At 42.4% G+C, this 284,952-nt stretch overlaps 14 protein-coding genes, 3 long non-coding RNA genes and 1 pseudogene across 33 annotated transcripts; 10 read left to right on the top strand and 8 right to left on the bottom strand.

Annotated features, from left to right (window-relative positions):
- Positions 1–5,416: 5,416 nt before the first annotated feature.
- Positions 5,417–8,596, bottom strand: LOC146686621 (hepatic lectin-like). Of its 2 annotated transcripts, none has more exons than XM_085441844.1 (6): positions 8,372–8,596; positions 7,846–7,935; positions 7,312–7,578; positions 7,067–7,233; positions 6,359–6,495; positions 5,417–6,282 (listed from the first exon to the last, which is right to left on the bottom strand). In XM_085441844.1, the coding sequence occupies exons 1-6, from the start codon at positions 8,421–8,423 to the stop codon at positions 6,126–6,128; spliced, it is 870 nt and encodes a 289-aa protein (XP_085297970.1). In that variant the 5' UTR covers positions 8,424–8,596; the 3' UTR covers positions 5,417–6,125. The 2 variants fall into 2 exon arrangements, with proteins under 2 accessions (XP_085297970.1, XP_085297969.1); XM_085441843.1 differs by having other exon boundaries at positions 8,357–8,594.
- An 11,218-nt stretch (positions 8,597–19,814) lies between these two features.
- LOC146686622 (uncharacterized) lies at positions 19,815–22,804 on the bottom strand. The gene is made up of 6 exons (XM_085441929.1): positions 22,537–22,804; positions 21,643–21,750; positions 21,133–21,393; positions 20,885–21,045; positions 20,681–20,811; positions 19,815–20,529 (listed from the first exon to the last, which is right to left on the bottom strand). Exons 1-6 carry the CDS (start codon positions 22,655–22,657, stop codon positions 20,379–20,381), a joined length of 933 nt encoding a protein of 310 aa, XP_085298055.1. The 5' UTR covers positions 22,658–22,804; the 3' UTR covers positions 19,815–20,378.
- Positions 22,805–28,341: 5,537 nt separating this feature from the next.
- LOC146686623 (uncharacterized) lies at positions 28,342–28,775 on the bottom strand. The gene is made up of 2 exons (XR_014916652.1): positions 28,708–28,775; positions 28,342–28,631 (listed from the first exon to the last, which is right to left on the bottom strand). It is a non-coding gene; the product is annotated as an uncharacterized LOC146686623 (long non-coding RNA).
- A 2,686-nt stretch (positions 28,776–31,461) lies between these two features.
- Positions 31,462–34,269, bottom strand: LOC146686624 (uncharacterized). Its single transcript, XM_085441490.1, has 6 exons — positions 34,183–34,269; positions 33,633–33,722; positions 33,169–33,435; positions 32,922–33,088; positions 31,828–31,964; positions 31,462–31,751 (listed from the first exon to the last, which is right to left on the bottom strand). The coding sequence occupies exons 1-6, from the start codon at positions 34,262–34,264 to the stop codon at positions 31,607–31,609; spliced, it is 888 nt and encodes a 295-aa protein (XP_085297616.1). The 5' UTR covers positions 34,265–34,269; the 3' UTR covers positions 31,462–31,606.
- Positions 34,270–40,275: 6,006 nt separating this feature from the next.
- nek9 (NIMA related kinase 9) lies at positions 40,276–48,688 on the top strand. The gene is made up of 23 exons (XM_085441172.1): positions 40,276–41,081; positions 41,422–41,599; positions 41,696–41,751; positions 41,842–41,912; positions 42,003–42,108; positions 42,556–42,687; positions 42,777–42,887; positions 43,008–43,072; positions 43,151–43,201; positions 43,300–43,492; positions 43,574–43,718; positions 44,509–44,709; positions 44,879–44,925; positions 45,024–45,185; positions 45,302–45,410; positions 45,498–45,659; positions 45,782–45,949; positions 46,035–46,094; positions 46,215–46,405; positions 46,499–46,657; positions 46,753–46,857; positions 46,950–47,003; positions 47,103–48,688. The coding sequence occupies exons 1-23, from the start codon at positions 40,896–40,898 to the stop codon at positions 47,280–47,282; spliced, it is 2,892 nt and encodes a 963-aa protein (XP_085297298.1). The 5' UTR covers positions 40,276–40,895; the 3' UTR covers positions 47,283–48,688.
- Positions 48,689–48,697: 9 nt separating this feature from the next.
- On the bottom strand, positions 48,698–52,892 carry LOC146686626 (uncharacterized; annotated as a pseudogene). The gene is made up of 3 exons (XR_014916687.1): positions 52,817–52,892; positions 50,239–51,489; positions 48,698–49,027 (listed from the first exon to the last, which is right to left on the bottom strand). The product of XR_014916687.1 is annotated as an uncharacterized LOC146686626 (transcript).
- A 74-nt stretch (positions 52,893–52,966) lies between these two features.
- On the top strand, positions 52,967–53,844 carry acyp1 (acylphosphatase 1, erythrocyte (common) type). The gene is made up of 3 exons (XM_085441182.1): positions 52,967–53,082; positions 53,239–53,326; positions 53,456–53,844. Exons 2-3 carry the CDS (start codon positions 53,246–53,248, stop codon positions 53,669–53,671), a joined length of 297 nt encoding a protein of 98 aa, XP_085297308.1. The 5' UTR covers positions 52,967–53,082; positions 53,239–53,245; the 3' UTR covers positions 53,672–53,844.
- Positions 53,845–54,671: 827 nt separating this feature from the next.
- mlh3 (mutL homolog 3 (E. coli)) lies at positions 54,672–60,495 on the top strand. 2 transcript variants are annotated; one of them, XM_085441170.1, is made up of 12 exons: positions 54,672–57,661; positions 57,748–57,849; positions 57,954–58,033; positions 58,166–58,270; positions 58,366–58,450; positions 58,540–58,608; positions 58,725–58,833; positions 59,493–59,652; positions 59,742–59,765; positions 59,883–59,961; positions 60,065–60,216; positions 60,320–60,495. In XM_085441170.1, the coding sequence occupies exons 1-12, from the start codon at positions 55,168–55,170 to the stop codon at positions 60,389–60,391; spliced, it is 3,531 nt and encodes a 1,176-aa protein (XP_085297296.1). In that variant the 5' UTR covers positions 54,672–55,167; the 3' UTR covers positions 60,392–60,495. The 2 variants fall into 2 exon arrangements, with proteins under 2 accessions (XP_085297296.1, XP_085297297.1); XM_085441171.1 differs by lacking the exon at positions 57,748–57,849.
- On the top strand, positions 60,329–65,419 carry fosaa (Fos proto-oncogene, AP-1 transcription factor subunit a). 2 transcript variants are annotated; one of them, XM_085441178.1, is made up of 5 exons: positions 60,329–60,393; positions 62,549–62,649; positions 63,316–63,543; positions 63,872–63,979; positions 64,100–65,419. In XM_085441178.1, exons 1-5 carry the CDS (start codon positions 60,378–60,380, stop codon positions 64,766–64,768), a joined length of 1,122 nt encoding a protein of 373 aa, XP_085297304.1. In that variant the 5' UTR covers positions 60,329–60,377; the 3' UTR covers positions 64,769–65,419. The 2 variants fall into 2 exon arrangements, with proteins under 2 accessions (XP_085297304.1, XP_085297303.1); XM_085441177.1 differs by lacking the exon at positions 60,329–60,393 and having other exon boundaries at positions 62,512–62,649.
- A 63-nt stretch (positions 65,420–65,482) lies between these two features.
- Positions 65,483–70,237, top strand: LOC146686630 (jun dimerization protein 2-like). The gene is made up of 4 exons (XM_085441179.1): positions 65,483–65,922; positions 67,748–67,965; positions 68,815–68,919; positions 69,032–70,237. Exons 1-4 carry the CDS (start codon positions 65,835–65,837, stop codon positions 69,215–69,217), a joined length of 597 nt encoding a protein of 198 aa, XP_085297305.1. The 5' UTR covers positions 65,483–65,834; the 3' UTR covers positions 69,218–70,237.
- Positions 70,238–70,737: 500 nt separating this feature from the next.
- flvcr2a (FLVCR choline and putative heme transporter 2a) lies at positions 70,738–107,973 on the top strand. Of its 3 annotated transcripts, none has more exons than XM_085441175.1 (10): positions 70,738–71,863; positions 97,511–97,652; positions 99,457–99,597; positions 100,365–100,432; positions 100,704–100,807; positions 102,044–102,154; positions 103,218–103,323; positions 103,427–103,538; positions 104,459–104,523; positions 105,772–107,973. In XM_085441175.1, exons 1-10 carry the CDS (start codon positions 71,300–71,302, stop codon positions 105,835–105,837), a joined length of 1,479 nt encoding a protein of 492 aa, XP_085297301.1. In that variant the 5' UTR covers positions 70,738–71,299; the 3' UTR covers positions 105,838–107,973. The 3 variants fall into 3 exon arrangements, with proteins under 3 accessions (XP_085297301.1, XP_085297299.1, XP_085297302.1); XM_085441173.1 differs by having other exon boundaries at positions 105,343–105,839; XM_085441176.1 differs by lacking the exon at positions 70,738–71,863 and adding an exon at positions 94,439–95,068 and having other exon boundaries at positions 105,343–105,839.
- On the bottom strand, positions 107,692–111,090 carry erg28 (ergosterol biosynthesis 28 homolog). Of its 2 annotated transcripts, none has more exons than XM_085441181.1 (5): positions 110,992–111,090; positions 110,582–110,719; positions 109,022–109,112; positions 108,814–108,932; positions 107,692–108,697 (listed from the first exon to the last, which is right to left on the bottom strand). In XM_085441181.1, exons 2-5 carry the CDS (start codon positions 110,712–110,714, stop codon positions 108,609–108,611), a joined length of 432 nt encoding a protein of 143 aa, XP_085297307.1. In that variant the 5' UTR covers positions 110,715–110,719; positions 110,992–111,090; the 3' UTR covers positions 107,692–108,608. The 2 variants fall into 2 exon arrangements, with proteins under 2 accessions (XP_085297307.1, XP_085297306.1); XM_085441180.1 differs by having other exon boundaries at positions 110,582–110,736.
- A 780-nt stretch (positions 111,091–111,870) lies between these two features.
- On the top strand, positions 111,871–187,118 carry ttll5 (tubulin tyrosine ligase-like family, member 5). 7 transcript variants are annotated; one of them, XM_085441593.1, is made up of 32 exons: positions 111,871–111,966; positions 112,560–112,699; positions 115,885–115,991; positions 116,075–116,157; positions 116,940–117,046; positions 117,260–117,390; positions 117,524–117,606; positions 128,747–128,816; positions 128,907–128,991; positions 134,390–134,491; positions 134,605–134,696; positions 134,819–134,926; positions 141,756–141,837; positions 142,179–142,240; positions 146,412–146,467; positions 147,020–147,061; positions 147,913–148,020; positions 148,146–148,237; positions 148,777–148,839; positions 149,357–149,505; positions 149,797–150,043; positions 150,964–151,081; positions 151,499–151,645; positions 151,781–151,872; positions 151,960–152,108; positions 152,386–152,949; positions 153,036–153,223; positions 155,108–155,235; positions 164,420–164,609; positions 168,096–168,298; positions 172,892–172,974; positions 186,985–187,118. In XM_085441593.1, exons 2-32 carry the CDS (start codon positions 112,641–112,643, stop codon positions 187,044–187,046), a joined length of 3,852 nt encoding a protein of 1,283 aa, XP_085297719.1. In that variant the 5' UTR covers positions 111,871–111,966; positions 112,560–112,640; the 3' UTR covers positions 187,047–187,118. The 7 variants fall into 7 exon arrangements, with proteins under 7 accessions (XP_085297719.1, XP_085297723.1, XP_085297721.1 ...); XM_085441597.1 differs by lacking the exon at positions 186,985–187,118 and adding an exon at positions 178,252–180,168; XM_085441595.1 differs by lacking the exon at positions 186,985–187,118 and adding an exon at positions 177,730–178,208.
- Positions 180,296–192,418, bottom strand: tgfb3 (transforming growth factor, beta 3). The gene is made up of 7 exons (XM_085441601.1): positions 191,598–192,418; positions 187,076–187,239; positions 185,726–185,855; positions 185,464–185,571; positions 182,135–182,291; positions 181,409–181,562; positions 180,296–181,319 (listed from the first exon to the last, which is right to left on the bottom strand). The coding sequence occupies exons 1-7, from the start codon at positions 191,941–191,943 to the stop codon at positions 181,161–181,163; spliced, it is 1,218 nt and encodes a 405-aa protein (XP_085297727.1). The 5' UTR covers positions 191,944–192,418; the 3' UTR covers positions 180,296–181,160.
- Positions 192,419–193,467: 1,049 nt separating this feature from the next.
- ift43 (intraflagellar transport 43 homolog (Chlamydomonas)) lies at positions 193,468–207,435 on the top strand. 4 transcript variants are annotated; one of them, XM_085441603.1, is made up of 10 exons: positions 193,470–193,599; positions 196,273–196,374; positions 199,001–199,071; positions 200,140–200,187; positions 201,307–201,342; positions 202,136–202,182; positions 205,789–205,861; positions 206,640–206,715; positions 206,844–206,906; positions 207,143–207,435. In XM_085441603.1, exons 1-10 carry the CDS (start codon positions 193,555–193,557, stop codon positions 207,239–207,241), a joined length of 660 nt encoding a protein of 219 aa, XP_085297729.1. In that variant the 5' UTR covers positions 193,470–193,554; the 3' UTR covers positions 207,242–207,435. The 4 variants fall into 4 exon arrangements, with proteins under 4 accessions (XP_085297728.1, XP_085297729.1, XP_085297732.1 ...); XM_085441605.1 differs by lacking the exon at positions 193,470–193,599 and adding an exon at positions 195,789–195,831; XM_085441602.1 differs by lacking the exon at positions 207,143–207,435 and having other exon boundaries at positions 193,468–193,599; positions 206,844–207,136.
- A 6,390-nt stretch (positions 207,436–213,825) lies between these two features.
- On the top strand, positions 213,826–226,661 carry LOC146686636 (uncharacterized). Its single transcript, XR_014916641.1, has 3 exons — positions 213,826–213,914; positions 216,733–216,945; positions 226,445–226,661. It is a non-coding gene; the product is annotated as an uncharacterized LOC146686636 (long non-coding RNA).
- A 2,421-nt stretch (positions 226,662–229,082) lies between these two features.
- LOC146686637 (G patch domain-containing protein 2-like) lies at positions 229,083–254,707 on the top strand. Its single transcript, XM_085441821.1, has 10 exons — positions 229,083–229,155; positions 231,132–231,779; positions 237,038–237,099; positions 237,675–237,833; positions 238,150–238,229; positions 238,325–238,389; positions 238,481–238,520; positions 238,618–238,709; positions 243,856–243,941; positions 251,276–254,707. Exons 2-10 carry the CDS (start codon positions 231,136–231,138, stop codon positions 251,419–251,421), a joined length of 1,374 nt encoding a protein of 457 aa, XP_085297947.1. The 5' UTR covers positions 229,083–229,155; positions 231,132–231,135; the 3' UTR covers positions 251,422–254,707.
- Positions 254,708–260,604: 5,897 nt separating this feature from the next.
- LOC146686638 (uncharacterized) lies at positions 260,605–284,873 on the bottom strand. Its single transcript, XR_014916679.1, has 3 exons — positions 284,779–284,873; positions 260,791–261,039; positions 260,605–260,683 (listed from the first exon to the last, which is right to left on the bottom strand). It is a non-coding gene; the product is annotated as an uncharacterized LOC146686638 (long non-coding RNA).
- Between the last annotated feature and the right edge of the window lie 79 nt (positions 284,874–284,952).

Here is a 284,952-nt window from a genome sequence, read left to right on the forward strand (position 1 = left end):
TTTCAGATATTCATGTTAAAAATAATTGCCTCATCCGGTTATCAGTCATTCCATTCACGTTCAGACTTTGCCTCTGTCCACTCAAGTAAAACAGGGTGGAAAGAGGCAATGTTCAAAACTATTTCTTATATAAAACTGAAATCTGCAACAATCATTATATATATTCAGACTTTGGACCATAATAATTTTATGCAAATCAGAGATGGTCAACAAGAGAATGTTCAAAAACGTTGCTGATTGGAGATAGAATGACCCTAATAACTTTTATTTTATTTGTTTGATTAGGATATTGGGGACTGTGCAGCGTTGTATCGCAAAGCAAACTTCTACAAGACCTGGAACGTTGTTCTGTGTGTTACCCAAATTAAATGCGAAATAGCAACAAAACCACTGAGCTAAAATATCTGCAATAATGCATCACAATCTTACATGAACACAAGTTGCTATCAGAAGAAATTCTCTGTAAGCATTTAAGAATTTTTTTTAGCATATTAGTAAATCTTCCAGCTAACATGAAAAAGCATTATTCAGCACATTTATATAAACTGCTGTTTAAAACAAGTTTTGCCCATGTGTGCACGCTGTATTTATCTACAGCAATGCTACAGTAAATTGTTAATTTACATTGCATACAGACTTACAGTGTTTTACATTATTAACACAATATTATACCAGTATGTCTGTTTACACCTCATCTGCTGATGAACACATTAAGAAACACTTGTGCCTGGTAACAATTAAAACTGCAGCTTTAATAACCTGTTTCTTTTAGCAGCCTGTGTACAAAAGGAAAGATGATAAATAGAGAGTCAAAGTCATTATTTATACTTTAGTCAGTATTTTTAACTGTAGAAAATATTTTGGAAGGCTAATAACATATTTCTGGAATATTTGAATTATATAAGACTTCAACTTAACTGGGTTACTGGATAATTTAGAAACGAGATCAAGCATGTTGGTGAGCATCTGAAGGGATAATAAGTGAATTTTGTGGCTGCTTCCTGTTATTCATTTTAGGCCTGACAGAGTAGCTGCTGTCCATCACGTGTACAGCGCATGATATTATCAGTTTACTTCTTTAAAAGAGTTAGAATATGTTCCTCTAAAAATCATAACTTTTGAAAAACAGTTTCTAAGACAAATGTAAATGTCAGAAACAATCTAAATAAAGAGAGAGCACATCTGCAGAGGGAACTACCTTGGACATATTTAATTAAATATGTCCGTATTTTGTGGTTTAAAACCTATTCTGCCAACCGATTTGAGATCTACTCAATCTGAAGCAGTCTGATAACTCAGGTAAACATGATACTAAGATGCAAACTCAACAATTACAGACAAAAAGTTTTCTACGCAAAAATAAACACAGTAAAACAATTAAGAGTAATAAAAAAGTGATCATTTCACAAGAGGTAGTCTGATACAAGATGCTGACCTTAAATTCATAAGCCTGGAGGCTGCAGTGATCATGCAATCAGTAAGCTGACTGTGTGAATGAATGCTGCAAGAATTGTAATATTCCATCACTGATGGTCTTTAGCTGCTCAATATCCACCTTTCATTGTTCATGGTTTTTGTTCACATGCTCTAGTAACTTCTTGTCCTCCTCTTCAGCTTCGATCACATCACATCTGTGTGTTTGTGTCTTTAATGTAAAATATCCAACATCAAACTAAACTTTGGAACAAACAGCAGTTCTGATCAAAACTCACCACATTAGCATGTTTCCATGAAAGGCTCAAAATAAATTTCCAACATGTAAAATCCCCTTGTCCCCTTATATAGTTGCTCAGCGTTCATTTTCTTGGTAGTCGGACATTGTGAAATTCTACAGAAAAGGGAAACTGAAGTTGTATTTTTGTCACGTAGACTGTCATGGACACAGTTATCCCAAGAACTCCAACGACTACCAGCAGAATACCATTCATCAAATAAATGGAAAGCGTTGATTTACACTTTTTACACGCTAAAATATGATAATTATCATAAATCTTACTTTAAAACTATCATCAGGCTTATAAGTAACAAATTTAAAGAACTTAAATTTTCTAGTAAGAAACTATAAAATAACATTAACTCATTACTGAAGAGTACAGGAGCTATGAGTTTGAACTATTAAATTATTAACATCTATTTTGGTGAAGAGAATATTTCATACATCCCTCACCTTTGTCACAATTATGCTGCCCTAACACACTCAGAAATTATTTTTTGAATGTGAAATATACGATTCACTAAATATTCTCAGACACTGTTTTAGTCATTGCATTCACTTTCAAACATTGTCTCTGGCCACCCATTGTTGCCTCGGGGTTAAAATTGGTGGATAGAGGCAGTGTTCAAAAAATGAATCCTAAAAATATTTCATATATGAAACTAAAGTTTCACAGGAGTCAATATATGACTTCAAATGCTCACTCCAAATAATGCTACAACTTGTTTTTTTGGGACACCACCTTGAAGTTGCCCTATGACATTGTCCCAACCCAGATCAGTCAGCCATGGCGTGCTATGTGAAGTCCTCAACTGACCACTGTAGCAGGGTCTATGCTCACAGGTACTGCTGATCAGGCACCAATCAATGTGCCTGATCAGCAGGTCTTCTGCGCTCTTCTGGACAGAGATCTCGGATGTCATTCCTGGGATCTGCTGGAGCCACTCGCCTAGCTTGGGAGTCACTACACCGTGTGCTCCAATTACCACTGAGACCACTGTTACCTTCACTCTCCACATTTTCTCAAGCTCTTCTCTTATATGAATTCTTTTTACGTATTGTCTGTTACATTCTACCTCTGGTTATAGCTTTCGACAATTACATTAATCAACAGTTACAGCCAATTACTGCAGAACTGTAGTTTTATCAGTTAAACAGGTAAAAACGATGTATGGATGTTTTATTAAATGCATAATTAGCAAAAAAAAAAAAATTTTTAATTCCAGCGAGCCACAATTTTGCAACTCATAAAAACAAAGTACTAAACAACATGTCATAATGTAACTGGGATTATAGGGGTGATAATTGTGGATTAATAGTTAATTTATAAATTAGATGTTAATTAATTGCATGTATAAGTGGATTTTGTTGTTATCATATAAAGCTGCACTGTCTGTTTCCTGCTTTATAGCTAAGGTAGAGTAATTTATTGTAAGATGTGCTGTCAATTTACTTCTTCAAAAAAAAGAGGATATGTGTTTCTTCGAAAAAATTGCATCATAGTATCTGTTAGTAGTTTCTTAGACAAGTTTTCAGAAGTCAGATCTAGAAAAACAAAATAAAACAAAAAAAAACATAAGAGCACATTTGCAGAAGGAATGAAAATTTGAATTTGTGTAATAGCTTGTATTTTTATTATTCTACTAAAACAGTGCGATTTGAAAAATATAGTGAAATCTACAGTCTACAGTATACAGTATGTCTACAGTAATCTACAATCTATACAGTATGTGGTCAAAGGAGCTTGCAAAGAAAAGCGTCTGGACTTCTTTAAAAGTTATTTTAAAACACACTGTGGGGGCTGTGTTTGAAGCAGATTTAGTCTGGCCCAGATATTTTTGGGGCACACAGATGTACCTAGTAAAATTGCATGTCAATATGAGAGTGAGGAGAGGGAGAGTGTTTTACTCTTTGATTTTTTTCAGTGTTACATTTAGATTGTTACTTTACTTTCTAGTATTTTTGAGCTCTCACAACTTCACAAGTACAGATGTTAGTCACATAGATTTTAAAGCCTTAAAAACACATTTAATCAATTAACAATTTAAAAGTGCAACCAAATCAAATTTTGATCAATTCACATTGTTCCAAATATATTATATTTTCAGTATCAAACCTTCACCAGTTTTAAGTCTCTGGCATAGATTAAGAGAAACAAGCACCAGTACTGGGTGTCATGTCTGTTTTGCACCAATTAACAGGAGAAAACTTCAATAAGTGCGTTTTGGTTAAATTAAAATTCACCAAATAAACGTACAATATTGGTTTTCAGATGATCTGAAACAAGAAGTTCCGTGTTTGAGCATTAAAAAAAAAAAGTCTTCTGCGAACAATAAAAACCTGAGCACAAGTGTTAAAATCAGGGGCGATTTTAGCCCATTTTTGGGGGTGCTTCAGCACAAATGAATCAAAGCACCCCCAAAGATTTCTTACTTTTTTGACAATATTTGCTGTTTGTGTGACACACTACTAAAAATATAAAAAGCATACAGTACTTGGTTGGACGTAACACTTTAGCAATAAAATTATAGATTAAAAAAAAAGGAGCCACATTCAGGTAAACGTGTAAAATCAAGAATAATGTCGAATCAGTGTTTCAATATTTATATATTTTATTACATGTTCATGTGGTTTGGTTATTTGCCTTTTGGTTGAAAGTACACTGAGAGAGGACTTTTTGTTAGCGATCTTAATAGTATTTTTTTTATATTAATTTAATTTTTCATCTAATTGAATACAATCTATTTGTGTATGAAGAGGGAGAGAGGAAAGAGGGAACGTGAGGAGAAAGTACAAGGTCAGGAAGAACCAGGTAAGAAAACAGACAGGGAGCAGTGACAGGCACAACAGAAACTGAAAAAAACCTGATTTTACTCATATAACATTATAATTGATCGGGGAGATTAAAATTAATGATATATTTTTATGTGGTTCAGCCACAACTCTGCTAAAACCTCAGCCAGTAATAGGTCGGCCAACCTTTGGACCGTCCAGTTGTCTGTATCACTATCAGAAAGAGCCAAACAGCCCTGGTGGAGTGAGGAGCTGTAAAGAGAAGCAGATGCTCTGTTTCTAAAAATGTTTTAAGCTTGTTTCAAAGATTCTGTACTGCAGCTTTAAATGTTTTCCAAAAGCACACAGACACTTATCAGTGTTTCTCAAACTTTTTACAGTGTGGACCACCTGATAAAAATGTCAAGCTCTCCTAAGGACCACTATGAAAGCATGAAACTCATAAATCTTACAACACGAAATTAGTATCTGCAGTAAAGATTTTTTTCATGCATTGTATACATTCTACCACAGGCAGAGTTGCCTCCATTTTTATATTCTCTTTTTTTTTTTTATATTTTGTAATAATTTATTCTGTTTTGGGAGTGTTTTTTATGTATCTGTATTATATTATACAAACACATTAAAAGTGAATCTCTGTCCAAAAAATGCACTCAGTTTACTTCTTACTCACTATGAGCATCATTCATTATTCTCCCAGTAATTAAGGTTAGGATGTTTTTTCCTTTTTTATTCCAATCCATTCTTCTTTTGCAGCATTTAAATAACCTTTATCAGATTTGATGGTTTTGTTACAGACTTTTCAAAAAAGTGTTTTGCTTTTATTTCACAAATGTGGGATTAAATTGTTAAAATGTACAAAACAGTGATGTCATGTTTTATGATGAGGACCCAGGCAGAGAGACTTGATGAATTTAAGAATCTTATGATTTAATAAAGAAATTTGCAGACTTGCACAGAGATGGTAAAATTATGATGACTGATAACGGAGACGAAGACAACAGACGACGAGGACAGGGAGGATGCAGGGACCGAAAGAGACAGGGAAGAAGTCTCATTGTGACGAGTAAAGTGTATCTTGGCTGGCTGGGCAGCTCTCTGGGTGCTCAACACCCCCAAAGCTCTGATCCTAGAATTGCCCCTGGTTAAAATACAGTTAAAAGATACAGGTCAAAATTCATTTTAAAAATCCAAACACAAGTCTTCAATGTATTTATTAATGTTCAAACCTGCACTGTAATATACTCTGCAAGACTAGAGGACATAGCAACAACTGCTATAGTACAATCAGGATCATCTGAAATAATTGCTTGAGCAGTAGAGTTTATCTTAACCTCTTAAGACCTGAACTCTTTAATGGCATGCATTTTTGATTTCTCTTTGCTATTTTGGCTGATTGGGACCTGATGAATGTAAAAACAAAGAATTACGTGATTTTTTTATTTATTTTTTCCTGAGAAAAATGAGATCCACATATCAGGACATCCCCTTTAAATTTCGATAAAACAGTGGCAGTATAATGTCCTCGTAAGTGGATATCAGGCCCTTGTAGAGCAAAATGTAGTATTTTGGTTTAGACAACCCAAAATGTGATGTCCACATATGTGGACACCAGGTCCTAGGAGGTTGATGGCGTTTCACATATCCAGTGTAAGTTATGCCAGTTGCATCTTCCATCAAAACGAGTCTTCCAGGGATTAAAGATGGAGGAAACTGCAACCCCGCAATCCTCTCCGTGGGTTCCCTGGTCATTGGGTTCGCCATCCATCCAGTACCTGAGAAAAATTCTAATTCATTTAAAAATATGTTTAATGAATTATCAAACAAGAAAAATATTGTTTCAGCTCTCACCGTTGCTCGACCTCTGTGACATTATTAATCCAAACCCATCTGTTCTCAGTCTCTATGTCAGTGATACCGATCCAGAATCCGCTTTGCCACCACTGATCACTGGTTTTCATATTTTGGATGTTGCTACTGATAAATTTCTGTGTAACCAAAAAGAAAAAAAAATCAGTATATTTGAATATTTATTTAGCTTCAATTTTGTCTAAGCTCAGTCTTTCCTTTTATGATGCTGGATTTTATAAGTAATGAATTATAATGCATTTGTTGGCACTCTGCCTTCTGTAGAGCAGCAAAACCCATTTTGTTCTACATCTGTGTTCTTCTCCTGATGTATCGTAGGGTGAATCTACCTCAGTTTGTGCCTAAATTTCTAAACCTTCCCAGTCAGCATTACTTTGTGTTCATTGCTAATACAGTACTGCTAACATGATTAGCCTGTTTGATTGCTGTTAGTAACAGAATGAACTATTGGTTTTCCTATCATGCTTGCTGGCTGTTTGTAGTGTGATGATCTTGTAACAACGATGATGCAAATAAATAATAAAAACATCATATACTTAAAATAAGGTGTGACTGTTTGGAATAATAAAGTTCTTAAGTCTTCATTTTAGCAAAGTTCAAATCCATGTTAATGACTTTCTGTCAAGCTGTTAACTTGTGTTGTTTAGTTACTTTTTGTCAATTTTCCTCTCTTGCTTATTTTCAACCCACCTGCTCTTCCTGGTTATCGATCACAACCAGGTCAGAGCCACGACTAACACAGTCCTCTCTGCTCTCATGCCAGTTCTTTTTGACAGTAGAGGACTCGGTGTAGGAAAAGAAATAGCAGGACGAGTTGAAAAGAGCCCAACCAGGGAGGCATCCGCCACAAGATCCCTCTGAGAGAAACAAAGAGTTATCGTCTTTTCCAGTTAACACATTTCAGGAAAACATAAATAAGGATAAAATTTTCTCACCTAAAGCTGATACATTGGACTTCAGGTTTGCCTTCTCCACTTGCAGTGCTTGCATCTGTTTCTGATAACCATCATTGACGGTCTTCAGCTGCTCAATTTTCACCTTTACTTCTTTGTGGTTGTTGATCGCGCTCTCTAACGCCTTCTTGGCCTCCTCTTCAGCTTCGATCACATCGCTGTGGTTGCTTCGGAGATAGTCGAGCTCATTGAAGAGCTGTGTTACAGCTGGGTTGGAAATGTGCAAGGAGCCCTCTTTGACTTTGGCACCTGAAAATGTTTGTGTCAAAATATCAATAGTTGAATCACATTTCAAAGTACTGGAAAATAATCTTGACACAGTTTTGTTTAGAAGGAACTAAAATAGTTTTTTAATCAACAAACTAGAACATTTTCTATTTAAAAGATGTGTTACTGCTTGTGTTAACATGATTACTCTAAAATCTTATAGTGAAAGTGTGTCATCAGCAGTTTATCAGTAAGTTTCCAAATTAAAAAAAGTGGGAAACGAAACTTAATGTGAATTTTCACACTCACAGTTAACTCCAATAACAACAGCCGTTATCAACAGCACAGCGTTCAGCAATCCAAGGAACGGTATAATCGGTGGGTACTTTGTTGATCCACCTTTAGTAAATAAACATAAAAATATTGTAATGTTTCAATGTTTGGCAGAAAACACAATTGACTTACATTTTCCTTCTTAGCTTCTTCTGCTTTGTAGGCATGCTTGAACAAGTGAACTGTATTTCCTCACAGCTGCAATGAGTTTGCGGTCAAGCCACAAACCAGCTACATTAGAAAACACATCTTATTTACTGTAGCTATATTTAGGTTTATCTGACCTCATACAAATACAACTTCATATGCAAGCATCCTACAAAAGCACACAGGTTTAGCAAATATTTAAGAATGATTTCAACTAATGTTCTTCCACTAAAATAGGCAACACTGACTTCAGGAAACTACCTGGAAAAAAAAGATGAAATGGAAAGAAAAGAGGAGAAAAAGTGATGGCTAAACGAGTCATTGTGGAAGAAACTCATACCTTGCCTAAATATACCATTGGACGGTGTGTCATTGTTCTCGTTTGGCCTTCTCTGTGGATTATCCATGACTGCAGTGTTGGTTGTAATGCCTACTGATCTGTCTGACTTCTCTTTTATAGCCTCAAAAAACTGACTTTGAATACGTAATGCTTGCTGTGGGTGTATCAGTTCTGCCTTGAATTCTGGGCCATTGACATCTGTTCGTGTTTCTGTGAAAACCAGTAATTTGATTTAGGATGGAGGTCGGCAGTGTTAAGATTCAAGAATTGAGAAAGGGTACAAGAGGTGATCGAAAAATAACCACACTGGTCCGGCCGGGTGAAGTCAAACGAAGATTTTAATTCACACGTGGGAAGATCACTGAAAACAGCAATTGATCTTCGACTTACTAAAGCACAAACAATTATTTTATAACATCAGGGTTTATTTACTGACGCCCCTTCATGCGTCACAGATACATTTTATACATACGTCAAATCAACACCACAATGACCTTTTACACAGAACATCATCGTCTATTTTCATGGCTGGCACTTCCTGTGTACCTTTCAGTTCTTATCCTATTCCTCTTTCTTGCCGAGACACCAAGAAACGGTTCCTCTTTTACCAAGACAATTTTGCAGTTACAGCCAAACATCCTCTAAATAAATCTAATTTAAAGTGTGTGTGTCACGACCTCACTCAGCCTCGATGTCACCTCTCGCACTTCTGACCTTTTACCAGACCAGAGGCTCACTGAGACTATGTGTATGTCTTCTACTAAATAAATGTTTTAATCAAGAACCCCTACTAAAAGCTTAATACAAGAATATGAACATATAAAAGATAATAAAATAAACTGATATAAGTGTTTTGTAAGCATGTATTGCAATTCCTTCTATGTTCTAGTTTTCCCTCAGCATGTATCACCTGAACAGTCACGTCAGTGAGGCTTACGACCTTTAAAGAACCTGAACATCAACTCAAATAAGCACAGATATGCAATATGTATAAAATGGTTATAACTGCACCTGAAATACAAAGTTAACATCATCATAAACATCTTAAGGCCATCTTAAAGCTATCTGTTACATTGTTAAAGCAATGATCATACTGCAGATTATATTATGCTGGTCAAATACTTTTTGTTCATCCCCACAATCCCCCTTTCGACCTCTGGCACACCAGAGGTCGATACATAGGTTGTTGTTCACTCCTCAGTCCACTCGGCTACCTCCAGATCCATCATCGGCATCATGGACATAGGGGCCACCGCCCCAGGGTCCACTGCCTTTACAATCACTTTCTCTACCAACCTTCGGGCACAAGGAATGAGACAACAACCACAAGTCACCAAAATACCCTTATGCGCAACGCGCTCACCTCCGTATACTTACCTCTCCAATAGTTCCTCGGATTAGTGTTTTTTCATTTATTTTAAACCCATTAACGGCGCTGCGCGTCCCTTATATACTTTACAGCAACACACCCTCAAGGGTCCCTCAACTTGTCCCGTACTAATAAATCTAAAACCAAGAAATCACCTTTATGTCATTATGTCAAAGCTTTCTCCATTTTGCGCAGCCTGCCACATGTTTAACAAAAAAATCGCTGCCCGAGAAGGCTCCCACATATCAAGGTGGTCGTTTTCACAAACTTCCAGCAGACCCTCAAATAAACAAAAACAACGACCCAGGCAGGCTTCCAGTTCAGCCTCCTCAATTTCTATGCACACTGAAAACTCATGGGGAGATTCTTCTGTCTCCCCGTGTCCTACACAATTCACCTCCAAATGATCCCCTACAATTGAAATTTCAGTGTGGAATGACGCAGAGATTAACATTTCCTTATTTATTCACTATATGTAACCTGAATTTTCTCTCTCTTATCAAATAACAAAGGTTATCTTTAAAATTTGTTATTGAACTACTAATTAAGTTGCTTCTTATGGTATCAGTGGTAAACTACCCCTAAAAAGTCCACTTTATTGCGTGTTCATTGAGTTACTTCTATTAAGGCTATTTAACAAGTTCAATTTACACATACTCATTAATTTGTCACGCTTATTAGTGGCTCATGGTTGCTTAAAGCCTATGTCTGACTTGACCACAGAGTTAGAGCATCATTCAATCCTCTCAGGATGACCACTCCACTTACTCTGCATCCAGTCAGCTCATGAATTAACAACACTTGCAGACTGTAACCCTTTTATTTTTTGTTTATGCCTTCAAATCCACCTTAAATCTTCTTACCTAAACGTTGGTTTTAAACACAAACAATTCTTATATTCTATTTTGAAACGCTGTCACCATTCATATATTTACAATGTTATTATTTACTAAGCCAGCATTTTAATTGCAGACATTTATCCACATTTGCAAACAATAGTTATAGAGCTGAATGACACACAAAACCGAAAGCATAGTCCTCTCATGCGCTCTGCATCAGCTGCCTCATTTGCATGCACACACACTCTTCATCTAAGAATAGCAGCAGGCAGTCAGTGCATTGCTGACTCGACCCACAGAGATCTTTTTTTATTACAGAGACGTCTTATATTTACAACTGCACAGATTTTAAACCTTTTAACACCTATCGAATTTCGACAAATTTAACATAACAGTTTAACCGATAAACTCCCTGAGTTTTTTGCGATCAATTAACCAGTATCAAGACTTTAACTGTTTCTGGCCTCATTTCTAAAATCCCTAACTCAATTTAAAAGTGTCCAACACCCAAGGTCCAACCTTTGCTGCCCAAAAAAGCGCAGATACCGTTCCAAACGGTAAGGAGACTCTAACTCCTAGCTTAATTCCGGGATGCCCTGTACCCCACAGCTAAACCACACTGAACTATCCCTCTTCGCCGAGAGGTCAATGTCGCGCGTCCACGACAAGGAGGGAGCGTAACCTCCGGGCTCTGCGCTTCCTAGCAGACTCGAACTGCCGTTCTAGAATAATTTATAATATTTTGAAACAACAATCAACACCCAAAACAAGTGTATAACTGAGGCAGATCGACCCTGATGGACAATGGGGACTCTAACCCACAAATTGACCCACAAAGGTCTGACCTAATGACCAACCGGGACTTTAACCCACAAAATGACCAAATACCCTACCAAACTACTTGAGACTCTAACTCAATTTCTTTGGGACTTCAACCCAGTATTTAAACCTTTCCTGGCAGACTCTAACTGCTTTAGCAGACTTTACTGCTTTCATTTCTTCATTCTTCTTAGCAGAACTCTAACTGCTTCAACTCATGAGATTTTTCATCAAAATCAAAACAGACATGCACCAGTAATTTCAGTGAGTAGACTTTTAATTTTCACAGCCCAATTTGACACACTTTGGAAATAATTCAACAGGTAGTGTCTTACCTTTTTTAAATATGATGCGCCGGCGTGCGTCCACTCACTTTTGACCACTGGCCAAGTCTGCCCGTCTGACCACCTCGGACCACCGCTCACACCTCCACTTTTCTCCCTTACTCAAATCCCGGACGAGCCCCCAAATGTTAAGATTCAAGAATTGAGAAAGGGTACAAGAGGTGATCGAAAAATAACCACACTGGTCCGGCCGGGTGAAGTCAAACGAAGATTTTAATTCACACGTGGGAAGATCACTGAAAACAGCAATTGATCTTCGACTTACTAAAGCACAAACAATTATTTTATAACATCAGGGTTTATTTACTGACGCCCCTTCATGCGTCACAGATACATTTTATACATACGTCAAATCAACACCACAATGACCTTTTACACAGAACATCATCGTCTATTTTCATGGCTGGCACTTCCTGTGTACCTTTCAGTTCTTATCCTATTCCTCTTTCTTGCCGAGACACCAAGAAACGGTTCCTCTTTTACCAAGACAATTTTGCAGTTACAGCCAAACATCCTCTAAATAAATCTAATTTAAAGTGTGTGTGTCACGACCTCACTCAGCCTCGATGTCACCTCTCGCACTTCTGACCTTTTACCAGACCAGAGGCTCACTGAGACTATGTGTATGTCTTCTACTAAATAAATGTTTTAATCAAGAACCCCTACTAAAAGCTTAATACAAGAATATGAACATATAAAAGATAATAAAATAAACTGATATAAGTGTTTTGTAAGCATGTATTGCAATTCCTTCTATGTTCTAGTTTTCCCTCAGCATGTATCACCTGAACAGTCACGTCAGTGAGGCTTACGACCTTTAAAGAACCTGAACATCAACTCAAATAAGCACAGATATGCAATATGTATAAAATGGTTATAACTGCACCTGAAATACAAAGTTAACATCATCATAAACATCTTAAGGCCATCTTAAAGCTATCTGTTACATTGTTAAAGCAATGATCATACTGCAGATTATATTATGCTGGTCAAATACTTTTTGTTCATCCCCACAGCAGCCACATGTGGCTCTTTCGTCCTCAGCTGTGGCTCCCTCAAGTTTTGGGCGGAAAAAATAAAAGTAAGAAAAATTTGCATGTTACAGGGATAGCCTGCTTTAAGAAAACAGTCTGATGGTAATGTATTCCGTGCCACAGGTTGAATGTTGTGGGGAAAACAGAGACGGCCTCTCTGTGCACAAGTGAGTGCGAGTTACATCTGCAGCACGAAGTTTAAAGAGTGAGAAAAGTATGTTTATAGTTGGAGCTACTGCAGCCAAAAGAGTCTAACCGGCCCAGTTGTGAGTGGTTGTTGATCGCGCTCTCTAACGCCTTCTTGGCCTCCTCTTCAGCTTCGATCACATCGCTGTGGTTGCTTCGGAGATAGTCGAGCTCATTGAAGAGCTGTGTTACAGCTGGGTTGGAAATGTGCAAGGAGCCCTCTTTGACTTTGGCACCTAAACAGGGAAACATTGCATTTTATATTAGATTAGATTATGTAAGGCATGTAAAGATCAACTAAATGTTGGATATTATAGCAAAACTGTTTAAAAATGATTGTCATGTTGAAATGGATGGGGTCAAATTACATTTCTAAGTATTTTGCAATCAAGAAAAAAAAAGGTATCAGTTCTCCTTATGGGATTACTCAGGGTCGACGTGCATTGTGAAATTCTACACAATAGAGAAAATAAAATTGTAAGGTCACACAAACTCTAATACTCACAGTTAATCCCAAGAACAACAGCGACTATCAGCAGAACTGCATTCAAGAGTCCCAGACACAGAATAACCCACTGGTTAAATCCATCTCCACCTATAATACAGGGTCACACATACATTTTAAAAAGACAAAATGTGTCTGAATTCAGACAATATTGCTTTTTGGGAGGAAAGGTTTTAGATAAATAAAACAATCTGAATTCATTTTTAATCAGGTTGTTGTTGACAGCAGCCGACAGCTCAAGGGTGCAGCAAATAAATGAAAAACCAGAAATTCGGATGACGTAACTCAGAAGGTATTTTAGCTCATTTTGAGTTGCACACTTTTAAATATATAAAATGTCATATTTGATGATCATGATGATGAACCTGAACTACTTTCCTTGTTTCTTATTAGTAAGGATTCTTCAATCATGAAAATCTAAACACTGATAAATTCAACAGAAAGTATAATAGAAGGCAACATATAATTTTAAGACCATACCGTTTCTAAATATTTTATAGTTGTTGAAGGAAACTGATCCTGTCTTCCTCTGTGTCTCCATTGCACTGCTGCAGGTTTTGTGCACTGCTCTGCTTTCTTCTGCCTTAAATACACGTGTGGGCATGTCCCATAGTCTCATTTCCTCGGTGTCCTATGAAGCTTTTATTAGTTTATTTTTTCATAGCCTAGAAAGAAAATCCAAATGTGATACAAGATCAACCAAACCAGTTCTGTTTGTACGATGACATAGTTTGCACTGTAAAAAAAAAATTGAAACTCTAACCCTTGAAGCTCAGTTTTTTTTTTTTGTTTTTTTTTTTGCACAGAGCAACTATTAATAAAAAATTAAATGTGTATGTGTGTGATCTATTTATTATTATTTGATGTTTTTAGTTAAAAACTGTTGTCAGCTTACCTGGAAACCCTTTAATTAGAAAGAATGTGCAAATACTTACCAGTTGGTCCAATAGTGGTGCTTGCAGATTTGCCATGCTGTCAGATACAGTTTCAATAGCAACCTGTGTTCAAGAAAAAAGGTTTGCTGCTGCAAAAGCACAGAAACCATAGCAGAAGCAGAAAAAAACACTGTAGAAGCTCATGAGGAGCTTCTACAGTGACACATTCAGTTAGAACACACATTACCTTGTACCTTTTTTCTCCCTCACAACACGGATGAATCCTCCTCTTCTTTTAAGCATGTCTTAGTGTAATCCTTGGTGTTTCCATTTCTGTCACTTCTGCAGCTCTTTCATAATGTCTCCCAAAATCACTTATGGTGTGGTGTTTAAGTTGCAATGCATTTCACCTCTCAGGCCCATCATATAAATCATTCTTTTGGCATTTAACAATTACTTAAAGAGGTCATGTTTCACTTGTAAAGTATGGATATGGGTACGTTTGCACATGACGAGTTTATCTCTTACAAGTTGGGAGGAGACTAAAGAAGTCACACAAACTTTTGAGGTGGAGGCACAGCGACCGTTTACAAATAGGATTACAAATGTAAGCAGTGTTTTCTACAGCCTTCATTCTCCAGCTTCGGACTTACTTACCTCGTTTGAGGTGAGTCGTACAAACCCAGTTTTCTGCGCTGTCATCTATCGTCCCCCGAAATACAATAAGAACTTCATAAGTGATTTCTCTGATATTTTTTTAGCTGGGATTATACCCAACTATGATAGTGTTCTTATTGTTGGAGATTTCAATATACATGTATGTTGTCCTGATAAGCCACTGGTAAAGGACTTTTTAAGCCTTATTGACTCTTTTAGCCTGGTACAGTCCGTACGTGGCCCTACACATGAGCACGGACACACACTGGACCTTGTTCTGTCATATGGTCTGCCTGTCACTAACTTGGAGATTTGTGACTGTGCACTCTCAGATCATATGCCTGTGTTATTCAATGTTGGTTTTACACATACTGTAGTTAAATCTGGTGCTGCTACTCGGAGCTGTGGGGTTATTAACCCCGCCACTGCCGCGCAGTTTTCTGCTGCTTTTAATCAGCTTGGTGGCCCTTCTGACTTGGTCTCCTCTGACACAGAAGAGCTTAATTCCTGGTTTTATTCTTGCTGTCAAACCGTCTTGGACTCTGTGGCTCCTTTAAAAACCAGGCAGCCCAAGGCCAAACCTGAGCCTTGGTTTAATGAGAGCAGTCGTGCTGTTAAGAGGGAATGTCATCGAGCAGAACGGAGGTGGAAAAAGGATAAACTGCATGTATCATTTCAAATTCTCAAAGACTGCTGGCATCGCTACCAGAACACTGTTAAAGAGGCAAAAAGGGAATATTTTGCAAATATTATTTCTTCCAACTGTCATAACCCACGTGTGTTATTTAGGACCATTGACACTGTTCTTAATACTCCATTGAATGTCTGTTTGGAAGTTTCTCCTGAGATTTGAACTGATTTTCTGAACTTTTTTATTTAAGGTCATCACCAGCAGGGCTCTTATCACAGCTCCTGACTCTGACCCCTCAGTCTCTGTCCCTTACGCTGTTGTTTTCACTCAGTTTGAGCTTGTGACGCTCTCCACTTTAGAGGATGTGGTTCGCCATATTAAGCCCACAGGTTCCACTCGGGATCCTGTCCCTCCACAATTCTTTAAAGAAATTTTTCCTAGTATATGACAGTATGTCCTTGACATTATTAAAAGCAGTCTGTCTTCTGGTGTGGTTCCTGCAAATTTCAAACATGCAGTAGTGCAGCCACTGCTTAAGAAACCTGGCCTTGATCACACAGTTTTAGCGAACTATAGGCCTATTTCCAAGCTGCCTTTAGTCTCCAAGGTTTTAGAGAAAATTGTTTTTAGTCAACTGAAAGATTTTCTAGATGAAAATGGAATCTTTGAGGTTTTTCAGTCAGGTTTTAAAACCCTTCATAGCACAGAATCTGCATTATTAAGGGTTTTTAATAACATCCTTCTGGCATGTGATTCTGGTAACCATGTTGTTCTGGTCTTGCTTGACCTAACTGCTGCCACTGACACAGTAGACCACAATATTTTAATTTCTCAATTAAATGATGTAGTGGGTATTGGTGGCACTGGACTTAATTGGTTTAGGTCTTATCTGTCAGATTGGTGCAGGGATAGCTCAGTAGGTAGAGTGGTTGCCCCATGATCGGAAGGTCGGGGGTTCGACTCCACTGAACAGCTACCCTGAGGCACCCGAGCAAGGTACCGTCCCTACACACTGCTCCCCGGGCTCCCCCTGCATTGGTGGCTGCCCACTGCTTCACTGGGTGAATGGGTTAAATGCAGAGGAGTAATTTCCCTACGGGGACTAACACATACACATTATTATTATTATTATTGTGGCTCAAGAGTTGGAAGTTCGTCATGTAATTGGACGGTTGCCAGTTCGAGCCCCGGCTCGGGGCACTTCACCCAATGCCTACTGGTGGTGGTCAGAGGGCCCGGTGGCGCCAGTGTTCGGCAACCTCGCCTCCGTCTGTGGCTACAATGTAGCTGCCATCACCAGTGTGTGAATGGGTGGATGACTGATTGTGTTCTCAGGGACTAGAAAAGCGCTATACAAATACAGGCGATTGTCAGATAGAACTTTCTCTGTCAGCCTTCTCGGTTCCGAATCATCTTCTGCTCCTCGTCCCACAGGGCTCAATTTAGGGCCACTGCTCTTTTTACTGTATCTATTGCCTCTGGGTTCTATCCTTAGAAGGCATGGGATCTCATTTCATTGTTATGCCGATGACTGACAAATTTATTTGCCACTAAAGCACAAGGATGGTATCTCCATAAAACCTCTCTTGACATGTCTAGATGACATTAAAGCTTGGTTGGCTCTAAACTTTGTAAATTTTAACAAAAAGAAAACAGAAGTGTTGGTGTTTGGACCCAGTGGTCCCTGTGAGTCCTCCTCTGTTGTTTTAGGATCCCTGGAAGTCTATTTTAAACCTGTTGTTACTGACCTTGGTTTTAAGTTGGACAGTGATTTTAAATTGGACAACCAAATCAGAGCAGTGAAATCCAGTTTTTATCATTTCAGGCGACTGGCAAGAGTAAAATCTTGTCTTTCGAGGCAGCACCTTGACACAGTGATCCATGCTTTTATTTCTTCCCGCCTGGACTGTAACTCACTTTATGTGGGGGTCAGTCAGTCGTTGCTCTCACGTCTGCAGTTGGTTCAAAATGCGGCTGCACGACTCCTAACAGGAACTCGAAAAAGAGAGCATATAACCCCCGTGCTGGCCTCTCTGCACTGGCTGCCTGTGTCTTTTAGAGTTCGTTTTAAAATTCTCATGTTTGTGTGACCCGTGGTAGGTACCTATTTAAAATAGGACAGAGCCGTAGGCGCACAGTCAGTTTAAAAGAGTTTAATTTTTAATACAAAATAAAAGAAACAGTGTAACAGCAGCACCTAAAAACAATTAAAAACGTTACCTTATTAAAAAACGATAAGACTGTACGATTGCCCGTGAGGCAGGACAAGCGCTGCGGAGAACAGTTTAAAAACAAATCAACATAGCACACAGGTTAAAAATGGACGGCAACTCACACATGACCCCAAATGGGTAAAACACTATAGAAAAAAAGGCAAATCTTCGGTGCCGTCTTCACTCGGGCCCCCCGCTGTGCATGCAAGAGCGGGGAGACAAAAAAGGATTTTTTTTCCCTGCAGCGCCTTCACCGCCTGCGAATCAATATCTGTGGTGCCTACTGATACAGAAAAAGTAAAACAAAAAACCAAAACCATCGACAGCCGCAGCAGTCAGTCTGTCGGCTTACACCAGTTTAAAACAAATTAAAACACACTGATGTGTCGGGTCCTTTGCCCGCAGCCAGAAATCCACCTGGCAAAGCAGCAGCTCGGTACTCTGTCCACAAGTTCGTGTCACACCCTAATAAATGTGGGTCAGTGGCGATGAAGTCCACTATACCGTTCTCACGGGAGCAATGTTTCCCACCGTTCTAACAGAAGTTTAGGGGAGGACGCATATCAGACTTTCATAGTTAAGAAACACCAACTTGCCCAACTCGGACCAAGCACTCACAGCTTCAGGTTTGCAAAGGAATACCCAATTGCCCACACCTGCGCTTATGAAAGGAGCGAAGACCCGCTCCGCCCACCAGGGGCGGTCCCAAGTCTCCAGGTCTCACCTGTCACATTCTCCCCCCTGGTTTTTGCATTGGCGACCCGACAATGAAACCTTAAAGCCACGGTCACTCAGGCACAGCTGGGGGCCGGCGGAGCTCACGGGCGCGTCACTGCAACTCCCCCTGACTTCTGCTCCGCGGCTGCTGGGCGAGCCCTCATCTGGGACTCTCCTCAGCTCTTACTGGAACAGTGGCGCGGCTGCCCCTCTGTTGGTCTTCCATGGTCTCTTGTGTTCTGGGGGCCTCTGGATGTCTGGAGTTTTGATCTCCTCCATACCCGCTTCACACCCTGGAGGACGGGGCTGTGGCCCCCCCACAATCCCTAGCAGATCATTACATGGAGAAACCTTTGGAATGCAAGCATGCTGATCCACACAGGTATGCACACATGGGTATTCACAGACGCGGACTAAAGCTTTCTTGGCTGCTGCCTCAAAGCACACTGTGCGCTGTCTATCTTGCGTGCTGCACAATATCGTTTATTATTTAGTAAATACTGATATCTATGACTAGCTAGTTTATTGTGATGGTGCTTTGTTTTCTCTATTATTATGTTGCTCTTTGTTGTTTGCTGTCTCCTCTGTTTGTTTTTTTTTGTTTGTTTGTTTTTTTTTCTCCATACAGGTGACCCAGGAGTTCTTTTTTTTCTTCTCTCTCTTCCCCCCCCTTCTCACCGTCTCTTCTCCCCTTTGGTTTTCTTTCTTTCTCTCATTCATTCCCCCTGTCCTATTTATTAAAAAAAAAAAAAAAAAAAAAAAAATGACAAAGGATGAACTGAAGCTCTGCCATCACGTAATACTGCTGTTTCTGATGTCATTTAGAAAAGAAAAAAAAAAAAAAAAAAAGGAATACCCAATTGCCCACACCTGCGCTTATGAAAGGAGCGAAGACCAGCTCCGCCCACCAGGGGCGGTCCCAAGTCTCCAGGTCTCACCTGTCACATTTGTTTTTAAATGCCTTCACAGTCTTGCCCCGCCTTACCTCTCTGAGCTTCTTCATCCCCACATACCCTGTCGGTCTCTCAGGTCAGCTGACCAGCTGCTCCTGGAGGTACCCAGATCCAGGAGGAAGCTCAGAGGGGGCGGGGCCTTCTCTATCGTGGCTCCTAAATTATGGAATAATTTGCCCATGCACGTTAGAGAGGCCCTTTCACTGTCCACTTTTAAATCGCGTCTTAAAACCCACTTTTATTCCTTGGCTTTTAACCTCAGTGAGACTCAGTTTCTCTTTTAATTGAAGTAGTTATTTAATTAATGATTTCACTCTTCATTTATTTGGTTTTTATTTATATTTCATGTAATTTTATTTTACAGTTCCAATGTACAGCACTTTGTGTCAGCTGTGGTTGTTTTAAAGTGCTTTATAAATAAAGTTGATGATGATGATGAAACATGGTTTACTAGGGTTTGTAACTAATTGACTTTGCAGAGAGTTGAAGGCCAGCATCCCAATGCAAAACACATAGAAGGATGCATCTTCTATAGTTATTACATGTTATTACAGGCAGCCAAGTTTCCTTTCGCAGTAAGTGATGGGACACAGTTACACTGTCAGCCAGTATACTCCTGTCATGATTATTTCTGTGGCTAATGATAATAGGAGTATTAGGAGCAGTAAAGAGTCGTCATATTACCAGTTATAGCTGCAACCACAGCCAGACAACAACTGTGCTCATGACATAAAGGGTGGACACGCTGAGAGAGAGCGATAGAGACAGTGAGAGGTACAGAAAACAAAGTGAAGACAAAGTGAAACCACCTTATGCATGTTATGATTTAAAGAATATGTGATAGTTTACATATCTAAGACTGTATGCCTTATTAGACATTTTAGCTCATGGATTCTGGTGCTTTTTCACAAATCCATTTCCTTCTGACTCCACATCTAACATCATTCCAAGCTTTGAAGAAGTTTACTCTGGGATACACGGCTGCACAGTCTTCATCATTGAGATTGTTCGGCTCTCCATCGTTCCAGTACCTGAAGTAAAAGACACTTTACTTTACAGAGCTAACATTTTCTTTCAATCCATCCACTTTTTCATCTTCCCTCTCAGCCACATATATTATTGAGGAGAAGTTCATTTTTTGTAAGTGGCAGTTTCACTGTGTGTAGCATACTGAACTCTTACCCTTGAACAAGAAATCTTCCATCCAACCATTTCCAAGTCCCTTCCTCCTTGGAATCACTCAGTCCGATCCAGAAGTCTGTCGAGAGCTGGGAGGCATCTTGATGATTTATTAGGAAATTTACTGTCGAGTTCTAACAAAAAAAAAAGATTAAAATTAATTTTAAAAAATCAATATGAATGGTCTCCACAGAAATACTAACAAACCTCTTTGTCTTGGCTGTCTATGATTATAAGATCTCCTCCCTGCAGCTGACAGAAATCTCTGGATTCCTTCCATGTTTTCATTTCATTTGATTTCAAGGAGAAGTAGTAACATACAGAGTTCATTAAAATCCATCCCACAGGACAGCGTTTGCAGCCATCGCCTGTTTCCAAAAGATAATGCCACTATTATAGAAAATTATGAAACAAATCATTTTTATTATATACAGAAATAATAAAACAGGTTTTACTATGCATTGACAAGCGTGATCTTGAAGTTTCAATTTCCTTTGTGATTTTTTCCATCTGACTTTTATAGTCATTGCTTCTTTTTGTCTGGTGTTCAAGCTCCCAGTTGGTTTGTGTCTGACGGCTCATCTCACTGTCCAGCTGCTTGCTGGCATCCTTCATGGTTTCCACTGCAGTCTTGTAAGTGTCCTGGAGGTTGATGAGCTCTTTGCTGATGCGTTCGGTATCATCGAGGGTGAGGTGAGAATCTGTGAGTTTGTTATCTGCAAGATAACAAGACAGTGTTACTACAAAATAGGGTTAGTTCTTTTTACCGTTTTTCTTATTCGTAAATAACATTATTTACTGACACTGACAAACAACAATCATATTTTAGTACATAGTACAAATAATTTTAGCCATTTTTTATTTATTAACATTTTTTTGTTTTTGTTCTGGATTGTTAACAAAATTCAGTATCTGTTTGATAATAAGAATGATTCTGTGCATTGCACGTCCTCAGACTGACTTACAATGGACTCCCAGGCCAATATCAACTATCAGCAAAACAGCAGCGAGTAGGGCCAGGCTCACTGCAGCCAGTCTGTGACATCTCCCAGGACTCATAGTGAACATGGACACTATACAGAGAAGAAGAATTTTCAGCTTAATGACAATGACAAATCTTTCGTGACCAACACTTGCTTGAAGTACATGTTATAAAGGCAACTTAATGTATCTTTTTACTACTTGCTGAACTTAAATCATGTGTAGTGACAGGCCCAAAAGAAGCAGTCCAAAACAGTGAGTCTTTAATATTAATACAAAGCCCAATTTAAAAAAAGTGTTAAAAGTGCAGAAATGATAAATAAGAACACGAGAGCCAAGCAGCGCTGCACACAGGAAACAGACATGTTTCCAAATATGAAATATACTGCAACAACAAAGAAACGGAGAATCAGAACAAAACAGAACTCAATGAGGATGGGAAACAGGTGAGGCATGAGATGCAGGTGAAACTAATTAACAGTCTAGGAATGAAGGGAGGGAAGCAAAACGAACCTAAAATACAAAACAAGAAAGAATGACCAGAACAAGGAAACAAGGGCACATAAACACAGGACGAGACAAGGGGGAAGTAAGAGAGAAAGTAATAAAGGAACAAAACACAAATACTCCAAAATAGGAAAGTGAATTTAAATAAAGATCAAACATCAGACTAGAATAAACCACTCAAACTCTACAAATACTATACTATCAAGAACTGCTTGGTGCCTGAAAGTTTTGAATATTTAATTGTGAGAATTAAGTATTCAACTTATTTCAACTTATTTTAGCAGTGGTATGTTCAAACTTGGTCAAAATAACCAACAGACACCCGAATCAGACTACGGAAGCCCATTAAACACAAATTTAATTTATTATACCTTGGTGCCTGTTAGACTGATGATGATGAGGATGCTCTTCATCGTAGAAGTCTTCTTCACAAATGAATTCCTTAAATCCACCATTAAAATTACCACCCGTGGGTTCTCTCCTCTCCTCCATTCTCACTGTTCAGTCAACATCGGTCATATGTGCATTTGAATAACAACTGGCCTGAGATAACGCAACCTGAACTTGCTGATTTCATCAAAAATTATTGAACACAATCAATTCCAGTAAAATGTGGAATGTGTGGGGGGGGAAAAGGAGAAGTGAAATAGTTGTTATTCATTTTGCTGCAGCATTCACTTTTCAAACACAGAGGATTTGAATGTGCTGACTCTTATAGCCGAATTAACCGTCTTAGATGCTGGACAGTAATAATGTTTTCTGCACTGTCCATGAGTAACCCCCCACCCGCAACATACACACACACATTAATTTTTTAACAAGAATGCCAGGTTCTGAAATTATTTAAACACAACCTGAGACAAAGGACAACACAACATACACAGAGGTTCCCAAAGTGTGGGGCCCACCCCGTGTGTGTGTGTGTGTGTGTGTGTGTGTGTGTGTGTGTGTGTGTGTGTGTGTGTGTGTGTGTGTGTGTGTGTGTGTGTGTGTGTGTAGGGGAGGCTGAGGCAACTCTTGGTTATCCCTGTGTTTGGAGCAGGCGCTGGGCTCTCCAAATCACAGAACAAACACTTCCTTTAATGACTAACTACTCCGGAGATGTTAGTTCTAAAGTTACAGTGGGATCCAAATAATATCAGGCTGATCCTGCCACAATTTTTTCCCTCTGTTCAAATCACGGACAAATAGTATCCCACAGTTGTTTGTGTTTTTGAACCCATTTTGCACAAAAAAAAAAAACAAAAACAAAAAAAAAACTGAGTTTTAAAAAATCTCAATCGAAACAAAAAGGAGCACAAGAGTCCAAACACACAAGAAAACAGTCCAAGAACACAGGAAAACAGATCAAAAACAAAACCAAATCAGAACCCAACAAGAGTCCATGAAAAGTTCAGGGGGCCGACCGTGCACATGGCAATGGCGGCGACGGGCAAACAGTTCTGGAGGTCGACCGTGCACACGGCAACAGCGGCGGAGGCAAAACCAATCAGGCGGCCGACCACTTGGAAGGTAGTGGCAGCCACTGAGCAGGTCCGGAGGTCGGCCGCGATGCCAGCGGCGGCGCCGAAATCTTTCCGGAGGCCGTCCCCGAAGGCCATGATGCCAACTTAGAGGCCCGGAAAACAGCCAGCAGAGGCGAGGCGGAACGGGTCGAGCTGGCTCTGGCGGTGGTGTAGCAACCGCAGGACCAGACAAGGCCGGACCAGGCGAGGCCGGACCAGGCGTGGATGAAGACACGGAGGCCGGACCAGGCGTGGATGAAGGGACGGCTGCGGAACCTGACGGCATCATCACCTGCAGCATCATCACCTGCAGCCAAGTGGTCGGCTGCAGGTGATGATGCTGCAGGCGGTGATGTGAAAGTCGCGGGGGATGATTCAGCAGGTGACGGCTGAACCGATTTCCCCGGACCATCAGCAGATGTGAGGATGTGCTGGCTGGGTCCTCCGGGACCCTCAGTTAACGAGGAGTGATGCTGGACGGGCCCCTCGGACCCTCCAGCAGACGAGGCATGAGGCTGGACGGGCGACTCAGGCCCTCCAGCTGGTGAGAAAGGAGGCTGGACGGGCGACTCGGACCCTCCAGCAGACATGGCATGAGGCTGGGCGGGCCCCTCGATCAGCTGACCGGGCTGAAGGTGGCTGCTGATCAGCTGACTGAGCTGAAGGTGGCTGCTGGGCAGCTAACTGAACTGAAGGTGGTTGCTGATCAGCTGACCGAACTGAAGGTGGTTGCTGATCAGCTGACCGAGCTGAAGGTGGTTGCTGATCAGCTGACCGAGCTGAAGGTGGTTGCTGATCAGCTGACCGAGCTGAAGGTGGTTGCTGATCAGCTGACCGAGCTGAAGGTGGTTGCTGATCAGCTGACCGAGCTGAAGGTGGTTGCTGGGCAGCTAACTGAACTGAAGGCCGGGAAACACACTGTTCATTTTTAAACATGGGCACAGGAGTAGGCACAACAACTTCTGAATTAACTACTCCTGAGTTACCTGGCTGGGGCTTATGAATATCTGGGATGACACACATGTTGTTTGCGCTCACAGATGTGTTGAGTTGAGGACGAACAGCGATCTCTACATGCTTGACAGGTTTTGAAGCATGACAATCATCCAGAACATTCCTAGCCGGCTGTTCAGACAAAATCCCAGACTCCTGCTGGGACTGAATGCTGGCGGCGCATCCGCCACTTGCCAGTTGAAATGGGATCAGGGCTGGCAAAAGGTGACATGGAGAAACACTGCTGCGGAGTGGAAATGAAAACTGCACCAGTCCGTACTACAGGAGAAAAGGGAAGTGTGGTTGGGTGGTGATGGCTAGGGTTGCATTTCTTCTTTAAGGATGGATCAAACGATTTGGCGACAAATCTTGGCAAAAACTGCCGCTGACGTCGAGAACACCACGTGGTGAGGGCCTCCAGGAGGGTAGCTGAATCGTCCATTCCTGGACCGCTCATGCCAAACAGTTCGAAGGCTAGCCTCGCTCTTAGAGCTGTTATTATTTGCTTAAGTCCATTTATGTTCAGAAAACTGACGGTGGAGGCAGTGGACGACAAAAAATTATCAAAAAACACTACCTCCAGCTGCCTCTTGTAGGGGCTCACAGCGTGGATTATCCTCCAACAGTAATCCCATAGGTGCGCGAGATTCTCTCCCTCAGAGGTGAAAAGTGAGTCCGCTGGATCCATACTGGTCGCGTCGTTCTGTCAGGGCTCTGTGTGCGGACAGGCAGAAATGTGGATCCAAATGCAGGACTCCGAGACGAAATGTAACTAAAACCACAGCTTTTATTGCTGGCATGAAACAAAAACAGAAACCAAGCAGGAACACACAGGCAGGGTCTGAGGGTACAACACGACACCGAGCATGGGAAAACACAGGGCTTAAATACACAGGGTAGTAATGAGGGAATGGGCAACAGAAGGGAGACACAGCTGGGGGAGATCAGGGCTAACGAGACGGGGGAGCTAAGCTGCACACACTAACATAAGACAAAGACTTTCACAATAAGACAGGAAACAAGAATTACTAAACCAGATGCAGACATGACACTGAGAGACAGACTAGACACTGAACAGAAACTGCAACACACATGAGAACCCAAAACCTAAGAACTGATCCCTCACCAAGAATAACAGAAACAGATCTATAATGATAATAAACAAAGCACCAGAACATCAGAAAACAATCCATAATGCAAAAATAAACCAAAACATAATAAACTCAAAATACCGGGTCCAACGGACCCAGAACCGTGACAGAGACAGCTGCGTTCTCAAAAATACCCGTGTAGGTGTAGCGTAAAGGGGGGGTTCAAGGTTCTTTATTTGTCACATGCATAGTTATACAAGTATAACACACAGTGAAATGTAACCTGACACGCTCCTCGACATGTGCAAAAATTGGGGAGGTAAGAGGAAGAACATTATATATATATATATATATATATATATATATATATATATATATATATATATATATATATAATGCTCAGTGAATACCTCAGGCAGCAGAAACCCAAGAAAGAGGAGGGAGACGAGGAACCATCATGGAAGGACAGGCCCCTGCACGGTATGTACCACCGGCAGATAGAGGAGGTGGCTGATATCCAGAAATCCTACCAGTGGCTGGACAAAGCTGGACTGAAAGACAGCACAGAGGCACTAATCATGGCAGCACAAGAACAAGCTCTGAGCACAAGATCCATAGAGGCTGGGGTCTGTCACACCAGGCAAGACCCCAGGTGCAGGCTGTGTAAAGATGCCCCAGAGACAATCCAGCACATAACAGCAGGGTGCAAGATGCTAGCAGGCAAGGCATACATGGAACGCCATAACCAAGTGGCCGGCATAGTGTACAGGAACATCTGTGCCGAGTATAACCTGGAAGTCCCGAGGTCAAAATGGGAGATGCCCCCAAGGGTGGTGGAGAATGACCGAGCTAAGATCCTGTGGGACTTCCAGATACAGACGGACAAAATGGTGGTGGCTAACCAACCGGACATAGTGGTGGTAGACAAACAGAAGAAGAGGGCCGTAGTGATCGATGTAGCGGTTCCGAATGACAGCAATATCAGGAAGAAGGAACACGAGAAGCTGGAGAAATACCAAGGGCTCAGAGAAGAGCTCGAGAGGATGTGGAGGGTGAAGGTAACGGTGGTCCCCGTGGTAATCGGAGCACTAGGTGCGGTGACTCCCAAGCTAGGCGAGTGGCTCCAGCAGATCCCGGGAACAACATCGGAGATCTCTGTCCAGAAGAGCGCAGTCCTGGGAACAGCTAAGATACTGCGCAGGACCCTCAAGCTCCCAGGCCTGTCAAGGTCAACAGCATTTCAAGTAGGTAACACCTTGATTATTTTCTTTATTTAGTCATTATGTTGCAGATCTGCTCCTGTGTTTGAGATCATTGTTATATCACAGGGGTGGCCAACTCCAGGCCTCGAGAGCCGGTCTCATGCAGGTTTTAGATAACATCCTGAGTCAACACACCTGAATCAAATGATTAGTTCCAGGCCTCTGGAGAACTTGAAATGTTGAGGAGGTAATTTAGCCATTTAAATCAGCTGTGATGGATCAAGCACACATCTAAAACCTGCAGGACACCGGCTCTTGAGGCCTGGATTTGGCCACTCCTGTTCTATCACGACTCAGTCTGGCACAAGCTTTAGCTGTCAGACCTCTCTTTTGACCCCAGAACGATTTGGTACACAGAGGAGTTTACAGTCAACTCGACAGTGATTGCAAGGTGTCCAGGTTCTGTCACTGTAAAAGAAGCCCAAATCATCACCTCTCCACCACTGTGCTTTACAGTTGGTATGAGGTGTTTATGTTGGGTTGGTTTGCTGTATTTGGTTGTTACTAAACGTGGCGAGTACATTTTGGACAAACATCTACATTATCCTTTAGATAGATATGTGAAACCTATGCTGTGCTGCTTTTTTTACAATTGCACTGTCACTTTTGATGTGTAGTCTTTTTTCTGTTTTTTGTTTTGTTTTGTTTTTCACTGAATGTTGGAGACTTTGTCACTTCTTAGCATGTGATCTAAGAAATGAATTCCCCCCCCCCCCCCCCCCCCCTCAATGCAATCAATGTTTGTAGGATTTTGGAACTTAAAGATGGAGATTCATTAATGTTTCTTGATTTTTCTATGAGTGCTACCCATATGGAAAAGATATATATAAATCTTACAAAGTTTGTATCCGTCTTGTGTGAAACTTGTATGAAAAGCATACAAGAGTGAAAACAGATATAAAATCCCTTGAAAAATTATATAAATGAAACTTATGTTTTGGATACTTCCTAAAACAATATATGAAAGTAATGAGAAAGTGGCCACTTTCATGAGTAAATCATATAAGCCTTATATGATTCACTATATGAAGTAGGCCACATCTTATGCAAGTCTTTTATAAGTTTTTTCTTTTCCATATGGGTTTCTTTGTGTGTAAACCTAGTTAACTTTGTTCTGACATCACTCTGATCTCTCCACACAATATTTTGATCTCTCTACACTGCCAAACACAATGAAACTGGGGCTCCTGTGACTCCAGTACACTGATGCTAATGTGGTACTAATGATCATAATGATTTAACTTGGTAGATGTACGAACTCCAGCACAGCAAATCTTTCTATTGGATGTAAGCGGATTATAAAACTCATGTGTCCATGTAAGATATAGAAATTTCCAAAACATTTTAATATTGTTTACTGAACTGTAATACACTTTTCATTGACTTTAATACAGTTTGAATGATACAAGTTTAAAAATGCCCCAAACATAAAACATATGAATCATTCCAGGTTTCTGGAGTGAATCAAGACTATCTTGATGGTACTTCACATATCCAGTCTAAGTTATGCCCATTGCAGTTTCCATCATAGCGGGTCTTCCAGGGATTAGAGGAGGAGTAAATGATAATCACACAATTTTCCTCCTCAACATTTGGTTCTCCATCCATCCAGTACCTGAGAAAAGGCGAGACAGATAATTAAGTGGAAATGATCTATAAAAATCTATAATTAATAATCTGTCTTTTCTTACCTTTGTTCCACCTCTGTGACATTATTAAGCCACACCCATGTCCCCACTGTTGCTATGTCAGTAAGACCAACCCACAACCCTGGCTGCCCCTGGGTGAGTCCGGGATGGGCGTGAGGTTCTGGGGGCGCTCCGTCTCTGGGCTGGGGCCCGGGCCGGGCCTCGGGGGCTTGGGTCCTGGTTGGTGTGTTGCCGGGGTTGTGGGCGGGTGGGTGCATGGGGGCCCGGCCCTGGAGCAGGGTGCCGCCGGTGCGTCGAGCCGCCTGGGGGGCTCTTCAACTGGTGGGGGGGATGGTCACATCTTGCAGGAGCTTTCTTCTCTTCAGGAACTCTCTGCAGGAGGGGGAGATACAGGAGAGGTGGAGGAAGATCTCAGCCTGGGCGTTTACTGTCTTATGTAGTCTGGAAGATGTGTGGATGGTGGGGTGGGTGCAGTTTTCTCTGTGGTGGGGTTGGGTGGACTGTCCAGGGCTCTGTGGAGCCGGAGGGCGCTACTGCACTGGGCCCCGGTCTGATGGGCCTGGGCCCCCCTTCCCTGGCGGGTCGCGGAGGGTGGGGGTGCCTACTGGGGTCAGCTCCCCCGCTGACCCCAGTAGGCCCCTCCCTTCCTTCCCTCCCCATCTCCAGCTGCCTCCCTCTTCCCGCTCCTCCACAACCACCCACACATGCAGGGCCTTGGAGTGGGGGTATGTCACCAGGGTGCAGAGGAGGCTACCCCCCCCCCGTCCCCTTCTGGCTGCCTCTGCCTCAATTTTATCCCACAACTTAGACATTCACATTATTCACACTCTCATTACACATACATATAGGATCTTGGGGGTGGGCACAATCACGGAGTCCAAATCACCATCAGGGTGTATACCTCACCCCTGACGTCGTTGCCCACCTCTCAATTTTAAATACACTTAGTCATTGAGGGCTAGCAGGAGGGACTATGCGCTTACCTGCTGCTCCTTGGCAGGTAGCTCCATGCCCTCCTGGGTTTTAATTGCACCTTAGAACACATATGCATCAACACTACAATGAGCGGGTGGAGGGAGGTTTGGAGTCTTCTCCCACCCCCATTCTCTGCGGCCTGCTGGAGCGGGAGGGCTAGTAGGAGGAGTTGGCCGTCCGACTGTGGTCTGGGGTGTGGGGCCTCCCTGCTGCTGCGGAGTCGGGGTGGTCTGCCTCTCCCCACCGCAGGGAAAAGGGTAACACCACCTGGGTCTGGGTGCAATTCCCCCCTCCAGGGGCGGGGGTACCTAGACCCGGTTTGTAGAGTACGCTTGGGGAGTGTGATCATGTGTACAACGTCTCTTTATGTCTGTCTCCACGTTGGTTGAGTGTGGAGTAAGTGCATATGAGAGCATGAGGGTGGGAATGGATGTTTGTGTCTGTGTGTGCCTGTATGTCTGTGTCTATATGTCAGGTTGGGTATCAGACGCCACCTCTCTGGGGACACCTCAGGCCCTCCAAGGTTTGGAGGCCTATCTCCACCCACCACCACTTCCCCTGCCGGTGGCGGACTCCCTCAGGTGTCGGTGTGTTGGTGGTTCTTTGTGTCTGGGGGTGGGCGTCCGGGTACACACCGGCTCACTCCTTGGCGGCCGCTTGTCGGGGCCTGGGGCCTGGGGCTCGCTCGGGCCCCTTTGGAGGTGGGGTGCCCCCGGCCTCTCGGCCTGGGGCTCGGTCACTCAGGCACAGCTGGGGGCCGGCGGAGCTCACGGGCGCGTCACTGCAACTCCCCCTGACTTCTGCTCCGCGGCTGCTGGGCGAGCCCTCATCTGGGACTCTCCTCGGCTCTTACTGGAACAGTGGCGCGGCTGCCCCTCTGTTGGTCTTCCATGGTCTCTTGTGTTCTGGGGGCCTCTGGATGTCTGGAGTTTTGATCTCCTCCATACCCGCTTCACACCCTGGAGGACGGGGCTGTGGCCCCCCCACACTCCCTAGCAGATCATTACATGGAGAAACCTTTGGAATGCAAGCATGCTGATCCACACAGGTATGCACACATGGGTATTCACAGACGCGGACTAAAGCTTTCTTGGCTGCTGCCTCAAAGCACACTGTGCGCTGTCTATCTTGCGTGCTGCACAATATCGTTTATTATTTAGTAAATATTGATATCTATGACTAGCTAGTTTATTGTGATGGTGCTTTGTTTTCTCTATTATTATGTTGCTCTTTGTTGTTTGCTGTCTCCTCTGTTTGTTTTTTTTGTTTGTTTGTTTTTTTTCTCCATACAGGTGACCCAGGAGTTCTTTTTTTTTTCTCTCTCTTCCCCCCCCTTCTCACCGTCTCTTCTCCCCTTTGGTTTTCTTTCTATATATATATAATTTTTTTTATATAATTTTCTTTCCAAAAATTATATAAATGAAACTTATGTTTTGGATACTTCCTAAAACAATATATGAAAGTAATGAGAAAGTGGCCACTTTCATGAGTAAATCATATAAGCCTTATATGATTCACTATATGAAGTAGGCCACATCTTATGCAAGTCTTTTATAAGTTTTTTCTTTTCCATATGGGTTTCTTTGTGTGTAAACCTAGTTAACTTTGTTCTGACATCACTCTGATCTCTCCACACAATATTTTGATCTCTCTACACTGCCAAACACAATGAAACTGGGGCTCCTGTGACTCCAGTACACTGATGCTAATGTGGTACTAATGATCATAATGATTTAACTTGGTAGATGTACGAACTCCAGCACAGCAAATCTTTCTATTGGATGTAAGCGGATTATAAAACTCATGTGTCCATGTAAGATATAGAAATTTCCAAAACATTTTAATATTGTTTACTGAACTGTAATACACTTTTCATTGACTTTAATACAGTTTGAATGATACAAGTTTAAAAATGCCCCAAACATAAAACATATGAATCATTCCAGGTTTCTGGAGTGAATCAAGACTATCTTGATGGTACTTCACATATCCAGTCTAAGTTATGCCCATTGCAGTTTCCATCATAGCGGGTCTTCCAGGGATTAGAGGAGGAGTAAATGATAATCACACAATTTTCCTCCTCAACATTTGGTTCTCCATCCATCCAGTACCTGAGAAAAGGCGAGACAGATAATTAAGTGGAAATGATCTATAAAAATCTATAATTAATAATCTGTCTTTTCTTACCTTTGTTCCACCTCTGTGACATTATTAAGCCACACCCATGTCCCCACTGTCGCTATGTCAGTAAGACCAACCCAGAATCCGTTCACCCACTGATGAGGATTGTTTTTTAGAAGTTTGATGGTGTTACTCACGAATGCCTATGTGAGCAAAAAAAGAGAAAAATACATTTAAAATTTAGTCAATAAAAATTGTAAATTGCCTACTTACAAAACTGGCCACGATTGCCTGTGGGATGCAAACACAGAAACTCCTAAACAGCCTTAAGGCTACATTTAAAAATCTTTGCTAATCACTTTCAGTGACTATTGTCAAAGGAGCTTGCAAAGAAAAGTGTCTGGACTTCTTTAAGTTGCTTGAAGACGTTTCACCTCTCATCCGAGAAGCTTCTTCAGTTAGCCACTTCACAAGCGCATGGCACAACACAGAAGAGCCACCTCCACAGGACAAGACTCAGCACTCCATCTGCATCTTAAGGATAAAGGACACTCTTTCGAGGATGCCAATGTTCACATTTTGGACAGAGAGGACAGATGGTTTGAAAGAGGAGTGAAAGAAGCATCTATGTCCACTGTGAGCGACCATCTTTGAACAGAGGCGGGGCTTACGACACCAACTCTCTGCCATCTATAATCCAGTTTTGAGATCCCTCCCCAGACGCCTTAACGCCCACTCACATGCTGGGCCATCTGACCTCAGGAAATCGCATGATAAGGTGGGGCCAGGTTTCACAATGAACACACCCGAAACTCTGGCTGATTGGGACCCACGCCCAGTTTCCCACCTTGGCTCAGGTGATTAGAGGATCATCAGGGGGTCCTTTTGTCCCTCTGTGGGGGGAAACTCCCACTGGGTTTATATCTGGGACTCTCCACCATTTGACCTTAGAACTGAAGAAGCTTCTCGGATGAGAGGTGAAACGTCTTCAAGCAACTTAAAGAAGTCCAGACGCTTTTCTTTGCAAGCTCCTTTGACTACGATGACCTGGATGACTGAGAACCTTCACAGACATATTCAGTGACTATTGTATGTCTGTGGACGATGTATGTAGATAACTTATCTGTTTTCAAGCTTCTTCTCTCTTATTTTCAACCCACCTGCTCCTGTTGGTTATCAATCACAACAAGGTCAGAGCCACGACTAACACAGTCCACTCTGCTCTCATGCCAGTTCCTTTTGACAGCAGAGGACTCGGTGGAAGAGAAGAAATAGCAGGACGAGTTGAAAAGAATCCATCCAGGAGCGCATTTATCACAAGAGTTCTCTGAGAGAAACAAAGGATTTCTTGTCATTTCAGGTACTTTAATGTATTCAGAGTTCACAGATTAAAACAAAACTTCTCACCTAAAACTGATATGTTGGACTTTAGGTTTGTCTTCTCTATTTGCAGGGCTCCCATCTGTTTCTCATAACCATCATTGACGGTCTTCAGCTGCTCAGTTTTCACCTTTACTTCTTTGTGGTTGTTGATCGCGCTCTCTAACGCCTTCTTGGCCTCCTCTTCGGCTTCGATCACATCACTGTGGTTGCTTCGGAGATAGTCGAGCTCATTGAAGAGCTGTGTTACAGCTGGGTTGGAAATGTGCAAGGAGCCCTCTTTGACTTTGGCACCTACACAGGTAAGAGAGACAGATATATTAATATAATTAGTTCATCATTATGAAATGATTAGTGTTTTGAAATATGGAAAATGTGCATTTCCCCTTGTGTGGTTGCTGAGAGTTCAACAATTATTGTATTGGCTAACCAATATTGTTACACAACCAAGCACAAGTAAACCGTATCATCACATGAGCTGTTACACTCACACTTAATCGCAAAAACAACAGCGACTATCAGCAGCACAGCATTCAAGAGTCCCAAGCACAGTAAAACCCATCGATTAAATCCATCTCCACCTGCATGGTCAAACATACAAATTTTGAAAACAAAAAAAAGATTTTCAGATAAACACTTTTCATTTAAATCTGGTTGTTGACACTTGAAGATGATTCAGAAATGCAGCAAATAAGTAAAAAGCTAGAAATTAGACTGAAGTAACTCGGAAAAATATATTATAAAACTATCAAATTTAAACTATTAGACGTTTTATTCCCATCCTTTGGGCCATCTATTATTCTCCCTACGGCTTTACTAATGTGTAGGTAGCATAATGAATAATAATTATAATAAATATCACTTTAAAACTACAGTTATTTGGGCATAATACCACAAATTCTTCATTTGTTAAAAATTATACAACTACCAAAAAAATGTGAATACATAAAATCACAGGCTGATCTGCATTTATGAAGGAAAAGAGTGGGAAAACTGTAGAAATGCACAAAATAAAAATCAAATAGGAATTCAGTGCCATACCTTGTCCGGATATGTTGTAGCTTTTGAAGAAAACTGGAGGAAACGTTGGCCTAACTGATCTTGTCCTCTGTGAAGTCTCCATTGCAATGCTGCAGGTTCTGCCCACTGAGCTGCTTTCCCCTCCTTATATACAGACACAAGGCATGTCTCATGGACTCACATGCCTCATGAAGCCTTTATCATTTTGTCATAGACTAATTAATATGAAAACTCTCCCTAAACATTTTGGATTAATAGATAAAAAATAAATATATAAAGTCCCCATCAAATACACTGTGTGCACAATTATTAACCAAGTTGTATTTTTGAGGATTAATTTTCATTATGGATCAAGGACAGTGCTCTTGGTCAATCCAAAATGTTAATTAATCTAAACCCAAATGTTTAAGAATGTAAAAGTGAGGTTTTGTCTTTAAGAGAATATTTATATGTGCAGAATTATTAGGCAACTAAATGAAAAAAATGAACATTTTCCCATCTCACTAGTTTATTTGCAAATGTTACAGTGAGAATAATAAAACAACTCAAAATGTACACTGTGTAATTTTGAAAATGTAAAATGTGTCAAAATAAAAAAAAATTTTTTTAAAAATCAGTGACTAATATAGCCATCCTTCTTTTCAATCACTGTCACAAGCCTTCTATTCATGGAGTCTGTCAGTTAACTTTTTGTGCAGCAGCAACCACAGCCTCCCAGACACTTTTCAGAGAGGTGTACTGTTTCTTTTCATCCTTAAGGCCTTTACTGGCTAGCCATGCAGTGGAGTACTTTGATGCACGTGATGGAGCATTGTCCTGCATAAAAATCATGGTCTTCTTAAAAGATGCAGACTTTTTCCTGTGCAACTGCTTCTAAAAACTAACAGTAGGTTTTGGAGTTGATTTTCAGGCCATCTTCAACCTGAAGAGGTCCAACCAGCTCATCTTTAATAATACCAGCCCATACCATTGCCCCACCTCCACCTTGCCGGCGTTTAAGTCGAAGTGGAGCTCTGTGTCTGTTACTGATCCAGCCACTGGCCCATCCATCTGGTCCATCAAGAGTCACTCTCATCTCATGAGTCCATAAAACCTTTGAAAAATGTCTGTTCAGATATTTCTTGGCCCAGTCTTGACGTTTCAACTTGTGTGTTTTGTTCAGTGGTGGTCGGGTTTCAGCCTTCCTTACCTTGGCCATGTCTCTAAGAACTGAACACCTTCTGGACACTCTGGGTAGGTTGCAGTTCAGGAGCATGGCAGCACTGGAGGATAATGGGTTCCTGGTAGCTTCACGTTTGATTGTTCTCAAATCTTTGGCAGTTAACTTGCATCTTTTATGCTCAATGCGTTTCTTGCAACCCTGTTGGCTATTTGCAACAAAACGTTTGATGGTTCTGTGGTCACGCCCCAATATCTTTGCAATTTCAAGAGTGCAGCATCCTTCTGAAAGACTTTTTACAATTTTTGACTTTTCAGAGTCCATTTAAATCACTTTTTTTTGCCCATTTTGCCTGAGGGAGAGAAGCTGCCTAATAATTATGCACACCTTTATATAGAGTGTTGATCTACTTAGGCCACACCCTCACTCATTATGCAAATACAGATCACCTGATACACTTAAATCCAATAAGCACTCAAGTTTATTCATCTTGAAGTTGGAAAATATGCGTAAAAAATATGATATGGCCAAAATACCCACTTGCCTAATAATTGTGCACACAGTGTATGACTGTTTACATAAAGAACTTAAATTACCTGTTAAGAACATAATTTCCAAATTGTCTCCAACTAACAACTTCAATCAAGAATGATAACCTGTTTTTAAAAGATGGTGTGCATAAGAACAAAAAATCAAACAATTACACTTACTAGACACTTTATTAGGTACACCTTGCTGGACTTTTGCCTTCAAAACTGATTGACGTCTTCATGACAGAGATTGAACAAGGTGCTGGAAACATTTCTCAGAGATTTTGGCCTGTGCTGACATGATAGCAGCTACTACAAATATGTTGGCTACACATCAGTGATGCAAATCTGTCATTTCACCACATCCCACGGGTGCTCTACTGGTTACTGTGGAGGCCATTTGAGTACAATGAACTCATTATGTTCAAGAAAACCAGTTTGAGATGATTTGAGCTTTGGGACATGGCGCGTTATCCTACCTCGTTCATGTCTGACTTCTGATATGAACAAGGCATTTCTAGAGTCAGAACTGGTTCATATCAGTTGTTCGTGGTTGTTCAAGTCAATATGTATGTTTACAACTATATACTCTATGTATAGTCCACTAATAGAAAAAAGCATCCACAGCTATAAAAGTGCAAAACCTTCTGCACCAGGCGACAAATAGGAGGCTTGTAAGTTGACCAGTGAACTCCCCACACACTACGACAGCTGAGTCTGATTGCACAACATCCATAACACATTTCCATTTCTGTTGCAACTTTCATGTAGGCTCATGCTTTCAAGCTAGCTTCAGAAGCTGAGGAATGAGCTCTTTTTTGGTCCCGAAGCCTGACGTGCCTGGGCCTGTCTTCTCAGCATCCCCCTCAGTCCCACTGGTTACCATAATTGCTGCAAAACCACTAAACTACTGTGAACTGCATAATTAATTTGAGCTTGTACTGCAATAACTTATTAGTGATGTGGTTTTGAACTTTTTCATTACCAAAATACACAAATCAGTGTAACTTATATGTCAAGCGCATGTGTAAAATTCAGAGTGGCTTTATTGGGTGTGCCTGGACCCCCACTCACTGGATATTTTCTCATTTTACACCACTCTCTGTAAATACAAGAGATGGTTGCGTGGAAAAATCACAGTAAATCAGCAGTTTCTAAGATACTCAGACCAGCCTGTCATGCACCAGCAACCATAACACATCCAAAGTCACTGAAATCTTCTCTTTTTTCCTATTTCATCATTTGATGCTTCAGCAGGTCATATTGAGCATGTCTGCTTGGCTAAATCTCTTGAGCTGCGGCCGTATGATTGGCTAATTAGGTATTTGCTTTAACAAGCAGTTGAACAGGTGTACCAATGACCAGTGATAGAAAGTAACCAGTGAATGTGGATGCCTACTGCCAATTTGTGCAGTCATCGTAAATATTAGAATATGTTCAGGACAAACTTGGAAAGACATGTTTGAGCCATTGAATAACCAAACAAATATTGCAAATTATACTGTGCTCTTACATAATTTATTAAGACTAATTTCAATATGGATGTTTTTTTATGTTACACAAGTGAAAAGATTTTTTTATTACTAGCTGTGAAAAAGCTTAATACTGTGCATGTACGAAATGTACTCCTTTCTTTTTTATGCAGTGGTTCTGACAGATGTTGAAATAATCTTAATTCTCTAAGTGCATGTTCAGCAACTTATATAGTTAACATTTGACCCAAAAAGAGGGAAATGAAACTTCTGGTGTCAAACAATAACAAGTGCAGTAACAACAGGGGTTATTAGCATTCAGCACTCCTGATGATCAATCTGCAAAAAATGGACATAAAAATGTTCCAATTTCTCAGTTCTCATTTCTTCTCTGGCATTCCTGTTCATCACTAACGCTCTGTGTCTGTGCCAGTCCATTAAACGTAAACTGGAATCCCTGATAACAGAAAATCAATTCAGTTCAGTTTTATTTATATAGTGCCAAATCACAACAGCAGTCACTGTTGTCACAACCTCAAGTCACTTTGAATTTGCGGTCAAAATATTGAAAACTACACCGAACGTGTCTTGGTTGCTATGCACTTACAGGTTTGTATATCTGAAAGTATTGTGGCCCATCTGATCTGTGGATCATAAAAGTACAACTTCACACACAGACAGGAGTGACTCAGTCACTAAATTATTTAAACATTATTGAAGTCCTGTCATGCTTTCAAGATATTCCAATTCCCATATATTATTTCCACTTGGGTGTTTTATTGAAAATATGCTTTCGTTTAAATGTCATATGAATCTTCCCTTGCCTCCTGCAAAGAAGGAATGTGAAACTGACGCCCTTCAGCCACTTATTTGGCACACAGTGTTTTACACATTACTGACAGAGCTAGGTATATTATACCCAATATAACATGAGTATCTTCCTCTTTAACCCCCCTCCCCAAAGGAGTTGTTTTACGTCTTCACAAGCCACCCGGTGGCCTCATATAGGCATACGGATGAGTGATGAATGCTCTGAACTTATATTATAGATACCCGGGATGTACGAATTTAAAAATGGTGAGCTGAGAGACTTTAAAACTGATAAGTATTTGTTTTGTTTTGTTATATAATTATTATTAGTAGTAGTAGTAGTAGTATTATGGTTTATGCTATTTGTATATGCACAGCATATTGTGAACCCAGGTTTTATGTTGAAGTGCATTATGGTAAATGGCCTGTATTTGTATAGCGCTTTTACTAGCCACTAAGGACCCCAAAGCGCTTTACACAACCAGTCATCCAGTCATTCACACACACATTCACACACTGGTGATGGCAGCTACATTATAGCCACAGCCACCCTGGGGCGCACTGACATTATAAATAAAGGTGCTATGGTATTAATGAAGTTCCTTTTCCTTGTACAAAAGAGGGCTTATATAACGACACAAACAAAATTAATTAATTTTCAAATCATTAATGTAAATAATGATATTGGTCCAAAATTCTTCACACCCTTGTGCTTTTAGCTTAAATATTTGTAAACCCGATCCGTCCTACAGGGTGTCGTGGTCTTTTTTGGTTTATGTAAGTATTCGCCCCCAAAAAACCTAGTTAAACAGAATTAAAATTAAAACCAACTTAAAATTATCTACTTAGCCTTGTCAGAGCTGTTAAAAGAAGGCTATTACTTAAAGTCACATATTTCCATATCCTCCCAATGACAGGCTAATTTAATGTACTTTTCTCTTGCCATACTGACTCATGCTGACTCCCATACTTTGCTATTACAGTCTCTAAGTGACCCCTTATGGGGCAAGGAAGAATCACTTTTTTCTCTGTTGTATTGCACAGTGCATCTGGGACTGTGCAGTGACTTGTATGCTGCTCACGTATACACTGATTAGCCACATAACATTAAAACCACAGAATGGACAGCTACAGTGAAAGAAGACCTGATCATATCATAACACTGCAATGTTCTGCTGAGAAATACTGAGACCTGCAATTCACATGGATGTTATTTTGGCTCCCCCTGCAGGCCTTAAAAACAGCCAACGTGGAAGAGCTAAAAAGTGCAGTTCCACTAATGCCCACTTGAAGCTGACTCAAACAAAAAGAAAAGCCTCATAGACTCCCAGAACCAGAGGATGATTTAACAGATTGTTGTAATGCATGTGCTGCCTTAAAATACAGTGATAGTTGACAAAGCTATAAAATTATTAGTCTGTCAGAGTAATTTATTAATCTGATAGTCCAGCAACACATGCAATAATTAAAATCAGTCAATCACCTTTTATGGTATCACCTTTAATCAATATTAGAGACTCCTGGTGACCTTTTACTGCACTACAGTTGAGAGTGTGTTGACATATGTCATAACTGTGTGGTAGGCTGCCTATACAGTGGCTGACAAGAAAAGAGTGCAAAGGGTGCAGAAGCATCAAAAGCAGAGCAAATACCTCAGGAAACCATTTCTTTTCTTGGTTGGAAGGACATTAATGCAGGTTTCTAACACCGGCAATACTCAGTTTAATTGCCCAGTGCAATAACTTGATATATATGTGACTTTAGTATCTTGTCAATTTATTGCTGTTTATGGCCTCCCCATCTGAGCTGTTTTATTACGTTGTTGCTTCTATATTGTCTGTTTCATTGTGTTTTACATGTCTTAACATGTCTTCAGATGTAGCACTCTGAAATTTCGCCGTACAGTATCTGTGCTATGACAACAAAAATTAATCTTTTTAATTTTTCATAAAAAACAAAAACAAAACTAGTATACATGTCTTGCTTGTCCTGATGCATATTTTATGGTACGTGTGTTAGTGTATAGTAGCTACAACTGTAGGCATAGGGGTCAAAATGAATAAATAAAAATAGTAATACATATGCAAGACTCGAGAAGGCCGAGAAGTGTTGATGTTTCAACCAAGAGACAGACCGCGCTTGACAGTTTCCGGGTCTGAGCGCGAGGAAAGGATGGGCGAGTTGTCGGTGTTGTTGTTGTTTGTGTGTGCGAGGTCAGCTCATTTTAAACGCTCGTAACTTCTGTATTTCTTAAGAAGACCTCCCGAAACTATTTTATCAGAGTATCATGTACTCAGCAATTTAGTATTTGACTCTGTCGGCCGGGCTGTAATCTCGTTTTGCTAACTTATTAGCCAAGTCAAGCTAACTGACAAAACACACCAGTAATGTTCCCGGAAATAAGCGTCGTGACCTTCAATATAAAACGCACAGCGACACGACAGAAGTTAGATCGTTTATTTTGAAAATTCACAGAAAATTTGACTGAACGTTCTCATTTTTGTTGTGTCGTGCTTGACACTAGTGCAACTACTGTAGTTGCACGCGTTTAGCTACGTTGTCTATAACAGTCGTTATATTCTATAAGTAGCTTTGAGAAATCTGACTCCACCCGAAATTTGACGGGTTTTTTTTTCATTAGCCGACAGCTGTAGCATGTTAGACGCGTGTGCGGCTTTCTAGGAGTCTTCCAGAAAGAGTTGTCGTCGGGCCTGTTCAGGTTATTTCCATCACTGCCATTGGCTAACAAGTTTCTAAAGAGAAATGTCACTGGAGGGCTATGAGAGACATCTGGACTCGATAAGCTCGGATTTGAGCAGCGGGTCTGTGGTCAGTGAGCGATCAGCTTTAACCCATTTTAATGGCGAAGAGGAGAAGTTGCATTACATTCCTATCCGGATCCTGGGGAGGGGGGCGTTTGGTGAAGCGACTCTGTACAGAAGGACAGAGGTAAGCAGGGTATCAGCATAGCCTGATTTTGTTCTCGTGATTTATTGGCATGGTTTTCTTCATACCTAATGCTATGTGAGGAAATGCCTTGCTAATATATTATGACCTGCAAGTGTCTTCTATTAAAATTGAATGCCTCACTGTTCTCCTCTGTGCACATCCTTGGTATTTCTCACTGTGGCTCTGAGAAATTCTTGGGTGAAAACAAGATGAATGACTCTCTCATGCATTGCCTGTTAGTCCCTTTGTAATATGTATCTGCAAGATTAGCTGCTATTCTAATAACATCTTGAGACCTCTCTAATTGAGGCTCTTATTTATTTGGTTTGTTTCCCTATAGGATAACTCTCTGGTGGTATGGAAGGAGGTCGACCTGAACTCACTTTCAGATAAGGAGCGCAGAGATGTCATGAATGAAATAAGCATCCTCTCCATCCTGGAGCACAAAAACATCATAGCCTACTTCAACCATTTCATGGATAAAAACACTCTGCTCATTGAGTTGGAGTATTGCAATGGTAAGCCAGTGCACTGCTAACCTCTGATGATCTGATTGAGGTTAGTTTGGGTGTTGCTCATCTGTGACCAGGTGATAAATTGTCCTGTCATTGCAGGCGGAAATCTGTATGATAAAATCGTCCAGCAAAAGGGGACACTGTTCAGCGAGAAGGTATGAATGGACTATGACAGGCTGTTTATTTTAAACAAAATTGTTATGTTCTTTGCTGTTCTATGTGAATCTTGAACATGTTTTCTTCAGGTGGTCATATGGTACCTGTACCAGATTACTTCAGCAGTGGCCCACATTCACAAGGCTGGGATCTTACACAGGTAGGATGTTCGTGCTCTGACTGAATGTATCCGGCAGATGATTTTCGCAGATGAAACAATATTTTTTTTCTCTCTTTTTGTAAATGGCAGAGATATCAAAACTCTCAACATTTTCCTGACAAAGACTGACCTTATTAAGCTGGGCGACTACGGCCTCGCAAAGAAGCTAGGCTCCGAATTTTCCATGGCGGAGAGTGTAAGTTGTGGCTCCCTCCCCGACATCTCTAAACTGGAGGCTACGATTAAGGAAATCTCAACAGTTGTTAATCATCCGTTCACCCTATTTACACTTGGTGTAGCGGGAGTGTGGTTCTTAGATTTGTGCCTGTTTTACATAGATTACTTAAACATAGATTCCAAAGATAAACTTGTTCTGTTGCTTTGTAGCTGAGGCATAGCTGAGTTTAGATTATCTTAGCAAAAATAGCACACATACTGTAAATGGAAGCGAGTAGGTGTATATGTTTAGCATTCATTAGCCACCTTGCTGCTGTTTACTAATGAGACTCTGCACTAAATGCAAGTGTTTACTGAGAGTTTGCTTTGCAGATACATGCCAGGGTGGTATAGTTTATGAATCAAGTTGAGATAACATGTTTCACTAATGATCTTAATGCACCATTTCCTTCCTTTGTATGTCCAGTGTGTGGGAACTCCATATTACATGTCACCTGAATTGTGCCAGGGAGCAAAGTACAACTTCAAATCCGACATTTGGGCCATGGGTTGTGTACTTTTTGAACTCCTAACACTTACAAGGACATTTGATGCTACGGTAGGTTTTCAGGCTTTCTGGTAGCGAGCGTAAATTCTGGATTTTTGACTCGAGAATGAGTTTATCATAATGTTTTTCTTTCTTTTCAGAACCCTCTGAATCTCTGTGTGAAAATTGTCCAGGGCAACTGGACTATGGAGTTGAACTCGGATATTTATTCATCTGCAATAGTGAAACTTGTGCATGAGTGTCTCGATCAAGTAAGTGAGAAGAACAATCAGAGTGTTGTTTCGAGTTTAAAAACAAACGTCTGACCCCAGGGATAACACTGTGGTTAAGTAAAGAGCTGATTGATATCACTAACCCTTGTGATCTTTCAGGATCCTGCAAAGAGGCCCACCGCTGAGCAGATTCTCGGCCAGCCATTAATTTCCTCCTGCCGACAGTAAGAACGCTTTGAATCCTCATATTGCCTCATTATAATAAAAATCTGCCACTCATTGACAGCTTCACTGTTTAACAGGGAGCTTGAAGAGCGAGTTTGCCTGCTAAATTCAGCCATGAAGAAACCAAAGTGAGTTCATGATTCCTCAGCTGTGTGTTCACCATCATAGAAGCAGGCTCGACATCTTTCCAACATGATTTAAATGATTTGTTGTGCTTGTGCAATAGGCTGAGCACAGTGAGCGAGAGTCCTGTCGCGGTGGTTACTCAACGCTCGAGGGATGTGTATTACTGGGGTGGAGGGAAGTTCACTCCTCAGAAACTAGACACGTTCAAAGCAGGCAGCAGTGCCCAGTATGTGTGTGCAGGAGAGAACCACTTTGCGGTTGTGTCAGTGGAAAAGGAGCTGTATACCTGGGCTGTAAGTATTAATCCATCGTTCTGTGGAAGACATATTTGATCTGGTTTTTGCTGCACTACAGGGAACTTTTTCCACCCTCAGAATGTACAAGGCGGGGCTAAGATGGTGGGCCAGCTAGGGCACGGAGACCAGGCCTCGTATCGGCAACCAAAGAAGGTGGAGAAGCTGATAGGGAAGGCTATCCGACAGGTGGCATGTGGGGCTGACTTCACTGCCTGTGTCACTGGTAAGTGAAGAGGATTCCTGCTAAGGCCTGATTTATAGTGCTGTGGTAAATGTTTGCAGTAGCTGTAGCATAGCCATATAACACTGCACCCTAACTGAAGCTGTATCCTGATATGCAGTTTACCAAAACTACATGTCACAGTGATGTAGGTACCTTAATGTCACTCACTGGTTTGTGAAGTCTGCAAACAAGCTGTCCTGCAGCTGGCAGTGTTGGGGTCATTACACAAGATAAATAATGTGTTACACGTTACTTGTTACTTTTATTTAAAAGTAATGCAGTACATTATTTAATTATGATTAATTTTGAGGACACAGAAACTCCTTCAGCATGCTGTCTGTGAAGATGCTTGCAAAGAGTCAAAGATGTTTCTGTCCTGCATGCAGTTTCCACTTTACCATCACACTCTTATCCCTTTGTGCAATAAAACGAAGAGTAATGTCCATATCTGGCTGTTTGAGAAACTGCACCTCCATGTTGGCCTGGTTTTTCAGCCTGCCACCCGGGTTGCCACTTGAGTAATGCAGACTGCAGTGTCTGTATATCAATTAGCACAAGGACAGTGCCTGGAGTATGTTGTGAAGTCTTTTGTTTTAATGCATTTCAGTAAAAGTTAGTGTTGTTAAACAGTTAAATGCAGACACATCAGCACATAGAGTATAAATGTAGCGTGTGGTGTTACCCACCACAATGTAGGCTCTGCAAAGGTTCAGCACAGCACTACAAATGAAGCTGAAAAAAGAAAACAGGGTCTGTAAAGCCATCGAAAATTCCTCTGCCTCTTTTGCAGATGAAGACCAGATGTACATGTTCGGGTCGGACTATTATGGCTGCATTGGAATCGAGGGCGAGCTGGGCGTGGAGATTCTGGAGCCAGTTCTTCTGGAGTTTTTTGAGGAGCGACCGGTGCGCCAGGTTTCCTGTGGAGACAACCACGTGGTGGTGCTGACTCAGAATGGCGACATCTACTCGTGGGGCGTAGGAGAGTATGGTACATAGAGTTGCTGTTTTTAGCTGATGTTTGTAAGCATCTACCAGATTTCCTTCTTTGACTTTCATAATTGTAGCCAGTAGGTGGAAAAAGTGTCACTTAAATGTACTGCATTTTAAGATTGCATCTCATCTTTAATCTCTTTTTATTTATTTTTTTCACATGGCAGGACGTCTTGGCCTGGAGTGTGAGGATGATTTTAATTCTCCTATGCAAGTAAGACTTACTTCAGTGTCTTGGCAGAGGCCTCTCAGGAGCTGGTTAAATACAAATGAATTTAATGTTACATCTGCTGTTTGTTTGTTTGTTTTCAGGTGGAGATTCCTAAAGGTGCAACTATCTCATCAGTGTCGTGTAGCAGTGATGGGACTTTCTTTTTGACCGAGATGGGCAAAGTCTTGGCATGTGGAAACAATGACTTCAACAAGCTGGGGCTGACTCAAGGATTCTCTGGAATCAAAAACCACCCCGGAGAGGTAGTTAGCTGTATTTAAAGTACTATAATAATAACAGTCTTGCGCACCGCTTTGTGCAGCTGTGCTTATAAATGCCTTTTTCTTTCTTTTTCTTTCTCTCATGTTTGGCAATCCAGAGTTACCAGGGGATCCCGTACATCACCACACTGACCTTGGTAAAGCAGCTGTCTCACTTCAAGATCCGGACCATAGCTCCAGGGAAGACACACACAGCTGCCATTGATGGTACAACAAAAAATAGTTATTATCATTTCTCTTCTAAAAAATAACTGTGTCAAAGAGGTTTCGTTCATATGATTTTTGTCTTTGCAGAACGTGGTCGTCTGATCACCTTTGGCTGCAACAAGTATGGGCAGTTAGGCGTGAAGGACTTTAAGAAACACCAATGTGTCCAGGTCCTTGTTGGCCCGTTTGGAGGGAAGATAGTGACCAAAGTGTCTTGTGGAGATGGATTCACCATTGCAGCCACAGAGGGTAAGAGCATGTGCACTACTGTGGTTCATGTATTGCTAACTATTATGATATTTATATCAAGTATTTGTTTGTTTGTTTTTTTTCCTCCTCAGAACAGTATGACATAATTTTTTTTCTTGCAGACAATCAGATCTTTGCCTGGGGAAACGCAGGAAATGGGAGACTCGGGATGCCTGCTGATAAAGGATTCGGCTCTGAGGTTTGCCCCGCCATGCCGAGGCCAATATTTGGTTCCCTCCACCACGTCCCAGACCTTTCTTGCCGTGGTTGGCACACCATCATCATAATGGGTCTGTCTAGAAAATCACTGCACAGACACCAACAGAAGTTATTTCATAAAACAGCTAATTAATGCCCGTTTTTTCTAATTTGTAGAAAAAGTACTCAACTCAAAAACCATCCGCTCAAACAGCAGTGGACTGTCGACCGATAGGGGTAAATACGTTTGTTGACATTTGTGTTCTGATTAATTTTGTTTTCTTGAAAGTTAATTTGTGTGTGTGTGTGTGTGTGTGTGTGTGTGTGTGTGTGTGTGTGTGTGCGTGTGTGTGTCAGGGCTGGCCCATGAGGAATCTCCATCCACGTCCATGGATCTGGACATCGAACTTGGTGCCGAGACGGAGTGTCGCGACAGGGGTCTTGGGGGTACAATGGAGGTTAATACAGAGGATTGCTTCCTGGAAACTCCAATGATGTTGATGGCGAATCAGACCGGGGACAGCTCCTGCCCTCTGTGGCTGAGAAAGGTTTGTTACTGTGGAAGCACAAATAAATAAGGAAATCTTGATTTTTATTTATTTATTTTTTTATCTTAATTTTGTGATGTTCTCTTCCAACAGGAGCTCGAAGATGCAGAGGTCATCCCGATACCAGACAACTCGGAGCCTCTCACTCCAGGCCAGCTCTCTTCCTTCTCTAAGAGTGTTACTTTACCGTATGAAGAACTGAAAGAGCTTAAAGCAGCTGCAGCAGCAGTCGGCAGCATGAAGGACCTACCGGTAAAGCAATCAGCTGCTGTTTATATACGATTTCCACTAAGCACTCTTAATAAAGTGGCTATATTCACTTTAAATTCTCTGTGTTGGCTTTACAGACAAAACGAATGAGCTGTGATAAGGTGAACGGACTGGAGGAGACTGATGGCTTGGCAAAAGGAGAGTCTTATGGGTGTTGCAATTCAAGTAGTGAGCTGACACAGGTAACATACTCAAGAATCCGAAGCGTGAGTAAATGCGGCATTCACCGCAGTGCTTCGATGACAGTAAACCCTTTTGTTGTGGTTTTTTGCAGCTGCGAGAGACAGTCGCCCGTCAAGAGATGAGAATCCAAATGCTTGAGAAACAGGTGATTGTTTTTGGTTTATGTTTCAAATCCAGTGACCTCTGAGCTCACTTTGATTGTTGTGTTTAAATAACACCAAGCACACATCTCTGCTGCCTGTAGATCAGTGAGCAGCGGCTGGAGAATGAGAGGCTCTGGGCGGCCATCAATCGTTCTGCGCTGCAGGGAGCAGTATGCGACAGTAATGGAAACCATCCCTCCGCTCGTACGCCCATGGATGGAGGAAGAAGAAGAGGCGGGCTCACAAATCACGGAGGCCGATCTGCTGGGGCCAGCGTGTGAGGCTTAACGCGCAGATGTCCTGGCCATGGGTGAAATGTCAAACCCTCCTAGCACATACTGAGTTGAGCAACGTGAGGTGGACGGGCAGCAGAGACGTCATCCTCATTTCCACTCAGAGGTTACATGACAGATGTTAGCACAGTGCTAAGTTTCACGATTACATTTTATTGCATAGGTGTAATAATGTAAAGATGCATCGCACACGCTCAGTGCAAGCCAGCCTGATCCTCCAGACAGGAAATGTTGGCTGGATTCAACAAGAAGCATCAGACCTTAACGCCTGGGAGAGACAATCTGGTCATAGTGTTACACTGCCACGTGCAGCAGACGGCAAGTCTGCACATTTGGTGGTGGTTTTGTTCCGTTTTGGTGACGCTTCAGTCCTTTAGTGCCTCAGAAGTTAGTATTTATCAAATACCAGGTAAGGCTAGCTTATGCAAATGTATCCAAAGTGTATGTATATGCAAAGGGTTGTCAGTCTGTATGCTGGCAGCTTCTTCCAAAGTAAAAACATAACATGTACATCATGTTTTGTTCCACTTTTTACATTTTCATTTCTTCTGATATTCCTAAAAGGTGAAAGCGCTAAACAGAACTCAGCCTCTAAACCTCTTTTGGTATTTATCGCACATTTTAGCGATTGCAAACTTATTCGAATTAATTCATGCAAACATATACATACAGCTTAAATTGCATGTTTTATTGTTGTATTAAGAGCACTTGTGTGAAGCAAAAAAACTACTGATTCTTTTTTTCTTTTTCTTTTTTTAAATACGAGTTAGTTTTCCTGTTTTCTTTGTGACACTGAACACTTGAACAGTTTGCGTAAAAACAATTGTGGTCTTTCAAACATTTATTCTGTAGTTGAACATGAAGCTATAACATTTTTCTTTCTTTGTAACTGTTTTGTCTCTGATGCTTTTTGAAATTTCCTCATTTTTTGTTTGCAATTTTGTCATTTGTGAAAACAAAAAAGTTTATATTTCATTTTTCTTTTTTTGTAGCTCTGTTGAATCCATTTATTCTCATGTTATGAGCTGTGTGTGTGTGTGTGTGTGTGTGTGTGTGTGTGTGTGTGTGTGTGTGTGTGTGTGTGCGCTCACATGCTTCAAATATCAACTGTGTAACTCCAGAGTATTTTTTTTTAATGTTGGGGGAAAAACATCATACATTACAGAGTGCCTTAAGCTATTAAATCTTGAATTTGTGCATATATGACTGCTGTGCCTTAAATTGTTTTGTTTTTTGTTGTTGTTGTGTGTTCAGTTTTTAAAAATACGGTTTACTTTTGTTTTTCTTTAAATAGTTTACTAAATACTGCTGGGATGCAACGGTTGTAAAAAAAACAAACAAAAAAAACTGTCTATGCTTTGTGTACAAGCCATAAATAAAACTGTTATCTTTCATTCTGAGTGTACAGTCAGCAGTTACCACACTTTATTGTGTTACTATTTATTGATGTCAACATTTCTGCTTTAAGAACATGAATTATATTAGACAATAATGAGGGAAATATTGAAATGGCAGCAGATGAATAAATTCTCCAAAGTGGCCGATCTAATAAGTGACACCATCATCATAACAAGGTGACTTTTGATGTGCTGACGCTCACAGATCTCAGGCTCGCTGTCAGGGGAGGATTTCTTGATCCGTTTTGGCTGCGATGTGCCAGCTTGGAGACGAGCCTGAGGCAGACTGCTTAGGTTTCCCTGGCAGTTTTGTGATCTGTTCTTTTTATTTAAAACCTGGACAAAAACAAATACAGTTCAAAATAAAATCCAGTACTCATAACAAGTCATGAGTATATCGAGGGGGAGAGCTTAGGTTTAGTAGTTTGGAGACAAAGTTAGAGAAGAAAGACTGAGATGGTTTGGACGTGCAGAAAGAAAATTGGATATACTGAAAAAAGGATGTTGAATAGAAGGGAAAAGAAGAACACCACAGAGGATGTTCATGTATAGAGTGAAGGAGGACATGCAGAGGGTTGGTGTGATAGAGGATGCTAGAGATGCTAGAGATAGGGTGAAATGGAGACAGATAATCTGCTGTGGTGACCCCTAAAGGGAGCAGCTGAAAAAAGAAAACGACTTAAACTTCGTTATACCTTAGTTATACCTGACTACTACCATGTTGAACCCCCCTTTTTTGCCAACAGAACTGCCTTAAGTCTTCATTGCATGGATTTAACAAGGTGCTAGGAGCACATTTGGTCCATGTTAACATGATAGCATCACACAGAACATGGTGCATTATCCTGCTGCAAATAGCCATCAGAAAATGCGGGTACACTGTAGTCATAAAGGGATGGACACAGTTAGCAACAATATTCAGACAGGCTGTGGCATTTTAATGATAGTTGGTACAAAGAGGCCCAAAGTGTGCCAAGATTTTTTTTCCTTTTGTTGATGCAAAATCCTGACCCTACCAAGTGAATGTAACAATATAAATTGACTGATTTTGCATGTTTTCTTTTTTTTAGATAAATTATTGTCAAATTTCGGTGACTGTGCAATTTGTAGCCTCAGTTTCCTGTTCTTAGCAGACACGAGTGGCACAGGATGTGGTTTTCTTTAGCCCATCTGCCTCAAGGCTTATCGTTTTCAGAGGCTCTTCTGCATACCTTGGTGGTAACAAGCAGATTTTTGAGTAACTGTTACCTTCCTGTCAGCTTGAGGCAGTCTGGCTTGTTCCTTGAGCTTTAGCATCAACAACTGCCGCTCAGGTTTTATCACTATTCTCTGTAAACCTTAAAGATTGCATATCCCAGCAGACCAGCAGTTTCTAAAATACTCAAACCACCCACGTTCCCAAATCTGATGCTCAGTTTGAACATCTACAGGTTTTCCTGCCCATGAGCTGCTGCCATCATGACTGGCTGATCATATATTTGCATTAATGAGCAGCTGAGCAGTGTAGCTGACAAAGTGTTCGGTGAGTGATCATGTTAGTGTCTTACCTCTGGACTGTTGTTTCTAGTGTGTTTTCAGGAACTGCTCTATCTGGGATCCTTTGGTCCTGTTAGCGTACGAGTTGAAGACTTGCCGGCATGAAAAATTCACCTTCTCACATATTCGGACGTGCTTCTCTAATCTTTCACTCGCAAACTTTCTGTTGCAGACTTTGCAAGGAAAAAGCTGGAGGCTGACTTCTGTGCTCTCCATGAGCACGAGCTCTCCCTGTTGTGGTCCACTCCATTGTGAAGGTCTAGATGGAAGAGTCGAATCCCAGAGCTGATTTCCTCCTGCCCCTCTGTGGTTTCCTGTATAAGGAGTTTTCTGCAGATTCACCTGAGGCACATCACTGTACTTTATTTTTTCTATTTCTCCACCAGTACCACAATCTGTCCCATCTCCTCGTTTTCCTCTGGTATGCTCTTTCACATTGTGCCATCTTGATTTGTTCAGTTCTCCACTCACTTCTTGTTTGCTGGATATGACCTTATAAGTGCCTTTATTTCCTTTCCTGTTAGGCTGAATAGTTTCTGAATCGTCCTGCTGTTCTTCCTTTGTAGTCCTCATTCTGTCCTCAGTCCTCTGATCTTGTTTGAGCCTAACTTGCTTAAAATCATGATACCTTCTGTCCTCCATCACTTTATCTGTGCCTCGTGCTAGCTCTCTAAACTGGAGCTCAGACATTCTGGTATTAGTTTGAGCTTCTCGCACCTGAGCTCGTCCTCTGTTGTGTCCCTCCTCCCTACTCGTTTTCTCATTACCTCCAGCATAGTCAGCGCTGGCCCTCTGGAGCTTTTGTCTTATTTTTAATTCAACTTTCAAGAGCTTCTCCTGCAGCATGAGTTGTTTTGCATGGATTGCTTTGGTCATCTGCAGCTCTTCACTGGGCAGTCTGTCTGACAGTGAGGCTACGGTGGTCTCTGTGATGTCATGTGAATGATGCTCCTGGGGTAACAAAGGGGCTACTGGTTGAGTAGAAACTGTGATGTTTTCAAAATCATCCAAATCGAGTGAAACCTGAGGCCTGCTAGGTCTTCTATGGCTCACAGGCTTGTTTGGAAATGGATGATTTACTGCATCTGCTTTCCTATTAGGCACGCCACATCTTTCCCCTGCAAAGTTGTGGTGCCCCTGAGGAGTGTCTCTTCTTCTATGTGTGTTCATGACTTCATCTGTTGTTACAGATCATAAGCTGTTGTTCCACAGATTCAAAGATACCTGAATCCACTATATGGGGTCCTTTTATTGTATAATTTCTGTGCAAAAAGCAAGCAGAAAAGGGAAAGGGTAAGGCTTGTACAATATCACTGCCCCAATTCCAAAAAAGTTGATGTATAAAAGCTTATTTAAAAACAGGATGTAGTAATTATCTGAAAATCTCATAAACCCACATTTTAGTCACAACAGATCATAGAAAGCATATGACATGTTTGAACTGAGATAATGTTATCAAATAGCAGTTTTACTGTTTCATAAAAAAATATTTTCGCATTTCTGAAAAAGTTGGGATGAGGCAACAAAAAGTCGGAAAAGTAAGTAAAAAAGAAATTCTTGAAAAACATTTTTTAGTTCATTAGATTTATCTGCAAAAGCTCAGTAACACCACTGGGTATAAAAAGATTTTAGAGAGGCAGGCTTTCTCAGAAGTAGCGGTGGGCAGAGGTTCACCAATCTGGAAAGAAACTGTGTCTGCATTTGAAACCTTTCAATATCATATCATATACAGTACATATTATCATCAAAAGATGCAGAGAATTTGGGGGAAATCTGGGGAAAAAATAGAGGGACCATTACGCTTGTTATCAATTCCAAATTTTAAAAGCTTTCAGCTCTGAGGGCATGGGGGTACATTTATGCCTATGCAATTGGCAGCTTGCACATTTGAAAAGGCTCCATGCTCAACCCTGAAAGGTACATACAGGCTTTATAGCAATGTATGCTTCTCCATGTGGTTCTTTTGGAAGGAAGGCCTTGCATATTTCCAAAAGATGATGCTAAACCACATACTGCATCTAGTACAGCAGTACTGCATCCACGAGCTGCCAAACTGGTCTGCCTGCAGCTTGGACCTTTCACCAAATGAAATCTTAAACGAGTGAAGAATGGGATGACGGCCAGCCTCTCCCAAAATTTCAGCAGCTCTAAAGAAATGTTTCTGCCATCACCTTTATTAAATGTTTCTTTTAGTCTAGGACTAGGTTTAATCCATGCTTGTAAAACAGGCTATAAATGCAGGGGGAAAAAAACTCAAGTACAAAGGTAATTAACGCACTGCTTTAAAAATATCTGTGTTACAGTTCAGTTTATCAACAGATATTTAGGCTTAATTTGGCGCATGGTGAGATGGTCAAATGCTTCAGAAAGAGACAAGCATGTTTATTTATTTATTTTTATTAAAGTGTTTTTAACGGCACAAGATAGGTTTTGTTAACTTTTTAACAACAAAGACCATAAATGTGCGCTCGACTAATAATTCAAAAAATACCGATATGTTCATGTCTTTGTCTGCAATAACATTTATTAGATAAAAAATAGAATCCAGTTTCAGAAAACTCTCATAAATATAATCTGCTATCTACTTACCAGCATACCGATGTATATTTTCCTTAAAAATCCTGTCCTTCCAGCGTTTACATTTGTTGCCTAGATACAAAGCTTCTCGGTTGTTTTCTGATTGGTCCGGTAAACAAACACCACTTCCTGTAATCCTCTGTTCCAGCCCAGTAGGTGGCGATAATGCAATTAGGAACTCAAAGAAGAAGAGGAAGAAGAAGTGGCGTGTCGTATGTTTTGAATTTGCTGTAATTCGGAACTGGGTCGGTGTTTCACGGCTTCTGGATAAAATTCAGGTAAATTAAATGATAGCGAGTTTTTGCGCAGTAAAGTAGCAGTAATACTAAGCTAGGTGCGCTATGTATTATTTATGTTGGCATAGCTTCAGTCACCTGTGATTACAAATCACCTTTAAGCATTAAAGGACTGCCTTTTTTTTCTTTTTTTTTAAGATCCGCTATGGCCGATGAAGACCTAATTTCAGTGGATTATGAGATTTTTGGCAGAGTGCAAGGTGTATTTTTTCGGAAATACACGCAGGTGAGTTTGACATTGTCCCTGTATTCCTATGATTACCATTTTCTTACTATTATGACATCTCTTTTGCCCTCCACGATCTCAATAATAATAATAATAATAATCCCTTTTGCTTTTTTTTTTTCCTTTCAGGCAGAAGGGAAGAAACTTGGCCTTGTTGGCTGGGTCCAAAACACACCAGCAGGAACAGTGCAAGGGCAGCTACAAGGCCCACGCAAAAAGGTGAAGGAAATGCAAGAATGGCTGAGATCCACTGGGAGCCCCAAGTCACAAATAACCAAGGCAGAGTTCAAGAATGAGAAAGAAGTTGACAGCCTAGAACATTCATCTTTCAACGTAGTAAAATAACTGTGCCTTTAATATTAACTTATGCAGATGTTTTATTTATTTAGTCTTTTTTGTTTTTACTGGTTGGAATTTAACATTTAAACTGAATGGGAGGAAGAGGTGTACTGCATTCGTTTGATCTCCTAAATGTTCACGGAATATGTAACAACATTAATAAATGGGAACTTCCTTCATTGGGACTCACATTGTCTGATTTTATTGCAATAACAGCAGTGAAGGAATATTCAACTCAGTCAGCTTTAACATGCCTGGTTGTGAAGGACCTATACTCTGCATTTAAAGTGGTTAGCGGAGGTGGCTACATTGTTCAAATTTTTTTTATTGTTTAGAAGCCTTTAACAAAATTATATTTGTTCTCATGGTCATGCAAACAGGCACATGTGTGTGCTTGCCTGTTTTCAAAAGAAAGCTGTAATAATAACACCTTTTCAGGGTTCATCAAAAGCTCTTAAAGACTATTTACGCATAAGGTAACATAAACTATTTTGCTAAATTATCAAGATACTGATACAAGCTCAGTTATTCCAAGGACAAACACCCTGATATTGTTGGGTCTTCTGGTTTAAGATAACAGGTAAACGCCACACATGCCAATAAAGTGGGTAGGTCAGCAAATAATTTGACTTCATGTTGGTATGAAAAACACAGGTGTATCTGATGTGTCTGTGCAGACTTACTGGCACACTTGTACACAAACGGGGCATTTAAAGTTATTAATAAAATGTGTTTTTCCACTGTAACTTGATGTATCGAGACATGTTAGGATGATGTTGCAGGCCTGGCCACTCTTGAGTTTGCTTGAGTTTTATCCATATCGAGGTATACAGTGGGCAAGCTAACTGAGGGAGATGTGACTGAAATTGTTTTGTTGACTTCTTAACTGCAGAAAGGAAAACTGACTGGGTGTATAAGCACATTGAACAGCACACTCCGTACAGGAGGTGGCGGTATGCAGTAAAAGCAGGCTAACTTACGAAAGAAGATGTCTGGCAAACATGGCACATTCAAGTCAACGCGGTGATCGAAATTTTCCAGTAAAGCTCCGAATTCCCAGCTACAAAGACGCAAGTGTAAGCAATCGAAAGGGGTGACTATGACAAACTGTAGACATTAATATTAGCATTGTATATAGCTGAAGTCATTAAGTCATACGCATAGAAGTTTCCGAGTCGACGCGAACGCAGCAGTAAATTCAACCACACCAGAAGGTGGCAGTATTATAATATTAGCCAGTTTTAAGCGGTTTTGGCCTGTGTTTTTGTTTCACGTTGACTGTACACAACAGCTGAGGTATTTGAGGGCATGGTTTTATTATGCTAAATATTTTATCATATTTAATGAAATATGAAAGAGGTTTTACTTCAAAATGTCAAAAAGTCCCCTTTGGAATTAGCTAGCATTAACTACTTAGCAACGGTTAACTAACTTCTTACTTTGCGGTCGCCGGTACAGGTGATAGACCACAGATACAAAGAGAACTGAATTTAATTCCCATTATGATTAAGTGTTTACCCAAAGAGGTTCAGGGGAAGCTTCGCTCCGGTGTCGCTATCCCCTCGCTTCAGCAGTGTGTGGAGGAGCTGATTTTAAACAGCATCGATGCCGGGGCGACCTGTGTGGGAGTCCGAATGGACATGGAGGCATTTAAAATTCAGGTGATCGATAACGGTGCTGGGATGAGCGCCGAGGACATGGCCTGTGTTGGGAATAGATACCACACAAGTAAATGCACTTCTGTGGCGGACCTGGACAACCTCAGGTGGTATGGTTTCAGAGGGGAAGCCTTGGCGAGTTTAGTTTCTTTAGCCACACTTGTTGAAATCTCCTCCCGGACCAGATCATCTGTAAAAACACACGTTAAAATATTCAAGGAGGGGAAGGGCTTGGAGGTCTTTGAAGCAGAGGCTGCTCGACCCTCAGCGGGCACAACTGTCATCATTTGTAACTTCTTCCACAACATGCCTGTCCGAAGGAAGAGGGTTGATGCCGTCCTGGAGGGTGAGAGGATCAGGCACAGAGTGGAAGCTATTTCCCTGATGCACCCCTCTGTTTCCTTCACCCTGAAGAATGACTGCACAGGAGCCATGATGGTGCAGCTCCCGAAAGCAAGAAACACTTATCACAGGTTTGTTCAGATACATAATCTCGGGCGAGCAGAGAAGCTGGGAGAAATCAGCCACACATACAAACAGTTTGAAGTGATGGGTTACATTGGCAGAGAGGGCCACTACAACAACAGCTTACAGTTCCTGTATGTGAATGAAAGACTGCTGTTGAAAACACGTATTCACAAGCTGCTGAATGTTCTCCTGCGCCGACTGACCAGTTCGAACCAGAAGAATGACAGTCCGGATGGGCAGTCTGTCATCAGAAGTCCAAAGCACAAGCGAAGCCAAGATCTGTATGGAGTGTATATCATCAATATTAAATGCTCTTACTCGGAGTATGACATTTCCCTCGAGCCTGCCAAAACTCTAATAGAGTTCAAAGACTGGGATGGCATTTTGCTCTGTGTTGAAGAAGCAGTGAAAGCTTTCCTGAGGAGGGATAACTTGGTGGCTGTCATTACTCAAGACGACTTGGACTATGCATCTCCAAGAGTGTTTGGAACTGGCAAAACAGAACCAGAAGAGAATGGTGACAAAGGTGGCCAAACAGCTACCACTATTTCTACAATGGACTGTAGCGTTGGCACGAGACTGGCATCTGAATCTGTTCATCGTAATCACACAGGTGACAGTGTTTCTAAAGATGGTGTTTGCCTGGAGGCTAGATCGGATAAAAGTGAACAACCAGGCCAGCAAAAGATAAGTACAAATGAGTTGCAAAATGTACACAGTGAAAAATGTTTAAACAATGCATGTAGCGATGAGCTGATGTCTGATCTGGCTACAGTGGAACCTTTATCTTATAAAATTAATAAAGAAGTGGAGCCCGCATATAGTGAAGCTGGGGAAGGTTCTAATATTTTGCATATTTCAAGAGAGCTACTTTTAAAAGAAGGAGATGACAGCTTCATTCAACAAGCCCAGCCTGCTTTAAACTACACTGAGAGAATAGTACCTGACTGTCAGGATACAAGCTGCCATGCACAGACTTTAGTAAGTAAGAGAAAGATCAGATTGTCTGATCAATATATTCAAGAGCGTCTGCAGAGTTGGGACCTTTTGCAAAACAATAGGCCAGTATTTCAGGAGGAAAGTTTAACAGTAAAATCTGAAGAAAAAGCTTCTGTTGCGAAACGCAAAATCTCACTAGACACAAGCAGATCTTCTCAGAAACAATACAGAGACTCTTCCTCTGTTGTCCCCTCAAAGATTTCCAAGATAATTTCATGCCATAAATTGTCTGGATCTCTTGACAAGTTTCGACGAACGTGTGTTAAATCTGGTGAACTCGAATCACAGTTACCCAAGGCTCATTTGAAGAACGACACTCCTCAGACAGACCGCGTTGTTTTGAATACATCAATTTTCCAGGAAGTTCAACAAGAAGATGAGATGCAGGACAAAGATGAGGCAAAGAACAGCCTCCAAAGCCCGCCAACTCTCTCTATTTTCACTAAGATAAAACCAGAATCAGCACAGAACCAAGGTAAAAAATCTTTGGCAGCTAAACTCCGTCATTTGAAACAACATGGGACAGATGATTCAGAGGTATCATTGGATTTTTCCAGAAGCATCTCAAAGGATACTATCTGTGTCAGTACTGGAATTGACGGTAACCAAGATAGCAATGAGATTCCCTGTGACCCTGAGTTCAATATGAGGCCAGCCTCAGGTTGCATTTTAAACCCTGAACTTGCTATGAATGAAGAGGCTATCACATCGAGCGACTGGCTCCAGCAGTACGACGCATCTGTCGGAAAGACGGTTTATGTGAACAGAGTGACCGGGCTCAGCAAATATGAGGACCCAGCTATGGAGGAAACTCAAGTGCGCTGCACGTCTGATGTCACCAATATAGCAGTTAGTGTCATTTCTGAAATGGGTAAGTTAGCACACAAAATTGCACATATGCACATTAATACAGATAATTTGTTTACTGTTTTAATGCATGCCGTCATGTCCATGTAGGGATGGAATACAGGTGTTACCCATTTCAGGTGGATCTAGTGTTGCCATTCCTGCCTAAATCCAGACCAGAAAGGGTGATTAGATCAGGGCCTGATTGTAGAGGTACCTCACAGATTTATAAGCGTGTAGGCTGTAAGGTCATGACCTCAGATAATGTACAAAATGCAGTTGATAATTTGCAGCCTTTTATTATCTCGTCTTTACAGGTGATGTTGGTGAAAGCTCAAACTCGCTTTTTTCATTGTACTCAAAATGGAATAATCCCGTGTTTGTCCGCCCTCCAATGGTAATGAAAACACATTTTTACTTTGTATTAACTCGATTTAGCAATGACTCGAACTGATTGGCTCATAGCAAAACACAAAGTCAGATTTCACTTCGGTGGTTTTGTTTTTGATACTACATCATCCCTCCACAGGTCGGTGTGGATATTTCCAGTGGACAAGCTGACGGACTGGCCGTAAAGATCCACAACGTCCTTTTTCCATACCGCTTCTCTAAGTCCATGATTCACTCCATGAAGGCAAATTAATCTCTCAGCTGTTACCACTTTTTATTAGCAGTTTTACAAATTTCAGTAAAACGCTGTCATAAAGCTGTGATGCAATTCTCCTATAGGTTATTCATCAGGTGGATAAAAAGTTTCTTGCGTGCCTTATTAGTACTAAGGATGACGAGCTGGTGGAACACACTGAAACTAAAGGTGAAGTTAGAAACATTAAATCTTTGTCATTTATTGTTTTCTTGAGACATGTTTGTTTATTTATTTGTACATTTTCAATTACAAAACAGGAAACCTGTTGGTGCTGGTAGATCAACATGCTGCACATGAAAGAGTGCGACTTGAAAATTTAATTGCAGGTAAAAAAAAAGAAGAAGAAGTGAACAGTAGTTTAGTTTTGTTATTGAAACACTGATAATGCTGTTAATAGGTGCTTATTGTAATTCTGCAGTCATAGCTGTTTGTGCTGTCACAGATTCATATGCAGATGACCCAGATGTCCCAGGAGAGAGATGCCTGTGTACTTCAACCATTTTGCCACCTCTTGGGATCAGTCTAACAGAAGAGGAGATAAGGCTGCTTAGGTATGGAAATCTATTGGGTGTATTGGGCAACAAGCAAAGAGGGAAAGCCTGCAAAGACAGAATACATATAGTAAATATCTTCCAACACCCCTCATTTCTTCATATTTTGTTAGGAAAATGGGAAATGGGTGCAGTTGTTTATTGAAAATGTTCATGGAAATGGAGTATATGAGGCAAAAACAGAGTTTGTAAAGTTGTGATAATATTTGGTGACCACTTTTATCCTTAAGAATGGCCTGAAGTCTTTTAAGCAAGCTTTTCTTTCTTTAAGTAGTCTTCAGGAAGGATTTTCCAGACTTATTGAAGGACGTTCTTTGGATGTTGGCTGCCTTTTGTTCTGTTCTCTGTCAAGATGGTCCCACACTGCTTCAGTAATGTTGTAGTCCTCTAGGGAGGCCGGTCCATGAATGATAGTGTTCCAGCATATATTTTTTTTCTATCCAGGCATGTTTTTACTGTATTGGCAGTGTGTTTGGAGTCATTGTCATTCTGAAAAACAAAGTGCCTAGAGATACAATTTAATAAATGGTCAAGTATACTACTTTATTGTATTTTTTGCACCACATGCTTAAGCTTTGTAGACTAGCAGTAGTACATAGAGTTTGTGTTCAGATGTTATTTAGTTAGTACTCATAGACTGTTCTTGTATTTTCCTACAGGTCCTGTCAGCCACATCTAAGGAGTTTGGGCCTGGAAGTTCATTTTTCACGGGCAGCAGATCTAAAAGTGTTTGTCGGGAAAGTGCCATTGTGTTTTATGGAAAAAGAGAGTAATGAGCTGAGGCGAGGAAGACCATCTGTTATAAAGCCAATTGCTGAGGTAAAACTGTTTACTGTTTCACTGTTTTTGCTAAGTGAGGCTTTTACAAAGCTGTTCTCTGATATGTACCGCTTAATTTTATCTGACAGGAGTATCTTCAAGAGCAGATTGAGGTAAGCTAGTTTTTTTTCTGTTTTCCTATGTACTAAAGTTCTGTGATGCACAATGGTATGTACTATTTGCTTTGGAGTAATATATTTGGTTTGGTTTGGTCTTTTTTCATTCCCCAGCTACTCCGCTCAACAGGTAGAGTGAGAGGAACTTTGCCTCTCACTGTTCTGAAAGTGCTCGCCTCACTGGCATGCCACGGTAAAGACAATCAGCTTCTCTCAGGCCTTGAATATATTTTTTCTGTGATTCTGAGCCTGAAATCTTTATGCTTGTTATTTTTATACATGCTTGCATTGAACAGGTGCCATCAAATTCAACGACACCCTAAGTAGAGATGAATGCCACAGCTTGGTGGCATCCTTGTCTGCCTGCCAGCTGCCCTTCCAGTGTGCTCATGGCCGTCCATCTATTGTTCCCCTCGTAGACGTCCTTCATTTGGACAAAGACCACACGGTACCAGAACACATTGCACATTTGAACTCTGGACTAAAAGTCAGATTCAAGGAAATGTCCAGTGCAATATTGTGATGATGACTAAGTATTGTTGTCCTTGCAGGAAGTCCAGAAACCCAATCTCCGAAAGTTGAGAAGAATGTATAAAGCATGGAAGCTATATGGGAATGCTTAAGGGTGTGTATTTTGTTTTTAAATGTGTTGTTTTGTTTCTAAGAAGAAAAAAAAAAGATTCATAACTTATTAAATGGTTCAGATATTCCTGTTTCTTTGCCCAAATTCTATGGCTCAAGCTTTTTTCTTGTAATCTAAAGCAACAGAAAGTCATAGTAAGATATATACAGCACTGTGAAAGCCTGTTTGCCCTCTTACACACTACTTAGTTTTTTGCATATTTATCACACTTAATGTTTCAGATCATCAAACTAATTTTAATATTAGACAAAGATAATCCAACTAAATATAAAATGCTGTTTTCAATTAATTACTTTATATGTTGAGGGGGGGGGAAGCTATCCAAACCTCTCTGGCCACATATAAAAAGGACTGTAAGTATAACGTATGTAACATGATTTGAGTAACAGTAAGTTTTGTTAGCTGTAGTAGTTTGGATTTTATCGTGTGGCGCTCATAATGTTATAAATGTCAGTGCTATGAAAATCCTTCACATCTTTGCTTCCACATGCGCATCATGTTCAGTTTAACAACTTTATTCTGGGAGTTTTCAGTTCCCACAAACATTTTTTGCCTATTATGTTACTTCACAAAAAAATTGCTGATAGCTCATTGAGATATGATTTATTTAAAATAATAGATATTACTATAAGAAATTCTTATAATTAATTCTTTTTGGCAGACTCAACAAGGTGCTGGAAACATTCAAGATTGTTGACCATAGTGATATGATAGCATTACACAGGTCATTTGAGTATGGGGACACGAGTGTCATGTTCAAGAAACCAGTTTGATATGATTTAAGCTTTGTGACATGGTGCATTAACGTGCTTGAATCAGCCACCAGGAGATGGTGCACTGTGGTCATAAAGGGATGATCATAATCAGTAACCGTACTCTGGTAGGCTGTGCCATTTAAATAATTCCCAGTTGGAGCAAAGGGGTACAAAGTGAATTAATAATAATTGGAGAGCTATGTTTAATTGTCTTAAAATGTATAGCAGCTTTTGGGTGTCTTTGCAGGCCTCCGCGCCTTGCAGCAGCACATTCTTGCAGACATGTTCTAGAGTTGGGCGGCAGAGAGACTTGAAGCGAGAGCGCTGTCGGGTACAGTAGGCGCACAGCATCGACGCAGCGCTGCTCCTTTGTTGTGATTGGAGTATTGAGCAGCTGTGTTGCAGACCCCTTCTTCCCCCACAGTTCCGGGTCATGCCACGTGACTTGCCCGCCCCCACATGTCCCTCCCAAGTAAACAATTCAGCATCATTTCATTATGTCTGTGAACAATCCCTGATTCTTATCATCGGTGGGGAAAAAAGCCTGAGCTCGACAACAGATGCCTGTCACACAGCTAAAACCTCCCAGCATAGTCCGCATTTTATCAATGTGAAATGGCGAATGGAGATGAGATGGGTTTTTGGATTCGGATAAATTATGGAGCTAAATATAAATGCGAGCTGCAGTGTGTATTTTAAAATGGTCGAGCAAAACATGTCCACTTGACCTTGGAATCAAATGAGGTTTTATTGAAGAGGAGCCGTTTCCACCACGGCTCTATTTAACCTTTGACTAAATTGATACAGCACGGCGTTAAGTTTTTATCGCCCAGGAAATGGTTACATAGGCATATTTATAAATAGACTCGCGTTTTTCATCCCATATTGCATTAATAAGAGGCCGATAGCCATTTTTGTGAATGGGAGAGAGAGAGGGAGGGGAGGGGGGTCTGGTCATCTTGCGGTGCCTAACTGGCGTAAATAAAAACAAACCAAAAGGGATAAAGTGTCAGATATCGCTCATGGAGTGCATATAATGGTGGATAAATGTCAACAGGATGGCCTTTTACTCCAAAATATGCCTATGTGGCTGTCAGTCTGACCCCCCTCCGCGGATGGTACAGTCTTGGTTCATTCATAAAATTCTAGCAGAGCATAAAAGGAGGGGCTTGCATTCTAGTCGTCCAGTTACCAGGTAGACTATACCTGGAGAAAAGACCCGAGCTGCTCTTCCCCAGCGGAAGGCCACAGTCATATTTGTCATTAATCAGGACTCGTGCGTGTGCGTGTGTGTGATTTTGCTTTTCTTTCTTTTTTTTTTCTTTTCTTTTTTTTTCTCCTCGTGATGTATCAAAACAACCTGACGCCTGACATGGATTCAGTCTCCCCCACCTGCCGGGCAGAGTCTCCTGTCGGGACACTCTGCCAGAAGACGCCAGAGGAGGCGAGCTCTCCAGCGTCCTCCACAGAGAGCAATGCAAAGGTATGAATGGCTTTGTTGATCATTTATTTAACACGCTACCCAGGAGGCACCCCGTTTAAAACAGATTAAAGATCACCATTTTCTCTCTCTCTCTCTCTCTCTCTCTCTCTCTCTTCTTTTTTTAAAGTGAGCCACAGACTGGATGCTCAAATGCTTTCATCTCTGTGGTGGGGGGGAGGGGGAACTGATTGATAAGATTTAAATTAACTGGATGCGGTTAATTTTAAAGCATCATATTTATATATACATATATGCCTATAAGACGTGAGACATCGGAAATCTGTGCATGTGGAAATGTGACAAAATAGCCCTGTAGGTCGGTTGTTATGATTCCGACGTCCTGGGACCAAAATGCAAGCGTGTCGATGCAGCGGTTCATTGAGAAAAATAAATCCATTCAGGAGACTCCACAGCATCTCTGCGTCAGTGTTGACGTCAGAAACAATGATAAAGTCAAATATTGATCTGGGAGAAGGCTATTTCTGGTCGGGTATATTTCAAGAAGAGACACCACATGCAGGGTGTCCTCTGTTTTAGACTATAAACAAATGATTAAGAGGCTTTTATTGATTTTCAGCATCACAATCAGAGCCACGTGAAACCTCTGGTATAAATGAATAAATGTAACTGTAGTCCTCATTGTCAGTACTATCTCTGCTTTTTCAGGAGGTCTGCCAAGACATGAGCACTGAAGACACTCCATTTGTTCCAACGGTTACAGCAATTTCCTCTACCCCAGATTTCCAGTGGATGGTCCAGCCTACGATTATTACATCTGTCTCCCCGTCTCTGGGTAGCAAGCAAGCCAATGAACCGCGAAGCTCTCACCAGGCAACACCCAAAGCGGGCGGGAGTAAGGGAAAAAATGCTGCCAGAAAGGGGAAAACAGAGCAGGTAGGTTAGCTCCGATGAAGTCTACCTGCTATTGGACAGAACAGTCAATAGTGTCAATTTGCATATGCCAATCTGAATTCCTTGTGTGCAGCCGAGCTATTGTGCATGCTCCTCTGGTGCCGTGTGCGGGCTGTGTGCCTTCCTTAGGCAGTCAATTTATATTCAGGTCACAGCAAGTCTGCAACAATAGTCTATTTTTAGACGCATTGCAGTGAAACATGCTTTTGCCACTCTTCAGAGGGCGAACTGGGAGCAGGTGTTGTGGATTAGGGGAAGAAATGGCTGGATTCTTCGTGGTAATGACTGAATTATTTCCCTTACATCCCAGCTGTCTCCTGAGGAGGAGGAGAAGAAGAGGATAAGAAGGGAGAGGAATAAAATGGCTGCAGCAAAGTGTCGCAACAGAAGGAGGGAGCTCACAGATACACTGCAAGCTGTAAGTAAACAGTGATTAATTTGCTCAGCTGTCATTTACACCTACTGCGGTGTGTTTTGCTTTTTGTTTGTTTGTTTGATTTTCCACATGGATGATTTTTTGGTGTCGATCTGTTTAAAGGAGACAGACAAGCTGGAGGAGGAAAAGGCTGCCCTGGAGACCGAAATAGCCAACCTAATCAAAGAGAAAGAACGGCTCGAATTTATTCTTGCTACACATAAGCCGGTGTGCCAGGTGTCAGAAGAGCTTGAATCCATTTTCCAAGAGTCCACAGGGTCTCCAGGCCTACCGCCCAGTCCAGACGAGGACAGGCTTCCAGAGGATGGCACGCAAGAAGCTCCATCACTCCAAGACATGGACGACCCCAGCGATCCGTCCACAGCCATCTCTGGGAACTCGAATATTTTGCTGTGTGCAAGTGCTGAAATCAACATCTGTGATCTCGAGCCCTCCCTGGACCTTAAGGAGGGGCTACTGGACAATATTTTACCCACGCTGGAGGAGAAGACTCCCATGGAGACAGCTCGATCCGTGCCAGACATAGATCTGAGTAGCTCTCTCGGGGTCTCGGACTGGGAGACTCTGTATAAGTCGGTTTCCAGCGACCTGGAGCCTCTCAGCACTCCCGTGGTCACCTCCACCCCTACCTGCAGCAGCTACCTGTCTGTGTTCACATTTGCGTGCCCTGAGCTGGACTCTCTCACAGAGGGACTAGACAGCCACAAAGGTGGAGGAAGCAAGGGCGATTCTGTCGACATCCTCAACTCTCCGACTCTCCTAGCCTTATAAAATGCAAAGAGGCGCTGATCTGTTTGATCTCTTTCTGGTCTCTCTGTTTGCAGGTTCCCGACGTTGAAATGATATGAACAACGTATGCTGTAATGCTTCAAGGAACACATTCATGAAAAGTCTTGTACATGACTAAGCAAACATATAAACTCTCTTCAGATACATAGTCAACAGAGTGATGTAGCTAAAAGCATGGCTTTTAATTTAACCGGAAGGACTGAAGTAAGTTTTGATTTTAAACGCATGCTGAAAAATTCCAAATAATTTTCAAAGCTCATATCTGATCTGTTACTAGATCTAAGCTGTAACGTGGAATTTAATGTAACAGTATGGTTTTGTGTTTTTTGGTGTCAGTAGTGTACTGATTGATGTAAATGTCTTTACATATCCATCTAAGTACCTGCGTACCTCATCAAGTGTGGTTTGACCTCATTGTTAAAATGTTGAAAGTTTTCCATGAAAACATTCAGTGCTATATACTATTATATATATAGATATATATATCTTATCAAGATGTAACTTATGATTTATTTTTTTACCTTTCAGACTTTGACTTATTTGTTTAAATTTAAAAACAAACAAACAAGTAAAATGGGCATATATTGCTTAACTATGCTGCTGAATAACTACAATAAATCTGCGTTCACAGTGGTGCTCGGTGCTGATCACTTTGTGGACTTTGAATTATGAGGGGGTTTTTCCTCCAAAGAAACTTAAAGTAAAATTCCTTTAAAATATTTCAAATACAAATATTTTTATTTTATTTGTAGTACCCTTTAGATATTTGCTGTTGAAGAAGCGGAGGTGGGAGTTCACTGTAGATCAGTGGCCGTACTGTTTTTCCAGCGCAGGCCTGCATCTGAGTCGTATTATTGTGGTTGCAGCGGCAGCAGCAGTATGCAGCCTCCCTGTTTCTTTATGGGAGGAGCGGTGCGACTTCCCCACTTCTGCCCCCACTATGTAGGCTACTTTTTTTTCTAACATCCCTGCTTACGTTTGACTGGCATAGCCTAATTTCCGCATTCCCAAATCCTCCCAGATTGGGATCACGTTTAAAATCGGGCTGATGCAACGATTTCCACTTTTTAAAATATACTCTCGACCCTCGGCTGACCAGAAGAAAGGACATTTGTTGCACCTGGGATCAAAGTCAGGTCGGTATACAAAACTTCAGAAGTCGAGAGTTGCATATTTAATTTATTTATTTATTTTTGGTACATGCTGAATAGCTTATTGGCGCGCCACACATAGGTCATAACGAGCATAGTTTGCGAAGAGGCAGCGGGCAGGTCTGATGTTTTCGATTATACGGTGCGATCGATGCATTCTCTGAATTTCTCTGTCAAAGCAAACCTGACATCTTTAGTGATCGTGCTGCAGAAAGGTCATTTTCTTTTGTTTGCATGCTCCCTTTTCATGAATCACGGCGTGCACAATTCAGAACAAAATGTTCTTGTTTTGTCTAGTCCGCCGTTTACATTAGTGCCTCGCACTGATTCTCAAAATGCGGGTTATCCGAGCGGCTGTGGACGGAAAGCTGTAACATTTTATCACTGCAGGTCTCTGATGGAAACACAAAGTTACGTAAGATGGGCTTAATGCCGCACTGTAGAAAAAAAAACTTCCGCTTTCAAGTTGACCAATTCAGCTACACCACTATATAACTTAAACGGCTCTAAATGTGCTTTCATGCATAGCCTGGGGGTTTCAGCATTGTAAACAAATAGTCTGGTGATAATACACCATGACCAAGCGAGTTGTTTCTATGGGACATTCAGGATTAGCCATTAATAAAGTGACTATTAGTAGAGAAAGTTTAAAACCACCTTCGGGGCCCCTGCATCAACATTCAGATGGCAGTCACTGGCTCATAATGTGTGTTTGGGGTTTTATTTTGAGGATAGAAAAAATGATAAGCAAAAGTTACATTTGGCTTTAAGTGTTTTTGCTTTCATTTCAAGCTAAACTGCTCACACATTATTTCTCCGTTTTATCATGGCTGTTATGCTTTAATTGCAAGCAGAGTTTTGTTTTTTTTATGGCCTCTCTACTTCCTCTTGGTCTTTATAACCTGAACTTTGAGGAAGTTGCAAAACTAAAAGTTATTCCCATGTGAGATTATTATGTAGCCTGTGAGTTCATGTTCTGAGGAGAGCCACTGCGATTTGACCCCCCTCTTTAATAAACATTAGTCTACACAAAGAACACAAAGCCAGATTGCTGTTTCTTGTGGTTATATATTTTAATTAGAATTTGCCTTGGTTGTTTTTGTGATGTGGGATAAAGGTACATCAGAAGTTTTTTGGGGGGATTTCATGTGACTTGGACATCCGCTGAGCTGCTGTAGTAACTTCCTGTATGTTGGGTGGCTCTCACCGTCTTTGTATATGCTGAAGTGTCCTTGTCTACATATTTGCCTGTGCAAAACTGTGGTAATGTGTTCACACAGTTAACTTTGTTTTTCAGCTAAAGAAAGCAAACTATTTTCTTAAACGTTACTGCATTATGCTATATTTTGGCTGCATAATTTCACGTCTTTATCCTCAATTTTGGCTCTCCCCCTCGATATGTCTCATATTCAGGAAATCACAGTCACCCTGTAACTATTTCTTGGCAACTGCTACCTTTAGCGCCCCTTGGAATAAAGTAGAATTTGTTTGAGTCTAGTCTTTGCAGTGTTGTTCACCTCTCTTTTTGGCCTTGTAGCATTAGATGATGTACTTTCTTGCCATGATCCCTGAAGTTTTAGAAATTGGTTTTTAGAAAATATTGCAAAATTGAATAAAAACAACATCAGTCCACCTTTTGCAAATGATTCATTGAAGCCCTCTAACAGATGGTACATAATGCACTTATATTTGTTATCAACTCATAAATGTAAAGCATTCCTGTAATGTATTCAGTTTTTTATGTGTTTTCCTTAATCTGACTTGGTTTGTTGTCTGAGTATATCTCCCGTTTTCTCCCTCTCCCGCCTAGCTGTGGTCACGACCGAGTCTGACACGATGCCAGGACAAATCCCAGATCCCTCTGTCACAGCAGGCTCCCTGCCCAGCCTGGGCCCACTGGCTGGGATCACAGCCACCACGCTGACTGACAAGCTCAAATTTGGCGACCTCCAGGAGTTTGGGACAATGCTATCACCTCTGCATTTCCTGGATAGTCTGGGGAAGAGGCCTCTAATAATCAAAACTGAGGTATAGGACACACTAAGCAGTTGATAACCGTTATCCTTTAAACTAAGGCCACGTTTTAAGTTTTTACTCAGCTTACATGTTCTTTTTAAACGTTCATTTCTAAAAAAGTGGCTCCAAGGTGTGCTTTTAATGTATCTGCTGTTAAAAAAAAGGCATGGAAATTGTCTGCTAACTGTGTTTAAAATCTCGCTTCTGTATCCTAAAGAAATATGTTTGCTGTTTATATTTTATTCAACAGGACCATCTAGTGGACACAAAGGGACATGTAGTTTATAGAGCAGGTAGATTAGTAATAGTGGCAGAAGTACAGGTAGTTTTTTTAATGCTGTCCCAAAGTAGTGTTTACAAATAGAGTTAAAAACAACAACACCCTACATATATAAAACAATGAGAAGAAATGGCTTTTTATATGAACTTTCCCGCTGTGTCAGATGTCCGTGAGAAATCACGTCCTCCATACACTTGCACAGGTTTTCTTGGGGAGATTTGACTTCTCCTGCCTTAAAAAAAACACGTCGGGTTCATCAATTACCTGGCGTTCAAGGATGCTTAGGCATGCCAGACTGTGCCAGGTTAAAAAATGCTTTTTTTCTATTTTTATGCATACCATGACTGAAACAGAAGGACTTGCACGCTAATGTAGAGGGAAAAACAAACCAAAAGGTCTTTAGTTTGGGGAAATGTCACTTTGACTTGTTTACAGTGATAGCAAAGAAGAACCCAGTAGGTTAAATACTAATATTAACACATACACATTCCCATCCTTACTCTGTTCATGGACTGCCTGCTATTGTATGGCAGATTAATTGTGCCTGAAGGTGTGTTTAAAACTCTTGTGCCTGTCTCTAGAGAGACGAGGAGGAAGAGAGGAGAAAACGAAGGCGGGAGAAAAACAAAGTGGCTGCAGCTCGCTGTCGAAACAAAAAGAAGGAGAGGACAGATTATCTACAAAAGGTGAGGCACATCTAAGGAGCCTCCTTTGCATGATTGCACACTCTCACATACTCAACTTGTGTCTCACTCTTTCCACAATTATTACTTTGTCTTCCTTCCAATCCCATGGCAGGAGTCGGAAAGGCTAGAGATGTTAAATTCCGACCTTAAAGCCCAGATCGAGGAGCTGAAGCTTGAACGACAGCAGCTGATCCTCATGCTCAACCGCCACCGCCCCACGTGTATTGTCAGGACAGACAGTGTCAAAACTCCGGAGGGTGAGGTGAGCCCCCTGCTGCAGCAGCTGGAGGCCAAGTGAAGGTTGTAGTGCGAGTTCCTACAGTTTACGATTGGGAAGAAGCAACAAACTAGCAGCACTTACGTTTGGGGCCTCGGTCGTGGAGGAGAACCAGCCACTGAGCGCTACACCACAAAATGTGGATCCACTGTGCTTAGACACTGTTTTGGCAGTTAAATCAATCTTCTTTCATAGTCTTTGTTTTGTTTTGTTTTTGTTTTTTATTGTTCCTTCTTGCTTTTTCATTTATTCTTCATTTTCGTCTTCACAGGTCCAGCCACAATTAGTGTGAATGTAAAGAAAAAAACACAGCACAACTTTTGGTAGAATTACAAGCCACACACGAGGCATTACTTTGATATATTTCCAGTAATTACACCTGTGTTTTAATGCTTTTTGTTTTGTTTTTTTGTAGTTAACCCTAAAACAGAACTGCATTCGATCAGTCAGCTGCACAGATGATTATTTGTTGCTGTGTGGGATGAAACTAAGTCACTGTTTCCATGCAGGGAAGAGGCGATACCCCAAAGAGACAGTGTTTGTAAGTTATCAGGCTACAAATAGACATCTTTGCAGCATGATGTGACCTTGACTGTCCTTCAATTGTTAAAATACATGCAGGGAATTGTAGAAATATCATTGAAATCTGTGGGGAAATAGTTATATATGTATAAAAAAATAACTACTGGAATACATTAACCATCACATGCAGATGATTTTTTTTATTTCTGTATAAACCCACAGTCAAAGAAGCCTTTGTATTGCATAAATAACCTCAAGCATTTTTCATTTGTTGGCACAGCAGCTGAACATTTTTTCTTTATTCCATTGTTTTTTGGCGCAGGCGTCATGTATGCACATACATATATATATATATACAAGTGTTTACATTGTACTTTATTTTCTGTTACCATATTGTTACTAGCAATTATGTTTATGTTTTTATTCTTTTGTATATGGTGTTATATAAGCATATAAGCTATCACAAAATCCCATTTTGTATTTCCTTAAGAAATAAATGTCTAGTTTCTTTTTTTAAAATTATTGAATAATATTTTTTTGAGTCTTGCAAAATGGAAGACGTTTTATAATAATATTTTGTGCACAAAAAAAAAGTTTCAGGAGCAAAGTTTCTGGTAAACCCTGACATCTTGTGGTGAGCTGCAGCACAGCTCATTAACCTTCCTGCTTTATTAAGTGTGCCTATGCCAAGAGGCACACTTAAATATCTTTAAACTACTTAAAATGTATTAACTATAATATATTGCTCCATACCTCTCCATCTTTTTTAGTCATGATGGATTCTTTGTAGGTCCAGTAGTAACTAATGTGCAATAATAATAAAATACTACTTTAGATTAAATGTGGACCATCGTTTGGTTTAGACATGTAAATCATTTTTTAAATTATTGAAATAAGAAAAACACCAAATTCTCAGCATGCACGAACAAATAAGCACAAAGACGCCCGTTGTTGTTATCAGAGGGGATTTAACACGCAGATTAAAACCGCAGTGGCTGAGGCAAAAGGAACTAAAGCTTCAGGAGAGAAGTAGGCTGACAGCAACGTTACTGTAAGTTAGCTGAGCTCCGAGTGGGTATTTTTTGCGGCATAGTGATAATTTGCTGTGTTGCAACAGGGGATGAAGTCGAAACATGCAACAGTACTGACATGAGCAGCTCAGACAGACTGCACTGTGTCGTCTTCAGAGGTTATCTCTGCTCTGTCATGTTGAGGGTTTCTCTCAGAGCTCCCGAGGAACAGCCACTGTCATTTCTTATCTCAACAGCTGGGTGGAGTAAAAGTCGGTGTCAACACGTTCTTCAAAGGGAATTTCTCAGAAAGCTCAAGTGTATATACTCAGGAACCGGTTAGACATCTCAATTAAAGGCTGATCAGTCTAAAGGGGTTCGAGGCACAGAGGAAGTCCGACAGCTGAATGGTTTTTGGCAGTGTCACGTGGAACGAAAGTGATACTTGGGTTTTTTCCCTCCTATTTTCGTTTTTTTTCTTTTCTTTTTTCTTTATTAAAGGACATCTTAAGTAGGTTAGTGTCGCGGTGGCTGTGCTTCAGTTCAGTTCAGTTCATTTCTGGAGCAGATAATGGGGGACAGGTGCGCTCCGGATACGACGGAGAATGGTCCACACATGGGAGTAATAGGTCCAGCTGCCGCGGACCCCATTGAACACAGCGGGATCATAAACAGGGAGAGCGACTTGGGGGTCACTACGCGTCTATACAGGAGGCGATGGATGATAGTGTTCCTCTTCAGCTCTTACTCTCTGATCAACGCTTACCAATGGATCCAATACGCGATCATCAGCAACATAATTATGAAGTTCTACAAGGTGGAAGCCTTCGCGGTGGACTGGCTGTCTATGGTCTACATGCTCACATACATCCCCTTCATTTTCCCAGTCACCTGGCTCCTGGATATTAAGGGACTGCGGGTCACAGCGCTGATTGCGAATGCGCTCAACTGCGCCGGGACGTGGATAAAGGTGGCCAGTGCCAAACCGAGCCTATTCTGGGTCACCATGCTTGGACAGTTTATGAGTTCCTTTGCCCAGGTTTTCATCCTCGGGATGCCCTCCCGCCTGGCGTCGGTGTGGTTCGGAGCGAATGAGGTTTCCACCGCCTGCTCCATTGGAGTTTTTGGCAACCAGGTGAGTTAACACAGGGAGTCGGTTAAACAGACCTCAATTTCTGTTTGTTGCGTAAAACCCATGAAAAATAATGCCTAATATCTGGTACATTTATAGACATTAGTAACTTGGAGTAGACTGGCTCAATGAACATCTTAGAGTGGAATCAATTTAAATATTTCCATTTGGGCCCAGCTGACTTAATCTTATCCTTCCAACTTTATAGAACAATAAGTTATGGATTTAATCAAATGCAAATGTTAGGCTGTATAAAACTAGACGTTTTGATAAAGCTTGTAAATAATGATAGAAATGTGCCAATAATGATATTCTGCTTCTTTGGCTATGTTTTTCCTGGTGCCTGGTTCCTGTTGTTTTTGTTGTTGTTGTTGTTGTTGTTGTTGTTTTTGGGGGGGGGCATTAATTTGCGCTGTGATAAATATCAGGTGTGTTTTCTTCACTTTCTGCAGGCAGTGAACTGTGGGTTTTGGGGGGTCCCTCTGTGTCACCTGGTATACTTCTTTGTCCACCAGGCAAAGAGGCCCTGACTAAATCTGATCTGTAAAAACTGAAGGAATTTGTTTTTGATTGTTCGAAAACAGTGTGAGTGATGGATGCACCCACTACACCAGTTATATTTAAACTGCACCGTCAATATCAATGAATTGCCATTGCAGTGGTTATTTCTATTTGGGCGTGTTGTCCTTAATTGGCAAACCAAATGGGGGAGACTGGGTATATTTGTAAAATTAAGAGAGTTGTAGCACCGCCAATCCCACCAATCAGAGATGAGATAGGACTCATATGGTCACTTCGGTGTCTACCCACTTCCATTCCTGATTTCATATGATGATTGACATGGCAGGAAACAACTGCGTGTAGATTTTTATTGGGGGGGGGGAAGAGAGAGTACAAAAGTAATTGTTTTGACCAGCACTAAACTTTGTTTATTATCCAAATCCCAAAACCAAATTCAGTGTATTTATGTTGCACATTTAAAAACAGAAAGTTTGCCCAAAGTGCTGTACAGAAACAAAAGGATAAAACACAAGATAAAACCACTGCACTCACATAAAAACATAATAATACACATGATAAACATATCAACTCACACCAGTCTGAACGCTATTGAAAAAAGGTGTGTTTTCAAAATGAAGATCCCTGTCTAATATTTAAAGGCAGCGTATTCCAAAGTTTGGGGGCCATAATTGAAAAGGCTCGTTCTCCTCTACATTTTAGCCTAGATTGATTTTGGGACAACCAACAGCAGCTGGTCAGCTGATCTGAGGGTCCGCGAAGGAATCTAAGGCTGAAGTAACTCAGAAAGGTATGGGGGAGCAAGACCATTAAGGCATTTATAAATCAGCGCTTTGAAATCAATTCTGTCATGAACAGGAAGCCAATGAAGAGAAGACAGGATTGGTGCCTGTGGGTACCAGTCAAGAGGCGGGCAGCAGCATTTTGAACGAGCTGAAGACGTGCAACAGATCCTTGGCTGACTCCAACATAAAGTGCATTACAGTAGTCAAGCCGAGTTGAAATATAGGCATGTATTACCTTCTCCATGTCACGTCTTGACAAAACTGGCTTCAGCTTTGCTATTTGCCTCAACTGGAAAAAGCTTTTTTGCAACACAGAACTAATATGTTTGTCCAATTTAAAATCTGCGTCCATAATGACTCCCAAATTTGTCACATGCTATTTGATATAATACCCTAGCCAACCACAATTCCCAAGCGGGTTGCATGAAATATTATTAGGTCTAAATACAATCACCTCCGTTTTACTCTCATTGAAACTCAAAAAGTTCAGAGCCATCCAAGCTTTGACATCTTCAAGGTAGTTCAAAAAAATTGGATGGAGCCTGGGCCATTTGGTGCTAAAGGCAAATACATTTGGCAGTCGTCTGCGTAGCAGTGAAAGGATATTTTGTGTTTTCTGAAAATAGACCCCAAAGGGAGCAGAAAACAAATGTCGGCATTTTATGTAAAAGTCTGAAAACTAGTGCAAAAATTAATTGAGTTACAGATGCTAAAGCAAACAGCCAGTCTCCCCTACATGTGTTTGCAAACATGTGAAATGACACTGTGCACACAGGATGTTTAACCGGTTCTTTTAAGATGATCTGCCCGCTCTGTGGCTACATCTCCACTGAATTTTATTCTTGTTTACTTTGCACAAGCTGATGATCACTTCACATCCTTACAAGTCACTTAATACAAGTCCTGTACCCAGAATCCTTGCAAGCTACAGAGAACTAGTTTACTTACTGATATACAGGATAGTGTTTTCATATGTGACAGTAACACAGACCCACCAATGTTTAAGTACCTTTTTACAGTGTAGTTTGAGGGATTTGTGAAGAAAAATTATCAATTCTATTCAATTCAGTTTTATTTATATAGCGCCAAATCACAACAGAAGTCGCCTCAAGTCGCCTTCTGAAGAGTATAATATAAAAAAAGAATTCTAAACTTAAATAGTAAACTTTTCACTGCACTCGATGCAGCCTTGTCAAAATCGGAGTACACTCGATGATTAAATAGTTTATAGAACCACCTTTAGCAGTGATAGGTTGATGTAATCAGTTGCTATGGAATTTTATCAGTCTCGTATCACTCTGAAGGAATTTCCACTCTTTTTTACAGCATTGCTTCAGTTCATTGGGGTTTGAGGACATTCATTTCTGCAAGGTCCCACGATCAGACTGAGGTCTGGACTTTAACCGGGTCATTGCAACACCTCGATTCTTAAATTTTTCTGCTATTTTGTTGTGAATTTGCTGCTGTGCTTATTTTGGGATGATTGTCTTGTTTCATAAATCAATTTTGGCCAAGCTTTCAGTCAGACAAATGGTCTCATGTTTGCATACTTTAGCATAGAGAGTGGTTCATAGTTGAGTCATTGACTGCAAGTGCAAAGTCCTGTGCCAGCAAAACAAGCCCGAATCAACAACCTGCCACCACTGAACTTGACAGTTGCTATAAGGTGTTTGTGCTGTTGTGCTATGTTTGGTTTACACTGCGCATCACAGTCAAATAGCTCCAATTTTGGCTTGTCTGTCCAAAAGATATTATTCCAGTAATTTTGTGGTTTGTTCAAATGCAACATTTGGAAAAGTACATGTTGTCTGTTAGGAGTCCTCCCTTAAATGTTGCGTCATTAGAAAGCCTTGCTTGTGCTCTTGACAGTAGGATTCATATAGATTGCATAAATTGTACTTAACGTAGAGATTATGCTCGCCTCAGAGGACAAGGATGAATTGCTGGGAGGATAGAAATATATTTTTAAAAAATCCCCCCGAGCGTGAGATTTGACAGGTGGGGCAACTGTAAAGTCAGGTTTCCAATTAGAGGTAACGAGATAAGAGATAACTCTTTATTGTCATTCCTCAGTCTAGTACAATAGTACAACAAAATTGGAAACTGTCCCACTCGGCATTACGCACAACACAACACAACAAAAACAAGACAACACAGTAACTTAACTTAATAAATAAAAAGAAATAAAAAGAATGACTGTATGAATAAAAAGAATGAGTCTATGTTTTTATTTCACATTGTTATTATTATTATTATGTTATGGGCCCCCCAAAAAGTCCAGGGAGGTAGCCAATCAGGTCAACTGTTAGCACTGATTAGGGCTATTGCCCTGTTGTAAAAGCTGTCCTTGAGTCTGTTTGTCCGCGACCTCAGCAGCCTGAATCTCCTGCCCGACGGCAGCAGCTTAAACACCCTGCGGATGCTGCGTGCCCTCTTGAGACAGCAAATGCTGTGCAGGTCCTTCAGATAAGGGTGAGGATGTCCAGTGATTTTTGGGCCATATTAATGACCCTCTGAAGTGCCTTTTTGTGTGCCATGGTGCAGCTGAAGAACCATACACAGATGCAGTATGTCAACAGACTTTCAGTGGAGCAACGGTAGAAGACGATTAGCAGCTCCTTCTTCAGGTCCATTTTTCTGACGGTTCTCAGAAAGTGGAGACACTGTTGGGCCTTCTTTAAAACCGCCGAGGTGTTTGAGCTCCATTGGAGGTCTGTCTATGTGCACACCCAGGAACTTAAAACTGGAGACCCTTTCCACACGCTCCCTGTTGATGCTGACAGGCTGCAGCTCAGACTTCCTCCTTCTGAAGTCGACTACCAGCTCTTTTGTCTTGGTGGTATTGAGGTCCAGGTTGTTGTCTGCACACCAATCCGACAGCCTCTGAACCTCAGACAATGGTGTCTTCAGTTGATCTAATAGCTCTGTATGTGAACTGGAGCGGGACATTAGTTAGCGATCGTGGCTCAAGAGTTGGGCGTTCGCCTTGTAATCGGAAGGTTGCCGGTTCGAGCCCCGGCTTGGACAGTCTTGGTCGTTGTGTCCTTGGGCAAGACACTTCACCCGTTGCCTACTGGTGGTGGTCAGAGGGCCCGATGGCGCCAGTGTCCGGCAGCCTCGCCTCTGTCAGTGCGCCCCAGGGTGGCTGTGGCTACAATGTAGCTGCCATCACCAGTGTGTGAATGTGTGTGTGAATGGGTGGATGACTGGATATGTAAAGCGCTTTGGGGTCCTTAAGGACTAGTAAAGCGCTATATAAATACAGACCATTTACCATTTATTTTTATTTTACTTAGACTTTTGTTTCAGTTTAGTTTCTGTTAGTTTCCAGAGTGGACTTCCTCATTTCAGTTTAGGTTTGTTTTTTTAATGATTAATATTCGTTTGCATTCGTTTCAGTGTTGGTTTTTCTGTTTTGTTTTTTGTAGTAATTTCTGTATGGAAAGCATATGCAAGTAAAAGTCAGTAAAGGGATTACAATAAAAAAACAGATATTGTTGAAATGAGATGACTCCCAGTGTTGTAGACATCAAAGCTACATCAGGAAAGTTGTAATAAAACATTTACCTAACGTAAAAACGATTTTGTTAGATTTAGCCAATTAAAAAAATGTGTCAGGTTTAGAAAAATATCACCGCTTGCGCTGAAATCCAACCCTTTGCTGTTTTCTTGGTTGCCCCGCTTGCCTGGACAAATGTATACTTCCTGTTGAAATACGTAAGTCACAAAGTTGTGCTGCTTGTCACGAAAAACACTTGAAGCTCCCTACCCACGAACACAAACGCCAACTATTTCATGTTTGTTTGCTGGGAGACCGGGCTGGTTTTGAACGAGGCATCCAAATGGGAAATGACGTGACCACTGTCGCCATCTTTTGCTGGGTCAGTGTATTTACTTCCACGCAGTCTTTCCCAGGTCTCCCAGTTTTGTTTTTTGAGTGATTTGTTTACACTCTAATGTGCAAAACTTACATTAAATTAACTAAATGTTTTCGTATATCTATTTTTACACAGCTCATAACGCATCATATTGTTCCAGGAAGTACAATAAAGTCTTATTGTGATTAGGGTTGCCAACCGTCCCTTAAAATACGGAATCGTCCCGTATTGAGCTAATAAGGGACGCACTTTGTCCCGTAATACAGTGAGAATCAAAAGTAGTCTATAAATGTTTATGGAATTAACGCTTTGTTTGAAAACATAATTCCCAGCCCCTCTCCTGCTTTGTGACCAATGAGCTGACAGCACACTTATGACAATTCGAGTATGACAATTCAGATTACCGCTCATCTCATTGGTCGAGGAAAGGTCGCTTACAGAGAAAATACCGGAAGACAACAGATGACCACAACAAGAAGCATGGCCAACAGGGAAACAAACGCCGACACTGCGGTGCAAGTCTCGGATGACAGTAAACCTAAAGCTGGGCAGACACTGTGCTAGGGCTGCACGATTTTGCATAAAATGAGAATCACGATTTTTTTGGCTTAGAATTGAGATCACGATTCTCTCACGATTTTCTTTTCCAGTATAAATATTTATTGCACTTATTAACTGCACATCAACTTCGTAACAGTTAAGACTGAACATAAAAACAATAAATAAACATAAAAACAACAAATGTCTCACGTTTTGTTGTTGCGCAAAATGTTGTACTGCTTGAAATTCCGTCTCCACCGTTGCTCGACGCTGCGTGTATAGAGCAGGTAGTGCAACAATAGAAAAATAGTTGCGGGACGGCACTGTGTAGCGTTTGTCTAGGGTGTTGATCATTTTCCTAAATCCCTCGTTTTGCACAGTGTTGATGGGAGCCATATCTTTGGTCAGGTGATAAGTGATAGCCTCCGTAATGTCTTTGTGCCTGCGGGAGTTCGACGTGTATAGGGAATGGTAAATGACCTGTATTTGTATAGCGCTTTACTAGTCCCTAAGGACCCCAAAGCGCTTTACTCAACCAGTCATCCACCCATTCACACACTGTAGCGCTGTATAAGGTTCCCGTTATTGATGTTTGGGTGGTTGACGGGACGGATTTTCTCCTGTCACTTTCTCGTCATCCCTGAAGTGCTCTCCGTTGTTTTTTCCCTGCTAATTTTAGCATCACACGGCACAGCAGAGTACGTCCCGGATCAAAATGCGGTAAAATCGTCGTCTTTTTTTTTTTTTTTTTAAATCGTTGTCATTTGGAAATGAGATCGCACATAAGCATGAATTGAGATCGCGATTTTCTAACGATTAATCATGCAGCCCTACACTGTGCGATTTTCAAACTGCACGATTGACTCGCAGGGGTTAGAAGTTGGTAGGTCACGATGCAGGGTCTCACCCGATGCTCTGATGCGACCTGAGTGCTCACACTGTGCCTCCTTAAAATGAAGGTTATAACAGAAAATCTGTTGCTCCCCCTCTCTGTCTTTCACTCACACAGACACACACCACCACCATCAACTTTGCTAAATTGCTAATGAAAAACATGATCAGGCAGCTGTGATTGAGCAGCAGTGTAAATCCAACTATTTTCACGGTTGTTGTGGTCGTGATAATTTTGTGATGCCACATCGAAAAGGCTCGGATGAGCTTTCCAAAGTTCTACAAGTTGTGCCTCCATCGCTTGTGTCCAGATCACACGCTGCACTGCCGTGCTGCGCAGTCTTTTTCACCGACGTTTACGTGTTTGCGCGTGAGCAGTGTGCTTCTCGTTACCCCACGTATACTAAACGATGCACGATGAAGGCCAAAATCGGGCCGATCACCAAATCGGTCGCACGACTCAAAAATCGTCTCAAAATGGGCCAAAAATCACACAGTATAAGCCCAGCATTAGAGCAGCAATGTTTGTTCCCTTCAGAGAAAGAAAAATAGGCTGCAAAAGTACAGGGAGGAATGGGAAAAGGAAAACACCTGGCTGGAAAATGCACGATAACACCTTTAAAGCGCACTGCACTGTGTGCTGGCGCACTTTTTCCATAGGCATGCTTCTAGTGGTGGGCACATGAAGAACATGAGGGGCGTGAAAGCTCGGGGAACCCTTAACCAATTTCTTGTCCACCAGGCCACGGCTGAAGCAGATATGGTATGTAAACACTGGTTTGTTTTTTTAAACCCTCTGGTTAAGGTTAATATGTGTCACGGTTCTGGGTCCGTTGGACCCAGTATTTTGAGTTTATTATGTTTTGGTTTATTTCTGCTTCATGGATTGTTTTCTTCTCGTAGTGATGATGATGATTATTATTTCTTGTTTCTGTTTATCCGTGCTTAAGGATTTGTTCTCAGTTATATCTCACGTTTAGTTTAGTTCAGATTCCATGTGTCATTCTGTCTGTCTCTCAGTGTAAAGTCTGCATGCTTGTTTTGTAATTCATGTTTCCTGTTTTATTGTGAAAGTCTTTGTCTTATGTTAGTGTGTGCAGCTTAGCTCCCCCGTCTCGTTAGCCCTGATCTCTCCCAGCTGTGTCTCCCTCCTGTTGCCGATTCCCCCGTTACTACCCTGTGTATATAAGCCCTGTGTTTTCCCATGCTCAGTGTCGCGTCGTACCCTCAGAATTATGCCTGTGTGTCCTTGGTCTCAGTGTTCCATCCTCACTCCATGTTTGTTTTTCTGCCAGCAATAAAGCTGAGGTTTTTTGAGTTTCAATTCTGTGTTTGAGTCCTGCATTTGGATCCTCATCTCTGCCTGCCCGCACACAGAGCCCTGACAGAACGACGCGACCAGTAATGGATCCAGCGGACTCACCGTGGAAGCGCAGCTCCCGTTTTGACGGGACTCGGCTAGCGCTTGGAGGGCCTCCGTGCTGCCGTTCCTCGCTGGCAGCCTACCCTTCGGCCCACTCGTCTGCTTCCTCCCCGCGGACGCCCAGGTCTCGCAGAAAACGCTCCAGCCGGTCCCGGGAGGATTACTACGAGCCTGCAAGCAATCAGCTCACGCCTGCACAAGCCTTTTACAAGATGTTAGGGATTATTATCGTGCCGCCTGACTCACCCAGCATTTCCACTGTAAATGCCGGCAAAGCCACTTTACTTTGCACCTTTATTTTGAAGAGTACCTTAGCACTTCCTCTTTTATTGTGTCAGACTTCCTGTTCTGTTCTCGGTGAGGCGACGCAAACACGTTGCTTCAGAGTGAGTAAAAGCGTTTGTTTTTGAGGGTACTCATGCAAAACTATGTGTTTTATTTATCTGTCACATGCTATAACTTTGAAAGTTTACTCAATGTGGTTGAATTCGTTTTTTATTGTGTATGCATGTCATTTGTTTGTGGTGTGGAAAGACTGGCTAAGAGATGTGCATGGAGGAGGTTGGCTAGCTGATTCAGCATGATTAGCACCCTTGGAAGCAGAAAGAGGTTGGTTAATGATTGCAAATGATTGTTTATGTATTTAAGAGACAGAATGGTTGTTGTTAATTCATTTTATTAAATGCTGTAACATAAGTAGTTTAAAAACTATTGATTTATGTCAATGTCACTATTTGAGTTAATCAAAATAATTTTCTATGGTAAAATGTGAACATTTTTGCACTTTTTACGTAAATGTTTAATGGTATTTGTTTGTGCATCTTTATAGTTTTCACGGTGCCATATTGTCGGTGGTTTAAAGAGGAGAGAATAAAGTTGCATCAGTCGAAGCTCTCTGCGTCACGAGTGGTAATTCCAAGTGGGCAGCTACAGTGAAAACTCTCTGACTGCAAGAGACCTGCCATCCCTGCAGAGAACCTGACACCATTTCATCAGAGATCCAGCTACCAACCTGTTACCAGCCAGCTGATTCCACTCGCATCCACAAACTGCACTCACAAGGTTAGAAAGAACAGCATACTAAACTCAAGACTCCAGATACTGAAAGAGACATTGACCACCAAGAAGAAACACGGGACTGCTTACACACATGCACAAGCTTAATGCATAACTAGAAACTCTTTAAATAATGTTACGAGCCAAATTAATTCATGGACTGCCAACACATAATATTCCTGAATCTGGTTAATGTTTCTTGGTGAGCGAAATGTGTTTTTTGTGGAATAATAATTCACAGGATGTCTGTTTATGAAAAGGTTTAAAAGGTGAAGCTCATTAGCTAATTTATGAACATTTGTTGTTGCTGTCTTACGCTAAACATACCTTTGAATGTCCATAATCAGTAAATGTTTGACACAGCGTTACTCTGTGGTAAAGATTAACTACAGCTTTAAAGTATAGTCAGGCAGTAAGGCAATCAAAGCTACAATCGACTTAAGGCAGCTACGGAAACAAAATGTCACTACCAGAAGAGCAAACAGACAACCCCACAAGCGCACCATGCGAATCCAGCTCATCAGAAGAAGAAACAGGCAACCCTATGAACGCACCATGCAAATCTAGCTCACGTGAGAGAAAATTAACAGAGAAAGGCCTAGAGATGCAAAAGCATGATATCAGAAAGCGTGAAAAATCATTCAACAAGACTTATGACTCTTGGAAGCTCGTAGCAAGGGAAACTAGAACAAAACTAAAATCCCTCTGCTCAGCAGAAGACCTCAATAAACTGCAGCAAGACATTGAAGCAAAGCACGACGCTGTAAGTTCACAGTATGAACCTATCCTGCGTAACAGTAACACCACACCTGACATTGTCAACAAAATGGACGCCTGTGTTACGCTAACAAAGGAGGTATGTAACCTCATAAGTGACCGTCTAAAGACCGTTCATGAGGAATATAATAACCATCTTGAGAAAGAAAGAGTAAGAGAAGTGTTAAGCAAGAACGAATATGGGTCTGTTTTTGGCAACAGCATGACAGAAACTGCAAGCTCTATAGAGTTGTCAGAGCAATTGAGCCGTCACTCTGGCTCATCCTGTACCCGCAACAGTAGAGTAGATGCAGAAGCAGAGCTTGCTGCCAAGCTGGAGCAATCAAAGGCTATGGAAGAAATTCGAGCACAGCAAACACATCTTCACAAGTTAGAAAGTGAATGGAAACTCAAAGAGGCAAAAATGTTGTCAGAAATTAAACTAAAAGAGGTGGAAATGCAACAACAGTTGGAACAAGAAAGAGCAAAACTACAGCAGTTACAAGCAGACAAAGAAGTTGCTATAGCAATAGCTCGCGTGAAGGCGTACAACAGCCTTGAAGGGTTTGAGAACCACAACGGGGAAATTGATAGTAAAATTAGCTCTGCTTGCTACAGAAGGCAAATTGAACCTCAGCTGAATCCAAATGCCGCATCATTCCAACCCCACCAAGCAATTCCAGAAATGACAACGACCCAGGAGTCTGTCAGCTTAGCACAAGCAATCGCTAGCTCATTAAGTATGAATCGCTTGCCAGTTCCTGAGCCTGCCACATTCAGTGGGGACCCTTTGCAGTTCACCGATTGGAAAATGTCATTCATTAATCTGATTGACCGAAAACCCCTTCCAGCAAGCGAGAAGATGTTTTATCTGAAAAATTATCTCGCAGGAGAAGCACGCAAAGCGGTAGAAGGTTTCTTTTACCAAAATTCAGAAAATGCATACAAGGGAGCATGGAAGGTCTTAGAGGACAGATATGGGAACCCATTCATTATACAGAAAGCATTTCGTGATAAACTCATGAGATGGCCGAAAATCAGCGCAAATGACCCACTAGCGCTACGAGAGTTTGCTGATTTCCTCAAAGGATGCTCTGAAGCAATCCCACACGTCAAAGGACTAGCTATCCTAAACGATTGTGAAGAAAATCACAAATTGCTCAAAAAACTGCCAGAATGGATCGTGCGCAAGTGGAGTCGAATTGTTGTAGATGAACTTGACGAATGTGGCACCTATCCAAATCTTGCATGCTTCACAGACTTCCTGAGTAGAGAAGCACGGATAGCTTGCAACCCGATAGCTTCTCCACTGTTGATGAATTTCAAACCTGTAGATGATCGAATCCCAAAGAGAGCCAAAGTCTTCAACACAAACATGCAACCAAAGAGTTCCGCTCAGGAGAAACAAGACACAAACATTAGTAAACCAAAATCACCTTGTTCTGTTTGTAAAAGTGAAACTCATGGAATCTCAAAGTGTCCCATCTTTGCAGCTAAGAGTGTTGAAGATAAAAAGGTATTCATCCATGAAAACCGGCTCTGCTTTGGATGTTTAAGAAAAGGTCATATCACCAAAGATTGCAAAAGGCGACACACGTGCAACATTTGTGAACGTCGTCATCCAACCTGCTTGCACGAAAACAGAAAGCGAAACCCTGCAGAAGCAGTAACAAATAGCTCCACTTCCAAGGAAGAACCTGCAAGCCAGGAAACACACAAGGTCATGTCTCATACATCAACACAACGCGTTTCGGCTACCTCAAGTATTGTCCCAGTCTTTGTGTCTTCTGTACAAGAACCACAGAGAGAAATACTCACCTATGCATTGCTAGACACACAAAGTGACTCAACATTTGTCTTGGAGGACATACTTGATAAGCTGAATGTGGATGTCCAACCAGTAAAACTGAAACTCAGTACCATGACGGCTATTGACACAGTCATCTCGAGTAAGAGTGTTCATGGTTTACAAGTTAGAGGACTCCACTCTGAGAGTTGTATCCAACTACAACAGGCTTATAGCCGCGACTTTATCCCAGTGGACAAGTCGTACATCCCAACAAAGGAAACAGCATTACTGTGGCCTCATCTCAGAAGCTTGGCGGAAAAGTTGCCGCCTCTCCAAGATTGTGATGTAGGGCTCCTGATTGGATATGACTGTCCATCTGCGCTGGCTCCTCTTGAAGTCATCATAGGTGACAAGCATGAACCCTTCGCACAAAGGTCAGAACTAGGATGGAGTATAATTGGCTCATCAAACCCCCACCTAGACAGACAAGGAAACCAAAGCTTTGTGCATCGGCTCACAGTAAAAGAGTTGCCTGTTCCATCAGCGACAGATGTTCTAAAAGCCCTGGAATCAGATTTTGCTGAGAGAACCTATGAGAACAAATATGTGTCCCAAGAAGATGTCCATTTCATACAGTTCCTCAGTAATCACATCACACAAAGGGAAGACGGACATTACGAAATGCCTCTCCCTTTCAAAGGGAACAGCCCACCCCACCTGCCAAACAACAAGAGGTTAGCCACGGTACGTCTACAGTGTCTCAAGAAAAAACTAAAGGCCAACAAACAATACTACGATCAGTACCGAACATTCATGGAAGAAACCATCAACAGGGGTGATGCAGAGCCTGCTCCAACAGCATCTCAGGGGCAGACCGAGTGGTACCTACCACATCATGGAATCTATCACCCCAGGAAGCCGGACAAACTAAGAGTTGTTTTTGATTGTTCGGCCAAATCCCATGGTGTCTCTCTGAATGATACCCTATTAACTGGACCTGATCTTATCAACCCTCTGGTTGGAGTGCTTTGCAGATTTCGGAAAGAAGCCGTGGCCGTAATCTGTGACATTGAAAGAATGTTCTATCAATTCGCTGTCACCCCTGAATCCAGAAACTATCTGAAATTCCTCTGGTGGAAAGAAGGTGATTTGGAGAAAGAACCTCAGGAGTACAGAATGGCAGTTCATCTGTTTGGAGCTGCATCATCTCCAGGATGCGCCAATTTCGGTTTAAAGCATCTTGCACGACAACATCAAACCGACTATCCTCTAGCATCAGCCTTTGTGGAGAAAAACTTCTACGTTGATGATGGATTAGCCAGCGTTTCATCAGTTGAGGAAGCCAAAGAACTGATCATTCAGTCACAAGAGTTGTGCAGAAAAGGAGGCCTGCGCCTTCACAAATTCAACTCAAATGAAGAAGCTGCTCTCTCCAACTTAGACCCTTCTGAAAGAGCAGCAACCATTGAACCTCGTGGGTTTGACCCATCCCCTTCAGAACGCGCTCTTGGCATTCAGTGGTCGATAGAGGACGACACCTTCAGTTTTAACATCAGCCTGAAAGATCAGTCTTCGACTCGCCGTGGTTGTTTGTCCGTCATTGCCTCACTCTACGATCCACTTGGATTTATCGCTCCATTCAGCCTAAGTGGAAAACTTATCCTACAAGAGCTTTGTCACAGAGGCATTGGATGGGACGACCCACTTCCAGAAGATGTGAAGCCACGGTGGGAGAAATGGATAAATGGTCTTTTCAAGTTGAAGGAGGTCTCAATTCCAAGATGTTACCACCCACACGACTTCCAAAACATTGTCAGAGTAGAGCTACACCATTTTTCGGACGCCAGCTGCTTAGGATATGGTGCATGTTCTTACCTGAGATATAAAAATGACAAAGACGAGGTTCATTGCAGCCTTGTGATGGGAAAGGCAAGGGTGGCACCCTCAAAGGTCACAAGTATCCCGAGGCTTGAACTCGCAGCAGCGGTGGTTTCTGCAAAAGTAAGCGTCCTGTTAAAGGCTGAGCTTGACATGAAAATTGATGATGAGTTCTTCTGGACCGATTCCCAAGTGGTACTTGGTTACATCAACAATGACGCTCGCAGGTTCCACATATTTGTCGCAAACCGTGTTCAACTCATTAGAGACAACAGCAATCCCAATCAATGGTATTATGTGGACACCTCAGAAAACCCAGCGGATCATGCATCCAGAGGGCTTCATGTTTCAGACATCCACTCTACAAACTGGCTGCAAGGACCAAAGTTTCTCTGGGAACGTGAGTTACGTCTAACACCTAGCACTCCAGCTGAGTTACTTGTTGGTGATCCCGAAGTCAAGACAATTCAGGTGCTCGCAACTGACGTCAGTACCTTCAATGATATTCTCAATCGTCTGAATCAGTTTTCATCTTGGACAAAACTCATAAAGGTGGTTGCAAGAATCAAAAGACTGAGATCTCAACAAAAGCATACTGAACATGTGACGATCGAGGAGCGTGAGAAGGCTGCTGAAGCAGTGATAAAGATCGTACAGCAGCACGCCTTCCCTCATGAAATAAAAACGTTTCAAGCCAAAGGTGACCTTCCAAACTCAAGCTCTCTCTTCAGTCTTGACCCCATCTGGTCTGATGGACTCTTGCGCGTTGGTGGGAGATTAAAGTGGTCGTCTCTTTGCCACAAAGTGAAGCATCCACTCATTGTACCAAGCAACAGTCATATAACCAAGCTCATTGTGTCCCACTACCATGCTAAGACATGCCATCAAGGTCGAAGCCAGACACAAATGGAGCTTAGAGCAAATGGATTCTGGGTCATTGGTGGGAGCAAGCTGGTGGCCAAAATGATACACACCTGTGTGCTTTGCAGGAAACTTCGACGACCTACAGAGAGCCAGCGAATGGCTGAACTCCCTAAAGAACGTCTTGAAGCCTCAGCACCCTTCACATTTAGCGGCATGGACTGCTTTGGCCCGTTCATTGTGAAGACAGCACGCAAAGAACACAAAAGATATGGTCTGATTTTCACGTGTCTGTATTCAAGAGCTGTCCATATTGAGATGCTTGAAGATTTGTCAACAGACTCTTTCATCAATGCATTGAGATGCTTCATCAGTCTTAGAGGAGCTGTCCAACAATTACACTGTGACCAAGGTTCTAACTTTGTTGGTGCCAGGAACGAATTCAAGGAAGCACTTAAGCAATGCGACGCCAAGCAATTGGAGACCTTCTTATCTGAAAAACAGTGCGAATTTGTCTTCAACGCCCCTTCTGCCAGCCATGCAGGAGGTGTCTGGGAAAGGCAAATAAGAACGGTTAGGAATGTGTTGAATGCAACCTTCGCACAGTGCCCAGGTCGGCTTGATGATGCCTCCCTCAGAACGCTGCTATATGAAGCCATGGCTATTGTCAACAGTCGCCCATTATCAGTTGATGGAATCAACGATCCTCATGCACTGGAACCTTTAACGCCAAATCATCTCATCATGATGAAAACAAAGGTTGCTCTTCCACCCCCCGGAGTGTTCATGAAAGAAGATTTGTATGCTACAAAAAGATGGAGAAGAGTCCAATACCTTATTGAACAGTTCTGGGGCCGCTGGAAAAGGGAGTATCTGCTCAACATATCAACAAGGCAAAAATGGCACTTACCTCGGCGTAACCTCAAAGTCAATGATATCGTTGTTATCAAGGACGACAATCTCCCACGAAACCATTGGCAACTAGGTCGAGTTGTGGAGACCTTTCAAGACCATGATGGCTTAGTCCGTCGAGTTAAAGTGCGAGTTGGAGAGAGAAAGCCTCAAAGAAAGCAAGATGCCCCTTCTAAACCTTCAATTATTGAGAGACCAATCCAAAAACTAGTACTACTCCTTGAGAATTAAATAAAACAAAATATGTTAAGACAATAATAGTTATGTTTATACACTACCTCAATGCATAAAGTACACTTACCTGTATACCTCTAATAGTTCAATTCAGTCATCCATCTATTAGTATAAGAAATCCTGTACAACTCACTTGCTTTGTGAATTTGTTCGTTCATTGTATCAGGATTTGGTGGGAGTGTAAATGCCGGCAAAGCCACTTTACTTTGCACCTTTATTTTGAAGAGTACCTTAGCACTTCCTCTTTTATTGTGTCAGACTTCCTGTTCTGTTCTCGGTGAGGCGACGCAAACACGTTGCTTCAGAGTGAGTAAAAGCGTTTGTTTTTGAGGGTACTCATGCAAAACTATGTGTTTTATTTATCTGTCACATGCTATAACTTTGAAAGTTTACTCAATGTGGTTGAATTCGTTTTTTATTGTGTATGCATGTCATTTGTTTGTGGTGTGGAAAGACTGGCTAAGAGATGTGCATGGAGGAGGTTGGCTAGCTGATTCAGCATGATTAGCACCCTTGGAAGCAGAAAGAGGTTGGTTAATGATTGCAAATGATTGTTTATGTATTTAAGAGACAGAATGGTTGTTGTTAATTCATTTTATTAAATGCTGTAACATAAGTAGTTTAAAAACTATTGATTTATGTCAATGTCACTATTTGAGTTAATCAAAATAATTTTCTATGGTAAAATGTGAACATTTTTGCACTTTTTACGTAAATGTTTAATGGTATTTGTTTGTGCATCTTTATAGTTTTCACGGTGCCATATTGTCGGTGGTTTAAAGAGGAGAGAATAAAGTTGCATCAGTCGAAGCTCTCTGCGTCACGAGTGGTAATTCCAAGTGGGCAGCTACATCCACATCACAGCAGGAGCAGCCACAGCAGAGTCCTCCCTCGTCACATTCCGCCAGCGCCGCTCCCTCTTCAACAGGGAGGCAGCGAACACGCAGCCAGCACTCACAGCTCCAGCAGGAGCCTGGGATTCAGCTCAAACAACCGCCTAGGGTGAGTGACAGAGTCTCCCTTCATTCGCCTTTTTTGTCAAGGGATAGACAGACTGTTTCCCCCAAAGCTGCGAACGCCAGCTACATGAACACTACAGCTCGTGTTTCTCCGGTTCGGGAAAATAAGAGTTTTCGTTTTAAGAATGACTATTTTCCCATTGGTTCAGAAGACTGTGCGCCTGATGTTTTTTCAGATCCAGGAGTTAAGACTGTTCCGTCTGGATCTGTTTATTCAGTCAGCTGCCCGTCCGCTTTCAGCTCAGTCACCTGCTCAGCAGCCACCTGTAGCTCAGTGTCCTGTGTTTCCTGCTCAGAAGCCGCCTGTAGCCCAGACACCAACTCCACCACCACCATTTTCGCCTCAAGCTCAGTTAGCCGCCCGGCCTCAAGCTCAGTTAGCCGCCCGGCCTCAAGCTCAGTTAGCCGCCCGGCCTCAAGCTCAGTTAGCCGCCCGGCCTCAAGCTCAGTTAGCCGCCCGGCCTCAAGCTCAGTTAGCCGCCCGGCCTCAAGCTCAGTCTCCAATTCCACCACCGTCGTCATCCCAACCATTGTTTCAGTCACCCTCAGTTCAGCCTCCTGTTCAGCAGCCACTAGCCCTGCACCCTGTGTCACTTGCTACCCCGGTACAACAAGCTCAGTCAAATCAATCTAAAAGGAACTGTGTTTCATCAGTTTGTTCTAAGCAGAGCAACAAACCTCATGATAATGTAATCATTCCTAAAAAGCTGGCCAGTTCAGAGACTGTGACGCGCTCCAGGGCCTCCCCAGAGGCTGAGTTTCAGCCCTCAGCCTACTCTGGACCCCTGGAGGCTAGGAACCCAGCTGAGGACTGCACCCGGCTGTCACTGCCTGAGCAGAGTCAATGCTCTGGGCGGCTGAAGTCTGCTATGTGTTTGCCAGAGGCCCGTGCGCCTGCTGGTCCTGTTCTGTCCCTGCCAGAGGCCCGTGCGCCTGCTGGTCCTGTTCTGTCCCTGCCAGAGGCCCGTGCGCCTGCTGGTCCTGTTCTGTCCCTGCCAGAGGCCCGTGCGCCTGCTGGTCCTGTTCTGTCCCTGCCAGAGGCCCGTGCGCCTGCTGGTTTTGTCCTGTGTGTTCCAGGGGCCCCTGTGCCCACTGGTCCTGAGACTGTTCTCGCTGGAGGGCCCGAGGAGCCCGTCCAGCCTCCTCCCTCGTCAGCTGGGGGGCCCGAGGAGCCCGTCCAGCCTCCTCCCTCGTCAGCTGGGGGGCCCGAGGAGCCCGTCCAGCCTTCAGCTGCGGTCTCATCATCCTCGCCCGCTGCGGTCTCATCATCAGCATCATCATCAGCATCATCATCTTCGTCTGGTCCAGCCTCCGTGTCAGCATCCTCATCACCTGCTTCGCCTGGCCCAGCTTCCGTGTCAGCATCCTCATCAGCTGCTTCGCCTGGCCCAGCTTCAGCATCCTCATCAGCTGCTTCGCCTGGCCCAGCTTCAGCATCCTCATCAGCTGCTTCGCCTGGCCCAGCTTCAGCATCCTCATCAGCTGCTTCGCCTGGCCCAGCTTCAGCATCCTCATCAGCTGCTTCGCCTGGCCCAGCTTCAGCATCCTCATCAGCTGCTTCGCCTGGCCCAGCTTCAGCATCCTCATCCACGCCAGCTGCAGCCTCCGTGTCTCCATCCACGCCAGCTGCAGCCTCCGTGTCTCCATCCACGCCAGCTGCAGCCTCCGTGTCTCCATCCACGCCAGCTGCAGCCTCCGTGTCTCCATCCACGCCAGCTGCAGCCTCCGTGTCTCCATCCACGCCGTCGCCTGGTCCGGCTTCGCCTTCAGCTTCGCCGGGTCCAGCTCCCGCCTCACCTGGTTCGTTCGGCCCCGCCTCTGCATCACCCTCACCTGGTTCGGCCCCGCCTCTGCATCAGCCTCACCTGGTTCGGCCTCCGCATTCGCTTCAGCGTCGCCTGGCCCAGCTTCGGCTTCAGCCTCTGCCTCATCTGATCCAACCTCCGCTTCGCCTGGGGCTGCAGGGGCCACGCAGCCTTCGGGTCCCCTCCTACCACCTCCACATTGTCGGTCATCTGCCAGGCCGCTTGTTGGGCATCATCACCACCGTGGCCGCCCTCCGGACTTCTGTTGCCGCCACTGCCTTCCGCGTGGCCGGCCTCCAGGCTTGCATTCCCGCCGCCGTTGCCATCCGCACGGTCGGCCCCCAGAACTGCTTCCTCGCCGCCGTTGCCGTCCGCACGGTCGGCCTCCAGAACTGTTCGCACGTCGCCACCGTTGCCGTGTGCACGGTCGGCCCCCTGGACTTTTTTGTAGACTCTTGGTGAGCTCTGGTTTCGTTTTGTTTTTGATATGCTTTCCTGCGTTTTTTGGACTCTGGTGCTCCTTGTTTTTTTTTTTTTGTTGCTTGGGCCTGTCCCTCCATCCTGGACCCCCTCCGCCCGCCCTGGCCTGGTGCTTTGTTGTGCTTTTTTTTTTTTTTTTTGTTTGGGGCTGTCGGGAGCCAGCCCTTAGAGGGGGGGGGGGGGGTACTGTCACGGTTCTGGGTCCGTTGGACCCAGTATTTTGAGTTTATTATGTTTTGGTTTATTTCTGCTTCATGGATTGTTTTCTTCTCGTAGTGATGATGATGATGATTATTATTTCTTGTTTCTGTTTATCCGTGCTTAAGGATTTGTTCTCAGTTATATCTCACGTTTAGTTTAGTTCAGATTCCATGTGTCATTCTGTCTCTCAGTGTAAAGTCTGCATGCTTGTTTTGTAATTAATGTTTCCTGTTTTATTGTGAAAGTCTTTGTCTTATGTTAGTGTGTGCAGCTTAGCTCCCCCGTCTCGTTAGCCCTGATCTCTCCCAGCTGTGTCTCCCTCCTGTTGCCGATTCCCCCGTTACTACCCTGTGTATATAAGCCCTGTGTTTTCCCATGCTCAGTGTCGCGTCGTACCCTCAGAATTATGCCTGTGTGTCCTTGGTCTCAGTGTTCCATCCTCACTCCATGTTTGTTTTTCTGCCAGCAATAAAGCTGAGGTTTTTTGAGTTTCAATTCTGTGTTTGAGTCCTGCATTTGGATCCTCATCTCTGCCTGCCCGCACACAGAGCCCTGACAATATGGGCATGTGCAGTGAATATCAGCGCTATGTGGCCAGAAGTGTGATAATATCATTTATTTTGTGTAATAAACAACTGCAAGGATAGATGATTACAACAAATAGATGACTAATACATAAAAGTAATAGATGAAGAATGATGATGAGTTAAGATGCGTAATCATGGGAACAAGTGGGTTTACAAACAGGAGCAGCTGATTAGCATTAGAAAAGCTGAAATAATACCTCAGCTGAAGCCAATTGTACTAAATGCACTATATGTGCACAATTACAAGAATATTTTTGTTCTATTGTTTTCTATTATTTTAAGTTAAGCAGGACAGTTTTTTTTTTAAAGAAAGATTTACTTATATTCTCAAAAGTTAAGCACGACAGGCTTCTGTTTAAGAAAGAGACCTGTTTTACTGTGTTAATGTTGTCATTTTGAGCTAAAAATAAATGGCTAAATGATCATTTGTTTCCCATATGGTCATATCACAAAGAATATCTGCTTAAATCAAATTCAAGTCAAATGGTTAAATAATTTCACACACAAAGAGCTACCACACTGGGAAGGGTGAAGACAACTGGGTTGCCCGGCCCTGGCCACGAGGTGTCCCTTATTTATTTTTCAGGGAGTTGGCAACCCTAATCGTGATCCATAAATGCCAAAAAAAAAAAGATTTTTCCGTTATGGAGCAGGATATTCCTGAAATTATTTTACAATCGGCTTATCAGTAGTGTTTTACCGTTTTATTGCTCTGATTGTATGAAAATAAGACGATAGCACTGCCAACAAAGCAAACCTGGTATTTCCGCAACTACTGTTTCGTCTTTCATTCAGACATTGTCAGTTTACAATTTCACATGACAGTGTTTTCCCAAAAGACGCTTGTCGGCAGCCATGGTGGCGCGCGTTTGTGGTTGTAGTTTCAATATCCTGAATGAGTTTTTGACTGTTCTTTACTTCCCTTCGATCCTTCCGTGGATTTCACAGAGAGGTGGTGTAGATAGAGCCTGGAAATTTCCAGCGTGTTTAAAGACGCACTGTAAGAAAAGCCAGGCTTAGAGCTGGATGTTGGACTATATTACTCATTAACACAGAGCATCCATCAGTATGAGGACTGGATTTCACTACTGTATTGTTATTACTTTGTTGTTACGAATTACATTCCGTTCAGCAACACTTTTTAATAATATAGTACATTTTAATATTTGATTACTTTGATTAATGCAAGTATTAGTGTTTGATTTGCTTAGCAAACAGTATATTATGCCTTATGTTGAAAATAAGACTAATATGATCAGAATTAATCACGGCTGACTGAACTACTGTCCTTGTGTCTGAATGCAGGGTAAAAAAAATTGTCAGTAACACCACCTTATGACAAGGATCGAAGAACTTAAAAACAATATGATCGCTGGCTTTGATCAGTTGTTTTTGTGCTCTATTGTTGACAAAGACAAAGAGCAGTAGTTTTTATATAGCGCTTATATAGATTCAAGGACTCATTGCACACACTGGAAGGTCATTAGTGTCACCTTGTCGTGCATCCACGTGAGTACAGTCAGAAAAAAACTCATGAAAAACTCATCTATGAAGTATGAGACACTTGGCTTTACATTAAAGTGGCATTCAGTAGGTGGGGTTCTCTAAGAGTCTGAGTGTCTCAAGTGTGGGCAAAAATGATCATGGTTCACAGTAATTTCTATTGTGTGTAACTGTTTCCTCCATTTATCCATTTAGCCAAAAATGGCTCATTACCAAAAGTAACGAGCCATTTTTGTAAATGTAAGGTGCAGAAAGTACAGATACTTGTCTAAAAATGTAGGGAATAAAAGTAAAAAGTTGTCACAAAAATACATATTCGACTAAAGTACAGATACCTGAAAATTTGACTTACCATCTCGGCTAACTACACATTTAAGATACACTTCACCAAAATAAAACCAGAATATCAAATCTAAATGCAAGCGTTTAATTTTATCTCTATACAGGTTACAGTTTGGAAGCTTGCTTGTTCTGCTATCTTTCTGTAATGGTTAATCCACCAGTATGTACAAGCTCTTTAATTGAAACGACTTTTTTATTTTTTCAAATTTTCTGTGTAATAAAGAAACAGGAAAAATAATAGTAGCCCATGCTCAAAGAAATGTGGATATAAACATCTTCAAATTAAAGCTGAATCTCATACCAGCAGTGCACTGGCATGTGACTTAACACAACATAAATGTGCCACTGTGCTAATCCCTCCTGACTGCACTGTGTAAACTGACCATCCTCAGGTCTGCCAGTATTGTAATGCCAGAGACAGATGACATAATACAAAGTGATTGCACATTGGTAAATCCAATTTAGGAACCAGAAACACTCAACCTTAATAACTGGTCAACAAGCAGTGTGTTACCGTCACTTCATGTTTCAGTGCTCAGGGACACTTCCCCTCTGTGTCACAGCATGGCAGCTGTGCACATTCAGTATTCCTCTCAATGAACTTTAACTTGTCTGACGCATTTATGTATGTGTGAGTGTCATGTGCCTATACTTAGCAATAAAACCAAGTTGCTCTTGTAGTTCGTCCTTACATTTACATGCTATGCTTTTATGCGATCTCACATGGAAGTAGGAGTTTTAAATGAAAAGTAAAACGCATCCTTGGTGTTAAAACCACTAGAGAAGAAGGCCGAACTCCGACATTTGCAGCTGGGTATGTAATTGTTGACTGAAATCAGAGCCTACTCATATACTGCTCATTATATTTAAACTGCACCCCAGATTCACCTCTGGTAAATCAGCCAGCAGTAATAGGAAGTAATCTCCAGTTTAGGATCAGCGGGCGAGCTTGGTTATGATCACCATTTAGGAAGTTCCTGCTGGGTGGGAGGGCCTAGTCAGGTAAGCTGCCATGGTGTTAAGAGAGTGCACACACAAGAAGAATTGTTTGCTCTTCCCTTCAGCTGTTGAGAGCCACACAAGCCTGAAGGAAGAGGGAAGAGTTTCACTGGGAGCAACATGAATTCTCAGGATGAACTTTCTCATGAGTGGGCGGACAGCCTCGACAAGGCCAGGGTCAATGATTGCACCCCAACGGGGAAAGAAAGAAACAGCTTGCAAGAATACGCGCACTGCCTGCCTCTGGGAGATGGTGATGACACCTTGGAGCCATCAGCCATCGACACCGCGCAGCTCTTTCCGCTCATGGAGACCAGGCTGTACAAACGGCGGTGGGTGATGCTCTTCATCTTCAGCGCCTATTCCATGAGCAACGCCTTCATGTGGCTGCAGTACGGCATCATCAGCAACATCTTCATGCGCTTCTACAGCATCGGCACCCTGGCCATTGACTGGCTCTCCATGATCTACTTTCTCACCTACATCCCTCTCATCCTACCCGTCATGTGGCTCCTCGACAATCGAGGCATCAGAGATGTTGTGGTGGTGGGGTCCGCCTACAACTGCATCGGGGCCTGGATCAAGACGGGCTCGGCGGACCCCAGCATGTTTGCTTTGACCTTCTTTGGACAGTTCGTGTGCTCGGTGGCCACGGTTTATATCCTGGGCATCCCTTCCAGACTTGCATCTCTGTGGTTCGGGCAGCAGGAAGTGTCCACCGCCTGTTCCATTGGGGTTCTGGGAAACCAGGTGTGTCTTTGTTTACCTGCTGGGTTAAAAAAAATGTGTGTATGGTGTTATTCACTTTTCTTCTTTAAAGTGGGCGAGAGTGAATGAGAGCTCTGTCATCTTTAACTCTTTGTGCAGTATATTAAAAAAATAGCATGTTTCTGTTAGGTCAAGCTATCTTGATTTGTGATTGAGTGTCTCTCCTCCTGTGGATTCTTCTTTCCAACCTTCTTCCAGAGTCCGCAGGTTTAACAAAGCCAGTCACCTTCTTTGCCACTGGTGAAAACTAATGGCTAGTAATCCCTTCAGAGTAAAGGTTCTTAAAGAAACGATGAACCCAGCATGCAGTACATGTTAGCATGCTGGATGCTGAACCATTTTAGTTCTATTAAAGTACTTCACATACCAGGCAAGCAGTATATGGGAAGTAGAAGGGCATGGTTTACATTACACTGAGCATTTTTACTGTTTAAACATTACTTGGATTACCAGTATCAAAATATGAAGTCATAAATTCTTCATTTTTAAATCTGCCGATAGAAACTAGAAGAAAATATATGATAGGGAACCATTGTCTGACAGAGACTTCCAAACTGTGAGGAGGGTAGAGGGAGAGAAGTGAACAGAGTATAGATCTTTCCAGTAAAAACAGGGATACCGGTATTGTCTAAGTGGTCAAAGTGACTTCCTCTGTGTCTGTATGTGTGTTTGGTTTGTTCTTTCTAGCCAGGGGAAAATTGCTGGGGATGGCGGGTGACTTCCACCGCTTGAGCTGCCTGCTTCTGTGCAAGTTTCCTCACCTTGGGTAAATTAACTATACAGTGAGATTGCACTAAGAATGCTGTGTGCATGGCAAGGTAGTCAGGTCTGCTGGGGCGGGTGTGTTTCACTGCTTTTGCTTTCCTTTTAAAAATCCCGAGAACGGCATTAGACAGACAAAATCATCTGAAAATTCCAAAAAAGGTCACAGGAAATGTCAACACGCATCAACTGAAATCTAATTTACCTTAAATTTACCCACGAAACATGGAGAGTGATAGTTTTATGCAATTTTAAGTCATATCTAAAGTAAAGAGAAAATAAACAGAGCAAATGTGGTGTACTTGGCTACATATCAGTGCTTTGTGATCTCTCCACAGTCTCTAACACTTTTCTCATCTTATTGACCGCTCTGAGCACGCTGTGGTGCCCTTTAACCTCCAAAGCTGAACCATGTCCTCTCCCTCCATCATTAGACCAAACACCGGCGCTTGTCATGAATGTTCTTGTTTTGTGCTTTAAACCCGCTCCCTGCCGATGAAGATGAAAAGGACGCGCTGCTGTCGATGTTTACTTGCTCACCATGGCTTAATTGCTTTGGCTGCGGTCCCTAACACTGGATGCTTCCAAGTTTTCAGGCTGAAGTCGTTTTATGTAATACCTTGGACATTTAGAAACAGTTCACATTAGCAAAAAATTAGGTAAGGGTTCCAGAAAAGCCTGTGACGCTTTGAAGATCAAACAGACATCAAACTTCAAGCGAGGTCACTGTAATTTGGAGCCAATGAACAATGAGCCTGTTTTGCATAGTTTTGACGAGGTTATAAAAAGTCTTTAGTTTGGTTCAAATGTGTGACTGTCTGCTGTGAATGTTTTCTAGAGCTTTTTCTAGTACACTGGCAACAAGGTAAACATTATAGCGAAGGTTCTAATCTGTCTGAAGGCTGTAGAAGGCAACAAGTGTAACAGTGGGTGTAACATTCTCAGACGACTGAAGGGATCGTACATATTTCTGTGTTTCCACTCGTCAAACACTTCACAGGTTTGTTACTCACAATCGGGAATGTGTCGCGTCACCTTTCCTTCTCTCACCTTTCCCCTAGAGTGGAGGGACCACCACCGGTGTCCCTTCTGGAATGTTCTTGTGACAGTAGGAAGCCGAGGATGTTGGCACTGCTGCTGTGGTATTCAAATTTGGAACGTTTACCCCCACTCCCTTCCCATTTACCCAAGATCCACTAGAAGTGTTGCTTTTCACTGAGGTTGGCTGGGGTTTTAAAAGTTACATTTAGTGACATGTAATCTTCATGTCAGGCAGTTTACAAAAGAATGGTGACTTACGGTGTTACCTGTCTCTGTTAAACAAAAAACTACAGACGGGTTTATTTTGCCACAAATGGCAAATATGCATATATTTTATGTTTTATAATAAGAGGTGTACCATCACTCACACTGATTGCAGCAGTCAGTCAGATGCCAAACAGGCATTGACATTTTCTGCATCAATTACTTATTTCATTTTTTGTTTATGTTTTTGGGGTGTTTCTTGCTTTTTACAGGGCATCATATCAAAGTGCAAACTTTACCCTTCTTTATGTCTTCAGTGACGTGTTTTGCGTTATAGCTTTTTAAAAATTTGGACATATGTGTCTGTGCGCAGGCATCACATCAGTCCATAGTTAATTATGTGTCTCTCGCTTACAGTTGGGTATTGCCATTGGGTTCCTGGTTCCACCCATCCTCGTGCCTAACGTGGATGACATGGACGAGCTGGCACATCATATCAGTATCATGTTCTACATTAGCGCAGGCATGGCCACCGCCATCTTGGTCCTTGTGGTCATCGGTAAGTGTTTAAAGGGAAGATGAGTGTTTATACATGTCAGTTATGGCTGGAGCCTTTGTAGAACCATTTTGACCATTTCTGTTTGAAACCTAAAATCGTGTTGAAGAACCTGGAGAATTTTCAGGGGAAGAAAATCAGGAAAAGAACAGAAAATCTGTGAGCACAGAATCATCAGTGAATTTTATGCATTGGTCTCCTGTAGACACTGACGCCACTGTTTGCAGCTTCCAGCCAGCATTGATGTGATCTTGTACTGCCCTTTCTGGCCTTGGAGACGCATGGATCCAAGTCTTGATTGAGCCTCACGTTTGTGTAAAAGAGCTAATGGGTTAGAGTCCTTGTCAGAGCTCTTTACTCACTCATGCAGCAATCGCCCACTGCAAGTCACCTTAAGTGTCACTCAGCGCCCACAGCTATTGGTGTGAAAATATATGAAGCAAAGCATCATCTTGACAATTTGTAGTTTCCAGTGTTACCTCACCTTGACTCCTTTGTCCACTAGAAGAATTACACTGCTGTTTTAAATGAGAACACAAAAGAGTCTTTGAAATCATCTTTGCTGCAAAGTTCTCGATATGAACATCCAGACTTGTGTATGGCAGAGCTTTACACAGAGATGTCTGCTCCTCAGCCAGCTCCGCTGGGAAACTGAGCCTGCCCGAGGTGTGCTTTCTAGCGAAAAACTCAACATCCCTTCAACTCCACCAGATGAGCAGCTGCGGTAATTGGTGTAATTGTCCACATTTTGATGAGATGAGTTTTGACACGACGTGAAATACAGGCAGGGGCTCAGGGAGTCATAGCAGAGTTTTATAAAATCACCCCCCCACCTCAGCCCCCAGCTCTGTTAAATTCTCTCTTCACCTCCACCAAGGACTAAAAGTCAGAGAAAGTCAGAGAAACAGTGGTGGAGAACCAGTCCCTTGATTACTTGGATATGCTGACTAAATAACTCAAAGCAAATCCTTGGGACACAATCACCTGTGACTGTGACCTTTGAGGTCAAAGGTTTGTGATTCCAGCTTTTGCTGATTGTCGTGTCACGTGCGGAGAACATCTGTGTTTCACTTTACATACTGCGCAGATATATCTGCTTGTCCCAATCAAGCAGGTTTTACTTATTTAAAAAAATATATAATCACATGTGAAGCACACACTGCCAATTCTAACTACACATAATGTATATTTATGCTGTCAGGAACATGCATCATATTTGGTGACTCACTAAACTCAATAGTGAAAGATTAAATGCAATAACAATACAGAAAGTGTTACGGAATCAATAAATAGAAGAAATACTGAAAATGTCAACCTGTTATTCAATAAAACCTGTTAATCTACGACTTATGATAGGAGGAGAAAAGTAATAACAATAGCCACCTATATTTGGTTAAATTTGGTGGCTGACTTGATGTCCAGGGGGCAGGTCAGATGTCACCCGCTGTGTTAGACACTTACCTGCATTTTCTTAGAAAGGCTCAGTCGAGCATCACATGGACCTTGTACTGGAGAGCTGGCAGGTTAAAGATTATTCCAAATTCTCACATGTAACTCTGTTGGACAATGTCTAAAGATGTTCAGGGCTGCTGTACGTGTGTTAAAACCTGCTTCGGAGACTGATATCTTATCTTTATAAGCATGTTTACTCATGTTTGGAGTCCACTTTTGCTCTTACCTCAGCATCACACTGAACTTTGCTCTTTGCCCCAGTCCGGTGTTTTTCCGGTGCTGTCCTACTAAATCTTATATCTTAAAAACTAAAGTAACCTCCAGAAATGCTGCGTTTGTTTGTGTTGCTTTTCAGTGTTTCAGGAGAAACCTGAGATCCCACCCAGCCAGGCCCAGGCACAGGCCAGGAACATGCAGCCTGATGAGTACTCCTACACAGCCTCCATCTTGAGTCTGCTGCGCAACAAGCCCTTCATGCTCCTGGTGGTCAGCTATGGTGGGTTCCTCCCTCTTACCCGTACTAAACATGCAAACTGTAGCAGTCAGCCCCACCATTTCTAGGACTAAACTTTTACCCTGGCAAGAGTTAAGGATACTGTGCATTATGGTCTATGTAACTCTCGTTCACAGTCCTTATCGGCCTCTGAGCACATATATGAGCGAGTCATTAAAACGAATAGAGTTTGTGTAGCACTGATCTGATTGTTTTTGGTGATAGCATTTTTTGGCTCAAAGGTCACTAATTAGTGACAACATAGGAAAGACAGACCAAAGTTGTTCATGTTAAAGGGCTGTTTGAGTGTGTTAGCAGCTGTTTCTCAGACTATAGACTTCTTGCTTTCTTTCTAATCCTTTTAAAATCCATTTCCTCTCCTCCATCTTTAGTTTTTGCCAATTGTCTACCTTCAGTTATTATAAGAAGAATCCTGTGCTGAGTTTCACAAGGCAGTTGTTTTACTAATACCCACACACACACATTTATTGATTCACGTGTAGTCAGTTGGAATGCTAACATGATAAGCTGCTGGGAAACAGAAATGTTCATCTTTCAGTTTAAAGCTTTCAAAAAAGGAGAAAGTTTTTGAGTAGGGGGAGTATACACCCTAAAAATGCCCAAATAATCTGATTATAATGTCTCTTATATTGTGTGAAGCTCTCAAGAGTTTTTAGGTAGAAGCACCAGGACCCATCTGGTCCCCACATGAGACCACCTTTCTGTGCAGATTGTCTCAGAATAAACTGTTTTCTGTTTGTGGTCTACAGGCTTGAATGTTGGCTGCTTCTATGCTATTTCCACACTGTTGAACCGGATGATCATTGAGCACTATCCTGTAAGTCCCTATTATAGCCTTTTTTTTTTCATGTTTGTCAACTTTATATTTTCTGTCTTACCTTCTCTAGTCTTCCTTGTGGCTTATGCTCAGATTGAATAGGCCCAGCAGGTAGACACTGTCTGACCGCATTTAACACTGAGCTATAAAGCATCCAAAGATATGGTCCTGACACAGATAACAGGAGTATGATTGTTACGGCTCAGTGCTTCTAGGAAATGACTGCATATTGTGACTTCACAGGTGCAAATGCCAACATTTTCTCTTTCAGGGTGAAGAGGTGAATGCTGGGAGAATCGGTCTGACCATTGTCATTGCTGGCATGGCGGGCTCTCTCATATGTGGCATATGGCTGGACAAGACCAAAACCTACAAGTAGTGTATTTCTTTTAAACCCCGTTTTTCAGTGATGTGGACTAAGATCAAACACAGAGCTGTGTTTTCTAACAAGAACCTACATTTGAGTCAAATCCTAAATATACACCATGTCCATCAGAACATGGCTACACTGTGATCATAAAAGGCTGAGTATAAAATGAACTTCACACCATTGCACCATCAACAGCTTAAACCATTGATACAAGGCAAGATGAATACATGATTTCATGTTATTTATTTTAACTTTTGACCCTACCATCCGAATGTCACAGCAGAGATTGAGAGTCATCTGACCAGGCGACACTTTTACAGTCTTCTATTGTCCAATGGTGGTGAGCCCATGTAGTTTAAGATTCCTGCCGTTAGCTGAAGGGAGTGGTAAACCATGGCATTCAAATAAACTAATGTCATTGTTTTCTACAGTCAGATTCTGATGGAGCTTCATGTGCACATGTAAAAAGATGCTCTTCTGAAAGGCAATGTAATTTTCAGTCCTCAGGATCAGCATTCTCACTTCTTCTCTGCAATGTTAGCTGTACTTTAAAACATCGACTCCTTGCATGAATGTCCTTTAAGTCACTCATCCATTCACAGAGAGATGTCCAAGTGAATTAGACCATTTGATTAAAAGAGGCACGTATTAGGATACAACATAGCCGAGTTTTCTGTGTGGTGTTGCTCTCTGCTTATCTGAACTGGCAGGCTGTACTTTACTGGTACTTCAAAGTAGCTTCTCAAGCCTTTTGCCACTGCATATGATGGAAAAACAGTAATCATACATTACTTCTTTCTACAAAATGACCACTTGCTTTATTCTGCAAGTTAGTGATTTAGTGTTGATAAACTGCCTTCATTAATGTGTGATAAAAATGTTTATGATTAGAGGAAGATCCTCAGTCCACAGATTCCTCACATGCCATTAGGATGGTTATCTGTCAGAGCAGTTAAGCCCAGATTTAGAATGTGGATCCAGAGTGAGCCGGAGGACTGTGCAATATTAACAAAAATGTTTTGCTGCTTGTTTTACGCGTGGTTGTACAAGAAGCAGCTTCAACAGAGTGAATTTGTTTTTGCAGATTGGCGTTGTTGTCACAAAATAATGGCATTCATTTTTTTGGGGGGGGGGGGTTGAACATTATCGCTTGCGTTAGTCCTTATTGTGCCCGTCATAACATGTGCTATGATACATGGCTTAATGTCTTAAACTTTATTGTTATGCTCCTGTCTCCACAGACAGACCACCTTGGCCGTGTATATCCTTTCTCTAACTGGGATGCTGGCCTACACCTTCACCCTCAACTTGGGTCACCTGTGGGTGGTGTTCGTTACAGCTGGAGTTTTAGGGTAGGTAACCATTAAAGAATATGGTAAATGGCCTGTATTTATATAGCGCTTTACTAGTCCCTAAGGACCCCAAAGCGCTTTACATATCCAGTCATCCACCCATTCACACACACATTCACACACTGGTGATGGCAAGCTACATTGTAGCCACAGCCACCCTGGGGCGCACTGACAGAGGCGAGGCTGCCGGACACTGGCGCCACCGGGCCCTCTGACCACCACCAGTAGGCAACGGGTGAAGTGTCTTGCCCAAGGACACAACGACCGAGACTGTCCAAGCCGGGGCTCGAACCGGCAACCTTCCGATTACAAGGCGAACTCCCAACTCTTGAGCCACGATCGCCCCGATGGTGTTTATGGCCACCATGGCCATAAACATCACAGTAGGCTCTAGCAGCCAACAGGTAACAGAGCTGTGAATGATCTCTTATATTCTGTCATGCAAATGTGATGGAGGAAAAAAAAGATGTTTCTCATACTTTTATTTATTTAAAGAAAACATTTCGGCAAGCGTCAGCAAAGTGAGAAATGCTGAGGGGCTGCCAGCTGTTTCTGAAGCTAAAGGGTTTCCGTGGAGCTGGAAATCCATTTATTGGAAGTGTTTAGAAAACTGCTTAGCTAAACAGAAGCTTTATTGGCCCATGCGGGTTGGCATAGCATTGACACTAGTTTTAACCTCGGGGTAATGTTGAATCATATTGGTCACGTTTAGAGTCCCGCTCGAAACTGATGAAGCTCTGTGTTGTTCAGTTTCTTTGTAGCAGGAATGCTGCTTTTTGAGCAAAACTTAGTGTTCCACAGTCCACAGGCTTTGTCAATAATTGCTATTTATGGTAAGCTGATTATGCCCATATCTGGTTTCCATAGCAATTCCTTTGTCTGCTTTTCACCCAGAGAGGATGTATTAAACCTCAATATACTTGTCCTACTTTTACATTTGTGGAGCATTTTTTCTGCTGGTTTTTGGACAGTTAAAAATAGTTGAGTCACAAAATTCTACGCTGAACAGATCAGACACTTGGTTTTATATTTTAGTTCACCTATATTTTCTGTCTTTCTCCAGTTTCTTTATGACAGGATACCTGCCTCTGGGTTTCGAGTATGCAGTAGAGCTCACCTACCCAGAATCGGAGGGGACCTCGTCCGGACTGCTTAACTGTTCAGCTCAGGTCGGTAACGTTCAGCACGTATGACTGCAGAGAACAAACAAATAACATATCATAACATGTCATGTTGTTTGGGCCTTTAAAGAGCTTCTCACTCTCATTTCAGATCTTTGGAATCATTTTCACCATAGCTCAGGGAAAGATCATGGATTACTGGGGAACTTTAGCTGGCAACATATTCTTGTGCATCTTTCTGCTAATAGGAACAGTGGTGACAGGTGAGATGTTAACCTCATCTCTGTAGATATCGGCTGTTTTCTTTCCCATGTCTGTGTGTGATACTCAGACCAACTTATGTGAAACCATTTTGTGTAATACTTGGACTTGCAAAGACTCGTCTCTTTCATAGGCGTATGCTGCCTCCTAGTGGCTAAATGACTTTTCACACTATATTAAAGTTGTAGTTAAAGAGGACCAAAAATACCTATTTTTTAGCGCTACATTTTTATCGTTGATCTCTACTAGAGTAGCTTTGCATGATTCACAGCTAAAAATAACTCATATGCCTCATTGTAAGCCTTGGTGCGGCCTACTCCGAGTCTGAAACAATCTGACCCTTCCTTTTAAGTCAGCTTTTTTCTGTTTATGTGCTCTGCATGCCTAAAGTGACAAAGGTAAGGATATACACTGTCACTGACATCATACAGAGCTAAGAGCAGAAACCACATGTTTAGAGGCGTCTGCAGCGGGAGGTTTTGTCTTGTTGGAAATGCCTCTAAATGCACTGAACTTATTTGAATAGTAGGTCTTTTTTCCTTAAGACCTTTTTGTTATGTTCTGACATGTAAAACCTTAATGGCAGGAGTACCTTCTTTTTACCACAACCATGCTTGTTAAGGTCTTACTGTCTAACTGTGCATATCCTTCGATATCCTTCCTCCATCCTCTCTGAGTTGTCACAGGAAGGGGGATATCTTTGATTCAATAATCTCTGAGCACCAAAGGATATTCTGCATGCTGACCCAGAAAATTAGTTTTGAAGAAAACATGTTATATAAAATACAAGAAGATAACATGGGAGTAGCAATTTTAAAACTTCCACACCAGTATGCTGTTCTATTTAAATGTAACTTTATTTTGCACAAAATTAATCATCAGTAATTTAATGTGTTTCATAATATTATTATTATTATTGCAGGATTTATCAAATCCGACCTCCGACGGCAGAAGGCCAACCAACAGGTTGAGGTGCAGACAGTGAGTGTAAGTACGACTGTGTGTGTTACATGAAGTTAGAGGTGGGATGTGTGTTAGAGCCCACCCTGGCTCTGGATTGAATGCGCTCTGAGTGGTTTTCTGCTGGTGGCTTCTCTGCAGTCACTTACATTGCAGTCTGCTGCGGCAGGCTTGGATGCAAAGCGAATGCAGGCGGTCGTCCCGCTGCCCTGGTTGCAGCTTTCTCCGCAAGCTGCTAAAAATGTCGTTTTCTCTCAGCTATGCTTCGTCTAACAGCTCTCTGGCTCGCTCTCATTAAAAACACGTTTGCTTATTCTTTGCTTTGAAAAGCGTTGCTTTGGTTTAATGCTTACAACGGGTGCAGTTGAGAGCTGTCAAATAAATATTTTCAGCTAAAAAAACTTATATTAAAACCAAGTATTAAAACTAAATATGTGGTGACTTTTGTAACTTCGGAGATGTTCATGCTCACCTGTCGCCTTGCTTTACGTCAGGCTCGGGACCTCTTGCTTTCTTTCTTTGGCCTTTTTGTCCTTCTGATATTCCAGTTTTAACACTACAAACGCAGCTTAAACACCAGTAATCCTGCACACCAGTGGAAGTCAAAGTGATAGTAGTGCAGTAGATTTAAAAAAGAAAAGAAAAGAAAAAAGAACAAGAGATGTATCTAAATAATAAACAAAGCAGAACTAACGATACATGCAGTTTCCTGATCAAAGGTTGTGGTATAGCTGGGTGTGCAGGTGTCTCTGGATGCACTGGTGGTGTGTTATGAATGAGAAGGTGGAAGATGAGGGGGACCCCTTAGGGCCCCTCAGAGGTGTGACCCCAAAGCTATCATTCCAGCCTGCAGGCTCCCTGTCATCGGTGCAGGACTACGGGGCCACGTCGTGCGGCAGCCCCTGGCAACGGCAGTCTTGACATTAACCCACAAGCTCACAAACACCAAAACACACACCTGCCAAGGTAGGGTGAAAAAAGGGTTTTAACGATTGTGCACACAATCATGTTTGCATTTACTTGAAGGTGTTACCAGTTAAACTGCAGCGTATTGTACTCGACTGCACAATCAGCCCTTTAAATCGCACAAACAGACTCGGTGTCATTGTGGAATTAAACGTTTATCCAGTGATTGCAACTCATCTGAAGTTCATTGTGAAAAGACACGTGATGAGGTGTACTGAATGTGAAGAGATGTTTGTTGCTGATATAATATTGATGTTGAACTCTGCTGCCACTTCACTCATTTTACTGCATCACGTCTGTCCTTTGCAGACAATTACTGCTGATCTGGAAAGAGGAATCTCTCCACCTGAAATCTTGAAAGAGGTGAGGTTGTGAGGAAGACAGATATTTCTCTGTCCAAGATCTCAGAATATCACCGTGTACAGATTAAAAACAAATAAGACACATTAAAAAACAACAACAAAAACTGACATATCGAGACGCACAATCATGCACAAACGACTGAGGAGCTGAAAGCTGTGAACTGTAAGAACATGGAGGCTGAATCACAGAGAACAGTGTTGCTTTACGGAGTTCTGTTTGGACTCTGTGATGCAGAAATCCACATTGGTATTACACCCCAAACCACCATGGGGGAATGCACTTTCAAGGTTTTTACATCATGGGATGATGGCATTTTACATGTCTTGTTAGGTGTAATGTATCTGCCACTTTAGTGACTCCAACCTTCAATCTAACTGAATGCCTTTCCTAGTTTTCTTCTGACCGGTGTTAATGTAGTGTTTTATGCATTTGACTGGCAATATTGAAAGTTTTCTAATATATGACCAACATTGTGTGTAATTGAACTCTCTCTTTACATTGATGAAGGTGTCTCATGTTAGTGTTCTGTGTTTAGAATATGTGTATTCAATGCAGATTAAGGACTACGACGTGTTTACCTGTCAGGCAGCCAAGTCACCTTTCGCCTAATTGAGGCTTTCGTATCTGTCGTCTGCCGTTCAGGATGACAGTATTACTTGTGAATACTGCTGATGCAATGTATCTGAGTTCGCTTTGGGGGGGGGCGGTCAATATTGGCCCCATTTTACTGTGATTGACTTCTTTAAAAAGACACAAGAGGCGAGAATGTCCGGAACGTAAAGGATGTCAGCACAGCGGAAAATAAGAACAACACAATGGGAGATTGCGACTAATCAGATCTACTGCCCTTGTCATTTTGCACACTTTTTATGTGTACTTTTTACTTTTGGTACTGTAGAATTATACAAACAGGCGACAAATCGAAGGGAAATCCATCAGAAATATGTCTTGGGTGTTGGGCCAATACATGCCAGAGTCGGAGTAATGCAGCTCAGTTCTTGTGGAAAATATTACCTAATTTTGTGTGAATAATTGTAGTGGCAAGCAAACATAAGATGGCCAAAATCTCCTCTTTATGGTCAATGTGGTTAAATTCTGATGACTTTAAAGGCTTAACACATCTTATTTTTTATAGTCATTAAGTGTCCCAAGTGTCCAACAGATGTGGCCTGATCTGAGCACCACTTTGCACAGTTGTGCACCGATCCTGAGTGGACCTAAACAGTGCCAATCAAATGCCCTCCACCTGTTAGAGCCCAGGGTCAAAGGCTCAAGTGGTTTAGTGTTTTCCTTCGTTTTGTTGCCTGTGTGTATTTTATGCTGTGTAACCAGTAGTTGTACAAATTTTTACTTCAGGTATTTTTAGGAAGTTGTCTCGAAATGTTGATATTTAATTAGGATTTTTATGTGTCTGTGAGAGGTTCTAGTTAATCTTAGTCTTAGGCACTTTAAAGTGCTGTGAATTTTCCACACCCTTAGAGTTTTTGCTATTTTGGCATGATGTGTAGTTGATCCAGTCAATAAGGAAAAAATGAAACTGCAATACAAACTATGGGATTTTGAACACTGTACCAAAAACAGAAACTAAATTAAGAACAAATCTATATATTTATAGATAAATAAGCCCTAGCTAAATGTGTCTGTGTATTTTTGTATTTCACCACAATGTGGCCATGTTTAAATCAGGAGATTTATGCTTTCTTTAACCCAAATATGAGAACAGAACAAAACTGGGATTTCAGTCTTTAGCACAAACCGTGCAAAAACACAATTACACCTTGAAGGACACTTCAAACAAAGGACTACAAGACTACAAAATACTATTGCCACAATTATTACAGCAATAAAAAGCATAAAAAATCAAGATATTTTTAAAAATTAAGTTTTATACAAAGTTATTTGTGCATAAATTTCCAGGATGTACAAATCTTTCACAGCACACAACAAACATCAAACCAACCTCTGCTGTATGATTTTTCTAATGAGGTGCGTGGTTTTCTTCTGCGTAGCCTTCCGAGATCTTTGGTACATCTGGGCTTGCTTTGATTGAAAGACTAGAAAACTGTACTTTCTATGCTCTGATGCAATAAAACAATCATGGTGACGAGAAAATGTGTACTGTGGTTCTGTTTCTACGGTCAGTCAGCGGCACCATAGCAAAACCGAGACTGAGAAAGAATACGCTATCTGTGCTGTTAAGACAACATAAAACTCCAGATATTGCTCTTTTAAATATGAAATTATTACAAATTCTAAAGCAGCACACATTGACCACTGTATTGTAAGATATACACCAATCGATCACAACATTAAAACCACCTGCCTAATCTGCTGTGTTCCTCTTGTGCTGCTAAAACAGCTCTGATTCCTCATGAAGGCAGGGTCTTTGAGGATGTGCTGATTGGGAGCATGACAGCAGCAGTTGTCCCCAAAGATCAGCCTTGCTGGGGCACATCCTACAAAGGCTCATTTGGATTAGGGACTACTAGCGTCTTCCTGTGTTTGAGCACATCATCAACTGTAGTCGTGGACCAGGAATCCCAGGTCCCGACGTTTCCCAGCAGAATATTGCAGTTTCACAAGATAATGTTATTTATTTGACCTGTGAGGGGTTTTAATGTCATGGCTGATCTGTGTAAATGTAAATAATGTCACAGTAGAAAGTGAATTTACATCAGTATATCCTGTTCTTCAAGGCAAGAAGCAGCACACGAGGACCAGTTCACAGAAGGCTGGTGGAGGTGGATTCAGTTCAACAACAGGAAACTCCAGATTGCTGGGACTCAGTTATGCTTTTTCTGTCGCGCTCCAACTTCCTCCTGTGTTTCTGGAAAACACTGGAATCCAATGAGCATTCCTATGATGGAAAAACCTGCAAAAACACAGTGATGTACTTTTAACTGTGTATTCCAGTGTGTTGTGATTTAACTTAAGACGTCCTGATGGGGAGTCCAACAGAGGTTATTATCACTATTATTCATTACTCACTAGCCACAATGAGAGGGGCCATGACTCCGATAGTCAGCGGTGCAGTTTTATAGATAAAAGCCTCAGATAGGAAGTGGCCCAATGCCAGGACAAACGTCCATAAGGTGATGTGATACAGCCTGCAAGAGCCAGGGTTACACAGTGAATAACCCATAGACTTCCACCAGAAATGAGTTTTTATGGTGCAGGAAACAACACGATGGCTTACGTTCTGTTCTGGATATCAATGGCACAGGCACAGCGAATGATCGATGACAGCAGCGTCCAAATACCAAAGGTTCGAGCTTGGAGACCATTTACTGAGAAATTAAATAAATACAGATACAATATATTATGATAGAGAGCATCCATTATTAGTTGAGAACAATGCAGGAGGGTTTCTTGGAGCATTTCTTTCTTTCTTTTTTTTAAACCTTTTGAGCAGGTTTAGCTGAGGACATTGATTTATTATCTAATTCTAAGATCCTATACACTAACCAGACACTTTATTAGTTACACCATGCTTGTACCAGGTTGGACCTTGTTACGTTTTCAGAACTGCCGTAATTCTTTCACAGCATCCCAAACGTGTTTTATTGGATTGACTTCTGGTGACTACAGAGGCCATTTGAGCTCAGTGAACTCACTGACATGTTTGAGACCAGTTTGAGATGATCTGAACATATCCAGTAGATGGGTACACTTATGTAATCATGGCCACAACAATACTCAGTCAGGTCGTGGAATTTAGCACTCAGTTAGTGCTAAGGGGCTCAGAGTGTCCCCCCCAAAATACCCCACATCATTACACCATCGCCACAAGCCTGAAAATTTGGATTTTGGATGGATTTATACTTTGATGTTGTTTTACAACAAATTCTGACCCTATCATTTGAATGTCAAAGTAGAAAATGAGACCACCAAACATTTTTCTGGTCTTCAGTTGTCCATTTTAGCTGATCCCTTGTTACCTCAGTTTCCTGTTCTTAGCTGGCAGTGGTAGCATCTGCTGCAGTCTTTTGCTGCTTCAAGGGTCCACATATTGTACTGAGTTGTTGCCACATGTTTAGGTGGTGAGATAGCAGTTGAACAGGTATACCTAATAAAGCGTCCAGTGAACGTAGAGCGGTGTCTGGTTTGTTATGCCACCTGTAAGTGCATTTTTCTGGAAATGTGCCGCAGTACAGAAGTTTTCTGCAATACTACTTACTATGGTGAAGATTATAAAAAAAAACAAGATTTTAATGCCCTAAATTACTATGGTTTATTCAAGTTTTTAATACAAAGTAAGAAAAGAAATTCAATATTGTGATTGCACAGGATTAGAATTATTGTTGCAGTCCAGATCAATGGGAATAACAGCAGCTAACAGCAGCTTATAAAAGGCAACATAATACCACAAAGGCTACAAGGGCTAATAATTATTATAAATGAATGCTTTCAAACTAAGTATATATTTTCCAATCTAAAGTGAAGTCTTGCTAATAACTACTACTATTGGTTTGGCTCCTATTAGGGAGAAATGGCCTTGTATATTCTGATTATGATTAATAAAACATTTATACGTGCTCTACATAGACTCTGCACGCCAGTGATATGCAGGCTAATAGGTAATTAGTTGATGATCATCACGTGCATTTTAACATAAAGTGTTGCTTGGTATTCGAAGCGTGTGGTGTTTGCCTAATTTATACTAATACTAGAGTCACAAACTAATAATCACGTTACTTTTAAGGTTGTCAGGTTGCACATTCCACTTCTGTCAGAAAACAAAATCCAGTTTTCTCACCAAACTCTGGCATGCCTGTGTAGAGCTTTTCGGACAGAAAACTGTGATCTCTGAAACTCTGCACGGTGTTTCCCATCGCGATGACGGACACCATCACCAGCCAGCTCCGCAGGACGTTCAGAAAGCGACTCATCTCTTCTGTGTGGAAGAAGCACCTATCAGAGAGGAAAACTGCCGGTTCACTGCAGGACACACCACTCCGAACTACAGGTCAGTACAAACCCCGGTTATATAACATTAGCATTGGACGGAAGAATAGATGTATTTCTATTTCATGTCTAACATAAGACATTAGCTGGCAATACATCAGTAACTCATATGACATAACAAGCTAACCCTGGATTAAGCAGGTTTATACAATTAGCTAGCCTATTATACTTTAAAACATCACGAGTACGTCATGTATTTACCTGACTGCGCCTGTCAAACTATCATATTCCCGACAAAACAGGAGTATACTGGCGCTAGAAAAAGTGGGACTTAAGCCAACCGAGTGGCGAGTCTTTCAATCTTGGCTCGTGGGGTTAACCAATAAGAGCGCTTAAAATGGCTCCTGTTAATCGTACCATGATTGTGATTGGTGATTTCAGGCGTTAGGGTTCCGCCTATTTTCCCCTCTAACCAATCTAAATATAGCAATCCTGTCGCGTGTGGACAGTGCTAGACTGCGTCCAAACAAAGAGTAGCTGTAGAGCAAGAGAATTATGCAGGTGACGTGCCTCTACGAGCAAGGCTTGCCACTTGGCAGCCACCTTTGTAACGTTTCCGAGCACTTATTCCGAATCTAAATCCCAATTAATTATATTATTAGGTAATTGTGAACATGAAAAACTGCATCTATAGAAAGACCTATGAAATAATGCAAAAGACGTTCGAATTTTGACTCAACTAATCTACGACTAAACACGGTCTAAAATACGATTTTAACAAGCATTTATCCACTGGAAGTATATATACATTCTCTCACAATCTTAATTCAATACTCTTTGAAAGCCATGCATTTCTTTTATATAAAAATAGATGTAGATTTGAGGGGTCCCAGTATTTTGGAAAATGCTTTAAAAAAGTTATAAAATATTATAAATGTTATTAAACATTAAGGCACACCAGCTCACTGTGCAGCAACTGAAGCAACACAACAATATCAAAATATAAAGAACATATGAAGGAAATCGCTCTTTGTAATATTTCTATTGAAATGTTTTTGCCTATTTATTTTAAATGTACGGGCAGTTCAAAGTTTCGTCACGTGGATCAATATTGTCGCGCGCATGCGCCTTTCTCTGTTGCTATCCACTTGTTGTAGTTACAGGAAGATTAACGGCGATTGCTGGACTTGGCGATACCAACTAGCTTACTGTTAGCAGCCTCCACAGAAATTCAAGGCAAGTTTTTGTGGTCCGGGTATAGTGGTTAACTCATTTGCCTTGCATGTGAAAGGTTCCCGGTTCGTTTCCGGGAGGAAACAAACCCACCCTCAGAGTGTTATAAGCTAATGTACTCTCAAGTGCTGGTCCCAGCCCAAAGGAAGGGCATCCGCGCGTAATAGTCAAAATACGCGGATCTATTTGCTGTGGCGATCCCTTGGGAAATAAGCGAGCAGGCGAAAGTACCTTCTTTCTGTTGCCGTATGTATTTGTACTTCATTATAAAAACCTCAGTGGTGTCAAATTAAGCAGACTTTGCGTAGTTGACAACGCGTGCAGGCATAAAAGTAACGCTTTATTTAGCAGTTTGGTTTTGTCTTAACCATAGACTGTCTATAACGTGTTAAGATGATTTCACTGCCACAGCAGGCAGACTTAGAAAGCAGCAGCGGTTCTCAGGTGAGAGCATGCTAACTGTAAATCACTGTAGGACGCTGTTAGTGTTGCAGTCTTCGTGTTAAGCTGTCGTGGAGCAGAGTGTTATTAATACATCGGCGTTTTTATGAGATCATCTTAGAAGTGACTGTTGTGTTTTCCCTTGGATGTTGCAGATGCCAGGGTAAACACTAGATACCGGTACTTGGTCCCACGAAGATTTCTCCGGGCAGATCGTACCCCCCTTTGCAGTGAAAATGCCAGCCGTGATCCGTGATAAAGAGGACTCTGAATCCTCCTCAGAAGACGAGCAAGAGTAAGTACAAGTTAGCAGTTCATATTAATATGTCTGCTGCAGAATAAAGGACAGCCTGTGATCTAAACAGAGTCAAGGTCAGAGGTTATAGAAGCACCTGGGATTATCTGCTTTATATCACAAATAAAACAAGCTGCCTCAAATCTCTTTTCTCATTTAAAGAAAAAAGCAACAACTCTCTCAATCAATGCTATTGGTGCCTTTGTTTTGAGTATTTTGTCCTTCAAGAGGAGCTACTGTTGCTTGTTTGCAGACACACTGGAGAAGAGTAGGATATTGCTCACAGTCCCTGCAATCCCTGTGGGACTTGGCAAGTCAGTTAACTTCTTAGCCTACTGATCCTCTTGGCATACTGCATAAGATTTCCAAATAATACATCTTGTAATATGACATTATGGTGAACTAAAAGCATTGTTCATTTTCTCTCTCATTGCAAGTTACCAAATCAATTTAAGGTGAAATGTAATCGGTGAGGGATTACAGAAGATGTCCTGAGCTCTGTTTAATCATTTATGTCAAGATACATGCAAACAAAATGACACCTTCAGGTGTCTTTCATTCTGTATAATTGATGACTGTCATTTAGACAAATGAGTATATATCCCTCTGCTGTGGATGCACCAGCTGGTCTTTGCTTTCTTGTCTCGGTCTAATAATTCCCTTTTAAGCCGTGCTTAGTCATACCTTTCTGGGTTCCTCTGTATCTGCTTTTAGGCTCCATCTCCTAAATTAGTTTGGATTGCTTAGAGTTAGCATTTAACCTTCAGGCTACCAACGCTGCATTTATTGACATGGCAGTAATTATACATTGAGATGCTACAACATGGTTGTTCAAAAATATCTACCCCATAAACACATCTCAGTTCCATTGCAAGAGTAATATTGCAGTAGTTTTTTTTTAAACAACTGCTGTCTGCAATTTTTTACTTGCACACAAAAAGTCTTGACACCATGAAAGAAGTGTTGACCTTCCTCAAAAACACAAAAGGAAAGTCACCATGACTGTGATAAAAGGACAGTACTGTTTTGGTGCGAAAATGAGAAATAGGTGCCGCGGTTTACTGAAACAGCAAACACACAAGGTAATATAGTATATAAAGCAAAAACAAAGTTTTTACAATTCTAAAGAGCTTGAAAGTCATATTTTGTTTGACCGCCTTTATTCTTCAGCACAGCCTGAACTCTCTTGGGCAAGTTCCGGGCATCTTGAAGGACTTTCAAAGCTCTTCTTTGGATGCCTTCTGTTCTGTTCTCTGTCAAGATGATCCCACACTGCTTCAATAATGTTGAGGTCCAGGCTCTGGTGAGACTGTGGGTTTTTTAATCCAGGTATACTTGTACTGCCTTGGCATTGTATGCGGAATCATTGTCATGCTTAAAAATGAAACTGTTTGCAATGAGATGCTTTTCAGATAGTGTTGCATTGTAGAAGAAAATGTGAAACCACTTTTCTTTGTTTATAATTATATAAATAATCCACAACATCACTGGCTGAAATGTAGCCCCAAACCCTGACAGAGCCTTCAGTGTGTTTTACAGATGGCTAAAGACAAATTCTGGATTCACCACTCCGTAAGGCCTGTTGCTGTGCAGTTCTTTTGAATTTTGGCATTTTTCTGTCCTTTCTCCCTGTTTCTCTTCCTTAAGACTGGCTTTTTGACAGCCACCCTTCCACTTAAACCATTGCTAATGAGGGCTTGGTTTAGAGTAGCAGATCAACTGAAGAGCCAGATGCATCTCTCAGGTCGTGTGTCAGATTTGTACTTGTCCTATTCCTTAATGAACATTTCATCTGCTGTAGATAGTTTTTTTAGACCTGCCACATCTTTTTCTTCTTTAACTTGTCCAGTTTCCCTTTTAAGGACACACTGCGCATCTCGCTACACAAACAGTTCAGCTAATAGCTCTTTGGAAACAACACTGGTTCACGCCTTGAGTTTGGTGCCTTTTAATGCTTGCTTGTATTATAGTGAGCAAAATGCAAAGAAATTGTGTACCAGTTTTTCTTAAGTTCAATTTAAAATGGACAAAATAACAGGAGTATGCACAGTTTCACTTCTGGTAAGTAAGGTTGCACTCTTTGCCTTAATTACAGTGTATGCGGACCTTCATGCCACATGGGATGGCTACATGGTATAACATTACAGGCTGTCACAAAAGATGCACAGCACACATAAAGGCGAAACCATCCATTGGAAACCTACCATGGCAGAAACACAAGTCTACAGCACAGGCCTTTATTTCAACGTTTTGTTGAATTTAATAAAAACAGAAAAATCATAATCATGAGAATAAATGTTTTACAAAATGCACCCTGCACATGCTGATAGATGTCTGTCCAATAAGCCGTTCTATTTAAAATAAGATAAGATATACTTCATTTAGCCCATGTGCCAAAACATTAAAGACAACCTATAACAAGTTTAGATAAAGTACAATAATGCAGTAGACGTGGGACTGGAACCAAAATGTAATAGAAAGAAATGTCAGTTCCTCTTTGAATTTTACTGTTACAAATATCAACAATGCTTTAAAAGTACTAATATTGCACGATCATATTCAGAGATGATGGTGGTGATGTTAACACATTCTTCTGTATAAGATCTTAACATCTTGTGTGTATGCAGGTGTCTGGGTAGTCTCGGTGATGGCTTATGCTCATGATAAACAACAAGCTTAAATACTATCAAAAGACTCCTCTTAACAGTGAGCAACCCAGCCGTGTCAGTGCGATAATCTGCGATATTGTCTCACATACCTGGATACTTGAGCTAAGGGCAGCAGTTGCTTGCATGCCCCACCTCTCCCACTTGTCAAGGCTGGTCATACCTGATTGACTTCTACTCCATCATCATGTCACCTTATCTTATTTTGACCCCCTGATAAGCAGGCTGTGTCTGGTACTGTTAGACATTCTCGACTTTTACAAGGGTATTTGGAGTACTGTACATGGGTTTGTTATTGCCCAGCACCTCACAAAGCTCTGTGTGGTTCTGCCTCTATCTGCTTGACTGAAATAAACACCACGTCACGAGGCATTCCCGCAGCCTTAGGTAAGATGCCCATATAGGTCAGTTCATGTCATCCTGGAAGATTTTGGGCACTGAAATTCACCCCAAAGTGCATCTCTGAAACTTTGCTCCTGTTATTTTTATTAAGTGTCTGTATAATTTGTCACCCACTAGAGACCATCCCTGCATCTCATGGGGCAGCCTTAGCAAGACCATCCCGATTCTCCTGTTTTTCCCTGAAGCTGTTGTTTCAAAAGATGGAAGCATATCTTCTGTTGGAGGTACAGTGCAGAGTAATAAAAATGACATTTTGGAGCCTATAAAAGTTCAATGCTAAGAATATCTTGTTGTGCTTTTTGCACAGAACGATATAATATGGCCTTCAAGATTGTGCGCACAGAGAGCCGCCTGGTACGAGAAATACTCACCAATCACGGATTCCATGAGGTAATGTTCTCACTTAAATCGTACAACTTTAACAGATAATCTTGTAAAAATACATTGTTTTTCTTTTTTTCTTTCTTTTTTTTTTTGCGGCACATGCAATTGTAGGATACGCTTTACTGTAGGTCTGTTAATCTTCATTTGACTGCTGGTGACAAAGCCCGGGAATGCACCCATGGAAAAAAACAAAATGACCTCAAAAAGCATTAATCTGGTTTCACGAGGGCACACAATCCCCGTTATTGCTCTCTCCAAGCAGCTACAATTAATTCCCTTTTTATTTCATTTCAATGCTTCTCGACTGCTGCTAACCCATCATCAAAAGGCAGACGAGTGTCTACCGCAGCCCGGACAGAGCCAAACTTTAATAAGCCTTTATTGCGAACATCTGGCTCTCCACGGGACGCGGACAGAATGGCCATGTGAATCCCGCCTCCTAACAAATTGTTGGAAAAATACACAAATAAAGAGATAAAATAACATGACAGTGATGGAAATCTGTGAACTGGCCTTCCCTTTTGAGATCGTGTCAAAAGCGTAAGTCGTACAGTAGTTCGTGGGGTTAGTGATGGGGTAATGGTGGTGATGCTGGAGTCTGTTTCTTAGATTCAGCCGAGCAATCAAACGTGATGGACGTCAGAATACGATGCTTCTGTTGGTGGCTGGAAACTCTTGAGAGCTTACCCTTTTAATGATCCCTTTGCTGGTGTATTTTACTTTTTGTGCGCTAAATCAAAATCATTTCATCTGGCTTGTCTGCTCAGTTCAGTCTTGCTATTTTTCAGGTTCACCCAAACAGCAATGACTTCAACCTCATGTGGACAGGGTCTCACCTCAAGCCTTACGTACTACGCAGCCTTCAAGACTTCCAGAAGGTCAACCACTTTCCCAGGTATAATAGAGGTTTCAAATATAGAGTGTGTTTCCACTGTTTCCTCTGTTATAAATATCGCCGTATGAGGCAATGTGTTTGTTGGCTTTCGCTTGCAACGTGCGATTTATTTGGGACCGATGTCTTTATGAAGCATGAAGTGAATCATACCGTCAGGCCCAGGGTGTTCTGTAGCCGTTATGTGTTCCTATATTTGTTCTTCCACACGTCCAGATCGCACGAACTGACACGCAAAGACCGTCTCTATAAAAACATCCAGCGAATGCAACAGACTCATGGCTTCAAAAACTTCCACATTGTTCCTCAGACCTTTGTGCTTCCCGCCGAGTACCAGGAATTCTGCAGTAAGATACCACCCACACATAATCCTGTTCGTCTTAGCAGGGCTATATTTATGACATGTTTACAGTCATTTTGAATGACTGCAGTTCTCTGCGTTTCCTGCTTTCCTCTTCTTCTTTTCTTTCTTTTCCTCAGATTGCTTTGCCAAGGACAAGGGCCCGTGGATAATTAAACCAGTAGCATCTTCAAGAGGACGAGGTATCTACTTGGTTAGCAATGTGAGTTTATTTTATTCTTAGACTTCTGTGCCTTTTGATCCTTAAAATGTGAACACTTCACACTTTTCTCTCCTTTCATTTTCCCCTCTCCCCAACCGGTCACACCAGATGGCCACCCTCCCCTGAGTCTGCTGTCATGGCTGCCAAGTGCTTGTTCATAGCAGATAATTGGCTCCCTGGCCTTCTGTCTGTAGTGTTTTAGTCTTTTCCTTAACATATAATGTGTACTGTGGCTATTACACTGTTTTAAATGGCTCTGAGTCTAATTACATTTTTTAATTCTAAACTTCAGTTGTCAAAACCTTCAGAGGACTTCAGTGATATAATAAATACAATTTGACAGAAAAATACTTCTACAAATTCCACCTCATTGTTTGTTCCTGGTGCTTTGTGGCTACAAACCTGGGTGGTCATCGAGGAAAAAAGAAAGCAAATTAGTGGACTTTGTGTTGCAAGTATGCTGCCAACCTAGTGTTTTTGAAAGGTTAAGAGTAAACCTTAACCTTTAAGTAAAGTAATTTTGAGTCACGGTTATAGGTATTTTTCTTTCTTCCTTAATTCCCTGTGTAGTTTAGTCTTGGTATACTTGGTACTGCTGATCCCCAAGTTTGGAGGATGTCAACTATTACTTCTTTCCCACCTGTGTTTGAGCTTGGTGTGACTGCACTGGCGTGTGTTTGCAAAGATGGGGAAAGTTATTCCACATCGCTTTTATGTCGGACTAGTGTCGGATGTTGGAACTCGGAAGTGATGTCACTCCAGAGTTAGTGCATTCCAGTGCTAAAGTTGGAAAAGCGAGAACAAAAACAGGATTTGTTTTGATTCTTAGCGAGATAAAGCCATCCAGGGCCCTGTGCTTCGTACGTCGCTTACTACATCCAAGATTAAATGAAACATCCAAGACCAAATCATCGCGCTAACTCTGAGCTCGCTATTCCGGTTCCCCGAACACACCTGTTGTTGACGATTAGTATAGCTGGATGAAGTAATGTGACATCACTGGGTGGCCCAACAGGGGCTACGCATCGATAGTAGAAACATTGATCGGCAACCCTTTGATTGGTCGGCGAAAATGTCGAAGGAGCGCGCTCGGTATTTTTCGGCAGCAGAGCAAGAACTCTTGAGTGAGGGATTTCAGGAGTTTCAGAGTTTAATTAAAACGCAAGGGAACACTGCAAAGGCTGCAAAAGCAAGGAGAGAGGGCTGGCAGGAAGTTGCTGACAAATCAAACTCGTAAGTAATTCAATAATAACAATAATAATGGAGTGGATTTATATAGCGCTTTTCAAGGCACCCAAAGCGCTTTACAATGCCACTATTCAGTCACTCTCACATTCACACACTGGTGGAGGCAGCTACGGTTGTAGCCACAGCTGCCCTGGGGCAGACTGACAGAAGCCAGGCTGCCATATTGCGCCATCGGCCCCTCTGGCCAACACCAGTAGGCGGTAGGGTAGATTTATCATATCACACCATATTATCCAATATTATATTACATTATATTATATTATAATATGTTATATTATATCCCCTTTCACATTAGAGCCACAACAGGACCCACTAGAACATGGGAACAAGTAAAAGTGAAATATAAGAATATTCTACAGAATGGTAATATTTATCACTTATATTGCTTTTAGTCTCTTGGAAAGAGACCCTGGAATACTCTGTTTGTTTGTTCATAACAGCAACCAAGAAAAGGGCAGAGCAAAAAAAAAGACAGGTGGTGGTCCTGCACCCCCTCGTCAACAAGTTGGTTAAGTGAATAATACCCTCACGGGAAAATCGATATGAGCACACTGTCGCGCTGAGCTAAAGGATCCTGTCTGTCCCGCAATATACGTTGAATTCTGAGGACTCTCCTTATCAATCTTGCACCTTCCGCAATGGGTTGCTCGCGTAAACGGACAGGACATGGCTGCGACAGACTTCCCAAATCCACCTTCGCTTTTATAGCCGTGGTCTCTCATCTTGATTACACGAAGTAATTTACAATTACTACTCTGAAATATGAATTACATCTGTAATAATCACATACATGTAATAGAATGTTAATAGTACATTTCCCTTTTTTAGGGAATGACCTGTATGTATCTGTGTGAAATCAATAAAAGGATCAAGTGCTGCATTATCTTTAGTTACATTGATGTTATTTATTTATGGTGAAACAGTGGTGGAATATCGCTGTTGCTTTCGTATGAATGACGCGGACATACCTGCGTGGCCGCGATCTAATCCTGTTTACATAAAGTAAACCTGCTCCCCAGCAGGTTTACGCTTACGGCTCTGTTGCTATGACAGCAAGTCCCGGATGGGCTTCGGGGAACCGACTGATCCAGGATCACGCGAAATCGTCAACAATCTCATCCAGCTAACTCACTTAGCGCGGTACGAAGAACAGGCCCCAGGTATCACAAGCAATACAACATAATACTTGTTTTTTATGTGGTGTTACAGGCATGGTCCTTTAAGGGTGAAGCCTGATGGGAAATGTATGCGGGTGTGTGTAGCGGAACTGCCTGTCGGGTGTGTGAGGGTGAGCGGAGAAGGAAAAGAAAAGTAACGGTTAACTACAGAAGAGACGAAGAGAAAGTAAATAAAAGGAATATAATAACTCCCTCGGCAGCCAAAGTTGTATCGGCGATGCCCGCTGTGAGTAAACTGTTTCAGCCCACTGTACGCGGTGTTCGTGCCTTGGAGGAGAAATAAAGGTTCGGTAAAGCAGTTTCCTACGCCTCCCTCGATCTTCTTGCTAGCGGAGTTGACCTGTATAGTAAGCTGTTGCCGGGTGCGAGTCAAGTAACTGCCAGAGGTTTCCTTACTACGGTTCGGGGCCGCGGATCTGGCGCGGTAACACTGGGGGCTCTTTTCCGGGATAAAACTCCGCAAAGCGCCGAGAGAGAGGGAGCGAACTTTCTTTTTCTCTTTTCCCTCGGACGACAGAGAAAATGGCGGCTCCGAGAGATGCTGAAGGGGATGGCATGGGAATGTACTTCAGTAAGAGCAGCAACCCATTTTTGCCAGAAACCCCAGAGAGTGGCACAGCTAATGTGGACCGTGCCACTTATGTAAACAATAGAATCCACAGCAGCAACCCCTTCATCACGGACATAGAGTTAACGCCAGCGGCGAGCATAGCAGCAGTCTATACGACGGAGTTTGAGGCTGCATGGCATCTCACCCCGCCACCTTCAGCTCACACCAACCCTTTCTTAACACCAATAGCGAAGCAGAATGCAGTGTGCAGTGAGTTTAAGCAGTTGCAGTGCTCAGACTGCGGAGGCCCTGGTAACACTGCATCTACACCGCTCACAGTGGGACAGCATGGCTCGCATGATCACCCACCTCGGATTGTTACATCTCGGCCATGCAGCCAGCCATTCACCGCCGTGAACTGTACCTGCAGTGTCCCTAGAAAAACGCCATTTACTGAGCCAGCGAAGCTACACATTATGCCGGGTATACCCCAACCTGCGCAGTACAGCTATGAAATGCCAGCTCAGGGCTATTTTTCCCCAACAACTCGCATGGCAATACCAGCACCAGATGGGGGGTGTGGGCTTTGCAAGCATGACCAGGGTCACAGTTCAAAACAAGCCATGCCAGGGCCACGCGGCTGTTTTCCTGGTGTAGTGCAAGACGGGGGTTTTGCAGATTGTAGTGCTGATGGACAGACGAGGGGCAAGGAGAAAATTCCCACATTACAACCAGACCATTTCGATGGGTCAGGGTCATGGAAAGACTTTCTCTATCAGTTCGAGACCTGTGCAAAGGCCAACTGCTGGACGGAGAACACCATGGCTGTCCAACTGAGATTCAGCCTGAGGGGCGCAGCTGGAGCCATAATCCACAAAAACCCCAAATCTGCTCGCTGGAGTTACCAGAGGATTGTGGAGGAGGTGGAGGCTGCCTATGGGCCGTGTTCAGAGCATGCAGCAGCCATTGGCATTGAGCTACGGCAGAGAATCCGGAAACCAGGTGAGGCCCTGCACACCCTCAGAGATGATATATACGAGAAGGTTTCCATTGTGTATGCCAACCGCTCCGAGCTGGAGCAGGACTGCATTGCTGTAGAGATCTTCACTAATGCTTTGGCAGATGCTGAAATGGTCCAGAAATTGTTGGAAGAACAACCACGCACCCTGGCAAGAGCCTATGAAATCGCCCACAGGTTCGAGACAACGAAAAGGGCCGCCAGGGCAGTCACACAGCTTATGCAGCCAGGGCCACGAGTCTCTACAGCACAGGGGACCCGAACAGCTGCATTACGGGAGAGTGTTCATATGCTAAGTTATGAACCACCGGAGAGGGCCCAAAGACCTATCCAGCGTGGGCGCCAAAGCTGGAGCACATCTAACAGGTCAAGCAGGAAGGAGGCTGTTTGCCATAACTGCTCCGGCATAGGACATCTACAGAGGAACTGCCCCTCTCCTCGCTCACCTGCCCAAAAGCCTGTAAAAGCTGCTAGAGGCCCAGCCCCTGACCCAGGCACAGTGTTCCACAACGGAGGCCAAGATGTGATGTGTGTCCAGATAGCAATACAGGGACGGGAAATACGGGCCTTGCTGGATTCTGGTGCACGGCGGAATGTGCTGCCCCTCCACTATTTTAACACCATCCCCGCAGAGTCAAGACCTCAGGTGCAGGCATCCATTGCTCAGACTCTACAAGGCATTGGTCCAGAGGGATTGGCCGTTCTGGGCGAGGTCATCCTGCCTGTACAGGTGGGGAGCGGTGTTGAAAATGTAGACTTTCTTTTGGCCGACATGGCTGAAGGCACTGAAGTTATTCTGGGGCACCCTTTCCTGCAACAATCGTGCGCTTGCTTAGACTACGGCCGCCAAGAGATAACCCTGTTTAATGAAAAGATACCATGTTCTGGCGTGGGCCCTCGACCCCAGGTGCTTGTTGTTAGGGTGGCACGCACTACGGTTTTGGAACCAGGCTGCGAGTATGTGGTCCCCGGGTTTTCCAGCTCCCACTGTGCCGCCCATAGAGACATGATGCTAAGCCCTACAAAGGGCTTTGTGGAGAAGCACCAAGTACTGGTAGCTCACGCAGTTGTGCAACCTAGTAAACCCTCTAGCATCCCAATCAGAGTCTTTAACCCTGGGGCCGCAGCTGTCACCTTAAAGCGTGGTGCCGTGGCAGGGGTTCTTCAGCCCGTGCAGGTCCTGGAGGGGTCGGGGGGTCGCCCACCAAGGGTCCTGGCAGCCCTCGAACTTAATGGTACTCCCCCTGCTTCTGTACCAAGCCATTTGCAGGCCCTTTACGCCGAGAGCAGCCCCGGTTTGACTCACGTTGCCCGCTACGATCTGGCAGGCCTGCTGAGGTCCTACAGTGATGTCTTCTCCACTGGCCCGAATGACCTTGGTCGCACTGGTGTTGTCCAGCATGACATCCTGACCACGCCAGGGCCACCAGTTAAGCACCCGCCGCGCAGGATGGCAGGGGACAAACAAATAGCGGCCGACCAGCAAGTACAGCAGAGCTTGGAGGCTGGGCTAGCTCAACCTAGCAATAGCGGCTGGGCTGCTCCAATTGTGATGGTGAAGAAGAAGGACCAGAGTCCCAGACTATGCGTGGACTATAGACCACTAAATGAGCGAACCCTTAAAGACGCTTATCCCCTGCCACGCATCCAGGACACCCTTGACACGCTTTCTACTGCCAAGTACTTCAGTACACTAGACCTGACTTCAGGGTACTGGCAGGTAGAGATGACCCCCAGAGCCCGAAAAGCAGCTGCATTTTGTACCCGTAAGGGATTGTTCGAGTGGAATGTGATGCCGTTTGGACTGTGCAACGCACCGGCCACATTCCAAAGGCTTATGGACAGAGTCCTGGCTGGGCTGCAGTGGGAGACATGCCTAGTGTACCTAGATGACATCATTGTCCTGGGCCAGGATAGCACCCAGATGCTGGAGCGGCTCGAGCAAGTGTTCATCAGATTGCGTGGAGCCAACCTAAAACTGAAGCCATCTAAATGCTGCCTGTTTCGGGAGCAGGTGGCCTATCTGGGCCATATCATCTCTGCTGGAGGTATTTCCACGGACCCCCAGAAAGTCCAGCAGGTGACGGACTGGCCTGCACCGCGGACCGTCACAGAAGTGCGTCAGTTTGTTGGCTTAGCCTCATACTACCGCCGGTTCGTGGAGGACTTTGCCACAGTGGCTAAACCCCTCCACGAACTTACTAAGAAGTATGCCCGTTTTAACTGGACTGCCGACTGCCAGGGAGCATTCAAGGAATTAAAAAGACGGCTTACGGCAGCCCCTGTCCTGGGTTACCCACTGGACCAGGGTGACTTCTTCCTCGACACTGATGCCAGCAATTGTGGGATTGGAGCGATTCTCTCCCAAGTGCAAGGGGGCGAAGAGCGGGTCTTGGCCTATGGGAGCAGGCGGCTGTCGGCTACCGAACAAAACTATTGTACGACCAGGCGAGAGCTTCTGGCGGTTGTGGCGTTCACTTCCCACTTCAGACAGTACCTGCTGGGTAGGCCGTTCACTGTCCGGACTGACCATAGCAGCCTCCGCTGGCTGACCAGGCTGAGGGAGCCCGAGGGCCAGCTGGCCCGCTGGTTGGAGAAGCTGGCAGAGTATAACTTCCAGGTGCTGCACCGACCTGGGAAAAACCACCAGAATGCGGATGCACTTTCCAGGAGACCCTGCCGCGCTTCATGCCCGTGCACACTCCCAGAGCCCACCATCAACAGCGACCGGTTCGAGCATAAAGGTGTGCAGTGTAACTTAGAGGACTGTGGTACCAGCATGACCCCCCCAGGGCAGCCCCCAGTGGGGGTAGTGGGGCCTGATGGTACCGATGGGAAAAGCCGGGTAGCAGAACCAGAGTGTGCACCCGTAGCAGCAGTGGACTGTTGTTCCAGTAGTAGCCACGACACCTGCCCAAATATCCACCGGGTGGATGAGTCCCATCACACTAGCTTGTTCAGTGGCTGGACCCCAGAACAGCTCTTGGCTAGCCAGAAGAACGATGTGGATATAGGCCCAGTTTGGGAATGGAAGGAAAAAGGGGAAGGTCGGCCCGTCTGGGCCGATGTAGCAGCATGCAGCCCCGCAACCAAAGCCTACTGGGCGCAGTGGAAGAGACTGTACCTAAAAGATGGAGTGCTGGTGAGGAAATTCCACTGTACAGAAAGTAATGTGTTTTTCCCCCAAATCCTTCTGCCTCACGCCTATCGTCACTCCGTAATGCAGCAGATGCACGATGGCCCAGTGGGTGGCCACTTTGGGGCAGAAAGGACCCTGGCACGCTTGAAGAATAGGTACTACTGGTACAACATGAAAGATGATGTGACCCTGTGGTGCCGCACTTGCACCAGTTGTGCTGAAAGGGCGCGGCCCCCAAAAACCCCACAGGCAGCGATGGGCACGGTACGTGTTGGCGCCCCCATGGAGAGGATTGCAGTCGATCTGATGGGACCGTTGAACGAAACAGAAAGGCATAACCGATTCATATTGGTGGTACAAGACTACTTCAGCAAGTGGGTGGAGGCTTATCCAGTCCCCGATGCACAAGCGCCCACGGTGGCAGGAAAGGTTGTTGCGGAGTGGGTATGTAGATATGGAGCCCCACAGTCTCTGCATAGCGACCAGGGCACCAACTTTGAGTCGGCTGTGTTCCAGGGGATGTGTGAACTGTTCGGAATCAAAAAGACACGCACCACGCCCTTTCATCCACAGTCCGATGGCCAGGTAGAGCGTTTTAATGCTACCCTGCAGAAGGCCTTAGCCACCACCGCGGAGCGCTGCCACTGGGACTGGGATATAATGATCCCCTATGCTGTCATGGCTTATCGGGCAACTAAGCACAGTTCCACAGGATTGACCCCAAACATGATGCTTCTGGGCCGAGAGATAACCGAGCCTATTGACCTGGTCGCGGGTCTGCCGGCCGACGACACCCCCAACTGCACTACACCACAGTATGTGGTGCAACTCAGGGAAAGGCTGGAGCTTTCCCACCAACTGGCACGGGAGGCTCTCGGGAAATCTGTTGAGCGCGCTAAGAAACAGTACGATAAGAATATCTGCCAAGTTCAGTATCCAGTCGGCGCTGCAGTGTGGCATCTGATCAAAGGGACCAAGAGAGTGCGGCACAAGGTTCGCAAGTTTCTGCCTTCCTATGAGGGCCCCTACTTCGTAGTGGGCCTGTTGGATGATTTAGTCTACTGCATTAAAAAGGGGCCCCGAGCAAAGGCTAAAGTGGTTCATCACGACAGACTCAAGCCTTATCACTCAAGAACGCCGCTGGACAACAGCTGGGTCTTCCAAGACTCCGACCAGGCAGCACCCACCGAGGTGCCTCCTCCAGCGCTCGACGAAAGCGATTCTGACATTGATTTCGGCCCCTTCGACTTGTGGGAGACCCCAGCTGGGGCAGATCAACCAGATACTGGTGCTTCCCTGAGAGCTGGCTCTCCGCCACCCGCTCAAGGAGATGGTAGTGGGTTGCCAGCCAGCCCTGTTCAGCCTTACATGGATGGGGCTGAAGGACCAGAACAGCACCCTTCCTTCAGGTCCATACCCCGTTCCAGACCACAGCGTGTGCGGCGGGCGCCGGACATGTTTGGTGACTGGGTCAGTCACTAGGCTAGTATGTCCTAACTGAGTCGGGGTGTAGGCGGATCGCTGCCCTGCTCAGTAGTTAAAAAAAAAAAAAAAAATTGTTCATGTTACATATGTTAAGGGATATGACTGTTGTAAATTGAGTTGTTACAGGGGGCTATTCTTACGTGTACTGTTGGGCTTGTTTGTCTTGCTGTTTCCTGGCAACATGGCTGTCGACGGGCTGCAAGTTATTGTTTGAACTGTTTATACTAATGAGGTAAAGCTGGATATAGGGGTAAACGTTCAGCTGTAGTGCCTTAATGTCTTTCTTTATGAATACTGTCTATGTGAAGGGCGGGATATGGACATTGACTTGCACCCTCCTCAAAGTGAACCCTGTACATCCTATGTTTTCTTGTGCTTAAAATATGGACAGTTGTCTACTTCAAGATTGTTCCATCCTAAGGATCGCCATTTTTGGACTGGGGGCACGAATGCTGTATGTTTCCTTGTTAATGGGGGGTTCATGTGCTGGAATGATGTTAAGGGTTTAATTATCATCCAGAGTGGGGGTAGTGTTACAGGCATGGTCCTTTAAGGGTGAAGCCTGATGGGAAATGTATGCGGGTGTGTGTAGCGGAACTGCCTGTCGGGTGTGTGAGGGTGAGCGGAGAAGGAAAAGAAAAGTAACGGTTAACTACAGAAGAGACGAAGAGAAAGTAAATAAAAGGAATATAATAACTCCCTCGGCAGCCAAAGTTGTATCGGCGATGCCCGCTGTGAGTAAACTGTTTCAGCCCACTGTACGCGGTGTTCGTGCCTTGGAGGAGAAATAAAGGTTCGGTAAAGCAGTTTCCTACGCCTCCCTCGATCTTCTTGCTAGCGGAGTTGACCTGTATAGTAAGCTGTTGCCGGGTGCGAGTCAAGTAACTGCCAGAGGTTTCCTTACTACGGTTCGGGGCCGCGGATCTGGCGCGGTAACAGTGGGGTGGCTGTAGCTCAGGAGGTAGAGTAGGTCATCTGCTGATTGTCTGCTGATCAGAAGGTTGGTTGTTCGATCCCTGGCTTCCCCGGTTTGTATCTATTAGAGTATGAATGTTAGTTAGAAAGCATAGAAAAGAGTCTGTGTGTGAATGGGTGAAAAAAGTGCTTTGAGTGCTCCAGGAGAACAGAAAAGCACTATATAAGAATCAGTCCATTTACATACTTAAAACCAGCATTGGGGCACATTCTTGGGTAGAGCCTGGTCAGTGCTTTGTGTATAGCTTTTTTTAACAAGTCACAAACATACAACATTGGCTATGGAGATTTTACAGTTCAAGTTGTACTACTGTTTACAGTAGTACACTTTACATTCATTGCCACCATTGCAGACTGTTAACTGGAGGTTGGTGGGGCTTCTCTGACTTTCCGAATAGGAAATATGAGTTGAAGGGGGCATTCGAGATTAAATTTCGGACCAGGGACTCAGAAATCCTGATTTCTGACCTAATCTGAAATGCACAGTTCTTCTCCCCAAAATAGCCTTTTCAAAAAAATAAAAATAGTGTTGGCATATTTGTAAAGTATGAAAGATAAAACAACACTGAACACAATTAACTGAATCTTTCTTTGTTAATGGGGACTCCAGCACTGGGACTAGTGTTTAATAGTAACTACAAAGCTAAAGCCAGCAGAGTTTAAGGATAGGTTAACACGGACTGAGAAACGGGGAGAAGAAAACAGCTAATCTTAATGCCAAGCAAAGCTCAAAACAATAATACTGACTGTCAGTCAGCTCTTCTGTTGTGTGTGTGTGTGAGAATAAACCATGTGCAAGCATGAATTCGCATTAAGGGTAAAACCTTAGTGGGAGTTAACTATAAGCACACTGACATAAAAAAGTACCATGTGAACTCAAACAGTCACTTGGCCAGATGTTATCTAAGTGTGGGGGTTGCACTGATACAGCTGTCTTCGAAGTAAGTATCAACCAGCGTTTCAGACATTAATAAGCTTCGCGGAGTAAATCACACACTTTCAAGGCCCCGGGCTCTTGGAGGAGCTCAACAAGGTTCTCACCCTTGGAAAACATGTGCACGATTCTTCTTCTTCTCAGGCATTTTTATGAAACAGTGGAAAGAATGTCAGAGCGATATTTGGAGAAAAGAAAGAAATACGTTCATCTTTTTTGCTTTGCTTTTTCTCTGAACTGTAGCCAGCGCTGAGGTTACTCCAACTCCTACCCCCCCCCCGCCCTTTACCCCATCTCTTCTCAACTTCACCACCTGCAACACATTTCAACCTCATAAATGACCCATCTCCCACCACCAGATTGTGTTTTTATAGGCTGTTATTGAAGCTTGACCCGCTATGACCAGCGTCACTGAAACTTTTCTTCATCTTATTATCCTTTGATGTTTATGGTTCACTGCAGCGTCTTGTCAGCCCAATGAACTTGAGTATTTAATGCAGTTCTATATGAATCATTCGTGGTGTTGTAGCTTTAAACTTGTGATAAAATACTGCCCGCATTTTCTTCTGTGTTCATCATATCTTCTTTTGTGCGTCCTGCTTCTCATCTACAGCCAAATCAGATTTCCATGACTGAAAACATTTTGGTGTCTCGCTATATTAATAACCCGCTACTCATTGATGGTGAGTTGTTACAGTTATATTTTTGCTATTTTCTTTTGACAGATTTGCACTGAACAATTTTATGACTTAATCTAATTGTTGTTTTTACAGGGTTCAAGTTTGACGTTCGTTTGTACGTGTTGGTAACGTCTTACGATCCTCTCCTCATCTATGTGTATGAGGAAGGCTTGGCTAGGTGAGTGTTTTTACCTTTGAAATGGTGACTAATACAATAGAAGCTATCTCCTGGTGCTTTTACATAAGATTTTATGTTGTCTTTTTGGTATCCATCCATCCATACAGCCATACATCTTGCTGTTTATCTGCTTTTAGCTGATAGAGACGGTAATTTTATTTTTTATTTTTTATTTTTTATTCCTATTTATTCTATTTATCCCCTTTGTATATTTTATTTATATTTGTCTCTGTATATATATATATATATTGCTATATATATATATATATATATATAGCAATATATATATATATATATTGCTATATATATAGCTATATATATATATATATATATATATTGCTATATATATATATATATATATATAGCAGCTGGATAGCGTAGTGGTTAAACTACACGCCTTTGGAACAGAGGATCACAAGTTCGATTCCTGCCTGGGGCGTCTGTATCCAGTAAGGGTCCTAAGGCTAGACCCCCTATGCTAAGCAAGCCTACCGCAGACATGAGCGAGACAGATAAATATGAAGGCATGCCGGCTCGGACGTCGCCCGGATCAACAAGGTCCGCGTCAGGTGTTGAGGAACCAGGGCACCCTGACAAAAAGTGGGCTACTGGAACAAGAAGGCATCGGTGGGCAAGGGACGAAAACAGGGCGTTGTTGGAATGCTACTACGCAAGTAACCCCGGCGGAAGGGGCTACATGAATAGGATGAGGGACCTATGGATTCTTCGATACCCAACATCCACAATGACGGCGAAACAACTAGTAGCTCAGTGTTCCAACATTCGAAAGAAGGGACTGCTCTCACAGCTAGAGATTGACGAGGTACAACACAAATGCTACGGCAAGGAGGAGTCAGGACGCCAGGTCAGGGGGGAGATATCATCACCCCCACCCGAGATTGGGTACATAGCCCCAAGTGCGATAGGAGAAGGATCGTTGAGTGCGAGAGGAGCTGACCTGAAAAATAGGATCATGGCCAAGCTTGAAACCTGGATCCCCCGTAGCTGGTTACCAAGATTACGTGAAGTACCCTCAGAAGGTCTGCTAGATGATGTTAATGCAGCACTACGGGCAATACCTACAACCACGATTACCGACACTAATAAGCTGATCTACAATACGGCAGCAGTGATCAGTGAGATGCTTGGCTACAAGTTGAACAGCCACAAGGGGCAGTACCCTCCATGGAGAAGGAGGCTAGAGGGCAAGATCAAAGTAGCACGGAGGGAGGTTAGCCAACTAACGGAGTTGCAGAAAGGTGGGACAAATAAGGTGCCTAAGAAATACAGCAAGCTGTCCATACCTGAGGCCTTGGAAACTGCCAAGCAAAGACTCACAGCCTTGGCCAGCCGCTTGAGGAGGTACACCAGAGAGATAGAAGGCAGGAGAATAAACCAGCTGTTCTCCACAGAACCAGCAAAGGTGTACTCTCAGTGGCAAGGGAACAATAAGAGAACAGCACCACCAAGGCTGGAGACGGAGCAATACTGGAAGAGCATATGGGAGAAGGATGCAACCCATAACGGCAATGCTCAGTGGCTAGTGGATCTGAGGGCAGACCACAGCGACCTCCCTGAACAGGGTCCAGTAACCATCACAGTGGCAGATATCCAAGAAAGGGTCTCCAGTATGAAGAGTTGGACAGCACCAGGGCCCGACATGGTTCACGCCTACTGGCTGAAGAAGCTGACTGCACTCCACGAGCGTCTGGCAGCACAAATGAACCAGCTGCTAGTTAACGAGAGACACCCGGAATGGCTAACTGAAGGCCGGACGGTCCTGATCCCCAAGGACCCCAAGAAGGGACCAATAACCTGCCTCAGTACTACATGGAAGCTCCTGTCAGGCATCATATCGGCTAAGATGAACAGGCACATGGGTCAATACATGAGCGGGACACAGAAAGGAATTGGCAAGAATACCAGAGGTGCAAAACACCAGCTACTGGTAGACAGAACAATCAGCCGAGACTGCAAGACCAGACTGACCAACCTGTGCACTGCCTGGATTGATTACAAGAAGGCCTATGACTCAATGCCCCACAGCTGGATACTGGAATGCCTAGAATTGTACAAGATCAATGGGACCCTAAGAGCCTTCATCAGGAACTCAATGGGGATGTGGCGTACAACACTAGAGGCCAACTCCAAGCCCATAACACAAGTCACCATCAAGTGCGGGATCTACCAAGGAGATGCTCTGTCCCCACTGCTGTTCTGCATAGGCCTGAACCCCCTCAGTGAGATCATTAACAAGACTGGCTACGGATACCGACTACGGAACGGAGCAGTTGTCAGCCACCTCCTGTACATGGATGACATCAAGCTGTATGCCAAGAGTGAACGAGACATCGATTCACTGATCCACACTACCAGGCTATACAGCAATGACATTGGAATGTCGTTCGGACTGGAGAAGTGTAGTCGGATGGTAACAAAGAGAGGGAAGGTAGTCAGAACTGAGGGGATTGAACTACCAGAAGGCAACATTGCAGACATAGAGGACAGTTACAAGTACCTGGGGATCCCGCAGGCAAATGGGAACCATGAAGAGGCCGCTAGAAAGGCTGCAACCACCAAGTACCTGCAGAGGGTCAGGCAAGTCCTGAGGAGTCAGCTGAATGGTAAGAACAAGATCCGGGCCATCAACACGTACGCCCTGCCCGTGATCAGGTACCCTGCTGGGGTAATAGGCTGGCCAAAGGAGGAGATAGAAGCCACTGACATAAAGACAAGAAAGCTCCTTACCATGCATGGAGGGTTTCACCCCAAGTCCAGCACCCTGAGGCTGTACGCTAAGCGGAAGGAAGGGGGCCGGGGACTGGTGAGTGTCAGCACCACAGTCCAGGATGAGACAAGGAACATCCAAGAATACATTGGGAAGATGGCCCCAACTGACCGAGTGCTCAGTGAATACCTCAGGCAGCAGAAACCCAAGAAAGAGGAGGGAGACGAGGAACCATCATGGAAGGACAGGCCCCTGCACGGTATGTACCACCGGCAGATAGAGGAGGTGGCTGATATCCAGAAATCCTACCAGTGGCTGGACAAAGCTGGACTGAAAGACAGCACAGAAGCACTAATCATGGCAGCACAAGAACAAGCTCTGAGCACAAGATCCATAGAGGCTGGGGTCTATCACACCAGGCAAGACCCCAGGTGCAGGCTGTGTAAAGATGCCCCAGAGACAATCCAGCACATAACAGCAGGGTGCAAGATGCTAGCAGGCAAGGCATACATGGAACGCCATAACCAAGTGGCCGGCATAGTGTACAGGAACATCTGTACTGAGTACAACCTGGAAGTCCCGAGGTCAAAATGGGAGATGCCCCCAAGGGTGGTGGAGAATGACCGAGCTAAGATCCTGTGGGACTTCCAGATACAGACGGACAAAATGGTGGTGGCTAACCAACCGGACATAGTGGTGGTAGACAAACAGAAGAAGACGGCCGTAGTGATCGATGTAGCGGTTCCGAATGACAGCAATATCAGGAAGAAGGAACACGAGAAGCTGGAGAAATACCAAGGGCTCAGAGAAGAGCTCGAGAGGATGTGGAGGGTGAAGGTAACGGTGGTCCCCGTGGTAATCGGAGCACTAGGTGCGGTGACTCCCAAGCTAGGCGAGTGGCTCCAGCAGATCCCGGGAATAACATCGGAGATCTCTGTCCAGAAGAGCGCAGTCCTGGGAACAGCTAAGATACTGCGCAGGACCCTCAAGCTCCCAGGCCTCTGGTAGAGGACCCGAGCTTGAAGGATAAACCGCCCGCAGGGGCGCGCTGGGTGTTTTTTATATAACAATTCTGTAACTGTAACTTCGGTCGTTGCTGTGCTTTTTTTTGGAAGTCGAATTTCCCAGAGGAACCCACCCGAGGGATTAATAAAGTTCTATCTTATCTTATCTTATCTTAATTTAAACAAATATATTAAACAAATATATATAGACTTCCCTTTCTCCAGCCACTTCCTCAGCTCTTCTGGGCTGTGTTACCAAAGTGTTCCTGATTTAGCTGAGAGACAAATTCTTTTAAGTGTGTCCTGGGTCTGCCCCAGGTTCTCCTACCGGTATACCCCAAGACACCTCACTTAGGAGGCACTCACAATGCTTCTTATGTAGAAGTCACCTTAACTTGATGAGATGATGATCAAAGTCTTCACTTTTATTTTTTTGCAACTGAAAAATAACAGTATGTTACGTCTTTATGATTCAACACCTACATTTCCACTCTGTGTTGTTTGCTGTTGCTGGCGTCGCCACATCACGATGCATTTGATTGACACACTTCAACTGCAGTTCACACACTTCTCAGAGTCATCCATAGGGTTGTATTTGACTTTCTAGTTGGTCAGTTCTGGCTGGATGGCATAGATAGAACAATAAGTCACCATCATCTTCATGTCCACTCAACACATTCTTTTACTAAATATAAGTTCTTTCTCTCTTCTAAAACCACCAGTTATCAATTTAAAATTCAGTGATGTGAGATTGTCCTTGCCTCTCACTCTGTCAGCCCTGTGAAGGACTAGCGAGCTGTCCTCTTGGCTTCTGACAGTTTGAATAGGCTCCCCTAATTTAGATAAGTGGTTAACCAACATGAAACTTCCTGTTTATATGTGTCACGTTATATTAGGTTTTTGTGCCACGTTGCGTGTTGTTAAGGAAAGTCTTGTTTATTATTATGGATCCAGCGGGACTTTGTGAAACACTACATTCATCTTCCTTTAGCACCCACAAGAGGGCATCCTAAACTTTGCAGACTGCCTGTGTGGAGCGTGTGGCTTTGGCCACTTTAAAACAAAGCGCTCTATTGTTTCACTTGTAGGATGTGCTAATCAAATGTTTGCTGATTGTGACATTGTTCAAAGCTCATATCTATCACGACTTTATGTAATTGCGCTCGAGTTATTAGGCCTGGGTGTTCAGAGCAATAATAATTTCTTTAACAAAGAAAGGCTATTGTCAGACACGGTTGGGTCAGGAGAGGGTTGATGATTTATAGAATGACTGGCTCCTCACCTCGCTCTGATAGAGGTGCGTGCTCATGCTGGAAACACAGTGCCACTTCCCTCTTATTTGCTGGCTTCATTATCAACTGTTTTCAGTAAATCATGGCCGAATCTTGAATCCCACTTTTATCTCCTGACATTCCTTCACATGTGTTGGTATTCAGGTACATGGTGTGTGCCAAAGGAATTCTCATTATTGCACATGTGGCATCCACTCCTCTCAAACACTGCCAGAAACTAATCTCTTTCCCAAGTGCCCTTATTATTTATAGTCAAGTGTCTTACAAATGTGGATGTTACGGCACATGGATATGTAGGGGAATAGTTGGATTACGTAGAAGGATTTTTCCCCCCCCTTTTTCCTCTTGTGTAAATAAACCCTGCTCCTTCACAGATTTGCCACAGTTAAGTATGACAGGACTTCAAAGAACATCAAGAACACATTCATGCACCTCACCAACTACAGCGTGAACAAAAAGAGCAGCGATTATGTCAGGTAAGTCCCTTCAGTGATCAAAATACAACGCGGTGCTGTTACGGGAAGGCTCCCCCTCTGACTCATCCATTTATTACGGCTGGAGTGTTTGAAGCTCATTTCTTTCTTTTCAGTTGCGATGACCCCGAAGTTGAGGATTATGGGAACAAATGGAGTATGAGTGCAGTGCTGAGGTATTTGAAGCAGGAGGGGAAGGACACCACATGTGAGTTAGACCTTCACCTTGTTCTTTTCATTTTTAATATCCATGCAATGACGACAGAAGTAACTTTTCAATCTGTTTTCTTTTTTAAAATATCTTATTTTCCTTTGATGTTTCTGTCGCAGTGCTGATGAAGCAAGTTGAGGACCTCATCGTCAAAGCTGTACTGAGCGCTGAGCTACAGATAGCCACCGCCTGCAAGACATTTGTTCCTCACAAGACAAACTGCTTTGGTAATCATTTCCTATTCTTCTTAAAACTATCTTTTTTCCCCAGCCACAGTTAAAACAATCTAGTCCCCCAAAATATGCTTACACCTGCTACAGCCACTGTGAATTATGGGATCCAGCTGCGTTTCCAAAAGAATTTGCTAAAATTCTGAAAGACTAGTCTGAATGTGAAGGCCATCAGCACAAATGTGGCTCCTCAAGAATTTCTTTTGAATGAAATTTGAACTCCGGGGGGAAAGAAAATCTCTCTTTTTGCTCACGGTGCAGAAGCACTCACACATACTTAGTCATACATATTACCACACCCCTCACATTTCTCTTCAGCTTCAGATTCATTGTCCAGCAGCTCCTCCATACTATTTGTCCACTGAACCGTGCTGAAGTTGTAGACATTCATTCCTCAGTGTGGAACCTTCCTGCATGCTTGCTGCCCTCTGACTGGCTGCCGGGTCGTGGACGGCCTGTTGACTGAAGCAGGAATTTGCTTCCTCTCCTCTGTTGCCATTCAGCCTGATTTAGACTGACTGTTTTCTTGGCTAGTCTTGCCTTGCAGTGGGCTCGTGTGAACTCCATTTTGGAGCCATTACCCATGTTAGTGTTGGCACTAATTGTCTGCGCTCTTTCTTCGTGTCTGGCAGCCTTTCTGAGATTTTGGGTTTGAAAGCGAGTATGCTGGCCTAGCTTCTCTCAGCACCACTGCCTCTTTTTCACTCTCTCCCCCCCTTTTCTCTTGCTGCTTCTTCTGCCGCGTTATGTTTATAATTCGCCCTTTCATGCTCACATTCTCCTCACCTCTCAGTCGTTAGAAAAATAAAGGACTCCACAGTTGTGACAGGCCTCTTAGACGTAATAGTCCTACGATGGGCGGTTGTTTGGGCTGTACTGGATGCATATCAGCAAAATATAACCATCAGACATTCGCCTGCATAAAGATGCTATCTGCACCCTGAGCATCACTGCAAGGTTGAGAAAACACACATTAACCCAGGGTGTAAAGGTGACCATGCAGGTATTTACTTACCAAGCCTCAACCTGGCTTTCATACATACCTGAGAGACACTGTATACAACGCGATGACATATTTTTGGAGAGAGGGGGTGAAAAACAAGAATGGATAAACAGGTTTGCTCCTGTTCTCATTCATTATTTTTGTCAGTGCTTGTATTCTGTTTTTGTGTTTTGTTTTGTTTTACCGGGCGATCGTGGCTCAAGAGTTGGGAGTTTGCCTTGTAATCGGAAGGTTGCCGGTTCGAGCCCCGGCTTGGACAGTCTCGGTCGTTGTGTCCTTGGGCAAGACACTTCACCCGTTGCCTACTGGTGGTGGTCAGAGGGCCCGGTGGCGCCAGTGTCCGGCAGCCTTGCCTCTGTCAGTGCGCCCCAGGGTGGCTGTGGCTACAATGTAGCTGCCATCACCAGTGTGTGAATGTGTGTGTGAATGGGTGGATGACTGGATATGTAAAGCGCTTTGGGGTCCTTAGGGACTAGTAAAGCGCTATATAAATACAGGCCATTTACCATTGTTTTGTTTTTTTAAATGCATTCACAAAAATGCTCCACAGATGCATGCAAACAGCACACTAGCAACTGAATCTGATCTTGCACCAACCTGTAGACGAGTAAGAATGTGTTCCTGTTTTATATTGTTTTGTTCATAGCCTGCTTTGAAACTGAACTAAAGGTGAACAAGTGGTAAGAGGTGTTTACATTAATATTGCAGAAACCCAAGTCTGCTTCATGTATACAGTAGCTGGACTGAACAATAACAATTAGGTACTGCACCTTTTGATTAGGACCCATAATACTCTGGAGTCTGTTGTGAGCATGGCCATTATCGTACTTCATCCGTATCAGTTTACTGTTGAATTTAGTGCAGTTTTGTTGTCTTAGATGGCCTCAAGCAAGTTAATTACAGCATTCATAGTCTATTTACAGGATTATATTTCCAAAGATAGACAGTAGACCACCCTCATCCTTTCTCTGTTGATCTGTCTCTCCCAGTGTGGTCATGTTGCTCTCTGTGTGTATGTGCATACATTATGAACACAGGAACATGTAGAAACCAGTATAAACCATGTGTTTTCCAAACATACAAGCTTAAAGCTGTCTAAGCTTCAGGCAGTCCAGTCCGATATCTTTGTGGGCTTCTTTTTCTTGTCCCTGAAATAAAAACCCACCCTAACCACCTGGGAGTCATGTTCACTCAGCCACTGTCAGCTCCTTTGCTTCTCCTCTTTCACTTATCCTTACTATATTTTCCCACTTCACAGCCACCACTATCCTCAGCCTTCTTCCTGGCATGCCTGTAATAGTAAACAGGTAAAGCGTCAGAATGCGTGGCAACAAATGCATGTGTGTTAGCTCAATGAACGTGCTGATAAAAGCAGCCATTGTTTAGAGTTTTAATACAGTCTGTTGCTTGTCTGGAAGGGAGCCATGCGAGACCATAAAGCACATTATAATCTTAATTTACTGCAAATTGTTCCCTGCCATTTTAATGTCTATTAATGGCTTTAATACAATGTTTATTGTTTTCCAATTGGATTTCTTCCCTTTGCTTGAATTGCACGGTGTGTCTAAATGCACATACTGTAACAAAATCTTTTTATAGCTCCGTAATGTCTCATGTGGGAAGAAATAAAAACAGCAGTTTTTTCGTTTTACATTGTAAGGAGTGGGTGTAAGTGTGTGTGTGTGTGAGTGTGTGTCCGTGGAGAGAAAATGCCACCCATGCAGCTCTTTACCGCTGCTGTGTGATTAATGGACAGGGTTTTTTGCTGAGAGATGCTGATTATGAGATGTTTTGATCTGATTAGCCAAGCCAAAGGCCTATTTTATTACACACAAAACATTCCACTTACTGGTCCTATGTTTCACTGAACGTCCCTCATTAAGTGCTGAGTGTGGTTGGATCTCCCGTCTGCGAACCACTCTGCCTGTCTTACATTTGTCAGATACTCCCACACTTCACTGCGGCACAGTGTTTGTTTTCCTATGATGACAGTGCAGCTGCTGTGTAACTGAGTGTTTTCGAGAATGATTAATGGTTTTGGGTCGCACTATCACAATAACGCTATAGAGTGTTAACAGCGACTTAATTTGTTGTCCTGGGAGTGTTTTCTCGATTGTGGCTCTGAGGCGTGCCTGTTAAGCTCCTTGCGACAGCAGTGAAACAGTTCAGCGCCATTAATTTATTTCTGAATTTAATTGTCCTTGCTGTGAAAAGAACACACATGAAGGAAATACTTTATGTTGATGTTGTTATTGTGGACCAACAAGCTGCATGGGCAGGGTGGGGGAGATCATTGTTTTTGGGCATTTGTCTGTTGTGGTGAATTTTCCAGCAGCGCCCATCCAATAACAAAAAAGAAAGCACACCAAAAAAAACCCTCAAAAAACTCTTCATCATCCCTTTTCTCTGTCATATTTATTCTCTCCCTCCCTCTTTAATGGGTGTGATGTGGATGTTCGCTGCCTCTCGTCTGCTTGTCTGTGATGCTTGTTGTGGGCTCTCTGTGGGCACATTTAAAAGTGTTCCCCTGGCAGCGGTCGAGCCGCAGAACAAACGTGCCTAACAGTGAGCGCTTCGACAGGCTCACAGGGAAGGAATGGCGTCTGCTACTAATTGGGGGAAAATTTGTGACACATGGAGCCTGCATGTCGGGGGGGACGGTGAGGTGGTGTAACACCTCCTGTTTTTTTTCTTTTGTTGTTGTTGTTTTTTCTCCCTGTTGTTGTGGTGCCACTGAAGTGAGAGCGTAAGCTAAGCCATTTTATTCCAGCGCTCTTGTCTATAAGCTTTATGATACACACACTCTCTCCCCATCTTCCTATAAAATGGATTGAATGGTATAAAGCTAGCAAGTGGAAAATAAAATGCTTTGCTAAGTGAGCACTGCTTAGCAGTGGGGGTCCCGTCCATCCGCAGAAGTTAAAGAAGGTAAAGATGGCAGTGGCAGCTTATGTTGCAGCTTTTGGCTTGTGGGCGTAAGGCAGACTTTGCTCATTTCCATCACGAAAATAGTGTTTGCACTTTCACCAATTTGGACCCTATGACACTACCATAAGTTCAGCTCTCAGTGCATGTGATATACAGTGACCCAGTGATATTGTGCTTCCCTGATGTAAAGAAATGTTCTCAAGGTGTGTCCTGAAAAAATTACATTTAACAAACTCATTTAAAGGTACAGTAAGTCATTCTTTGTTATTTAATAGAAAAAAGAATGTTGGACTCATTAATATACATAGATTAATGTGCAACTAAATCTTCTAGCAAACTGATACATTCTCATGAATGTAAAGAATTAATCCACTAAAAATATATAGGAGCAGGTGCCAGTGTGTGGATTTCAACATGTTGCCCATCATCTCGAATAAAGTGGCTGAGATGGACATCGATGTTCCGTCTAATCAAATTTTATTTATGTGGCGAGAGATCAGTCACTAGCTATTCAGGATATTCTCAACAACTTATAGTATCGCTGTCAGTAGACAGAAGTGAGCTTTACTGACTCATCGAGTTCTATCAGACCTTTTCAGCCTTCTCCAGTGTTGATCGATGTGGACACAAAGCATGTAGACAGCTGAGGTAAACAGAGGACTGACCGCCTATACTCACTACACATGAACACTATATCTGGGATTATGAATTGAAATAAGACAGGTAATGCCGCGTTCCAGATACCTCGCAACACTCCCAAGTTAGGATCTTCCAGAAAAAGCTAGGAGAAACAGGATTTGTTTTGGTTCTTGGCAAGGAAGAGTCATTTAGGTATCACTAGAAATACAGCATACTTATTTTTTGCACTTAAAAAACACATTCATGTATCGAGCCTGATCAGTTCTGTGTATGGCTTATTTAGCAGTGGAAGTACAGATTAAAAATTCACAATTTTACAAACATTTAAATTCAGCACCACCTTCTTGGATTACTAAGTTGGGGTATGTCGATTTGTTCTGATTTTTCAAGTTTCAGTCCGAGTTGAGGGGGCGTTTCACAAAAAATCTCTGAATGGGAACTTCCGACTTATTCAGCAACGCACCATAATAAAAGAGAATTCAGTATTCAGTTGACTGCAATCTGAAATCTATTAACACCTAGTGGAGAGATTTTAAACACTGTTCCTTTAATGTTGAAAATAATTTTATTTACAGCAAACAAGAACCCTATGCCACAATTTCAGTTCAACATATTTTCTCTGTTGGTCCAGAGCAGATTTGTTTCTTACAAAAACTGCATGGCTGTTGCATTTCTTTTCAACAGAAACAGTTTATTCATTCAAACACGAATGAGCAGACAGCTTTACATTGCATGCGGATAGCCTATAAATTACATACACCAAACAGACATGTTTGTATGAGTCATGTTTTCGCCATATAACGAAATCCATATAACCTTTTATAAGCATATGCTCCTATAACCCATTTGTCACTCACAGAAAGGAAATGTAACATCTGTCCTCAGATACAAAATGCATTTCATTCTAAAATGAATTGAAAGTAATAAATGGAGACCCGCATTTTTTACCAAAATGAACAAAACTTCTTGACCATTTCTGATGAATATCAAGCAGTTTTACTTGACATCTGCCTCCAGGATTTTATTTTTTGTTCCAACATCTGCAAGTTATTTAGACATGCTCCAGTGTACATACTATACACATCTCATACAACTCATGGTTTGTTTAATGGTTAACTTCACGAGTTTTTAACTATATACAACATCACATAATTACATTTACTCATCCTTTTAAACTTGATCTGCTCTGTTTTATCAATGTGATACTGAATGTAAAGCTGGGGCCACTGGTGGCTGTCATGCTGGCTTTTGTGTGCTTAACACTGGCATTGACCTGAGATGTTAGAACAAACAGTGCTGCTTACAGCAGCTTTGAAACCTCCAGCCACCCAGGCCTATTCTCAACATAGCCTGTTCTTTTGAAGTGCCATTAGAGGGATTTTTTCTCTGCCTCTTTGGCTGGGCTTCACGCTATCCCTGTAAAATACTGCGGTTTCCCTGCACGCTGCTGCTGGGGCCGATGGCTCGTTGGCTTATTGGGTGACACTCCCCAGAACAGTGTGAGAGCTTTCATATGGCACATAGGGCAACTCTGCCACTGTGAGCCATATATCAGTCAGTGAAACAGGAGAGAAAATTGGAGTAGAGTGGATTAATTTTTACATGGGGAACTGCCTGACCACTTTTTTATTGTGTCACTCAGTGCTCAGCTATAACTGGGGTGAAATATATACTATAATAATATATTGTCTAAGGCTTTCTAATTCCCTAGATTTTGCCACTGTAAGTCATGGTCCCAGTTTAGTATCTGAATTTATTTTCCAAGTTAAAAAGATACTAACTTATGATGGTGCTGGAACTCTTTCTGGTGACCATTAGGGCAGTGTCCTTCTAGGTAATATCTAATGAAACTATGTACATTTGACTTTAACCTTCTCAACCAAAATTATTTGCTGGACAGTTTGTTTTTGAGCCACCATCTTATGTAAGAATCTTCATGAGAGATGTGTATATATATGCTTGGTTAAAGCATTTGAGCCAGTCCCTCAGTAGCAGGCACTGGTAAATGTTTCTTTCTTGAATGATTGGGTATATAACATGCGTGTAATCAATAGCAGAAAGTCATGGGCCATGTTGCCAGATGCCACATAATGAGGTTATGACAGAACTCTGGAAGTGCTTCTGACTTTGATATCCTTCATCCTTTAACTGAGCAGATCTGGGAGATTTTTTCTTTTTTTTTTTAGTAATCCTGTTTCTGCTGACTTCTTTGTCTGCAGTAAAACCTTTTGATTCATTTTGTGTTTCCCTCTATAGAACTGTATGGTTTTGATGTGCTCATTGACTCCAACCTCAAACCCTGGTTGTTAGAGGTGAACCTTTCTCCCTCCCTAGCCTGGTGAGTGACTCAATTACTGTATTAAATTGTTGTCATTTGTTATTTCAGGAGGATCTCTTTTCCAAAACACGCAGTACTTTGCAAAAGTATTGAGACACCCCTCATTTCTTTATTATAGTTTGCTTCAAAGGAGCCAGCCTTTCTTTTATTATTTTAAAGTGCTCTTGAGCAGTAGTTCTCCATGTAAAATGTAAAGCTGTAGGTGTTTTTTTTTTAATCATCTCAAGGTTGTAAAATGTTCCTAATTTCAGTGCCATGTTGAAGGCACTCAACTGATGAGCATTTTAGTCTGACATTATATGCCAATAATGTTTTTGTTTGTGAAATCTGCTTATTTACAGTGATGCTCCCTTGGATTTAAAGATAAAGGCCAGCATGATTGCAGACATGTTTTCACTTGTGGGTGAGTGCATCCGGCAGGAATGAATGCAGCTTATATTTAATTCCACAGTTTTGCACAAGTGGGTGGACTTTATAGACAATCACTTCATTTAAAATGTGCACTTTGAGCTTGATGTAGACTTGCATAGGAAATGCTGGTGAATTAAAGTAGCCTCAGGCCCTGATACCTCACACATTGGTGTTTGACTATTAGGAAGCAAGTGCTTAGGCTTAGGCATAGATAAAAGCCCTTGTAAGAATGTGTACAGGTATTGGTGAATGGGGCTTGTAGTGAGAAAACACTTTGAGTGCTTAAATAGAAAAGCGCTATATAAGTACCAGTCCATTTACATGTCTGTATCTCCATATTATCAGCCACTAAATAAAAATCAAAGGACAAATCTTGGGAGAATATCGACATTAAAAGTTATGGGGAAAAAGTAAACATTAACAGATGTCAGGTTTAAAGCAAACAGTTGCATTGGTACATGTTAACAATGTTAAAAGGGCAATTACGGGAGTCTTTTTGGAACTTTGTAGGCATCGATCTGACTAAAGTCAAAAAGAATAGTTGTTATAATTCACAACTTGTGACAACAAAACAAGATTATTTTTTTATTGCCTTTTCATATTATCCTAATAAGGACTTATAAATAACTACACATAAAATATTAGCGAAGTCTGTTGATGTTTCATGTCTCTAAAAGAAAAAAACATATCTTTCAATGTATTGAATTTTTAAATCACCAAATATCGTATCAGTATGAATCTTAAAAATACTATAACGCTGACGTTCCACACCTACAGTAAGCCATCAATATACAAATCGCAACGCAGAATGAAGCTAGATTAACTGTTGAGTAACAAGGAGTCAGAGCCTATAAACAAATTGAACTGAAGATTTAGATGTTCTTTAAGGTTAAATTTTGCATTACTCATGCTTAAGCTCTGGATGGAAAAATACTTAGGCACAATTAAGAGATCATTCAGTGAGCATTTATTGCACAAGTATATATTTGGGGAAAAGACATTATTTTGGCGAGGCTAACATGAAACGAAAAGTGCTGCAAGTATGCTTTTTTTCTGTGCTAGTGTCACTAAAAGCCATAACTGCTAGTTGCTTCTTTTAACCAGCAGGTTTTAAGTGGAGACAGTCGACTATTGTTTAATGCTTAATGTTTTCCTGCATTCCACGAGTTGAGTTTTGCAAAGTGCCAAAAATAGCTGTATGGCTTCCTAATGGGCGCTCCACTGTTGAAAGAACAAATCGTAGCTTTCATTAATTGACATTAAATGACTTGCAGACAAAAAACGTTAACGTAAGCCTACTTTTTGTGGTCATTAAGCCTGGCCCAAGGCAGAGATCAACATTGTTTTTTAATGTTTGCTGCAGGGAAAGAGAGATACTGTGTCTTTGTTATGTTTCCTCCCTTCTTAATTATAAATTCTCATGTAGATGAAGACTTCAGATATGAAACTATAGGAGCCCACATAGTTTTAGACTTTATCCTTTTCTTTGTAGATACAAAATAAATCCGTATACGTGGGGAAAAAGATCTTGATTATTTAACTTTACTTAATACTCTTCTTTATCCTTGTTACCAGTTATATTTTACACAGAGCATACTGATTAGCAGGCGTCCATCTAAAATGGCACCGAACCATTAAGTCTATCTGTGGTCACAGCCTAATGATATTAAAGGAGTGGTGATTACGCCCATGTGAGTGAATGTGTGCACACATGTGCATGTGCGTCTTAACCCTAGGCCATACTGTGGCTTGAAACCCTCTCCACTGGCTCATTAAATGAAAGGGTAGAATCATAAATTGCCAGTTATCTTTGGACAGAGACGTTACTGCGCGTCTGGGGAAAATAAGCGGTGGCATGTAAAACATAGCACATCTATTATGTACCAAACAAACTAAGTCGCTGTTGGCTGATAACACTTGGGCTGCCTCCCAGACCTGTAAATAATGACAGCATTCCATTTGCATTAATTTTCTGCTTGCGTGTAGCTGTCAGTTCTCTGTCACCAGTGTTTGTAATAATTGCCGTGTTTAGGCAAGAGCATGGTGGGGGCCTGAAACTTACCTGACGGCTTGGATGAGGTAGAATAAATAGCCCAGAGCTCTAAGCTGTCAATAGATTTAATTCACCCAAAGTGTGAGAGCAAGATAGAACATAAACCTATTTATTTAAAAGGTCACTGTGACAACTAGTTAGCTATGAAGGAATGTGGGAATCAATAAACAAAAGATTCTAGATTTAAATCTTTTAGACAGGGTGGGAACGTCTTGCTAAGACTGGGGCTCCTCATGGTAGTACATGCCCAGAAGACCTTGCACAGGAGGCGCCCAAGGGGTGCCTGTCCGAACAGATGTCCGAACCTCCTTTCGATGTGGAGGAGTAATGGCTCTACTCTGAATCCCTCCTACAGTAAATGACTGAATTCACTAAGGTAGAGCCCATTCATCTTTAGCCAGAAGCTCATTTACACTGTTGTATCCACGGTCTTTTTCTTTTGGTCCCTTTACTGTCACGTCTCTTTCCCATCACTCGTGAACAAGATCCAAAGGTATTAAACTCCTCCATTTGGAGCAGCATCTTGTTCTTGACCTGGAGTTGGCACACCACCCTTTTCCTGCTGAGAACCGTGGATTCAGACTTGGGGTGCCAATTCACATTTCTGCCGCTTCACACTCAGCTCCAACCTACTCCAGTGCAATCTAGAGGCCACCACCTGATGAAGCCAATACAGCCACATTCTCCCAAGAGGAAAATGGAGTCCCCACCCTTGAGCACCACACCCATTATCTGCAAGAAGTGTAAATGACATTCAGTTTCCTATCCTTAACCTAAACACATGGTGGAAAGTAACTGTTTTGTCCACCAGGGAAAACCCCAGCATATAGGCAGGGACCTGGGGGGATACTAGTGCCCCTACCTGCTGCCTCTCCTCGAGGGAAACTCCAGATTGGAGCAGAGTCCCATAGATGGGTTCTAGACCCAATGTGTGTGTTCAGGTGAGCCCAATTATATCTAGTGGGTATCTTTCAACTTCACACATTAGCTCAGGCTCTTTCCCCATCAGAGAGGTGGCGTTCCATGTCCAAAGAGCTTATTTCACCAGCTAGAGATCAGACTGCCGAGGCCTCCACCCTTGAAAGTCACCCACCCACCATACATTGCACCTGAACCCTGTAGTGCCTTCTGCAGGTGGTGAACCCAAAAGAAGGTGGGCACATGTTGCCTCTTTGGGCTTTGTCCGAATGGGCCAAATGGACTAAAGTTTAGCCACCAAGCACTTCCATGCTTCCTCAAGGGTGTAGCCCCAAGGTTACTGGGGCCTCAAGGGTGTGGCCCCAGTAACCTTGTACCAGGCAGGGTTAGAATCAGTCTCGCACAGAGTCGCAAAGGTTTGAAAATAATAATGTTTAATTTATAAACAAAAACAGACTGAATGCCAGTTCTTGCGATCACTATGAATCAGTCTGCACTGATGAGCAGAATTCATCTGCAGGAGACTTGGCTCAACTTGTTGCCAACTTTTTTTAAAGTAGTTATATTCCTATGTAAAAGCAAGGCAGCTGAGCATCTTTGCCAATTTGCTGTTAAATAGCTGATTTTTCCTAATTCCTCACATTTAATTACCAATTTATCCCAAACACATTGCATGCAATTGTCAACCTAACCCTGTTCAGTTGTAAAGTCATAAGGGACTAACTCTTCTAACTCATCTTGATGCACCAAAGTTTTCAACTGTCTGCAAGTAGTCACAGACCAACTCCCCATCTTCAAAGCAGGCATTTCAAAGGCAACAATATTGCAAGTTCCTTGCATATAGTCGCAGTAATTTTAGTTGTACAGTGATCTCCAACTACTGTTTTCTATAGTGTGACTGTAGCTTAAGAAACAAACCCATTCAGCATCAGGGCCTGGGTTGCATTATGCTGCAGTGGGTCCCTATTTTGAAACACTTCTTTCTGACCTAAATGTATTTTTAAAAAATTCATGTATTTGATATAGCATGATATTGTTTAATTTATTGCCTTTCTGTCGCTCTATGCTCCACATTGGTTTCTTGCACAAACATTAAGAAGTTGATGCAATACATGAAGGTCATGGGAATGTAACATATTTAAGACCTGACGTCATAAACATGCCCCTTTATGGCTCTTCTGCATCCCTGCAGGCTTTGTGTGTCAGGACCCCCTGTCGAGACAGCCTCGCTCTGACCAAAGAACACAGGTAGTGGTGGACACCAGCACACACGCGAACACAACCGTCAAGCCAAGCATTGCACTCATTCACCCTTCCTTGTGAAACATTCCCATTCTTGTCTTCATGTCTCTGTAGTTACACTACATTCCTGCCACTGCCACTGAGCTCTTCTCTTACCCTAATGGAAAACTCACTGTAATGCAAAACAACTGCTAATGCAATTACAGTGTTTGAGTGACCTCAGTTTGTAAGTGCTACACTCTCAGTGGCTTATTGTTTTATCATTTCTAATCAAGTGACTAATGCTCTCTCTAGGCCTTGTTGCCTAATGATGCCACAACAGCTAATACACTTGGCTACCTCCACTCGACTACTGCACTAAGATCTGGCAAAGGACCTGCTGGAGGGATATTACTAAATCAGACAGATTTCTGCTCCACCTTATATTGTGTAAAAGGCCTGTTTAGACATAAAGTAACAATGTTTCATTGTTGTATGTTGATGTGGTTTGGATGTTGTCTGTATGTGCCTTGATACAGGCTCAATGCTGATGCAGTGTGTTCACCCATTTCCTCTTAGAAACTTTTTTCTGCACATCCAGCCACTACACACAGCAGAGTGGTAAGCTTTTTTTTTTGTTGACTCAGACGTATTAATCTTCCTTTGCTTTGTCCCTTTGCAATTCCCTGATGCCTGTTTCATTACCGGTAAGAAATCGCTTGCTGCTTTTTGCTTATTTGATTATGTGGCTAAAGCAATTTTTCACAGGGACAGACAGATGGCTTATATAAATCCTTAATGCTGCGTTTATAGTCAAAGCTTCGTTAGCAAAAGCACTTAACAAGCCGCAATGCGCTACTTTGCGTAATGAGTCGAAAAACTTTCTTCCCGATGCTTCAGGCACACCTAAATCAAGCCAAACACTAGCTGTTGAAGAACTTCAGGGGCCCATAGAGAACCTGTCCTATCCCTTCACTCTGATCAGGGGCAACAGTTGAGACCTTTTCTGAGGGATTAAGCCTTGTCACTTTTTGGCTGCCTTTGTATCCCCACTATCCATGTCAGGGTAATTAAATATAATCCCCCTGCTATTCAGATGACAAATTTTATATGTGATCATGCAGGGTTGTGCCCCTCTATCTGGCCCGAGTTCCAAAACTGCATGCCAAAGTTGTCAGTCACAGCCTAGTAGTGCATGCAGCAGGGAGACAACCAGAAATGCCACTGCTTAACAAAAGCACTCTATTTCTGTGGCGAAGACAAAAGAGGAGAACGGGGTTTTGGTTATCTGTGATGTAGCTTCTACATTTTCAACTTAACATACAAATAGATTTTTGTGGATTACCCTTACGGCCTTTTGTTCATCCTGATTATGAAGCACCTGATTTGCTTTAACAAAACTGGATTGAAAAGAGGAAACATATTACACCGTTTTTATCAAAAACTGTTTGCATCGTCTCCGCTTCTTGTAGCGACAGAGGCCGACGTCAACCAACATCTCAGAAACCGAGGATCTTAAGGACAAGCGAGGAGCTAAGCATGGCCAAGGAGACAGCACTCTGAACCTAACTGTTGAGGAGGTAAGGTCTTAATAAAGATGTTGTGTAAAGTACTTTTAGTATAGGCTGTGTAACTGTATTTTTTCTGTATAAACATTGCTTCTTTTTTTTAATAGATGGTATTTTACTTTCCTTCACTAATATAGATCAGAGTGCTGCGGAGGATAAAGGAAGAGTATGAAAGACGAGGAGGTTTCATTAGGATCTTCCCCACCGCGGATACATGGGAGCTCTATGGGTAATCTGAGCCAGGAAAGAACAGACAGATCCCTTGTAGGCCGCAAGGGAAGTTTGTCTGTAATGTTACTCATTACTGATACTGTGCTCAGATAAGCAGGACATTTAGCTTAAAGCCAGACTAAACGACTCCTGTTTGCATTTGCTAATTTAACCACCAAACTACGATATAGCTCCAGAGTCACTGGAAACTTGTTGGAGTCTATGTTCCAAAAAAAATGATCCCACAGTGACTTTATATTAAAATGCTATTAAACTCCTATTAAGAGAGGAAATCCATCATTGTGCTTAAAATTTATATTCCTATATGAGGATTAGTTGCATGATTAAACCTCCGTTAGCAGCAGGGTATTTTGTGGCATTTTTAAAAGCGTTTTATTGAGCGGTCTGGGGAGCTATTGGTGCAGTTAATACCCGTTCCTTCCACAGGATCACAGAAGTCTCCTTTTTAACACATTTGCCACAAATAAAGACGCTGGAGCTCACTGGGGCCCCTGCCTTTATGATTATTGTAATTTGCTTATTATCTTCTTCTCTCAGAGGATATCTTGAGTCCAAGACATCAATGAACTTCGTGTTGGCGAACAGACTTTTCCATGGAAGGTAAGCATTTCCACTGTGGTCGGGATGGGAAATAAATCTCTCCATCAGTTTGTGGAAATGGTGGGATTGTAACGTGGCATTTGTTTGGTCTTTTGACTGGATAGGTGAGACGAACAGCTTTTCCAGCGCGCGCCTGTGTCTATGTGGCATTGTGGCATTGTGGCATCGATTCGGGGGCAGGAAGGGAAAGATAGTCACAGATGAATTGTGCCGTTTTATTGAACCGCATTTTTGTTATTGTAGTACAACGTTCATTTAGGTTATTTGAATCTGCGCAGGCTTTCAAAATTTAACCACAGGTTTGACTGTATTGACTGGAGATTTGTCCCCCGACTAAGCTAAGATTTTCCATATTCATTAGGTAGTGAGTTCAGGGAGATGGTTGCTGCTGCAGTACCTAACTTAAAGTTGAAATTTACAGCTGTTTCTCTGCTTTATACTTGTTGATAATATCCATATAAATCATTATTCTTGTTGTTATTATCATTGCGTTGACACGTCTTGCTCTGCCTCGCAGGAATGTGAATGGGAATGTGCAGCTGCAGGTGGACGTGGTCCATGGCTGTCACGTTGTCCAGTATGAGAGGAAGCTGCTGTCTCTGGAGGCACGAAAGAGGAGACAGCGCCACCTGACTCATGGCTCTGCTGCAAGGAAGAAAAAATCGGGTAAACTCAATGTGTTCTTTCTTTTTTTTTTCCTTCAGTTTGAAATAACTTTTTTTTTTCCAAAACTAGGAAGAGTGTAGCTAAGTAGAACAACATCTCACGCTAATGCACTTTTGGTTCCAATAAATAACTCCCCTGTGTCACGGTAAGGTTGGCCAAATATGACTCTGTATGAGTTCATTTCATTGCAGCAACAATAAAAAGCCTATTTTGAGTGCATGTGTGTATTTTATCCCAAATGCCAGTGATGCAACTGACATTTGTCTTTTCTTGCTGTGTTGCATACCTCAGGGAAGGAATCCAAGGCCTCCCTGACTGAGAACAGCAGTCAGGAGGGAGAGGAGTGTGCTCAGGAGGAGGTGAAACAAGCTCTTGAGCCAGTTTCACACAAGGCTTTGGTAGCAGAGCAAAGAAAACAAGTGGCCACACCACTGGAGCGATGCCACAGTAAGGCTCAGTCCAGCTCAGAGGCAGCCGTGCACAATGCCAGCCCTACAGTCAACCTGCTCAACATCCTTCAACAGGGCTGGGAACTCAGGTCAGTTTGCATTCTGGGCTGCTGCTCCCATTCGTCCTCATTGAGTAAGGAGTACTGTGAAGTTGCAGGTAGAAACGAGGACGAACATTTACACGTGTTGATGTTTTAATTCCTCTCACTACCTCTGACTGGCTGGGCCTCAACGAAAGTCAGTGTTATTCTTGTACGCCATTGAGTCCAGACATAATAGTTTACTTTTTAACTTTTTCTGCTTTGATGAAAACACAGTTTTAACTTAGATTGAAGCACATGGCACTTCAGTAAAAGGGGGCATGAAAAAGTGTTAAGGTTCATGATGGGTCTGCAGAAGGTCCCGCAATTTAAGTAGTTTGTGACCGTCTAGTAAATAAACGTTGGTTTATTAGCACAGGCAGTAGCTTTCCTTTTCCTGAGCTACAAGTAAACAGTCATTGTTTGAAAATGGTATAAAAGCAGATGTAAAGGGTTCAAAATTTGCTGAGGATCAAGACACTCACTTTTCTTTAAATAAAGACACGCAGATACAATATGCTTTCACCACTGTACTTAGACTCAACAAAGGCTGCAGTCTCCTGTCATTTCAAACGTGTGCCTGAAATTATAATTTCAGGAAGAATTACGATAACAAGTCTGAGTTTGTAGAAATTCCTTAGTGCTTGCCAGGACTGTGCACGAAGCTGGGAAATTATAGTATAGCATGTCTTTGTTTGTGTTTGACAGCTACAATGTTCTGGCAGTACTCTCTCCAGGTTCACCTGGGCCACGAAGACAGTTTGTCATTTTGATACTGATACAGGACAAGATACAGACAAGATGCACTGTGTTCCAACAGCATTCTGTTATCAGCTATTGTTGCATATTTCTATTTTTCATTGCTTTATATTTGCTTTGCCTTTGATGCTTTTTCCTCTCTCTTTTCTGCTTTTACCTCTCCTCTTCAGCAAAGTGCAGGCTCGTATTGCTTTCTCCTCTTACCTGCAGCGAGTCCAGCAAAGACTGTTAGCAGAAAGCAGAGACAACACCATCTCAGCTTGGCCCGACAATGGCAACGATCAAATGGTACAGCTATAGCATTTTTTTTTAACTCCTTGTAAAAAATGAAAGCAATCGAACACTCTGTAACTTTGTTTTCTCTGTATGTATGTGTGCATGTCAGTTTCCCTTATTATTCCTCTGTTACTCATCTGCACCATGGAAATCTGCACGTGGCATTTGTAGCCACATAGAAGGAAAACGTGGACTCTGTAAAAGAGAGTCTGTTTGGAAAGTTTGCATTGTAATGGCATACATCATCATCATCATCAGCAACCTTAAAAAACCTGAGGAAAATCAGTGTAAAATCGTGCCTATCTCTGATCTTTAAATTCAAAAGTGTTTTAAAGTGAGTCAGACCCAGAGTTAAGACGACAGAGACGGCTCAATGAATCAGTGATTCGGGAAACTGATGATAAAAGTTTTTTTTCTTTGTCTTTACAGGAGCTCGTGATTTGCTTTCTGAGAAAAGCAGCCAGTAACCTTCAACAAAACATAAAGGTAGTCTTGCCCAGTCGGCAGTTACCACTCCAAGACCGCAGACGCATCCTGTCCCATCAGTTAGGGGAGTTTATCCACTGTTATAACAAGGTACCCCTTCCCAGACTGTAGAGTCATTGCAGAATTACAATTCAGAGAGGTGCTTGAAACACAAAGGACATTGAGCTGTTTATTTCCAACAGTCAAAGTACATCTGCAGTTCTGTTCTTTTCTCTATGTTCCCAGGAAACTGAACATATGGTGAAAAAACAGGAGATTAGTAAAGAGGAGCGTTGTGTTAATCCTAAAGTGTTTCAAGAGTACATCAGTGCAGCCAGGTTAGTGATTTGGCTCAACTTTTTTGAGCCAAGTTTTCTGTTACACACATTTATTTCATGTCTTTTTTTTTCTTCTTGAACTAACAGTGAAAACGACCTGGAGGAAGTACTGACATTCTACACGCAGAAAAATAAATCGGCCACCGTCTTCCTAGGAACAAAAGTCAGAGGCATTAAGAAAGATGTTCGTGAAGCAAATGCCTCAAGAGATTCAGGAAACTGTGATAATTCTAAATGTGAGTTTCTTGTTTCTTTTCCCATGTATGCTTTTTGTTTTTTCTACTGTACATCTGGTTCATGTTTTAATTTTTTATCATTCAAGCATAGTAAACAGGAACTGTTTAGATTTGTGAATCTAGAACAGTGAAAGGAGAAAAGATTGAGTCATCTGGGGTGAAGAAAAGGTCAGCTTCAAATGATTAGAACTTACTGCGGGAAAACAAATGTGTGTCAGAGCTGAGGAATGAGTAACTGATGATAAAGGAGCTCTGGCTTATTTCCTCCTTTGAACAGCTTTGGCCGTGGAAGCGGATTCAGAGTTGTCGCTCCTAACAGGGAAAGTCAGCTCCGACTCAGACAATAAGGCCACTGATGGTCAGCCTTCTTTTTGTTTGCTGCCTGAAGACATACGGGCTGAAGTAAGAATGGTTAAAACCCAGCCAGAAGTCCAGTCGTCTCAACACCGCTCCAGTTTTCCTGTGACCTTGGACTGCGTGCACAATCATGTGCAGCACTGCTCTCCTGCATCCCTGCCTCTTCACTGTCCACCGCCGCCTCCACCTCCTCAGCCACCATCTTATGCACAGTCCTTGGCAAAGTCTCACCTCTGCCATTCTGAGAGTATTTCTGACCCTCCCGCATACACCTCTGCCCATGTGGTCACACAACCTCCAAGGGTCCTGTGGACGGCTGCGCCCACGGGCTCAAATGCGGCGACTACAGGGCCATCGACACAGGTGCTCAGAAGAATTCAGTCCTTTACCTCATCCATGGCTGGCTCTGCAGCGGCCTCGTCCGTTCCAAGTGCCACACACATCTATAGCCAGAAGCTCTCTAGACCCACATCTGCAGGCCAAGGTAATCTTTCCTGCACGGCGTGCTGGTGTTTCAAATCAAATTCACAAAGATGTTCTCACCTTTTCCTTTTTGTTTTTCTTTCTCAGTGATCAGGAGGAGCACTTCCAGTAAGCTCAAGTCAAACTCAGTGGGAGCTTTCAGGGAGTTGAGCACTCTGACCGCCCAGGCCCAGTCCAACCAGCAGGCCTTCATCTCAGCCCTGCAGAAACTGGCAGACAAGCAGGTTGCTCACCACTATGCCAGCTCCAGTCACATCAACCTGCTGACACAACATGTAAGTTTATTATGCTCTCAGCTTCTGCAGCCCTGTGACTCAACAGCTACAACTACTTTGAGTAAGAAACTATGTTGAGTTATTAAGCAACTGTAAACTGATCTGTGTAATGGTTCATGTAAGGAAGAAGAATCTGGCCTCTCTGCAGTAGTCCTCTCACTGTGAGGTCTTTGATATTTCTCTTTGTTGATGTGTAAACCTGGCTCAGGCCCCACGCTGATCGGCGGCATCTAACTGCTTATTCATTCAGCAGACCTGTTGGAGCCCGAGGGTCTGCACCTTCCTTCTTCAGCCTTCAGCTCGCCTGCAGTCTGCGGGCTGGGGTTGGTATGGGGGTGGGTCTAGGAACTGGAGTTTGAAGCTGGCCGGCCCAAACAGTGGTGAGCAGCGTCAGCCCCTCAGCTCTGTGTGAGGTCTCATTATCAGAAGCACCATGGGGGAGTGATTTCTGTTGATACTTAACAAGCAGCCACCTTTTTTTTCTTCTTTTTTTGTGGTAATTGATGCTTATAAATCAAGGAATGTGGCAAATTGGCACCAAGCAGGGGAGTGGCAACTTGGTTGTCTCTATCACCACCTTGTCGCATATTTCCCAAAGGTTTGCCCTTCAGCTTTGGGAGCCCATCAACCTTTCATTCTTCCTCCTGTTCCTTCACCTCCTCTTCTGCATCGCTGGATTATTTATTTATTTATTTTCAGTCAGAGATTTTTGCGATGGCACCAGACCACACAGGCGGCAGTTTTATGGCTTCCTTATGACTGTATATTATTCTGTCTATCTGAAAGGTGTTTGCTGTATTTCCTGTCGGTAGTTAATCCTCAACATGGCAGCAGCTTATTTTTCAGAGTAAAGTAGTTCAGTGTTTTGCACTTAAAGGCTTAGAGTACATTTGCTTTTTGCTTTTTTTTCCAGGACTGAGATTTGAAGTCATTAAATCACTTGCTGGACTAAATGGAGAGCTTTGTAAACATGAACAACACCCTGTTGCACAGTTGACTCCGTAATTACTCACTCTCATGCTAGGGCACATATACAAAACAGAAACTGAAATTGAGTAAAGCCAGACATGCTGAACATCAATGAAGTGAATATACTCCTGGGCTGTGATATATTGATGGGCATATATGTGCATACACAGCTTGTGCCTTGAGTGAAAAGATTTCTTTTGACAGATCTATACTCCCATTTTGGTCTCTTGACATGTTATATTACATGTTCTCCAAAGGTTGTTTTAATTTCTGCAGATTATATTAAACACTTTATAAAAAAATATGACCAGTCTACCTTAATAAACCCCAATAAACCAGAGCTGTAGCTATGTAACAAAACGCCAACACTCTCTTTATTAATGCCATGCAAGGCCCAGCAGCTTCAGTTTTTTTCCCATTGGTCCTTTAGTGCACAGAAGGAAATAAAGTAAATAAAGCACCGCAGCGTTATGTTTAATTCTCCCACCAGATTTCATCGAGCATCATTCCCAGGCTAGCACAGAGCAGTACTGGGGCGCTTTTGCCACACAAGTGCTGATGTGGTTGCAAACACTGTTGGCCTGGAAAGTCATGATAGCTGATTCTGTTGAGGATGCAGGAGGGGGAGGGGACCGCTTAGATTTAGTGCTGAGCGGAGACTGGCTGCGCCATGTGCTGTGTGTACATTTCACACAGCCCCCAGATACGAAAGATGGAGGTGATTGGCGTATGAAGAAACACAATGTTCCACCTAATCTTATTCATCACTTCTCTGTATTTAGACATGGGATCACTATTAGCGAGATGTTCGGTTGTACTTATACAGAAAGTGCGGTTACAAGTACATTATGCTTGTAAAATGCAATCAAGATGAATCCTCCCTTCAAGTTTTTAAGCCTTCCTCTCTGCCCACAGTTGACCAACCTGAACCTGGCGAACAAGATGCTGAGCAGAGAGAGCTTCACACTGAACCCTAAAGCTGCTACAATCCAAGGACCAGTGAGAGCTGTTCACCCTGAAACAGATCTACCGAACAGCACTGGGTGAGTCCAAGGAAGTATAACTTACAATAATCTCCCCTTGGAATAATGGTTTGGATCCAACATGAGTTCTCAACAAAGAACTCTTAAAATCCAGATATCCGAGATGCTTTCTACTGCATTGTAAAGTCTGTATATGCACAGAATGTAAGCATAAATACAGTCCCAGTACAGCAAAGGCCTCAAGCTAATTTAAGACGACCAGTAGATTGACAGCTGTAGGGTTTCAACTTTGGGCATAAAACACTTGAGACAGCGTCAAACATGTAAGTAAAGTAACATTAACCAAAACCCTGACAGTGAAGCAGAAGAGGAGGTGAAGGAACAGGAGGAAGAACGAAAGGCTGATGGGCTCCCAAAGCTGAAGGCCAAACCTTTGGTGCACAGCGACTGGAATTTCATTTTAATACGACTCTGTTCTTTAAAAGAAAAATTGGTTTAGCCACATCTGAAAATTGCATTTGTTGGATATAGATGCACTGGAAAGCACACTTTATTTACATTTACTCTTCAGAATTGGTTCACAGATGCCTCTCTGTTAGCTCGCTTTTGCATTTAGCACATATGGTGTCTCTGCTACTTTGCAAAAGCTTCAGTGCTGCTTCTGGTCAAGTTTCACCATTGTGCTCATGTGTACTATTTATTTGCTCTCCCCTGAGGCAGCAGACACAGATTAGTGCATTACAGTCTCAGTGGGGTTCACTGCCAAGGTAAACAGCGTGTCCTTCCTTTGACAGACTTAAGTTTGAGATGTGCACAGATGTTGGAGTCAGGACACACAGAATCTAAGAATGCCTGAAGCATTCAAATTAATGTTTAACTTTCATGAATATTCTTTGCTATTCTCAAGATTAATGTTTGTAAAAGCTTCAGAAAAGCTGTTCAGTGTGACTCCTTTGGCTAAACTACTGTCTTGGGGATTGTCTGCATAATCACTTTTATGCTATAATTACTATAAGTACTGTGCTTTAGTGTAGTATATACAGTAAGTATAAAGCCTGTTTGGTGAGGCTTATTACATTCTAAAGACTTTTTAAAGGCTTCTGACAATTTATTAGATTAAAGAAGTTTGTCTCTGGAAAGGGAATGAGAATTTCCAACACCTCTTTGGGCAGGCTAGTTTATCTGCAGGCAGGGAATTGGGTCTTTTGTTCCCCTTTTTAACTGTGCTCCGTGGACATAAGTAGTTGTAGAATTGGCTGCTGAGTGTCGGCGTTATGTGGAGCACGCTGGCAGCTGAAAGCGTTCTGTTGGAGCGGTGCTGGAGGCAGTGGTACAATGTCAACACCCACAAAGTCTGTCTACTCAAGGCTCTCGCCTCAGTACCCACTGAAATTCCTCCTTCTTCACCCCGGCTCACTGCGCTGAGAATAGGAGGAAGGAAAGAGAAGGAAAATGATCGCATCATCATGGCTTATGGCACCAGACCAGGATTATAAACCTATAGGCAAAGAGGGGAAACCTTAAGTGTGTCATCTTCTTCTTTTATTTGCTTATGTGTGAGTGGCAGTGTCTCAGACTGCTTGGCCCTGATTTTGGACTCTGTTTTTCCAGTCCTGCCCTTCCTTATGTATGGAGCTGTCAGGGAATTCCTGGAATGTCTGGCCTTTTCCCTTTTAAAAATGTTTTTATTCCCACAAACTAAAAAGAGACTATTAATAGCTTATATCATTTTTACAGATAGATTCATAACAGAAATCACGCTTTGAGCGATGCAGTCCTCTGACGGATCAGAGTTACAGTGTGATTTCAGACATTGCATTTGCTTTTCCATATCATGTTTAAACACTTCATTCATCAGAAAATAAACTGGCCCACGATGCTCTTGCAAAAGAGATTCTAAGATTTAAAAATGTTTGTTCAGGTTTGCCTTTCAGCTATTCACATTTCAGAATTACACTTTCACAAATCTAAAGAGAGAACATAAATTAGCGTTTTCTTGCAATACAAAAAGCTCTTGAGGGCCCCGGAACACCGAGCCCTTGGTTAGGAATTATCTACATGAAATGTCTTTAATAAGATATTAGGATAAAATGTCTTGATTTCATCCCGACTCTGTTTCTTAAAACACAGAATTTCCTGAGCCCCCTCCCCCTACGTTCGGGCTCATGGCTTGTGCCAAACATACTGAAACTGTTAAGCGCACTGGCTCTTAAAGCAACCACAGGGGTGAAGTATGATGGGTTTCAAAGTGTAGCATGGCTCTTTGAAGTGCTGCTGCCAGGATCTGCCAGGTATGCTGCATCAGCACTCTTAGAGCTCCTGCCTAAATTCAGTGTGCTGACAGTCAGGGGGCTTTGAACCCATACGGCCCATCTTCATATACTTATGGGGTAAGTTGGTGATCTCTTCCGGTGTCGGACCTCCTGGTACATTTATGATCATTTCCATTCAGTGTACCTATAAATTGAGGTGTTGGATTACTTTGAAATACTTGACACCTTTTACTTTGTTTAAAAGTATTTTCTGTTACTTAAGTTTGCTAATACCGCTTGTGGTCTGAGTTTGCACTGGACCTCCATGTGGTCATGTATTATTATTAAGTCAGCAGCTGGTCATGGTTGGTTCTCATCATTTGTGTTTGTTATGTGAATAGTTATTGCTGTCTTATTACCAGAGCCGCAAACGTTCCTCTCTGTTTTCTTCCCCTCTACGTTCATACCAGCTTTGTGCTTTGAGAAATGCCACAACCCTGCTTACACAAGGTATTTTTAGTCCTGTTCAATACTTTGTTAGATTGGTGTTTTACTTGGTTGAATTTTCTAGAGGCGAATGATTCCAAAGGGTTTTAAGGCGGTCCATTTTCTAAACCAACAGCTCGAGTAATCAGAAAAACGCTGGTGAAAATGTAAAAATTCTTTGATGGGGGACAGATTCCCACAAAATTGGTCTGATGTCTCTCTTCCTTTGAATTTAAAAGGAGAGATGTTTTTATTCACGTTGATTGAAACCAGATGTGGCAATGGGAAGGCAAACCCTTAAGGTAAGAACAAGTGAAATTCCAGGGAACAGATTTAGTCATTCAGCAGAAACATGCACCTTTAAAGCAGTTTTCATTCCCATCAGTGTGCAATATGGTTATATGTACTGTATATAATCTGCTTTATGGAACTGACAAATGTGTGACCGTGAATTAGGGTTGGGTTGCACCAGCTATTTTTAAATCCATTGCAGGTTTGTGTGGAAAGCCCTTACTATTCGTCTTAGGATCACTAACAAGTATGAAGTTACTGCTCAAAATTTAACCTTTAAAGCTGGTAAATACTTCATATTCTTAGAACTACTGTCAACAATGTAAACAGGACATGCAATACAGAGCACTGAGTTTTAATATAATTTCTAAATAACATATATGTGTTTGAATGTTTGTGTGTGTCCCTTCCCTTGTCACAAGGACTTGCTGTAGCAGGTGGTTCCACATGTTTGATTTGGCCCTTCCTGACATAACTCCAGAGGGGATTTGTGTCTCAGGCTGGAATTCAACCAGTGACATTTTGCTTGCCAAGGGAATCTGTAAACTACGCTACTGAGTCACTAAAAACAAATAAACTAGTAGTAATTTCTAGATGTATGTGTTAGTTTGTTTTACATTAGACATGCAGGGAAAAATCTTTGTTGCGTGTGCAGGAAATGTTAATATCCATCGATGCATTGTAAAAAGCATGTAATCTTATTATTGATTACAGCAGAAATTCCTTTGTCGTTAGAAAACAACTCTCTGAACTCGACTTTACAAAGAGAATCAATTGGCTGCTTCTCTTTGTTATCAATCATAGTAATCTGAAGGTCTTAAGTTTTTGGATTACTGTTAAGACAAAATCATATGTTTTTTTATTTATAAAATAAAAATAATAAATGTATTCATTACAAAATATGCAGGGAAATTCATCATGATAGTATTTTTGGTTATTATGAAACAGGAGCATACTATTTCCATCAGGTAATATGTTGTGGTATCTTGGCCATCATATGTATGCTGCCATCAACCACTTTAGTTACAGTTTGCCTTTTGTCTTCAGATTTCTTCATGGCACAGATTTTACAAGCTGCTGGAAACATTCCTCAGAGATTTGGGTGTATGATAGCAGTTGGCTGCACATCCATGATGTGAATCTTCCATTTCACCATATCCCAAAGATGCTCTATTGGACTGAGATCTGGTGACTGTGGAGCACTTTTAAGACCAGTGAACACTGTCATGTTCAGGAACTCATTTTGAGATTATTTAAGTTTTGTGACATGCCGTGTTATCCTGGTGGAAAGGACCATTAGAGGATGGGTCCAATGTGGTCATAAAGGGATGGAAACGGTCAGCAACAACACCCAGGTGGGCTGTGGAGTTTTAGAAAATTCTCAATTGCTCCAAAGGGGTTCAGAACCTATCCTCCACCGTATTACACCATCACCACCAGCAGCTTAAACCACTGATACAAGACGAGATGGATTTCATTTTTTTTTTTACATCAATTTCTGTTATATTGTTTTCAGTAATTCAGGTGACCCTTAACCTCCCTTAGTTACACTACAATAGGCATAAGCTGCTGGGGGCTGGAGTATCATGGGGCTTGACCTTATAATATAAAGCACTTTGAGGTAACCGTTGTTATGATTTGGCGCTATATACTAGAGCAGGGCGATATGGCCAAAAATATTTATCACGATATATATTTGAAAATTTGCGATAACGATATAACCGACGATATAATTGATGCGAGACAAAATACAACTCCACAACATTACTAGCGCAAAAAGACAACCTTCCATTTATTTTCACTTAAACAAGAAGCTGGTTTTTATGTACATTAAAGCTTTATAAAAATGTAACAGTGCAAATGCAAATTCCTTGCTGAAAGTTTAACCAAAAGGCATTTCCAGTAGAAATGGGCTGACATATCCTGAGCATAACCATGTATAATATCCACTGAAGTTAAAAAGAGGTGCTTTGCAACATTAAACTGCAGTGTGCAGTACGTATTTTTCGGACCATAAGGTGCACGGGATTATAAGGCACATTAAGCGAAACAAAGCAGTCAGATAAATCAAACTTTATTAAACTCATTCTTCTTGCTTCCTCCACTTCTGTACCATTGATTCATTAATGTTGAATTCTCTGGCAGCGGCTCTATTCCCATGTTGTTGCAGTATATTAATGACTAACCTCGTATTGTGGATGGATTATCTCAGTTGTTCTCCTGACTGAAGTTTGGTCCGTTTACAGCATCCTGCCATGCGATTGCATTTGTCTCTAACCATGAAGAACCTTCACGTTAACTTTTATAAGTGGAAAAGTGTTAGTGTTCGTCCTCCAGCTTCACTGTTTATATTATGCTAACATAGCTGTGTCGCTAGCGATCACGTAGCACATCATTATATACCAGCTAGCCCAACTTCAGTAACCCTACAAACATCACTGCTGTTTAGTTTCCTGTCTTCATTTATGTTGGAAGTGATAGCAGAGCTGTACGTTTGAATTTTTTCAGAAATCTCTCAGTCAGAACATGCTATATCATGCTTAGGTAACTAGCGAAACTAGCGAGCTAACTTCCGCTAGCTTCCTGCTAGCTTCTAACTCCGTTAAATGTAATAACTTTTGTTTTCATGGATGCCTGGAAGTTAAACTTTATAGTTACACCTGGTAAAGCAGCAATGCTGACCGTTTTATTAAAGATGAAAGAATTTAGACAGTTTTTAACTCTAAGTGATGCTGCAGTGTTGTTTGACCTGAAGAATACGGAGTTTAGGACCTAGATTACTCCCAGATTTAAGAGCATCTTAGTCCGACAAATATGACAATAACGACGGCCGCTTGCATGTTCTGCAAAAAAATGTGCTTTGTTGTGTATCTGACGGACAAACACCAAACCAGTTCCACATCACGGAAGTTGCACCATTTTTACAAACCAATTCTGGTTCATCTGTTTCACTCAACAATCGGCCATGTGCGTATGAAAACAAAGGCACTGCGCATGCGCGTTTTACTCCCATTCTATCGCGATATTTCATTTTCCTATCGTTGCCTAACATTATACCGGTATTACCGTGAACGGTATAATATGGCCCAGCCCTACTATATACATAAAATTGATTGAATTTGACTCAGCCTTTAGTGTAAATGGTTATAATCCCTGTTTTGTTTTGTTTTTTCATTTGTTTGTTTTTTTAATCCATTGATTTTACTTATCCAGAACTGTTTTATAGCTTTCCTTTTTTGGATTTTCAAGTGAAGTTGTGTGAGTTTAAAACAGAAGTGTTTAAAAAGTAACCTATCATCCTACTTGGAAGAAAGCACTTGTAGTTTTCAGTACCCCACATTGCTCACCACTGCCCTAATGTAAGCCTCATCATCCCCGGCACTGCTGAACTCAACAAATTGTATTTTAAGAACAGACCTACTTGGTGTCATGTTTTTGCAATAAAACACGATAAACAAACACTGATTAATGGTTGGAAATACCCCTACACTCTTGAGGCTGCTAATGTTTACACTGACCAGGCAGGGCTTTGAGATAATCTGGCATGATGTCATCTCAGACGGTACATTTTCCCACATTCACACTGAGTTAGATTGATGCCGCACATGTGCTCAACTCGCACGGCTGTGTTGTTCTACAGTAAGTTATATCAGCATATTAAAGGATGGCGAGCACAGCGGGGAGTAAGCTGACACCCACGAGCAGAGGTCCGGCAGTGAGGGAAGTCCCAGATAGCTGAAGCTCCGCACATGTGCTGTGATGAGAAACTCAGATGTAAAACTATTCCGCTCACTCATTTAAGAAAAAATAAAAATCAGATTTTATTGGTTGCTGTTTTGGACAAAAGTGCTTCCTCCTGTTTTTAAAATTCATGGTCATCTGTAGTAGTTTTTTTGTGTGGTGTTGTGTTGACAAGTTTCCCCCCGTCACCCCCCTCCCTTGTGAGGTTTTATAGCGACATTGTACTCAAGGAAAGCCTGTGCTTTTGACCTGAGACAGTCCATTTTAGACCATATAGTAATAAAATGGTAGCACTGAAGGTCCCCGCGGTCCAGTCTGCAAACTGCAGCCAAGTCAAAGGAAATCGCTGCTGTAAACAAAGAACAAGTTCTTGTTTTGTCTCCTGGTGATGTAGAATCTCTGGCCTTGCAAAGTTCACAGACGAGCCTTTGTTTCCAGGAGCAAAAAAAAAAAAAATGTATTGGCCTTTGGTCACAGCAGTTGTTTTTGCAATATATGTGCTATTATGTGAACTGAGAAATGCATGGGCGGATAACATGTTCACATGAGTTTAAGATCCCTTGTGTCTTGGCCACACAGGGAAGGAATTTATTTTTTTCTTTTACATTTTAGCAACACAAGATTATTATCCCACACTATGCATTGTTGTTCAAGATTAATTGAATTCTAATTTTAGCACTTATCATAGTTTGGTCCTAAAAATATTGTAGCTATTGTGAATCTAAGTGTGCAGTGTTTTCTTTAACTGTAGACCAATAGACAAATGTTATTGCATGTGGGAGGAATTTCCAAGAGCTTTTTTGTCATTAAGACCTCCAGGGATCCCATTTCTTTAGCTGTACGCGTATCTCTTTCTCTTTTTTCCCCTTTTATATTTTTCCTCGCAGCTCCCAATAGTGCTCTTTTATGGCATTATTTTTGGCTGAGGTGGTGTATATATACAACAGCACACCAGACTCCACAGACTCGATTTAAGCATGTCTGAAGGCTGAGGCTGGTCACTTCATTGCTTTAACAGTGGTCAAAAACGGTTGAAAAAAAAAAAAACTGAAACAGGCTTAGGCCTAATGACAGATAATCCAGTTACAAACTTGTGGAGCTCGTCAAAAGGTTTGCTTTCCAGGTTGTGGTTTTGTGATGTGGATGGAACGTGAAGCGAGGAGGAAAAGTTTTTAGTTCAGCCTGTGTTTGCCACAGGCTTGCCCTCTGCTTTCACTCTGATTTGCACACTTTGATTTGAGGCTCTGTGGGCACAGCGGCCACTGGTTAGGATGTTGTGAGATGTCTTGTTGTTTCACTTTTTACTGGTGGTCTTGCATCTCAACATGGAGTTTATAGCTATTGTCACATCTGCCTGGAATGCATGGTAAAATAACTGACGAGGTAGCAGTGAGTAAATATATTAAGCTATTTGTGGACTCATCCTTTGTTGTTGTGTAACAAAGCATGAGTTATAGTAGAGTAGTAACATCTGTGTTTCAAGCAAGCATTTCCTTATTTTCTGTCATATATATTAAACAACAGTGGATGGCTTGAATCACACCAAGGCTTGAATGTGTGTTCTTCAAATGGCATGCAATTGCTAGGGTGAAATTGGTTGCAAAGTTATATACAGTGCTGCACTAATAAAATACCTTGTAATTGGTTTGGTTGCTAGCTGGTAGCCATGGTGGCCCCTCAAACTGCTTGCCAAGCAGCTGTAAAAATGTAAACATTGTGACATAAAACAGAAACACCGATCGACTGCCTTCAAATGAATAATTGGTTGGGAAGGCATTACTTTTATTTTGAAGGTGAGTGTTCTCTGTTTGTTGTTGGCATTGCACCTTTTCACATTTCAGTTTTGACGGTTAATGGTTAGTAAAGAGAGTAAATGGTGAGTGTTTGCAGACAAGTTGTCATCTTCCTTGCAAACTACAGGCAACCGTAGAAACCTTCTAGATCTTCTAGACTGCATCTGATCTCACCTGGTGACCAGTTAGGGAATAATATTTTACTCTAGCAATCAGCGGTTACTAGGGGGTCACCAACAGGTCTCTAGGCCTGTGAAACTGAGGCCTGGACATGGTCAAAGTTTCAAATAATGATGTCAGTGTATGCATAGGTAACCCCTGTGAGTCAAAATGTCAGGATTCAGGCTACTCTAAATCCTTGGTATCAAAGAGTGTTTCCTGTCTTGGATCTGCACGCTGTCAAAGAGACTGGATGTCATAGACAGAAAGCTCTAGCCGTGAGCACGACAGCCCCACCCATCTGCTGTTTACAAGGGGTAGCCAGCCAGTCGAAAGTTGATCTAAAGAGAGCGAAGCTAAAACTGTTTGTTTGTATTCTTGCCAGAAAATGTCTTTAAAGAACACTTTTTGGGGTGCAAATGTCACTGATATGCAATTCAGAAGAAAGAGTGACTTTGTTTTTTTGTTGGTTTGAAGTATATTACTTTTTCACCCTGTGTATCTGTGTCACTTCTCTCTAAGCCACAGGCCGCTAAAGGAAGAGGACTGGCAGATGCACAATGACTACAGCCTGGTGAGAGGGGTGACACCCAAGCAGCACTACCAGCCCACCCAAGGGAGCTACCAGCTTCAGTTTGCTATTCAGCAGTTGCAGCAACAGAGACTTAAGGCTCATCATCAATTTCTGGACCAGACCCGCTGCGGACATCAGGTAAGATGTATCATTTTCTTAGTAAAGAATGTTTGTTTTCATTTAGCATCTTGGATGCTAAACAAGTGCACTGCTCATTTTTCCATTGGTAGTATTTGCATTTCTATTTTTTCTTCTTTCTTTTTTGTAAATAAAAATAGCACAGACACTTGTCTGTTAACACAATAAGATTATTTTTCAGATTCTTTTCTTTGTTGGTTTTCAGTAATGGCACCATGTAGAACTTAACCTTAAGAACTTTTAACCCATAAAAACCTCAATATTTGTGTCTGTATAATTTATGTCCTTACCTAAGCTCTGCACTTTGCAAAATAGTGCAAAATGCACCCACGTTAAGAGAAGAGATTCCATGTTAGCCTCTGGAGAGCTATTTAGAGGTTCGCCTTCCAAACTGTCTAATAAAACAGTGTTTGGTGGAGACAGTAGCTTAATTCTAAAGACCAAAATGGAACAACTCTCTCCAATATCACATCATTTGAGTGAATGACTCTACTAGGCATATGGGAAGGTGAGTAGACAAGAAATTCTACTCTTGAGGGTACCAGCAAATCTTGACTTTTCAAATAGCTCCATTAGTTTTCCTATTTTAAGACAAATAAATTCGGAATATGATTTTCTTAGCAGTAGAAATGTAGCGGCAAAAAACCTTTTAGTTATGGCTAACAAGCCGTGACAGATGTGATTTGGCTGTTTTTACAGGGAGATTAGAAAGTTAGAAAGGCCTTAGCGTAGGAGTTTTTTGTTTTTCTTTGTTTGTTTTTTTTAAAATGTTTAGACTAAAAAAGAGTGGCTCTCGCTTTTAGCGCAGTGACTTTGAAAGGAGATCTCACCAAGAAGGAGGATGTATGTTTCCATTTTCCAGAGGATTTGGTGGACTGAATCTATGGATTGAGAGAAATGGAGACAGGACAGTGCCATGGGACAGCTTAAAGGCTGGAATGACTGGATGCGCCCAATTTTTTCCGAGTACTGGAGTTGGCCTCACGTCATTGTTTCTCATCTTGGTTGGAACTTAATTAATGCAATTGAGTTGATATTTCTTTTGGCTTGGTCGGCAGCCTTACGTAAGGCACTTTATGATTCCTTCTCTGTTCCGTTCATCTCTTCTCGTACTTTAAACACATTTAACCACGTTTGTCTTATCTGTGACATGCTCCACCATAATTCAGCCATATAGCGGCATGAATATGTCTTACAATTTCAAATCCCTTGTGCCTTTAAGGACTTTATGTGTACAGAGCAGTACAAAGAGTCAGAAGACAGAGCTTTTTTGTTGTTCACCCTCTTAAACTGAGGTAATAGGAGGGCTGACTCTAGATATGGTTGTCTCACCATCAAGTCAGACAACCCTCCCTAAAATCTTGGCTATCCCACCCCATTCATTCCCTTCTCCCCAGCTGTCATGGCAATGTGTGCCACTGCTTAGCTCTTAGGCAAAATCGTTTTGCATGGTATAGACCTTAATCTGCCAAGGAATTTGTCAGTGACTTGATTTCATTCTTTAGTGCCATTAGATAGGGGTTTTGATCTTTTTGATACAAATGTATTTTATCTCAAATTCTTGGATTTCCTGGCCTTGGGAGAAAGTTACCAATACTTTTTGATAATATAAATACACAAAAGGATGTTCTTAGTCGAATGTGGGTGCTCGTGTGCATACACGTTCTTCAGTGTGAGAGAAAGAGACAGGGGTCTGTTCCGGCACTCCAGTCCACGTTCCAGTTACTGGGTGCAGACTGCACGGCTCCTCCACAGGATTGGCCCGGGGCCACCTGGCAGCCAAAGAAAGGTGCCCTTCCTGGCCCCGCTCAAGCTGAATTGTGGCCATAGGCCTTGCAACCAGGAAACTTAGCTTCTCATTTATCAACACAGAAATTACATCAGATATTCCCTGTCGGCCCTTTGAACGGCCACACTGTGAAACTGGAAAACCATTAGCTCGTTAGATAGCCGTATAAAGCTGCAGAGAAAATAGCGTGGACGTGAGATGTGGAAGGAATGTATGCGAGCATTCCCCGGCATTGCAAGGACAGAATGAAATGTGGCTCTAAAATATTATGTCAGAAAGACAACAGCATTTTCCCTCTTCACAAGCCTTTGAAGAGATCTTGTATAAACAAATGAATAATGTGAAGAATTTGCTTTTCACTGGAGCCAGCTGCGAAAAAATGTCGAGCTTGTTTTGATACCGGATGGCATTTCATTAATATCTGCACTAATTTATGTCAGGCACTTTGATATTTCACCTTAATGACCAAAGGCCACATTTTTTTCCATGACTCACCCATTCCAAATTTGCTCCAACTTCCTTAGGCCTTTTTTGGGAGGGAGTTTGATTTTTATTTTGTCCTAAACAGTTCACTACACACATGTGAGGAACAATCCGCATGTCAGTCTGTGGCACATTTAACCAACCGAGGGAGAGTTGTTTTTCTTTTACTTGGCCTTTTGAATTTTGTGATGAAGCAAATGGCCCAACAGTGATCTACCGCTACATGATGCCAAACAATTAAAATGAAACGTTTATTAAGGTTAAAATAAACAGGGAGAAAAGGCTGAGATATTTTAAATTACACAAGAGGTGGACTGAACATCAGCGGCAACACGTCTGATGAATGATGGAATGAGGATTTGAGGTCAGGAGAGATGTACTACAGTGATTGTCTATAGCCGTCTGTAAAACACAGCAGAGGCTCTGTCTTGGTTTTGTGGCTCCATTACACCCATTGGTGTTGGAGATTTTGTCAAAACTGACTACAAGGACTACATTTAAACATGTTAAAGAATGAAGGCAGTCTTACCAAATATTGATGTTCAAGCTTGTTAGAATTGAACCAAGTCTGTTTTTACATTATACATTATATTATATATGTGTATAACATGTAAGTTTACACATGTTTCAATAAATCACTGCACCCATTTCTCAGTTTCAAATGAGAGGTGGCTCAGTACATGAGGGAACATACTGTATATGTTTTGTTTCTTTTGCAGCTTTGTATACAGCCTGCGGTTGTACACAGTTAATGTCTTGACCAAGTATGTTTCAAATTACACATCAAATTTGAAACTTTGAAACTGGATTTATATTTCAGTTAAGATCTTTGTAACATGTTTATGTTCTCTCAAAAGCTGAGTTTTACAAAAGCTTGCTCGTTTTTAGGGTTAGTAATCACTCCACAGCCACCATCACTGGTCCAGTATCATTTTAAACCATTGAAGCCACAACTGTATGCTCCATGTTAACCTCTCTCAGCTAGTTATTGAAAATCCTTTGAATTCCTTAAAGCAAACTATAATATCACTAGATTTACCAGTGAGTAGTCATCCTTTGTAGTTGCTCTTATTGTACTGTACTCTGCCCAAAGTTTAAATTAAAGGTCTCAAACCTCTTTGCTTTGTTGGTTAAGTTTCAAAGTAGCTTGATTATTGTAGTAGTTTGATATTGCCCATAAGTAACCGACTTTTGTTTTCTTTTTGGTTTCACAGGCTCAATTTCCAGACCAGACACCACATAGCCAGGCTCTCACAAAATCATCCAGCTGCCCTCCTTCCAGCTTTCACACTCTGCCCAATCAAAGCCATGGCCTAAGCCATGTCCAGACCTGTGTTAGCCCAGCTCTTGCTCCAAAGCCACCCAGCGGTGCCCGAGAGGGACAAGTCAGGAGAACGACTGCAAAGCGTCTCGTCAAGTAAGACAAATGTTGGCTCTGGATCACTCTGTTTATTAACCATATGACAGTTATAGAGCATTGTTAAGTTAAATGAAGCCAAGGTCATCTGAACCTCTACTGACATCACCCGACAGAGGTAAATGTCTGAATGTGAAGGTACGTCACAGCTGGACTGGTCATTAAATGATCGAGCGAGTGGGTATCAGTGGTCCTGCCTACTGTCCGCTCTGCTCAGAAAGCTTCTTCACAGAAACTAAGTGCAGTATTTAACAGCAATGAAGAAGAGTGAAGCGGACTATCTCCATTTTTTTGCTACACGTGAGAAAGGGCAAGATCGGACAACGTCCCAGCCTCCTTCGCCCTATTACACTTCCCATAGTTCATATGTGAAAACTGCTCATTTAATTTATCACAGACATAGTGCAGTGTGGTGGCAGGCCCTCCACCACCACCCTGCTTGTGGAATGAGACAGAGTTCATGGGATTGGTGAGCTCAACAGGACATGGCTAATGCTAATGAGAGTTCGAATATGCGTGTAGTGGAGTGCTCCCAGTCTTTTGGCCGCAGGGTGTATCTACCCGTTCAGTAAACAACCTCATCACAGGCCTGATTTCTGCCTGAACCGTAAACAAAACGTGGTTCAGTGAAAGGGCCTGGACTCGGAGCGCCGTTTAAATCCTGTTTGGTTTGGAGATAAGCTGAAGACTGCATAAGGAAAAATAAAAGGAAAGCAGTGAAGCCGGGCTGAACTGCCAGCTATTTTCCTCACTTATTTTATGACTTTATTACTGCAACATCTGGCAAAATTACCCAACAACAGCAAACCTTTGTGATCGGCGCTGACTGTTTGTTTAAAGTAGGTTGTTGCAGCGGTGAACTGCTCTTCACACTTATTTAATGTTTAAGAGGAAAGGATACCGCTGGACTGGAACACGGGCTGTTTTTGTAGTATTCCGGGTAAGCCCTTACAGTGTGTGAATTACCCCAGAGTCCCAACAGTGCATTTCTCTGTTTGACTTTATTCATTCATTGCAAGTTTGCAGGCCTGCTGATGCCGCAACCGAGCAGAGCCCTGGCTCTGCTGACGTGTTACATCCAGTCATCTGACTGGACTGGACAAACTGTACCTGGCAAGAAAATAGTTAAGAGGGCAGTGCCGTGGTGTAGGGGTTGTATAGAATAGGTTAGCGAGGCCATGTAGGTGCCGTGTTTGCTCGTGTGTGTGCATGTGTGTCTTCCTGGCAGTGGTTGTGTTTACCCTCTGCATGTGGAATTCCTGAGCCCCCTCACACTCTTCTCTGTCCTGCATTTTTGCGGTCGACTAGTGTGACAGTGGAGAGTGTGGGAAAAACGGAAGCTTCAGGACCAAAAATGCGCTGATGGAAACAATGAAGAGAAAGAATAAAGAGAGGAGAAAAGAAAGAATGACAGAAGAGAAAAAAAAAAGGTTAACTCTGTCCAGGAGAACGGAGATGATTGTTTGCAGAAAACGGTGGGATAATAAGTTGCTTCCCTTTATTTCCAGCCCACATTTTAGGGGCAACTTAATACCCCTGTTATTGAGGCACATCTGAAACACATCCCAGTATAGGCTTAAGCCCCTCCAGCTTATAATAGTATCACTGTGCTGGATGTGTTCAAGCAGTTCAAGGTTATCCACCTTGAACACCTTCCTCCAGCCAACTGTAAAACTGTTGTTCAATATAAATACACCAGCACTGGCTTTGGCTGGTTTCCCCACCGCTGATGATCATCGACAGCTTTTAGTTAAATCTATTGATCAGAATGAGATTTGCATTTTTGAACATTTGTGATCCAATTTGATCCAACCAAATAGTTTCCTTCAAGTAAAAGTTTATTGGGGTTGTTTTTTTGGTCCCAAAGTTGGAAATGTTATCCACCGAGCGGGCAAGGTGACTGTGTAAAGTCACTTTTAAGTAAAGCTGAACGGAGACTGGTGCACTCTCATGAATGACAGTGCCTTTGATTTTAAGCTCAGCTAACACACTTGAAGCAAATGTGCAGCTTGTTGGTATCACACTCAACAGGGCAGGGCTCTGTCTGCTCTATCAACATACCACAGCTGCCAACTCGAGGGGCTGCAAGAGCTCAAAGTGGTATGACTTCAGTGAAGGCTTTGAAAGGAGCAATTTGTAACACAAATAAATGAGCCTGTTTGGTATTTTGTTTGCAAGGTTTGGTTAGTCGCAGCTGTAACTACGGAAACCCAGGCTGTCGTGTGGCATTACTAATAGGGTGACAATTACAGCAGCACCATTAATGTCAGCCTAGCTGCTGCTTTCACTCCCTATTAATCAGCCACAACAGTAGTTATTTTCACGGGATACTGTATACACACAGAAGCTGCCAAACGTGTGTTTATGGTTAAACTTTATCCCCTTTGGTCAGTTTGAGTAACATTAAGTCACGCTAACTACCTGAGCGCACCGAAAAGTAAAGCCGCACATCTGCTGTGTTTACATAAGAACTTCAGCTCTGTGAGAATAGCGCGAAATTTTCGGCACTGGGTCATGTGTCATGTGCGCACACTGCAAGTTCAGAGTCGGTTCTCACCAGCAGTGTTTCTGGCTGCTGTCTGACTCTTGAAGTGACAGAGTAAGACTGTTGACAAAGAAAGTGATGTGAAGAACCCAGAGGTCAAGTTTTTTTTTTTTTCGCCCCCCTGAATATGAAAGGGGTTTCTTCCTGTTGAGTTATGCCTCGCTTAAAGTGGGCCAGTTCTATTTGTGGTTGTGTAATGGTATGAAAGAACAACTGTGCAGCCCCTTACAAGGAGGCAGTGTGTACCCTCATTACCTTATTAATGCTCTTTTGGCAAGCTGCTGTCCTGGGGCGAGAGGTTAATGCCAGCTAAGCTTTATTTATTGTTCCCTCTAAAAAATGGTTAGCAGATTTAATGTATAAGGTTGCAGACACGTCTGCTCCTGCTTTATGCTTCAGTAGCTCTTATAATGATTTTCTGTTTGAAAATGTTATGTTTGCAGCCGGATTATGTGAAAAGGGCAGTGCAATTCCTTGTTTACGGTCGTCAGACTGTATGTATGACGCATTGTAAGAATTCTGGGCTCTGCCTCCGTGTTCCTTTTCTCTCTGTAATCTTTGCTCATAGTCGACATAGTCCCTAATCACTACAGTGTTCTTGCCAGTGTGACAATCACATCACCAAGGACAAGGAGAAGGAATTTCTCCCCTTCGTGTCACAATAGCTCCTGTGAGGCACTCAGTAAACACTTAGCCTCACCAACCTCCAGTGACTGCACACAAAGAGCAACTGTTAGATGCTGACTTCACTTTTCTTATGACAGAAGGTGGCTTGTCAGTAAAGAGGAGACAGGAGAAACACCCTTCAACTATATTATAAATGTTGGCATTGCATAGCTTGCAATCTGCAGCTTCCTTGTTGGAAACGCACTGCTTGGAATGCCACAACACAACCAGCTGATCTGAGCAGAGCCTGGCAGATCATAAATGAGTACACAAATAATTACACTTAAAACATTTAAGGGCATCTGTTTTTTGTTTCATGTGTTTAAAAGAAAGAAAAATATCAGCTCATATGTCGAATCTCCAAATATCGGTATCAGTTATTAAACTACTATAGAAAAATACCACACTCCACCAGGTTCTGCTCCGAAATATTTCAGTGTTGGCATTTATCTTCTTGGCACAATTTGAATTACCACAAAGGCTGTTTGGAGTACTTTGGCATGTGTGTACATGTATATGTGCGTCTCTTTAAGAGGACAGATTTTGTCCCTGTGGATAGCACTGCAGTCCACATTATACCTGGATTTGTGGTGGCAAACATACAGCCCGTGGGCTATAACCGGCCCATTAAAGGGTCCCATTCGCCCCACTGGAAGGCTTTAATATCAATGAAATCCACGGTTTACTACACAGCAGTGAAAATCTGTGCAACATTAAGGGCATTTCTAGATCTTTAAAAATTGTTTAAATAATAAATAACGCTGCTATGTTAATGAGATTGGGCTGTGCGTGATCCATGAAGTAGATTGATTTGGATGAACTCTAGATGAACTATGATGGGAAAAGGTCTTTTAGCTTTAGGGAAGGAATTGTCAGCGATCCTTTGGTACTCCTGCTTCCAGCACTCTTTCATTCAGTACTCACAGCTTTTGCAGCACACATTTTTGAGCTCTGGCTTAACACACCTTTATAGCTTTGTGACTCTGTCTTGAACAGTTGCAAAATGATAATATTTCGAATAAAAGTTGGGGGGGGGGGAAAGAAAACTCTTTTGCAATGGCAAAATGTATAAAAAACCTTTCTCTGTAATAGTCGTAGATACAGAGGGTGTCTCCAGGACACACACAGGGTGAAAACCAAACATGCTACAGTATTGCAGCTGGAAACAATCACACACGCTGAAAACCAGTTTTCTTTATATATTTAGTTTGATATTTTGCTAAAAGCAGAACATTGGCATGAGACATGTGATGTGTACCACAGCTTGGATGAGCGCTGCAGAGACGAATTTGGCCTTTGCAGTGCAGTTCATCTTTGCATAACTCCTCTGGGAATGATAATTTTTGGTCTTCACGGATTTTTGTCCTGTGTCTGATTAACAGGCAGATGTCCTCAGAGAGTTCAGCCAGTGGAACCGTTGCCAGCAGCAAGCAGGTGGTCTACGAGGCCATCTGCAGTAAAACAGGTGGGTTTAATGTTGCAGTTCCACATATTATGCTTAGTGCTCTGCTGTAGTCCTCAGGCAGGAGTGAAGTTATGCCCACTCTATGCCAGTGTTAGTGATTACAGCTAGGCATAGTGGACATTCCCCATGGAGGTCTGACTAACACCACATGATATTTTTACCCACCTCCTGCTCGTTCAGTCGTGTGCAGGATCCGTAAATGTTTTCGACACACTGTAAGAAAGTAAATAAATAGATACATACATACATAAAGGCATTGTTAAGTGATTAATTAATTACAACCCTGTTAGAGGAGTGAGGCTCTATTAATTAGGTCTTACAGTGATTTGTGCCCCATTAAGGGTTTGTGCCAAAAAGAGTTAAAGCAGCCAGAGCTGGAAGAGCAAAAGCAAAATTTCCATTGCAGTCATTTTCTGTTTGAAGAAGACCTAGCATGCCGTTTGCCAGCTCCATGTTTTTTGCTTCTTGTGCTTTACTAGAGAAGTTTTGCACCAGTAACTGTTCAAAATAGTTCTTATTTATCTTATACTGGGTCTTGGTGCAGGCCCTGAGTTCATGCTCCATCTGAAACAAGCTGATTTAGCTCCTCCGCCTTAAAGGCCGCTGTCCCTTTAAATTGAATCAAAATCAAATCAAATTTATTTTCAGGACAAGTCAAGACATAAAACACAACCAGAATACTTTTCTCTTACGTGTTTAGTAAATACTATAATGTCATTATTTGAAACTTTTTCTGTGTGACAGTGTATAACAGAAGATAAGGTAAAGCATAAAAGGTCCTCTGTAGTTGTACAGTCCTGTGCAAAAGTCTTGCATCACCCTTCATTTCTTTCTATTTTTCCAGGAAAATGTCGTTTTTTGAAACAATGTGCAAACATACATACTCTATTTGTATGTTGGCTGGTTCTGTTCTCTGTTAAGATGACCCCACAGTGTTTATAATGTCGAGGTCCAGGCTTTGGGGAGGTCAATCCATGATAGTGTTTCATTATGTGTTTTTCTATCCAGGTATGCTTTTACTGCTTTGGCAGTGTGTTTAGGATCATTGCCATGCTGAAAAATGAAGCTGTTGCCAAACAGATATTTTCCCTGTGGTATTACTAGTGAATCAAAATCTCATGGTACTTTCATGTGTTTGCATTTTTGTATTAGTGCTGACACCATGACCATGACAGAGCCTCCGCCATGTTTTACAGATGGCTGTGAATACTCACTGTTGTACCTCTGTCCTTTGTACAAAAGAAATTGAAATTTGGATTCGTCACTTCATCCGATTTGTTGCCAGATGCAGCTCTCAGGTCTTGTGTCAGGTCTTTGCTCTGACTTTTTTCTTATTTCTTAAGGACTTGACTTTCACAAACTGTTCATCTACTGTGGATAGTTTTTTTAAGCCTGCCACTTCTTCTTTTGGCCTCCTCTTGTTCAGTCTCCTCAACTTTTTTAAAGATGCTGTACATGCAGCGCTCACATATGCCACGTTTTGGTTAATAGCAAAAAAAAATACTATTTTATGTCTGAAAATGAGGGGTGGCTCAAAGCTTTTACACAGTACTGTGTGTTCTGCATGTGTTCAGATCCAGAGGAACGACACCACTCTGGGATTAAAAGGCACAGCAGTGAAGACATCTTTTTTTGAGATCAACGGATGGGAACATTTGGGGCATTTCCATCTGTTGGCCATTGCCATGCAGTTGTAATTACTGTCCATTTGCCAAATGCTGTACCGAATAAATAACACCTCTCAAGAGAATGACAAATGCAACTCAGACTTTGTGGGTTCGTGCACTCACGTGTGTGCTTCTGTCATCTTGCCTTATTTCCACAGCTCTTTCCATCCTGAGAGAAGTGTTGAGCTTATTGCAGTGATATTAAGCAGTTTGCGCTTATGCACACATCTGTTTGCCTGATCACGGGCTTTTTCCACAGCACTACTATACATTAGCATTAGAAAATCACACCATTCTTCACATCATGTCAGTGTCGCAGTCAAGCGAGATCAGCTTGTTGGAAAAACGCAGTAGCTGTGCATCGACCTGTCATCCCTACAACTCCTATCCACACTAAAACACACACACACACACAAAATATTTTTTTAGTTCTCCATTTTCCTCCTCTTCCCAAACTATGAAACCTGGCTAAGGTTAACAAACATCTTACAAACTCATCAATTACTGTAACTGGATCCTTTGGGAGCAACTTCTGCATTTAATGAATGCATTTTTTTCCACTGTTCAGGGTGCAAAGGGTGCTTCACTCATGAATTAAAACATATCACTAATATATATATATATACATACATACATACATACGTGTGTGTGTGTGTGGAGAGTTAAACCACTTAGTGGTGCAGGTTTAACCATGCGTTTTTAAATGAGGCTGAGGGTAAAACGGAGACTCTGTGTGGTGTTTTGGCAGAGGGAGGGGTTATTGAAAGGGACACAGCCTTTGTGGAGCTTCAGAGTGCATCAGGTCTTTCTGCCTGCCCGGTGTACCTCTGTTATGAGATGACTGAGCTCCCCTGATCGACTCTGACAGGCAGTTAGAGCGAGTCCAAATGGAGAGCATTCTCTCTGATCAGCTGTCAGCCGTCATTAATCACACTCTCCCTTTATCTCTCTCTTGTGCTCTCTCATAATATCTTCCTCTCTTTGCTCCTGAAACCCTCCCTTTATCCTCTGCAAACCTTTTCTGCTCACTAACCCCCGCCTCGCCCTTTTCCCCACTTCTTCTGTGTTGATTTTTGACATGACACGAGGGCGGGATTTTGATGAAGACCAACCGGAGCTAACAAGACGAGATCGTATCGGCCACATGTGTTTCAGAGTGCTTCCCTTGAAGTTTCCTTGAAGCTCTCAGTGCTCCACAGTCGGTGACTGTGAGGAGATTTATTGCTTGAGTTTGAGAAGGAAATGAATGCTGAACTTGGGTCAATTTAATGGAAGTCTGATCATGTCAGGACAGATGGCTTAGGCCTCTCTCTATCAAAATAAGACTGTGTGGTTTATTGTTAGGATAGGAAGGTAGTTTCTGGCTGCCATCCCTGTTTTCAGATATATTATGTAAGTTACTGGATTTAATTTACCAGATGGATTTGTAATTGACTCACTCTACTGAACTATGTATGTGAGTAGGCATTTTATTGGTAGATTAAGATTTAGTGTAGGGTATGTAATACAGTGGTGTGAAAAAAATGTTTGCCCCTGTCCTGATTTCCTATTTTTTGTATGTTTGTCACACTTAAATGGTTCAGATTGTCAAATAAATTTAAATATTACACAAAGATAACACAAATAAACACAAAATCCAGTTTTTTGATGAAGGTGTTTATTATTAAGTGGGGAAAAAATCCAAACCTGCATGGGCCTGCGTGAAAAAGTGATTGCCCCCTAAACCCAATAAGTGGTTGGGCCACCCTTAGTATCAACAACTGCACTCAAGCATTTGGGATAAGTGGCATTGAGTCTTTTACATCGCTGTGGAGGAATTTGGCCCACTCATCGTTGCAGAATTGTTGTAATTCAGCCACAAACAGTCTCAAACAGAGCTGGGCAGTAACGCGTTACTGTAATCCGATTACTTTTTTCAAGTAATGTAATTAGATTACTGTTACTTTCCCGTAAGCATGCTGCTGTACTGCGTTACTAAACTGTGATTTAGTTTGTGAGAGTGTCTCATGACAATGACGTACAAGTGTGTGACGTCCATGGCAGCAACAGATGTGTGTAGATCAACAATGGATAATATGGAGTCCGGGAGAGAGCACGACCGTGCAGTGTTTAAAGCTTGGAAGTACTGACATTACTTTAAGTTTGATTGCGTAAAAAGTGATAAAAACATTAGCGTCCACAGTACAATCTACATGGGAAGAAAACTTCTTTCCGCAGCGAAAAATTAAACTTCAAATCTGAGCAAGTACCTAGCACGCTGCCACGAGAGTGTGAAATTCACAGGGAAAGGGGTTAGGGGTTGCAATGTGCATAAAGTTAACAGATTAAAACTAAAAAAAAAAATTTAAAGGAGACTTTTTCATTTGATTCAATTTTATATCATGAAATATGCAGAAAAATAGAATTGGGCTTTAAGGTCTATTGCTTTTGAATTACTTTTGAAAATAAGTAATCAGTAACTTTAATGTAAAGTAACTGGATTGCCTTCTTGGAGAAGTAATCAGTAATTAGTAATTAATAACTATTTTCAAGTAACTTGTCCAACACTGGTCCCAAGGCCATTCTTTGAGACCCTTTCCAGACTGACTTTGTTTCTCAGGTCTTTCTTCAGATTGTGACATGATGTACTGCCAGGTTCACTTTGTCAGACAGCTTCTATTTGAGTGATTTCTTGATTCATCAGGTCTTCCAGTAATTGTTTTTGTTTTTAGTGAAGCTGAGCACGGCTTTCCAAAAAATGTGATTAATCACAGGTAATTCATGATTTAACAAGAGGGGCAATTACCTGGTCCTGTGTGAAAAAGTAGGCTTGTATAACCTTTCTCCTATAATCAATGATCATAATCAATCATCATTTAAAAACTGCATTTCCTATTTACTCAGGTTATCTTTGTCTAATATTAAAATTAGTTTGATGATTTAAAACATGCAAGTGTGACAAATATGCAAAACACTAGAAAATCAGGAAGGGGGAAAACACTTTTTCACACCACTGTGCAGCGTTTGACTGAAGTTGTTGTTAGTTACCGTTTCAACCTTTTAAGTTTAGCTTGCTTGACGATCCCTTGATTTCTCCTTCTCGTTTCAGTTTCATTCAGAGTGGGCTATAAAGCAGAGAATATTGTCCCTTTATCTTTCTTTTGCTGAGCTAGAGGAAGCCACTTCCAGCAGCCCTGTCATCGGGTTGGAAGCGAGGGAGATGTTTTTCGTTTTCCAGCTCAGTCAGTCAGTCCTCGCAGTGTAAAAAAGCACCAAAACAAACTGTGCAGAGAGGGAATGAAAGGGAATACTGTTTGGGAGCACAAACACAGCAGCTCCAACTGTACTTGGAATGTCTTTTTCTACCGGATACCTGGCTGCACGCCAGCCGATAGGATCGGGGGTGAAGGGGTTGAACACGAACAACTGAGCTGACTGACGAGATCAGCTGGTATCCACCTTGACCATGAATAATTGAAGAGGTGGACTCCACAACGGTTTAGCAAACTCTTCTGAAGAAAAACTCTTTTGGGCTTCTGTTTCTGTACACATGAGGGGTAGACCTTTGACTGCCTTTCTCACTCTTGTTATTTCTTCTTCTTTTTTTTGTTCTTTTAAAAAAAAAATAAAGGTCTTTCTGCATACCGCAAGCTGTTCCAGGATCAGGAGCCCACTCACAGATGACACGAAGGCGACCAGAGGCACGTCCTGCCACTCTGCAGGCCTGACAGGTGTCTCTGCATGTAACTGCATCTCACAGAGGTTTATTCTGGGACGGGACAACAGATAAAAGTATGCCACACATCGAACAGGGTCCTATTAATTTCTCAATGATACAGCCACAGACATGCAAGAGGATAGTGTGCCAGGCCAAAAATGCCCGGCTTTGACGCAGGTCGGGATTTTGTTGCGCAGCTCCACCCCCTCCCCTCATCGCCCTTGGCTACAATCAGTCCGTATCCCACAGTGCCCGCCCTCATTCTCTCCATGCTGTTGATGCCACAGGAAGATTTCACTGACAGATAGCCTTCAGCAGATGGTTCTTCAAGCCCTGTTGGTATTTTAACTACAGGATTCGTTGTTTTATTCTGTGCTCAGGCAGTAGCATGTCCACCACAACCATGCGTGCACATTTTTCTTCTTTTCTCTTTTTCTTTTCTTTTTTTAAACACAGGTGATATGCGGGTTTTGGTAATGAGAGACCTCTGTTAAGTTTTTGACAAGCATTGTTCAGCCCGCATGAGCAACTTCTCATTTTACAGTCATGAATGATAAGTGTGCAGAGAAGTTCTTTTCATGTGTGGCTTTCCAGCGTTAGACACTCCTGACTCCCACTCCTCGCTGGAAGCCACACAGTTGCCAAATCTGACTCCTCTGCCTTTTCGCCCTGAGGACATGTTAAGCATAGCACCCTTTTTCTTGTGGGCCTGATAATAAAATGTGATTGTATTAATGTTGTTCCCTTGTTTGTATCTACAAAGATGACCCAACAGGGATGTTCAGGTTTCATGTAAAGAATGCAGTCGGCTTGTGATTATTCCTGTAAACTGTTGAGATGCTGATATTGTTTTTCTGGATGGACCAAATTCATTATTTTTGATTAAAAAATAAATAAATTATTGTCATTACATCAGTATTTATTTACTGTACATTGTCCAGCGTAACCTTTTTGGCCCATTTCTGTAGCTCAAAGCCTAAAATAAAAAGGAAAAGATCTATAATGAAGGTCGATGCTGCACCAGGAGACCAGTATCCTCACAGATATTCTGTGGCTTGGGACCATATAGTGAGTTCACTCAGGGGTGTGTTTATTTTAAAAAAAGAAGATGTGAGGTAGTGGTCAGCAGTTTTACCATGTGTTTATAATAACTTTGGCTGAAATACTTGAATTTTGTGCATGATTTTCTCACATCAGCTGATGACTATCACCTGGGTGAGTGTGCACAGATTGTAGTTTTCAATGCAGTACAACAGGTCAACTGTTTTAACATGTAACTTGACGGTGAATGTTTTTGTAACATGTGCTCTTTGACGTCATGTTGTGAAGTCCGACCTATTAAAGCCAGAACTCCCAAAAGCAAGATCCAAATCAGTGTGTGTAATGTAATGTGGTGACAGCGTTGTTTACAATGTAAAGAAAAGAAAACTGAGACGAAAAACAACTCCTTTCCTCTAATAGTAAATATTTATGTTTTATTAATACATTTAACAGTAATTTGCTCATACAGGTGTCCCCTCTTGGATTTTCCCTTTATAGCTAATGTCTCTCCTATTCAATTCCCATATTAAGAAAAATACAAAGAGGCCACTAGGATGAGTAAATCACTGTATGGGATGTGAGTTTTTGAGACATGCTTAGAAAACATAAACATTTACTACAGGTGTTTTTTCTTTGTTTATTTTCCATATGGGCTGTACCATGTTATAATCTCTTTGACTGTTTACAATATGCATGGAAATGTAGTATTTTTGGGACCAGTGAGGCTGTTTGTAGCAAACAAAATTGAAATGAATACTTGGAAAGCATTAAAAAACACGATGACTGTGACTCTAACCACTTTTGTTCATTTTGTTCGAACACTTGAAATTCAGCCCCTGACCTTTTGAAATAAAAACACCCTAAAACATGTGTAAACTAAAACATAAATACCACAACAGTAAAGGAGAAAAAAACGAACTGTCCAACATTTTTAATTAAAAAAAAAAAAAGTGTTTCCAAGAGTAATAAGAAAAACATTTACAGTTTGTGATCTATTAAAGTTCACTTAGTGACATTACATCATCTCATACAACAGAAAAGGCTTCATTTAAAAACAAAACAATCCCTGGAATCACCAGTCCTGTTGCATTATAGAGGTAAACATAACCATGGAAATACTACTTTGAAATAACGATCGGTTTCCAGCATGTTGTCTTTTCATTTAGATCATTTTTAATCGACAGCATTTAATCCTAAACAAACAGTGTAGGGAGCCGCGGCGCGCACAGCGTCAGTTTCCAGCTCGGACTTTTTGAATGTGTCCCGTGTGATGTGTTTGCTCTCTTTTGGCGTATGCTGAGTTTAGTCTGCATTCTGAGTCCTTCTCTGTCTCTCCCTCTCTCTCTTTTTAATGCATCCTTGAGAATGGATCAGTCATTTATTGTTCTGTTTCTCTTTCACTGAAAATGGCCTTTGATTACCAATAGTCGTGGACATGAGGTACAAAATGCTGGAAAAACAAAAAAATATGAGAAACACTGATGTCAAAAAGTAATTAACTACCAAGAGGTCTGATGGGTTTGAGAGCGCTGTTGGTGAAGTGGTGTATGACAGGTCTTCTAAGTATAGCTGTAGTGGACTCCATCTCTTTTTTCGTTTGTTTTTTAAGAGCTTGGGCAAAGCTAAAGCATGGGAAAGAGGTACTCATGGAGGCCAAACTGTACATTGCCCGCTTTAATTCCTCATACCCGCTTCGGGCAGTGCTGGGAGTGATCAAATCCCATGCCTTGCTTCTCACAGGGCACCCCCCCCCCCCTTCCCTCCCTCGAAGACCTTGAAGTTTAGCTGCACTTGCAGGACTTGACGACCATGTTTGAAAGCTGCTCGACTTTCGGGGAGCGACCCACGTAGTAGAGGATGGTTAGGGGCTCCAAGTCCTGAGGAACACAGCAGGGAGAGGCGGACGCTTCGGGGTTCAAGGTGTTGTACAGGCTCAGCAGCTGTGAAAGGAAGATGACAAAAGAGATGAGGGTTGGCAAGCACATTTCCAAACACCAAAACGGATTCGAGAAGTGGCACTTTTTCTCACCGAGCTGTGGGTGGTGTCTGCACTGCGTAGGTAAGGACAGGGACCAGAGCAGAAGTTGGCATAGTACCCTTCGGGCTGGTGTATCCACCTCCATCCCAGATCCTCACGGAAATTAATATATAGTTGTCGCACGCAGCAGTTCTCCTCGTAATTGCTGCAGAAATGAAAGGGGGAGACAATGATTACCCTCTTGATTTGGAGGATAACACGCAAATTTAAGTATACATTTTCCGCCCCGTGGCCTCAGTCAGAGATGAGACTCAAGTTCAGAAATTCCAGTCTTAGGTGTGCCCTTTTTTTTCCCTCTTGGAGTCAGCCCAGGTGTCTTTGGTACTGCCTGTCATAGGAAATCCAGAGTTGAGGAGACGGTGTGTAAGAGGCGGTAGTGTTTGCTAGTACCGAGACAGATCCTGACTTGTATAATCTAGTACCTCCGCCATGCTCATCTGGGTGATTAACAAGTTTATTGCATGTATTCTTTGTGTGTTCTGCGCTTATTTACACGTCTTCCCTGTCATGTTTTTTGAAACGTGACAGCTGATATTTTAATTGGATGCGGGTGCTTTATTCAAGTGTCCCTGGAATATTAGCCCAGTAGGCAAATGTCTTAAATTGTCAGCGCAGGTGCAGCCAGAGAGAAACGGTTTTGGGAGAATTTATTTTAAGATGATGAGCAATAGTCTAAGTAGTGCATTACATTTTCCAGGGGGAGCGAATGAGGCTTACTTGAAGCAGTAATTGGTGTCAAGTGCCCGCTTGCGCCTTCGGGAGGAAGCCTGGGCATCCAGCCTGTGGGGAGGGAGCATCATGAGGATGAGGTGGGGGTACAGCTGCTCCTTTTGGCTTTTCACACGGCTCTGCTCGTCATACTCTGCTTCCATCCCTGCAGGAGGAGGGTTTTTTAAAGATATCAAGGGGAAAAAAACTACACATTTTTTTTAAAGACTCTTCAACAGCTGATGTTAGTGAAAGTAAGATTTAGTTTCAGTCAGCATAATCAGTTGTAACTCTTACATATGAATACTCTCCAGGCCCAACTTCATTCACTTCTGTCTCACTTTTCTTCCCTTCCTGGATTTCACACTGGTCCCTCTAACTTCCTTTCTTCCCCTCCATTCTCCCCCTGGGCCAGTGTCTGCTCATCCACTCTATCCCTGATAGCTAAAGCAGTGGATATCTCAGGAGAGATGCTGCTGGTGGATATGTACGGCCCTCTTTAATTTGGGGCCAAACGTCTGAGCGCCGTGGCAGCACATTCCTTGTGGCCAAGCCAGTCAAGAGCGTTCCCAGGACCGAGGGCCTGGGGGCCCCAGCGCTAAGTGAGATACCAGATCGATTGTATTCCCATGCTCTGTGCCTCTCTCTCTTCCTCTTAGAAAGGAAACCCATTATCTTAACAAAAAGACCTCAGTGAGTTTTGCTGCTAGAGAAACATGTTGATGACTGGACTGGAAAGTACTTTTATAGACCGGTTGCATAATAATAAAAGTATTGTGAGTGATATTTTATGACAAATGCATCCTAATTCACCATGAGAAACATTTTTGTAGAGCACACGAGGACTCCTCATCAGTGCTTCAGGCAACTTTAATTGAGGCAGTAAATGCACTAAAACAAAAGATTTCTTTTTGAAATGTAGGCCAAAAATCCAGAAATTTCCAGTCTACCTCCTTTTGTACAAGTATCTCTCTGCCAACTCAACACAGCATCAGCAAACAGAGCAAAAGATTTATAGCTGTTATTCAACATTAATACAGGGAGTGCAGAATTATTAGGCAAATGAGTATTTTGTCCACATCATCCTCTTCATGCATGTTGTCTTACTCCAAGCTGTATAGGCTGGAAAGCCTACTACCAATTAAGCATATTAGGTGATGTGCATCTCTGTAATGAGAAGGGGTGTGGTCTAATGACATCAACACCCTATATCAGGTGTGCATAATTATTAGGCAACGTCCTTTCCTTTGGCAAAATGGGTCAAAAGAAGGACTTGACAGGCTCAGAAAAGTCAAAAATAGTGAGATATCTTGCAGAGGGATGCAGCAGTCTCAAAATTGCAAAGCTTCTGAAGCGTGATCATCGAACAATCAAGCGTTTCATTCAAAATAGTCAACAGGGTCGCAAGAAGCGTGTGGAAAAACCAAGGCGCAAAATAACTGCCCATGAACTGAGAAAAGTCAAGCGTGCAGCTGCCAAGATGCCACTTGCCACCAGTTTGGCCATATTTCAGAGCTGCAACATCACTGGAGTGCCCAAAAGCACAAGGTGTGCAATACTCAGAGACATGGCCAAGGTAAGAAAGGCTGAAAGACGACCACCACTGAACAAGACACACAAGCTGAAACGTCAAGACTGGGCCAAGAAATATCTCAAGACTGGTTTTTCTAAGGTTTTATGGACTGATGAAATGAGAGTGAGTCTTGATGGGCCAGATGGATGGGCCCGTGGCTGGATTGGTAAAGGGCAGAGAGCTCCAGTCCCACTCAGACGCCAGCAAGGTGGAGGTGGAGTACTGGTTTGGGCTGGTATCATCAAAGATGAGCTTGTGGGGCCTTTTCGGGTTGAGGATGGAGTCAAGCTCAACTCCCAGTCCTACTGCCAGTTTCTGGAAGACACCTTCTTCAAGCAGTGGTACAGGAAGAAGTCTGCATCCTTCAAGAAAAACATGATTTTCATGCAGGACAATGCTCCATCACACGCGTCCAAGTACTCCACAGCGTGGCTGCAAGAAAGGGTATAAAAGAAGAAAAACTAATGACATGGCCTCCTTGTTCACCTGATCTGAACCCCATTGAGAACCTGTGGTCCATCATCAAATGTGAGATTTACAAGGAGGGAAAACAGTACACCTCTCTGAACAGTGTCTGGGAGGCTGTGGTTGCTGCTGCACGCAATGTTGATGGTGAACAGATCAAAACACTGACAGAATCCATGGATGGCAGGCTTTTGAGTGTCCTTGCAAAGAAAGGTGGCTATATTGGTCGCTGATTTGTTTTTGTTTTGTTTTTGAATGTCAGAAATGTATATTTGTGAATGTGGAGATGTTATATTGGTGTCACTGGTAAAAATAAATCATTGAAATGGGTATATATTTGTTTTTTGTTAAGTTGCCTAATAATTATGCACAGTAATAGTCACCTGCACACACAGATATCCCCCTAAAATAGCTCAAACTACAAACAAACTAAAAACTACTTCCAAAAACATTCAGCTTTGATATTAATGAGTTTTTTGGGTTCATTGAGAACATGGTTGTTGTTCAATAATAACATTATTCCTCACAAATACTACTTGCCTAATAATTCTGCACTCCCTGTAGAGACAAGCGTGTGTCAAGATCCGCTGATAACTAATGAGCAAAAAGACATAAAAGAGCACCACCACTGAATCAGCTAGTCCTGAGACCCCCTAATGTAAATCATCCGAAAAACCACCTGTGCCTCTGCAGCACTAATGAGAATAAATGGAATTTTTCAACAGAAAAATAGATGCCTATCTTCAACGCTCGACAAATCAAACAAAAGCCAAACAAACTGAAGCGCTATCTGGCTCGTAATCATTAATACAACATCTCAAGAGACTGAAAGATCAAAAGCAGAGAAAAATCCTGACCAAACACAGACTCAGAGACCACAGTCTGGGCCAGGGAGTTGGGACAACACACGAGTCTCGGAAACCTATAGAAAGAGGCCGAGTCTGAGACTGAATTCCTGGAGCTATTTGTTAGATTTCTGATTTCACAGTGAATGAAAGCAACAACAGTGAAAGTGTTGCAGTGGAAGGTTTTCAGTTAGACAGCCGAGGAGAACGATTGTGTATTTTTCTTGCTTCCAGTCATAGTGCTTGCGACGTTAAGTTACACTGCTTCATATTCATTGTGGAGAGAAGAGAGAAGCCTCGTTCTCCTCATTTAGTTCTTCACTTGTTTTCCTAATTTTACCTGAAAACACTCTTCTTGATTTATTTACCTGATCACAGTTTAAAGCCTTGTTAAAAGCACAACGTTCATAACTCTGTGAAATCCATCACAAGTTGGGTATCAAATGCAATCTCACCTTTGAACTTGACCTCTAGTACCTCATGGGCATTCTCAATTATATCGCCATTAGGCCTGAAGGTGTGGCAGGGGCAATGCACACTGATCTCCAGGCCGAGATTGGTCCCTGAGGGTGGGGGGAGAGGAACAAGAGCAGAGAGAAGTAAGGAGCAGACATTTTCAGCCCTGAGGCCGTTCTCCTTTGTTTCACACGAGCCGGTTATTATTTGGCAGGACATGTAATAAGGTGTGATGCGAGGAAAATGTGGTGTCCCACTCACGTCGATTCATCAGCCACTCTCTCACCGTCTCCGTAACATCAAAGGAGACCCACTCAGGCGTTCCCTTGGTCAGGACGTTCTTGCCCCCAATGTAGCGCTGTTTGGCTTTGGGGTCATCTTTCTGGAGGATCTGCGAGGAAAGATGAAAATGTGACCCAGCTGCATAAACTCTTTTTATTTTTACACACACATGCGCGCACAGAATCGAGACTGTCTGTCTGAGCCAGACTCTCCAGGATGCCTTTGGGCCAAATGTCTACTCTTCATGGAAAAAGTGACTCCGTGTGTTGATATCCCCATTTTGCAAGTTAATGCCTGTGTCTTACCCTCTTGCCAGTGGGAACCTGGCCGTCCTTCGAGTCAGCCGTTTAAACTTTGACTTATCCTTCACACACAGTGTCAGAAAGTATCTCTGAGGGCATTTAAAGCTGCCGCTCTGTTAGAATGTCGACGCTCCCACTGGGCAAAGACTGACAGTGGAAAATATAGTTTGTATCTGCACCAGCATGTATTTGAACAAAGGTGTTTATCTGTAGGGAGAAATGTGTTTGGGTGGTGGGTATGAGCGGTGCTATGGATAACCAGGTTTCTGAACAATGTCAGCATCTAATCTGTCTTCCTGTGGGAACGAGGGGCGGCAGGGCTGCCAGCGTCAGCCCTCTGCCAGTCAGTTCCAGTCTAAAAAATGTGGGGGCGAGTGAGTGGCTCCATTTACTCCCCCCAGTGGGCGACCCTGCCTCTATCTCCTCCTAGGCTCCTGGAAACAATCTGAAGCCCTGACAGTCTGTATTCAGCACTGGCCAGAGCCTTGCCTCAGAGGCGGTATGCAGTCCGGAGACGCTTGTCTCCCTGGCAGGAAATGTTGGAACCTGATCATTACTTCTAGTCTCTCATGGGAGATTAATGAGGAAACAGAAAAAGAAAAAAATCTATTCCTGCCACCCCACACGAGCCTATACCAGATGTATTCATTAACACGCTTCTAAAATGCTTAAGATCACAGAGATTTATATATATATACTCCGTGCTTAATCCTACATGGATGGACAGCTGCTTTGATTGACAGCTGTGAAAGAAGAAACTGCTGAATGGTAATCTAGGGTTTCTTAAAGACGGCTGCACAAGCTCTTAAATCTGTCCTGATGTAGAATCCATTTGATTTTAACCACACGGAATAATGATCAGCACTTGAAAAGAGAGGTTGAGGGAGCCGGACACCCTAATATAAATGTTTTCATCTTTCTCACTGACCCACACAGGCCTTCTGAGAGAAATTCAGCTCTCCCCCTCTTCACCCCACCCCACCTCTGGACTCTGCTAATAGTGGAAATGAACGGCCAGTTCACACACCTGGTAGAGCTCAATCCTCTGCTCGTTTCTCCTGGCGCTGGGGTTGGGGATCCGCAGGGCTCGAAACTCAGCCCGGAATAAGTTGGTGGCGTTCTTCTCCATGATCGACACATTGAAGCGGAATATCTTGGGGGTGATGCCCCTGGGGCAGTTGGGGAGGTCATCTGCAGGTAAAATGGAAAGAATGACATAAAAGATCTGATTTGTTTTTGGTTTTTTTCTGTATTCCCTTAAGCTCCTACTTCACTGTGAAAAGCACATTTTCACAGTGACATCCTCACAGGGGTGGACATGTTTATTGAGCCGATAATTGATAAACCTTTTGCCGAGGATTCCCTTTCTACAAATTTGAATAGTTTAAAGATAAAAGCAAAAGTTCTATTTTTTTAAAAGAAAAAAAAACAATTTCTAGTCTATCAAGGGAGCCATTACCGCAAACCATCTGCTTATGCTTTGTGCGGTCCGAGTTAGCAACAAGTTGAAGTCATGAAATGAAAACCAAATGTCCCATGTGTTAGTGGAGCAGGCTACAGTGGGACAGCAGCGTGCTCCTCCTCCCACCAGCACTTGAACCCAACAGGTGCTCCGAGGGCTCAGCCAGAAGCCAAGTATTCCCTGGAACTCAGAGGTTTAGCTGGGAACATGCGGGCTCACGTGCTGGAGGAGAACAGCACCTGAGCAGGCACCGAGGAGAGAGAGAGACTCCACCACACCAGGGAGAAGCAATAACTCATTGGACACTGTAACATGGTGCATGTGTGTGTTTATGACTGAACACTGACCTTTAGCACAATCGGCCCAATGAATGGCCACACCGCGATCCCATCTGAAAAAACTTCCTGCTGCATTGAAGCCTTTCTCCTTTTTATACCATAATACCATAGAGCAGTTTATTATTTTAACAGGCCCAGCATATGCACTGTTGAGCAAAACAAGCGCATAGCAAACTTTTTATGAGCCAAGTGGAAACAGTCACTTACAGCCAAGCCATGGCTAATTTATTACTTCAAGCTTAAGCTTTATTACCAAAGCCTCGGATTTGCTGATGGTTGAAAGGGGCACTGCACCTTTATCTGATTTGCACCTCGAGCAGATTTGGGACAAATGGAAACTCAGAAGTGAGGCCGTTTTCTGTGTCATGCAAAAGGAACTTGCACATCTCCGAGTATCTGTACTTCATTTGACCCATAATCCTATTTCAGTGTCCTCCCAGTCATTATCTGATATTTCCACAAAGTTTTTTTTTCTTTTTGATTTTATTTCAGCTTTCCCTATTTATAGTTTGACCTTTCAGCATTTGTCCCCAGCCAGATATCTGTCCAGCGTTTCCACACAATCTATAAGGAGGAAACCTCAGTAGCCCTTTTCCTCCCCTCACTCACTCACTGCTCCGTCTCCCCCACTGAAGGTGGAAAGCCCCACTTCGAGGGGAGATTTGAAATTCTAATCAAGTCTTTGGTTTCCTTTTTGGATGACCTCATTTTTCCCATTGCAATGGTTTTAGGTGGATTTCACATTATGGCTTATTTTTGCCAAGGGTCTGAAAGGTAATTTGTTCCATGTTGGTGAGTGGAAGGGGATTGCTTGTATAATTAAAGTGAGATACAGTCACAAATTGATTTGACCACCACTCCCGACTCCCCCGTCCATTTTTAGATGATAGAGTTTAAGGCTGAGTATCAGGATGCTGACACAAGCTTAATGTATTAACTGTTTGACACGGCACAGGTTATGTCAATAAGCTTCTCCAGAGTTTAATTTCTACTAGTAAAAAAAATCAAGGTGTATAGTTTTCCATGCCAAACAAAGCAACACTCTATATTTTAAACACTGTATAAGTAATTAAAACAACTTCTCATGTTATTTCTAAAAACGCTGTAAAATAGCACACTGCTCTAAGGTCAGAGCATGCTTATTTTGAGTTTTATTGGGAGAGGCTGTCATTAACACATCTGCAAAAGTATATTTATAGTCACACTTTTAAAAAAACCTGGATAACAAAATGATGCCCGCCTGACTCCATTCTCACATTATCACCCAATTAATTTGAACATATGGGTTTCAAAGGATGGATTAGGGAGTAAAGTTGTCCAAAATGCCCGAAGACAGACATTTGAATAGTTGCTGCTGCCTCGCCCAGACGCTATCGACCACACCTCAGCTCCTGACACGCGTTCAGCCTCCGGTGTCTGGGATTCTCTCCATGACACGGAATCTCCCGGAACGAAGCTCAAAGGAATCACCTCTCTTTGCTCTTTTGCCCAAAGAATACTTGTGATGTCAGTCTCTCCACAGCTTTGTGGATGTAAACAAAGGAAACAGAAAGCACAAGTCAGCAGGTGCTAGCCAGCTGCTGTGGTGTCTAGATCTCATAAAGCAGAACAGAAATTGCATTAGCTGGAGTTCTCTTATTATTTTCCTGAAATTGCTGCATCTGGGATGTGAATTTGCATCATGCTCTAATGGAAAAGTTTGATTTCCCCTCCCCAGTTAGCCGAGGGTTTAATGTACCAAATTCAAACGTTGCTTTTCATCAGAAATAAGTCCATTCCTACATCGGACTGCAGATATCAGCTATGGCAGTGTGGAGGAAACAATGCAATGAGTGACGACCCCCCCCCCCACTCTCCTCCTACTGGATTGAAGATGAGGAAGCAAAAATGGTAAAGGCGTGGGAGTTTGATGGAGCCATGCTGTTTCTTTGGAAGCAGACCAAAGACCTCTGTCTCTGTTTGTACAGATGACATCATCTTTCTACTATCCCATATATCAGACACTCTGCTGTCCTCAGAGTTGGTCCTCATTTTTTCTCTACTGACCCAACACTGAGGCAGTGATTGGCTTGAAATTTCACTGAGGCTGCAGGCTCCAATGAGCTAGTCAAGGCCAGTCAGCAGACTCTTAAACTGTTATTGTGTTGCAGGTCGCCCCTCAGTTCAAATATGTCTTTATCTAATTTCCTCAGCAGCACTATCCCCACCGGCTTTGTGATGCACCAGGAAAAAGAAAAGGAAAGGAAGCTCCAAATTCCTGTTCTCACTCAGTTTTGTTTCATCTGCTCATAAATGGCCAAAGCTTTGAATTGCATCGCATTGCATTCACAGTCGTGTCTAGCAAAGCAGTCTGGGTGCAAGCGTCGCATTAAAGAGTGTGTGAAAGGTTTCTGTTTAACTTCCTAACTAAGCACGAAAAAAGCCAAACTTGACTTTTTTCCCTAAACACTCCCACCTTCCAAAAAGCAGCGAATGCAAAACTCATTAGATTCAGCAGGAATGAAAATGAACTACACAGCAGAAATACCAAGGTGACAGACATTATGTTTCTGCATACTGCAACATGCCCAGCTCTCCTTAAAATTACATAATGGAAAGGAAGAGAAGACTGCTAATTAATGCATGTGGCACCTTCTGTTAATTTAAACAATCTGTGACTCTAGTAAGCTGTTTGGGAAGAAAGTGCTGCCAGTGTGTTCATGTCTTGTATTATCACCTACATTATGGCCCACGGTGTGAGACCAGTGATGTGTCCTGGGCACCTGGCCATCACTGATCCCACTCCTTAGACCTCTGTTTGTTTTGGGAGCTCTGACTACCTCTGACCAGTGGATAAACCCGGAGCTGTGTATTTTGAATGTCAGAAGCACTTTGTGGGACCTGTGAAATGGATTTGATTCAGGGCTTCTGCTGGAACCGGCAGAGGTTCTGCTCAGCGTCACAGCATTGCACAAACACCTGTTGATTTCAGAATCACTACACCGTGCGCTAACCGGCCTCTGACCGTGAGTGGGCACCAATCCAATTGCTCCACTTAGGCTTTCTCTGGAGAATCTGCAGCTCAGCGGGCTTCTGCTTCTGATTTCTGGAACAATCAATGGGCCATAGTTTATACAGGAAATACCAATATGGATGAACGAGGGAATTAGATCATAACGCGGAGCTACTTGAAGGAAATAGTGGGGGGGAAATAGAAGTGAGTGACAGTGGAAGAAAAAATATTGGGGATCTCACGGCCAGAAAAATGGAAATGAGGTATTGGAGTTGGCAATAAATAGCAGATTTAACAGCCTGAGAATTTTCCTCGCTTAGGAATGTGTCAGACTAAGGCTGGGGTTCCCATGGATTTGGTGTGAGGTATGCATGAGGAATTGTGCTCATTCCAATTAGACTGTTTACTTTGCCCTTTCCTCTGCGCGACGCCACGGAGCGTCTGCGCGTAAAAAGCCGCACAGAGAAGAATGGACTTTCACACCAACCGGGAAAAAATATTTGTCTTTCACCCCCCCCCCCCCCCCCCCCCCCCCTTGTAACCTCGCGTAATAATTAGGTTGGACATCGTGACAAAGATAAAAAGCGTTTGCGCAAGTAACTGGAATGATTTGGGATTGCGTGTGGTCATCAACTCTTCTTTAAAGTTCAAAATAAACCACAATTATGCATCTACACCTAGAACAGGAGGAGTTTCTACTTTATTGGCTTATAAAGGAAAAATTGGAACATTCATAACCCCAAAACAGTACACTCACTGTTTTCTTGTGGCCCATTGATCATGTTGAACTTGTAAATCTCTTTGGCGTAGTACTCTGTCTCCGTGTTATCCTGTCCGCAACTCTGCTGCCGGTCTCTCCCCAGCTCCTCAATGAGCTCCTTGGTGCTGTTATAAAGTGCCAGAACCTGAAACGGTACTTGACTTGGACCTGTTGTTTGAGGCGGACTGGTCATTCGGAGTTTACTGAGAATCTGTCCCCGGACGGCCTCCACTCTCTTTTTCTTTATGTGTTTGATGTCCACTGTGGTGCAAGTGGATAGCAAGAAAGTCACTGTCACACAGTTTGAGAGGAGGAAAAACACAAGTGCTTTGCCCAGATTCATATTTTAATCTGCGTTCGCTCACAGCCGAAGCCTTGTCAAGTAATATTAGAAGAAGGAGAAGAAAAAAATATCCCTTTTTATCTTTTCATTGAAGTCGCGAGTGAGTACTGTTCCTGGAGGAATCCCATTTTCTCGAGTGCTATGTCATCTTTGCCAAATGCGCATTTCCATGGGAGCGAATCCGCGCAATTGTGCAAAAAGGTCTCGACTCTTCAACAAAACTCTTAATTACACTCTTCATTCCCCCTTGTCTCATTCAGGCACCTCTTCCCCTCTCCTTTCTTTGTAGTTTACAGGGACCCGATCTCTCCACCGCCGTTTAGTTGCTCCATTGCATTTGGGGTCTTTCCATCCACTTGTGCAAATATATATATGGAGTCAGTGCGTCTTTGTTGTCTTCTTGCAGTCCAACCTCAAACACACTAAAGACGCTTTCCACGCTCACTCATACTTTATACCCACCATCGGTGACGTTTCTGAGGGAGGGGCCGCGAGCTATAGACCGAGTGCGGACAATGTGCTCAGTCCCACTCCGTAGTAAGATAAATAAGACTTTGAATTTCATGCTGCCAAACAGTGTTTGAATCATACGCAGCGTAATATTGGGCAATGAGATTTCGCAAGAGAGAAGGGTTGCATTCATTTGTCAAGTGAATAGCAGCATTTTATGGATGTGGCTGAAATTAAGTCACGTTCTGTTGTGTGCCCCACGCGCGCTCACAGCAGTTCAAAAATCTAAACCTGAGGAGGTTTACGTGCTTAATATTTTTAATCGTGGGCAAAATAAAGTGCCAATGAAGTAAAGTTCAGAGTTAACATGCAGAACTTCTGAGGGTGCGCAAGGGAGCTGCGGTCCTCTGCAGGCTGCTACCGTTCAGCGCCTCCCCAGTATCATAATGAAAGGAGACAGCGACATCTCGCGGACCACGCGGGGAATTGAAGGTACAATTTGATTTCATCTTTATTTTTTGCCTGCGTCCTCAAATGAGATATTTTGCACTGAGGACAAGAGTATCACTTTATCCATTTAGAAAAAAACAACAACAAAACAAAGAAACAAACAAAATAAATATAAAAATAAAAAGCGACAACAATACCTCCTGTTTTTCTTTAGTGATGTAATTTTTACTCTTAAAAATGAATTCATATTATGAGTTTTAAATATATATATATATTTGCTTGTTTGTTTGTATTTCCGGACGTAATTATCCAAGGATTTTTTTTAAAATTATTTTTTATTTTTTGGACACACCATAATTATCTGTTGACTCACCATTAAATCAGAGAGAAAAATGGGGCATATATTCGGAGTAGGCGTCTTATTTATTCAACAGTAATGTCTGGGGAGCTCCAGTAGTACAAGGAAACATTGTTATCATTACTTTATATACGTTCTCACATACAAACGAGCAGTAGGGGCATTATAGCAGATTCCCTATCAATATCAATACACGCATCTATTTGTTTGTTTGTTTGTTTGTTTACTTACTAACGATATTTGGGGCGGTCCAAAGGCACTTTCCTCCTGATTTGCGTTACCATGGAGAGCGTTGCTGTGTGACGCCTGGTGGTATCCAGGAAGAAGGTGAACTAGCTGGTAGGAGGAAAAAAATGGACGATAATTTCCAACAAGAAGATGGTGGAACGGCAAGAAATGTAAGTAGGGTCTTATATCATTAAAATGCACATAGCAAGGTAATGGGAGGAAAGTAGCATTCATTCTGAGCTGAGTTGTGGGCACTGTATGACGGTGCAGCGATGCTAGTTAGCTAATTAGCTTTCTGTTTCGCTAATGCGAGCATCAGTAATAGCCAGTCAGTAAATGATATGCCAGTTTAACCTGTCAGTTACCTGCTCAGAATCATCATCATTCACTGTTTTTGAGCACTGGCAGCGGGAAGGTTTGTCTGCGTATTCAGCTAACTTTAACTTCGGGGTTAGCCACAGATGATGCTAGCTGAAATTTCCCCCACAAGCATAGCTCAGTGTTTTGGTAGCTCCGTGTAAACTCTGACCTGGTTCTGTGTCTGGCATTACTCCCTCAGAAAACGTACAGGGAGCATGCATACTGTGTTCCCACTGCTACCGGTTTTCTCCATAAAAGGCAAGAATGCCTGCTGTCCTGATAATGTTTCGGGGATACACTCATCTCTTTTTGTTGGTGCTTGTGGTTCACACACGTTCACATTTCTATAAACTACACAGAAAACATGACTTCAAATCTGAAATAAGACCAACCACTTTTAGTTGACAAAAAGACAATGTTTCATTTGAATTATACTATGTGTCAGATTAAATGGGAGTGGTAAGAAGTGATTATGTTGAAACCGAAAGAATCATGACTAGAAGATGAGCCTGGTATCAGAATGTAGGTAAAAATGTATCTTTGTTTCTGTTACTTTACATCATAGACATTACTTTGATACAGTTTTGCTATTTGAACAATGATCTGTGGAAAGATATTGATCCTCAAAGTTGTAGAAAATGTCATGCTGAACCAAAATAACATTTTGGTTTCAGATTGTAATATTTGGAGTGGGCGCTGTTTTTAAAACTGCTTAAAGGTACAGTGTTTTAAAATCTCACCATGAGATATTAGTAGATTGCAAATTGGTACATAATCTGCTGTCAAGAAGGAAGGTGTGATTTGTTTAAGGACACTTGAGCCTAACATTAGCTGGCATAATGTTAGCTTATATCCAGCTGTTGTTGTTGTTTAGCCGGCTTGTTGTCAGCTGTCTGGAGCAATGACAGTAGAAAACAGTTTTCTACTGTCACTTGTCTGGAGATGGGAGGGTCCCATGTCTAATCTTCTGATAGTAAGTAATTGCGACAATATTAGGAATAAATTAGCATGTTTTCATGTGTTAGAGGATCAGGATTGAGGTGAGGAGGAAGAAGGGGAAATAAGGGAGAAGAGACTGCACTGATGGCAGGGAAGGACATAATGAGAAAGATATGAAAAATCTACATGTGAAAGTGTTAAATGGCCACATATAATATGAAACATCTATTTTTGATCTTTAAATTAAAAGTGTCTTATATGGTGTTTTCATTTTGGCCAGTCTTCTGCAACATACATAAAAAGCAATTAGGCAGAAGTACGATGTCCATCTCGGCCACTTTATTCAAGATGGCGGGGCAATGTGGGAACTTCCAAAAACCTAATTATTTTAGTTTATGAAAACACATCAATTTGTTGGAAGACACAGATAAACACTATTCAGTGTATATTTATAGTACTACATTGTCTTTTTTCTGTAACCTCAAAAAATTACTCACTGTACCTTTATTTTCTTTTATTCCAGACAATTTCTTGTGCATCTCTTGTACTTAAGAAGTGATGAGGGCTGAATAAACCAAATCAAAAAGCACCAAATTTTGACCTTCTGCTGCTTTCTTGCTCCTAGGACCTGTAAAATGTTCACAGTGGTGTAGTACTTCTAGCTGCTCGGTTATTCCCAGTAGGTACTACAGCAAATGGATCCACATATGGGATATGGCACAGAGTTTACAAAAACGGTCCTTTCTGACACAACCCTCCAATTTATCCTTATCTTATGACTGTCTGAGGCTGGGTTGTGTTTTCCCATATGGAAAAGATATATATAGATCTTATAAAGTTTGTATCCGTCTTGTGTGAAACTTGTATGAAAAGCATACAAGAGTGAAAACAGATATAAGATCCCTTGAAGAATTATATAATGAAACTTGTATGTTTTGGATACTTACTAAAACAATATATGAAAGTAATGAGAAAGTGGCCACTTTCATGAGTAAATCATGTAAGTTTTTACTATTTCTTTTCCATATGGGTTTTCCCAGGATGTTAGGGGAATGTTGAAAACACTACACCACTGACCCACCGGACGTTTTCATAGTATGGAGGTAAAAGTTTTCATGGCTTCGTAAAATATTCTGAAGTTATTGTGGAGAAAAAAAAGCAAACAGCTATTTCAGATTTTTGACATCATTTCAAATCTTTAAAATCTGTACATGTGTGCATGAGTGGAAAACAAATGACTCAGGTGTGCAAAAGCTCCACTTCCATGAATTTGACGTCATTGTTTAGCAATGTGCAGCTGTTGGAAAAAAGAAAACATGCCAGGAATTGATAAGGTTGGATGCAGAAGTTTCCAGAGAATTAGACCGTTTGGAACCTCCTTTTAACTGGAACCCGTTCTTGATTCCCATCCCATTTTCAGAAAACATTTAATGTGACAGTTAAAGCAAATTAAAACCACAAATTATTTTATAAACCCCAAATAACTGTGCTAATGTCTGTCACATACAGTGGTTTTACATGTTGAAATTACACACATTTCCCAGGTTGCCAAGTCTGGACGAAGAGCTCGCCCTGCGGCACACCAGTCATCGTTTGAAGAGACTCGTCACATAAGGAAGTCCTCCACCTCTGCTTCAGCAGGAGAGGTATGCAATCATGTGATAATAAACCTCTGCGTGTTATAACATTCATTTACAAGGTCATAAATATGCATTTTGGTCTTGTCTCATACATGAATTACAGGATGATGATGAGGTAGGTAGCATAAATTAAGCGATGACTTTGCATGGCTTCTAGTCCTAATGCTCAGCTTATCAACTTTATACCATTTCCGGTTATCTTACATTTCTTTTATCATGAAGTGTTTTACTTCAGTTCATCTGATTAGATTTGATAGGACTCAAATTACAGCTCACCTCGAAGAGCCAGCTTGACACACATGGTATAAAGTTTGATTGGAGTGCATAATGCAGGTGATGAGATGTTTGAGTTGCTGTTTTTCTACTTTAGCAGGTTTTAAAGTGCTCCGAAACACTCAGAATAGCTGCTCTTTATTTGTTGGCCTGTATATGTTGGCTCTTATGTGTTGCATTAAGGGTTTGAAGTGTTACTTCATATAAACTCTAAATCCTTTTAACCTTGTGAGTCACAAAACATTGTAGTTGTCTTCAGTTGGCTTATTTAGTATCACCAGCAACTGATAAATCCTCTCTTTCTACAAGTGCCTTTTTTACACAAATCACTTCAAGTCATGGCACAGTTTTCATTGTAAAGTTTGCTTCTTGTTGCCCTTGAATCATGTTGCATGTAATCATAAGAAATCAGATCATAAGTGACAGTTGAAATACAACAAATCACTTCACTGTCGTTGGCATTTATAGGATCAGTCACATCTCCTGGATTGGCAAACTGTAAACCAGCCAGCATTCCCAGAGCAAATATTCCAGCAATGCCCTTGCTTTAGGCTAATCTTCCCAAATTAGGCCAACTTTCCTAATGTATGAACCGGTATTCTCGCGCCCTCTCTGACCTGCTGTGCACATGCAGTACATTTTTCCAGAGTGTTGTGCGACTGGGTGGCGTTTTTGCAGTCTTCGTTTATCAAACCCGTTCTCTTCTGCCCGAAATACCCAACTGATTGGTCGCATTCCCGACATCCTTTTAAACAAAGACTCATTGCTTTTATGGGCTCATAGAGTTCGGTCACTACAAGTTCCTCGCCCTAGAGACCGTCATAGAATCCCAAATTAGAAACCTTAAGGCCTAAGCTAATTGGCGTAATAGCCATAACTATTTTACTACAGCTGTGAGCTTCATATTTGGTCATGAGGAATTGGATGCTCGCAGTTTTTGTTTTGTTTCTCAGGACTATTTTGGTCCTCCCCATTTTTGTTGAGTGAAATAACTGCCACAGGATACATTTATTGCACACAGGATGCACTTGACCTTATTATCTCATCCCTTATGAAAATTCTCCATTGTTGAAATGCCACATATGAAACATCAAAGAGATTTCACATCATGTGAAAAAAATGTTTAAATGCTGCTCTAAAAAAGCCTCCATAATTGTAATCCCTTTTTTGTTCCTATTAAAGAGACAGTTACTAATTGCACAAAGTTGAGGGAGCTCGTTCAGCCTCAGCTCTCTCGATTAATGGTAATATACAGTGGAGCAGAGTGGGCTCCCCCTCCCTCTGCCCTGCTTAATGGTGACATTCAGATTTATAAATGGCTTCAGTAAAGGAACCAGCCATGAAAGATTATTTCCTCTTTCATCATAAATGAAAGAAATTCTTCACGAACACTTTGTCCTCTGCAGACCCAATTTAGTAATGAGAAATGTTGTCCCTCTTTTTCCCTAATTCATTTGTCTAGTGCCCACCCTTGTGCGCGCTGAGGAATTTATTCATTCAAACGCTGGCCTCAGGGTCCCGGTCTCAGGATCAAGATTCTTACTCCGTTTACTATTTTCAGAATCAAAGAAGTAGACAGAGTGGGAGGTCATTTTTTTCCCCTCTGGCTCAGTTTTAGGGTCAGACTTAATTCCCACACTCTGCTCTATACGTTCTAATGCTTCAAATGGTTACTGCTGAAAACTATAATAAACTAAACTATTTAGCGCACATGCAGTAGACAAGCGGTCCCCAACCCTGGGCCATGAACCGGTATCGGTCCGTGAGTCGTTTGGTACCGGGCCTTGGGTGTGAAATTCATGGTTTCGCCTTTTAGCGTTTTTTTAATTTTTTTTTAAATTGTTTTTATTGTTAACTCAGTTTCCCTGGGTCTTTTTCCGTGTGTTATGTATAAATCTTCTTTTTTGGTACCGGTTCTGGATTTATTTTGTTGTATTTATCCGCGACACCTTAATGGCCGGTCCATGAAAATATTGTTGGACATAAACCGGTCCGTGACGCAAAAAAGGTTGGGGACCGCTGCAGTAGACGATCCTTTGCTCAGCAGATCAGGAATGTTGTTTACTCCACAGGTGGTTCGATCAGCATACCTTAACAAGACAGTTTCTTTTTTCTTAACAATTTGTGGATGAATGCTTCAATTTTGGAATACCTATTTATGAAATGTGTGTTTAACATGAGGCCACTGATTCTGATCAAGTTTACCCCAACATCTAATGAAAACATGCCGCTTCTGTGCTATATTTTCCGAGACTAAAGCCTCATAGGAGTTTGAATGCTTTCATATGTATTTACTTATCGTGAGTGTGGGTGAGTAGATATTCAGTGAAGCTGTTATTGAAGTTCTTCCTCCTTCCAGGGCCCTCCTCCTAAACCAGCCCGGCGACAGGGCGGCTGGGCAGAGGACAGCTCTGGATCTGGTTCTGCCAAGTACGTATTTTCACGTTCGCCCCCTCCATCTCTTGCGACTATAATGAAACTAAGCTGGGACTCCAAGCCGTGGTCTTGTTTTATGTGTTATTAATGAACTCTCATGCTGTTGAATGAGCTTATTTATCAGTGCATATTTGGCACTCGGGCTGTGAATCAACAAGGTTAGAGGGAGCCTGTCTGAGCAGGCAACTCTCCATTCGTCTTCATCTGTGAGCAAGGCGGTAATTGACATGGTTAATGCATCAGCCACAGGAGGGCACTGTTAGTCAGCTAGCCACTTCATCATGGGGGTTCAAGCCACTTAATCACCCCTTACCACTGCAGTCTGCTCTTTACACAAGGATCACAACATGGAGAATTCATGAAATATGTTGAACAGATGGAAGGTGTTTGCCAAAAGGCTTCGTCTCAGACTAACACATCTAAATCGCAATATTCTCCTTCACTGACTCAATATGAGATGTTTTAATACACTGTAGAACAGTTTGTTCTTCCAACTGCCATTGTGCTTCTTTTGCTCGGTCAGTGGAAGTGGGAGCACAGGAGATGCATTGAAGTGAACAGGCTGAGTCAATTGTATTTATTTGCGTAGTTTGCTGCACCGTTAGTGCAAGCAGGGAGAACGGCAAACTCAATAGATCTTTCCTTTCTCGCAGAAGGTCAGCGTGTCGCTTCTCCGCTTTTGCGTAACCCCCGCTTGATTCCCGGTCTCAAAGTGATTGAAATACAGGAGGTGTAAAAGGGGTTTGCACGTGCATTGATCCTCTCTGAAACAAAGTAAGTAATGGTCCCCCCTGGAACCAGCAAGGACTTTTCCCTTCAATGTCACCCCTCATGCTCAATCACCACCGCCCTCCTCCCACTAATCCCAGCGCAGAAATCCCAGGATTTGTCGATCTATCACTTCTAATTGACACTAAATGATCTGTCAGTTTATTGATGAACCTTTGAAACCAGGTTGTCACAATATATTTTATCCCTAACAACTTTTTCCAGACAGTTTTACCATGTCTATCGCTTTGCCTTACATGAGTCTTAATCAAGGGGCCTGTAATGTGTCTTAAGTGTCGCCACCCCCGCCCCACAGACAGGACACCATCCAAGGGCAGGCAGGTAGGCTCCCTCAGCTCCTCTCTCGCTCTCCTGATTGGACTCTGCTGGCTTCAGATCAGCTGGTTTGGCCGCAGATAGTGTGCAAAAGATGGACAAAGCAGTAAATGAGCAGAGAACTGGCAAGATGAAGTGTTTAAGATAATTTTTCTTACTGGAAAAAAATATTATTAACGCTACTCATAACAATATAATATAAGATATAGGACTTATAGTCCAGTCAATTTCATTACGTTGTTAAAGCTTCACTTTGGATTCGCAGGTTTTGTGATCTGTGATTAAAAAAAATCATACCACATCATCCTATGAACTTAGACCCATAACTTCAACCAGGAAAAACATCCTTTAATACCAACACCCCCTCCTGCCAAAAAAATAAATTAACCTCAGGCAGATCAACAGGAAATGAAATCCTCATGGTGAAAAAAGATGATAAGATATCACCTTTGAAAAACAAGCTATGAATAAATGTTCTTATTTGTTGCCATTGTCGTTATTGTCCCAATGTTGGGACAGATTTATTTTTATAAGAACCTCTTAATACTTGTTCTTGATAAAAATACAAAAGGATTTATTTATGGATTTAAGTATGAGCTTTGTATCGATCTGCACATAATAGCTGCTTGTGCTCTTGAGTTTTGGACATGCTAAAGAATTAAAAGAAAAAAGAAGTAAAAGGTTGATTGAATCACCTTTAAAACCACTAGGGGTCACTACTCAACCAGGAGAACCAACAAATGTATTTAGCTCTATGAAGGAAGATTAAAAATGATATTGGAAAAAAAATTTTGGGTATGCTTTAAAAAATACACATAACTTACAATGTTTTGTTTTATTCCTGCATTTGTGTGATTATATGCTTTGCATATTAATAATGCTGCATTTTTGGTATGCCAGCGTGCATCTTTTCATACTGAGGGAAAATAAATGGAGAGAAGTCTGTAAATAGTTGCTGAGGCTGTTAAACTGGTATTATAGGCTGAGAAAACAGAAGACAACTACTGTCTACTCCACTAACACGGATGAAAAAGATATGCCTACTGTTAGTTTGAAAGAAATACAATTTAATATGTGTGTGTTATTAAATTTGTGTGAAAATTATTTTTCTCTGGTGACGTACAGATCTTCGAGAAGACCTGCAGCTGAGGACCTCGAAGAGTAAGTAGGAACAATATTTTATTCTTTCAGCTGTCAGATGACTTTCATAACTGTCAGCACTTGTGGTATAAAAATAGGCCAGTTTAAATTTTTGTTCTTTTCGCAGTAAAGTGGAAATGGCACTCTACTTCCCCAGTTGTCCTTGGTCGTAACTAATCCTCGCCTTTCCAAGAACAATCACTTAATATGATTAAAATCCAGCATGACTGAGTTGCCGTCACTTTTACTGCTGTTTCCCTGTTATTCTAGTCCCTTCCACCCACCCTCACACAATTGTGTGACCAGAATAGGCATCCACATGAGAAGAGGCAGGTAGAGGACATAGTCCTATGTTTGACTCATCATTGCAGCTGGAGCTTGGTGCCTGGATGGCTATAGTGAGACAGAGGCTTTGTGTGAAAGTGATGATGTTACTCTGCCGAAAAATCCCTTAGGTTCTGCTTCTGTCACAATTGTCTTGTCTTAACAATACTTATTCAGACTGTGCCTCCAGCTGGGTTTTTTTTTTTTAATTCTTAGAGGTGATCTTGTCTAGGACAGTCAGGCTGTGTTAACCCAGACAGCACAACTGTGTGTCTCATAGCAGCTTTGTCAGAGGCTGTTATTCTAAAGTCTGACTCAGACTGTAGGAAGCTGAACAAGCACCCTACCTATCATAAGAAAGAACAAAAACAGGCCCATCATCAAAGAAAAGTCTAGGAGCCAACTCACTCACTCACTCCCTATGATGACTGTTAAGATAGGGTTTGAAAGCATTAAATAATTCATGCTCTCATACTTCCTGTTTCTACAGCCGCCGTCTGCGACCACAAACTCCCCAGGGATCAGATGATGAAGGAGGTAAGAGCACCCTTGCAATCCTCACTCTCTGTGCCTCCTTACGGGCAAAGTGGAGCCCTCCAGTGCCTCACCGGCACATTCATCCTCAGAAAGTAGAGCAGATAAGCAGGCGGTCAGATCATTGCTTTTCACTGGTGCTCAAACCATATTTCTCCCTGAATATAGCATGGATTTGTGTGTTAGAACGCTGACTTTGACCACTGAAAGTATGAGCGCGGTCCTTTTGATTAACGTGATGAGGGAATATGCTCATTTGATGGAGAGTTGAGGTTGTCCAGCCATCAGCCAGAACAACACAGTTAATCACAAAATGCACACACATGGACACAAAGTGTCAGACTGGTGCTGTTGAATACAGATCCAGTGGTAACACTGCTGCATTGACTAAGTGACCTGAGGGCTCGTGTGCACCACAAACAATGTTTGGACTGAGGGAGGAATTTTCAGCAAGGTGCTGCTGAAGATAAATGCAACATTTTGCAGTGCAAAGCAGTAATGGAACAGGGTTAAATAGGCTAAGTTAATATTAGTTGGCATGCATGCTGAGAGACGTGCACATGAACAAATTGAAAACCTTTTCTGTTAAAACAGCCATATTGTCATTTTATTAGGAAATAAAATAAGAATACTACTACGATTAATAAGAAGAAGATGAAAAAAATACCTAGTACGCTGTAGAGTGACTTTTGAGAAGATGACGAGAATTCATGTTTAATTCTTTGTTCATGAATCTGCTGAGTTTAAAGAGTACCAATGTTGTCACAATGACATGCAGAGATTTTAAACTGTATTATTTATTAATAACTCTTGGTAATTCCACTCAGTTGTATTTTTCTGATGTGTTTTATTTGCTTAATTTAAAAAGTAGAAATCTATTCCAAAATACAAATGATGTTACAGGGCAATAATAACTATTGAATTTCAATTTCAGAAACTGTTTTTTATATACATGTAATTAATGTACTTCTATATTGTTTGTACACACACGATTGTACTCGATATTGTCGGCACACTGGCTAAAATGGACAGTTGATTGAAGGGTCCAGAGGTTTGGTTCTCTTGCAGTTAATGCCGCTGGAAAGATTATTACTCTGTGAAGGGAGACCTCTTAATACAGAGCTGGAGGCAGGGGTATTGGAAATTACAGTGCTGAGGGTTAGTGAGATAGCCCCTCCGATCTTGATTATGTCCCCTACCCTTATCCCTTATGTCCACTGGCTACAAGCACAGAGAGAGACAGAGGGAGAGAAGGCCAGGCTAGCCCCAGTCCCCTGCTCCCTTCTCCCTATCAGCTGCCCCCACAGCCTCCTGCTGGTCACATAAAATAGCACCAGTGTCGCAAAGACACTCATCTATTTCATGTCTCACCGTCTCCCACTTAAACTGTGACGTGTTGACTGTTGCTGTCCCGTAAGCCTTTCAAATGGATTCTCTGGCTGGGTAATCATTCGACTGGACCCCTGCGTAGATTATAGGGGTCCGAAGTAAGGCGAGGACACGGCCCGTTTGCCAGAGTCGCTGACTGGCATGTGCTGCCGGGAGTATGTCTACATTCACAGCAAATTATCCCCTTTTGATATTTACATGCTTCAGCGAGGAAGCCGGACGCGGCCGTGTAATAAGAATACGCGTGGCCTCTCGCTGCCAGACAAAAGCCACCTTGATACATGTCCAGCTGAGTGAAGGAAGCCAGCATGGATAATGCGTGCCATGCTGAGGGAAATATGCTCGTCCTGATGGAGTTGCCCTTTGCGTTGGAAGAAAACATTGGCTTGTTTGCAGCTGCTTTTATGGGCCACTTGACCTCTAGTAATAGGTTGGATTTGAAGCTCGTTTTAAAAAATGTTGTTGCTTTTTTTTCTCTTAATAATAGAGTTTGCACATAGACAGCATATGCTTCCGTGCTTCACGTCGAACTCTCACGGAGTGTGTTATTAGTGCGTTACTCGCTGAAATGGAAAGAAAGAGAGTGTGTGTGTGGACAGATAGACAACACAGGAAGCTGTTTGCAGAGCTGGATGGCAAAGCTTTTTGATGTCATTGCACTAAGACCATTAAATTTGATTGGGGGTCCAGGGGGGACGGATTCTGCTGAACGCTGTGCTTTGTAAATGAGAGGACAAAGTGTCACCGGGGCCTCATGAATATGAAATACCTGCGCCCGCATTTATTTGGATATCAGAAACACAGATGAATCTTGTCAGCGGCTAAACGAGCATGGCATTTTTAATTTGGTTTAATTAAAAAAAGAGAAAGAAATAAGTTATCGGCAGAGTGTGAGGCTTTTGGGCTTCAGCAAAACTTGGGGGGTAAGGTTTTGACCGGTCTACTCTTTTTTTTTTTTAGGATTTATCCATCTCAGAATGTTCAGAATCAAAATATTTTTCTCCTTCTTACATCTAAATTTATGTTTGCTTGAATTCTTTTTTTTAGGGGCTATTTTGAAGGAATGGTGACATAGATGCCAAGATATTTCCTCACATCAGATGCAGACTTCCATCTCCTCACCTCTATTTAGCTCCTCTATTGACTTTCCCCTCAGGGTGCAGTACTGTGGTTAGAGATTACTGACAACCCTCTTCATGCAGTCCAGCTCTCTCTTTTTCTCTCGCTATCTGTCAGGTCTCTTTTCCCTCGCTTCCACTCCCCCACTTTCTTTCTCTGTCACTGTCCACACTCTGCTCTAGAGCTAATAAGGATGTGCACTTTGCTGCCACACCAGAAAAATACTTTTCAGGAAAGACACATCACACCCAAAGCTGGGACACCTGTAAAGCCTCTACTGTACTTTTTATTTTTTTTGAAATATATATTGTTTGTTATCTGTACAGGCACCTTTTCTGTCAACAAGCGGCAACTTACTCACTATAAAATCGTTGGAGAGACTTTTCTGTCTCTTTACTGCTTATGTCCAGCTATCCAGACTACTCTCCATCCCTCTCTTATTTCCCTGCCTTGATATGTCCATCTGAAAAATGCTGTGAAAGTTTGCCCTCTCCTTCTTGGGAGTGAAGCCATCCTCTGTCCTGTTGCGTTTTGCCAATTAAAGCGGGTTCCCACTGTTTGAGCAGCGGGCTGGCGGCTCCTGGCACCGCAGCCCCTGCCAGGCCGCACTGTGACTTCCGACCCCACACAGATGGGCCCGCAAGCAAATACTCGTGCACATGGCTGGATACCGCTCCAGTCGGAGTGGCAGAGTGGACATGGAGGTCGGCCTACCGGCCACCGCAGGTCCTGGGGGTGGGCGGCACTGACAGGGCCCAAATGCTAAGGTAGCAGGGGGTGCTTTCTGGGGAGCCCCTGACCAGCACCCCTCTCACAGCAGGATGAGCTGCTGCCTTGCCTTCTGAATATTCATGGCCGCATGGCTATTGTGACAGGGCAGCTCTTATGTGGATGTAGCACACAAGAGGGAGGGGAGGAAGTGCCGCTTACAGGCACGTAACCTTCTAGCAGCCGTCCACAGGGAATTTACAGTAATTTAAACAATGTGTTTGTATTGGTAAGAATACTAAATGGTCGTTTGATGATTATTTGATGTTCTTAAATGTGCCACTTCTACAAATGTATCAGATGGACTCTGCTTTTTTTATTGTGTGTATTTAGACATCCCAACGATTCCTGATCTGGATGAAGTGCAAGAAGAAGATCTCACCATGCAAATTGCAGCTCCACCATGGTAGTTAATTCCTTAAACTGTAAACACTTTCAAACCACTTAATCACTTTGGACACACACACACACACACACACACACACACACACACACACAGAGTGTGACTTACAGAGCCCCAACTCTATGATCTTAAACCTCTGTCCATGCACAGAGCAGTGGCTCAGTAGACTATTCTAGTGTCTTTCATGTTAACTGTCCTCCATTGATGCTGTTGCAGAGTGCCTTTGCTATATCAGGCTGAAATGGAGAAATAACAGTTGGGTGTGATTTATGCAACTCTCTTGCCAGGGTCCTTACTAACCGGGCCCTTTGATTTACAGGGCAGTGAGAGACACGTCGACATGTGTCGAATATGTTGCAAGGCTATGACAGCGGTGGAGGTTATTAGGCTGGGGCTTGCTCTCTGTGCGAGATAATATCCACATTGAACTCATTGCGAGGGCAATGTAGCGTGTAATGTGCAGTAAGTAGGACTGGCATGCACTGCTAGGCCCCGGCCACTTTGAGAGCCCCCCCACTTAATTCCAACCCACAGATAAGCAGCTGGGTTTCAATTTAAAGTGTTTAACACTTGGCAACCATCTCCTGCTCTCTCTGGCCTTTGCTTGAAATCTTAGAGCTTAAGTGTGTGAAAACTTCAAGCTCATCTAAGCCACTTTGCAGTCTTGCTTTGCATGTATTCTGAAAGCAGGATTTTCTCTGTGACATGCTGTTTTCACCGAAATACAAGTTTGTTTACAGTATAAGTGCATCAGAAGCCTGACTTCCTGTCACTCTGTTAGTGTTCAGGTGAACCGAGTAATGACCTACAGAGATCTGGACAATGATCTGAAGAATTATTCTGCATTCCAAACCTTAGTGAGTCAAAGACACCTTATTTTTTTAAAAATACCTTCAATGTTCTCCTGCGCCTTCTCTTCAAGGTGGCAACTCTCATCACCTCTGTTTGTGCAAGCTAAGTGAATTTTACTGCACTGTTTCCTCAGGATGGAGAGATCGACTTGAAGCTACTCACCAAGGTTTTAGCACCCGAGCAGGAGGTGAGGGAGGTGAGTGAATTTTTAGTAAATATAGCTTGTGAGCTCCCAACGAAAGGCCTGTCCAGCTGTTTCTTGAGCACCAGGGGAGGTTGCTGTCTGTCTCTCAGGTAATCAAGATTTATGATGTGTACATTAACACCCTCTGCTCCCCCCCACCACTCTCTATTCCCCGTACTCACTTTCTTGGTATGTCTCGCTCTGCCTCTCTAATTCTTCTTTTCTTCTGTCTCTCTTTTGCTCTGCAGGATGATGTGAGCTGGGAATGGGATCATCTGTTTACAGAGGTGTCCTCGGAGCTGCTGATGGAATGGGATCAAGGAGAGAGTGAGGAGCTGGCTGTGTAGCCTGCAACTCGAGGAGGACGCTTGAACTGAGACATGAAGTTGCTCTAGTAGGAGTGAACATCCCACTACAGAGAAGGGCTATCAACTTACAAACTTCAATTACTGTTATTTTGTATAAAGTGTGTGTACAGCATTTGGTAAATTTTATAAATAAATAAAGTTGTCTGTGCATGGAGCAGTACAGTGTTACCTTACCCTGTCTTTTGCTTTTTTAAGTTCACTCGCTCACTTTTTTAGTTTGTTAGTTTTAACTCAAACAGCCAAAAGGCAAAGTGAAAATAGCAGGTACAGATAAAAATTCTCCCACTCTACTAACAGCATTATCAACACCTTCATACAAGTCCAAGGTTGATAATCAGCTAAGCTGAAATCCACTTGATTGTGTTCAAATTAACATTCCTCATTAAAGCCTACAACCTTATTGTTATTGACTGTGCCATTGACTTTATCTTCCAGCTCTTCGATAGGAGCAACCCCTTCTTCACTATTATCTCAAATGTATTGAACAGAGTTCCTATTGACACCTGGGGGATTAGCATACATTATACTTTTTTACTGGATAAAGAGGAATAGATGTGAGATAGGAACAAGGCAGCTGCTAGTGTGAGGTGTGTTTTCTTTAAAGCCAGAAGGCCAGGACAATGGCATGAATTTAAAATGGCATTGTGTTCTAATGGGATCACAGTTGGCGTAACGTGTGGCTTCAACATGTGGCGATCATGTGTATCAGCATTCAGTTTTGCCTTTGGTTCATGTGTGCGAATATAAATGCAGACCTCCAAAGTCAGGCCGGGTCTATTAGGGAAACGGCTGTAACATTTACAGATTGTGATTAGGTTTATTTCTGAGGCAGAGAGCGGTCTCGTGACATTTGGAGATGCACAGAAAAGTCCTCAAGGGCACACAATCTACGCATCCAACAGCTCAATCACTGCCCATCACAAATAGATCCAGATTCTTTTTCGTTTGGTGGGCCTTGAATCAACTTCATCAGGAGTAATACCTCAGGACGAGGCTATCACGCGGGATATTTGTGCTCAGAATATTTGTGTGTGGCAGAATTTTTAAGTGGGGCCCTCAAATTCTGTGAGTGCTTTCTCTCTCTCTCTTTTTTGTCTATCAGATATACAAATGCACACTTTTTACCGCCTCCACAATTGGCTTATTTAGCCAGACTTAATGAATTCTGCCCATATGCCCTGAGCAGCTGCTACGTTGCCCCTTCCTCCCGCCCCTGCCGAGCTGCGAAGTGCCCATCCATGTAGAGACAACCTCTAGCTGTCTCTCTGGAGAAGGCTAAGCCTGCCACTCCTCTGCTGGCAGCCAGCCGGTGCTGTCTGAGGTGGACCGCGGACGGGCTGAGGACTCAGATTAGGGCCCAGTGATCACGGGTTGCGGTCGTCCTCAAATGATTGGCCCAGGCGTCGGTGGATCAGAGAGGGGATTAGAGGGAGAGAGAGAGTTGCTGTTTGGCATGTGCTTGCATCCAGCTTCTCAAAGTGACCTCTCTCTACTGCCTCATCCTGCTGCTCTCTTACTTTATTCTCCCCATGTCTCTCTCTGTGTATACTGTATATATCCTGATGCTGCAGCGAGGCTAAGGATGACCTCTCACTGTCTGGGTGCAGTGGATTCAATCACATCAAAACAAGCGCAATGCACGCATCATTTCCAGCGAGGAAGACAATTGTGTTCTTTAAGAGCTTTGTGGCGGCTTTTGGATGAAAACGGTGTCGCCGGGAGGTGAGCCGAGTCTGAGGCCATGTTGATTATGTGTATATCAGATCAGATGATACAGGCCTCACATGGGTTTAGGGTGCAATTTATTTTTCCCTTGACATTTTTCTATTAAAATAATGGAGCCATTACCGCTGCAAAAAAACATCCACACTGCTCCGACGTGTGCTTCCGTAATCCGATATTTCACTGGAAATGCCTCAGTAATGATTTTTGATTTGATGGGAAACACTTTGGAGGAAAGGGTTTCCAGAATTTATGGGGTAAAAAAAGAAGTTTTCTCACTTTAAACTTTATTTATAAAGCAGCAATGTTTGTGAAACCTTAAGGCAAGCATGGCCCAGCTGAGCACAGTGAATTATTTTGGGTTTAAGTAGGCTATTTATCTTTGTCTTTATTGGGTCCCTCATTGGAACCGACTTTTCATTTTGTGGCAAAGAAAACACATGAGAGGAAGTAATAAAAGCTTAACAGTATTTTAAAAGAAGAAGAAAAAGTAGAAAGGTCCGTTTATGTAATGTTTTTTCCCTCCGCCCCTGTTGACTGGCTTGTCTTGATGTATTTTGATATTGGGCACTAATTGGAAGGATAGACTAGAGATAATATCCTTCCAGCTCTACCTAATATGCTAAGGTGCTGACAGGAGTTTATACATCTTATCTGTTCTCAATATCTCCCTTCCATATGGTTCAAATCCAATATGCTGAGGTGTAATTAAAGAAAATGGGGAGATGTAGAGATAGCTTCAGCCCGATGCCGGGGCCCCTCAGACACAGAGTGAGGGGTGAGGACAGACACGCTAAAGCTCAGAGCAATATTAGGTCCGGTTCATTCCACCAGGGGCCGCGTGCCTGTAACAGGTTCCCTATCAGTGACCTGCCCAGCTCTGCATCAGTCAGGTGCCGCGAACCAGCCACAAGAGGACGATTATCAGTTTAAAAGGAAAAAAAAGCAAGAACAGAAAGATATGCCCCGCTTTTAAGCCATGTTTTACTCATTAATTTATAACAAAGAAAAAAAAATATATGCAAGGTCAATTTGAATTCTGAAGCCAGAAATAATACATGCAAATGCAAGCATATTCAAATGGAGCTCGTGCCCTTTGAATCAAACCTCAAAAAGCAACCTCGGTATTGATTCGCAACAAAGACTCCATGATATTTCAAGTTTAAAGGAGAGATCCTCAACACACCACTAAGGCAGTCAGATCAATATCATTTTTTGATCAAAAGGGGGATTTGCCTTTGAAATGGCCAGATTAAACAGATGTTTTATTTTTCATTAGTTATACTGCACCTTTAAAAGCCCGCGGGGGGGGGGGGGGGTTCGTGTGTGTGTGTTTGGGGGGAAAGGAGGGGAGGGGGAATTACTTCACAGAAGAGACAATGAGAGTGGTATTTTTTAAGACCTAAAGTTTGACGGCTGAACTTTTTTTTTTTTACTCTTTACTTAATGTTCTATCGTTCGAAGTACCAATTTCTTTTCTTTTCTTTTCGTTTGTTTACCCCAGGTGGGCTCGGACATGAAATGGCTGGGATGGTGGCAGCTTGGAATGCCCCTGGGTATCTTGCTGCCATGGTGTTGTCAAAAGACCTGGGAGGGGGAGTGAGAAGGCTAGGATGGTCTCTTTTCTTTTTTCTTTTTCTTTTTTTTTTAAACCAAGAAAAAACAACGAAACTGAGCTTCTGTTCTCTTCGTTACAAAGAGATCGGCTGAATTCATTTATCATTATTATTATTATTATTATTATTTCCTTCTTATTACCCCTCATATGTTTTGGAACCGCTGCGGGTTGGAAAAGGCAGGACAGGACAAGGGTTTGAACATGAAATACAGTCAGGCTCCACATTTGTCATGTATTTTATTATTTCCCTTCCTCACCTCTCAGACCTGTAGGCAAGGTCCTTCATTTTTCACATGACTGGTTTTCTTATCATTGTGGGCCCTCTCTGCTGGCCTACGAGTGACTTAAAGGCAATAAAACACAAAACATTCTGTAAAACACAGATGCCTTACAGTGCCTTTCCGGGGAATTATGATAATAACTCAGGGATGGTTGGAGTGGCCAGGTCATTGTGGATGTGGGGAAGGGGGGCTAGGGGCGATGGGAGTAAGTTCACCGAGGTTCTTTGAGCAGGGACAGGTCAAGGTGGGCTGTTGGGCCTCCCCATCCGCCCTCCCTTTCCCAGCCTCCCCAGTCATAAACTCTTCCTATCATGCAGGATGCCGGCTACAGAAGGTACAAAGCAGAACCTCTTTGTCTTGTAGCTGCTGGGGATAAAGCAGTGGCTGATGGGAAAGCGGTTGCGTTGGCCCCCTGGCAACGGCGAGGTCAGCTGAAGAGTTGATCATAGCCAGGAGAGGAAAAACTCCTGAGTCAACACGACTCTGCAGTCTGCCCCCTGAGGGTCAGCTATCCTGTGAACTTGGTACTTTGTAATTTAGTTCCTCTGAAAGAGAAGACAGAAGGTGACAAGATTTTAAGTCGTCTTATTGCTGAACTGTCTGGTTATGATTTTTTTTTTTCGGTGTCTGGATTTGTTGCAGGGTGGAGGGAGGGGCTGGATGTAGTCCTACAACACCTTTCGAGTGTGTGAATGAGAAGGAGTGAGGACAGGAAACGAGTGTGGGCTCCACCACTGAGGTGCTGACAGAGGGGGGATAGAGGGGGCTGAGGCTGCACCTGTTCCGGCCCAGCACCCTCCCAGCAGGGCTTCGTCAGAGTCTCGGCCTTCTCCTGGCATCTGGGATGGGGGCCAGGCCCAGTCCCACCTCCAGCGTTTGCTCCACCTCTTCGCTGCTTGTGGATGAGAGACGAGAAACGCTGGAGGCTCCATCTGCCGAGGGCTCGCTGCGGTCTCCGCGGCCCGCCTGGGGAAGGGGGTTGCCGAGCCTCCACGACTCTGCCACGGGGGTCTCACAGTGGTAGACCACAATGCGGCACATCACGCGTCACATGCCAGCTGGCCAGGATTTCTCTCCTGTAAACAGAGACTAATGACCACTCAACACACACACACATAGAATAAATATCCCTTGGTGGAATGGAGGCGGGTGAGACTATGTAGGTGAAAAGACTTGGTTTGATTTCGTTAAAGGAGAGCAGCAGAACAAGGGGGTTCGTGTCACAGTGGGACATTGCTAAAGCTTCTCTCAGATGCTGACTATAAGTCCACTACATCACAGTCATGCAGTTTCCTGCTTACACGCAGCATCACAGGCCTCCCAGTGCTCTGCAAGCCTCTGGGCTCCAACAGGTCCACCCGCTGAGTCTGTAAAGCTCCCCTGTTGGATTTCTATCGCGTGGAACTGCATGGAGCAAAGAATTCAGCCAAGGAATCCTGTGATGGTTGGTTCTCCAGGCTGAAGGACATTAGTATCTCTATACTTCCTATCCGGTCTCCCTAGAATCTCCTTGTCCATGTCTCCAAAGCTCCGTTTTCCCCACATTCAATTAGATTATAATTATTTTTCACAACCCAGTAGTTTCATATATATGCCCCTCTGTCTAAATTGCCCCAATGTCCCAAGCATACACTTTCATAGGCATATTTATTTATATTCCTATATATAATTATATCAGTTGCAGGCTAGGAATAATGTGACATTGAGCGTTATTCCCCAGTTAAGCAGGGAGAGTGTAGAGAGGTCGCACGAGCTACACTGAGCCACTGGCAACCCAGGCCCTGCTGGTCCAACAGAGGATCTTGGCTTCATCTGCAAACTCGCAGTAAATATCTGGCCATCATTTATTTTAATTCACTCCTTTCTTGCTCAGATGGAATGGATTCTTAACCTTGTAGGACAAGGACACCCGCATGCTGCCTGCCTTGCCTTAGCTGCTAAATTATTCTTCATTCTTCAGGGGGAATAAAAAAAAAAGGGAAAAAAAGGAGTCCGGCGTTGTTCAAACTGTTAGCTCCAATGAAAAGCGTGCCTGAAAACATTGTCACTGAACCCTTGGACAAGGAAAAGAAGGGGAGTGGGCAGTGAAAGACAGAGTGGGAGAAGTGGGGGAGAGAGAAAAAGGGGAGGAGTGGTGGTGGGGTAGTCAGCAGCCTCCAGAGTGATTTATTTGCCAAATCAGGACACAATGAGTCGATTATGAGTCCTCTAATAAGAGAGAGTGTTTGGGGACCCACTAATTGGGCATGATTGAGTTGCAGTCTGGGAGCCGGGCGAAAAGGGAACCTGGTCGGCGGCTGTCATGCAATCATCAGCTAATCAGAGCTTTGAAATTAAAACTGCGTGTTTAGGGTAGAGGACGGGATAATGGCAGGGACCTGCCGGTGCTCTGAGGCAGCCTGAGGAGCCTGTCACTGTGTGTGTGTGTGTGTTTCTGCATGTTTGTTTGTGTTTGTCTTTAGGAGTACAGTATATGAGTGTGCGACGTGAATAAGGCAGATTGTATTGACAGTATGTGTGTGTGGCTGTGTGTGTTTGAGGCCTCTCGTCTCTGACTGTCATCTGCACTGGTCCTGATGAGGACAGTGAAGGAGATGTAATCAGCCCAGCCCTTGTACTAATGCTCATACAGTGTTTGTGTGTCTCTGAGTGCACATGTGTGTCCGGCTTTGTATTTCTAGATATACTAAATGCATGTAAAAGGCCAGTGTATTTAAGTGTGTAGGTCAGTCATTTGATTTTATTGAATTAATTACATACAGTGTTTTTCGCCGATAATTTCATTGAAAGGAAGGCTTTGCCGAGCAGATCGTTGTCCTGTTTCTACCCCCAAAACTCTGACATTAATCTCAGTTTTGAGCGGCTGTGCTCACATGTTGTCACTAGGGGGCAGTGTTTATCTGCAGTGCGTCGCGAGAGCACACGGACAGGACTAATTGATGTCAGGCGCTTCTTCTGGTTGTGTTGTTAAGAAAGAGATGGAAAGCAGAATATACCAGAAAAGAATGCGGTTTGTGCTTGTGTCTGTGAGGTAAGAAGGAAACAAAGCTTTTATTTAAGTAAGTAATTAAAAAGCGGCCTGTCGCACAGCTGACAGTGAAACATTTTCTTGATTGGCGCGCAGAAACCTTCAACGTAAACCGAGGCCATTATTATTATTTTTAAGTCATTAAACCTCCAGAACACGCCACACATTCCCCTAACTATGCCTGTGTCTTCTTCTTCCCCACCTTTAGTTTAATGTTAACGAGGATTGGGTTTGTAAGTTCAGATTTAGGTTTCTCTGAATTATTCCCCCTCCCCGTTTATATTATTAAACGGACTACTAGCTACCAGTAAACTTATCCAGTTAGAGTATTAAATTATAAAATATCTCAAAGTTTTCTTTTTTGTAAACACAGAAAACAACTTGGGTTGGTGGTAAATGGGGATTATAATGTGTGTTTTTATTTTGTGAAATCTTACATTTTTTATAATAGGTTATATACATGCATGCCAAATCTTCGTTTGCTGTGTAGAAGTATTTACATTTATAATTCATCTTTAAATTTCCATTTATACCTCTGGTTGCTGTTTATTATGATCCAAAATATAATTATATTAATGCAGCACTTACACACTTGCTGAGTGACTCATAGATGCCTGATGCTGAGTCTATAATATGTAAAATGTGTAACTCTTTTTTTTCTTACACACCCAGTTTTAATGTGTAATTTATGATTCTCTGAGCCACCTTGTATTCAGTCTGTATCTACAAATTACCTGCCTAAACAAACAAACGCACACAGTATTTTTCAATCCTCCTAAGGCCTTGTCTAATTGTAAATGCACCTTACATCTAAAGAAGGCCTCACTATAAAAATCTGAAGTGGGTTTAGGCATAAATGGATTAATTCCCAAAGAATGTCCTTTGCTCTTCCTCCCGTAATTTCATTTGCAGGGTCCACAGGATGAATAGCCAAGCAGGCAGTGATGTGGAACTGGAGGACAGGCCTTGCGGGGCCTGGTGCTGCTGCACCACAGCCTTCAGGTTATGTTACCTTGATAATGTCACAGCTGCAGGAACCACACCGCCCACCGTACAGGACACAGGAAATCCAATTATCTGTCTTCTAATGTGTGGGAATTTTACGCTCTCATTTCTTAAGCTTTGGCTTGAGTTGTGCCTTAGGGCAAAACCTACCTGAGAAAGATTCCTGGGATTGTTATTTATTTATTTTCTAAGAAAAGAAACACATCCATTTTCACTGGAATCAGTATAGGAAAGTTAGACTGCAGCGGAATCCAGAATGGAATTGTTTTCCTGATAAAATGCAGAATTATAGCTCATTAAGTTGGATTATAATGTAAGAAATACTTTTGCTGGTCACGTGAAAACAGGTAAAGAGGAGCAACCCTAATTTGTCCTGGAGTTCGGTCGCTGTGATGGCTTGCATATGGGAGCAGGTCCTCCCACCTGCATGGGTCCCCCAACTGTTTTTGATTTAATTAAAAGGAAGAGAGTGCATCAATTTCAACTGCGTGGCAGGGAGATGACAGTACACAAATTGAAAGTAAGCATCGCAGCGGAACAGGACACGGGACGCTGGCCTATCATTAACATGGAAGACAATTCTGTGTGCAATGTAACAAGATTAGAAACATTATCATCAGTCCACCGCTAGACACGAAGCTCAAGCACAGGAAAAAAAAAGTCTCAAGAAGGCTTTTTATTCGGGACAGGACTAAGTGAGACCGGCTTTAGAAAACAATAGAAATGTGGCATGGCTGTCATAACATTCAGCTGATTGCACACCTGTAGAGAAAAGTGGGGTTTTTTTTGGGGGGGGGGGGGGGGGGTTATAATGCCTGGGGGAAAAAAAGTGACACTCATCCCTTCGGGAGGTTTAATGTTTCCTGCTACTTTACCCCACACAGCAGCGATTATGGATCTCATAAGTGATTATGGATCTGTCCCCCCATCCCCTCCCTGCTGAATCTCCAGCACATATCTTTTGTTTTAGCGAGAGGGTTTGGTTTCGAGCAGATCCGAAGGAATGTGAATGGGCTCTGAGCTCGAGGAGGAGCCCCCATTAATGAACAGTAAAGACAGATGAGTCTCGCTCATGCCAGGCAGGTTGCCTCAATTGGATTAGTGAAGCCGGGGTTGGGATGGATAGCTGTCTATGTGCCAAGTGGCCATTAGCTCGGCCAGGATGCCAATATGAGTGTATACAAAAAACAGGCTCAGGATTCCCCTCGGCAATCTCAAGCTAGAGTCAGCAGCTGACAGTATCTGAGGCAATAAACTTTAGTTACGTGCTAATATAGTGATAAACATTTATCAGCTATGATAATGGGGGGGTTAAATGGTTGATTTAATCCTGCTTTTATTGTCCTGAAAATACAAATATCAGAATCTGTTACAGGTCATTTGTCAGTGGCTGTCACGCTGCACTTTATGAATGGAAAGCCGCTCATTCCTGGCATGTATCAGAGCGAGCTGATGTGTTTCCAAGGCTGATGTCATGTTCTCCGTGGGGCGATGATGGGCACTGTACATGTCAGTGGACACCAAGGGCCCTACTCCAACCAACTATACAAATGGGCAGAAGTGCGAAGAGCTGGGGAAATGTTATCAATCACTGTACGTCTCAGAGGAGCTGCTGGCGTTTGTGTAGAGAGTCCCGCTCATACTGATACATATAAAAGGCTGTGTGATGTATTAGAGCAGATGAGCAGGGGCACATGACTGACAGCTCATTTGACAGCCCCAGGAAAGTGTGCAGGGAAGTTTCAATCTAATATAATGCTGCTGAAGGAATGAAATGGTGGTGTGAGATTATGTCTTCATGTTATATCCCCTCTAGGACAACGCAGACTGAATGGGATGAATATGATGCGGCTGACCCCCCGCCTCGGTCGAGAAGGAACAGGTGCCTTATGGGTGCCAGACGCCACAATCGACTCTAGGTTGAGACCTCCTGACCCATGACTTTCTCCACAATCCATTTCAGTCTAGTGAACCAGGTTTCTGAAGGAGGGAAAAACAAGAAACTGAAACCTTGATCAAACCTGTACCTGTGGGTAAACAAAAACATGTTTGTTTGTTTTTTTTGTTTGTTTTTTGTGGTGTCCTGCATTATGAATCCGCTGTCTCATGGGGATTTCCACATAGGTAATCTCTGTCATTCAATCGCTCCACTGCAGAAGCTGGGTCCTCCAGAAACAGGATAGCCACAAAACAGACATTAATATTAAGTGCCAAGGAGATCAGCTTCTCTTTGACCTGCTCTTCTTTCTCCTTTTTTCATAAGAGCAGAATATTGTTAGGTCACATGCATCTTGAAATCAATACTCCGTACTCACCGGTGTACGTTTACACTCATAATTTTCATGCTAAGCTACTTTTTTGTCTTTTTTTTTTTTTAATACAGAGACCATTTTTATTGATATAATATTAATGGAACCAAAGCTGTCTTCTAAAAATACTCCTGCTTACCAAACTCAGAGGTCACTGAGGTCACAGAACTTTCCTTAATTACACCAGAAATGTAAAATTATTTTACCAGAAAGCTATTAAAGCCCAGGAGACTCAAACCTCCCAATGCGTGTGCCCACAAAGATCAATCATAGAGGGCTAATTAGCCATTTTACAGCTATTTAAAAAAAAAAGAAACTCAGCCCTTTTCATTATGGGCCATCTATTTTTCCAACATTATGGCCTTTTTTATTTCCCCCCCTCAGCTTCTGGAAGTTATTAGAAACTTCTGCTGCATGGAGAAATAAAGCATCAACTTTCCGTATTAGATGTGTCAGGCTTTCTTCCTCTCCGTCCACGTTTTATTCTTAGAATGAGGTCAGCAGTTGGCCCGCGAGCGTTGAGTGTCAGCTGCTGTTTTTCCATTGAAACAGACTATACTCGGGTGTTTAGCCCTCTGACAGGCCTGACGTCGGCCTCCTAGCAGCCCCAGTGACCACAGAACCTGATCTCACACAATCAAGCAACTGTGTCAGCCCAGTCTAAACTCGCTGTTCCCAAAGGTGTCTCTCTCTCTCTCACACACACACTTTTTACTTTTTACTTTGTGTACGTCTCCTCTTTTTTTCCCCCTCCTACATTTCCTACACTTCAACTTTTGCACCTTCTGATGGCGTCCATATTTCCCTGCTAATCTGCGGAAGCCCTGCAAACATTCGTATTGTCTAAGTGATCATTAAAATTTATGGCAAGCTGACTTCATCCAGCTTGCTAGGCCTCGTCGGCATAAGTCATAATTATGTGATGACATTGTAAGACGGAACGTCCACGCTGGCCCACTCGCCCGGGCTTGTTAAATGATGTAATTAGCCTACCTAAGAGGTGAACACTCCAGATTGGATAAGTTATTAAATGTTTGGATGAACCTGAGCTCCATTTCCCTATCACTGTCTTCCCCTCATTCTCGCCCCCTCCCTTCTTCCCCCATTAGCCCATTAGCAGTTATGTGATACTATATGCTGATGGGGCAGTGGACAGAGAAAGTGGGTAAATTAAGCCTGACCACTGGTTGTGTTATGGGCTGCTCTTATTATAAGGTGCCACTGAAGGACACTGCAAGGCTTAAGTGTACAGCGCATCAGTGACGGACACGCGACCAACAATGACCCGACGGTACGGCATATTTGTGCCGTCAGTTGCATGCTATGTGCTGATTACGTTCATTAGGATCTTCTATAAGTCATGTGACTCGCTGTTCTCACCCCTGGAAACTATTGAAAGTGACTGTACTGTACAACAAACACAGGTCAGACGTGTCAAATTTAACCCATCAGATTGCTCAATTTGTCCCCAGTTAAGCTGTAATGGAAGGCAGCGCACTGAGGTTGACAGCGCGCCTGCCACCGGGCCCTTGAGCCTCGGTGTGTGCGTCACTGTGCGGCTGTGTGTGTGTGTGTTGTGCTCCACCAGAGGGTGTCACCAACCGTGACTGTGTGTTATTCACACTGACGAGTTCCACTGTTCACTGTCACCTCTCATTGTGAGGGGAAATAAGCCTGTGGAGAGAGAGCCTGCCACCAGGGGGGAGGGTGGAGGACAGAGTGGGGCCCCCTTACAACCACAGCCCCAAAGACTGGCTTCTCCTTCAAGCTCAAGATTGCTAAATATCAGCATGCATATTGGGGATAAGAGGAGGATGTTCAGATAGACGCTGAACAGTCTGACTGTGGTTTCTAACACATTTTTACAGACAGAGGCGGAAGCTGATTTGTGTGTGTGTGTGTGTGTGTGTGTGTGTGTGTGGGGAGGGGGTGGGTGTTATGGTGTTTGATTTGTTGTGAAGACTCGAGCAGCAGGACTCAGCAGAGTCCAGGTTGGCCCAGCAGGCCCGCCGAGAGTGACACTTCCTCTCTCTGTCTCGTCCTGCGGAGAGCCTTGACAGCAGGGACCTGGTGCTGAGCCGCGTCCCCGTTCATCATCACCAGAGCCAACCACCCACAGCGGGCAGGGTTGGGGGGGGGGGACTCAGTTAACTCTGTCACCCCACTGTCCCTCCCCCCTATGTGCCTCTGTCCCCCCTCCTCTTCCTCCTCTTGCTCTGTCTTTGGCCCATCTCCAGAGAGACTAAAAAGCCGGTCTCTCTCTCTCTCTCTGCTCCCCTGATTGTTTTTGTTCCTGTGAGCAGACAAATAGAGTTTGGCCTCTTACAAAAGAAAATGCTCAAGCTCATCTGATCTTACTGCCCTAAGGAGTGGCCTGGCCTGAAGGGCTAGTGATTGGAAAATTACAGTGCTGCTCCAGCCATATTGTCAGGGAGTCTAGTCCAGTCTCTTGTGTTTGTGTGAAAGGCCATCAGATGTGTGGCCAGTTGTCCGCTTTTAAGACCGCTGTTGGCTGTAATTGTGTAGGAACCGTAACCGTGGTAACTTCACCAAGGATAATATGCAGTATTTATATTTCTGATTGGTTATGTTTTTACAGAGCAGGTAAGCCTCTCTTAATTTTCTTGTTTTTAAATTAAGGAGCTTTGCGTTTACATGCTTTATAAAAAGAAAACATAAATTAGCCAAAGTCTAGTCTGCAAATTCAGTGACAGACATCAGAAATTTGGTCTTTGAGTGACAATACCTGTTGCAGCTCCAGAGTGACGCTGAAGCCCCCTGTCCCTGCCTCACAAGTGGCTCTCTGATAAGTGATTACAATTGGGGAGAAAGGAGGAGTAAAACAAGGGCCTTGTCAGCACAGACCCTCCAGATTTGAGGTCAATTTCGCTCCCTGATTGCGTCTATTTTTGTGGCGGTTATGCTGGGGGAGGGAGAGACCAAGTGGGAGAGTTTACCGTCGCCCGTCGAAGCCAGCATCATCATCATCAGCTGACGAGCAGGCGCCGACGCCCGACTTGCCTGACGGTTTCCTGCCCCCCCGCCACACACTCCGCTCCTTTTACTCTTCACGCCCGCCCCTCCAGCTTTTCCATCGTCCCCTATCTGCGCTCCCCTACCACCCCTTGGCCCTGGCCCTCTGCCTGCTCTTTCGCTCACCCCCACCCCCTCCCCATGTTCGCAAATCACTTCTTCCCGTGTCAGCAGGTAAATTGTTTTGTCCTCCCATTCCCAGCTTTCATTACCTTGTGTAAATTAAGCGATATGTCGTCCACCGGTGCGCGCCAGAGCACTCACCGCGCCAACGCCAAAATCATGAGATTTGGCATAATAAATGAAGACAAACTGGCAGTAGCAGTGCTCCTCTCCGCGCGGGCTCGCCTTCATTATTCGCTTAACTTGCCGGAGAAAATGACTTAACCCTGACCTGTGTATTACGTCCCATATTCACTCCAGATAAAAGCCTTTTTACAGCACACAACAATTTATATTCCAGCAAAGAGGCTGCTTTTCTCTGTCAGTTTTCCAATCTCAGCTCCTGAACACACGTCATTAAACTTGTCTTGCCTTCCTGTATTTGTCCATCAGTCCTTCTTTTTACATAAAATCTGGCAGCATTATTCTGGGATTTGATGGCACCCACTCATTTTTCCCCTTGGAATGTTTGATTGGAAGAAATATAGCCGGGCCGGGGCTATCTCCTCTCTTCTGTGGAATCATGCACTTGATGAAATAGTGTTCCCTCAGCAAGAATAATAAAAACAGACTTGTGCATTACAGGGGGCTCTCAATCTGCCAGCCGGGCTGAGCTGAGCCGAGCGAAAAAACCCACCCTGCCTCCTGACAGATTTTTATAGTTATCCCAGCAGATAAATGGAAACGGTGACCAGGCTGGGGAAGGCCACTCTGGGCTGCAAGCCTGGACAGAAGCATGATGTGTGGCGCGAGCGTTAAAGGTTCGGCTTCTGAGACGAGCATGCTGCCACCGCCACATTTGTCCTTTTGCAGCGTTTATGAAGAGAAACCTCTGGGAAAATGTTCCTTGTGGTGCAGCACAGATATGTTTGACTGAAACACCCACGTTAATGCAGTTTGCATTAGAAAACCTTACAATAGCGAGGGAGTAGGAAGTTCTGCGTCACATGCTGTGGTCTAGCTCCATTGAGAATGAACTGTAGAAGATGAAAAGGGTGATTGCAACTGTCCTCTGGGTGATAGGTGTTCACTTTCCAATTTGGAAGTGTCAGCATTACTATAATATCAAGCTCACTTGAATGTAAAAGGTCATAGACACTTTACATAAAGTCGTTCATTCACTGTTACTGAAGCACAGCCTGCAGTAGTTAAAGTGTTTCAGTTTGTGCTGGAGCACACGATGAAACTTTGGTGTTTTCACACAATGTAGAAGGCCGCTGCAAAATCAGTAATACAGTTACCTTTTAATGCAACAGAAAAGAGGAAATACAATAAAAATATTGTGCAAACATATTACTTATTTGCTACATTCACCTAAATAAATTGGACTTTAAATATGTAAACATTTTAGTTGTTTTTAAGCTGCAGTCTTGTTCAGTCTTTTGCGTCTCAGTGACATTACATTAAATACAGAACAGCTTCAGTTTTCTTGGACTAAAGTGACGAAGGGAAGAAAAAAAGTTGCTTCTCTTGTGTATCCTGTGGAGCTGGGGGGAAAAAGTTTGACTAGCTGTATTATATTTACACACAAAAAATGTGAAATTAAATGAAACCAGGCATGTAACAAGGATTATGATTACTGAAATAAAGAGAAATTCTTAAAGGCTTAAATGGAGGTTAAAAAGTTCCACTGTGGTTTGCACCTTAAGGTTTTGCCTTCTGGGAAGATAATCAGCCATAAATGGTGCTCGTTTCCACTTAACAGGCCCTGATTAATCAGCCGAACTGCATGGGCTAATCAATCGACTGCTAGTGCTTTCCGCACTGGACCTGGAGAGCTTCATGTAGTCTGAGTAATCCTCCTTCTCTTACTCCTCTGTTCAGCGGCAGGCGTCGTGGAGAGCAATACATTTGTGAGGGATGAGCACAAAAAGGCCCACAGTTGTGATTTTGTAAATTGGTGTGAAATTCAAGGCTTCTTTCTATAACCCTTAAATAGTGCACGTGCATCCCAGTTACATTTTATTGTCTTGTTTGTAATTTTTATTAAAAATGAAGAGGTTTATTAGAAGCAAATGAGTAAAGAAATTGCACTTTTTATTTTCACAATATAAGTCAGTTACCTCCTTATTTAGCTTATAGTAGTGTTAGCTTTTTTGTTTTACTGATATGAAATTGACCAGACACACTTATATAATATATATAAGCATACTTAAGCATGTAAAAAGGCTATCAGCGGAATTGTCTTTTTGTTTTGTTTTTACAGAAATGGCATCAGTGAAATGTTAAAGTCTTCAGGAAAGTTTAGATTTATCTTCAGAACTGCCAGTTTTAATTATTTCTACTAATGCGTCTGTAATAGACAAATCAGAAGAGCTCAATATTTTCCTCATCCCTTCCCGGGAGGTGAAAAAGATCAACTTATTGGCTCAGCTTCACCTGCTCACCTGCTAAATTGAAATGTCAAACATGTAAAGCAGACTGACATGGCTACCTGTGGCACTGATGCAGTTCAGACAATGTACAAACGGGTCTCCAGATACGCAGCACAACAAACACTGTGAGTGTTTGATTTGCTTGTCAACAAAACTGTGCTCCTGAGGTTTGTGGGCCAGCTTTTTAGATAGTGTTGTTAACGGCATATGTCATTTGAGGATTGAAAACTGGAGCCATTGAATCTTAATGAGAGACCGTTTACATTCAGCCCTCTGCACTGTGCTTTCAATGTGGTTAAACTAGGCTTATGTTAGGGAGTTTATAACCAGTCTAGAAGGTAGGCAAAATTTAAATGTGCAATGTTTTACAGTGTATACAATGTTTATGCTCTAATAATTAAATTACATTCACTTACAGATGGTCTACAACGGTGCTGTCACCCATTTATTGTTTATGGAGCCAGAATGTAGCATATTTGGAGTGGCTGTTAATTTACAAGCGAATGCTAGAAAGAGTTGTTAGCAAGCTGCATTTAGACATGGATACCTGCCAATTAGTGCTAAATAAATCAGTGAAACAAACAAGTTACTAGATGTTCACTTACCAAAACTGTACCACAAACTGTTGGCGCATCGAACTGCAACATTATTGGCTTGATAATTGCATTAAAAATACTCAAAAGGCAGCGGTGTCGTAAAAATGGGTGATGGGTCCAGTTCAGTGACTCCACTTAATGGATGTGAAGCCAAGGAGACAGCTATTGGCTACAGCCACCTGCCTTAACTTCCACCTGAAAGTTAAAGTGGCCACACCCACAAGAATCTTTTATAAAGTGAAAATGGAGCCTGAACACCTAATTGCCCCCAGTGCATCCACTATGGTGTGTATGACAGAAAGCACTTAAAGACAGAATGAAGAGTTAGCAGGTTGGTAAGTCACATTCACTTAGGACTTCTGGAAGTAGTTCTTCGGCTGGAGCGATGTATGTTTTTAGGTTGTCATCATGTTGGAAGATCAGACTAAATCTTCACATTTATTCATGATTCCTTCCACCCTGATGAGATTCCCCTCCAGAAACACTCCGAAGCATCCCCACAGTATAATACTCCCTCCCCTGTGTTTCACAGTGGGGATGCTTAACCTTCGTGCTGTAGGCCTCTCCCTTATTTCTCCAAATCGAGCTTCCAGTATCCATAATGTTTCTGCAGGTTGTCCTCAGCATATTTTAGTGTGGCTTAAAAGTGTCGCTTCTGCAGAAGAATTCTGCAATTCCCGACTTTCAAAAGTCGTTCACTCGTGTCTTGACAGTTTTTCTGGGGTCTGTAGACACATCTCATAGTATTTTTTCCAGACTTCTTACCTTTGCCAGGTTTTTTCTGTACTATGTGGCTCTCTTTGAATTTCTTAGTAATGCTTCTGGCTTCAGCTCTTGACCCTTGGAAATGCTGTCATAACTTTGTATAAACATCTCCTGCTTTGTGAACGTCAGTAATTTTTTTTCTCAAGTCTAAACTCATTTTTGTTTTTGGCACTATGCTTTCTTGAGTGATAGCTCAAACCATTGCTGAAGTCTTTATAATGTGCGTAAATTCGAATGTAACCTGAGTTTCAACTTAATTTTCCAAGATTAGAGGATTACAAAGTTAAAGCAGTTAAAAGATCAGTTTTTCAGGGGGCTAATAATTTTGACCATGGTATTTTTTTTTTTTTCTGGAATAATTCTGTTATTTTGTTTAGATTAAATTAATTTATTCTTTTTAAAAAATAAAAATTAGTATATATAGAAATGTTGAAAATCCTTTGCTTCATTGCTTTTGACAAAAAAAAATCATAGTGGAAGCAATACATCTGTCCTCATCTGTAACTTAAGTCTTCTTTTACTTGCAGTTAAATATTTTTGAGCGATGAAAAAGATGCCACATAACAATAATCGAAACATATTAACAGACACCCTCGTAAGATTAGTTTTTTAAAGAGAGACAGATCTGTCAGAGAACTCTTCAAATCGTTCCCAGATCGGTCTAAAACGGCTCTGACAAAGATGATTTAAAATGTAAAGAGCTGGCGCTCAGCTCTGTAACCCTTCCCCTTCTCTAAAAGGACAGAGAAAAGAATGATACAAACAGAAGGGGAAAAAACTCAAATCCAACTCATTTTTTACTGTATGAAAGTTTCACAAGGTCGTTGGGAGAGTCATGTTAACACAATACCTGAATACAGATTTGTTTCCTTGTTCTACAAGTCACGCAGACTCGAGTCTTTAAGCGATCATTATTACCATACAAATAGACAGATCTATTTAACAACCCCCTTTTTATCGCATAACACTTATTCTTTAGTGTTGCTCCCTGAAAGGCACTGAAATGTGTCTCTCCCCCTACTTACTCTTCCCCTCTTTCTTTTTTTCTTTCTTTTTTTCTCCCCGGGAAATCGTCTCCGGGTTGATAAAGGCTCAGAGCAATAGAAGAAGCAAGGCTGACATCTTCTTAAGAGATGATAGGAGAGCCAAATCAAATAGGATGGAGCAGTCACTCTTTTCACAGATAGGTAGCTCATTTCTGGTGGCTGAGAGTTTGCATCCCTAGTGACGCTCTGCCTGGGAAAGATAGCTCGCTCGGACTCCATTCATTATTTCATTCCCTGTCTCCTCTTTTCACATCTTAGCTACTTCTTTCTTCTTCTTCTTCTTTTTTTTTTTTTGCTTTAATGAGTTGCCTATTTTTCTCAAGTGTTGATGGCGATCTTGGAATTTAGATTTGGAGACAAAGTGTTTAATCACAAGCGTTTTTCATTTGCCAAGAAGAGGCAAAAAAAAAAAAATCAATTATTTCTATTAGACAATGCTGATTGAAAATGAATGGAAGTGGTAACATTTTGAAACAAAGGCTCCACGGAGACAAAGATAAGTGTCAGTCTGCTACCCCTGAGGTGTGATGTGCGGTTTGGCTTAATAAGCAGTTTGCAAAAACATTAGCTATTAAATCTTTGCAGAGGGTTGATACAAACACAGCAGTTTATTAATAATAACAGCTCATAATTCTGTACTTTTAGTGTCACATTGTTCCTCGCAGAGTCCATGTTGAGCTTCCGATGTAGCGAGCTTCTTTATTTTTTTTGTTTTCACAAACACGTACCTTGACGCATAAAGATGTAACTTCATCAGAGGAAATTGCAGGAACTTTCCTCGTCCAATTATTTATTGCAACACTTACTGAATGAAGCTTCCAAACTCCATATGATATTCACTTTGGCACTTTGTGAAGAGCACTTTGCTATCGCATCCCTCACATTTACTGCAAATCCCTTAGAAAATTATTTCTAAATATTAACTTCTCTTGCAGAGAGCTCATTCAAAAGAAGAATTACACGACAGATAAAACACTTTATCACCAGTGAAAGACTAGACAATGTACGTTGAGAAATTGGGAAGAAGGCAGAAACAATGAATATTAAGTGCCTAAGAATCCAAAGCTGCTGACTAAATTGAAACAGTATATCCTGAGGGGGTACGGTTTCCAAATTGCTAATTACTGCCTCTGAAAGGGGGCTGTTTCTGATATGTTTGCTTGTGAAAGGCTGCCACTTAATGAAGCAGTGGCTAAAGTTTTTTTCCCCCTTTCTTTCTTTTTTAATATTCCCACACTCCAGCTTTCAGGGCTCTCTCCGGACTTTCCTCCCAGGCCAGAACAATGGCGGGCCCAGGAGCCCAGCTTCCCCACAGGCCCAATGAGAGGAGGCCGGGGGCTGGGTACTGAGGGAGCCGCTCAGCATGCTGAAATATGGAGGCGACAGATAAGGTGGCAGCGGCACAGAGAGGCCCTCTCCCATGGGCCCAAGGGGAAATTTGCAGTTATTAAGAGGAAGATGAGAGCGATTAAATGGCTTTTGTACTCATTTTCACTGACTTTTCTTTTTTATTATTTGGGCTGCCTTCATCTGATAGATGAAAGAAATGGTAAATTACTTTTTTTTGTTTCATTCAGCAACAACACTAGCATTGAGAAAACATCATTACAGTGAGCTTCAATCATAAAACACTTATTAGTCTACTATTGTTTTAAAAAGTGTGGCTGCAACAGAATTACTGTAATCTGACATCTGGAACTACAGTAATTACAAATTTAACATGGTTTGGGATTTTGGTTTGAAGAAATTGGACAAAATGTAACATTGATACATACACAGCATGTGCATGTTTCTATGTATGCAGTCATTTTATGGATGAACACAGCTGGGAGCAGCTATAGAAGCTTGTGCAATTCAACAACAGCCATGCAGCAAATAGAAAGCTCTTTGATTTTGCTTTTACTCAAACTGTGTGACAGATAATTTCCCACTGAACAGCTATATGACACACTGCTCTGCAATGCACTGTGAGGTCTAACAGTGCAATCCAACACAACGGTGCCTTAAAAAGAGAGTGAGTAAATTGCATACTCACAACACAGTGCAAACCTGTTGCTAATAATACCTCAAGCCTTCACATAGTGTTAGATATGCTTGAGAAAAGAGCAGAACAGTGGTGCAGTGTCACCTAACAGCAAGGAGATTCCTGGTTTGAACCGCTTCGTCAGCTGGGGCCTTTCTGCCTTGAGCACCCCCACTTACCCACTCACCAGTGCAAACCTAAGCTGGGCAAGCAGTTAAGAAAATGGATGGATGCTTTAAAAAGTCTCCTTCAGGCATTTTTTAGTAGGATTTTTTACCTTTCGAGATGAAAAAATAGGACGAAAAATGTTTTTCCCCCGGTTTACTATAGCATCCAATATTTCTCCTCATTCAGTCAAAGTCAGCCCTCACTGTTGGAGTATTTGCATTGCTGACTTCAGATTTAGGTAACACACTTATGAAGTTGACTTTGGTTAATGCTAATATTACACAGTGCTGTGCAAAAGTCATGAGCCATCCCTTGTGTCTTTATTTGGGGAAATGGGTGAAGAGATTAATTGAAAAATGTGTAAGCATAAATGGAAATACAGTATATAAGGCAAAAACACAGTTTGAACAATTCTATTAAGCTTGAAAGTCACTGTGTGGTATGACCACCTTTATTATTCAGTATAGTCTGAACTCTCTTAGGCAGCTTTCTTGTAATTTCTTTAGGTAGTCTTCAGGAATAGTTCTCCAGGCTTCTTGAAGACATTCAAAGCTCTTCTTTGGATGTTGGCTGTCTTTTGTTCTGTTCTTGACCCCACACTGCTTCCAATAATGTTAAGGTCCAGTCTCTGTGGAGGCCAATCCATGACTGATGGTGTTGTAATTGTGTGTTTTTACTGCTACTACTTCTACGTATGGTTTTACTGCATTGGAAGTGTGTTTGGGATCACTGTCATGCTGCAAAATGAAGCTGTTGCCAATCAGACACTTTCATCCTGAGGGCCAGATGCATCTTTCAGGTCCTGTTTCAGGTCTCTGCTGGGTTTTTTTTCTGTTTCTTCGTGCATATTAAATACTATCAGACTATCAGGTACAAGGACTGGATTGAAAACGAGTGAAAAATCAGCCAATGTCCAAAGAAGAACTTTGACAGAACTTCTGAAAACTTGAAGAACAAATCTTTAAGACCACTTCAAAAATGGCAAGAAAGTCTGGCTACTTGCAAGAAAATTACAAAGAAATAAGGGTATCTTAAGACATTCGCACTATATCTCCAACTCACGGGTGCACAATTTTAAGTTTCATTTTTGACCAACATAGAAAAACAGTGCATTAGCAGTGTTTAGCAAAGATAACAATCCATAGTTTCTAAAACCTCTGAATTCTACACAGTGGAAGCAAAGGTATCCAGCTAAAGTTACCCAGCAAAAAAATCCCAGCAAAACAGGAGTAGAGTCAACCTACTAACACTGAGAGGTGGTCTGACGTTAACATGGAGCTATTTCTTTAAAGATATACAAAACATACAAGATGCAGTTTTACATTTAGTCTCTGAAAAACACACATGATCTAAACTGAATGGGACTTTCTCAGGTACTTCACTAACTAAATAAGCATAAGCTCGTTCTAATTGCCCCTTGTGACCGTCAGCATGCAGTTCCCCTACAGACCTCCTTTCCTACCCCCACAACTTTTTGTAAACGCTGATGGAAGAAAACTTGCACATTTTATTATTATTTTATTATTGCACATTATCTTCCACACCAGCACTCCGTCGGTTTCCTGAAGTGATGCCATAGTGACCAGACGCTGGTGTTATCTGCCTTGCAGGCTGTATTTCGGCAGCACTGTGCAGTGGCGCACTGTTTTTTTGTTTGGCGGAGTCACAGCGAGGCGGAGCCACCCGATTGGCTGGACTGCAGGGCGGAAGTGCGTCTGGTGTCCCAGCTGTGCTGAAAACAAAACAAGACAAGCTGCGACTGGTGAGTGCTCGAAACGCAGAGGGGTGTCTTCTCCCTGGCGTTAAATAGCATCCGAATAGATCCGCGCACACCGTGTCCGTGAGGCGGCCGTTGTGTTCAGCGCGTGTAAAACGCTTGTTTTGTTGTCAGCAGTGGACACAGAGATGTGTGGCTGTCCTTGCGCTGAGCTCACGTGTGAGCTGTTGTTATGTAACACAGGCTGAGCCGAGCGTGCGGATACTACAGCCAGCCTGAGCTGTTGTTGTGCTGCACTGATGTTGCACAGCTACACAGTCGCTTTTCTTTACTGCTAATAAAACGTGATGTCAATCGTTTTTCTTTTCTTTTAAGCCGATGATGACCTGCAAATGCTCGTAAATGCAGCGCTTTCTACACCGCTGCAATCAAACACGGAGCAATTCCGGTGATGATGAGCCCACCACGAATTTATGCTGCTAGACTTAAAGGGGGGGAAAATCAACCTAGTGATGTTTTATAGCGCTAAAGCTATTGTGGATTTACTTTGTGATTGTTGCGAGGAGGTGGTGGGTTTCTGTCTTTGTTTGTGTTTTTTGTCCCATGTCTTTAAAAATGTGGTTATGACTGCTACTTGGGTCTACTGAAATGGACCTCAGTCATCATGCCTGAGATGGTTGGGGAGGTATAGTTCATAATGCTGCTGATACACAAACAGGTAACAAATTACTAGAAACACATATAACTGCATTATTAAGTCCCTCCGGAGCGGTTTCACTTTGCAACTCATTCTCCAAATGAAGCCACAAACCATTCTTTCAATAGATACTTCCATATTTGGCAATTTAATGGTGCTCTCGTGACTGCAGGGTTTGGCACATCATTTATGTCTTCCTCAAACCATAAGAGAACCCGCCCATAAAGAAAGAAAGCAATTTTGTATTGATTTGCAGGGACAGGTGGACCCCAGCTGTCCTAGCAGAATGCCCACTGCTGCACTGATGATTACATAATTATAAGAGTAGAAATATATGAAATAAAAAGGGAACAATGGCGTGTCGTTTAGTGGCAAGTCCAGCAAAGTAACAACCTGCAAATACACTATTTCCATTAGACTTTCCCAATGAATGGTTTGACTTGTTGTTTTCTTTACACCTTGAATATTTACACTCACGGGCACTTTATTAGGAACATCTTGGTAGTCCTGGATTGGACACCCTTTTGTTTTCAAAACTGCCTTCATTTTTCATGGCACAGGTTCACCCAGGTGTGCTGTGGTGTTTAAACAATAAAAGCTACTGAGGGGCCCAAAGTGTGCCAAGAAAATCCTCCACACCTTTACACCACCAGCAGTGGTCTAAGTGTTTGATTTGATTTCAAATGTTGCAGGAAAAATGGGCAATCATGAGACCAGACAACATTTTTCCAGTTTTCTACTTTTCAGTTTTGGTGACCTTGTATGAACTGTAGTCTTAGTATCCTGTTCTTAGCTAACAGCAGTGTCATCCAGTGTGGTTTCTGCAGATTCATTCAGAGATGCTCTTCTACACATCTTGGTTGTAATGAGTAGTTATTTAAAGTTTCTGTTGCTTTTTTATCAGCTCAAAGTCAGTCTACCCACTCTCCTCTGGCATCATAACCCATTCCTTAGAGATGGTTGTGAGAAAATCCCAGTAGATCAGCACTTTCTGAAATACTGGGACCAGTCGATGTGACTGCATTTAAAGTCACTGAAGTCACATTTCTTACCCTTTCTGATGCTCAGTTAAAACTTCAACAGGAATACATCTACATGCCTAAATGTACTGTGTGATTGGCTGATTAGATATTTGCATTAACAAGAGGTTTGGCATGTGTGCCTGCTGGCCAGCGAGTGAAGATGCTGATAATCAATTAGAAAAGTACATCGGACGTTTCTGTTGTTTCATATAAACCTCTAGCCTGCGCTTTAAACCTGCAATTTAACATGACAAGTCATCCAAAGAGTTTAACTGGTCACTAACATTTCCATTCTTTTCCAGCACCATGATGGATGAGCTGGTGCAGGACCTGGTATCTGCACTGGAGCAGACCTCAGAACAGAATAAGCTAGGAGAGCTGTGGGAGGAAATGGTACTGAGTCCTCTGCAGCAACGCCGTCAGATCCGCCGTCGCAGAGGCCGTAAGCGTTTTCGCGAGTCCACCCTCTACCCGATAGAGCACAGGCGATGCTGGATCGAGGCATCCGAGTCCAGCTTGGACGAGGCTAAAGAATACAGGGAGAACATCACTACTTCTGTGGCCAATTGCAGTGACTCTGACGATATGACCGCATCCACCCGATGGCCGTCCCTCATGAGAGGCTCAGTCAGGGCGAGGCAGTCCTCCTGGCCAGAGTCCGACTCCTTCACTGAGAATAACCCCGGACGTCCACTCAGGAGGCGGAGGAAAGTTAAACGCATGACCTCAAATGTAACCGTCAGACTGCAGTCCACTTTAAAAGGTTCTGGCTTGGACAGGAAACGGAGGAATAGGCCTTCTAAGGTGCGGCATCTGTCAGGATCAAAGAAGCGGTCTGGTGGTTGGATGGGAGCAGACAGAAAGACTGAAAGAGCCAGACTGATGGGAAAGGAGTGCTGGGAGAGAAAGAAAGAGCACAGAGATGCTGCAGACGAGAACATGTCTGATGGGTAATTTTTTACATTTTCTTCTTTCTTTGAGGTAAACCCAACTTTTGGCCTCCTCAACCCAACATTAAGAGTCGTATTAAGCACTTTGGACTCATTAATTGTGAAAAATAACATTTTCAGCGTTTCGAACCCAACATTTAATTTACAGTTGTGCAGCGAGCAAAATGTTAACCCTGCCCTTGTTTAAAGAGTCTCAATTTAAATCATGCTGAAAAAGAAGCTCAAAACTCTAAAAGCCCCTTTTACCCTTTAAACTGAAAGTTACCAAGGCAGTTAAACCCATAACATAAAAGTCATGGGCATAACTACTATCAGACAGAAGCAATTAAACAAGGCGACATTTAGGATGATCTATAATGCCTGTCTCCATCTAGCCAGTTGTCAATATTCAGCATGTCCTCAACTAAACCGAAAAAAATGTATCACAATCATGCCACTCCGCTTTAAAGTATTGAGTTGACATTAAAAATGAATGATAGAGTCTCTTCATCCTCATCTCGTATAGCTGAAATGATCATCAGGGAGGGATCTTTGATAGTTATGCCTCCGGGCATCTGCCAGCTCATTATTTTCTTTCAAGAAATATTGTCACAAATAAATGAGTGACTTGGCGTGGTATTGATTTGTTTTGAAATGAATTCCTGTCTTGGGCTGGGTAATTAAAGCTGTGCCTGTCCCACAGTCCCAGAGTGCACCGTCTTGTGCGCATTTTATTTAGCAAAACTAAATGTGGCTGTAACTGGCAGCAGAGAGGGACATTATATTACTACAGTAAAGAAAACATTACCATATGTTGCTTTAGCTTAAGCCCAAAAACTACCAATGACCTCAATTTAAGTTTCATTCACCGCTCTCTGTTAAATATACACATTTAATAGTACTGTGTGTTGAGAAGTAAATAAAACAATTAGATTATTTCTCCTTGTTTTGTACATTTAAGAGGCGTTAACATGTACAGAGGTCGTTTTTGTATCTATAAATGCACCTATGCATCTGTAAATTTCTTTGCATTAGATTTTTATATATGCTTCAACTTAATTCCATATTACATTATGGTTATTTATCTTGCAGTAGTAGGTACTATACATCCATATATCATATATAACATGTTCGTTTTCAGAGAGGTCGTGCCACTTATGATCCAAACTCTAAGCCTTTATAAGATGTAACTGAGTAGGTCATTAAGAACTGAAAGCATCCCCATGCAGATGCCCTGCTATAAAAGCCCAGTGTGTAACATGTTTGTTTTTACTGGGTTTTAACATGCGAGTCTGCAAGGATTGATTTGCTTTTGGACTGAGCCTCTAGTGGCCACTAGGGGGACTGCAGTTTTAGGTCCTTACAAAGTGGCTTCACTTTTCAGGCCCCAAGGTTGCTTTTTTCTTTTACTTTGAAGATCATAGTTGCACAAACTAAACAAGGTGACACCTGAAAAACTGCTTGTGATTATAGCTAAAATGAGATAGTCTCTTAGTACCCCTAAACAAAATGGTACAAGGCTATGAAAGCCTAGTTTGTTTAATGACTGATTTTTACTCTAATAGATGCACGTCTTCAGTATCTAGGCAGTGGTGCATGTCGGTGGCATTTATTTGTCATAATAGAAGTGTTTTTTGAGTACACCATGTCGTGCTCGGACTTCTGAATTTTAACATTTGAATACAATAGCAGAGAGTAGAGAGTATTCAGGAAGCAGATTCAGACACGGACCTTGACTCAGGAGGCAGTAGCTGATATACACACACCCTATCCCATTTCTGTACATTATAGTCATTGGGTTGTCAGGGATATAATGCTACAATACAGTTACAGTTATAATACACAAATGCTTCTCAGTGCTGGTCAGATACACAGGAACAGAGTCGGTTTTTTGAAGCGTCGTACATCCTGTTTACCATTTCTAATGCCATCCAGTGGACTTTCATAACATATTTCCTTTGCTGATCTCATTGTCTGTTGATCACATAAAACATGTGTGAAGAAGACATTTGAGGGAACCCATAATGGGACGGAGAGAAGGCTTTACATCTTCAGGTTTAATTTGTGCTGACCTCCCTAGCCCCTAAACGGTACTTGTTTTCTTACTTTATGGAAAAATCAATAGCCGTTCTGACAGAAAACAGCTCCGGAGAAGAAATAAATGGGAGCACCATGGCACGCTGTCAATCATTTCTCACTTGCACAACGCCACCACTGTTGATTGCTGCTCAGTAGACTGCCACACTGTACTGAGGGCTGAACAATCTAATGGTTAAGTCCTGGCAGAGGCAAAAGGATATGAACAAATGGCAGCGGTGATGAGGGGTTGACAGTGGTACAGCGGCTATATTTATGCTCTGAGAGTGTACGGTCCATTTGATGTCAGACACTCATGACATTCTTGTAATGTCTTTTGAGTCACTTGGACTTTTTTCTTCTTTCAGTTTTGATTCATTCCTTTAACCTTTTTCATTTGGAGCCTCTGGTCTTCTAAGATCTCCCTCATCTCAAGGTCACTCGGCTTGTGTGCACACCGAGCAGGGCTTTGCCTTCAGCCACCCAAGTGCAAGGAGAGCAGATGTTGGTAGCTCCAGTTGGGCTCCACATCCTTGATTAGACGTGGCTCAGCCTGCTGGCAGTGAGGCCACCTGGCACCCAGGCTGTCCCAGCAAGCAGGCCTCACCTGTGGGTAGTTGCTGTCCCGGGCTCGGCCTTGGTCTCCAGCTGTGTGCTGCTTCTGGTGTTGTTGATTTCATCCCTGGCATCAAAAGCAAACAAAATCTACTGTGGGCACTTCTCTCTTACTGATATCATTTACATTTTAAAAACTCAGTGAGGAGGGCTTTTTTTTTGGGGGGGGGGGGGGGGGCAGCACGGCATCTGCAGAAGTTAATTTTCATAAATCTCTGAGACTAATCCAATTACTGCAGCTCAGGGAGGGTGGGATAACCTTATAATCAGACACCCATGGAAGAGGGCATGGATTTGGGTTGGGGCGGCTTGTTTGAAGAGCCCACAGATCCATTGTTATCAGCACTTTGCCCCCCTCCGACTCTGCCTCTTCTTTATTCCTCTGCAGAATGAGCCCAGGCTCAATAAATGGCGGCTTGCCTGTAATCTCTGTGCAAACTGGTCTGCCTCTCCCAGGAGCTGAGGATTATAGCCTAATGATTAGTGCTCATCTGGATACTGTGTTTTGCTTCAACTCTTTGGATTGTAATAAGACAATACAGCTGTGAGGGAAGCTAAGTCCATTTCTAAGTGCTGGAATGCAGTTTTTTAATTTCGTTTTGCCCTTGTCTTTGTTTTTTCTGGGCATATTTATTCTAATTATGGTATTTATTACAGAAAAGTATTGTTACATTTGATCAGATAAGCTGCAGTTTCATGGAAGGATTTTCTTGCTGCATGCAGCGAGACAAAACCAAGTTTGCTCAAAACGTTTGTCAACTTTTCTCAACAAAGGTCAAAGAAGAAAGAAGAGGTGTTTCTTTTGGTCCCAAGAAAAATGGGGACCTCAATTATTTAACACATTAATTAGAGTACTTAATGGAAACGGTCTCACATCGGCCCTATGCTGCTTCAAGCGACATCACATTACACCTTTAATACGGATAAATACTTAATGGGAGTCTCTAATTAATTGTTTATACTTGTGATTCTTTTTCAAACTTTGCACAAAATCCCACAATATGAAGCAAAACAGATTTCTTATTTGAAAATGGGAAAGAACATCCTGAGAAATTCCTGTGAAAGGTAATAGACCAGAGCATAAAAGGGGGGTGGGGGGGGGAATGCAGGTGTTGGCTGTTGTAGAGCTTTAGGCAGTGTCCTCCTCTGATGTTGTGTGCTCCAGATGCCAGCTGATATGTCCAGAGGTGGGGTACAGCTGAGGAGAGGCCGGGGGAATCGGTGAGGAGAGAAGGTTGAAGGGGAGGGACGGTTTAGGACTGCTGGGTTAGGGCAGACATCTTCCAGATTCTCTGGAGAGGCCTGTTCCCTCTCACATCTGCTTCCTGTGGATGTTAGGGAAGAAGCTGCAGGACCATCTGGCTAGGGAGGCAGACAGGCTGGATGGGCATTTTCCTGATCCTGTCATCACTGACAGGCTTCTGCAATATGGCAAAGCACCATATCAGCGCATATCCGACCCTCCAGCTCTCTCCTACAAGCAAGGTCAGCGTTGATAAACAGGAAGCAAAATGCAAGCTGGTCAAGAGAATTAAGCGCCTTTTCTTTCAAAAAGTTGCATGAATACCAATTTGACTAATTAAATGGATAAACCAGTGTGTGGCGCTCAAGCTGATGATGATATATCAAATATATGCCAAAATATATATTTCCTTTAAAAAAAGTGGTCAAACAGAAGCTAATTAAAACAATTAGTACTGTGGCTGTTGGAAACTGGTGTGTGTGTGTTAGAAACCAGTCACCCAGGCTTACTGGTATTCAGAACAGTACATGCAGCGTGTAGTTAATCAATAAACCCATGTGCTACATGTATTTAAAAACAACGGCAGAAAAAATGGCCTCTTTCTTCATCTCTTACTGCTCCTTCCTTATCCTCTGACCTTGAACTGTCTGGAGGTCCCAGTTTGAGGAGGATGAAATGTGAAAAAGAAAGAAAAGCCACAGTTATTTGGGTGAGGGGCAGGGGGCACAGAGGGTGTGGAGGGAGCGTAACGGGGGTTGCCCCGAGGACGTGGGGAGGACCGGCAACGGAGCGGTCTGTGCAGAGGCAGCCCACGCAGCAGATGTCGGCCAGTTGTCGAGGCGGCACGTCTGTGGGTCGATCCGCGTGTGGGGCACACCCAGAGGGAGGGGCGGACAGGGGAATGCGTTTCGCTCTCCTGTCATCCTCCACAACGCAGGCCAGATTAGATTGGAGCTGACAGCGGAGGATATTCAATTAGATTGTTCATGTCACTCAGTGGCTTCGATCAGAGTCTCTCCTGATGCCTTTGTGTTTGCTATCACAACAAGGGAGATCACAGCACGCTCTGTCTCTTTGTGTCATTTCCATTTATGTCGACCTCTAGATCCAGACTTCTTCATTATTTCTATTATTGAATGTTGCATGTTAGATACTGACATTACAGGAGATAGCCATTTTTGGATTTTCATTGTTCACTTTTCAGATGCTATAGCATTGCCTGACCTAAAGAATCTACGAGGTGACAAATCAAAGTGCAGTTCCCGATCCTCAGATTTTTATTGATATTGACGTTAAAGGAGTTTCAATGGGAATCATTCACATGTGATGTTTTTTCTCTTTGCAGGGAAACCAGCAGCACATGCAGCAGCGACCCTGGTCTGTTCACCAATGATGAAGGAGGACAAGGTATTAAGAGACAAATATGTATTATTAACATGGATTCAAACTAGAACGATGACGAGCTGTCATATTTGGACAATACCCTGCTCGGCTATGAGGGAATGCTGGGGCTAGAGAAGGCGGTTTAGATACAATGGGCCGGTTGCTGGGCACCCAGGCGACTCTAATAAGACGTTGTCATGTCGTGTTAATGAGCGCCGAAGCCTTTGCTAATCTCATTAGCCGTGGTGGGGCCAGGCGGCCTCTGATTTAACAGTTGTCACTACACCTTGACTGTGAGAGGCATGGTTCCTGTGTACGCTTTGCTGAGTGACAGGTCTGAGAAGAGCTCGCCGTCTGGGGAAAAGCCCGGTGCTGTCTGGTAATGCGTAGTTAAAGGAGTAGTTCACCCCGCAGCTTGTAGGATGCTAAAAATGTGCAGTGACTTAGCTTCTCTCAGACATCAACACAGCATTAAATGAGAGTTATTGTAGCTTATGTCTAATATTTACTTAATGTTTTCAACAAATTGCTTGACAATCTTCATTATTGTCAGAGTGATTTGCTAACTGATGGAAGGTCTTCCCTTCCCCTCTGTGCAGGTGATGACGAACAGAGTGACTGGTTCTTCGAGGGGGATTGTGGAGTTGGGACGGGTGTGGCTGGCCTGCTGCCCAGCTGGGACTCTGACAGCCAGCTTCCCCTTGAGGACAACCATTCCTCAGCCGCCTTTCTGCAACCTGCACGACTCTCTGACCGAGGTTGCAAAGAGCAATTCTGTCTTCTAGATATAGTATTAGATTTTGAAACGCTCGAGTCTGCATCTTTATCACTGCAATAAAGCGCTGTTGAATATTTGACTGGTACCACGTCAGTATGTAGCGTTGGTCCGCAAATCACTACCTTGGCTTACAGGAGACACTTGAGTTGTCCTATAAATTCTTTTGCTTGTTTAAAAAAAGAAGAATGCTATAAAATCAGAATTTTTGATTATATTGTTAGTGTAACCAATTCAGTTTTTCCTTTATTCATGTTTTTGCTAAACCATAAAGTGTTGTTTTTTTTGTGCCATTGCAGGGTATCATTCACGTCTTAAACGACTGGCTGGCTCTGCTGCATGCTGCGTCAGGAGGGATAGGAGGCGGCCTCCCAGCAAGGTTAAAGAAAGCTTGAATTTCCCTCTTCAATAATTACCGTTGCACAGTTTTCGTGTTTTGTTTCTTATTGTACATCTTTGATTCGTTTTTCATAGGCCAGCAGCATGCCAGTGTTTGTAGAGCGACTGAGACACTTTTCCCAGGATCCTTACCAAAGAGAGTACGAAAGTTTTTAAAACTATCTTAGAAACATAACTCTTAGACATCAACTGTATTTGTTTCCATGATCGTTTTTTCTTTATCTCCTCTAGCTTTTGGTTGCCTTCTGTTGGAAAACGAGACCGAAGCCAGGTGTGCAAGAATAACACATTTTTTTTATCTTTATTATGTTTGTTTTTTTTAAATAAACTGCATATTCTAAATATTATTGATTCTTTCATTTTTACAGATGAACCCTTTGTGCCCATTACCAGTGTGTCCTATTGACATGGTGCCAGAGAGCCCCCATCTCAGATGTTCCTCCTCGGTCTTCAGAAACCGGTAGTTGATGCTGTTCACACGCCTGCACCATTCAGTCCTTTTAATCAGAGCTCAATATATTGATGGGGGAGTCAATGACCAGCTCACTTAAGTGAATCAGTTACAGAGCGTTAATTGGAGTGATTTCTGTTCAGATGAGACTCTGTGTGTTAACCTTCTCCTTCCTTATTAAAATGACCGTGTGCGTGTGTGTGTGTGTGTGTGTGTGTGTGCGCGCGCGTGTGTGTGTGCGTGCGTGTGTGTGTGTGTGTGTGTGTGTGTGTGTGCGTGTGTGCGTGCGTGCGTGTGTGTGTGTGTGTCAGGAAACAACTGTTTTCCCTCTTGTGCCTGACAAGTCACTGAATTCATTTCATGCTTCAAAGCTGCAATATTCACATTGTAACTACTCTAGAAGGAAATTTAATCGTCATTCGATGCTTCATGTAAACTATTGGCAGTGACGTGTAGGACTCAGAGGTACACATACCGTAACTACTGTGTTTACATATATTCTTCAAATATATTACTACGTAATGCATTTGAGCCATTCCTCATTCTGTTATATTTTTCTAGAAAATGGGAAATGTGTGTAGAGATTTATTGAAACATTATGAAAATACAGTATATAAGGTAAAAACAGTCTGTACAATTCGAACAAGCTTCAAAGTCAATTTTTGATGTGTGTGTGTTCAACACAGCCTGAACTCTATTAGGCAGCTTTCTGAAGACTACTTTAAGTAGTCTTCAGGAGTAGTTCTCCAGGCTTCCTGAAGGAAATTCAAAGCTCTTCTTTGGATGTTGGCTGCCTTTTGTTCTCACACTACCTCAATAATGTTGAGGTCTGGGCTCTGGGGAGGCCAATCCATGACTGATAGTTTTTCTATCCAGGTATTCTTTAACTGGATTTAAGTGTGTTTGGAATCATTGTCAAGCTGAAAAATTAAGCTGTTGCCAATCAAATGCTTTTCCAGATGGCACTGTGTGGTGGCTCAAAAAAAGGAGGACCCACTGCACATCATGCTGTTTTGTTTTGGCTGAAAGAATCTTGTGCAAAAATACAATTTATATCTTTCAAACCGTGTTATCTTTGGCAATTTCCATAGAATTGGCTACAGAAATAGGAAAAATTGTGTTTTTACAACAGGCTGCTTGTAACAAAGTGCCTAAAGAAGCAATTTAAAATGGTTTCTTTGCTAAGTTGTCTGTTATGCGTAGACAAAAAACTGGTTCATCTTTTCAAATAGGTGCATTTTTATGCTTGAATGATTCATAGGACAGTATTATTTGGCCTAACTAGCAAAAAACATTCCTTTGGAAATGGTTGGGTACAAGGACTGGACTGAAAATGAGTGAAAAAGCAGAAATCCTGGAGAAATCCTGCTTACTATATAGCTGGGCCTTTTTTCCTTTTGCGCTTTGCAACAGATAACTTTTTGGCAAATGAAATGAAATTCTGGTAACTAATACTATTTTGATGATGATGATTTATATAAATAAAAAACCCGACGTAAGTATGAGAAATGTATTTGGAGGAGTTGTACTGTGTAAACCCCAAACAGATGGGGTGTGCAGTTCTATGCAGTAAACTTCAGAAATGTGGAATCTGCCCCCCAACCCCAAAAAAAAAAAGAAGATTTTCATAAAATTAGGGAAAAGTAATGAACTATTAAGGTGAGAAAATAATGTTAAAGTTTAATCCCAAACAAAACATTGCCTGTTTTGGCCTAAAGTCTGAGCTAAACTTACAATAACATGCAGGTGGTGCTCTGCGTCACTTTAAATCGTTTTCAAGGTCAGCGTTTGCAAATGGAGAAATGCTACGTGTTGACATAGTTGTAATGCAGATTAATATGCTGGCATTTCTGGGACTGCACGGAAACGTTTAAAAAGGTTTATCCAGGAGATGTTTGTCAAAGCATCACATCGCTCCCAGTCATCCCAGAAACTGTTGGATCTGCATGGGGGACTACTGAGAAGCCGAGCAGCCCTCTTGGCTTCGAGACTGTGGGACTCCTCATTGTATTGTTTTCACTCTGCCTATTTATGGCGCATTCTTAATTTTGTTTCACACGCACTCCTTTCCTCCCGCTCTCTTGGGTTATTTCACAGAGCGCTCCGTGGCTCCTTGATGAGGGGCAGAAACACGGCTGCTATGAAAAGCCCCCGACTTCTTAAGGCTTTCTTTCTAAACTGGCCCTTTCTTCTCCACCTGAAAGGTTCCTTCAGATTCTAGTTTAAGGCATTGTGAATACTAATTTCTCTCTATTAAAAAGCCCTCATATCCCTGCCATGCTCTCATTTGAATGACAGACTCAGGGGAGACCTCTTAATTCCTTTATAGTGGGATTCAAGACCCTTCACTTCAAAAAGTATAAATCATACTCCCAAATGAATGAGGGAGAGGGGGATTGACGAGAGGGGCTTCTGATGTGTCCCATTGGACGGCACGAGCTGAATCCATCTCCCCAAGCTGCTCAATTCCGCTCTCCAGCGAGATGGCAGCTTTGTCCCGATGACCCAGCTTTGCACACATTGCACCCATTTGGGTACTTTAGACTTTCTCCACAATGCTCTTGCATACAAACAGTTAGAAATGTTGTTCGGCATGACAACGAGAGCCGTCGCTCGTGGCCGTTCTCGACAAACTTTAGACAAACCGTCAGTTTGTGATTCGCATAATTTGTTTTGTAACTCTCACCTGTGTTATAAGTTTCCAGCGCTCAGCCCCCATACCGCACGCGTGACTTTTCTTTGTTTAGACACCCTTGAGAGAAAGTGAATTCTCCGTGGCCAGAGTTTGAGCATTTAATCTTGTGCTGTATTGTTGGGATGATATTGTGATTTTTGTTGTACGCAAGCCGACAGCAGCAATCACACATTTGATATTAAGTGATAAAGGCTGCGTAAGGTTGCATGCCATTTATCCTCGCATCTGCGCGTGAATGGGCGCAATGCTTTGTGGGATTTTGGCTGTAATGCTCTGAGCCGCGTTAAAATGCACAACCATCTCCCACCTGAGCCAGGCGGCAGCAGCTTTTATCTATTGACTTATTTATTCCTAAATGACACTTGTGCTGTGAGATAAATCATAGTCTTATGCCATCCCTATCCCAGTTTTCTTTTTAATTGTGAGATCACAGTGTCAGCAGTTAGTATATTGGTGTGAGTGGCCTATTGATTATTGATTTGGAGCTATTGATTATGTTCCCTGGAGACCCTAATCCTTTCTGATTCATTTGAATGCCTCTATTAATCTTGAGATCCTGCTCACACCTGAAGCGCCATGTAACCTAATGAAAATAGATGGCCATTTTGTAACAGCGGCCTTTCACTCCTCTTTTGATTTATTATTTTTAATTGATATATTTGCTTTTGGATGTGGGCGCCAAAATTACAATTGACCCCGTGTCAGTGCTGTTTTACCCCGCTCTCTTAGAGACTGCACTGCATTTAAAAGTGTCTCATGTGACCTGAAAAAAATCTATTTTGGACACTTTTTCCCCCTCAGTGTCCTTGTGGTAGAATTTAGTAGTTGCCGACCATCTCTGTTACTTTGTACTTGTTTTCTCTTTGCTCATTACCTCTGAGTCAATCTTTGCTTTCTCATTACAGTTTCAGTAAATGTAGGCCGTCATCTGTCAAGCTGTTAAAGCTGATGAAGAAACAGATGTTAAATAATAACACTGTTGTGCTTTTTTTAAGCATTTCTCTCAGTTTTGCAGTGAGCCATGTAAAAGGCTTATACAAAGCCTTTGGTTTCTGCTCTGAGATGAATGGTAGTGTTTTTCCTTGGTTAATGAGGCAGCTGATGGTATTCTCATGTTTGATTAGCATTGTGCTGAGTGGCTCACTGGGCCCCTGGCGGACTAGAAGTGACTCTGCATCTTAGCTCTCTGTAACGCCGGGGTGGGCGGGCGGGCGCTTGAGGAGGGGGCCAACATGTCTCGGCCTCAGCGCGAGGAGAAAAGAGATGGAGGGATGGACCACCACACATTAAGACCAAATGCATCAGGGTATTACTTTTAATACCGCGGGCGTGCCTTGTGAAATAATGCGACGTTTAAATGTGGATCGATTTTAGAATTAAAAAGTTAGTTTGCAAAGATTTACTGTGAGGAGTTCAATGCCTGAGCTCTTTATCAGGGGCGCAAATGGCTGGTTATGTGCTGTCCGACAGAGGTACGATTGAGGGATCGATAGGCGCGTGATTTACTAACTGGAGTACAGGTAATCAATAAGTATAAAAGTAAATGAAATATGCATTACTGGGATTTTATTAGAGAGGGGTAGCAGGGAGAGAATAACGGTCAGGCCATTTATTTTTATATCTATTGATTATACAACATAGAGACTTCGCTCAAAGCATGCTCCGCACAGCTCTCAACGCCCAGCGCCTGCACACCCGTCATGTGATTTATGGGTGCTGAGGTCATGGAACACGCCGCAGTTAAAAGGCTGGTCTGACGGGGCCTCATTGTAGCATGTGCCTGTTAGGGTTGAGCTTTAGGTAGCCACAGTCTTGGTTTGTACCAGCTAAAAAAGAGAGAGAGATCTTTTATGCATCCTTGTTGTTGAGCTGCCGTGAATTCATTTTTACATTTTTATCCATATTTTCATAAAGGATGCTTATCATTCTTTATGGTGCTAAATTAGCTCAAATATTTAAGTCTGTCAGCGTCTCTTATCAGGGTTCACTCATCCTCTCTCTGCTCTACACAAACACTCGCACTGCCCTGATCACATCAGCTGCTGCCAACCCCCTTGTGATGGAACAGACCTTGACCTTAACTTTACATCTCAGAAGTCAGGGCTATTAAGCTCATGGGGGAGCTTTTCCTATTTCAGGGCCCCTGACATATGACACACAGGAGGCACAGAGCAGGTGTAATTTGTTTATGTGAACTCTGCGATGACTCGGGCGCTCGCACCCCAGCATCTCACATTATTCTTGTGAAAATATACATTAATGAAGAAAAATTAACACACGGCAAAGTTGTATTGAGGTGAAACGCGAAGCTGCAGCGTTTGCAAATGTGCAGCGGTTGCATTTATCGACTTTTGCGAAACTATTAAATTTCTTCGTGTTTATGTGTTTATTCTAGGTCGGAGCTGCATCATAATATTGTGAGTAATGTGTTGTTTTTTTCCCTCTCTGTGTCTCACTCAGACAGACTAGTTTCACTCCAGGACTGCTGTTCACAGGAGACGTGAGGAAGCGGAGGGAAACCGAAGCTGTGTCCATCACTTCATCAGGTAACACTCTCCACCCCAGTTTAGCACGTGACATGAGGTAAAAGTATCATGTTTGAATTGCAAAAACTTTATACCTTTGCGTTTTGTTTGTTTTTTAGCCATGCTGCGAGTAAAGCTACTTCGATGTCACTGCACCTCAATAATGAACTCTAATTACTTAATTGATGCCCTCACTTTTCCTCCAGTTCCAAAAAGATTTGTTTAAATTTAGTGAATGATTCAGGAGTTAAATGTAGCATTCAAAATGGTGATAGGTGATTTTTTAACTATTTTCCTTTCTATAACACCTTTAGTTTGTAAGTTTTGCCTCTGTATAAAACCATGGTAGATTTTCTTTTATACAGTCAGTATGTAACATATATGGTTGAAGTCCGTTTTAATAGGAATTAGAGCCATTTTTACCCCTCAGCTGTAAAAGGCTGATGGGGTATAGCCATCATGCTGCTGGGCGGGCGAGTCGGGGGTGTGGACACCTAAGTTTGTAAATGCGATACCTCGAGAATGAGGTGACATAGGAGCTCCAAATACAATAGACGTAGCTCCTAAAAATGTCAGACCTCAGTTTGAATCTCAGTGACCTTGGCCTCAAGTTTGAGGTTGGAGGTCAAGATTTCTGGAATTTTCAAGTTGATACCACAAGTGCATTTACTAAATACTCTGGATGATTTTGAATCTTCAAGGTCACAGTAACATTTTCTAAAAATCTTCTGAATATGATCACTTGAGAACAAGATGATGCTGGATTTTGAAATTGATGCCATGGGTATCTATTTTCATGCATAGTCCCTCATTTTCAGAGGCTTTCAGACTATTTGTACAATTACCAAGTTGTTTCATGGCCAAACGAGGCATGTTCCCTTCTGTTTTTTATGACATCTTAAGTAGATAAAAGATCTGAGGTTTATTCCAAGGGTCAGATTTACTAACATGTTGCACCAGCCAAAATTACTTTTGGTACTACAAGGAAAGTGCGGTGACAAGATTCCATGTAAGAGGTGAGAACTCAGAGATTTAAAAACAGACGTGAATGCAGAGAGACCCACAAACAAGAAGCAAAGCAGAACATCTCATTGGAGGAAACAGCATTTGGTGCTGTCTATGGTTTCTACACTTCAGGCAGTTAGTGTCTGCTGCAGCTTTTCAGCCATGCATTAAAAACAGTCCTTTAAAATTTAAAGTCATGTTAGTTTGTAGAGCTTGCAGAGAACCTCTGAATGCTTCAGCTTTAACGTGACTTTACAAGGTGAGAGCATTAAAAAGTGCATCATTGCATAGGAGTCAGATTTTCAGGGGGATAATAATACTGAGCCTGGTTCTTTTATTTCTGAAGTAATTCTGTTATTGTGTGTTATTTATGGTTTCTAAAGGAAAGTATGTTTAGAATTGCCCCAAAATCCCTCACTTGTAGGAAAAGCATTTGACAAACTTTTCATTTCAATGTGGCGGGGGGCTAATAATTTTCTCCTCATCTCTACATCTATACCCCCTTTTATATTTGACTGCATTTACTTATGTACTCATGAGCTGTGTTTTCCATGGTCACAGTTGCCTTACACTCCGAGCAGCCAGCGTTGCGTGTGTGCTTAGACCAGTGGAGCTGCCTTTTTTCATTAGACTGATGGCTCGGGGCCTTTTGTCTTTGCTGGATTGAAATCTGAATTGGTTTGTCCACCTTTTCTTCTCGCGTCCCCTCTGTGTGCTCCACTCCTGCAGCTGCTGTTTGTCATTTAAATAACAAATGCTGGTGGTTCTCTGATTTAGTGAGGGGTGCAGGCCTCTGATGTATATTAATATTGCTCCACAGTGCACTGTACCAGGGTCCATCATTCATTTGGATAAAAGAGGTGGAATTTAAAAACAGCCACTGCTTTACATGGATACAGATTGCATCCGTTTATTGCAACGAGTGATGGAGGGGCCAGCGACTCCGTCCTTCACCTCCCAAGTGCTAAACTGCTTCACATAAAAGTAAAAAAAAAAAAAAGGACGGACCCCTGGCCCCTAAGGCCCTCTGATACTCAGCATGCGGAACGAGGAGCATACCTTGTTTGTCAAAGGTTAACAGGCCCACGGTCTACTGTAGTCATTCTTCATATGTTATTGTAATGTAATCTTTGTGTAAAAATGATCATAAAGCTTTTTAAAAAAATATATATATATTTATCATCTTAAATAAATATATTTATCATCTTATATGTAAAAGACAGAAGTAGAGTCCCTGATATGCACATCCCCCTCAGCCCTGTTCAGAGTGTTTTCCTGCTTCTTGAGTCTAGTGCCCCCTGTCCACCATGATTTATCATGCATCCCATGTCGTCCAATGTCAGTTTCTGCAGCTGCAACTGCTCTGTATAAATCTTTACTTTGGCAGCCTGCTGCACCATGTCTCTCCTCAGTAATCTCACCTCCCACCAGGAGATGCACATTCACCCTGACAAGCTTTCACACGCTCTGTGTAAAAATTTTTGGTTTGCTGCCGTTGTGACACGAGCGCGTATAGATTCGGTGATTTATCGAGCAGAAGCGCTGTCTGGTAAACATCTTGTTTGCATGGAAAGATTGTTTACTGCATTCAGTAAAAAGCGCAGCACGGCTCGCCGTGTTGCGTTTAGTGAACACGACAGCTGAGTCTTCGAGTTAGCCAGAGGAAGTGGATTGCTGTATGTGTTAGTGGCTGATTTGAAACTCTGTAATCAGGAGTGAAAATAGTCTGCGACTGAAGGTATCCTCCAGGACTCTATAGGGAATCACTGAGGTGGTACCCAGCTGTTGCTTTGTCTTCTTTCTTTAACCTTTTAGCACCTTCACGGCAGTGCTTGAAGCCTGTTGTGGAAAAAAAAAAGACAACAACTTATCAAGCCAGGTATCTGTTTGGATTAGATGACCACTCGATTTCTCAGCCTTAAATTGACCATTTTCTACTTTTCTCACCACCTCCATCCACCCAGAAATCCAACCGAGCCCCTACTAGATTTGGAATAAAGAAAACCTTCTTTCTGCTCTATAGGATTTGAAAAGTATTTTTAAAAAAGTGATTACAAAAATGCAAAATCAAAGTTTGCAATTATAAATGTATTAATAATTGCATTGGCTTTTATTAGCGAATTGTGCATTTTAGCACATGGCGCTCATTGATGGTGAATTAGTATGAAGAGCATGTACACGCTACACAATTGGGGGATTATTTGTGAGTCAAGAGATGAATCAAGAAGTGTAAAGATCTTGATGGAATTTAATATCCTTGGCTGGCCTGACACACAGACTAATTAATTATTGCAATTTTACTCCTCCCCTGCTGTCTCGCACAATGCCCTTCATCTTTATCTCTATAAAGTCGATGCTAGTTTAAAAAAAAGCCTTAATTTCTGTAGTGTGTTAGACGTCAGGAAGATTTTGTCTAAATAAGTGCGGTTGAAGTCAGTTTGCGCTTAACCTTGTCAGACCGCTTGTTATCTTTATATGTTGGTAAGTACCACATGTGGGTGTCCATGTGGAGGCCTGCCCCACGGTCAGCTTTGCTGCCTCTCCTCTCCCCCTCTGTCTTCATGTGTCTCCTTGCCTGAGCGAGACGGCTGCGTGACAGATCACCTGCATTGGAGGCCCGCCGTGTTCCTGCCCGGTCCGGCCCCCTCTCATTAATGCCCAGGCTGGTGCGAGGGCCGTATGGCAGCACAAGACAAATAACGCTACCACTCAGCCATCACTTCTGCTGACAGAAATGCAGCCCACCGCACTATTTCGCCCTCTCCGGCTCCACTCCACACCCTGCTCTTGTCCTTCAACCCCCCCTCCGTCTCCACCTGCACCTGCCTGCACGGCTCTACCAAACTTTCATGGCGTGCTTTTTTCTTTTTTTCAACTGTTGCTGGAGGCCCAGCTTAACACTGAAACCCACATGAGTTGATGTGCTATAACCACAAACCTGCTGCGGCTGTAACCTCTCTGATTGTTTTTCTTTTTTTGTATTCTTTCATTCTTCTGGAGGTAGATTTACCCGGCTAGACTGTCAGGTGCTTCTTGTTTGTGTGCAACCCTTCTCACCAGGAGGTCTGATTTGAACGTCCCTTTTATTTTTTATTTTCTTTTGCAAAAAGAGCAGAGTGTGTGTGTGTGTGTTAGTACACGGAAGAGAGAGAGAAACACAAAGGCTAATCATTAAAGAGCTATTCAGCCCTGTTCATTTAAGTGTGGGAATCAGCAGGCCCATTACTGTCAATGTGTAATTAGCTGATTAATAAAGGGGGGAAGGGGAGTGCTCCAGGAAGGCCTGCAATGATTGTTTTTAGAGAGCATCACATGAGAGCTTATTAAGATGGTAAGATGGTTCCATTCAACTTCCCATTATCGTCCACAATAAATGTATGTACTGTAATTCTCCCATTGACTGAAAACCTTTGCATTGTAATGTCTTTATTGACCTTGATGTAAAACCAGTTGAGTGCAGGTGGTAATCTTTTATTCATCATTTTTAGATTACCTTGTAATCACATTAATACACTAAGATGCTAAACCTGTATCTCTTCACATGGTACACTTTGGATGCTATTTTTATATTATTATATGAAAAGTATAGTTGCTACAAAGACGACATGTTGTCAGCATGTTTTGGACCTCCATCGTGCACTAAATGCACTAAATGTTGTCAGTGGTGACAGCTCTGGGTTGCAAAGTTTACCATGCGCTCTTTACTGTTGAGTTAATACATTCAAAATGGGATTTGGCATTTTTTTGGTAGAAATAAGCAGGGCTTAGTAAACATGTTGATTTAGATAGTGTTAAACCTGTGTATTCTCACTGAGTACTTTAATAGGTATAGTTGTTAATATGATTTTAAATGCAAATCAGCCAATCACATGGCTGCAACTCAATGCGTTTAGGTATTAAAATGTGATCGAGATGACCTGGTTAACTTTAAACCGAGCATCAGAATAGGGAAAAGAGGTGATTTCAGTGATTTTGAATGTGGTATGGTTTTTGACATGAGTCAGGCTGGTTTGACTATTTCAGAAATATTTGTTCCCACATATCCATCTCTATGGTTCACAGAGAATTGTTAAAAACGAGAAAATATCCAGGTCAGTGGGGGAAAATGCCTCCTCGATGGCAGACTGTTTTGAGCTAATAGGAAGGTGCCAGTAACTCAAATAATCACTTGGTTCAACCAAGGTAGCAGAAAAGCATCTCTGAATGCACAACGCTGGACCTTGAAGCTACACTGGGCGCTACTCCTGTCAGCTAAAAACAGGAAACTGAGGCAATAGTTTGCACAGGCTCACCAAAAGTGGACAATAGGAGATTGGAAAAACATTTCCTGATCTGATGAGTCTCCATTTCTGCTGCAGCATTCAGCTGATAGGGTCAGAATTTAGTGTAAACAACAACATGAAAGCATGGCGCAATCCTGCCCTGTATTAACAGTTGAGCATTGTTTAAATGCCACAGGCCACCTGAGTATTGCTGCTCACCATGCCTATCCCTTCTTGACCCCAGTGTACCCATTGTCTGATGTTTGCTTCCTGCAGGGTAACGCACAATGTCACAAAACCTCAAATCAACTCAAACTGGTTTCTTGAACATGTCCTCAAATGGCCTCAACAGTCACCAGATCTCAATCGAGTGCACCTCTGGGATGTGATGGAGTGGGAGATTTGCATCATGGATGTGCAGTCGACAAATCTGCAGCAGCTGTGTGACGCTGTCATATCAATATTTATACACAATCATACTGTGAGTTTGAACTGAACTAAAGTTTTTCAGCGTAAGCATTTATTATGTTGTTTTTGTAGCATTTTCAGTTAAAGACTAAATAATTGGCAAAACACTTTATTCTATTTTGTTTTTAAATTTTACCCAGTATTTATTTTTGTTCTATATCTAAAACTATATCTATAACCTACCAAAGCAGTGATTTATAAAAGGAAGCAAGATAATTTATCAGTTGATATGAAGAAAAATATTGTAGTTTTTATGCCATCTAATGGACTAGCTCATTTAATCTGAAGTAAAACTTTGAATTCAGGACTTACATTTCAGGATTTCCACATAAAAACACACATATATTAAAGATCGGAGCACTTCCTCCACCACTGCATTCAATGTAATTGGCTGAATATGAGAAACATGAAGACTGATTATTCCACCAGCAGGAATGTTCCAACTTTAAAGCGTTTTAAAATAGTAGTATTAACGTATGAAATGGTAGTTTTAAAAATATTTATTTATTTAAATGTTTGCTGATTTGATTGGAAATACAAATGTGCATACTCCTCAGCAGCAATCAGTCATCATTCCCTCAGGAAATATTAATCATTTACCTTAACCTAAACATGACCTTGACTTTGAGTTAGTATCTGGTGTGTCTTGTGCATTTTAACATACTCAGACTTAAGTGTTTCCTGCTGTTTTTTCCTATTTGTCCAGTAAGAAATCCCCTGAATTTTGATCAAGTCCTCTGACTATGTTTAACCCGAATGTTTGTGTTGAACCTCAGCAACAGTTAGTCATCATTCCCTCAAGAAATATTAATCAATTATCTTGGCTGCTGGATCAGTTTGGAGAAGAAGTCATCTGGAAAGAGCCACAAGCAGATATAAGGAGAACGAGCAAAAGCACATACCAGTGAATGCTGTAATGCCTAATCCTTTGAGACAGCCCCGAGCCACAATGTCACTTCTAGTTCCCTTGTCCTATGTTATGGGACTGCCTGGCAAATGTCTTGTGTGACCGCCGCTAACTTTTTTTTTTTTGGTGGGGAGGGTGGGCGGAGATCAGGAGAGATTTATTTATCAAAGTGAAGTAGGAAAAGCAGGAAGGCATGTTAGCGAGTGCAATTGTTTTAGAGTTCCTCTGTTTTCCACGAAAATTGGTCCCGGCTCTCTTTCTGATATTTCTCTTCACTCGCGGCGAGAAAAAAGCTTTTAAGGTGCACGAGATCAAGAGAAAATGGGATCCTTTAAAAAGGAAGGTCATCAGCGAGATGTGAAGTGTGATGAATTAAGAGTTCAGAAACACAATCAAACCACCATAAGAGAAGCACAGATAGGTTTCGTTTTTTAATAACGTCTACAGTCATATGGGGGTGAAGCGGGTTTGCCTCACGTGACCCAAAATTAATATTTAACCTATTAGAAGAGGATTGCTTCAAAGTTTTATTTCCATCTACCTAAACCAGGGAGCGATCTGTGAGTCATGTACTAAATTTAATCATTTTTGAGAGGCTTGAAACAGTGAAGGGCAATGTGATTTATTTATCTTTTTGTTTGCTCTCAGTGTTTGGTTACATGTCCAGAATATGATATGTGCTTTTCTTTTTTTTTCTCTCTCCTCCTCTGCAGCTTACAACCCTTTTTACCTGGATCACCAGAGAGAAGAGGCACAAGGGCCCGGTAACACCTCAGCCCTCGAAGCTGTGGGACCAAGCGTACCTGCTTCACAATCCTCCACTTGTGCTCAGCCTGAGAGTTTATCTTTGCTCCAGTAGGACTGAATGGGACTCGAGAAGTACCATCTGAAGTCTGGAGGAAAGTGACAAAAAGAAGCTATTGTGCCAAGGAATGAAAAAGGCTTGAACTCCTATTGCTGCACAAACTTTATAACAAAGAAGTAAAAAAATACAAAGCAAATCATTAGTCTTCAAATCAGCATGTTACTGCTAGATCCAGTCCTTCCAGGTAGTATATTAAGCATGACAAATGTTAATGCAATCAAGCCTTGTTAAGCCCTCTGCCATCTCTTCAAGGAAGAAGGCAGCTTCAAGAGGCTCCTCGTTTCACTCTAGACTCGGCAGCTCCTCCTGTTTCCAAACAGAGTTTCCAGGCCACCTGCTACCGCACAATCCAACAATTATGTCCACTCTAGTTGCACGGCATTTGTCAGCAGGAACCCTGGGAAGGATGGTCAGGTGAGGATGGGTGGGCTAAGGGAGGGGGGCAGTCTGCTCTATTCTAGTGTGGCTGTCCGAGACAGAGGAGCATCACAATGTTTAGCTACCACATGCTGCTACAGGGTTCACAGAGGCGACCACCGGTAGCGAGCCGCACAAAGTACAGGCCTCCTATTAGCATGGATTTGAAAAGCTACAGTTGGTACAAAGGTGCTCATTAGCACAACACAGAGGGAGTGTAGTAGCGGTCCTCGGAGGGCCGCCTCTGTTCTCTCCAGGTTACCTTCTATATTCAAATTTTGCCCAAATGTATTTAAAGTTCAAGGCCAGCTGCAGATCTGTTTGAACAGCCTGTTTTTCAGCTGTGCTGGATGGGCTGCTTTTGGAGCTGTTTAGAAGGAGCGCAGAGGCGAACGGAGAGAAGTGGAGAAGCTCTAGGAGACGGGAGTGGACATCCGTGCGCGCTGTATTTTCACCTCCCCTTAGGATATGGATTCCCCCACCTCCCGCAGCATCAGATGCATTAAAAGATCAATCGCAGCATACAGAGAGATCAAAAATATTCATACTAGCCAAGATGGTAAACAACCAGTTTATTTTTCAGAAAAAGAAAATACTGTGAGATACATGACAAACCATAAAGATACAGCCTGACTCCATTTAATAGTGTTAAAAATGCATTTTACACGGAAATTCTCACCTGAATTGAAATATTATTTTGAATGTTTTTTTAAAGGAAAGTTTAATGAATCTAAAGAAGTTACCAGGTATGCACTTTCTCTACTGATTACAAGATATCTTCTTAGTAAAGTGAAGTGCATAATCATCAGCTTCATAACGCGTCTTTTTCCGTCACTTTAAAGCCTTATTTAAGGGAAGAATCGCATTTAATAGAATGAGATTTGCCAATTAACATGAGTTATATGTCTGCAATAATCCATCTGAGAAGGCTTTATGTGATCATGTTGGAGGGGGATGACATTTATAAATGCTGTGTGTGCACACTAGTCTAAATGGATGCCTCACACAAGACATCCTGCCACAGAAATCAGTCAAAGTGCAGAGACCAGCCCACCCCTTTCCCCGTCTACTGCTGCTGCTTTTCCTTCTGCAGCTTCAGTCTGCCAGTTGTAACCAGGCCAGGTGGGAGTGCTTACGGTATACGTCTGATTAATAGGAATAAGAATAATTAGACCAAAAAAACAATAACGTGATGTGTTCTTCCCCTCAGCTTGTTGACAGGTATTGACCGTGCAGTGTTTTAAGGAGAGCTTTGCGCTGTTGTTTTATCCAACAGTATGTGTTTTGGTGCCAGGGCTCTGACAGGGGAGGAAGATGCATCAGGTCCGATACAGTTCCATTAGTAGGAGGGAGGAACACCTTACATGCCACCACGGCAATTAACAGTCACTATAATGACATCTCAGCCAGACCTTATGCCACGAAATGAATTTCCAATGGCTAGGAAATGGTGGAATGGCATCCGTGCAGCCAGTCAATTGTCCTGTTACAGTTAAGGAATCCAGCAGGCTAGTACCACTCATATTTCATCCCAGGTAAAGATTACCTGTCAGACCCATGGGAGATGTATTGATCTGTTTTCCTTTTTCCGCCAGCAATCACCTGACAAAGGCACCTAGGAGGCGAATGAATGAGTGATGCCTGGTCTGTCTGCTTCGGCGTGGTGGCTTCTAGTGTCCACTGATGGGTGGAGAGGTGATGAGGAAGAGGAGAGATAATGCAGTCATAAACTCTGTTTGAACCTCCTCTGTATGCATGCATGGCAGCCCCTTTGAGTCGAGGGTCACAGGTCAACAGGGAATTTGCTTTTTTTTCTCTCCCCCCCCCTCCGCACCTTGCTTGTCGGTAGCATTACTTCTTGCTGTGTGCACCGATGATAGAAAGACATGCAAAAGAGGCCCTCTGGTTCCTGCTGACAAATGCATGTTGCGAATCAACGTAGTTCAGCTCACTCTGGATTTCAAAAGCGATCCTTTTGGATCCGGTCGCCCTTTTAGTGACGTAATCTGGCCTTGCGTGGTCCTGCGATGATCACAGTGGCAACGATCGACGTATTTGACCATTACAGTATGTTCCCTTGGCAGCTAAAAAGTATTAAGATATTTACCTTGTTTTGTAGAATGTCAGAGTTGATATTATCCATGAAGCCATGCGTTTAAATTTGCTCTGCATAAAATGTGTAGTACTTATGATGTGATAATTATAGCTCCATTAATTAAGGATTTAGGTGCAAGAACATTTAATTCATAAATGCAATTTCTCGATAGATAGTACACTAGATATGTCTCTCTAATTTTTTTATTTTTTTTTACTATCACATTTTTAATTTCATTTACAGGGATTTAAATATATCTAGCTGATATCAGGGGCCCAAGGCAGCTATCCACATTTGATACGTAGTGAAAATAGCATCTTATCTCATAGGCTGTTATCTTTATGTTTAATAGCAGTGGGGGCATGCCTAATTGCTTTGCAAATGATCTGAAGAGGATTACTCCACCCTTAGAAAGCCTGCACCATGTCGCTAGATCTTAGAGAGACATTACAATAGTAAAGTTCAATCAAATCTGAAGTGCAGCTCTGTGTTTGTGTTAAAGTACATTCTGGGAACAGCTGGGAACACTCTGCAATGGAGGAAACTTTGCGTAACAACATCATAGACTAATCAGGATGATGGATGTTTTAGGAAGGTGTAATTCCACTAATGTAATTTGTGTATTTTTCAAGTGATAGTGGGATTTTTAAGGACATCTTGCCTTTATGCCATAAGTGATATATGTGATATATTTATTCTTCCATGTCAGTATCAAATCCATTTTGAATACTGAATTTGTGTGCAATAAATACGTCTTGGTGATCAACATTTTTTGTGGGATTTTTTTGTGAAAATTGTGGCCTGAGATTTGAGATGAAGGTTGCTTGATATGCAAATATTTACCGACTGATGTAGAAAATCTGCAAGATGGAAACAACCAGCAAAAGGCCTCTGTGTGTATTATTGTAGGGTCCACCTTACAATATAAGGCGACTGTTGTTGTTGTGATTTGGTGCTGTATAAGTAAAATAGAATTGAAGCTAAATAGTTTGATATGAGGTTTTAAAATAAACAGCGTGCAGAATCATGTGACTAGCGTGGCTAGCGCTAGCCTCTGAAGAGATAAGAAGCCTTTCCTTTTGCTGTATGATTCAAAATTTGACATATTTTTGCTGTGAGATTTAGGACCTCACAGTTTATACTCTATAAAGTGATACAGTCAAATAATGAACTGCTTAGTTGGTTATGAAAGTAATCTTTAATGGCTGCTCTGGAATACTTGTCATTGCAGATTGACAGTCCCTCCAACATTTGTCAATGGCTTTGTTGAATACAAATGTTAGTGTAGCTTCAGTGTGGCTGACAGAGAAAATACTCCCTCAGCCGCTGGAGATTATCGGTAGATCCCCCACTGTTAATCTTCCAGCTGAATGCTGAAGACCGGGGTAGTCACTTTGCCACGTGTTGAGAGTCGAAGCAATTCTCTCTCTGCTCACTGGTGGTCCATAGTTACAAATCACATCATCAAGTGTCTGAACACCCATACCCACCTCTTCTCCAGCAGATTGATGGTGAAATGGAGGAAAAATCAATGGCTTCCCTCCCGTCAGAAGGAGCCAGCTCTGTCATGTTTTGGAGTTTGATGTTACCCTCTCTTACTTTCTTCCGACTACAGGAAATTGAAAGCTCAGTTTGAGCGAACTGACACACCTGGAGTCTCTCAAGTTGATATAATGAATGATTTCAATCTGCCGCCTTACTCGTGAAGTATCGGTTACGCCTTTTAAAAACACTTCTGAACCACTAGAGAAGATTACAGTGATCAGGTTGAGCTGGTTGAGTTTTTAAGTAAATGATTGTTAGTCTTCCAACCGAAGGCTTCTGTGTAGGTGACCCTTTGAGTAACAGCAGTCAGTTTTCCTGCTAGTCCCCCCCGCCGACCACCTCCATCACTTCATCCTTATCACTGTGACACACTGCAACTGTGAAGCAAGGTTTCATTCACTGCATTCAGTGAAATGAGCAAACATCACTGAGCTTTTTCACTTCGACACTTATCCCCCTTCCTCTAATGGGAAATTCAAATATCACATATCAGCTGAATGCAATATTCACTTAGCGAGAGATAACACTCTGCCTGATGTGTCTCATGTATCCGCTTCAGAATGGGCACGGCTCAGTCTCTGACACCAGATCTGACCGTGAGACTGGGAGTATAAATTCTGTCTGAAGCTCGTGTGCTGCCTGTTCGCTCGCTGCTTTATTGGTGCATGTGTTGGTCCTCTTGTATTCCCTCGTGTATTTGAGGGAGAGCAGATTCCAAGGCATCTGCGCTTGTCCTGCTGCTCCCCGGACGTTTTTTACACCGGCACCATCCCTTTTCATTTCGGCTGGCATTCTAATCAGAGCGTTATGAGCTTCAGCGGGTGAAGTACGCAGAAAGTTGTGTTTCCTGACAGCCAATAAAAACCTTATAATCTCCTTGATTCAAGTGGCCCACCGAAAAAAAAAAATACTAACTAGTGCTATCACTCAGACCGCCTCCCTCCCTTTTTCTTTAATGCTCTTTTTTATTTAATATATAGCCCATGAAAAATGAGAGACTCCCGCTTGGCCGTGTAGATATTTTGTTGCTGATGATGCGAGACGAATTTCCATCACAGCTTTGTTTCCAGCGGGTGAGCGGATAATCTTTTACAGTGCAGGGAGGGAGGGCGCCACTCCCATCAATCTTCAGGGGTTATAGCGGTGGCGTGGTTGCCTTACCTGACCAGAACACCTCCACATCGTGGCAATAGAGGCCTATTAAGGGTCAGGAGCCACGAGGGGGTGGGGGTGGCACACCGGAAGCTTACTGACAAAGCAGCTACCTTCCAAAACCCGTTTGAACCCCTCTGGAAACAATGCTTCACCTCTCTTCCATTACTCCTGTCATTGTTTTTATGTCATTTTTCTAACAAGGCAGTCACATCTGAGAGAGAAGCATTGCTTTCCCCACTGACAGCCCTGTGAAACGTTTCAGCCAGAGCCTCAGCTGCTCCTTTTCTCGACGCTAAACTGCTCCAGAGGTTTCACCCTTCTGTGCTTCTCGATTGTGTGCACTGTGTGCTGTAGAGCAAAAGGTCTCCGTTTTAGTCGTGGCATACTGCCCGGGCAGCCCCTTGAGAAGCATCCCCCACCCCTCTTGCACTGGCGTAGTAGCTTGCAGGCGTGCTGCACGCTCCTCTTCGCACCCCACTGCCCTGGCAATCGCCTACTTGCACCTCTCCCCCGATGGAGATGATGCTGCCCTGATTGACAATAATGGGAAGTGGCAGAATCAATGGGAGACAAGAGAAGGGGGTGTGCGTCAAATTCTCCAGGAGTTTCTAGTCACAGACCAGGGGGCTCTGGCACCAGTCACCTGTCATCCCTGCAGCTCCGGGATTAGGGCCTGTGACAGCACAGGCATCCTGAGAGAAAGATGCTGCGGTCATCATCGTCCCTGACAGCCTGGAAATGGTGCCTCTCCCGCACGCTTAGGACTACATATATGTCTCATTAAGGGCCGGATTCAAGCAACACAATGCTTTAAGGGAAGTAAATGTGCTGGAGCTTCTAAAGTCTGCATGTATAGATGAAAAAACTCTTAGGTTAAGATAAAATTACTGAACACATGATACTGTATATAGAAAAACCTGGAAGAAGTGCGTGACCTATCCTCTAATGAGCCATTTAACAGAGTGCTTTCAAAAGGTATCTTATTTCAAGGATTAAAATAGCAGTTCACCTTGTGCCTTGTGGCCATGTGACACGTGTGTGTGTGTGTGTGTGTGTGTGTGTGTGTGTGTGTGTGTGTGTGTGTGTGTGTGTGTGTGTGTGTGGAGCATTGAATGGAGGGCAGGTGGCAGGTGTCAAGACAGAAGGGGCACTCCATTCTCTAATTGATCAGCAAAAGATGCACATGAAGAAGACGTTAAAGCAAAATGAAGTCATAAGAGTGGATTGAGACATTTATTAAGTCAGACGAAAGGCCCTCAGAAACGTTGAGATTGTTTATTGATTTTTGTGTTTTGGCTGGCTGCGCAGGGGTAATCGCTCGTGCTTCTGCCACCGAGGCTACGCGGGCTCGAGCGCAGCCAGATGTTCAGGTGGAAGCGCTGACTTCCTCTAAAAGAGGCAACTTTAACCAGCAGAACACAGACTTCATTAGGGCTGCAATTGTTCTAGCATTTATAGAAGGGTCCTGACCTGATATGCTGCCAGTCCATTAGCTGGGAATGCCAGCAGCATGGAAATGCTGGAAGCAGTGAATTCTGTGTGCTAAGTTTTTCCACACTGGGTGAGCATACTTCTTTTTTTGCTTTTTACTAAGAAAAATACTGTATAATAATTACTGGGAATATTTGTTGAAATTCACATGAAAAACACTGATCGTATGATTTTCCATAGCTCCTGTTTCATAAAAGCGGAAGTGAAGTAACCTGTTTGAAAACTTTAAATTATTTTTGGACCACGGTCAGACCATTTCAATGTTTTATGAGATTTTAAAGACTAAGCCAGGGATGTCAAACTCATTTTACATTATGGGCCCCACACAGCCCACTTTGTTCTTAAGTGTGCCAGGCCAGTGAAACTACAGGATAAATGTGTTAAACTTATAGCACCCCCTTGCCCAAAATGTCCTGTAATTATGAAATATAAACTTTCTGCAAATTAATAATTGCAATTAGAAAAAAATCTATAAAACTTACAAAGCTACAGCTACAAGTCTAAATCCATTCATAACCTCAATCAGCTGTCCACTGGACCAGACTGGAGTCTTTGCCAGGCCAATTCTGGCCCCTGACCTTATGTTTGACACTCCTGGACTAAACAATGAATAAGGAAATTGTCAGATAGCTGACATATTAACTCATAATGACCACAATCATTAGTTGCAGCTCTCTGTTATGTATGTGGATATGTATCAACTCAAATCACAGTTTATATAATTTCTGTGCCAGAAAATTAAATAAAAATTATTTTCCTATTTCATGACCATGCTGCAGTACTGCTTCGCATGTGTGTGTGTGTGTGGTGCTGGTGAGTGTTAGGTAGAGTTCAACCATACTGGTGACATCAATCTGCCTGTTCTTTATTAGACGAAGCAGTGAGGTGTAACTGACTGCATTGTCCACAGATGGACTGGGCCCCATAGCACACGGGACCCTGGTCAGCCACCCTTACAATACAATCAATAACCACACACTCATTATGGGAGCCTTGCCTGCCTTCTCCTCCTGCCTGCTCCATGGAGCCTCTCTCTGTTTCACCCAGTCTTTAACTCCCCTTTTCAAACTACATTTTAATCTTTCTGCCTTTTCACATACTTTTTGTTTCTACCAAAACATCACATTAAAAGCCCAAACTGAAAGTGCTGAATAGACACCTACACATCTCAGCTCCAGCTTCCCACGCTTGTTCGATGTTCTGTTGTCAGGCTGGACACTAGCGGATGACAGTGATCCAGCACAGAGCCTGGGGCCAATAAATGGTAATGCTCTCCACTTGCCTTCCTCATAAAGCATAATAAAAGGAGGTTATAACTCCTAGCAATTAGCTGCGTCCATCAGTTGCCTTAATTGGAGTGTCGTGACTGGCTAGGGGATGACCTTGTGTGCCAGAGAGCCAAGACAGACGACGAGGCCAGAGGGGACATCTATGTGAATGTGGAGGACTTGGGCGCCTTTAAACCACCTTTATCTATCAGGCCGTACCGTATTTAGGCCCAGATCACATGGTAGAAAAACGTTCATGCTGACCGGTGATGTCGATTTAAAAACTGATTTGCTTTGCTCAACTTCGACACTCTGAGCGCAACTGTGATTATGGAAACAATATGGCTGGTGCAACAAAGCCCCAAGACACCAGTAATCCCTTTGATCAGTGAACACAGGTGTTCTGAGTTCAATAGCCTCCACTCATCCCGCTGTGCAGCACTTGTTCTTTCTTCCCCTCTGTCTTCCCGCAGGGCCCGGCCACCACACCTTTCCTCTCAACACCTCAGTCGCGTGCTCTCTGCGGCCACTCAAACCTGAGACTTCAGCTTCCGCTCTCGCTACGAAGATCCACTATCTCGTGACACCGCTCTCCCTGAAAGCAAACACTGAGGCCATTTGTCTGTGCGCAGACGCTGATGTGTCCTCACGCTGTGCTGTCTCTCCCTGCTCCCATGCCTCCACCACAGGATTAGGCAGTAAAGACCGGTTAACCAACCGGCTGTCAGGGACGAGTTTCTCCCCGGCTGACTGAGAGCTGACGACAGTTGTTTCCTTTCTCTCTTACCGTCCGGAGATAATTCAGTCAACAGACTTTGAACTGCAGATAAGGGGAGGAAGAGGATGATCCCAGGGACAGACCTGCTGTATATGGGGCAGGGGCAAAAAGAGAAGAAGGGTGCAGCCAAAGGGAAGCGTGGGGCAGGTGTATGGGAACTGGAGAGGGCCAAGTACGATAAGACCCAAGACAGATGCGACAGCCCAATTTACACTGCACTTTTAGTATTATTTGGCTCAGATGGGAATGTTTTTGAGCCACCTCAGTCAGGAGATCAAGTTTGCATGTTCTCCTGTGCACAATGCAATTTACTCAACCTTTTAAAACATTTATCAAACAAACAAGAAAAAAAACTAGTATATTTTTTCAGGATTGGGATCTGAAGGTTGCATCATACTTTAATATAACATTCACAGTTTCTTATAATCAACTTGATGAAGTACTTACACAGTCTTGTGACTGCCCCATGTCTGAGCGCTGCCCCACATCATCGTGTTCTTTTCCGTTCTTCAATTTACAGGCACAAAAAAAAGAATCAGGGAGAGGAAATTAATTTCCAATAAACGTTTGACAGAGTGGCTTTTGTTTTGTCTCGGGCACGTGGTTTTGCATACCTGCCAGGTGTTGTGAGGCACAACCCCCCCCGTGGGAGATGCACGATGAAAGGCCTCAGGTTGGCCCATCAAAGGACCCATTGAGCTGCAGCCATGAGTAGGACAGAGGAGCCACAGTGTGGGCCGTGGAAATGTGACACTCTCTGACAGAAGCTCCACACAGCCCACTCAGGACCACGCTGACAAGCCTCGCTCGGAGGAGATCAGGCGCTCGCTGGCTCTCTTCTACTGACTCACCACATGCTGACCCTGGGGAGAGAGAGAGGCTGCGCTGTGAAGAACACGGTTACACAGATTATTTTAAGTCATGTATGGTTTTCCTTTTAACTGACAGTCAAGCGCACTCCACTTATATTTTAATGTAGCTTCTTCACCAAAATCTGCAGTTGATTTTTAATAATATTGTCACTATTTTTATGGTTTAAAAACCACCAATAGCACTAACAATATAATAAGTAGCATCAACAATACAGGGAGTGCAGAATTATTAGGCAAGTTGTATTTCTGAGGAATAATGTTATTATTGAACAACAACCATGTTCTCAATGAACCCAAAAAACTCATTAATATCAAAGCTGAATGTTTTTGGAAGTAGTTTTTAGTTTGTTTGTAGTTTTAGCTATTTTAGGGGGATATCTGTGTGTGCAGGTGACTATTACTGTGCATAATTATTAGGCAACTTAACAAAAAACAAATATATACCCATTTCAATTATTTATTTTTACCAGTGAAACCAATATAACATCTCCACATTCACAAATATACATTTCTGACATTCAAAAACAAAACAAAAACAAATCAGCGACCAATATAGCCACCTTTCTTTGCAAGGACACTCAAAAGCCTGCCATCCATGGATTCTGTCAGTGTTTTGATCTGTTCACCATCAACATTGCGTGCAGCAGCAACCACAGCCTCCCAGACACTGTTCAGAGAGGTGTACTGTTTTCCCTCCTTGTAAATCTCACATTTGATGATGGACCACAGGTTCTCAATGGGGTTCAGATCAGGTGAACAAGGAGGCCATGTCATTCGTTTTTCTTCTTTTATACCCTTTCTTGCAGCCACGCTGTGGAGTACTTGGACGCGTGTGATGGAGCATTGTCCTGCATGGAAATCATGTTTTTCTTGAAGGATGCAGACAAGCTGCACGCTTGACTTTTCATGGTTCATGGGCAGTTATTTTGTCATTAGACCACACCCCTTCTCATTACAGAGATGCACATCACCTAATATGCTTAATTGGTAGTAGGCTTTCAAGCCTATACAGCTTGGAGTAAGACAACATGCATGAAGAGGATGATGTGGACAAAATACTCATTTGCCTAATAATTCTGCACTCCCTGTATTAAGTAGCATTATGCTCTTCTAGTAGTTGAGGCGGAGTGTCATCCAGAGATGCTCTTCTGCATGCCTTGGTCCTAACAAGTGGTTATTTGAGTTACTGTTGCCTTCCTATTAGCTTAAAGCAGTCTGGCCATTCTCCTCCGATTTGTTATCAACAAAGCATTTTAAGTCAAAGAACTAGATAATTTCTTGTTTTCAGGTCATTCTCTGTAAACCCTAAAGATGGTCACGTGGGATAGTTCCAGTAGATTAGCAATTTCTGCAATGTTTTATCATTGTTGTGTATTCAGAGATGCTCTTCTGCTTATCTCGGTTATAACCAGTGGTTTGAGCTGCTGTTGCGTTCCTATCAGCTTAAAGTAGTCTGTGGGTTCAACAAAACATTTTCACCCATTCTTTGTAGAGATGGTCTGGTGGGACGATATTAGTAGATTAAATATTCAGACAAGCCAGTCTGCCACGCTATGTGCAGCGTTGCTCAAACCACCTCTTTTCCCCATTCTGATACTCAGTTTGAGCTTCAGCGGGTCGTCTTGACCATGTCTCCACGCCTGAATGCATTGAGCTGCTGCCACATGTTTTGGCCGTCTGGATGTGATGTGGTTCGTGACAAAGTGTCTTAGAAGACAGTGTTCAGGGCCAGTGTCTGACAGAGCATTTATCGGCCAATCTACAACTATCATGGAGATGCGTACAGAGAAGTAGCAGTTTTTTGATTTTCTCAATATTAATTAAAATTTTGAAAATGAACCAAAATGCAACTCACTGACTCTGATGCAAATATATCAGGAAAATTCTTGTTGTATTCATCAATTCCCTCAAACTCTTTGCTCCACAGAGATTTGCCACAAATTAAGCATCCACTTCAAAGATGAGGATCAGAGTGATCTTATTACCCAAGCACTTCCTGAATGTCATTCCTACACAGATAAAAAAGCAGTGTGCTTTAATGAAGTGTAATAGAATTTTAACTGTGGGTCTCTCAAATTAGCAGTGGACGGGTCACGACTGGACTGCTGCTGCCCTCAAATAAGCCTCACCTGTCAGGCTGTAAAAGACCACAGAGAGCCTTCAATCACCAGCAGGCGACCAGTGGACAGGTCGCTGTCCCCCAGCCCACAACTACAGGTATTAATAGACACAAAGCATGAAAAAACACCTAATGCAGGCACCTGTATGCAATTCACTTTCCAGAGCTATAAACTTCCCTTTTTTACAGTATGTTTATGGATATAGTGTAACAATGTTAATCTTACTCAATATGAGGAGGATGAAACAAATCCATTCAGTTCATCAACTGCTCGGTTCCCGTAAATTAATGTGAACAACATTCATATCCCCCCAACCTCTCTGCACCACTCTAGCCATTCGAGCTCATCGCCTTTAAAAGACACAGCCCTAAATAATACGAGTTGTTTGTGTTGACACCCCGGCTGATGTTTGTTGCTCAGTAATATATTGCATCAGCAGAGCAGAGCAGTTGTCTCTGCTCTGCACCTGCACCAGCCATTCAGCCTGAAGTCTATAAATCCCAGTGCAGGGAGGAATGAGGGCGCTGAAATGCTCACTGGACTCCAGGGTTGCCTTTTCTGTCACCTTACACCACGTGAACCCTCAGATATGTGTTTTTGTTTATGCATATATGTCGGCTGTGGAAGCTAGAACCTTTACTGCGAGGGTCCTGCAGTTCGCTGCCCCTGCCACATGAGTAGATTCTCCCTCCCCTACGATCTTCCGAGCCACCCCAGCCCCCAATTCCACATACCACCAAGCTGTGCATATACAAATCACCACGGCCTTGTTAGCATAGTTTAGTGAAGATGTCAGCTTTACGAGGGCCAGGTTGCCTGCTATGCATGTCAGGGACGGCAGGGGAGGGGCTGACCCACAAGGGGGAGTATAGTGGGATACACAAGACCTGCGCTGTAAATTTAGGTCTGAGGAATGGAAGCTGTGAAATGACTGGCCAGGACCTCCGTGAAACAGACCCACGCCGCACTGTGTGATTTAACAGGGACACAGCAGAGCGGACAGAATGGGATTCCTGCATCCAATAAAATAAATCATTTAATAATTTAATTTAATAATAATTTTAAAAAAAACCCTCTCTGCTTTGTGATTTATCCTAAATAATTTGATCACAAATTAACGAAAAAGCCTCGTCCAGTACTCGTCATCAAACTACAATCAATGGACATTCTCTTATGAGCGCTGTTTTACCTGTGTGTGCGTGCATGTGTGAGCGAGTGTGTGGAGCGCCGGCATCATTAGATTGTTAATCTCATTTCCTTTCTGATGATTGAAAATGGAGAGAGGCTCTGAGTTTATCAGGCAGATAAATGGACGGCCCATCCTCCGAGAAGATCTAATCTGTCATGCGTCAAGGCTGGGGTTCACCCGCCGCCAGATAATAACCGTGTCGAAGGGCACCGATGATTTAGGGGAGCTCGGCTCTTTGTTTGCCTTTGCAAACACCTGATGGTTTCATTAATTAACTGGCCACAATTAGCCGGCCCACGTCACGCCAGGTAGACGAGAGATGTGCGATATTAAAAAGCAGGGAGGAACTCCATTAGAGCTGACCTTTTCTGTGAAATTACTGATATTTGAGATTTAATTCCGAATTCAATGAAAACTTCATTTTTATTCTTACAGCTGAGGTCCTTTCTGACTCCAGTCTGAAATGGGGTCTCCTGCAGCCTGCAGGTCATTAATTATGATCTTTATAAATTTAATTAAGAGGATGTCACTGCTTGATTTTTTTTTTATCTTCCTGTCCTACAGGTTAAAGAGTAGATAAGATATTTATCACCTCTCGGATGATGGGGAAAATATGCTCTTTTACACATTAATTATACACTGTACACCAAACTCCCAGTTGACTTGCTCTCTCATACATTAGCTTTTAAATATCAAATAAATATCTGTCGTATCCTCACCAGTTTATTTGCAGCTATCCTCTACAGCTTTTCACCAAAAACATTCAGCTACTGGATCTGTTTTTTGACAAGTGACAGATACAGACTCTCGGACGGAAAAGACAATGTAATTCTGAGGGTATACGTCCTGATAAAAATGCCTTTGGCAAGATTAAGCACAGAGTATTGTTACACAGCAAGGCTTTAAGATGTGTAATCCTCCAGATGATTTTTATACTTGCTGAAGGGAGGCAGGACTAGAAGAGTACTGTCCTTCCTCGACTCTCTCAGCACACATATAATATTTCTGTGTTTTACCGCCTCCTCTCGCTCTCTGCCTTTCACTGACTTTTTAAAAGTACACACGCTAAAAGCACATGAATATCACCACACTCATCTCCCACCACGCTCTTCCATCCATACCTCCTCCTGTGACTCGGGACCTCTGCAGCTGCCTGCTCTCATCTCATCCCTCGTTCCCTCATTCACACGCACACAGAAGCGCACATTTCCACTTCCACCCGCGTGCATTTATTTATTCGTTATATTTCCTAATTCAGTTTGACGAATGAGTGACAGCTTGACACTTCATTCGGCAAGATTAATAGAACGACACAATATTTACGTGGCAGAGACAGCCAATTATCCCGCCATCTATCATCCAGATTATCTTTCTGATTGAAAACTACTCGTCCATGTAATCGGAATTATTTGGAATTAGAAGGGAATTTATGGCTTCTTGTGTCACTTTTCCTGGACGGTGGTAAATTAGAAATATTAGATACATAAAGTGAGTATAGAAAAACAGGATAAAAAGAGGTCTGGAATTAATGCCACGCTTTCGCCAGTCTCCGTGCCCCGGGATGAACCCGCTTTTCAGTCACCGTTGTACGTACTCTCTTCGCATATATTAACACTTACAGTGGGTCATACATTGTGTTGGTAACACTGTGTAATTCACACTGGTAAAGAAGGCAGCTTTTTCCCTTTCTGCAGCATTTTTAAGGATATGCTTGGCTGTGCGATGAGTTATTCTAATCACAAAGCAAGCAGAATTAAACGTGTTCAACTTAGAAGACTGTAATGGATAGATCTTATCAGCAGAGATAGCCTTGCGTGTATTGATCTCTGGCTATGTTTTTTAAATGTCCATCTCACTCAAGGCAGAACTGACATTAGTTTACTCCTTCAACCTCTGTCCTTCAGCCTCTGTTGATTAATTCACTCGACTCTTTCCTATCTCACCCCGCAATACTCTGCATTCTGTTTTCATACATCACCTCTTCTGTACCATTCTCTTCTCAAACTTTCATGACTTGATTAATTTACCTAATCTCTCCGCTCTGTGTAATGTCTTTGAGTGTCTACTTTTTTTTGCAGCAAAAACCTTTAAATGAATATCAGAAGAACAGAACAGATGAATTGTACCAGCAGACACTACAGAAATATGATATGGTTGTCAGGCTGGGTCAAAATCAGCTAAGGCGCAATGGATGGATACAGCTGACAGTAAAGCTCCCGCCCTCCTCCAGCTCACTGCAGGAATCAATATGCTGCACTTCTGCAGAATTTGAAACTTGTTTTTAAACAGCTATATAGTAAATTAAAATAGACTCATAATGTAATCTGCTGCAAAAAGTGGCCAATAACCGAACCAAAAATAAACGTACCTAATTTTTCTTATGGTACATGAATTGACTAGGCATTTTTTCGCTGTAGGTCTTTAGTAATGAAATTTGAAAAGTGACGTTTCATCCATTTAGTAAATCCTGGCAGTCTAAAAGCCTGGCTCTCAGTCATTTCTTGTTTTAGAAATGGTGAAAATTGCCACATATAACCATGTTGCTGGAGTTTGATTTTATTGGCCAGAGTGCGTACAGACTTGTAAATGGGATTACGCCATCCCAATATAGTACTTCAACAACTAGCTTGTTTATTTTTATCCTCTTATTAGGGGAGCTGAATCCTTAAAGGGTGCCAAAATTATCCTGCAAATTGCTGACAGGGAAAAATGAAAGGTCTCTAATGGTTATTATAAGCAATCTGTCTGCACCGAAGCACAATGTGACTGCTGCGCTTGCGATACCACCGGGGTGACCTCGGTGAGATGTGGAGGAGAGGCGTGTTGAAAGTCAGACACACCGTCTGGATGGGACCACCAGGAATATCCACACACCTTGCGCGCCATGTTCGTACCATATCCAACCCCAAAAGGGCACTCGCCATTGGCTTGAGAAGTATTCATATGACTTTGTGGCATGTTGCCTGGATATTTAAGCAGTTTATGGCATTAGACTGAAGAATAATGAAAGGATGCAGTGAAATAAGTTAAGAATAGTAAACTATGGTAAACATGAGGATGGGCTGGAGTGAGGAGCATTGAGGATATACAATTTTTAAAAAAAGATTCTTATATATTTACACCAAAATGTCTCAAGCATTAGTGTGTGTTTGTGTGTGTGTGAGACTCTTGCAAAAAGAAAAATAAATCAATCAATCAAATAAATCCACTGAAATCAAAACTATATCATTTTTTCAATCACAAAAAAAAGTTTTAAGTAATTTGATTTTCCTCCGCTGCCTCACTGTGTCATGAAGCTCTTGGTCAAAGTTCTTTATGATAGATGACTGCAGACTGCCGGAGGAGTTGGTATTTTGGATATATCTCCTGAGTTACCCGACCCACTCCTTGAACCCCAGGGAGCAAATTAACAGCACTGAGCTCTTGCCTTTCTTGTAACCTTTCCCCATCCTGACTGACATTTGTGTTTTCCTTAGCCTTGGGCCTGGGCGTATGGCAGCTTGAGAGAGGATGCACAGAGATGCTGCATATGTTAAACGACTTCCTGCATGTGTTGATGCAGGGTGATGTCTGCGTGTGATGTGAGAATGTGTGCCAGTCCAGCTGTTTTATATATATGTATATGCTGTAGATGCCTCTGTGCAGGGCAGGAGGTATCTAAACACTTCTGGGGGGAAAAAGTTAACTTATTATTCTCAAATTAACAAATATTGTTACTGTCTTATTACATTCTCATTGCACCACTGTAGTGCAGCATACTGTGCATCAGAGCTATAAGTAAAATGTTACTTGGGTTTGTATTTGATTGCCCTTGACGCTGACAAAGCTGTTTGATTGGGAGGGATGCACTCAGTGATGGAAAGTGCAATTACTCTGCATTTTACAGTGTTGCATTTTACACTATTGCTTTACTTCAAAAAGTATGCAAACACATTGTCAAAACCATGATGCCAAAATTATTTGTTTTAATAAAAGTTACCCACTTAAAATTGGCTTAAAATGTGAATCAGTGAAGGGTGGCGTCAAAATGGTTATCAGTGGTGGTGAAGGTTCTGGGTTTGAATCTCCTGGTTGGCTGGGGCCTGTCTGTGTGGCGTTTACAGGTTAGGTTAATTAGAGGTTCTAAATTAGCCATAGGTGTTGATGTGAGTGTTTATCTCTCTGTGTTATTTCCCCGATGGACTTGCAACATGTCCAGAGTGCACCACACCTGTTGCTACTCAGCTGAGATAGGCTCCGCCCACTTCATTGACACAAGCTGGATAAATTGTTAAGAAGATGGATTTACAGACACTAGGTAAATGTGACCATCAAACGCCTAGTTTTTTAATTTATGTTTTAGGAATTTAAGGTAAGACACTGAAGGCCAAAACTTTATTTCAAGGACTCGTTTTCAAGGCTAGTGGAAAGAAAATGTCAAGAATACAAATTTAGAAGTGTCAATTTAGTCGATTTATTTGGCAATTGGCTGTTTATACAACCCGATGCACAATTAAATATTAATGAGAAAACCTTTAACAAAATTGTACTTGATCAACTTTTCGAGTTTCGCAATGATCTGCTTGTTAAGATTTGTAACCCCATTCACCTCTCGGTCACACATATAAACATGTGGTGGGACGCATCTCATGCCTCATGTCACAGTTGCAATCCTTGCACCTCACAGACTGGACAGCAACAGGAACACAGTTTAAATCAATGAACAGTGGCTGGGAGTGGTGAATTGTTTCAAATATCTCAGTCTCGATGACCTATTGTTAGCTAAAACCTTACAGAAAACCCTCAAATATAACTGAAAGAAAAATCACAACAATGCTACATTGAAGATCTGAGCTTAAACATTAACAGTCAATCTCTGTGCTCACCAGTGCAGAGCAAATTCAAATACTAATAGTGTTTGTGTGCATGTGAGTGTGTCTACTGGCAAACATGATAGCTCAAATTTTTTTGAATGAATTCTGATAAAACTTTGTAGGAGTGTAGAATGGAGTCATGTCAACAATCCATTAAAATTTGCTTGACATCCACCAAGGTCTTCAAGGTCAACTTAACGGTTTATTAGGTAAAAATGAACAAAAGGCTTCATAACTTGGAAACTATGATTCTTACAAATGTGTACTGTCAACACATAAACGTGTAACAAGGTTTTACACTATTGCACTGGTAACTCCTACATATGTTTGGCCTCCACCAGTATTTTCTCCACTATTTGATCCTGTAGACTTACAGGTTGTTTTTAGTAAGGATGTAGGCACTTACTATGAGTTCTGAATGCCTGTTGTTGAATCAATAAACTTTGTGTGAGGTCTGAGTACACAGAACTTTATAACTTACATTTAGGCAGACACAGTATGTTTGCATTGTTTTCTGTTTTTTCTCCATGTGCCACGTTCAGTTCCTCGTATCAATCCGACTGCTAGATTCTAAAACCTGAGACTGCAGTGTGAGCCTGCGATGTCTAAAAACACTCTTCTGAATATGAATTTCAGAATCACTGCTGCTGTTACTGGATGATAAAGATCCACTTAAACAAGTGTAATTGAACTTTCGAGGAGGGAAGGGCACACAGTGGGTTTTAGTTCCCAGACCAGTTGAAGCAGTGTGGGAGAAGAGGGATGGAAATATGGTTGGGTATATGAACCTTACAGTGGAGCTGTCATGGTGCTAATAGAGGAAGTGGAGCAGAGGGTCAGGAGTCCTTAGCACCTGTGTGGAAGATTAATGACCACAGAGCCATGGGAAGGAAAGACAGACAGAAAAAGAGTAACTCTGAAACAGACGCTGGCCTATCTGACTAACTCAAAGGTCAGAGCTACTTGACCTTTGCTGGGGAGTTACAATGTTAACTATACTGTCTGAGCTCTGTCACCAGCGTTGGTCTTTGAAAATAATATAAATATTATTGTAATTTCTTTGTGTAATCCACTTCAACTGATATGAAAACCACACCTGGGATCGTCGCACTCCATGTGAAGTCTATAATAAAGCGGTGAGATTCGTATGCAGCACAAGCTGTTGTCCCTTTAGACCATAAAAGGTGCTCTCAGGCAGCGATGCCAGTAGAGACCTTTATGATTACCTCAGTAGCATGTAGCGCCACAGAAAAGAGATATCATCATTATCTCGACACAAAGGCGGCCCTCACATTGTTAAAACAATTTGCTGCTTGCTAATGTAGGCTGTCAGAGCACCGCACAGGTCTAGTTCCGAGAGTTAAGTTGTAGGAGGGTGGAGGGTGGGGGTGGTTTTCACCTCCCTCCCTGCCTGCCTGGGGAATCACGGCGGGTACGGGGCTCATTTCCTCATCAAACACAGGACGAGTGATTTGGAATATTTATGAGGCTCCCAATTTAAGTTAAACATTTAACAAAAAAGCATCCGATTAAAATGAGATAGCAGAAAGGGTTAAAGTCCCTGTGGGCAGTCAAGACTAAAAATTAAACATGGAATGCTACCAATGAATTAAAGTAGCAGGTCTAAGAAGAAAGATTTCAGCTCTGCAGCATTACTGTATAGAAGCAGTGGTGATATGGTATATGTTGAAACAAGGCTTTCAGTGACTGTGATTAGAATTTGAATTAGGTATGACGAGATAATGCTTTGATAAAGTGAATGCAAGATCATTTTGTGAACAATCTGCACGCTAATACGAGAATTTCATCCAAATGAGACGAGGCGCGAAATGCGTTATAAAAACTAATCTGTGTGTATATTTCAATTTATAACACAAAACGCATGCCACGACGAATGCACAAAAGCTTCCGATAGTCCGGTTAGATCCTTGAATGCCGATATCACGATAAGGATATCAGAGCTAGGAACCCTGCTTAGGTCAGAGGGCAGATGTAACACAATGCCGTATTGACTTTATTGATAATCTATGGCTCCCTTTCATGCTTTCCCCTCCTCTCTTCTTGTCTCTGTAGCAGCAGATCAGTCAGTGGCTGAGAAGGAAGGGTCAGCCAGCTCCTGATCTGCTCAGTGACTCTCCATACTTCCTGTTTAATCACCAGTCCCTTAGGAATACTCTGCCATCCATCTATCACGCCCTGAAAAAGTTCAGGTGCTCTATATATCGCTGACAGATGGAGGACTTGAGTCAGGTGTGTATATGTGTCTGTATATACAGCAGGTACCCCTACACATGTGCACTAGTTTCTCTGAATAGCATGAGATTATAAAAAACTATGTATAATCTTTACATATATATTCTACATACTGTGCACACTGAGCACTTCATTAGATACCCCTGTTCAACTGCTTGTTAACACAAATATCTACACATGAGGCAATTCTGGCGGTAAAAGGGGTCCAACCAGGTCTTCTTTGTGGGCTGATTCACTGAACAGAGCATCTCCCGATGGAAACGCCAGCTTCTCAATATGTATATGAACATGTCTAATCTATGAGCAAGAGACAAGAATTTTGTTACCAAAGCTATCTGATTTAGCCTGCTTGCAGTCCAAACTCTGTGGATCAATTCTGTTTAGTCTGTGTGGAAAGAAAAAGTGAACTAGTACGTGCAGAAATGCACTGCATAAGTATCATCAGTTGTGTGATGACTGTGGAACAAAGGCAACGAACTTCCTAGTATGGTGAACTGTTCCTTTAATTTCCAGCGTCATTTGCTTTTCAAAGTAACATATTCTAATGAAACTGCTGTCCTTTTGCATTAGTCACTGTCAACAAATCCAGAGTCTTGGGGCTAAGATCCCAATGCAGCAGGTAGGAGGCAGACTGAAACAACAAAAGATTAGCCGGCTGCAGCTAGATAACAGACAAAGGAAGCACAACGTGAAAAACACAAAGGGGACGACAGGACTATTTATACACAGAGGGCTGATAACAAGACACAGGTGAAGCCAATCAGGACAATCATGGGAAGACTGAGACAAACAGGAAGTAAAGAGGAAACAAATTAAAAGCAGAAATGACCAAAGAACATGAAATGTGTTCATTTTTTGTTAAAATTATATTAAATCTTGTGTTTAAATGCTTCTATGGCATCAGACCAATGCTACGAGGACTCTTGTTTGTTGTTCTCTCATTACTTGCATCATTTTAACTTTCCTGTCAGTTGTAAGGGTAATTCTCCTCACCCACTGTATAGGCTGATTACTATTGCAAACATTTTATACAAAAAAAATAATTCTTGAATGTCCACCTGCACGGTAGGAACGCTGTTTATTTATGTTTTCACCGGCAGCCCTGAGGGAAGTGACTGATGTCTCAACCACAGAGACACTGCCTCTGGCCATCATATGCTACCCTCCAAGGTTCCTCAGTACAATCTGCATCTGTGTGTCACTTTTCCCCCCCTAACAATCCATGTAAGGGTGTTGGACAGGCAGGATGGACTCTGAGTGCCCTTGTAGCTATTGATGCATTGGTCATAAGAAATAATGTTTGAGAATGAACCCCAAACACTGTTTATACATATATAAGCACTGCCAGAAGTGGGATTCGAACCCACGCCTCCAGATGAGACTGCAACCTGAACACAGTAATTTTTAATTTTGGTGATTTTAATAATTCCACACATCTGCCAAGCTCATATAATTTCATTTCATTATATTGTATGTTATAAGTTTTCAGTTGCAAATACAGCTAGCTTACATTTATAAAACAGAGAAGACTTATTTATCTCTGTGCCTACTGTTAAATGACAATGATTGTGTGCCAGCTGATACCTGAGTGCCAGGCATTTAAAGAATTTATCACAGTGATTGATTTATTATAATATTCCCTTGGCTGATGCAAATCTTGTAGCCTGCTATGAAGGTCTTCCAAAGGCAGCTCCCCTGTTGCGATGGTGTGATCTCATTTTCTCGGCAGAGAGGCAAACTGCTAGCCTCCCTCTGATCCACCTGGCAGGAGGGAAGTTTGGACTGAGACAAGCTGGCCAGCCCACTGACCTCTGGGTAGAGTCTCTAGCTGTGCTGGGCAGGCAGGCAGTCGGGGTTGGCCAACGATGGGGCACGAATGACTGAAGCAATAGGGATGTGATTAGCTGACATGGCGGCTGGATTTTTGCAAGCTGTCCTATTCGCAGGCATGGGTGAGCAAAGGGGCAGAGCCGCTAAAATGGGAATGAATGTATTGATCCTGCTGCTGTTATGAGAATGACATACACAAGCTATTTTTACAGGAGGGAGAACACTCTGCTGGCGAAGGCAATCTGTCTGTGACGTAGATAAGCTCCTAAAGACTAGATGGACCCAGTGGGTGGGGAAATAATTCAGGTGCGATTTAAAGGAATAGGCAGGGGTGGGTTTTTTTTAGAAATAAAGATTGAATTAGTTTGTTGCAACCTTTTACATCGTTTCTAATTAATGAGCTTGAGGGGTGTGGTTAAATAAACTTCAATACTTTTGGACAGAGCCAAGCTAGCTATCTGTACTCAGTTTTTGTGTTAGGCTAAGCTATCTGGCTGCTGGCGATAGTGTCATTTCTTACACACACCTATCCGAGTGGTATAAATCTCATCTGAGCCTAGGCAGGGAACCAAAACAGGATAAAATATTCAGCCTTTCCTTTACATGGAACCATTTGCAAGCAATGCTTATTACTTATTACTTACTTTTCAAGGGCTAACAATTCAGTATGAGGGTAATGCACAAGAATTAATGTAATCATGGAACCAAATATGGCAGAATTGTATGTGCAACATCTAGATGGCAATACTACAACAAGGTCCCTGCCACAGAGTGCAGTAATGCTGTCCTCCGTCCCTTCTCGCAATCCTCTAGTGTCCAAGGGAAGCGAGATGGATCCTATTGGAATGCTGCATCAGGCCAGCAGAGTTCAGAAGAGGCTTATTCTTGCTCACGCCATTCACTGAACTTCTCCACTCTTTTTGCATAAAGTAATTGCTGTCAGGCAGTGAGCACTGCAGAGTCACTTGGGCTCCACAAGCGCAGAGGCTGAGATTAGGGAATAAAACAGCCAAGTCAGTGCTACTTAGGCACTCCTCTGTCATTGCGCCGCTATGGATGAGGGCTGACAGTGATGAATATTGGCCAAAAGTTGGTATTCCACATGATGATTTTCCCTAATGAGAATTGATGAATGCGGGACGGAGGGACTCGGGATTGGGTGATGAGAGGAGGGACCACTCATTAGGAGCCAGTCATGCTAAGCTGAGCGGCTTTAAGGTGGGCAGCACTGCTGGGCTGAGCTATGCCACTCCAGCAGTTCTTCAATAAACATCAGCTAATATCATGGATCAATACTGCCTCACACAGTACAGAGTCACATGAGAAAAATGTACGAGAGGAAAAAACATCAATACACAAACTCCCCCCTAAGAGCAAACTCTAATCATGTAGCAACCGTATCCATATAGAAATAGATTTACTGTTTGTGTGTTAGCCCCCTACATATGCTAACAGAGATCTACAACAAACTCTGTATCCATATGCATGAAGCTGTGGTAACACCTGGGTGTGGGACAGTCACAGGGCTTTGCTGTCCCAGCTGTAGCCACGTCAGCCCGAGAAGGAGAGCAGGGACACTGGACTAGCAGATGGTAGTGCGGGCTTTGAAAAGCCATGGCCCTGAACGAGCCGCAGGCAGCCCCAGAGGCCAGTGCTCAGCCAAAGCTCCACACGTGGCAAGCTAGGAAGGACATTAAGTGGATAATAGTTAATAGTGAACCAGGCCATTTACTATCATGTGCATACTTTATGGACCACAACCGCCACTCCCGTGTGCAGAAGGGGCCAGGTCTAAGAACAGGTTTAACTTTTAGATGGAGATAAAAGTGCTAAATGATCACATGAGCCATTTAGAGACTGTCACACTCTTGGATAAACATTGTGCAATTCTTCAGGTGATTTAATAGCTTGTTGTTCGCTTGATGGGAAAGCATATTAGTGGAAAAGGCTTTTCTTGCAGTCATATGACTGACCGCGGAATATTTCAACATTTTCCATCCAAGATGTTATTGTCCTTCTCCTTTACAAGGCCCGGGGTCATTGAATGTGTCAGTCTCCTGTGGTTAAGTATAGATGAAGAGATAGACTCTTTAATATCCAGGAGCTCATTTCACAGTAGCTGGCAGGTCACAGCATGATGACAGCTAAACAAGCCAATCTAGAGGATAAGCCACACCGAGCATGCGGACTGAGGCCTGCGCTGTCCTGCAGTGCACAGAAGATAACAACTACATGATGGATTGTTACAAAGATACAATTAGCTGAGAAGGCACGCGTTTGTGTTGTGTTCTGGTATGCCTGTCAAAATAAATACGCATAAGACTGCTAATCGCAATGACATTTAAGTCTCAAGTGTAAGTGTCCTTATCCAAGCAAAAGCTTTCGCGCTCCTTTGATAAGGACAGTTTGCTGGTTGTGTTTTGCCTTCTTCAGCTGCAGTGATAGAATTTGTCATTGGAAGATGCAAAGCAGGGATGTCTAGGGACACATAATAGGATTGCCTTGTCTACATTGTATTTTCTTTCAAAAGTGAATTAGGATATCTCTTTTCATCACAAAGTGAAATAATGTATATAATAGGTACATTCGAAACCCCTTAACCACTTTGCTCTGCGTTCATAATGGGATTTTAACAGCAGGCTCCTTCAAAAATCTAGCCGTCACCATCTACAATATTGGATTTTTCAAATACTTTTATGAAACCCTCTCTTTATTTCCTTCCTGTTGAAATGACTGGTTTTTAATCAGCCGATGCACAAAATGTCTGAATTCTCTGCAGCCATTAAACCTGCCTGCCTCCACGCAGATACATCCTACTGACTGCACAGCCTATTAGGGAGATGGAAGATTATGGGCTAAATGAAGCCATTAGTTACGCAAACCTAATGATCATCTTATTTGTATGTATAAATCTGATCCATTTCCCTTGCTCAAGGCAAATATTTCTTCCCTCAAATGATTTTGGGGGAACTGAGTAAAAACAACAGCAGCATCAACAACAAAAACAACATCAGGACCCATAATGAAAGGAGCGGAGGCAAAGGCACTCAGGCGATTGCATCCATTACCCCTCTCCACTATATGGACCCCTTCATAGGGATTACCCCTGGTTCCAGCGAGGTTGATTATTAGACGCTTGCAAAGGTTTCGTTTGAATCGCCCCAGTTAAACGAGAAATTGCAGGCTGAGGAGAGAGGCTAATAACAGTTATTAACCCCGTGCGGGCGGCGGTGTAAAAGAGCGCCACAATAACGAGGTGCACCACCAAGGTTTGAGGCGCAGCGCAGCTAGCACACCCCCGAGGAGAAGCTAACTTATTAAAATAATGAATTAGGCGACCAGATTACTGCAGCCTGCGGCAAAGGCAATTATCCCCCTCCAAATCCCTGGACACGGCTCCCTAGCGCCACCATAAAACAAGTGCTCAGAAAGCAGGAGCCCTCCGCTCCACACAAATGGATAGCCTGTTAATTAGGATCTCTCCCGCTGCGGGTAGCCTTCCCACTGCCATAACAGAAACCACTTCCACGACAGGGAAGAGGAGGAGGGGAGAAAGGAGTGGGAAGATACCAAATATGCACAACAGGAAAAGATAGTGAAATATGTAAAAAAAAAAAAAAAAAAAGCCAGTGAGTGAGAAAGAGTGAGATTGCAAATAGCTCCAGTGTAAAGAAACGCCTAAAAATGACAACGGAAGACGTGGACCATTAGCACGTAGGCTACAAAGAAGCAGCGGGAATCACCAGTGGCCTCAGTTTAGAGCTCTGTGTGAGGTCTCTTTGGAGGCAAATACAGTATGGGGCGTTCAATCCCAGCCCAGTATGTGCTCAACTTTTAACAGGTTTACTTTGAGAGCCACAAAACCAGTGACCAAACCACTGAGTTACATTTCACACTTTAAGTGTTACATCTAGGGCTTAATTGTGCACGCGTAAACTACCTTTAAACCCCAAATATATGTCAAATCCAATTTGAAGTAGCTCAGCTTTCCTTAAAGCCAGCCAATCTAACCTGTCCCCATGAAGTAGGGTTTATCAAGGATGTCAAGGATGGAAGCGAAGTAGGCCAATGGCCACCCAGAAAAAGAACCCACGGTTACTTTATGACACATATACCGCCTCTAATGGTTATAAATACTGAAGTATCACATGGTTGACATTGTGAACCAAATCTGGCCACCTTCTGCTATCACCTTCCAACTCCATATCAGTAGAAATCATAAAGTTTTGAAGGCTGGACTCACCTTGTCCTGCATAGCTATACTTACACAGAGCAGGGACATAGCAGTGAAAGTGGAAACTGTGCCAAAGGGATAGCTGTTACATACCAGTCCAGCTACCCATTATTATTTCGTCTAATATGTATTTAAGCTCAAAATTGTGACAGAGTTACTTATCTTGGGATAAATACATATATGGATCAAGACACAACAGAAATCTTTCTTTGCACTGATAATGCGAATCACACCCTGTCCATGTTTATGTTTTAATGAAGGACATTGTATTTTTGAACGTATTTATAATGGAAATGTTTTTTCCTTCAGTAATATCAGTTGCTTTTATGCTCAATACGCAACTAATATAAATTGAAACAATTGCCATATTTACATTACAGGCAAGTGACTTGTCCTTCCATTGATACTACATTGCTGCTTTTACTATACATATGCATGTCGTCATTTGAAAATGTATACATTATAGTTAGTAAACCACAGTCTTCATTCTGCAATTTTTTCCCAAGAGAACGATTATATAGTCACACTGATATGAAGTGCATGAAACAAGACATTATGCCAGTGTACTGTATGAATATGCCTGCAAGGCTTGACATGAATGCAATTTCATATAATTTGAATGCCTTTCATGAGGCAAGGACTCTTTTGAACTGTCTTAAAAAGCTCATCCACCATAGTAGCTGCCAGTGGCCCTCGGTACAGAGGAGTCATGTCGACAGGCCCAATTAATGATGGGGCGTCTGAGAGTGAATGAATGAGGAGCTTTGAGAGGATTCCTCCACCTTAAATCCCCCTGTGCTGCTGCTCCCAGACTGCCTGTGAAGAACAATCAAACGGCAGCAACCCCCTCCTATTTATCACTTTAAGACATTAGCCAGACATGGGCCTGAATATTAACCAGCTCCTTTTCCAGGAGAGTTCCACACCAAAGGCTGCATGTGGCAACATACATTTTTAATCATAGGGGAAAACGAGGCCTCTCAATCGCTCTCATCTATTACTGTGTGCTTAACTCGCAGCATTTTTTTTCCTCCGGGCTGCTCAGAAAAAGAAAACATGCTCGGAGCATTTATGAGCTGTGCAACAATCATGCATTTATACTCTGTTTCATTCTACACTTAGTAGATGAATCTCACGAGTGCTTATTCAATGAAATTTATTTGAAAAGCATAATGTGCCTATCTCAACTGTGCTGACAGAGTTCATTTCCTTGGGTTGACTATGTCTCCACACCTAGGACAATTGGGCTGCAGAGGCAGTGGAGCATGAGCGAGGCTTCTACAGCTTAATTGGAGTCATGTTCTCTAGAGCTTGGAGCTGCTCCTTTCTCCACACTGGCCTCTCTGGTGCTGGGCCTGTGGTGAGAGCACTAAGGGTAGGGCACCGGTACCAAGCGTGCAGGGAGATGATCTGTTCACCTCGTCCTCTCCCTCTGGGGCTCCCCTACTGTGACACACTGCACCCTGGTAACAAGGTCACTCTACTGTTGTGGCACCACAGGGAGAGTTGGACTTATTATCAGGAGAGAGGACAATCTTAAGAAGAATCAAAAGGAGAATCTGATCTCCAATCACATATTATCCACATGAGACCACAAGGTTTTCTATATCCAGGAGCTTTACTTCTAACTTTGTCAAGGGTAAGAGTTTAGTTAAATTACTAAAGGCACTGTGATAAAGATATCACCACGGATCCATGTGCGTTTTATAAATCTATACCTATGTTTATGCTTGAATTCAATAGCAGGAAAATAACAGCTCATAATCCATTAAAGCAGCCTCACTTTAGGCTTACGTTCAGTTTAAATAAAAACTCATTCATAAAAAAATATGTTTATTTTAAGCCCCAAATAAATGTAACAAATGTGCCCTTGATATAGAAACTGTGGTGGGCTAAGGACCCTGTTACATTATGCTAACTTTGTAATGCTTTTCTATTGTGGCGTGATTTATACACGTGACACCTCTGACTGATACCAAGCAACAAAACATTTGCTTGGTAGGTGCATAGCCTATATCTCACCGTTCAGGGGACACCTGGACCAGGGCAAACGAATGCCTTTAAACTGAACCATACCCCTTATTAGGTTGTAATGTGATGGAGTGAATAACACACAAATCAGATCAGCCTCTGCAGATGATGATGTCACATGTTAAACTGCAGAAATGTATATGAGATAATTATACTGCATCTTACAAATGTCTAACGAGTCATGGCCAAAGTTTTTTTTTTCTTGTCTGATGCACTCACTGTTAGAGTATGAGTCTATTCAGTGCCGATTTCAAGGGCGTGTTTATAAGACGAGCGATTTTTCTGAAATGCTGTTAAGAATTTCATCAAAACGTGCTCAGCAATATTTATTCTGTGGTCTATTTTTCTTTTGTTAAGGTAGCCAATTATTAATCACTGTTTAGTGAGGAAATTGCACAAATCAGTTAAATGAGCTACACCATGCATGGGCTGGCACTGCACTGCCAGCATTTATCAATCTCAATCTCTCTCCCAGCGTAAGAAAGTGAAAACTGAGGAAGGTCATTTTGTGCCCAATGAAAGTTTTCCTTTGGAAATTTTACCTTCCATTAAGAATCAAATTAAGCACCGGACCAGTGCCCACCGCCTCAAAACACACCGACTCGCATACTCCTAATTTACGTGTACTTAATATGGAAGAAGCACTGGTGTGTTGTTGAGTGAGAGGAAGTGGTTTAGTCTTTCCACTGTAGTATGTATGTTTGGATGCATGTGGATTTGCCAGTGTGTCCCTGAATCACAGAGGGGGGTGAAGCAGAGTATGCAGCTATCATTCACTGCTGTGGGTCAGCCCTCACACGTATCAGCAGATGACCAGTGTCAAGACAGGGAAGGTCACAGGCCTGCAATGTGCGGTCTCTCGCAGTTTATAGAGCTTAAAAAAATCCTGCAGACAAGCAGGTTAAAATCTGACTCTGTGAGACAGATTAGCTTCCTCTCGTGCTGTCATGGTACCATTCTAAGGTTTGGGTCAGGATGAGATATTTACTAGCTGGTGCAGGTAAACATGCCAGCTTTTATGGCCGGATGCCTCTTTGGCTGATGCGTTTTCTCTGTCTTGTCCTGCTGTCTCTCTCTCACTGTTTCACTTCCCTCGCTGTCCCCCTTTTTTCTAGAATTTCAACAGCACGTAGTCTTTCTTCCTAGCTCGTTCGTCTGCGTGGACCCCGATGACAGTGAAATCTGGAGGCAGTGTTTTTGAACATCTTTTACCCCAGCCGCTCTGTGGGAGTCCTCTGGCTTAAAGGTACTACCTTATTTGTCTAATGCACGACGTACATTTGACATTCACCTGTGTGCACGCCTGTCTGTTTGTCTGGTTCTTATTCTGTTCACAGTCCCATTTGCTAAATAGATAAAATGCACTGCTCCCTTTTCATGTCTCTACTGCCTAAGGGGTGTTTTTCCTTGATTGCATTACAGTCACAGGAAGCTTTTCCCTGATTTCCCTGATTAATTTCTCATTTTTTTGTGTGCATCTGTGCACAAACGCATGATCACAAGTGGCCAAATTTTAAGCAAATTCGACGGTTGTTTTTGTTTTTATTATTGTATGACGATAACGTCTGCTGAAGGAAGCTTAGCTGTTAAGTTTTACGTGGGGGAAACCTTTGTACTAGCTCCTCCATTGTGTGAAAAGGGCATTGATAGGAAGGCAGATAGAGCTGATCAATATGAAGTGCAGTTTTCTCCACAGGCCTTTTTTTCAAATCTCTCTTGTTTGTGTTTTGAAGGGGTCGGGGGTAGGGCCTGGTAAAGTGGTGGCGTGGGCGGGCTTCTGCCCCTTTATCAATCAGGATTTTAATTACACACGTCTAGGGCGACAGCTAGATTAGAAACCAATCGACGCTATCGGCCACAAAATCTAATTACTGTTTATTGACAGATAAGGGCAGACCCCCTTCACTTTTCCAAATAAGATAAACCTCCCCCCTTGTACACAATGAAGAGCAGCTCATACTGTCCATGAAAGACTCTATGATAAGTAAACCCCCACCAGAAAATTCCTCTCTCACCCATACCGGCTCCTTCCTGCCACAGGATCACCGTCAGGGAGCCAAATTATACTTCCCCTTTCAAACTTTTGGAATAGTGGAAGGATGTTTTCCAGCGAGCGCTTGTGTTTTTCCACAGTCTTATTTATGGAAATTTCTATAACCCTTCACCTCATGTTTCATAAACTGTACTTACTCCCGTTTCTGTAACTTACTCATAAATCAATGGAGTCTTAATGATGAGTAATGGGTGACCTTTAACCCTGCAGAGTGCACACAGGTGAGCCATCGTGTCTCCTGTAGACATACATCTCCCCGGGGGACGGTCCATCCTCGCCTACCTCGGTGTCCTTCTCTGCGAGCTAGAAACGTTCTCCTCGCAACATCACCCATATCAGTCGTTTTACAGCCTCCGCCACCGCGTGATGCACTTTGCCTTTAAAGCCGAGAATCTGCCTCAGGTAAATATGGAGTAAATGATTGGATTATTGTTCTTTCATTCGGCTGTGTAGTAATGGCTGGATTATAAACATTGCAGAATATAGATTTCCTGTCAGATCCTATGAATCAGACATCCTTATCTCATTTCCAGACTGCCGCTCCACCCAGCGCTACCATCTCCCAGCCTGGGAGTCAGTGAGAGCTTGGGGAAGCTATATACATGCATACACACACACACACACGCAGAAAAAACATAAACACACAGACAGATAAACAATTGCACACACTCACACACATATGGATGAGGCAGAGAGAGAGAGAAACTGTTGCCACCCAACACAGCACAGGCACTCCAAAGTCCATTCGAAGATTTCTAAAACCACTTAGGTCCCCTGTCCATATTTGTTAAGCAAGTAAGTCTAAGGGCTACAGCACACTGAATTCAAAGAGAGAGGAGAGGCAGCAATGTGTAGAGCATGAGAGCGAGGGGGGAAAGGGAGAAAGATGTCTTCTAAATGAAATTTAGGGAAGGGTAGGATGGAGGGTGGCTGACAGCAGGTGGAGGGAGAGCGGCTCAGGACCCCCCTGATTTGGTTTGAATCTCGCAAAGAAAAATGTTTGGACTTGAATTATGCAGCATTTTTGACCGGGACTGGAGATTGATGCGTGATTCCTCTGATGCTTGGACATCATATCAGTGCTTGTGTCTGATACGGTTCATGTTTTTCTCTCTCTCTGCTGTCTGCCTCTCTGTCTTCTCACTGGATTACCAACAGTGTAATTGAGTTAGCGAGCTGCGTGGACCAGCAACCGCTGCACAAACATGCTTTTGTTGGAATTCATCAAAACTCCCTCCACAACGAAAACAACACACGCAAAACTGGTGTCACAAAAATCATACACTGAAAGCCAACTGTATGCATAACTGCCCCCCCCCCCCCCTCAAAAAAAAGGAAAAAAGAAAAAGAAAAGCTGATCAACTGTGTAAAACATAAATAAAAACAAAACCCACGGATTTGCAATTCTGAGTCTTTCAGAAGTAAAGATAGGACAATACTGTGAAATACTGTGTGGTCAAATAGTTCAACAATTTAAGATTAACATTTCTGAGGATTACATTATCTTCTGCACATAATATCATAAAAGATTCGCAGAATCTAAAGAAATCCGAAGAAGAAATCAAAACGAATACACAGCGGCTGTGCTCTCTTTAGTGGAAATCACTGAATGGAACACTTCCAAAAACCAATCCATCACTGCATACACAAATGCAAGTTAAAATGCTACCAGGCTCATTTCAGATGGGCCTGAGGTGTAGCGGAGAGCTTTGTGGTCTGATGAAAGCCAAAAAAAACAAACAAAGTGTACACTGCATGACTAAGTTGCACATATGAGAGGGCACCATTAAATCTGAGCTATCAGCTGCCATCCCGACGGCATCTTTTTCTTGCTGATTTCAGCAAAATAATGTCTAACCATAATCTCCATGTTATGTATTACAGCAGCACGGTTCTCTTCTGCATTCAGTGGCATTCAGTGGAGACGTGTCAGCCATTGAAAGCATTTGGTACATGTCAGTGCTTACAGTGTACATTCAAAATAGGTGTTACAACAGGGGAACACAGGGCCAGACGTGCCCCTCTCTCAATTTTTTATTTATTTTAAAATGGATTGCTGATAAAAAAAAAACCATATTTTATTTTAAAAAACTACAAGTGTAGTATACAGACCTTACAATCAACTGTAAGGTCTGTATATTATTCTGTTCTGCATTTTATTCACAGTTCAAACTTTTCTGGGAATGAGGTCATAAGTGGTGACATTGACTCCAAACCTGTGGCATCAAAAACGGGAATGAGGAAAGATGCGTGTGAGCTTTCATTCTTTCAAATATAAAAAGTGTTTGAGCTCGAGCCGTGCCGTGGATCAACTCCAGTGCTCTGGTCATTTAGCCATCAAAGAAACAGGCGAGCGAGGATACAAGAGAAAGCACTGCACAGACCACCAGCGCTGGTTTCAGGGTCCGTTTGAACTCTGGCTGCAGCTTTTCATTCCTGATTAATCCTCCAATTATTTTCCCCGCATGATATTTAAAATAGCAATTTTCACTATATTTTTCATGGTTGTTTCATCTAACAAAACCACCGTCCTGTGATACAAGATGAAGCTCCAACTGTTAGCCAGCGACTGTTTATGTTAGTCGGACAAAAATAATAATATTAAGTTGCATGTGACCCGTTGCCTGATATTTCCCTTTACTGCACAGTGTGGATAATCTATCTGTGAGCCGTTCACCGCTAGTTAACACACTGGGAACTGAACAGGACCGCTGTTGTCATTCCTTAGTGCTGAAGCGCAGTGCCATTACATTTATAGATTTTCTCTTTGATGGGATAATTTGGTCTTTATATCTCTCACAAATGAAGTGATCCTCAGTGCTCCTTGCACAGCTCAATGTGCAGGTCTCATTTTCAAATACAGTTAATTGCATTCGAAAAGAATCAATGATACTTTCACGGTGACAATATCATTCTTTTAATGTCACTTAATTTCCTCAGTGAAATGATTACATCAATAGCCTGGAACCCATTTCTATCTTTCAGCATGAATTAATCTATTAGGGACAATAATTACACGTTTGTAATGGATAGGTTTTTGTACTCAGAGGCAAATGCACTCGAGTCTCCATTGTGCTCCCAGTTGCTGGCACTGTCCTGACTGTCATTCATTCAGTTTATGAATTACACTATCAACCTGGGAGAAATAAATAAATAAATAAGGGTACCTCAGATGCAGCTCCTTGGTGGCCTTGTTGTGAGATAGCCCTCCCTCTAGTGGAGATGATAGAGTTGGTTGCTGCTGTCAGATAGCTTTCTCCTCTCGTCTGCTGCTGAGGCATGAGAGGAGGAAAACAATTGACAGAAAATATAGAAGGGAAATGGAAATCTCTGTATTACAT

This window comes from Copadichromis virginalis, linkage group LG19 (genome assembly GCF_057382275.1).
Source record: "Copadichromis virginalis isolate Kocher_CV1m ecotype Utaka linkage group LG19, C_Virginalis_male_GT1.1, whole genome shotgun sequence".
NCBI classification, from domain to species: Eukaryota; Metazoa; Chordata; class Actinopteri; order Cichliformes; family Cichlidae; genus Copadichromis; species Copadichromis virginalis.

Bases quoted from the DNA above. Each gene is read 5' to 3' on its own strand.
- LOC146686621 (XM_085441843.1), bottom strand. From the start codon at position 8,423: ATGGATAATCCACAGAGAAGGCCAAACGAGAACAATGACACACCGTCC. The intron at 7,579-7,845 runs GTGAGTGTGAAA...AAACATTTTCAG, and splicing joins TGTTGTTATTGGAGTTAACT to GTGCCAAAGTCAAAGAGGGC. The intron at 6,496-7,066 runs GTGGGTTGAAAA...TTGGTTACACAG, and splicing joins TCGATAACCAGGAAGAGCAG to AAATTTATCAGTAGCAACAT.
- LOC146686622 (XM_085441929.1), bottom strand. From the start codon at position 22,657: ATGGAGGAGAGGAGAGAACCCACGGGTGGTAATTTTAATGGTGGATTT. The intron at 20,812-20,884 runs GTTTGTTAGTAT...TTTTTTTGTTAG, and splicing joins TAGACAGCCAAGACAAAGAG to AACTCGACAGTAAATTTCCT. The intron at 20,530-20,680 runs GTAAGAGTTCAG...CTTTTACTTCAG, and splicing joins GGAAGATTTCTTGTTCAAGG to GTACTGGAACGATGGAGAGC.
- LOC146686624 (XM_085441490.1), bottom strand. From the start codon at position 34,264: ATGGAGACTTCACAGAGGACAAGATCAGTTAGGCCAACGTTTCCTCCA. The intron at 33,723-34,182 runs GTATGGCACTGA...TTGACCATGCAG, and splicing joins CTACAACATATCCGGACAAG to GTGGAGATGGATTTAATCGA. The intron at 31,965-32,921 runs GTGGGTTGAAAA...TTGCTCACATAG, and splicing joins TTGATAACCAACAGGAGCAG to GCATTCGTGAGTAACACCAT.
- nek9 (XM_085441172.1), top strand. From the start codon at position 40,896: ATGTCACTGGAGGGCTATGAGAGACATCTGGACTCGATAAGCTCGGAT. The intron at 41,082-41,421 runs GTAAGCAGGGTA...GTTTCCCTATAG, and splicing joins CTCTGTACAGAAGGACAGAG to GATAACTCTCTGGTGGTATG. The intron at 44,710-44,878 runs GTACATAGAGTT...TTCACATGGCAG, and splicing joins GTGGGGCGTAGGAGAGTATG to GACGTCTTGGCCTGGAGTGT.
- acyp1 (XM_085441182.1), top strand. From the start codon at position 53,246: ATGGCCGATGAAGACCTAATTTCAGTGGATTATGAGATTTTTGGCAGA. The intron at 53,327-53,455 runs GTGAGTTTGACA...TTTTCCTTTCAG, and splicing joins TTTTTCGGAAATACACGCAG to GCAGAAGGGAAGAAACTTGG.
- mlh3 (XM_085441170.1), top strand. From the start codon at position 55,168: ATGATTAAGTGTTTACCCAAAGAGGTTCAGGGGAAGCTTCGCTCCGGT. The intron at 58,034-58,165 runs GTAATGAAAACA...ATCCCTCCACAG, and splicing joins TGTTTGTCCGCCCTCCAATG to GTCGGTGTGGATATTTCCAG. The intron at 58,271-58,365 runs GCAAATTAATCT...ATTCTCCTATAG, and splicing joins CCATGATTCACTCCATGAAG to GTTATTCATCAGGTGGATAA.
- fosaa (XM_085441177.1), top strand. From the start codon at position 62,512: ATGTATCAAAACAACCTGACGCCTGACATGGATTCAGTCTCCCCCACC. The intron at 62,650-63,315 runs GTATGAATGGCT...CTGCTTTTTCAG, and splicing joins CCACAGAGAGCAATGCAAAG to GAGGTCTGCCAAGACATGAG. The intron at 63,980-64,099 runs GTAAGTAAACAG...ATCTGTTTAAAG, and splicing joins TCACAGATACACTGCAAGCT to GAGACAGACAAGCTGGAGGA.
- LOC146686630 (XM_085441179.1), top strand. From the start codon at position 65,835: ATGCAACGATTTCCACTTTTTAAAATATACTCTCGACCCTCGGCTGAC. The intron at 65,923-67,747 runs GTCGGTATACAA...TCTCCCGCCTAG, and splicing joins GCACCTGGGATCAAAGTCAG to CTGTGGTCACGACCGAGTCT. The intron at 67,966-68,814 runs GTATAGGACACA...GCCTGTCTCTAG, and splicing joins CTCTAATAATCAAAACTGAG to AGAGACGAGGAGGAAGAGAG.
- flvcr2a (XM_085441176.1), top strand. From the start codon at position 94,439: ATGAATTCTCAGGATGAACTTTCTCATGAGTGGGCGGACAGCCTCGAC. The intron at 102,155-103,217 runs GTAGGTAACCAT...GTCTTTCTCCAG, and splicing joins GTTACAGCTGGAGTTTTAGG to TTTCTTTATGACAGGATACC. The intron at 103,324-103,426 runs GTCGGTAACGTT...CTCTCATTTCAG, and splicing joins TGCTTAACTGTTCAGCTCAG to ATCTTTGGAATCATTTTCAC.
- erg28 (XM_085441181.1), bottom strand. From the start codon at position 110,714: ATGAGTCGCTTTCTGAACGTCCTGCGGAGCTGGCTGGTGATGGTGTCC. The intron at 109,113-110,581 runs GTGAGAAAACTG...TTAATTTCTCAG, and splicing joins CACAGGCATGCCAGAGTTTG to TAAATGGTCTCCAAGCTCGA. The intron at 108,933-109,021 runs GTAAGCCATCGT...TGGCTCTTGCAG, and splicing joins ATTGATATCCAGAACAGAAC to GCTGTATCACATCACCTTAT.
- ttll5 (XM_085441593.1), top strand. From the start codon at position 112,641: ATGCCAGCCGTGATCCGTGATAAAGAGGACTCTGAATCCTCCTCAGAA. The intron at 117,607-128,746 runs GTGAGTTTATTT...TCTCATCTACAG, and splicing joins GTATCTACTTGGTTAGCAAT to CCAAATCAGATTTCCATGAC. The intron at 172,975-186,984 runs GTGGGTTTAATG...TGACCCACACAG, and splicing joins GGCCATCTGCAGTAAAACAG to GCCTTCTGAGAGAAATTCAG.
- tgfb3 (XM_085441601.1), bottom strand. From the start codon at position 191,943: ATGAATCTGGGCAAAGCACTTGTGTTTTTCCTCCTCTCAAACTGTGTG. The intron at 187,240-191,597 runs GTGAGTGTACTG...TTTTACCTGCAG, and splicing joins CAATGGGCCACAAGAAAACA to ATGACCTCCCCAACTGCCCC. The intron at 185,856-187,075 runs GTGTGTGAACTG...CTTTCCTCGCAG, and splicing joins AGAGGATTGAGCTCTACCAG to ATCCTCCAGAAAGATGACCC.
- ift43 (XM_085441602.1), top strand. From the start codon at position 193,555: ATGGACGATAATTTCCAACAAGAAGATGGTGGAACGGCAAGAAAT. The intron at 193,600-196,272 runs GTAAGTAGGGTC...CACATTTCCCAG, and splicing joins ATGGTGGAACGGCAAGAAAT to GTTGCCAAGTCTGGACGAAG. The intron at 199,072-200,139 runs GTACGTATTTTC...ATGTGTCTTAAG, and splicing joins TCTGGATCTGGTTCTGCCAA to TGTCGCCACCCCCGCCCCAC.
- LOC146686637 (XM_085441821.1), top strand. From the start codon at position 231,136: ATGATGGATGAGCTGGTGCAGGACCTGGTATCTGCACTGGAGCAGACC. The intron at 238,230-238,324 runs GTTAAAGAAAGC...CGTTTTTCATAG, and splicing joins GGAGGCGGCCTCCCAGCAAG to GCCAGCAGCATGCCAGTGTT. The intron at 238,521-238,617 runs GTGTGCAAGAAT...TCATTTTTACAG, and splicing joins GAAAACGAGACCGAAGCCAG to ATGAACCCTTTGTGCCCATT.